The 243793-nt window shown below is 40.3% G+C and overlaps 2 protein-coding genes across 3 annotated transcripts; both read left to right on the plus strand.

Moving 5' to 3' along the window:
* The first annotated feature begins 22917 nt into the window (after positions 1-22917).
* MPP7 (MAGUK p55 scaffold protein 7) lies at positions 22918-242577 on the plus strand. 2 transcript variants are annotated; one of them, XM_065921254.1, is made up of 18 exons: positions 22918-23062; positions 78631-78786; positions 116486-116604; positions 161778-161855; positions 164165-164245; positions 175702-175833; positions 178865-178946; positions 179850-179935; positions 183755-183829; positions 184023-184219; positions 184692-184756; positions 192763-192801; positions 211174-211344; positions 227742-227822; positions 235322-235415; positions 237051-237159; positions 238153-238296; positions 239736-242577. In XM_065921254.1, exons 2-18 carry the CDS (start codon positions 78750-78752, stop codon positions 239913-239915), a joined length of 1770 nt encoding a protein of 589 aa, XP_065777326.1. In that variant the 5' UTR covers positions 22918-23062; positions 78631-78749; the 3' UTR covers positions 239916-242577. The 2 variants fall into 2 exon arrangements, with proteins under 2 accessions (XP_065777326.1, XP_065777327.1); XM_065921255.1 differs by lacking the exon at positions 192763-192801.
* On the plus strand, positions 93058-95309 carry LOC136159251 (ezrin). Its single transcript, XM_065921253.1, has one exon. The coding sequence runs from the start codon at positions 93177-93179 to the stop codon at positions 94920-94922; it is 1746 nt and encodes a 581-aa protein (XP_065777325.1). The 5' UTR covers positions 93058-93176; the 3' UTR covers positions 94923-95309.
* Positions 242578-243793: the final 1216 nt, after the last annotated feature.

Genomic DNA, 243793 nt, shown 5'->3' on the forward strand with positions numbered 1-243793 from the left:
ACCACAGGTAGTTAAATTTTTTCCTGCTTGTGATGAGAACTTATAAGATCTATTCTCTTAGCAACTTAATATACAAATAATTCATGTTGTTCTTTGTGCAAAAAGAACAAAAAGGAGACAATATTTTGTGGCATTCTGTTATACTTAGGAAAAAGAAATTCCAAACTCTTCAGAGCCTCCCATCTGGCCCTCCACTCTCGCTCTGCCTTGCCCATCCCGTGTTCTCTGCACTAGTCCTCCAGCTCCTAAAACACACTAAGCTTTTCATGCCTCCAGGCTTCGCACGTGCTGGCTTCTCTGCCTGCAGTACTCTTCCTACAGAGTTTCCATGGGTCTGCTTCCTTCTCATCACTCTGGCCTCTCCTCAGAGAGCTTTCTTCTAACCAGCTAGATCCAAATGACTACTCTTCCTGACTCCTGGCTTATGTCCTCACCCCACTGATCAGTATCCGAAATTACAGTATTTATTTATTTGGCTGCGCCAGGTCTTAGTTGAGACCTGCGGACCTTTGATCTTTGCTGTGGCATGCAAGATGCAGCCGCACATGGGGTCTAGTTCCCTGAGCAGGGATTGAACCCAGTATTGGCAGAACAGAGTCATAGCCACTGGACCACCAGGGAAGCCATTGCACTATTTATTTGTTCATTTAATATGTTTAATGCCTGACTTTCTCCTTTGGAATATAAGCGCCGTAAAAGTAGGGAACTCATTTGCCTCATGCCATGTTATATTCCCAGACCCTAGAACAGCACTTTATACACAGGAGAGCACAATCCGTATTTGTTCAGTGAAGGAAGGAATAAAGAAATAAATGACTCATTTGGTTATAAATGATAGATAACCCAACTGAAATAGGCTTAAATAAATAAAAGACTATATAGGTTCAAGAACTTGAAAAGTCCAAAGGTAAATGTAGTTTCAGGCTCACCTGGATCCAGGAGTTTATTAAACATTGTCACTAAGTCCCCTTCTTTCCACCTCTTGGACATGTATTCCTTAGTATTAGATAGTGGTGCCTTCACAGCAGCAAGACACCAGCAGCATCTTTAAGCTTCCCTCTTCTAGTTGACAATCACAGGAGAAAATGGTGATTTTTCTCTTTCCAATAGAGTCACAAGGTGCTAGAATTGAGTCTCAATGGATCTGACTGCACCATGTACACTTCCCTGGACCAAACCCCAAGAAAAGTGATGCTCTAATCTTCAGGTCGGCAAAGGCAACTCATGGGCCAAATCCAGTCTGCTTTCTGTTTTTGTAAATAAAGTTTTATTGAAAAACACTTCACAATTCAATGTGTTTTGTCTGTAACAGTCTTTATGCCATAATGTCAGAGCTGAATATGTGAACAGAGATCATTTGGCCCATAAAGGGGCCAAATATTTGAAACACCTGAAATACTTACTATCAGGGGCCCACAAAAGAAAATGTGTGCCCGTTCTTCTAACTGGCCCGAAGGTCATTGAACCAACCCTAACCCTGGCTGGACAAGGCTTATGTGCTGTGAGTTTTCAATGTCCATTGCTGTGTATCAAACCACCACAACACTTGATGTCTTAAAGCAGTGATTTCCTATTTCTCATAATTTGTGGATTGGTTTATTTTAGTTTCTATATAAATCTGTTCTCTTTTGTTCTTGATCAGACTCTCAAAAAGCTTTGCTCCTTTTGGGCATTTTTAAAGAAACATATTTTGGTTTTTTGTTGTTGTTGTTGTTCAAAAGCACTTAAAAAAAACTATGTCAGACAAAAGCTGAAATTAATGAGTTTTTATAATTATTTGAGTTAAAAGTTTAGATAATATATTTTCCATATTCTGGGTTTTAGAATAATGAATTACAGCTCTGCCTTTTCCTCTGAGTAGTAATTTGACAGCATTCATAGGTTTTATATCCAGGATTCTTGTTTTCATTTGTCTGTCAATATTCTGTAGTTCCATCTGCTTTCGCATTCCCAGAGTCCTCGTATTTTCTGGTCTTGGGATGGCTGTCATCCCCTGTTACTTCGCTGTTTGGAATTTTTCTTTCTGTGGTATCCAGTCTCCAAGAAGAGCTCCCGGTGATCTCCTTGTTCTCCTAGTCACATTCCTGCGGATTCCTCCCGACTTTTTATGAAAGTTAGTCTGTGTGACTAACAGAAGCTGGACTTCTGAGGCTAGGTCATGAAGGACACGGTGACTTCCACCTTGACCTTTGTTACTTTGTGAGGGAAGCCAGGTGCCTCACAAGGTGACTCAAGCAGCCTCCTGGAGAGGCAGAGGCCCTCGTGGTGAGAAACTGAGGCTTCCTGTCTTCAGCCATGGGAGTGAGCTTGGCAATCAGTCCTTCAGGTCCAGTCAAGTCTTCAGACAACTGTAGCCCTGCCTGCCCGACATCTTGATTACAGCCTCCTAAGAGACCCTAGGCTGGAAACTGCTCCTTAATTCCCACCAAGCTGTGGTATTAAAAAAAATTCATTATTTTAAGCCCTCAAGTTTGCTACTTAACAGTAAATAACTAATATAATTTTGAAATACTTTTTAACTCATAGATAGATTTTGAAAACGAACAAAAAAACGCATGCATTCTGTCTTGAACCGTAATCCCACTTTCTGTTTCACTTAAAATATTCTGTAGCTATTTCGACAAAATAGGTATTTCATAGGACTTCCCAGGTGGCACTAGTGGTAAAGAATCTACCTGCCAATGCAGGAGAAGCAAGAGACATGATTTTGATCCCTGGTTCAGGAAGATCCCCTGGAGTAGGAAATTGCAACCTACTCCAGATTCTTGCCTGGGAAATCTCATCGACAGAGGAGCCTGGCAGGCTATAGTTCATGGGGCCACAAAGAGTTGGTCATGGCTGAGTGACTGTGCACACACACACATATATTTATAAGAAAAAATTGTTGAGAGAAATAGAGGTCCATAAAGAGAAAATATCAGTATTGCAAAAGATATTTTAACCCCTGTAAGTTTGTACATGGTTTGTATCACAGCAAATAAACACCCGGCATATGAACATAAACATATTAGGAAATAACTTCTAAGTGAACAGGTTGCTTAGCAACTAAAGAAAAAGAAACAAAACCTCAGTTTCAATAAGACACCTCCCCATTATCTCACAGTGGATTCGGTTGTTGTGGTGAACAGTCAAGTGTTTAGAGGGAAAAACCCGGGTGTGTTTTCTTCTGTTCTATTTGAACCAAGTTTCTCTTATGTTTAATATTTTGAACTGGAAGTTCCACTCACTTCTCCCTAAGTTGTTCTAAAACTTTGAGAATCCTTCCTCTTTCACTGTTTCCTGGTGATACCTGTGACAACCTTCACCCCTGCTCTCATCTCCCCTACCACTCAACACTCAGGAAGGTTTCTCCTAGCCCCAATTTATTTTATTTATGTATTTGAGTTCAGATACTTGAGAGGAACTCTCTGCCTTTCCCTTGTTTCTTAACAAAAATCAATTCCAGGTGCTTTCTAAGTATCTCTTGAAAAAAAATGTGTCTGCATGGGTCTCTCTTCAAATGGAAACTGTTCCTTTGAAAATGCTTGAAAAAAATCACATTCTAAGAAATGAGATTAAAGTTGTTTGTGCTGCCAAATTTTTAGCAGTCTTTAGTTACATTATTTCCTGTGTTGTTGTAGTTTCAAAAATGTATCAAGTTGCAAAACAGAGCATCATAGAACTGCATGTAACTGTTTCCTGTTACTTCTGAGTGACAGATTTACACCAGCTGAAAATTTATGATGTGTGTGCTAAATAGCACCATATAACTGCATAACTCAGGCATTAGAACAACACATTCCAGAATACTGGAATTTTAACACGTTGTGTTAAATTAGTAGAATTCTCACAGTGTGGTAAGCACAACCTTTGTAGCCAGCCACTCTTTGAGTGAGTTCAAATCCTGGATGTATGTGTAAGCTGTTGGGCATTTGGTGGTGTACTTTCTCTCTGCCCCAGTTCCCTCGTCTGTAAAACTGAATGATAATATGTATTTGCCGAGTAATGTGAGAGTTAAACATGGTAACATATTATAAAATATAGGCTACAATTTAAGTGCTCAATAATGCTGATTTTATACATACACATGACATACTATGATAAAGTTTTCTAGCTATAATAATTCTAACAGGCTTATACTATTCATATTCTAAATTACTATTTAGGTTATAAAATGTGTCTAAACTGCCAAGAAAAGCAAAACTGTAAAACAGTAACTTTAAAACTCCTAGGCTTCAAAAAAAATTTTAATGATATCCTTTCAGTTTTAATTTACATCATAAATCACTTAAATGGAGTGAGGCTGGGATAGGGTTAGGACCGTCCTGTGGGAATAGATGGGAAATAGAAATACTGTGTCAAGATAAGCCACCTGTAATTTATTAATCACACACAGACACACACACCCAGACACACTTTTGACAAACTGGCAATACATGTGTCTCAGATATTGCCTAAGTTGCTTAAAACATGGTGCTAATGAAACCAAGATTTGCAGGTCACTTAATTTCTGTAAGAATAAAAAGTCCCCAGTGTCTTAGGGTAGCTGGAAAGAGAACTTGAGGAAAGGATAGATGGGGTAACCCAAGCCAGGACCACAGCTGAATAAACAAAGTCAATGGCTGCTCAATTAACAGTGAGTCAGTAGCACCATACTCCTGTATCAAGGGTAGAACATATAATTCCTAAATGTCTGAAGCCTGGAATTAATGTCTGTGACCTCAGTAATACCAAGAGATGAATTGTGAGAATGAAGGTTGTTCTAATTTTCTCGGTAAAGATAATATTTTTAAAGAAACAAACTGAAAATCACTTTTTGGGACACCATGTTTAGTTTGTGTAGTCATTTTCATTGCAGGCTGATTGGCTAAAATATGAGTGAACAAGTCCAATTTAGGGAGTTGAACGGTGCAGTATGGTATTGAGTGTGTAGTTTCTTGCCTTACAATTCCTATTATGATTTTTAAAGTTACTTAAAATTGTTTCTAAAGATCTCCCCTGAACTTGACATCAGGAACTTACAGTTATACTTGGTTGGTTGGGATTAGTTATACTAATCCCAGTGGGATTAGTGTGGGGAAGAGAAGACGGAAGTTGATCAAAGGCAGGGTTCCCTCAGTGAGGATCTGGGAAGTGGGAAGGGTTTACATGAATTCTGAAGATGTTGCCCTCCATTCGGTCATTTATCAAACATTTGTTGAGCACCTACTATATGCTGGGTCCTGAGCTGAGCAAAATTGCTCACTGAATTGGTATTCCTGCGGGAAGATGGTAGGTAAACAAGTAAAAGAATGCATAATTCCAAATTCGCATAAGTACCACAAGATGAATAGGGGGCTGTGCAGGAGAAGAAACACAGAACAATTTCAGATAAGGAAGGAAGGGATAGCATTTCTAAGGAAGCGGCCTTCTTAGTGGAGGCCCAGAGGGAAAGGAGTCAGATATTTGAAGAGGCTAGGAGATCATGTCACAAGAGAGAACATCTCCCCTGAAGGTGTCCACGGAGGAAAGGGTTTGCCATGCTAGTGGTGGTATATACACTGTTGGCAGGGGTGGAATATAATAATCTAGGTGAAGAGTTGTGAGTGATGAGATTGGGGAAGTGAGGTTTTGATTGTACAGTAAAAAATGTGAATTTGGTGGTAGGTGTGATGGAAGTTATTGATTTAAGTAAGGAGGTAATGATTGGATTTTATTATATTCTCACATGGTCACTGTGGTTGATGTGTAGAGAAAAGATGAAGGTGTACAAGAGTGGGAAGTAGAGAAATCAAATAAACATCTATGTTTTCAATAGCTTAGGACAAAGATGATGGCAGTGGAGATGGAAGAACCAATAGTTCGTGATAGGCTGAATGTGGAAGCGAAGAGAGGGAAGAAGTAAAAATTACTCCCAGGTTTCTGATAGGATATAATTAGGCAGTTGGAGGTGGCTAAGATGGGGGAGAAACAGGTTTGGGGAGGAAATCAAGAGCTCGGTCCTGGAGAAGAAGAAGAATCCACGCTTTTGCTAATGTGGTGAGCTCCCCTGCTGGGTCTGCATGGATGTGCTATTTTCATCTGAAGTGTCTGGGACTGGGTGGGTAGTTCTACATCTTGTCACCCCCAGAAACAGATTGCCTCTCCAATCTTATGCTCACTCTTTGAGCAGAGCCTTTCCCTCACCAGTTCTTTATTCCAACTACATCTATTCTTCGATCTCCTTGAAGCCTCCACTTAAAACACCTTTGACTTTTCTGCTCAGTTCACCTGTTTTCTTCTGGTCAAGCTTGGCTCCTACCGAGTCAGCAGATTAACAACATGACCCACTTTCTCAGTGACCCTCTTGGTCCCCTATGTTCTTTTTCTTTCAGGTTGTGCAATCATTCATTCAATACATTTTTGTAGAGTACCCTACCTTAGTGGGAAAGCTGGGAGGAAGTGGACAGATGGCTTAAATTAACCTGTTCTTCCATGAAATGAGGTCTTTTGGAAGCAGTTCTAAGAGAGCTCACTGGAGCCATGAATGATAGTTTGCCAACTCTGTGGAATCTAGAAACCCAATTGAATTGATCAAATCCTGTATTTGGATGAGGTCCTCAAGAGATACCCAGTTATACCTTTTTCCTTGACCTTTTTTGGATCCTTTTTCTCTTTGTTCTTCAGGTGTGTTCTTTCTTTCTAAGACTGGTTAATTTCTGGTGATGTGTGTTCAGATTCACAGACCCTCTCTTCTTCATTGGCAGTGAAGACTACCCAGGAAGCTTTCTTCATTCCAGATAGTACACTTGTCAGCTCTAGAGTTTCGTTTGGGCTCTTCTTCCCCTTTTCCCTCCCTCCCCTTCTTCTGTTTAAATTGTAGTTTCCACTTCTTTTCTGAGATTCTCCATCTCTATTCTCACCCATTATAGTCATCTTACCCTTTATATTTTGGAATTTATAATATCTGCCTTAAGATTCAAACCTGATAATTCCAACATCTTAGTCATTCAGAATATATTTCTACTGACTGATTTTTCTTTTAAGTATGGATTACATTCCTCTGGCTCTTCACATATATAGTAATTTTTATGGTATACAGGGCATTATAGATGACACATTGCAGATACTTCAGAATCTCTTATATTCCTTGAAGAGTGTTGACTTCTGTATCTGCAGGCAGTTATATTACTGAATGATCTATTATAACTTGTGGACTCTTGATTACTTAGGGCATGTCTGTTTGTGTTTTGCTCTCACTCCTGGGGTGAATCCCTCAGTCCTGGGACATAGCATCTACTCGTCAGGGAGAGCCCTTCTATGGTTTCCAAAAAAAAAAAAACCCAAAAAAAAACAAAAAAACCCTGAGATGTCTACCAAACTCCTCTAATTCAGTAGGTTTCAAAATTCTGGACTTTGTTTGATTTTTGGTGGGAATGGTTAGAGTCTCTGTTCAAATTTCTGCCTTGTGTTTTTTGTTTTCTGAAGACATTTTGCAGTCCACCTAATGTATGCACAGTTTGAGTCGTTAGAGGGTTTGAGAGGGTTTATATTCAGACTCTGGGGCTTCCTCCTTTGTGGCTCCCTTTGTCCCAGGATTTCCACCATCAATATCCAACCACTCAGCCATGCCACTCTCCTTCTGTCCCTCAGTCCAGTAAGTCCACGGCTTTCTTCTTGACTCCCAGTCACCTTTATACTGCCTGAAGCTTTCACCTGACTTCTCCCCAGTGCCTTCAAATCGTTAAAAAATTATTTCAGAGTTTATAATTGCTTTGTCAAAAGTAAGGCCAGTACAGTACAAGCTACTCCACTCTTATCAACACTAAAACCCACAGAGAGTATTCTCATTGGTGAGTACTAGCAGATGTGTTTGGCAGATACAATGTGGTATCTATTGGGAAGCTATTCACAGCACCTGGCTTCTTGTCTCATTTATCCTCATATCACCTCAAAGTAGGGAGAAAAGAGGAGTTATCCCTCTTCTCATTATACAAAAGCAAAACCCCTAATAAAGAGAAGGGAAGAAAGTGCTTATGATCAGAGTATTTTAGCCAATGGATTGAGAGTGGGCTGTAAACCTTCACATTTATTTTGTTCTTGTTGGTCAAGGTTCAAATCAGTACAGCTATGAAAGCAAAAAAGGTGTATAGACGTGTGCATGCCCTCAGTTACAGCAAAACTTCATTGTTTCAGATGCTACTTTTTGGTGATTTAAAGTACAAATGTGATTCAATTTTGCATTGTCTATTAAAGAGTTTTGCAACTGAAAAACAATTAGAAATAGTAAAAGAATATAGCAAACTGGTTGGTTTTAAAAGTAATACACAAAATAAAAAACTTTCCTAAACTCAGAAAAGAAGATGAAAATATCAATAAGAGAGACAGTGTTCACCCAGTCACAACAACAAACCAAAAATGTGAAGCACTTAGGAATAAACTTAAGGAGGAAGTATTCAAGGAATACTGAATTGCTTTGTGATTCAGCTCAAGGCAGTATTCAAGGCTGAATATTATCTAAATTGATAGATATCCCAATCAATTGGAGGAGATGGAGCAGGCAGGATGACTTAGGTTAGGCTACAGATTATTAAGAGGTTCAAGGAGCAGCCAGGGTCATTTTGGAAAAGAACAAAAAAAATGAACAGTATCCCTTTATAATACATTTTAACATATGGTATAATAAATGTAAAATATGATACACTACAGTGGTTAAAATGGTGTGGTAACATAAAAAATACACTGGTTAAAACTGTGGTAATTAAAATAAATACAGTAATGGAAAAGAACACAGAGTCCAGTATACATAAAAGTTTAGTATAAAAAAATATTTCAAATCAGTGCTACATTGTATTTGGACAAATGGAAAGCCATTATACAGAACTGGGTTTATACTTTATTCTTTGTACCAAAATAAATTCCAGCTCTATAGAAAATGTAAAAGCTAAAAATAGAACTATGAGGTGTTAAAAAAAATGGGGCAAAATGTTTATAATTATGGAAGTCTTCCAATGGAGGAGAAAAGCATATAAACCTTACTTCTTTTCAGTAGAAAAATAAGATCAGAACTATGAGTCTATTTGGAATAGAAATCAACTTTTAATCAAAATGCAGTTAAGGAAAAATCTCAAGGTGGAAGCATTTTTGTTTTTATTTTTTTTTCAGGAATGACTGTGAGTAAACTTCTGATACTCAAAGAGAAAAACCTGAGACTCCTACCAGGACTTTATAAACTTGTAGACTTCATCCTTGTCACATTAAAATTCTGCCTGACTGGGAAAAAAGGAACACTAGGAATAATGTCCAGTTTTAAGGAGTTTATACTTTTAAAAACTATAAAGCAGGCCTTCAAGAACAATTATTCTATACTTCTGAAGATGTGAATTTGAACACTGAACCTCTTTATTGCATGTAAGTGAAAGTTCTAATCAGTTTCACTTATTTTTATCTCTTATTTAAAAATTCAAAAGTAGATCCAACAGAGATGACATTTCTTATTAAGCAGGCATCAAGAGTCTATTCTATTATTAATGAGGCCCTAGAAGTTTAAGACAAATAAGAAAAGCATTCATGGTTCCCGGGACAGAAAAACAGTGTGTGTGAGGACAAGCACGTCTTTACTGTCATTGAATGTGGACAAGACCACGTCAGTGTCAACAAGTGAAAGATACAAAGGCATTTTCTTGTTCACCAGGTCAGGGGGACGGAGGGAACCCCAAGCCAAGTGCCATTTATTTCCTCTTATCTTATAAGGAGTTATTATCTGAGCTATTTTTGGTCCATGGAGCTCTTCCAATCACCTCTATTCTGTGCAACACAATCAGCCGAGGCCAGGCCAGGGCACAATGGCTGCCCTGTGCTGAGCTTCTAGGCTCTGGTCTGGGAATCAAAGTTTCACTTGGGTCTTGACTTGAAAAACCATGTTCTGAAACGTGCCCCTAAATAGTCAAGTGTGATTCACCCCCATTGGTAAAAATAGAAACCTCACTGGAACAATGGGAAATGGATCGAACTGCTTCTGTCAAATAACGAAATAAACAAATTAAGGCTCCAATGAATCTGTAAATCTGAGACTTTAAAAATCATGAAATATAAAACACAAGTTTTTAATTCTCTTTATCCCACCCTTCTCATCCCACTGAGTTACTACGCTGATCTGCCAGATTTCCTTATTATGGTCAAACAAGAAAGACAAATATTTTTTTTCCTAGCTGCAGATATTTTTCATTCTTCTGCTGACGACAGTCAAATGGATATGAAATAAGCCAGGTAGAATGTAGAACACTTGTATTTTTAAGGTGTCTTTTCAAGGCATTTTCTCCCATTTGAATTAAATCATTTTTTAACCTTTTTGGCAAGCTGAAATCAAAACCTGAGTGGCCCTAAGGCGCTGCCTTGCTCCTAGTTTGGGCTGTGCTGCACGATGAGCTATTTTTACTGCCGGCTTGGAGCCATCTGGTTTTCTCTGTGAAGGTTCAGGACGGTATTTTTCAGAGCAGCCAGTCACATGTACTCTTTCCCCAAGTCCAGCCTGGTGACCTGGGGAGGAATGTGTGAGACACTCTAGCATCTCCAGCCTCGTTGGTCCTCTGCTGTTAGCTGATACTCATGGTCCTCAGGGCTGAACGCTGGGCTTAGTGGCTACCAACCAGCACTTAACTCCCTTTTGTACAGTCAGTGCTGACGTCTGTAGGCAGAGCTGGAACTGGGGTTTACAAAGTGCCTGGTAAATCACCAGCCATTTACCATCATGGTGGGATAAGGCACCCCCCACCCCCTCCCGCCCCATCACATTTTCTGCCTTGTTTCTGGGATCAGTGCGCCAGATGAGCGTTAGGGAACCGAGTGCCTTGTCACAGTAAAAATATGCTGTGGACAGACATTAGAAAAATATCCAGAGCAGACTTATGGGGAAGAAGAACGTGTCTCACTCTGCTCCGACAGCCTCAGGCAGGGCGCTCTCACACTTCTCTAGGAGCGAGCATTCCTGGGAGCTGCAGTGGCTGTCACCCCACACCCCAGGAAAGCCTTGCTAATGATCTGGGCTCTTTTGTTGGTCTTTTTCGTTTAAAAAATTGCAACTGAAGTGTGGCCTGTCACCATTTGGAGAAGTGTAAGTTTCTTTACCTTTCAACATCTTTCAGTTCAATGACTATTTATAAGGTGCCTGGAGGACCTGCCCAGTCTCTGCACCTCTGACCTCTCACGTTTCCAGACGACAGCACCAGCACGGAGGAAAGCCGCCCCCCTTCTCTGAAAGATAAACAGAGTTCTTTTCGTTCTGCCAGACTGCTTTAGGTCCTAGAGTGTTTTGGTGACAGTACCTACAAGAAGTGCAGAAAAAAATCCCAGTAATTAATATGGGATTATACAAATGAAAATAATAGATTTTCACCGACCCAAGAACATTCTTCTGCATCATCACACTCCCCAAAGTCTTTGGTGTCCAGCTCTAGAATGGATGCTCACAGCCAGACAGCACTGGGTTAGGACAAGCCTCCGAGACTTAGAGGGTCAAGGTCGGCTGTGTCCTATGTGGACTTCATCGCTACACAGCAGATTTTTCCCTTTAAGGATTTTCTTAATATTGGTCCGAACTATTCCTCACCCCCTGGACATATTTTCTTACTAATTGCTTTCTACCACTTATTCAATGACTTCTTTCAACTACCAGCCAATGAAATTGACCCTGTCCATGAGGCAAACCTTCACCTAAAACCACTCTATGTGGTTGTTAAGAACACAGGCTGTGATGTCAGCTCCATCACTTAGGAGCCGTGGACAAGTCATGTAACCTCCATGAGCCTCAACCCTCTCATCTATAAGAAGGAATAAAAATGATAATACCTACTTCACAGGGTTATGATGAGGATTAAATTAATCCTGGGGTCTATAAACCAGTGAATGCCAGTGAACTTGAATGGGATAATTAGTTACATCTGGCCCATTAGTTTTTCACAATCTTGGTATCATTAAGCATGTCACTGGATCTTATTATTTAATGTGTTAAGAAAAAAAACCCACTTTGATTATCATATAATTTTTATTGTGTCAGCAACAGTCTCAGTATATTTTCTCCCTTTTAAAAAACTATTTATTTATTTTTGGCTGTGCTGGGTTTTCATTGCTACTCAGGTTTTTCCCTAGTTGGGGGCAGGAGGACCCTTTAGGTGTGGGGCATGGGCTTCTCATTGCGGTGGCTTCTCTTGCTGTGGAGCACGGGCTGTAGGACACTCAGGCTTCAGTGCTTGTGGCTCACAGGCTTAGCTGCTTCGAGGCATGTGGGATCTTCCCAGATCAGGGATCAAACCTGTGTCCCCTGCATTGGCAGGCAGATTCTGTTTCTCTTGGGTCCCATCCCTGATAGGCTCCACTAGACAGCCAAGAAAAAGCAAAGACTCCTTGAATTAATACATGTGCTGAGTACTTACAGTCATTCCTGCCTCATAATAATCATGATATATTTGTTCAATATTATTATCTCATTTAATTCTCAAAATAACCGCTAAGAGGTAAATATGGCCATTATCATCTGCTGGAACATATGCTTATGAAGGCAGGGATTGTCTTTCTGTTTTGTTCATTGTGTATCCCCAGAACCTAACGGGTATCTGGCACATAGTAGACAGTCAACAGGTATTTGTTTAACAAACGTCCAGATCCCAGTTTTGCTGGTCATGGCTTGCAGACATAGTGCAGCCTAAACAAATTCTTTAAAAAACAATTTTATAGAGAAAACTTAATCTGAAGGTTAAGACTGACAGTTGAGGGTTTTGACTTTGACACATGGCAGACAGGTTTAGTTGCCAGCTGTGCCAATTATCTAAACTTGGGCAATTGAGAATTCTCAGGTGGTCCAGTGGTTAGGACTCTGAACTTTCACTGTCGAGGGTGTGGTTTCAATCCTTGGTCAGGGAACGAAGATTCCACAAGCCATGTGGTGTGGCCAAAATAATAATAATAATAATGGGGGTAATTAACATAATCAAACTAGCCTCCATTTTCTCATCTAAAAATAGAGACAATAATATATATCCCATGTGTTTACTGTGAGGACTGAATGCCAGAATCTAGGTAAGGTATTTAAAAAGTATTCACTGTTACTTTTATATAACATGGAGCAATTTAGATGTACAAAGCACTAGCATGAAAAGATCTTTCTCATTTGGTATCTATTTTCAGACCTGTAATTAACCTTTTACTGGTTTTCCAAAACAGTCTGCCCCAAAGATATATTCTGGTCTCTCTCTTTTGCGGGATAGAAAATTGCTTACATGTTTGAAACATCAGCTCTTTTTTTCTGACTTTGATCAGCATCATTATGGTTTGAAACCTTCCAGATTCAAGTTCAGGATGGGTATAGGTCTGAGAGTGGTGAACTTCCTGGGTCCTCCGTGGGAAGGAAGCTTCTCTGAGCAGAGTGTTTCAGGATGGGCACTAGCTCTGAGGGGTCCCAGGGCCAGCCTCTCCCTTCTGGGATGCAGGCTGCTCAGGGAGCTCTCTGTTCCCAGGATCACATCCGGATACAGGGATGGGAATGAGCTGTACCTAGGGTCATTCCCAGGTCCTTCCTTTGAAAGGAACCACTGTAGAACATAAAGACACACACACACACACACACACACACCCCAAAAGACACATTAGAATTAAAACATGTGGAAACAGACGATCTGAAATAGAAGTTAATGGAAATTAAATAATTATTTTCAATTGCTGAGTAAAATACAACTATACATCCACAACTGTGAAGCAAAGACTTGGACCCCACCCTGAATACTAAGAGCACGTAAGGGGAAAAGGGTATGAAATGAATTCGCAATAATTTCAACATGACCAGCTCCTCTATCTGTAAGCAATTGGTAACTTCAATAGTTGTATTCATTTTTTAAGTAGGCTTATTGTAAAGTTCCTCTTTCTTACTAGTCTTGTAAAAAATAAAAGCAATTTCAATGATTTTACTTTGAAATAGTCTTTTTTCCTCTACCAGATTAATTTTCCTAAAATACCATTTTCCTCAGATGCGAAAAAGCTTTAGCAATTTCTTTTGGCTTTCAAAACTGATCCAAATTTCTCAGCCTGGCAATCTGGGTTATTCCATGGTTGTCCAACTCTTCCAGACCAAAATTTTCTGCTCCAGCTGGAATCCTCATTTTTCTCCAAACTTACATTCGTACTCCTGCCTTGAATAACTTAACCATGGGAAATTCTAAAGGAAGTCCTTCCTCAAAGCCCCTCCGCCCACCTCTCCCTTAATTAATTTCTTTTCCTCCAATGTGTGCTGATCTCTCACACTTTCCTCCTCCAGAGACTCTAAGTGACTCCTTAGTAGACCTGTCCCAGGTGTGACTGGAAGAAGCAAACACTGGATCCCCATAGAACCTTCAACAGAGCATTGTCCTTTCCTGAGGCAAAGAAGGGCACCATGAGGTTAATTTGGGTGGATAAACGTGAAGTTTTATGAATGGCATCTTCAATTTTCAGATATTTAAATACCCTCTCTGAATTCAGGTCCTTAATTACTTCCGTGTGAGTGAAGTGAGTGCAAGTTGCTCAGTCGTGTCCGACTCTTTGCCACCCCATGGACTATACAGTCCATGGAATACTCCAGGCCAGAATACTGGAGTGAGTAGCCTTTCCCTTCTCCAGGGGATCTTCCCAACCCATGGATCTAACCCAGGTCTTTCGAATTGCAGGTGGATTCTTTACCAACTGAGCCACCAGGTTACTTCCGTGTAACCAAATATAATTCATAATGCAGCTAATTTAGAACACACAATCTTATTCTGAGTAAATAAATAAAGCCAGCAAAACTTTTTCAAGGAAAAATGTCTTCGAAAGGGATTTCTAAAGCTTCATCATGTTATATTTAGAAACTGGTTCTTTAGTTAATAAGTTTATACCTTTATTAATTATACCTTATTTAAGTATACCTTATAAGTATACTTATATAAGGTATACTTAAGTATACCTTATATAAGTTTATACCTTAATTAATTTTTAGAAATAAATTTATCTATTTATTTATAAATTTATAAGTCATAACCTGCTTCATGAAATACAGTTTTAAAAACACATTGTCTACAGATGGTGTTTATCTGGATTTGGTGTCACTTAAGCAGGGAAGTGAAAAAAAGACACTTGAGAAAAAGACGCTGTTTCATGTCCCTGCACACAGAGATGGAGGACTGTGTATCTTTAAAAAATATTATTTATTATTTCATTTTTATTGTGGCTGTGCTGGGTCTTCGATGCCGTATGCAATGCGTCTAGCAGGGGCTACTCTCTAGTTGCGGTGCACAGACGTCTCACTGTGGGGGCTTCTCTCATTGCAGAGCGTGGGCTCTAGGGCATGCGTGCTCAGCAGCTGCAGCTCACAGACCTAGTTACTCTGGGCATGTGGAATCTTCCTGCTAAACCCATGTCCCCTGTACCGGAAAGCAGATTCCCAACCACTGGACCACCAGGGAAGTCCGAGGACTTTGTATCTAAAAGCACTTTCACGTGAACATCCTGTGACCTTTCAATAGAGAATCCCAGCTTGGTAGGTGAGCCATGTAGGGAAGAAGGAACTGAGTATCCCGGGAGAGACTCAAGATCGCTGAGGTCCCGCACATAGTGCTTTGATGTGTTTTCCCACTTAAAGATCCTAAAACCTCGGCACCACGAATGTTGTTATCCCCATTGTTATGGTTAAAGGCATTGCAATTATAGGCTCAGTGCAAGAGTTGGATTCTTTATTTCAATCCAAGGTAAACAAAATGACGATTACCTGTGACAGAATGCCCACTCTGTTGGGAGAATTATATACAAGGATGCATGAAGGTGAATGCAAGCTTGCCACAGCTCTAAGTAGGTGACACATTGTCATAACAGAGGCACTCAGAGTGACAGCATATGGTCGTGTGGCTTGGGCAGCACACAGGCAAACGTGGGTATCACATGTTTGCAACTTTCGTTATTCTTGGCAGGTGGCACTGAAGTGTCTTGTTCTACCAAAAGCAGCATATTGCAGCAAGTTTCCAGCAAATGGAAATGAAGCATCTCAAGGAGGGATGTCTTTTCCTAATCTCCACCAAGGTGCCAATGGGTTGGCGGAGGCAGGCATGACAGCTCTTCCTTCCTTCAATCGTTGATGATCCCAAGCCTCTCCTTGGGGGTCTGCATCACCCTGATCTCCCTGCCTCTGTATCAATGTGGCAACACTTCCATGGTTTCCATCACCATGAGCCCTTGTAGACCTTCTTAAAATAGTTTTTTTTTTTAAGTTAAGGAATTGTATTTAAAAGTCTTGAGTGCTGGGGGACGACATCATATTTTATTTCAGAAGTCAGTTTTTATGAATCTTGATTTCATAAAGTTTTGTAATCAACAGAAGAGTTTTGCTAGCATGTCAAATGGCAAATGCAAATAGCAAGGATGCTGCTGCTTTGTTTTGGAATGTCTAGCCTTGACGTTTTAGGATATTGACTTTATCAGCTAATATACAGAATACATATACATGTATTGGCTTCTCAGGTGGGTCAGTGGTAAAGAATCCTCCTGCCAATACAGGAGACACAGGAGACACAGGTTCAATCTCTGGGATGGGAATATACCCAGAGGAGGAAATGGTAACCAACTCCAATATTCTTGCCTGGAGAATCCCATGGACAGAGGAACCTGGTGGGCTACAGTCCATGGGGTTGCAGAGTCAGACACAACTGAGCATGCACATATACATAAATATAATCTCTCAAAAATAAACTTTGCTTTTTAAAATTAATTTTTATTGGAGTACAGTTGCTTTACAATGGTTGTATTAGTTTCCGCTGTACAGCAAAGAGAATCAACTATATCCCCTCTTTTCTGGATTTCCTTCCCATTTTGGGTCACCACAGAGCAATGAGTCGAGTTCCCCATGCTCTATAGTGGGTTCTCATCAGTAAACATTTTTAAAACAGTTTTAGCCGTATTGAAAAATTCCACAGATGGTACAGAGAGTTCCCGTGTATACCCTGCACCTAGTTTTCCCTTTTAGGAATATAGCACATTTAACACAATTAATGAACTAATATTGATATCATTATGATGAACCAAAATCTATATTTTATTCAGATCTCCTTAGTTTTACATGGTGTCCTTTTTCTCTTCCAGGAGTCCATTTGACATCTACCATATGACATCTACTTGTTATGTCTCATTTACCTTCTCTTGGCTGTGACTGTCTCAGACTTGCCTTATTTTTCATGATCTTGACAGTTTTGAGGATTACACTAGTTAACTATTTTGTGGAATGTCCCATTCTGGGATTTGTCTGATATTTTTCCCTTGATCAGACTGGGATTCAGGGTTCTGGGAAGAAAGACCACACACATTGTCAACATGACTTATCACTGTTGATGTTGGCCTTGATCAGCTGGCTATCAGTCAGGTCTGTCATCTCAAATTTATTATTACTTAGGGTGTCTTTATAAACTCTTTTGCTTACATGGTTTCTTTTTTTAACCTTAGAATTTAAGCTTACACATCAGAGACTTATCTATTAAGTTCTTTTGTGGCCTGCTCTGTACCAGGGAGAGGAAATTCAGGGATAAAGGAATAGTCATTAGAAAACTGCGTGAGTTAAGAAAACAGAGACAGTGAAGCAAGAATCCTGTTTAGGAGAATCCCCTAAGGCACCATCTTTGTGGGCGGTGCTCTCGAGTCCTGGGTGAGCCCTGTGTGTGTGTGTGCACAGTCGCAAGTTGTCTCTTCTCCGGCAGCTTTCATGGCTTTCTATTCTGCTGTGGGGGCTTCCCTGGTGGCTCCTGCCAGTGCAGGAGACACAGGTTCAATCCCTGGGTCGGGAAGATGCCCTGGAGAAGGAAGTGGCAACCCACTCCAGTATTCTTGCTTGGGAAACCATGGACAGAGGAGCCCGTTGGGCTACGGTCCATGGCCTCCTTAGGGGAATACATGTAAATCCATGGCTGATTCATGTCAATATATGACAAAAACCACTACAATATTGTAAAGTAATTAGCCTCCAACTAATAAAAATAAATGGGAAAAAAAATGAAAAAAAAAAACAAAAAACAAAACAAACAAACAAAAAGAGTTAACGACTAAATAACAGTTCTGCTATGGCTTCTCCTTACACATTTCTTAATCTTCTATATATGAGAAGGAGTCAGTTTCCAAGTGGCTTTATAAGGAAGCTTCTGCTTTCCAGGTCAGCACGAGTTAATGAAGGATGGTGGATCGTAGTCTCCATGGGATGTTAAGTAGAGCAACAGTGATTCAGCAGGTGATTTTCCCTTGTGAACTCAGCGAGGTAAGTACAAAGATGACTGATAATTAAGTATAACTTCTGAGTAACTCACTTCACTCTCTATTTTTTTCAACTTTCCTATCAATGGTTTCCTTTCTCAATGTAAGCGCTTACTCCAGTCATAAGCAAATATTACAAAATGAAGGTAATCACTGGTCCTTGGGGCTGTTCTTGCACAGTGACTATGGCTAAATAGTAAGAAGACTCATTTGGGGGTATTTTATCATTGTTCTCGCTTTATAATCATGGCAGAAAGAACTCTGGTCTTTCTCAAAAATGCCAAATGCAATTAAAGAATGATTTTCTTATCCTAGCTTCAAATGCCATGGATTGAAGAGTAAACTTGGGAGGATAGAGGCATATTTAATTGGGTATGAGAAATGTTAAGTGTGTGTGTATGTGTATGTCAGTCAGACAGACGTGTATTACAGGCACATCTGAGACCACATAAAGCCTGAGGCTTCTTAAGTGAGCTCACTAGCATTTAAGCAATTAACAGGTCTCACCATCCCAGAGGTCCTTAACTGTAACAATGGTGACATACCACGCTGATGCTCACATACAGGTTTGTACAGAGGTGTTCAGGGGGTCATTGGTAATCAAGGTTCCTGCACCCACATATCATGATGACATTTTTCACCCCTCTTCCTAAGGAGATATTACCAGCAGACCCCAACTTGTTTGGCACCAGGGACTGGTTTTGCGGAAGATAATTTTTCCAGAAGAACAAAGCAGAAACGTAGACAGAGGCAGGTCTGAAGACAGAGAAAACTTCAGGTGACTTCCTCATGACTTTTTAGTTTCTGGCTTCCGGGCTCTTGGCATGCTTGCATGCTAAGTTCCTTCAGTCGTGTCTGACTCTGTGTAGCCCTCCAGGCTCCTCTGTCCATGGGATTGTCCAGGCAAGAATACTGGAGAGGGTTGCCATGCCCTCTTTTAGGGGATATTCCCAATCCAGGGATCAAACCTGTGTCTCTTATGTCTCCTACATTAGCAGGCATGTTCTTTATCACTAGTGTCAGCTGGGAAGCCCCCAGGCTTTTGGAGACTGGATTATTTTTGCTTATATTTGGATTGTATAAGGCACTCCTCCTATCTTTATAATTAAATTTTTTAATAATTAATTTTGAACTCTATTATTAGGGTACAGGGATTACTTTTTCAGTGACTTTGAAGCACTATGTCAGACATTGTAAAGACTGCATTTTTTATTTCTTGGTTACTTCATCTTTTGTCGCACCATCAGCCAGCAGTACTGAGTCTATGCCATTCCCCAGCCTTTCCTCTCACTGGCTCCCTGTGGCATGGGCTGGGTCTCTTCCTTTATGGATATCTGCTAACTGTAACTTGAACTGATAAGGAGAAAGCATGCCAACCAGCACAGGGAATGGCTGCAACTAGAAGCACAGATCTCTACCCCAAGGGCTTCAGCTCCGTCCTAATTCTGGTCAAATAGGATTAGCACTCTTAACCCATTACTATCCCAAAAAAGAACATCAGAGTGACAAGTGGGTGTCCACGATCTTTAATGACTTTTGTTGAAGAAATGAAGGAGATGACGTGAAACAGTGATCAGTCTATTAATTCTTATACCCTGTCAGCTCCCTTGCCTTCTGAAGCTTTTTACTCATTGGACTTTTCTTTCCACCTCTGGGGCCATCCATGCAAGGCCAACTTGTGATGTGCAGAGCGTTAATTTTTTACGCAACGGTCTCTAAGGCTTCACATCATTAGAGTTCCTTCTTCCTGACTGTTGTTCCCTGGATCTAGAACCTCGTCCCTCTTCACTGGGATGGCTCCTGATTCAGTGACTCCTCATTTCCTTCATGACCATGTGCTCAGAACCTTCAGGATTCTGTTCCCACAGCTCCCTTGGTCTCCTTATCACCGGTACAGAACTTGTTTGCTGATGGGCCCACCAGGATCTTTGTCTTATGCCCAGCCTGTCTTGGCAAAACAGTATGTTCTTCATAAATCTGTCTGATAGACTGACTTAGTGAATGAATGCCCATTTAAACACTTAATGATTTTATTCCAACATTAGCAACTAAATAGAAAGAAGTCTCCTTTGCCCCTCTCTGAAAGAACATGGCCCACCTGGGGAAGTGGACAGAAGGCCTACCTTTCAATGAATACTTGAAGTATTGATCCAAATAACAGGAATCCAAGAAAACAAAAACAATGACAAAAAAAAAAAAAGAAAGAAAAAAATATTAGGAATCCATGCAACAGAATAAAGACTTCTAATCATTGCCTCTCAGACCATGCTGCCCTCTCTGCCCTGCCAGGTACCCCCACCCTTCCTGCACCAGCCTAGCCCCCTGGCCTTCTTTCTGTTCCTCCAGCATGTCACTTCTCTTCCTCGCTTAGGGCCTCTGCCTTGCTGTTTCCCCCACCAGGAAGGCCATAGTCTTAGAACTTTGCAGAGATCGGGTTTCTTATTTAGGTGGCAACACAAATGTTAGCATTTCTTGTAGAGCACTTCTCCTTAGAGTATTTCTCTCTCCTTTCCCAAATTAAAGTCACTCCTTCACCTCTCAAGTCTCTGTTTTCTTCTTTGCTCTGATCCCTTTCTGTAACTTCATCTGTTCAGTGGTTCGTTGTCTGTTTTCCCTGACTGATGAATAGCTTCCACACTGTCTTGTTCAAGACTAAGCAGAGTGCCAGTCCATGGCAGGAACTAATACTTGGTAATTCATATGGATTACATGTTTGGTGAGTTAGTGAATACAAGAATAATCTTTGATATAAATTATTTAATCCCAAAGAAAGAATTTTAGTGACAGAATCTTAGGTGTTATTGTGGAATACACTTTTTGGAAAGTTTTCCTCCCAATTTGTTCATGCCAAGTAATGCTAAGCCCTTCTTCTCTGCCCACCCTCCTTCTTCTCTTAAACATAACTAGATCTCAACAGTAAGTTAGTTTCTCAGAATACTCTGGGACACATTTTCAGACTATCATTTAGAATTCCTTTGATTACAAGAGTTTTGTAAAGAAACATCTTTGTAGGTAATGAGGTTACTGTGTCCTCCAAAGAGCTTTATTCTCTAGAAATGACAGCAAAACAGGTTGGTCTCATTCTTTGTATTAGGACTCCTGTCCTAATGTCTCTTTCAGTTCATGTTTATCCTAACATTTCTTCCTTATGTTTGACTTTTGTCGAACTCCATTTCTTCTCAACACTATAAAATTCACAGAGTTGTTGGATGAAGTGTGGGTGTGTGCTCAGTGGTGTCCCCCTCTTTACGACCCTATGGACTGTAGCGGGCCATGCTCCTCTGTCCATGGGATTTCCCAGGCAAGAATAATGGAGTGGCTTGCCATTACCTATCCATCTCATGTCTCCTGCATCGGCAGGCAGATTCTTTACTACTGAGTTACCTGGGAAGCCCTTTGGATGAAGTGCTTTACTTCAAATAGCCTATTTCAGAACCTCGTGGGAATGACAAAAAGAACAGAAGAGGAAAGTGGCTAGAGTGTTAGGCAATTGTGGTCTCCAGGTGAGATCCGCTTCACCGCCTTTCTACAAGGGCTGATGCGGTCTGAGGGCTCAGATGACTCTAATTTCAGGTCACTGGTCTTCATCTCCACTCCCTCCACTGCCCTCTGCCTTCAATCTTCAAAGTTCTCTCATCTCTGAGAGCTGTCATTCCTCTCTTTCTTAAATTCCCTCCATTAGCTGACTTCTCCAATTTATCTTCTGAATTTCTTTCTGTAGCCTACTTTTTTGGATTAAAGCTTTATTTTGTACTTTGGATTCTCAGTTCTTGCTCTAAATCAGTTTACAGTGTATTTCATTGTACACTGTGTGTTGGGTAAATAGTAGTTATATGGAAAGGGTATTTATAAAGTTCTATAAGACAACTGAAGGGGGCCGATACCAGATCGTATTATACATTTTTGATGGCCATCACGTGTTGCGTTTATTTTCTTCTGTTGTGGAAGTATTAGCCCCCGGATGCCGTCAAAGTTTGCCTTTACCATTCTCTGCACCTTATTCATTTTCTATTAATTTTTTCTAATTATAAAAGTAATTACACGTTAATATGGAACAGGAAAAGGTAATTAAAAAAACACTCCAGCATAATCTTGCCAAGGGTGAAAACACTGCACGCCTTTTCTTTGCATGTCAATTTCCTTCTAAATCTTATGCAGCATTAAGAAAAAATACCCAAGAGATCGCTCTAAATCCAGGCGATGCTGAAGATTAGCTGTTATTCACCAAGTTCATACGGAAATCAAAGACTCTCGGTGGAACAAGGAAGCTCGCTTCCAGCAAAGGAACCTGGGTACCCCGGGTTCCCTTCAAGGAGGCACCTCTTCCAGAAGACCGCGAGTTCCGCAGCCACCTGGGAGCGGAGCGGAGCCGAGCGGGAGGAGGCGGAGCTTCCATGATTGGCATAGAGAGAGAGGAGTTACAGGGCTGCCACCAATCAGGACTCGGCTTTGTTTTCTTGTACTGACCAATGAGAGAAGCGCTGCTGGTGAGCCTGTCTCCAAATCGGAAACACCCACTCCTATCGCGACCAGTCACCAGGCGCCTCTTATACGGCACTCGCCCTGCTCTCGCCCCGTGGGCGGAGCTTTCCTGCTCCGCCCCTCCGGCCGCGGCTCCGCCCCTCCGCGGGCGGGGGCCAAGGCGGTGACTCGCGGCTGGAGCACGGGGTTGGGGGGGGCCGGGTTCTCCGCTCATGAGTCCTGCCGCCGCGGTGCCGAAACCCGCAGGCTGCTGATTGTCCTTAGCCGCGGCCACGGCCGCAGCCTCCGTACTTCGGCCCCGGGCTGCCGACGCCTGAGAGAGCGCTCCTCCCGCGGCCACGGCCGCCCGGAGCAGGTAAGGGGCGCCAGGGCTGCAGCGCGTGTCCGAGCCCGAACGCGGGGCGGGCGGCGGGCCAGCTCCCTGCTCTCCCGCCGCAGCCACCGGCCAGTCTGGCCGCGTCTCCCGAAGCCTCCCGCCCGCCTCGGGCGCCTCCGCCGGGATCCGCGGCCGCTGCACCTGGCAGGCGGTGGGGGCGGGACCCCCGGAGTCCCGGACGCGGCGGGACTCGGGGCGGCGGCCGGGCCGGCGGGGCGGGGGATGTGCAGGTGGAGGGAAACGCGGAGTTGAGCCAGCCGGGCTCCGAGGAGAAGGACCTGCTGATAAGCGGTGAGCAGCCCGGCGGCTTTTTATTTTTTTAAGCGAGAGAGGTATCTGCACTTAGGTGGTGTGAGTTACACATTCCTGGAAACGGCGCTTTGCACACTGCGTTTACCCAGGCACACGATTTACTTCTTATTTATTATTTTGAATTTCAAAGCAACCTCTAACGTGAACTTACTTGGGGCTTTTTCTTCCGTGACAAGCAGACCCAGCAGTGTGACTCACCTTTGTCTGGGCTGCAGTGGGGGCCGGGCGGTTGGAGTGAGGCGAGGATGCCGAGCTGTTGTGGAAGATGGTGGGGGTGGGATTTTGTTTCTGCCTCTCTCCTTGGGTGGGTGTAGAATTGCGATCCTTATTTGTTTAAACGTTAGCATTCGAATAATAATAATAATAATAAAGCCTTTCTAAACATAGACTCTGGGCTTTAGATTTTAGGGGGCTGCACCTGCTACCCAGGCAGTAGTACTCTGCAGACAAATCCTAGGCAGTTGACTGCAATGACTTAATGATGATTCACCTCTGATGAAGCACCTTGATTGATGTCACCTTTCCTCTGACGTGCTTAAAAGCCTTTTCTCGCTTTCCATTTGTTCACAAGTGAAATGAAGGTCACGAGTTTGAATAGAAATGGCACAGTGAGAACTCTCGCAGAGGTCCTCCTTTCCAGGTGCACTGCATTTAGGTCTTGTAATTGAGCAGCTCACCGCACTCCATCAATATTAGCATCCTCTTAACTCTAGAAGCAGGTAGTGCGGCCCACGCCCATTTGCAGGTACATAAACTCAAGGCCCTAGAGATGAAGGGAATTCTGCCCCAAGTCATTTGACTTCTGCTCTTATACACCTGTTAAGGGGTTTAATGCAGGATCCAGGAAGATTCCTGCTGTCAGTCAAGCTTCTGCCTGCCGATTTGATTCACATGCTCACCAGTCAGGGGTGGAGATGGTTATTTCCAAATGAAATATTCTCTTAGGCTTTTTTTTCTCCTAGGTTGCTAAGATAGTTTGAATTTCACCAGAAAGGTCATTTTTCACACAGGCAAGAAAACCTAGTGGTGCCATCTCTCTTTTAAACTAGTGAAAAATCTCTATTTTAAGTTTTGGGACGTTTTCCACATTAGAAAGTCTTTTCTTTGTTTGCATCTCTGGCTTAGCATTGGGCTTGAGTAGTGTTTTCTGAATTCAGTTGAATTAGTTAATATTCATAAGGCAAATAAAAAATAATGATAAAAGAATAAATAAAATAAAGACGGGTAATACATTTTGGTTATAATTTTTTTTTTTTTTGCAGGGAGTTTTTGCTATAAATTTAGAAGTGTCATACATGTAAAATCCTCCATCCTTTGATGAGAGTAACGCAGGGGAGTTTGGGGAGTTCGAGGATTAATGGCAAGTAGGTTTAGTTGGATGGATGGGAGGGACTCCTTGAATAATGCCAAGGCGTGGGGACTTCTAGGGAGTTGTTAAGTTACGTTAAATTTATTAGTCATCAGGAACATGGAAATGTCTTATTTATTACTGAATGGAACTATTTGATCATGAAGTTACCCCTTGTTTTCATGGCAGGTGCTCTGCTGGGTGGAACATGTACATTTTGAAATAACGTATTTGTTAAGTAAAGTATCCTCACACAGGCCTTGTCAGTCCAGTTCTGATTCTCTTTACTCATTTGTTTTTTTTTTGCACTCAATGTCTTTACTTAATTTTTACTCTTGTGGTCAAATTAAAATTTCTAGCACCCAAGCAGAACATTTCCTAAAGAAACCTTTATCATCTGCTGATTTGTAAGAAAGTCAGCTTTCTTTTGATGAGCATCTCTTGCATTGTGATGTGGGAAGTTGGAAAGAGATTTATTCTGTTTGCAGAGTGGTGGTGGTTTAGTTGCTAAGTCGTGTCCGACTCTTTGTGATCCCATGAACTGTAGCCTGCCAGGTTCCTCTGTCCATGGGATTTTCCATTCAAGAATACTGGGTTGGGTTGCCATTTCCTTCTCCGGGGAATCTTCCCAACCCAGGGATTGAACCCAGCTGTCCTGAATTGCAGGTGGATTCTTTACTGCCAAGCCACCAGGGAAGCCTTGTAGGGTATTTACCTGTATTCTTACCTAGGGGTCATAGCCCCCCTGTGATGTTAAGGGTTTCTACCCTTCAAAAAAGATTTAATTACACCATTATAGTACTTCCACTAGATGGTGCACCGGGTGCTGTTTACTGCAGATTTCAGGTTTTTTTTTTTTAATAAGCATTTCACTGACAAAGATACAAATGTACACCAGCTGTCATCATTGAAGTTCAGACAATTGCAGTGAGTGATTTAAGTCAGCTTTATTAAATGAGATTAATTGGAAGGACTTGGCAGCTGAATTTTAAGTAAAGGAAGCTGTTAGTAATTTTAGAAATAACCTGTGAGAAAACTGGTTCTTGCTGTAGACAGGTACCTGGAACAGTGTCATTTTATTGGTTTTTATTTCTGTACACTAGAACCTGTTTGTTTTTAATGGTTTGTGTTTTGTTTAAATCTTATGTGAACCATGATGAGCTATTTGAGTGTGGTTTTATGCCTCCTATGAACAAACACATAAACATTTTTTTTCTTTTGCTTTTTCCTTGAATTCTCATGTAATAAATCTTTCTATTCTTTTAGAAAAGCATGATTATCAGCCTCAAATAGGAAAGAGAGAGGAGCTTTCTCCCCTGGAAGGCAGGAGCTGTTGGCTTGCTGGTTACTGGTTAATTGCTGCTCACTAATTGTTACAGGAGGGAGATGAGAAAACACAGATGCTGCTTTGATAATGCCGCACCAGCCGTAGAAATGGCAGTGGAGAAGAAGGACTAGTTAGGGTGATTGCATTTTGTGAGGTGTTGCAGAAAACACTGAACTTTTAAAAGGCAAGATGAGCACTCCAGTGGGAAGGTCTTTGGTGGGTGGTGTGTGTCTGTATAATTCAGTTCCACTGACTTTGCGTGGGCAGGAGAGCTTTGGTAATTTGGTATAATTTCTTGGAAGTAGTTCTGGTCCTCGGGGGATTTGATGGCACTTTGGGACGGGGAAATAAGTTGGTGACACTCCTTCTAGGAGGGAAGCTCCTGGCAGAGCTGCCAGCTCTTGGGAGAGTGTGGGCTGGGGCACGGAGGGTGGGTGGTTGTAAGCAACCGGGGAGATGAGAGAGCTGCCCGAGTGTGGGCTTCCTGGAGTTCTCTGCACCTGAGCCCAGAGAATCAAGTCAGTGAGCATTCTCAGTCATGTTTATAGCAGTCCCAGGGCCAGGCTTGGGCCACTTAATGCTTCTGTCTTCAAATTTATGTAAAATAAGCAGAATCCTGAAGTTGCTAAAGTGAATGACTTTTGTATGCAAGTGAACAGCTTAAAAGAGTTATTTGGCATATGTTAGGTTCTAAAATAATGGTTCAGTTCAGTCGCTCAGTTGTGTCCGACTCTGTGCGACCCCATGGACTGCAACACACCAGGCCTTTCTGTCTATCCTCAGTTCCTAGAGTTTACTCATACTTGTGTCCATTGAGTCGGTGATGCCATCCAACCATCTCATCCTCTGTCGTCCCCTTCTCCTCCCTCCTTCAATATACTTACTTTTGATACTGTTCTTCTACTCCCTGGAAACAGGCTTTATTAGAAATAGGTAGCCTTGAATATGGAGATGGCAATGGCACCCCACTCCAGTACTCTTGTCTGGAAAATCCCATGGACAGAGGAGCCTGGTGGGCTGCAGTCCATGAGGTCACTAAGAGTTGGACACGACTGAGCAACTTCACTTTCACTTTTCACTTTCATGCATTGGAGAAGGAAATGGCAACCCACTCCAGTGTTCTTGCCTGGAGAATCCCAGGGACGGTGGAGCCTGGTGGGCTGCCGTCTATGGGGTCGCACAGAGTCAGACACAACTGAAGCCACTTAGCAGCAGCAGCATAGCACTTTTGCTGTAGTTTGTATGTGTATACAGGAAAAGGGGCTTCCCAGGTGGCTTAGTGGTAAAGAGTTGCCTGCCAATGAAGGAGACACAGGAGATGCAGGTTTGATCCCTGGGTCAGGAAGAGCCCCTGGAGGAGGAAATGGCAACCTGCTCCAGTATTCTTGCCTGGAAAATTCCATGGAGAGAAGAGCTTGGTGGGCTGCAGTCCATAGGGTCACAAAGAGTCAAATACGACTGAGCAGGTACACGTGTATGTGTACATATGGCAAAAGCCTCTCATCAGCTTTACTCAGGATTAAAGACTTGCTGTTTGCAAGACAGTGCCTCTGTATGTGTACTTAAAGCAGTTTGAATCTTGAGAATCAAATACTTCTGAGGGTTGTAACTTCTTTTTCTGGCACTTGGAAGTTTGTGGAAATGATGTTGTAAAAATTTGGAGTTGAGCCAAAGATAAAATCGTTTATGGAGCCATGGACCAAGACTTAGGAAGTTTCTGCAGCTGACATAGAAACCATTTTTTCTCCTCTTCCTAATATGGCTTGTGATTTGACTTGAGAAGATTCTTTTTCGACCTCTGTGCTCTTTCCATGTTTTGAATTTAGTTCTCAGTAAGGCCCAGCAGAGTTGACTGTTTTTTAGACGATTTCATCAGGGTATAGTGTTTAGGGGGAGGAGATGCTGGGCTGTGGGCAGTGAGGAGAGGAATTAATATCATTCTGATCTGTTTAGAGTCTTTTTAAATAGGATCAAAATTTCTTATTTTGGAATTTTCAAAACGATATCATTTCATCTTTAACATATGCAAAGTTGAGTATAAAAACTTTGAGGTTTTCAAACTTTACCATGTCTCAGAATCACTGTGGGAAGGGATTGTTAAAATTCCAGCGGCTACTTCATTCTCACAGTTTCTAAGTTCTCAGGTCTGGGAATAGGCCCTGCGAATACGCATCGCTAATAACCTCCAGGGTGATGGCTGGCGATGCTTCTGGTCCAGGACCACACTTCGGAATCCACTGACATGATTCCAGGGGGAAGGGAACTGTAGTGGTGAAGAACCCAGACTTTGATGATTGAAAGATCTGGCTTTGCATCCCTGCTCTGCTACTTAGTACTTTCTTTGACAACAGGCAAATTTCTGACCTCTGGTTTTCATTTCTAAAATGGAAATATTGTAGTATTATGATGTTGGGAGTATCACATGACCTTGAATGTATGTAAAAACTCATAGGACAGTGCCTCGAGGGTTATAAGCATGCTGTAATTGCTGGCTTTTAGTCATACAAATCACTTAGCGAATGAAATACATAGGATCCTGAATCTTGTAAAGTTGAAGTATGTTCCTTAAGGACAGAAACATTTACATTTATTCTCATTTCCCTGCAGTGTGCTGTGGGAGAGATATATGAGTGCTTGACTTCTGTTTAATGAATGAAGGAGATGTTTGTGGATCTTAGTAAGTTTCAAGAAACCTTTTTTAGGGACGTAGAATATTCACATTGGTAGTATGTCTTTTTCCCCCGCCTTAAAAGATTGAACTCTTTGATCAAAATATACTGGAGTTTAGCTACAATCATCGTAGTCCACACTTAATAGAGCAGGAGTCTTAAAGGTGGCTCTTGGGCGTTCATTGCAGGAGGGAAGTCATCTTTTGAATACCTGCAGGCTCCCCTGGGGAGGAGTGACTGCCCTTGATTCCCTGGAGACATTCCTGGAGGTCCCACCCCAGCTGTTGGAGACCTGGTTCCCTCCCCTACCACCCCATCCCCAAGAGCCCACTTCTCTCTGGCAGATGTCCCCCCCACCACCCCCCAGCCCCACATACCATCACTTCCTGGCACAGCCACCCATTTATTTCCGTTGTAACAGTTGTCATAAGCTTACTGTAGTTTTATCTGTTTCCTCTTTACGTTTCCTTCATTGGATGTCAGCTCTGAGGGTAGGGACCTGGTCTTCGCTGCTGCGTCCTCAGCGTGGGGCGCAGTGGCTAGTGTGTGGGGATTTGCTGCATACTGTGATGGGGTGTATGAGGTGGTCGGAGCTGGGACCCTCCCCAGCTCAGGGTGCAGACAGGAGTTACTGGTCCTCTATCAATACCGGTCCTGGCAGAGCCACTCATTTTATTTTATTGTGTTTTCCCTCCTCCCCACATCAGCCCTCTCTCTTGGGCATAAATGTAATTTCATTGAGTTCTGCCATGTTATTACCTGGGCTGGCTGTGGCTTGCTCCTATTCCCCGTGTTCTTGCTAGCATTTGATCATTTCTGACCTTATAATTTTTTCCAATCTGATGCCACAGATGGAGCAATCTTGGGCACATATGTTACTGTTCTTATTGGCAATTCTGTTTACTAGTACAGTTTAGTATCCTGTCAGATGCTTCTTAGGTGTGTGGGTTTCGCTTTTTGCAAATTGGCATTGACATGTTCTTTGCCTCTTGTTCTATTGGGTTTCTTAATCTTTGCATGTTTCAGCCTTAATTTACAGAAGGTTTTTTTTTATATTCTCGATGTTAATATCTTATTAGATTTTAAACAATGCAAATATTTTCTTAGTTTTTTTTTGTGTGTCAAGATTTTTTATTGAACAGAATCTTTTTAATTTTTATTACAATTTGATTCATCCATTTATTCCACCTACCGGGTCTTGTTTAGGAAATATTTCCTCATTCTTAGTTAACAAAGGTGGGTTTCTAGTTTGTTCCAGTTCCACACTGGTTTTTGTTTTTATTTTTGTTGCTGCAACTTAATTTACATATTTTGCTACGTGGAAGCGAGTCCCATCTGTGCATCTTCAAAATTATTTAAGCTGGTGGTTTTCAGCTCTGGCTTTATGTTAGAATTAACTGGATAGTTTTTTAAAAAAAGACATGCCTGTTTACCCCAGATCTACTGACTCTCTAGGGAGTGGAGCGCGCAGTTGAATTTTTAAAAAGGGCCTCTGGTGATATTGACATAGAGCCACGGTTGAAGTCATGTATCAAAGATACCTATTTGCAGTGCGGTAATAGAGACACACGGAGAATGGAATCGAGAGAGTAGCATTGACATATGTACACTGCATGTGTAAATTCGGTGGCTAGTGGGAAACTGCTGCGTAAAACAGGGAGCTCAGCCTGGTGCTCTGTGACAGCCTAGACGGGTGGGATGGGGTGGAAGGAGGCTCAGCAAGGAGGGTACACATGTGTACTTATGGCTGATTCACGTTGTATGGCAGAAACCACCACATTGTAAAGCAGCTGTACTCCAATTAAAGAGAAAAAAGGAAAAGATATTTATGGTGTTTCAATACAGTTTTAGTTTCTCCATGGTTCTATGTCTTTGTTGGATTAATTCCTAGGTATTTCAGTTTTCGTTTCTGTGTGAATGAGACTTTGACTCCTATTCTCCCCATTTTTCTCCTTAGTGGAGGGAATCCTATTGATACAGATATGTCTATATATATTGATGTAAGTCAGTTAGCTAACCTGTCTATATTTAACCTTTATTGTGGGGGTAGCAATTGTGCTGAGTCTGTTGTATTTTAATGGCTACTTTTTCTTTCAGGTGTTCTATGAAGGTGATTATTTCATCTTTACATAATGGCTGTGTGTCTTTTCCTTCCACTTCTCACCACCTCGCTCTCTGTGTTTGGTCTCCTCACTGCATTTGTCTAGATTTGCGGTGATGAGTGAAGATTAGCAGAGATAGAGGCCACTTGATCGCTTTAATTCCCTAGAGGGAATCCGGCCTTAGTTTTGCCTTTAATTGGGAGATTTTGTTTTTTACAGTTGTATTTGATTTCATTAAGAAATTGTGACTTCATTGTTGCGGTTTAAAAAACGTGAGAGGTAAGCCCAGATTTCTCTTCCTGATCTTGGCAAGGAAGCCAACCTAGATGGTGTGTAGCTCTTAACCCATAAAAGTTACAGTTGTCTGTATTGAGGCTTTTAAATTAAAATTAAAATTTTAAAGTTAATTATTTGATTAGTTTCATCAGGCTCTTCCAAAGTAAGTTGTATATAATGACTCCTCTTAGTACAAACCGGAAGTTGTTCTGCATCTTAAACTGTGAATTTTAGAAAATTTATTCAAGTATAAGATATACCTAGAGAAATGCATACGCCAGATACCTAGAAATATATAATGCGACTGTCCTAAAGTGTGCAGCTCACTGAATTTTCACAAAGCAGACACATTGTGTAACCAGCCCTTGGGTGAAGACACAGAACATTACTGGAACCCTGGATGCCAGTCTCCTGCTCATTTTCACTATCTTGACTTATAACCACGTGGAGTTAAAAGTGCTCTGTCCCCTTGCTCCTGCTGGGCTGCCAACTTTTGGTGCTTCGTTTGAAGGAGAACGCAAAGTCACCTCTGAGCGCTCCTTTGAAGATGCATGGCCTTGACCTCAGCTTCAGTTCTCGTAGCTGCAGTTTTCAGACCTTTGGTCACAGTACGCTTCACACTCTTAAAAATTACTAAGGTACACGCCAGTCAGGATGGCTGCTATCCAAAAGTCTACAAGCAATAAATGCTGGAGAGGGTGTGGAGAAAAGGGAACCCTCTTACACTGTTGGTGGGAATGCAAACTAGTACAGCCACTATGGAAAACAGTGTGGAGATTTCTTAAAAAACTGGAAATAGAACTGCCATATGACCCAGCAATCCCACTTCTGGGCATACACACTGAGGAATCCAGATCTGAAAGAGACACGTGCACCCCAATGTTCATCGCAGCACTGTTTATATTAGCCAGGACATGGAAGCAACCTAGATGCCCATCAGCAGATGAATGGATAAGGAAGCTGTGGTACATATACACCATGGAATATTACTCAGCCATTAAAAAGAATTCATTTGAATCAGTTCTAATGAGATGGATGAAACTGGAGCCCATTATACAGAGTGAAGTAAGCCAGAAAGATAAAGAACATTACAGTATACTAACACATATATACGGAATTTAGATAGATGGTAGCGATAACCCTATATGCAAAACAGAAAAAGAGACACAGAAGTACAGAACAGACTTTTGAACTCTGGGGGAGAATGTGAGGGTGGGATGTTTTGAAAGAACAGCATGTATATTATCTATGGTGAAACAGACCACCAGCCCAGGTGGGATGCATGAGACAAGTGCTCGGGCCTGGTGCATTGGGAGGACCCAGAGGAGTCAGGTGGAGAGGGAGGTGGGAGGGGGGATTGGGATGGGGAATACGTGTAACTATATGGCTGATTCATGTCAATGTATGACAAAACCCACTGAAATGTTGTGAAGTGATTGGCCTCCAACTAATAAAATAATATTTTAAAAAAAATAAATAAAATAAATAAAAAAAATAAAAAAACAAAACAAAACAAAACAAAAATTACTAAGGATGTTTTTGTTTGCATGGGTTGTATCTATTAGTATTTACTGATTTGCAATTTCAAACAGGAAATTTTATTTATTGTATTTAAAGGCACAACCTCTTAACGTCACATATTTTTAATGTCATGGATGTCCTGAAAAGTTCTTGAGGCACCCCAGAGTTCCTGGATCTTGAGACCTAAGAGCTGGCTCCTGACACCTCCAGCATAGCTGAGCGCCAACCCCTCATTCTGCTCTGTCTCCTTGGGGTGCTGAACTGGATCCAGCCTTTTCTCTTCCTCCCAAAGTGATCTTAGAAGCAGGAACTTGCTACATCTTGGCTCAGCAGGGCTGTATTTTTTCCCAGCGATAGAAAGCTTAGTAACAGAAGGAAAGCAAAATATTTCTAAGATTGGCAATTCCAGACCTGTACGAAGGGGCCCATTTTTCTCTCTCAACACTGTAAGCGTATCCGTAAGCACGCTATTACTTGGCTGATTTTCCTCTTCTTTTATGATGGAGATAATCACAAAGAAACCTGCAAGAAATGTCCTGTGTGTGTGTATCAAAAAATATTTGCTTGGTGACATCATCATAATTAAGAAGAGTTCTAACAGGTAGTAACCTGTTGTGATGCTTTCAATTTAATGTGTGGTTTAACCTGTTCTTCTGTTCTTTTATTTCCTGTAAATGGTAACCTGATCTTGATTTGAGTCTATTTTTTGGGATAATATTGCTTCACAGTGGTGTGGTGTGTACTTGTAGCTGGATTCAGACAATGTTGGTTGTCTCTTTGTAGTATTCACGGTCATTAATCATTCTCTTGATATATTATTTTATTTCTCAGTCACTGAGTTGTGTCCAACTTTTTGTGACTCCACGGACTGTAGTGCTCCAGGCTCCCCTGTCCATGGAATTTTCCAGGCAAGAGTACTGGAGCAGATTGCCATTTCCTTCTTGGGATCTTCCTGACCCAGGGATCGAACTCATGTCTCTTGCGTCCCCTGCCTTCTTTATCACTGCTCTGCCTGGGAAACCCCCCTTTTTTATTAAGGGTTTGCAAAATGGCAATATTTAAATTCTGTCTCCCTTTCTAATTTATTAGATATCTTTATAAAGAGGAATTATTTGAGATATAGTTAGTATAGAAAGGCAGGTTAAATATTCGATTTAAAAAATTAGTTTTCAAAAAAAATTAGTTTTCAACATTATAAGATTATAAGACAGGCATGTTCAGGATGAAGAAATGGGTTCATCATTTTTCTTTGAAACAGCAAGCTAAATTGTGTTGGTTTGCAGAAGTAAATCCAAAGCAAACTATGAATAGAGAAGTCCTTTTGTTGTATTCTTAAAGTAACTTAACTTATTTGAATTAAAATAATGGTAGACACTTCTTGGTGCTGTTAAGGGAATTGGATTTTTTTTTGAGTTAAACCAAGACTTTTCTTGCCTTTACAGTGATGTATTTATTACATGTGACTATCCGTTCATGTATCTTACGTTGTGTTCCGAGACCAGATTTGAAAGTGTAAAAGGCATCCTGCCTTGAAAGTGTTGATAGTGCAATAAAATAGGTGAAAAGTTGACCTTTAGAAAATGATTTATTTATTTATGACTAGTTTTGGCTGCATCAGGCTTTTCTATGGATGTGGCAAGTCGGGGCTACTCTCTAGTTGCAGTGCTTGGGCTCTGTGGGTTTTATTTATTACAGTATTTCCCCCTCTTAAAAATTTATAATATTGAGAAACAGATACTAGGAAATAGTTTCTTAGGAGAAACCGAAAGCCGTAGGTGACACATTATCTGGGCTACAAGTCAGATGGAACCAGACAGTCTATTGGAATTCGGGTGAGAGAAAAAGAGGGCGGGTGCTTGCAGTCTCTCAGGGCAGACTTTCACCCTGCTTCCTGCTGGTGGCAGCCATGAGTGGAGCTGGTCCTTGGGCTTCAGGTCAGGCTGGTTTGCAGCTACCCCTCCCTCCCCACATTCCATCTCATCACTTGAGCGATACTTACTTAGTACCTAGTTGACAAAAGATGATATCAATATTTGTGTACGTTTGTGAAACCCCGCGTGGCCACTGATTAGTAAGAGCTGTCAGCAGTGGGATTCTTCACACCTTCCTCTTCTGTGTATTTCAGGTTGGTGTCCTTGGAAAAGTGTACATAGTTCAAGCACTGAGATTTGTTAACTTGTTTTTGGCTCAGTGTCTTGAACTTTGTAAATGACAAAGAGTGACCTTGGGTTGGCTTCTGGTGTTCTCCATGTGTCTGATCTCCAGAGGACTCTTGACAACATACTCTGTTGTGTATGGAGCCTAAAATATCCCTCAGGGGCAAACTGACTGGTATGGCAGGACTGCTTATCAGAATAGACATTTTCCTGTCTGAGCCTAATTGTGGACTTACAAAAGCCTCAGAACACTTTAACAGACTGGGACAGACTTGGAATTTACAAATAATAGCCAGTCTCCTGCTGTCAACCAAGCTCTGTGCTAAGCTAGCTCTCTTTAGATATTTGTGCTTAATTCTTAGAGCAATCCTTTGAGTTATTGTTGTTTTTATTTTACAGATGGGAAAAAAAAAAAAAAACAAGTCATGGAAAAGTTAAATAATTTGCCCTGAGTCACATAACTAGGAAGTGATAAAGCTTGGACTCAAAGCCAGGTCACCTGTTCTTCTAAAACATTAGAGTCCAGAAAGTAAGAGACTACCATATGATTTAAATTCATATTGGACTTTTTCTCTTTTATACGTCTTCAGTCTTTTTTTCTTTGGTTTCTTATCTTAATCTGGAGAAACACGAGTCTGACTGACTTTGGCCAGTATACTAAAATTTTTCACCACAGTGCACCCCTCAATAACAGAAATTTGCCTAGGAGACGGCTGAGGCTCTTCAAAGAGTAGCCCACTGCGAGCATAAAGTTGTTCTGAAGGTTTTGATTTGACAGATTCAACATCATTTGCCATTGTGTAACATTGACATTTCAGGAAAGTGAAAAAGTGTAAAAGCATTAGTCCCTCGGTCATGTCCGACTCTTTGTGACCCCATGGACTATAACCCGCTCCTCTGTCCACGGAATTCTCCAGGCAAGAATCCTGAAGTGGGTTGCCATTCTCTTCTCCAGGGATCTTCCCAACCCAGGGATCAAACCCAGGTCTCCAGCTTTGCAGGCAGATTCTTTACCTACTGGGCCAGCAGGGAAGCCCCAACATTCCAGAATGATCTGTCGTTTTCACGCCCACCCTTCATCCTCCACAAGAGACCTCAGCTGGAGAAACAAGTTTGTCGGACTTTGCGGCGACGTCCTGGTCACAGGTGGGGTTTAGATAAGTCACCCTGTTGGAGTAGCGGGGGTCGGATGGGGAAGGAGGGCAGAGGGACACTGGCGAGGGGGTGACTTGGTGGGGGCGCTGTGGCAGGGCTGGGTAGGATGTGGATTTGGGCCGAATGATGGAATGGATTTCATGCCAGATTGGGGAGCTTCGTTCTCCTACTTCTCGGACGGTGTAGCTTCTGCTCGGCTGTTTCTGCCTCTGGCTTTTCTCCTTGCTCCTGTGCCGCAGTTGTGGGAGCGGCTCTATGGATGTGTGTATGGATGTCCCTGGCCCATCTTCAGGCGTCCTACCCACCGCGTGCCGCTGCCTGTTATCTCAGTTCTGGCTGTCCTTTCTGTGTGAGCGACTCTGAACTGCCGCAGTGCCAGCGAGCTCTGGTCCACTGAGCCCACCTGAGCCTCACTTGTGGAAGCAGGTGTGCGGTCGCTTTGTGGCATCACCTGGATGTTGGAGTGTCTGAGAGTTAGCATGGATTTCAGCTGCTCTTTCGTCTAAAACCAACGGTGACCTCTTTAGGCCATCTGTGATTGGGCTGGGAGAGAACATCTGGGAGTCCACCATGCATCCCACTCAGATCCCTGTCTCATCAGCCGAAGGGACAGGACTCCTGGAGGGTGGATCCAAGGCAGCACCAAGTGAATCCCTTTCTCTGGCCCGTGGTTCCCTGGGCACCTACCTGCGAGAATGTCAGGGCTTGTGTTGTGTTCCTAGGAGGTCTGCAGGAATGGTCCACGTGCTTCCTTTAAGGCAATGTGCATGGACAGCAGGTCCTCTGAGCTTTGCAGCTAACCCATCTCCCTCCCACCCTGTGGGGTGCCCAGGCTGAGTTCTGAACGGTGACTGCACCTCCAGTCTATGTCCTAGAGACTTTCTCCAGCTTGCTTCCTAGTTTAATTGAGGTTTATTGCCCTGGTCACTGAAAATCATAAGGCCTTATATCTTAATGGTTAGGAATGTAAACTGTGCATGTAGATCCATGGCTGATTCATATCAATATATGGCAAAAACTACTACAATATTGTAATTACCCTCCAACTAATAAAAATAAACGGAAAATAAATAAATAAGACTCTACATGAAAAAAAAAAAAAGAATGTAAACTGTAAGACAAAAAATATTTTTGCAAACCGCCTGATTGAGGTATGATTGACATACAAAAGGCTGAAGGTACTTGATGTCTCCGATTTATTTGGTTTCGAGATTCATGTATGTCTAGAAACCATCACTACACTCTGCCAGGAGCCTATTCATCACCTCCAAGAGTTTCTTCCTGCCCTAGCTCAGGTGGTGGAGAATCTGCCTACAGGGCAGAAGACCTGAATTTGACCCCTGAGTCGGGAGGGTCCCCTGGAGAAGGGTATGGCAACCCACACCAGTATCCTTGCCTAGAGAATCCCATGGACCGATGAGCCTGGCGGGCTACAGTCCATGGCATCCCAAAGAGCCAGACACGACTGAGCGCCTCAGCGCAGCACAGAGGGCCTGGAGGCTGATGTCCTCGTGTTTGCGGTTGTCAGTGAGCAGATGCTCCTGTGTCTTCCTTTGTGCTGCCTCGTGGCTGCTGCTGCTTGGACACCACGTCTGCTTGTCTCTTGTCCAGGCGGCTTGGCCAGCGCGTCCCTGCCCTTTACCATCCCTTCCTGACCCTGTGGCAGTGCAGATGTGGTCATCCTTTTTGGAAGCGGTCATCAACGCGTTGGCCCTCCAGCTCTAACCCTGTGACTTTCAAAGCCTGTCCTATTTAGGCCCACTTGTGGTTATTTTCCATTACTCTTTCTTACCGACCTTCTACTCCGGTCATAAGTTGAGTGTATTCTGGGGCATGCATCGCCTTCCATGTGGTCTGAGCCAACATCCTGGGCTGAGTCACAGGCATGTGCCCACCTTCTGACCCTGGACAGTTGTGTGGAGATCTTGTTGTATGGAGGTTCCTGGGTTGGAGATGCTCAAGCCTCGTTCCTCATACCCTCTCTTGGCTGGGCCCTGGCCTTATGTTAGAGGTCTGGAGTCTAAGAAGTTTCATTGCTCTATTATTAAACTGGAGTCTAGAGCACTAGAAATTGCACCGTCTTTTTTATGCCAAAACCCTGTTCAACGGCATTTTGTTACTGGCGGTGTGAACTGCGGCATCTTTGTGTTGCTTCTTTAAATCTTACTCTTCCTAAAACTTGAAAGTGCTGAGTGCATGTCCAGTAGTGTTGCCTTTTATGTGCTTTTGTCCTCTTAGTTTAAAGGATCTTGGCAGTTGCTAAAATGAATCCCTTGTTGATTAAAAAGAAAAAGTGAGGAGGATACAAGATGCAAGAGCTCATGTGTTCCTTGTCCTCTGGAAGCCCTGGGTGCAGCTGTGTCGGGTCCCCTGTTGTGCTCTGGGTACAGTGGGGAAGCCCCAGGTGCCCAGCCCTTTGTCCCATTCAAAAGGCCTGACCTCCATTGAATGTTCTTCTTTCCTGGGCACCCGTGGTCATCCTGTGTCATGATAATCCTACAGGACCATTTAGCTAGGGTTAAGATTTGATTTCCTCGGGTTTGGTGTTAGGGACACTTAAAGAAACAGAGGAGGCAGCGTGAATAGATGAACAGACGTGTCCTTGGAGGGGGCATTGCCCTTATGCTTCTGTCCTCCTGCCCATCTGTTTTCAGGGATGGTTAAGAGAGTAGCTGGCTTCTTCTAGAAGCTGTTGTGCGTCTCCATGGTGAGCCGAGGAGGAGCCCAGGAGACTGGTGCTGGGTTTCTCCTGGAGGAGAGGAGGCTTTGGGCTTCCCCATGGAGGACTGGCCCTGGGAGATGCGGGGGGGGGGGGGGGGGGGCGGGGGCGGGCAGGACAGGGAACCAGGAGGGGGTGGAGATGGGAGGGAGGTGATGGGTTTATGTAGCAGCTTCTTCCTTCTGGAATCTTTCAGCTCCCCTGAGAGACATGGGTGCTTTCCTAGTTGTTGCCACTGAGGACTGACCCATGATTAAGGCCCACCCCATAGGGGAATATCAGTTCAGATCTGCTAATTAGGTTCTTCTGGAATACATCCATAATAGAAGTTGGCTGCATGGCAAAGACAAGAGCTTTACCCAGTGGAGCTGGGGTCATTCAGGCAGCAAAATGGATCAGATATATTCTGGGTGGTATTTTCATTAGGTTGAGAGCCTTGGCTCCTTTTTTCCTCTTGAATAGTTGGGGTAAAATTTCAGAAACTTTTGAATGACAAAGAGACCCGAGTAAACATCGAGTAAACATCGTATGACCTTCACTCCAGATTAACAGATGTTAACATTTTGGCCTATTTATTTCAGATTTTTTTTTTTTAATGAAAGAAAGGAAACGTGGTAGTTAAAGTTGAAGCATAATTTGTCGCCCCTCCCAGTTCTCTTGCCTTTTCTTCCTCACAAGCAATTGTGGATAGGAATTTGCATCCTTCCATCTTTTTCTAAATGTGCTTTAGCATATGGATGTTTCTGTAATCATAAGGGCATATACGGTGTTAAAATGATCAGCAGCAGAAAAGATACATTGCATGCTTTGTTCTGTTACTTGCTTTTGAAAAATTGTTTTGATAGGCTAGTCATGGAGACAAGGAGATCAGATGACATTTTCAATTCTAATTTTTTATATTGTCTGCAGATGTCTTTTTGTACCTTGTTGCTAATGGAAATCCATCGTTGGTTTCCTGACATTTAATAGAAATCTTTTTGTTTGTAATGCCTTAAACTGGTTAGAAGTTTAAAAATTGCTACAGTAGGATGAAAGCCTAGTTTGTGGCTGAGACTTCTACATGTACTTCGGCAGGCTAGTCTCAATATTTTCTGCTCCAAAAAGATGCCGCAAAGATATTGCAATGGGTGTGGAATCGTTTGCAGGGGACGAGTGGGTGGGTGGCTGGGAGTTTCTGTCTTAAGCTGACATATGCAGAAGCGCTGTTGCTAGGACTGCTTAGGAAAGATGGGATTGTGGGGGAGTGTGTTATTAGATGTTTTTCCTCCTTTTCTTGGCTAACATTTATTAGTTTTTTTTTTTTTTTTTTTTTGAGACCACAAACAGTCAGACACGACTTATATTTATTAGTTTTTAAAAAAAATTATTATTAAAACAATGTCTCCTTTGGTTTAAGAAGTATACCTTTCTTAAGCATACCATTAGTACTGATAATATTAATCTCACCTGTTCTCAGCAAGCTTCCATTAGCATTGTCCACACTGTCTGGTGGACATTGCAACGGGATTGCTCGTGTTGACCTCATGCAAGGACCTAATGCGGAAAAACAGGTCCACTTTTATATGTCCCCAATTCCTGTTTATGGCATGACTATCTTGTTTCCTATCTGAGATTAGCAGCTGTGGAGTCATCTTTGAATGCCAACATCTGTTTTTCATTTTTAGATCTGCTTTCTCCCCTTGACAGCCTATTGCACTGATTTCTTGGTAACGGCATTTCTGTCTTGGTCTGAGTTTGCTCAACCTCTGACCTCGCTGCTGCTGCTCTAGCTGCTGCTTCACTGAATATGCTGCTTTTGAGTCCTTCCAATGAGTTGGCTCTTCCCTGTTAGGTTTAAAAACACTGCTTGCTGTGCACTATTTTCAAAGAGGACTTCTTCCCTGTGGACCCTTAAGGGCTCTGAAGTTGCTGTAATCAAGCCCCAGTTTTAGACTTACCAACTATATTAACCTTGAATATGTTGTAGATAGCTGAAGCTCCAAGACTCAGGAAAAGACCCTGATGCTGGGAAAGATTGAAGGTAGGAGAAGGGGACGACAGAGGATGAGATGATTGGATGGCATCACAAACTCAACGGACATGAGTTGGAGCAAGCTCCGGGAGATGGTGAAGGACAGGGAAGGCTGGTGTGCTGCAGTCCATGGGGTCGCAAAGAGACGGACACAGCTTGAGTGACTAAAGAACAACAACATGTTGTAAATAATCTGAGACTCGGTTTTCTCATATGTTAACTGAGCACTAATAATAGCTTTCAGGTTATAGGGCTGTCAAGGGCTTGAAGTCAGAGAAGACACTTGAAGTACACTCGCTGGCATGGTCCACTGTTCAGGCTGTTAGTCCTAATCAGATGGAGTCTTTCTCCCTTCACCCAGCTTCCATTGTTTTTCATATTGTGCTACTCTCTAAGTATTCAGCTTTAACCTTTAAAAACTGTAAACTTGATTTGAAATCAATTCAGTCTCATTGACCTTTTATCCCCTTCCCTTCCAATCAGACCTTTGCATGTATGTAAACCTGGACTCCTGGAAATATGTACACCTGCACGACTGGCTGCCTCAGCATTTTCTCCCTGTGGTGTCTTCCTTTATATTTACATTCTGCCCATCCTTTAACGATCCCACTCAAAGACTGTCTTTTCTGTTGTGCTCTTTCAACACTATACAACCATGGATTATTTTGTTGACCTTTAAATCATACCTTGTTGTTTAGTACTTTTATTTTTAATTTTTTAAACATTTTGGGCCATACCTAGAGGCAAATGGGACCTTAGTTCCCTGATCAGGCCTCAAACTTGTGCCCCCTGCATTGTGAGGCAGAGTCTTTCTTAAAATCTTTTTATTTTATTTTGGAGTATAGCCAGTTAACAATGTTGTGATAGTTTCAGTGGACAGCAAAGGGACTCAGTCATACATGTAAACATGTCCACCCTCCCCAGACTCCCCTCCCATCCAGACTGTCACATAACACTGAGCAGAGTTCCTGTGCCATACAGCAGGTCCTCGTTGGTTATCTGTTTTAATTATAGCAATGTGTACATGCCCATTCCAAATTCCCTGGCTGCCCTTTCCCCCTGTTGTTCTGCACTGGTAACCATAAGTTGTTCTCTCTGAGTCTGTTTCTGTTTTGTAGATAAGTTCATATGTATCATTGGTTTTTAGATTCCGCATATAAGGGCTGTCATGCTGAAGGCAGAATCTTAACCACTGGACCACCAGGGAAGTCCCAGTTTAGAACCTTTATGTGGAAGCTATTTCCTTATCTCACTTGTAAGCCCCTTCTGGACTGGACTCCTGTTTTCAACTACTGTTCTAGCCTGGCCAGTGCCAGGTACTTAATAACATCTTGACAGAAGCTTGCTACTTGGTAACATTCATGCTCTGGGGTTAAAGTCTTTTTGGCCAGGACTACTTTACACATGAATGAATATTGGTACTTGTGGACTCAGCAAGAGCTGGTACAGCAGGAATTTGATGGTGGGGTGTAAGATGGGCAGGATTTCCGCTTGTGCTTGAAGGGAAGGCTGCTGTCACAGCTGGGAGGAGAGTGTGCCCAGTAGGGGATGGGAGGCACAGGTTGTACCTGGAGCAGAGGGAGCCCATCTGGTCCAGGCTCACCCTGAGGATGCTGTGGTTAAACAGAACCTGAGCATGGCCGACAGCACGGGGCCTGGAACAGTGTTTCAGGCCGAAGGAACAGGGTCCATGGAAACTGGGAGCTGAGACAAAGCTTGTTGTGGTATAGACCGCAAGTATGTAAGACTGGAGCTCTCTGGGTTTTTTTTCTTTATACATTTTTAATTGAAGTATAATTGATTTACAGTGTTGTGTTAATTTCTGCTGTACATCCAAGTGATTTATTAAATATTCTTGTCCTCTATGGTTTTCAGAGTATTGAATGTAATTCTCCAAGTTGTACAATGGGACCTTGTTGTTTATCTGAGACTGGGTCTCTGAATGTGAAGGGGAATGTGATCCCCGATGAGCTGGTGAGGGGAGGAGGGGTTATATTGTCCAAGGTCTTCTTAAGCCATATTCTAGATTTTTAGATTAGATTCTAAGAGCAAATTTTCAGGTTGGAAGTGAGCTAATATATTAGGTCAGCTAATACATTAGGAAGTGAGCTAATACAAGATAGACATGTGTGAATATACACACACACACACACAAATATACACACACCTTTTTTTCACAATTGCTCTTTAGTCATGTGGAGGCAGATAGTTGTAGATCCATAGTAAGGATGATTGGGAGGCTGGTGAGGTGAGAGGTGGCGTGCAGAGGGGGAAGTGGGCTAATTTCAGGAACATGAGGAGGACGACAGGACGTGGTGAATGGTTGAATGTAGGAGGAAAGGAGGGATCAGCCTCCACAGGGACCCTGAGAGTTCTGATGTGGGCGTCCGGGGGCAGGTCTGGGAAGTAGCAGGAAGACCTTCATTTTTAAACGTGTTGCATCTGAGGGGTGTCTGCACGTGGAGTGAGCATGCTGTTGGTCATAGGCTGGATCTTGGGCGGGAAGGGCTAGAACTGCAGCCTCTGCTTACAGGTGATGTTTGTAGCTACATTTGCTATTCTTTAGTAGCAACATTTTCAGGTTCAACAGTACCTTTCAGGTATGGAACATAACAATTTTAGCTGACTATTTCCCAAAAGTCTGTCCAAGACTGTTGTTTAAAAGGCACGGTGTTAGGCTCTGGGCAGACACAAAGAGGGATATTATCTAGTTTTCCTCTTGGGACCTTAGCATTTAAAGATAAACTACCTAAACATTGAAACAAGCAGAATGAAACATGATTAGAAAGGTAAACAACGATGGTCGCTGTTTGCTGATTATTTATGGTGCAGACTTTGAAGGCATGCAGAAACCCACGAGGGCATGGGGAGGGAGGGAGTTAGGTTCTTCGCTTTCAGTGGCAGGAAGCAGGGAGGAGGTTGTCCAGGCAGCCTCTAGGATCTGTGGTCTGAGCAGGGCGACACTCGAGTCTGTGTGGTGTGGGCCCAGCGTGAGCATTGGGTGCATGGCTATGATTGTTCTGTAGATGGGTTTTACTACTGGTTATAGGGAGTCAGAGTTCTAGTCTATTAAAAAGCTATGAGAAAATAAGCATATTTTATGAACCTATATTGTTTCCATGGTATTAATGTTGTGTGAAATACTATTGATGGTTGAAGAATATGGGGCACAGTTTAGAGAGCCTTAGTGACTCTAAATGTAGTACTTTCTAGTCAACATTCTGAGATCTGTATCTCTATGCATGCATGCATACTAAGTTGCTTCAATAGTGTCCGACTCTTTGCGACCCTATGAACTGTAGTCCACCAGGCTCCTCTGTCCCTGGGATTCTCTAGGCAGGAAAATGGAGTGGGTTGCCATGCCTCCTCCAGGGGATCTTCCCGACCCAGGGATCGAACCCAGGTGTCCTACATTGGCAGCGGGTTCTGTACCGCTAGTACCACCCAGGCTTCACTTTGACTGTTTGTCTCGGGGTGGGGAGTCTAACAAATGCAGAGCTCTGAGCTGTTAATGTAAAGAGTGAGTACTGGGAGAGAGGCACTTGCAACTTGTGATGGCCTTCTTGAGGCCATTTGCTTTAAAGTAGACAGAAGACTTTTAGACTCTGCTTTCCTAAGTTCTTAATGATGATCCCTTAGGTGTTAAGGTGGGTGTGGGTGCGTTTTCATATTTCACTCAGGTTACTTTTCCTGCTGTGCTGAACAACTGCTTACGGATGTTTCCAGTTACCTGGTAACTGTGCCAGTAAAGAGGTCACCTAAGAAATCTGGACAAATACATTGATCCAAGCGCTTTTATTCTTTTTTAGGCTGATCTTTCTCTTGATAGAAGTCTTTTGTGATTGTGCCAAATGATACAGAAAAGATTTCTGGTTAATTCAGATGCACTGACATACCAGTCTCAGTCTGCTCCAGGTAACATTTGACCCTTTACACCAGGTAGTTTTGATCATAAAATGATATTGTGGGTGGTTTCACTTGGTTGGGGATGAAGTCATTATTTTTCGTGGGAGGTGGTAAGAGGTAGTAAGGTTTAATAACTAGTGTATGAAACACCGGAAACTGCTCCAGCAGCTCCAGCCATCAGTTTCTGGATAGCCTTACACCTTCCAGTTCTTTTTCTTCCTTCCTTTTTATGTGTTTTTAAAAGTGAAAGTATGTACAACATTAAAATCCCAGCAGATTCTTGAGTATTCAGTTAATGAATCTAGTTGAGGGAGGCCTTTAGCTGTATTTGATGATTCATCAGCAGTTGCTACTGGAATGAAATTATTTTGTAGAACTCTTTTCAGCTGTTGCTGCTGTTAGGTGGTTGCAAATAGCAATTCCACAGAATGTCACCGCTTTTCATTATTTGAGTCTCTATCAATACCTGACATTACCTCTGTTAATTATTTTATATATGTACACATTGATGTATATGAATTTATATCATATGTATTTAATACATGTACAGATATAAATCTTTTACAAGTCCATAAAGTACCCATGTCACAGTATAACATGATGGATTTTTTTACAAGTTGGACACACCTGTGTAAATAGCAGATGTATTTGCATACTTTACAAGTAATTACCTTAGGTTCGTGTAACAGGAAGAAACATTGATCTAAGGCATGAATCTAGAGGTGCCGAAGATGTCTGATTGTTCACAGCTTGGGTATCTTTCTGACTTAAATGCTAAAGGTCAAGGTATGTAGGCCAGAGTCTTGATCATTCATTAGTCTCAGTGTCAGAGGTGATTCTTAGCCTTGCCTCTTTCAGCTGCCCAAGTGCATCATTGTTGCTCCCAAGCTTTATGGGAGGATTTCAGCCCTGCCCTTAGACTTCTGTCAAGAAAGATGGATTTGTGTATGTCTCACAAAAGTCTTATTAAACACTTGTTTGAATGAAGCAGTATTTAAGCTCATGTATGTATACACACACATGTGTGTGTGTGTGTATATATATATATATATATATGCATGTGTGTGTGTGTGTGTATACACACACACATTATACTAGCTATTTTAAAATACACTCCTGGATCAAGCCAATAGCATGAGCACGCATTGTTATATCAAGTTTTATGGACAGACTGAATTTTACTGAACTGTTAGTTGGTGTGATGTTGATGAGTGTTGTCAGGAAATTAGTTTATGCTATGCTTAGTCGCTCAGTCATGTCCGACTCTTTGCGACCCCATGAACTGTAGCCCGCTAGGCTCCTTTGTCTATGGAGATTCTCCAGGCAAGAATACTGGAGTGGGTTGCCATGCCCTCCTCTAGGGGTTCTTCCCAACCCAGGGATTGAACCCAGGTCTCCCGCATTGCAGGTGGATTCTTTACTGTCCGAGCCAACGGGGAAGCCCAAGAATACTGGAGTGGGTAGCGTATCCCTTCTCCAGGAATCTTTCTGACCGGGGAGTAGAACTGGGGTCTCCTGCATTGCAGGTGGGTTCTTTACTAGCTGAGATACCAGGGAAGCCCGAAATTAGTTTCCCTTCTCAGACAAAGCAGATGGGTTTCAGAGTCTGTGACCACTGTGTCCACAGCTGTCTCTGCTCCTCCCAGCAGGACAGGCTGCAGTGGGCAGAGAGCACCTGGCAGCTCTGTTTGATTCGACCCTGCTTAGAAATGTGAGCACTTCTGTGCCTTTCTGAATTGTTTAGTCGCTAAGTTGCGTCTGACTCTTTTGCAGCCCCGTGGACTGCAGCCCACCAGGCTCCTCTGTCCAGTGGATTTCCTAGGCAAGAATACTGGAGTGGGTTGTCATTTCCTTTTCCCGGGGATCTTTTGACCCAGGGATTGGACTCAACGTCTCCTGCATGGGCAGGTAGATTCTTCACTGCTGAGCCACCAGGGAAGCCCACCTTTCTGAATTAGGTATATGAAAAAAAATTAGTTTTGTTTCTCAAACTGAATTTTTTAAGATCACTTTTAATTTTACAGTAAAACTGAGGGGAAGTACAGAAATTTCCTCTGTACCCCCTGCTCCTTCAGGTTTTGGACCTTCTGAGAAGTGTGTAGTAGTGCCTCATTGTTAATTGTATTTCCTTGATGACACATATGTGTCTCTGGTTTGTCTGCAGCTTGTCTTCTCATTCTCTTGATGTGGTCTTTTGTACAGCAGAAGTTTTTAATGAAGTGCAGCTTGTCAATTATTTCTTTCTTGGACTGTGCCTTTGGTGTTGTATCTAAAGGTTGTTGCTACGCCCAAGATCATCTCAGTTTTCTTCTCTGTTATCTTTTAGGAGTTTTCAAATTTTGCATTTTACATTGAGGTTTATAATCCTTTTTGTGAAACATTTTGATTAATATAGTTTTTTTAGTGTGCTCAGTCATGTCCCATTCTTTGCTACCCCATGGACTGTAGCCTGCCAGGCTCCTCTGTCCATGGGATTTTCTAGGCAAGAATACTGGAATGGATTGCCATTTCCTTCTCTGAATTTTTTTTTCTAGTGTTTCATGTTTTTATTTGTGCATTAATGGCATCCTTCTTTAATTTTTGAAACATTGTTATTTTTTAATATTTATTTTTATATATTTATTTGATTGCACTGGGTCTTAGTTGCAGCACATGTGATCCTCAATCTTCATTGTGGCATGTGGCATCTTTTAGGCTGTGGCATGCTAACTCTTAGTTGTGGCACATGGGATCTAGTTCCCTGACCAGAGATCAAACCAGGGCCCCCTGTGTTGAGAACGCAGTCTTAGCAACTGGACCACCAGGGAAGCCCAGTAGCATCCTGTATTTAGGATGATGTTATTTTTCTCCGTTTGTACTTTTCCTTATTGTTTACACTGTTTATAATGAGTGTTCATCACTTCCCCCCTCAACAGAAGCTTTTTTCCTAAATCAACTTCATTGAGATATCATTTTTTATTTCTGTTATTTTTCTATCATAAAATGCAGATTTCAAGTGAATCTCTGTGTGAATTCTGACAAGTTTATATAACAGTCAAGACATAGGACATTTCATCACTCTACAAAGCCCTTTCCCAGTGAGTTCCCCCAACCCCAGCTCTGGCAGCTACTCAACTGCTTTCTGTCTCTTTCTACTAGATGTATCTTTTCTAGTTTCATGTAGATAATACAATACAATATATAGTCTTTTTGAGACTGGCTGCTTCTGCTCAACATAATGTTTTTAAAAATTAAAACAAATCTTATATAATGCTTAAAGGCTACTTTTCATTTACAGTTATTACAAAATACTGGCTATTGATTAATATTTCAATTAAAGCGCCCCAGTTGCCATCCAAAGCAGAACAATCCTACCTTTAATTATTGTGAATCTGCTTCTCTGGAGCCTGCCAGCTGTTTTGCTTACTGTTGTACTAAAACATCCAAAAGCAGGTGGTTTGGAGGCGGTCCCATCCTTGCTGTTTGTTTGTGTCATTCAAGGAAAAGTAACACCTGCTTATTTCAAAGAACTTTCATCTTCAAAACAGCTTTCTCCTCCTCAAAACCAGCAGCCCAACCAGTACAGCTGCTCGTATCAAATAAATCCCACTCTAGCTGCTTCCTCAGAGCCCTCCTTAACTTGTGATCTTTTGGTATTTTCATACATCTTTTACAATAAACTTTCATTTCCTACTGAACAGGTAAGAAAATAGGATGGGGGGAGGTGGTGGTGGGATGAATTGGAAGATTGGGATTGACATATATACGCCACTGATACTAGATATAAAATAGATAACACAGGGAACTTTACTCAGTGCTCTGTGGTAACCTAAATGGGAAGGAAGTCCAAAAAAGAGGGGATATATGTATAGCTGATTCACTTTGCTATACAGTAGAAACGAAGACAAGATTGTAAAGCAACTATACTCCCCCCAGAATTAAGAAAAAATTAAGTAAATCTAAAAAAAAAAAAAAATAGGCTGGAGGATATTCATGTTGTGCAGAGCCCTGGAAACTGAGTTTTGACCTGCACTGTGTAATTTATTTATTGCTCATGTGTATATTTGGCTCCTTTTGTGTGGTTTGTCTTTTTTGCTTGCTAGACTTGATTTTGGATGCACACAGCAGCAAGTGGCAGCTTTCAGTGAACAGTATCGGGGAGCTAGACCTTAGTTCCCAGACCGGAAGTCTTAACCACTGGACCTCAGAGGCCAGTGGCTGGGTCTTGGGCCTCTAGTCCTTGCCTGCTTTTACTCTACTCCAGTACTCTTGCCTGGAAAATCCCATGGACGGAGGATCCTGGTAGGCTGCGGTCCATGGGGTCGCTAAAAGTCGGACACGACTGAGCGACTTCCATTTTTCACTTTCATGTGTTGGAGAAGGAAATGGCAACCCACTCCAGTGTTCTTGCCTGGAGAATCCCAGGGACAGGGGAGCCTGGTGGGCTGCCGTCTATGGGGTCACACAGAGACGGACACGACTGAAGTGACTTAGCAGTAGCAGCAGCAGGCCAGTCATATTGCTTTGCCCTCCCCCTCCCCGGCTCATTTGTCTCAGGACCCTCCTCTGGGTGCTCATGCACCCCTCAGCCAAGATGGATCTCGAAGTGAAGGCTTCTGGGAGGAGCAAGACTCCTCTGGCCTGGTGTTGTCCCTGGACTTTTGATCCCAAGGAGCCTTTTTGTGTGTGTAGTGTCTCTCGTCCCGTGAAGGGGGGCTGGGCAGAGATCCCTTAATCCTTTGCTCAAATAGGGTTTTGCCCCTCTCTGTTGCTGCCATGACTATTATCCAAAGGTGTTCACAAGAGACAAGGCCTGGCTCTTTACCCTGTTTCTGTTGTACTTCCATTTCTGGAGGACAAACAGGAGGCTGATTGCAAATCCCCTCCCTGGAGCCCACCTATCTCTTGTCTCAGGAAATGGAAACAGGAGGCCAGTTGTACATGTCTAACCCAGAGCCCAGCTGTCTCCTGCCTCAGACTAGCAGCTCCATGAATACACGGGCCACGTCTTCCATGCCCCACTGTATACTTGGCCCTGAGAGGCAGGGCCTGCCTTGTAGGAAATCTCCTCACATTAGTAGACTCACTGAGTGATTGAGCCCATGCAGAGCTCAGCAAAGATTTCCTGGAGGGCCAGCTAGTAATTGTTTGATGCTTCGCAGGCTCTGTGACTCTACTGACAACTTCTCAGCTCTGCCGTCTTAACCCCTGCGTGGTGTGGACACTGGGTGAATGAAGGGGATTCTGCACCAGTGAACCTTGATGTGTAGAAGTGGCCAGCTTGCTGTAGTCTGCTGGCTCCTACAGACGGTGTATCATGATAACATATCTGGTTAGGTTCCCTCTGATGCAGGTTTTACCCAGAAGGCAGCCTGAGCTCAGGGAGTACTTGAGTTGCATGTTGGTCAGAATTAACTGAAACAAGAACCATTTCTTGAGCTCTGGCTGCGTGCTGGACACCCTAGAAACTAGGACACAGAGACTGGCTTCCTGACTAGGAGAAGCAGACATGTGAGACACAATGACCCAGGCAGTCCTCAGGGCTGTGAGGGGGACACGCGTGGGTCTCGGGGATGTCAGAGCTGTGGGATGATGGGCTGGGTGTGTGTGCTGAGCGCTGTCCGTGGGACACCTGCTTTACTTCACAGCAAAGCTTTGGAGAAGATATTACAAGGACTGAAGCTCAGGGAACCAGGGGACAGAGATGGGCCTTGTGGTTTGGGTTAATGAAGGGTTTATCTTAGAGTCAGACTCAGATTCAGGTCCTGCCCAACCTCTTCCTTTCAATCTGGGCCAGTTGTTGACCCATAAAACTCAGAGGCTTGTTGTGAAGATCAGATGTGTCTTGCAAATCAGTTAACACAGAAGCACTCATACTTGGAAATTTTCAGGCCATGAGGTACTTGTGTTGAAGGCTAAAAATACATTGGAAACGTAGGTCTGGAAAATTTGAAAACCCATGTCTCCTTCCTACTTCACTTACTATGCTCATAACCTTTCATTAAAAAAAAAAAAAGCACAATTTGTGTTAAAATGTATTAATTGACTTGATAAAGTTAAAGCTATGGAATCTATTTCTTGGTGGTTGAACAATGGAATAGGTTGAGAAACAAGTTTCTCAACACACTGAGAAACTTAGAGGAATTTTACACTGTGAAACTATTAGAAAAAGATTCGAAGTAGAGTTAATCTTTTTAGGTATAAAGGCATCTTGATGTGACTTGGGCTCGCACTCCTGTCCCTTTTGGCTCTCCCATGTTTTGTCACTTACCCAGGGTTACTTTTTGCATCTTGAATCTCTTGGCACAGGTCTGCCTGTGTAGAGACCCAGTGCCCCTGTGGGAACTTGGGGAACTCTCCTCTTCACACCTGACTTCTCAAAAGGCTGTGTGTGTTGAGCACTGCTGTTTCCTCAGGGCGTGTTCATGGTGCACGAACGGTACTCATTTCTTCCTTTCTGAGCATCACTATTTGCAGATGTATCTTTGCCGGGTTCTGTCCTTGAAACTTGCCTTCCTACCTCCACCCTCCGTCTAATAAAACTGGGATGATGGCGGGTATCTTCTAAGCAGTGTTTTTCTTTCTTTGAGTATGGATATCCTTTGGAGATGATTGATGCTTTCTTCCTGAAACTCACTCCCCTTCGCATCTGCGATGGTGCCAGTGAGTTTGCCCTTTAGACTCAGCTCTGAGCACGTCCTTGCCATCCTTCACCCCCTCCCCCCATAAATTCCCCCCCATAAACTCCTTGGACTGGCATTCAGGATCCTTCTTTGCTGATCGTAGCTCCCACTTCCATTCCAACACTTACCTTGTATTTTCTCCCAACTGTAATAAACAGTTTCCTTAGCGTGTCTCCTGCTTCCCACTCCCATATGTTTGCTCAAGCTGTCGGAGCCCGCGGGGATTCATGCCGGGGCTCCGCAGACTCTGCTGGCATTTCTGTAATACTCAGAAATTCTTGGAGGCCAGGATTGGTGTCTGTCTCGCTTGTCTCCACTCTGACTCGGTGGTCCAGGCAGACACCGGGAAGGTGGAATTAAATGCTGAGCCGCTCGTCTGCCCTCGGGGCCGTCCTTAGGCTCTGGAGGTTGGGTTCAGGGCTGAGCGGAGGTTTCCTGCACGGATGTACTTTGTTACTGACTGGACTGGGATCCGGGTCCTCCGGCTCAGTTGCTACTCTGAGTCCCAGTCTCTGTTAGGCTGGGGCTTCTTCACTCAGTCCTCCTTTTCTGGGGATGGACGCCTCTGCAGTGGAGAGAGTCTGGGGCTCGGGGCTCCGTGGAACTGCCTTCCTGGAGGGCAAACCACTCGCCTCCCCACCTGACGCCCAGGTTTGTTAGAACACCCGCGGGGCTGGGGACAGTTGCCTGGCAGAGGAAGAGCCGCTGTCTGTTGTCTGTCCTCTCCTCCCAGTGTCTCACTATAGCACCACGTCACCCGATATATGGTCTGTTCTGTAGCGCCAGCTGGGTGTCTGGTGTTTTAATTAACTTTGGACACTGTCTTCCTGGAGGCAGTGCCAGATCAATCTCGCAAGACTGTCCCCCTTTTCCCCCACGCCAACCACAAATCCAGGCTGCACCTGTGCTTCTGACTCCCCAGCAGTACATTAGAGGGTCCCACGACCCCCTTCTTGGGTTCAGTTACTTTGCTAGAGTGACTCACTAGATCACCTGTTTATTAGAAAAAGATGCAGCCTGGGACTCGCCAGGTGGGAGAGATGCAGCGGGAGGGCATGGGGGAATGGGCAGAGCTTGCATTCCTTCTCCAGGTGCCGTGTGCCCTGCACCAACACCCGTTCAGCAGCCCACTAGTTCTCTGAACCCAGTGTGTGTGTGTGAGTCGTTCAGTCTTGTCCGACTCTCTGCGACCCCGTGGACTGTAGCCTGCTAGGCTCCTCTATCCATGGAATTCTGCAGGCAAGAATACTGAAGTGGGTTGCCATTTCCTTCTCCAGGGGATCTCAGGGATCGAACCCAGGTCTCTTGCATTGCAAGCAGATTCTTTATTATCTGAGCTACCAGAGAAGCCCTCTGAACTCAGTCCTTCTGGGGTTTTATAGAGGCCTTGTTACAGACATGGTTGATTAATTTCACTGGCCATTGGTGATTGAACTCAGTCTCCAGCCCCTCCCCCTTCCCTGGAGGTCAAAGGAAGAAAGTGAAAGTCACTAATTTGTGTCTGATCTTTGTGACCCCATGAACTATACAGTCCATGGAATTCTCCAGGCCAGGATACTGGAGTGGGTAGCTGTTCCCTCTCCAGGGGGCGTTTCTAACCTAGGGATCAAATCCGGGTCTCCCACATTTGCAGGTGGATTCTTTACCAGTTGAGCCACCAGGAAAGCCTGGAGGTTAGGGTAGGACCCAATGTTCCAACCCTCCGATCGAGGTTGGTCGCTTGGCCACCACCCCATCCTTATGTGTGTATGTGTTAATCGCTTCGTTGTGTCACTCTTTGTGACCCGTAGACTGTAGCCCACCAGGCTCCTCTGTCCATGGGCTTCCCCAAAGTCACTTTATTCACACAAGCTCAGGTGTGGTTGAAAGGAGTTGTTGTCAGTAACAAAAACACTATTATTGCTCTTATCAGTTAAGAAATATCAGAGGTTTTAGGAGCTCTGTGCCAGGTAGGGGAGGAAGATCAAATATATGTTAATTATAAGTCACATACCTAAGTAGGTAAGTGTCACATACCTACACTCTGCTGATAATTCCAGCCCCTGAGTCATGGTGAAGTTTCCCACATTCATGAGATATTTTACCTTGCTCCTGTTTGAACTGTTAAAAAATTACTTATGACACCTGTGAAAGTAAGGCTGACTTTATTCAGTAGAGGCCATTGTGATGAGTGGAGGGACCAATGAGGTGGGGTGGGGAGATTGGACTCAAGTACACAGACAGCTTGAGTGAGTAGGAGTTTATAGCCAAAGTCAAAGGTCAGACTGGACATCCTTGCGTGGAGATTTACTGAAAGGGGAGAGCCAGGGGAGGGATTATCTGAGGATTCTGTCCAAACCGACCTAAGAGGATTCCTGCTGAAGGCAGGCCAGGGTGATGGGCCTTACCTGGGGGGTGGAGGGAGCTGGGCTTGACCGGATACCGAGGGTGGGAGGTTCTGGTTAAACTGGCTGAAAAGGATTCTTGCTGAAATTGGGCTATGCAGGAAGCCCTGGAGTCAGGCCTGGATTGTGAAGGATTTCAGGGGATCCTGAGGGTGCTTGGTCAATGACAGGAGCTTCGTTATGCTCTCAGCTGCAGCTCCTGGAAGTCTAAGCTGGTGGTCTTCTCATCTCTCCCTTCTCTCCCCGTTGCCCACTCCCCTCCTGCCTGCAGCAGGGTCAGCTCCAGGATCCCTCTCCTGACTACCAGCGTCCTGCTTCAGAAATACCGCAGTGTTGATTTTAAAGGCCTTCCGTGTATGTCTCATGAGCTAATGCAGTTTTTCATAGTCATAAACATTGATGGAGAAATGTAGCATCGGAGTACTTCAAGATCCCGCTGACAGTGGTGAAGTGTGCTGTCACTCCCCCGCCGCCCGGCCACCATTGTTTGATATGAACAATTGCTGTTTTCTTAATATTTATTTGGAGAGCTATGCAAAGCACAGCCTCAGTACCTGTAACCCCCCGTCCTGCCATCACATCGAATTCCTAATTCCTTAAATTTCGAGAGCCCCTGGTGGCCTTTTTAGTGTGTTTAGGTACAAGGCGATTTGATTACGCCACCACTAAGGAATTTCAGTTTTCCTTAACAGTGTTTTATAAATTGCATCCGGCTGAAATGTGATCAGGTACTTAGACACACAGATGAGCAGCAGCCTGAAGGCACTTCTTCTCATGTGTGAGACTGGGGTGTGTTAGGCTTGTCAAGCTTCTGGAGCAGGAGTTCTTGACCTGGGTACATGGACAGAGTCTTCTGGCTCCACCATCTGCCTGGATTAGGTGCAGCTTTCTGTGAAGGTCGGTGGTTTTCACCGGATCCAAAAATATCATTGGATTCCGAAATGCCAAAGGCCATTGTACTCAGTATTATTTATGGAACCGAAATGGTAACATAAAACATGGGTGGCAGTTTTTAAATGTGCCTAATTTAGGACTTGTGATGGGGGACACCTAGTGTATTGCATTGTGCCTTTTATTGAGCTCTGCTGTTTCACCCTAATTCACTAGTTCAGTCAAAAATTATAAATATGTGTATATATATATATAGAGAGAGAGAGAGAGAGAGAACTAGTCTGTAGGAATCTGGCAGCTTGTGGTTATCACATGAGCAGACGTTACCACCTCGCCAGTTGGAAGATGTTCCATGTCAGTCACTGGCGTCTTAGGCCCATGGCTCACGCTCAAGGGTCACCTGATGGGGAAAGCTGTGCTGTGGAGAAGGAAGGTCAGAGGAAGAATGGAGGTGGTGTTGACCTTGAATGAGGACTGTGACTTTTCACTGGTTCCTGGTGTTAAAGAACAGAGTTCCGTGGAATTGAACACTTTTGAGTTGATATATTTTAAAGAGTAAGAGTAAACTGGAGGCTAGGACAGGGTGCTCCGTTTGAGGAGCAGTTTCCCCTGCAAGGTTGAGCCCTGAGCGTTTTCTTTGTCTGATGTAGGCCCTTTCTTTCCCCCCTTAGCTGTTCGTTGCAGCAGTAACCTGGTATTCCCACAGCCTCTGTTTTACTTTTCCGCTTCACATAGAACTCTCTCCCCTAATACACAGCCTGCCCTCGGAGTGGGGACTGCACCATCACTGTCTCTGGCTCTGCTTGCCTGATGGAGTGGAAGGAACACGGAGTTCTAGACCAGGGTCTGTCCGCATCCTGTTGTGTGGATCTGGGACAGGAAGGGTGAAGTGAGGTGTAACCTGCCTCAGAGGGCTGTGGGTCACATGAAATCACAGCTGTGTATTCAGCATTGCTAGGATCTGCAGGAGTGTGTTTCTGTTTCCTACTCTAAGTGTCAGCCTAAGTCTAAGTCTGTGCTCAGTCGTGTCCAGTTCAGTTCAGTCGTTTAGTTGTGTCTGACTTTTTGCGACCTCATGGACTGCAGCACGCCAGGCCTCCCTGTCCATCAGCAACTCCCAGAGCTTGCTCAAACTCATGTCCATCTAGTCGCTGATGCCATCCAGCCATCTCATCCTCTGCCGTCCCCTTCTTCTCCTGCCTTCAATCTTTCCCAGCATCAGGGTCTTTGCCAGTGAGTCAGTTCTTCCCATCAGGTGGCCAAAGTATAGGAGCTTCAGCTTCAGCATCAGTCCTTCCAGTGAATATTCAGGAACTGGAATGAACGCCATGAACTGTAGTCCACCAGGCTCCTTTGTCTATGGGATTCTTCCAGGCAAGGATACTGGAGTGAGTTCGCATTTTCTCCTCCAGGGGATCTTGCTGACCCAAGGATTGAACCTGTGTCTCCTGCATGGCAGGCAGATTCTTTACCAGAGAGCCACCTGAACCGGGCTCCGTAAGTGTCAGCTCGTGATTATAAGGGCCTTACCTGGAAACTTTTGTATCCACCCCTCCCCCAAATGTAACCCGTCTGCCCTTTCCTCATTGAAAAACAAAACAAAGCCCCTGTCTGCAAACAAAAGCCTGCCTGCCTGTTTATTGCATCTCTGTAAGGTACCTCGGATCTTTGGGGGGAAAGAGTCAGTATGAATTCATAAATACTTCTTTCAACTGTTTATATATATATATATATATATTTTTTTTTTTTCCTGAAGAACATTGGTAGTTCTAGAATATCTTATTGGTGATTTAAAACAAAACAAAAATAAAACATAATTCTTTTCATCTTTGAAAGATACTTTTGTTAGGAGTTGATAGTGGTGTCCTATTTTCTGTGACCTTGAGAGGCAAGTGTGCAAGAAGCTTACTTGGAGCTTACAGGTAGTTCTGATGGACCATTTATTGACCATGATACATGACTTAATGTTTGCTGATTATTATATGTCAGGTACTGTGAATGGCATTTAGTTACATTTCACACTTTGAGGAAGACGTTATTTCTGTTTAGGGGGAAAAGAATGCTGGTAGGTGGCAGAGCTTGGATTTGAGTCCAGGTTTGAATGACTCAAAAGCCCAGTGATTGTTTGCCATGGCTGTGCTGCTGATTCACTGGGGAACCTTATTGGTGTTGGTGGAATTCTGTTTCATGGCTTACATTTTCTTCAGTATAAACTGTGATTATAATGTTCATGTCTTTGATTAATAATGTTCTCCAATGTCTGAATTACCAATTTATTTTTTTTTCTGTTGGCTCTGTCTCTTGATATGTCTGGTTATTTTTGGTTGAGTATTGGACATCATAGAAAATTGCAGTGTTGTGGTCTTTTTGGGTCCCAGCTGAAAGCTGGTGGTATTTAGTAATTCTCCTTTGCCTGGCGGGGCCCCAAACTCCAGTTTTTATCTTTCCAGCCAGATGAGGTAGACTGTTTCTGCTCAGCTTCTCAGTCCCTCAGTTGCTGAATTCTATTAACTTCTCATCCCTGTGGCTTGGTTTGCTAATGAACCAGTGAGTGCTTTGCGAAGAAGGGCAGCTCAGACTGCTGGATTCATTTATTGGTGCTTTTCTTCTCACTGGAATTCTGGCCCCTCAAGTTCTAGTTGCCCTACTGGTTCTTGAAGCTCAGTTTTTGTCTTCCCAGCCCAGTCACACTGACTGAGGCTCTTTTTAACTCTGTTTTTTTTTTTTTTTTTTTTTTTTAATAGGTTTTTTTACTTTTTTAACTTACTTTTTAAGCCCCCACTATGCAGCCTGTGGGATCTTAGTCCTGACCAGGGATCAAACCTGCACCCTCTGCATTGAAAGTAGAGTCTTAACCACTGGACCACCAAGGAAGTCCTAATTCTTTTTTTTTTTTAATCCAATTATCTTCTCCTTATGTTCTTAACCTCTTTATCTCCACTTCTTATGAATTGGGAGAAAGCAGTGTTGGGTACATCTCAGTTTATGTGCTCTTTAAGGGAACATCTCAAGATCCTTTTTCTCCAGGATCTTGGCCAAAGTGGGATTTCCCACTTTGCAAGATGTGTTTGTTTTCTTTTTAGCTTTCAGATAGATTAAAAAAATGTTTACCCATGTTTTCTAGGTTTTTTCCTTATTATCATTGTTTAGAATTAGTTGTTAGGTAGAGCATAAACTGGTTTTTGTTATTTTTTGTAATTGTTACATTTGTGCTTGACTTTTGAAGTTGACAATTAGCCAAAGACTGATTTTGATGGAATTTTATGACTTTTTTTTTTAAAGAAAGAAAATGTTTATTTCTCAAAACAGATAATTGAACCTAATTGAATTTCATTAAAGGGACCCTTAGCTTTCAAGCTTTATGCAAGTAATTTTCTCAGTCTCGTTTACATATGAATGCAATTTTATAATTTACTACTTTCTGAGAATTTTAATAGATAAAAATTTTATGTTTGTATTTTGCTTACTGTGAGACTATTTTAAAATTCTTAGATTGAAGATAAGCTAAAAATACTTTGAAAAATTGACATTTGGAAACTGTAAATACTGAGAATCCCTTTAAGTACTCATATTGTAAATGATTTATATTTAGAATATTTTCCCATCCTTATGAAAAACTTTTGAATTAATGACTGAAATAAACAAGATAAATATAGAAGGCTAAAATTAAAACTTTGGCATTAATTAAATACCATAATAAAAGATCATCTCACATTTGACCTTGCATGCATACCTTGATAATCCTTCTCTTTCTCAACCTAAATACCTCTTTGTATGGAAGGTTATTGCATGAAGCAGTGGTACTAGGCAGACTGCTCTGGTACCTTAAAACACAGCGTCCATCCTATGCTTCCTAGATTAGTAATTTTTCAAACATTTGGAAAGGAAAAATAAGCAGAATTCTTTTTTGAGCTCAGTATAACCCTTAGGTTGAATTATGAAGCTAATTACACAATTAGTTACGGAGACTGAAATCCATTATTATTTTTATAGAACTCTGAATTGCTTAATTTGCTAGCATGTCAAGGAAACTTTGAACACTGTGTCAGGAACTAGGGAAGAAAAGAAAATGTAAAACATTTTACTTCTGGGTAATATTATTAGTAGACTTATGGAGACAACATTTATATAGAAGAGGATGAAATCACAAGAAATTTCAAGATGAATCAACACAAGTTGTGAATGAAGATTTACTAGTAGAACTCCATAGAACTCTTGGAGACACACGGTTGAAAGAACATTATTTGTACATACTACAGCACACTGCAGGGCTTGAAATATTCTTAGTGATCAGTGAACAAGTCAAAGCATATAAGATGCTGTAGAAACATTCACAGGTTTGTTCACTGATAGTATAGTGGCATTGATCAGAAGTATAAAGTTGTTTTTAAAAAAACTTTGATTCAAGTTATTATTTTTTTATCCACAGAGAAGCTTTTATATAAAAGTTTGCTATAAATCTGAATTCTTGATTAAGTGATATTGTTAAAAATAGTGAATCTAACAACATCCTAGCTCTCTTAAAGTTTAATTCTGGCCCTCCATCTTTCCCCATCCCCTTTTCTTGTCTTTATATAAAGAAATGGAATCAGTATGCCAATTTCACTGTTTCATACGTCAGTGTCAGTAGACCCAAAGAAAGGTTTTGTCAAGAGTTTGAGTATAGGAAGAATTAATTTTTCTGTGTGTAAATGGTTCTCACTTTGTGGATCTGATTTTAAATGCTTTATTACCTTGTGTGAACAAAGTTTATTATTGTTGGGGCTGTATCCGAAATATGAAGAACTCACCTGTGCTTCATCAACAAGCTCAGAACCCCGTGTAAGAAAGTTTGTTTACAGAAACAAGCTTATTAAAAAATTTGAGCAGATTTTCTTTGGGTGTTTTGTATAAATTCTTCATGTAATATCTTCCCTAATACTTTGTTTTTCAGTTTCCTGATCATAATTATAGGATATAAGGAAAGCATAGTTGATTTGTTTCCCCAAAAGCAGGCATCCGGGCCCCAGAAAAATATTTCCAATCTATGCTATGGCATGAAACATTGAACTGCATTTGTTGCTTTTTTAACACTGTAGAGGTGACTTCCAGGGGAGTCACTTAGTTCTTACTCTACTCTGGGTGTTCTTGGGCTAGAGTCCATCTATGGAGCCTAGAACCTTCTATGGGATTGTGGATCTCTTGGATGGTTCCTCACCCCCAGGGGCCACACGGAGCCCAGCGTTTGGACACTTTGAAGGCCACTATGGCCCTCACTCTGTACATCCCTTCTGTGGCCCAAGCAGCCCCAGGGAGAGGAAGCTATGGGGAAGGATGAGTCTGTAAGTCCCTGCAGCCCTGTCAGGGTCAGGCCTTGGATCCAAGACCCAGAAGGTGGTAGAGTGTCCTCTATGACACTGACGAAAGGGGATTGTGGAGCATTTTGAAATGTATACAGTTTCTTGAGAACCATCTGTATCCTTGCAGTTGGTCAGGCTAACATGCCTCAGAAAACCTCCAGTCCTCACCTTAACCAGGTGTGGTCACCCGGAAACCTTTGGGCATGTGTGCACTTGCTCATTTATTCATTCAGCATATATTAAAAAAAAATATTTATTTATTTGGCTGTACCAGGTCTTAGTTACAGCTCTCAGGTCAATCTTTGACCTTTGACCTTTGTTGCCACACATGGGATCTTCAGTTGCGCCATGAGGGACCTAGTTCCCTGACCAGGGATCAAACCCGGGTCCCCTACATTGGAAGCATGGAGTCTTAGCCATCAGCATACATTTAATGAGTTTCTCTGTGCCAGGCATTGTGGAATAGAATTTATATTTCTTAAGAAATCTTTGATTTCTTGGAGAGGAAACTCAGATACTTATATAAATGTGTTAAATGATTGATTAAATAGGCCTTGAAACTGATGAAATTGTGAAGTTTTGAAAGATGACTGTAGTGTTACACCTTTTGTTTTTAATTATATAAGAATTGAATAAGTAGTTCAGTTGCTCAGTTGTGTCCGACTCTTTGTGACCCCATGGACTGCAGCATCCAGGCCTCCTTGTCCATTGCCAACTCCCAGAGTTTACTCAAATACATGTCCATCGAGTTGGTGATGCCATCCAACCATCTCGTCCTCTGTTGTCCCCTTCTTCTGCCTTCAGTCTTTCCCAGCATCAGGGTCTTTTCAAATCAGTCAGTTCTTTGCATCAGGTGGCCAAAGTATTGGAGTTTCAGCTTCAGCATCAGTCCTTCCTTTGAATATTTAGGACTGATTTCCTTTAGGAAGGATTGGTTGAATAAGTGCTTAGAATCCTTAGAATTAGTAGACTTTTCTTTAAAAGGTAACTAAGAACTCAGGACTCTGTGGGCATGTTAGTTGTAGAAATCTTCTGGAGGACCACAGTACTGCAGAGGTCTGTAGGAGTTGCAGGTTGTCCTTGGGTTGTCCATGTCTGTCCCCAGTTCATCTTCAGCTGCCCCCTCGGACCCTTGCCACCTCCTCCTGCCCCGGGAGCCACCCCTGCCCTCTTGTCCCCTGTCTAGACTTTGTCGTTCAGTTGCTCACTTTTCCCCACACTGTTCCCAGTCCGCATACCCCATGGACCTTGGTCAGGCTCAGTTCTGATGGCTGTGGTCTTCCATCAGTGCCAAATTATGTACAGAGTGATATTTCACTCATCCTAAAAGAAGTGACATTCCTAGGCAGGAATGTCCTGTTTACTGTCTGTTCCCTCTCCTCTCCTCCTCCCAGTGCTTCTCTATGGACTTTCTGGGATACATCTTAGTTATGCCCAGAAATGTTTCTGGTTGTTTAACCCACAGAAATGACAGCATACTGGTATTATCTCTCTGGGTTGGGATGCTCTGGGATCAGAATTTTGTTAGCTGGTTAAAATCCACCAGGAACAACAACAAAAAAATCCACCAGGAACAAGCATTTCAACAATACATTTGTGGAATTAAGAAAAAATGAGTTCCCACCTCTTTCCTATACATCCCCCCCTAAAATCTCTGCACTGAGTTTGAATGAGCCCCATAATTTGCAGATAAAAGGGGGGAGTGCTAAAAATTCAAGATTCTCTGATTTCCATGTTGCAACAAGTTCATGTTTGTTGTTTGGTTGCAGATTCCTGCTGGAATCCTCCCCTCTCCCCCGCGACCCCACCCCAGGTCTCCCGCCCTTTTTCAGTGGTTTTCAAACCTGCGGTACATAGCGATTTGTGGAGGCTTTGAGTGTGGACCCCTGACTTTTGTACAGGCTCCCCTGTGTACACACTCCATGGGCTGGCTCCCTGAGGTTTCCTTGGGCTGAGTGCGTGCGCTGGGGTGGGACATGGGTCCCCAGCCTAAACGCGCTGTCGATGAGTGAGACAGCAAGTTTGACCTTGCTTTTCCTTGGCATTCCTGTGCTTGTAGCTGGAGACCCAGTGAAGGAAGAGGCAGCAGAATGACTCAGTCAGATGCATTCCACCCCAGATTTCAGGCTGAGATAAATCTTTTTTGTGGTTCTTTGCATAATACACATTATCTCCACCCAGGATAATTCCATTGAGTAGGTTTTAAGTAATTATCTCTAGTCTCACTTTTTATTTGCTAGTTCAGATATAATCTAGGAATCCTTAATATTTAAAAGGATAAGATCAGATATTCACTCAGGATAATTCAGCACTGATGTATGTATTAGTTGTGTTCGCTGTGCATCAGTGCTGCTCAGTCACTTCAGTCATGTCTGACTCTGTGCCACCCTATGGGCTCTAGCCTGCCAGGTTCCTCTGTCCATGGGATTCTCAAGGCAAGGATACTGGAATGGGTTGCCCTGCCCTCCTCCAGGGGATCTTCCAGAGCCAGGGACTGAACCCACATCTCTTATATCTCCTGTGTTGGCAGTCAGGTTCTTTACCACTAGCGCCACCTGGGAATGGCTTTGCAAAATTAGTTCTTAAGGACATATGCCCAATGCTTTTAGGTAATCCCTCCCTCCCTGAGACACCTTTTACAACAACGTCATTGCTTTCCAGAGCAGTTCAGTCGCTCAGTTGTGTCTGACCCTTTGTGACCTCATGGACTGCAGCACACCAGGCTTCCCTGTCCATGACCAACTCCCAGAGCTTGCTCAAACTCATATGTCTATGGAGTTGGTGATGCCATCCAACCATCTCATCCTCTGTTGTCCCCTTCTCCTCCTTTCCAGATGGTCACTTTTTATTTTATTGGGCCTGTTCTTTCCCTCTTTCCTGTCTGTAGCAATTTAATCCTCAGAGATTAGGGCAAAGAAACACAGCCCTTGAACCACAAGACGAGCAAGAAAGACAGCCCTTGAACTGCCAGACACGTTGAGGAAGATTTTCAGAATCTGTACACCTCTAATTTTTCTGTTAGAAATCTTGGCTCCTTTGTGAAATTAATGGTTTTAGAAACATTCTCAAGTGGTTGAGGGCAGAGTAAAAAGAATCTTTCAGAGACATTGTCACAGTTTCTTCATCCAAAGAGATCATAGTGCAGTTGAAGACACCCCAGACACCGGGCTGGACATAGCACAAGTCTCTCTTTTTAGCAGCTGGAAAGTGATGTCTCAAACAGTTTGTGTGGACACAGTCACTTGGTCTGCTTTGTGTAACTGTTGGAAAAATTCTAGAATTGCAAAACCAGAACTGAGAATGGATTAGGAACCAACTGGTTTAGGAATCTATAGACCAGGAGACCCAAAGCGAAACAAACTGCCATGGTTTGAATAAAGAGGTAGAGGGGAGCAGGGGCTGCCTGTGTTGGTGCAAATACACTGGAGTCAGGTCAGGACGCTGTGTGTTAAGTCTGGTCCATGGTGATGCTGTGAGTGGAGTAGTAACTGCAGTGAAGATACTGTCCTTGAAAACTCGGACCTTTTCCCCAGCATACTTCAGTGTAAATTGATTGATCCATTGTTGCCTACTTGTTTATTCCCTCAGATAAATTCCTACAAATAAGTCAAGTTGTTGGTTCAGAGGGTATAGACACATTTAGAATTTTGGTATATTATCATGTGATTTCTTTCTTAAATGGGGAAAAAACGGCATTTGTTCACATTACATAAATATTGGATGTTTATTTTCATTTTCAAATTTCTAATTTATTAGAAGTATAATTTTTAGGGCTTGCTACAGAGCTGAAGTTATGAAAGCTGCTTTTGTTAATATGACTTAAGTTCTCCTTTAAAAAAGTGAAATTATGGCACCCTCTGCTGAATTTGAAAGGAACTGCTGAATGGTAATATGCAGGTTTGGTTAAGAAAATGAATAAAAGTGCACTTTAGACTTTCTTGTCTCTTTTGTTACTGGTCATTATTAGGCAGTGTGATGATGGATATTTGATTAAACCCATATTTTTTTGACTGTTAGGAGCATTTTAAAAAATTTATTGTTTAAACTTTTGTTTTATATTGGGGCATAGCCAATCAACAATTTTGTGATAGTTTCAGGAGAACAGGAAAGAAAGTCAGCTGTACGTACGCATGTATCCATTCTCCCCCAAACTCTCTTCCCATCCAGGCTGCCACATAACATTGAGCAGAGTTCCCTGTGATACACAGTAGGTCCTTGTTGGTTATCCACTCTAAATATAGCAGTGTGTACATGTCCCTCGCAAACTCCCTACTTATCCCTTCCCACCGTTCTTCCCCAATGGCAGCTGTAAGTTTGTGCTCTAAGTCTGTGAGTCCGTTTTGTAAATAAGTTCATTTGTATCATTTCTTTTTAGATTCCACATAGAAGGGGTGTCATGATATTTCTCTATCTCTGACTTCACTCAGTATGACAATCTCTATACCTGTGTTGCTACAAATGGCATTATTTCATTCTTTTTAATGGCTGAGTAATGTTCCATTGTATATGTTAAACCCATAGTTTGAAGTGGCAGAAGATCTGGAGTGAGCAAGTCCACAGAGGCAGGAAATAATGGGGTGTGCAGAAAATCAGAGTGTGTCCGTGTGGTGCTTTGCAATGAAAGAAATTGGTAAGACCAGAGGGCTGGTATCCTTTTTGGAATTTAAACTTTATCATGAGCGTGGAGTTGCGTCCTTGGATAGTTCCCTCCCCCACCAAGCAGTAACCCGATTATCTAAGTATCTTAGAAAGAGGATGCTGGCAGCAGCGGGCAGGAGGGGTGGAGGTGGGGACAGAGCTGTTGGAGGATCAGGCATTTGCTAAGTAGGGTCCCAGAGAGAGAGAGAGAGACAGACAGACAGACAGACAGACGGACAGAACGAGTTCTGAGGAGCTGAGTAACGTACTTGGTTTGTTTGTTTATAAAGAAACTTCATCACAAAACTTCAAGCATACAGGAAGAAAGAACAGTACAGTGAATACCCACATGTCTACCTTATGTGGTCCTCGTTCTCTCTCTCCTCTCACTTCCCCTCTTTCTCTCTCCTGGAGTATTTGAGAGTAAGTTGCAGATGTCTTTACTGGACGTTCTCAGTACATCAGCAAGCATCTCTCCAGAATGGCTTCAGGGGAGAGATGTCCAGGAAGATAAAATCTGGAGAGTTTAGGATTTGGGGGTAAAGATGACAGGTTCTGTTATATCCTGTAAGAGGTGGCAGGAGGGCCCAAAGGCTTGGTTTAATGGTTAATTTGTGGTTCCCTGGCATTTTCTGCTTTTCCTTTTGAGACACTGGGAGATGGATATATGGTGAAGACTTAACATTTTAAAGAGAAACTTTCAAAAGTTATTTTTTTTTCTTATCAGAAAAAATGTCAACATGCTCAGTGGTTGAAGACGCCAGTGTTCTTGGCTGAGACCATGGCCCAGGCCGCTTCTCCCAGGGAGGGAGAGGGAGGTCATTGCAGAGGAGGGGGCCAGCCTTCCCCTCGAGGAGGAAGAAGGGCCAGGCCCTTGGATGGTGAGAAGGCAGGCGTGCCGCTGGTGTGAGTGTCATCTGACCCACCGCGAGGGGGCAGCGCGGACACCAGGCCCCGGCACTGGCACCGTCTGCTTGCATCGGGGTGCTGAGCGTGGGCAGCCCGAAGTGCCAGGGGACACTGGGCATCAGTGCTGACCTTTGAAGACAGGAAATTGGCCGACTCTGCTCTAGTAACTTTCACATCATGATCAGTGGGACTAGCAAGTCTCCCTTTGGGCAGGAAAACTAGGAAGCAGGTGGGCAGAGGCATATGATACCCACCCTGCTATCTATAAAACAGATAATTAATAAGGACCTGCTGTACACACAGAGAAGTCTACTCAATATTCTGTAATGGCCCAGAGGGAGAAGAATATAAAAAAAAAGAGTGAATATTTATCTATATGTAACTGAATCATTTTGCGTACCTGAAACTAACACAACATTGTAAATCAGCTATACTCCAATAAGAAAATAAAATAGACTAAAAATAAAAAGCAAAACAAAATATCATTGTAGCAGGAATTGACAGTGGATCCACTGTCGACTCATTTATTCTTTTATTCAACAAACATTAGGGAGCCGCCTATTATTGTATACTGGCAAACACTAGTCTAAGACACTGGGAATTCTTTTATTTTTTTTGTAGGAAAGACATAGAACTTTATTTGGGTTCAAGTTCTACCTCTGTCTCTTGTTGTTGTTTCATCGCTAAGTTGTGTCCAACTCTTTTGCAACCCCATGGACTATAGCCCGCCAGGCTCCTCTGTCCATGGTATTTCCCAGGCAAGAATACTGGAGTGGGTTACCATTTCCTTCTCCAACTGGGAATTCTTGTAGCTGATATTCTAGTGGGAAAGACAGTAGACTAGATAAATACAGTGATTACATGGTGATGAGCACAGAGAAGAAACATTAAGTGAGGGGAGGTGTATGCGTGGAGATTCTGGAAAGGGTGGCCGAGGGAGTCTACTGAGATGCCCTTTGGGGAGAGACCCACGCAGCCCATTAGCTGTGCCCATGTGCTCAGAGTCTGTGTCATTTGCTGTTCCCACCTGGACCTGTCTCCCCTGAGAAACGCACGTGTAGGAAGTGTCTTACAGCCGGTCTCCCCGTGGCTTTTAAAATTTTTTTTCTGTCTCTGCATGGGCTGTTTTCTTCCTTCATATTCGCCCTCCAACCCTGAGATTTCCTGACATAAGTGAATCATAAAGTGAGTTTCTCCTTATCACATTGTATCTTCCAGAGTGTGTTCATATAAGACAATGTGTCTGCAAGTCCACTCAAAGGCTTTGCAGAGCTCTGTGGAATGTTCTTTTGGGTAAACGGTGGTTTTTGAACAATGACTGGCATGTTACTTCCCTTAGCAACTTAATTTTTGTTCCATCCTCACATGAAACTTTGGAAATGTTAGCTTTTCCCCCCTTTTCTATTCATTCATTTCACTCTGGAAAGGAAAATAATTCTTTTCAGAGTTGTGATATGCAGACTAAAAATTTACAAAATATAGTCAGTAGATTCCTGCAACTAATATTAATGGTTTAAATGTTGAAGTAGTTGAAGAAAATAACATTGAAAGGTATGTGAACAAAGAAATGCTCAGTTCATTACACTGAGGTATCACTGACTCTAGGTGTGAGATTCTCTGCTCTTTAATACTTGAAGGGCCAGTCCAGAACAGGTACTGTCTTCATCAATAGTAGGTTTCACTTTTTTGGTACAATATAACATTAGGGTTTTGAATTATTCTTAAGGGGGTTGTTCTCTTTGTTTTCAGCTTTTTGTGTATCATTAAAGTAGATGAGGTCTGGATAGTCAAGGTCCATATATTCAAGGCTGTGGTCTTCCCAGTGGTCATGTATGGTTGTGAGAGCTGGACCATAAAGAAGGCAAGAGTGCCAAAGAATTGATGCCTTTGAACTGTGGTGCTGGAGAGGGCTCCAGAAAGCCCCTTGGACTGCAAGGAGATCAAACTGGTCAATCCCATGAGGGAGATCAACGCTGAATACTCCTTGGAAGGACTGATGTTGATGCTCCAGTAATTTGGTCATCTGATGTGAACAACTGACTCATTGGAAAAGTCACTGATGCTGACAAAGATTGAGGGCAGAAGGAGAGAGGGCATCAGAGGATAAGATGGCTGGATGGCATTACTGATGCAATGGACATGAACATGGGCAAACTTCAGGAGGTGGTGAGGGACAGGGAGGCCTGGTGTGCTGCAGTTCATGGGGTCACGAAAAGTTGGCACAATCGAGTGGCTGGACAGCAGTAAAGTAGATGAGAATGTTAAAAGGAACGTGAACAAAATCTCATGTGCAATAATGTGAGGGTTTCTTTTAAGAGTATGGAGGAAAACTTAGTACAAAGTTGTTTGTGTTATAAATGAAGAGGGTTTTTGAGTTAGATGTTTTATTTTATCACTATCGTGGCTTTAAAAATGCACATATAATTGTGCATTAACCCTTGTGTGTTTAGTTTAACTCTTTGGTCCTGTCCTTACTTAGAAAATACAGTTAGCATTGGTGTTATGACATAATTAATATTTTGCACTTAAGAATTGATTTTTGGAAAGTTTTTTTTTGATGTCTCTGTTGCAGGCCTGAGAAACTGACAGCAGTATACAATCTGCGTGATTTCTGTTATCAATAAACCTATGAAATCATGTTTATAAATGTCCAGATTCATTTCAGATGTTCTTAGCAGGCTATATTTTAAGGCACTATTGTTTTGAACCACACAATATTAATTAGTACCTCGTAAATTAAGTACTTACATGATTTATGTTATTTAGAAATTATGCCATTGATTTCTGCACATGATGAGTTTATCCATCAGGAGTGGCTCGGTTGTGCTTCAGTAGCAAACAGTCCAGTAGCACATTCATCTCTTGCTTCTGCTATCTGTCCATCATGTGTTGGTGGGGGTGCTGTTCCATGCTGTCCTCTGCTAGGCAAGTGGGCTGATGGAGATGCTGGTGTCTGGAACGTTGGAAGCTTGTGAAAGATGAGGTGTCAGATCTCAGGAGGCTCTTAATTGCATTTTCCTGGAAGTAACCAGCCTGTTGCCTCCATGTTGCTACAGGTCAAGGCGTCAGGGTCCATCCGAGAAGTCATGTCGTCAGGTGACTCAGGAGCAAGTGAGGGTGTGGATCTGAGAAGGACAGCTTTCTTACTTGTAAATAAAGAGGATAAAATAAAAGGATATCAAAGGGAAGACTGAGGGGGTGGAGAAGCTAATATTTGAGCATCTGCTATGTTCCCAGTGCTTCAGATATTTTTATTTAGTCATCACAAGACATAATGAGTCCTAGAAATGATTTCCCTCTGCCACTTGAGGGGACTGAATGGATGGGATTAACTCAGAGTGAAGAGATGGCTTGTGTAGTGTGGTTACCAACCTGCCCTTTGGAGTCTCACACACTGACGTTAGAATCCCCTCAAGCTGTGGCTTAGAATTATTTCCTCATCTGTAAGATACCGATAACAGTGCATGTTATGAAATATTGTGAAAATTGAGACATGTTGAGCGTTTAACCTAATGTCTGAGAAATTGAATACATTCAGTGGTGTCTGTCACTCACATTTATATGTGTGTGTGTGTGTGTGTGTATTTTTTCCTTTGGTTTTATTTGATTTCACAAGGTCTCATACCTTGTAAGTTGTGCATGTAGGAACGGGTAGAATCAGGGGACTGGACTGTCTCCCACAAAAGTCTGTCTTCTTTTCACTATAGGGCCTTAAATATTGGCTAGATTAGAGGAAATGAGAAGTAGAGAGTGATGAAAGTGTGGTTGAAAAGTATACATAAAAGCTGTCATGTGTTGATTGGCTCCTGTGGGTTAGGTGTTCTACTGCTGTCATTGCATTTAATCTCATTTCATTAAGTAGCCTGGCCAAGATTTTGGAGTCCACCTGGAAGGCAGGGCTGGACTCTGATCTGAGGTCTGTCTTGTGTCCAATCTACCCTCTCATCTTTAGTCTGTGCTGTCTCCCTGTACGTAAAACCATGAAGTTACACTGACCTTGAAGCATCAGGTCAGAGTTCTGGGAGCTCTTGAGCCCTTAGCAGGTTGGAGCTGGTCACACAGAGAAGCACTTCTGATGGGGGCTATTTGCAGTTCTGAGGGAGGTATGGTGATACAGGCTCCAGCCTCAAAGAAGTCTAGTGGGGGACATAAGCCCAACTGATGTCTCTTAATGGTCCAAAATGGCTAGTTTCTCCAGTAGAGAGGACTTCAGGGAATGCTGGTGGAATTTGGGGAGGGGTCTGGAATTGAGAATTAGTCAAGGAAAATGGTCATAAAGAGTTGGACACGATTAAGCGACTAAGCACGCATGCACACACATACAAGGAAAATGCAAGTCAGAAATTATCAATTCTTTCCTGGCCCCACCAGTTAGAGGAAAGAGTTAAATGCAACAAAAGTGGTTTGTTCTTGGTTGATGATGTAATCTTGAAGACTGTCCAAGACTTTTTAGTTGTGTGTGTGTGTGTGTGTGGTAGTGGCTCAGTCATGTCCCGCCCTTTTGTGACCCCGTGGACTGTAGCCCGCCAGGGTTCTCTGTCTATGGAATGCTCCAGGCAAGAATACTATAGTGGGTAGCCATTCTCTCCAGGGGATATTCCTGACCCAGGGCTCGAACCCAGGTCTCCTGTCTTGCAGGCAGATTCTTTACCATCTGAGCCAGGGTGGTAGGAGATAAATATAATGAAAAAGGTCATCATCAAAAGAGAGGTTTTACCATGGGGCTGGGAACGTGCACAGCTGGAAAGGCTGCTGGTTTTCCTTGAGGACCATCTGAGAATAAACACGGGTCATGGGGCCCTGGTTATGGTGGATGGTTTGGGTCATCTGGAGTGAGGTCACCACTGGTGAGCGCAGTTCATTCCTCATACCTGGGGCAGATGGGTGAGTGATAGGCAGTACCTCCCATGAAAGCCCTGATGCCCCGTCCAGCAGGTGACCTGGGGCTTCTGTGATTTTCCTGACAGCCTTGAAACCTGGGTGTCCTCACCTAGGGGTTAGAAAGCAGTGTTTCTTACATTTCCTCTTCTGAGTTGTCAAAGGTTTATGTTGTTGTTCAGTTGCTCATTCGTGGCCGACTCTGTGACCCCATGGACTGCAGCACGCCAGGCTTCCCTGTCTTTGACAATCTCCTGGAGTTTGCCCAAATTCATGTCCATTGAATCAGTGATGCCATCCAACCATCTCATCCTGTGTCATCCCCTTCTCCTCCTGCCTTCAGTCTTTCCCAACACCACAGTTTGAAGGCATCAATTCTTTGGTGCTCAGCTTTTTTTATTGTCTGGCTCTCACATCTGTACATGACCACTGGAAAAACCCTAGCTTTCAAAGGTCCATGTAGTCAAACCAAACGTTTGCCTACAAAGGTTTATAGGATGCTTTCAATGGAAGCCCTCTTTTCTGTGGCTTTTGCATTTTCCTTTCCATTTGTGATATGTTAAGTTTTGTATTGCATGCTGATTGAACCCTGATGACTTGGTAAAATGTGAGGATGTTTTAATTTTTTCTAAGTGTTCCCCCTATTTTTTGCTTTCTGCTTTTGGTTATATAAAGCATAGTTTCATACATATGGCACCAAATGCATTGTCAGTGGTAAGCATATTTTTTTTAATTGTCTATGTGCACTGACAAAATCTAAGATTCTTGGAATAGACAAAATTGAAATGTGATTTGGGTTTCTGATTAGGAACTGTGTAGTCTAAAATTTCATATCTTTTATTTTGGATACATTTCTGCATAGTAAAAAATTGACAAAAATTTGAACTGACTTTCTTTGAATACTTAAAGAATAACCAATAATATTGTTGCCAGAAATCATGCTACTCTTGGCCCCTAAAGTCACTGACACATAGGGTGTAATGTGTAGGATACTGCCAGCAAATCTGACCCTCTGCTCTCTTGGAAATAAATTTATACTTGGGAGCAGGGTCCCACCCATCATTTGCATATTGTCTGTGTTGAGCCCGAGACCACAGAGTCTAAAGTGTTTGTTTACTGTCTGCCTTTTGTGGAACATTTTTGCCTGCCTGGACCATGTGGAGCAGTTCGCAAACTTTGGGGCCTCTGGACCTTTTTTACACTCTTAAAAAAATTATTGAAGACCCCAAGGAATTTTGTTTATGTCTAGTATATTGATATTTACCATTTTGGAAATTAAAACAAATTAAAAAACATGGTTTCAGTTAACTTAAAAAAATATTAAACTTACCGCATGTTAACATAAGTTATGTTTTTATGAAAAATAACTATTTTTCCAAAAGTGAAACATGAGTGAATTGAAGATTCTTCTAATGCCTGGCCTAACTGGAGACAGTTATGTTCTTAGATCTGCGTCTACTTTCCATTTTTGCTCTTTGTTTTGGTTGAAGGATGAAGATAAACCAACCTTTCTCCTCCCTTTCCCAGCCATAGATTTGTGTATTTTAATAAGCTGTTCAGTTAATTGTAGCTATTCTTTGTTACTACAGTTGATCCTTGAGCAGTGTGAGGTTTAGGGACGAGAGCCATCCATGAAGTTGAAAATCCACCGATGACTTGTAGTTGGCCTTCTGTCAGCCAACGGTAGATCCTGTGGTCCTTTTAAATCTGTGCCGGTGGCGCCGTGCAGATCACACCCCTCGTTGTTCAAGGTCAACTGTGCATCACAGCTTGACTTGTGGTAGTTTCACTGTTGCAATATGGAATCTGAAAATATATAAACAGATGTATCCTACTGGGATTTTCCAATCTGATGGTATAGCCTGCATTTTGAATGGATCCTTTTTTTTAACAATATAATTATTTTAATTATAGTAAATAATGTAACAGTGCTGACTTTATTTTTCTGGGCTCCAAAATCACTGCAGATGTTGATTGCAGCCATGAAATTTAAAGACGCTTACTCCTTGGAAGGAAAGTCATGACCAACCTAGACAGCATATTAAAAAGCAGAGACATTACTTTGCCAACAAAGGTCCATCTAGTCAAAGCTATGGTTTTTTCAGTGGTCTTGTATGGATGTGAGAGTTGGACTAGAAAGAAAGCTGAGGGCCGAAGAATTGATGCTTTTGAACTGTTGTGTTGGAGAAGACTCTTGAGAGTCCCTTGGACTGCAAGGAGATCCAACCAGTCCATCCTAAAGGAGATCAGTCCTGGGTGTTCACTGGAAGGACTGATGTTGAAGCTGAAACTCCAATACTTTGGCCACCTCATGTGAAGCCCTGACTCATTTGAAAAGACTTTGATGCTGGGAGGGATTGGGAGCAGGAGGAGAAGGGGACGACAGAGGATGAGATGGTTGGCTGGCATCACCGACTCGATGGACATGAGTTTGAGTAAACTCTGGGAGTTGGTGATGGACAGGGAGGCCTGGTGTGCTGCGGTTCATGGGGTCAACAAAGAATCGGACATGACTGAGTGACTGAACTGAACTATTTTTTAAAAAATATTTATTTGGCTGTGTCGGGTCTAAGTTGCGGCATGTCCAGTCTTTCACTGCGGTTCACAGACTCTCTAGTTGTGCCCTGAGGGCTCAGTAGTTGAGGTGCGAAGGTTTAGTTGCCCTGCAGCGGGTGGAATCTAAGTTCCCGAACCAGGAACTGAACTTGAGTCTCCTGCCTTGCAAGGTGGATTCTTTTTTTAATACTTCATCTTGCTTTTATCAAAATGTCTTAGAATAGTTTAAGTAGAGTATCTTTTTAGAGAAACAGATTAACTTTTTAAAATTCAAGTTTAATTACTTCATTTCCTTCACAAGGTGTATTCTTAACCACTTTACAATCAGGGAAGTCCCTGAGTGGATCTTTTATTCACACATTTAAAAAATATTATGCATTGAAAATTTTAAAAATATACGGGTTCACTATCCAAATGTTGAAACACAATACAAAAAAAAAAATCACTTTCGCTCATATCTCTACTGATCTTCTCGGAAGAGCCTGGAAGTTTGCAGATACTGATGTACCTGTACAGAGTAGGAACAAGTTCCAGGATTTTGGTTAACACAGTGCCTTGCAAGGCGATGACAACCTATAGTGGACACAAGTTTTATAAAATTCTACTGAGTTGGCCAAATTGTTCATTTGGGTTTTTCTGTAACATCTTATGGAAAAAATTGAGTGAACATTTTGGCCAACCCAGTATTTTTATGCTTGAATGTTTACACTTTATCATTAGCAATGCCTCAAGGGTCAGTTCAGAGAAGGCAATGGCACCCCACTCCAGTACTCTTGCCTGGAAAATCCCATGGACAGAGGAGCCTGGTAGGCTGCAGTCCATGGGGTCACGAAGAGTCAGACATGACTGAGCGACTTCACTTTCACTTTTATACATTGGAGAAGGAGATGGCAACCCACTCCAGTGTTCTTGCCTGGAGAATCCCAGGGATGGGGTCACACAGAAGTCGGACACTACTGAAGTGACTTAGCAGTAGCAAGGGTCGGTTATTACTTTTACTACTTCATGAAGGGCATTCTAAAGTCAGCCTTTTTGTTCTCTTCTTCTTCTTCTTTTTTTTAATGAAAGTGCTTAGCAGGGAAGAATACTCTTAAAAACTAGGATGAATAGTTTCTGTTTGGTACTGTTATCTTGGTTTGTGCTGAAGTACCAGTGGTTTTATCCACCAGTGCTTTTCATCATTTGTGCAAATGTCCATACAGTGCAAAAGGCAAATAACATCTTGATATTTTTATGAGTGTAGTTTGATTTCAAAGAACGCCTCTGAAAGGGTCTGAGAGACCACTGTATCTGCAGTGGGTCTGCAGACCACACTGTGAGAACTGATGGCATAAAAGGTTTAAATGCCATTTTCTGTAAGCAGATTAATGCCACTTATCTACATTGCTTCCTTTATTTTCTAACAATTATAATTTATGAAAATTTGAATCATGTAACAGATACCAGTGTGCTGCTTGCATTGGCTAATGCAACTCATACATCTTTCAGGTAGAGTTTGTTTTTTTTAATGTCAGATTTGTTAAAAAAAGAAAAAGAAAGTTTACTCTTTTTTCACTGTTATTAGGTTTTGAAAGTGTAACTTGAAAGTACTTGTGATCATGAAGTAATTTACAGATGGATTACCGGGCACAATTATTGTCTCTTGAAATTATGGGATATTGTTATTATTATTAGTTTATTTATGATGGCAGTTAAACATTTTCATGTTCTTTAATACTCCTTCAAATGGAGAGGACAGGAGTTTGGAAAATTAGGTCTGGCACTGGATTTCCTGTTCATCTGTGTTGATAACTGTGTGTGTGTGAAATATTGTGATTTATAATAAACCTGTGTCTATGTAACCCTTTCTGCTTCTGCAACCCTTGAGATTTCCTAAGTGATAAGAGTGATAAAAGTGCCTTTTGTTTTTACTAACTACTTTCAGTCATACCTTTGTGTTAATGGGGTGACTTTTGGGAAGCCCTTGTGGATAGAGCTGGTTGCTGGGGAACCAGCCTTGATTGGAGGGTTGCAACTTTCAGTCCCACCAGATGACCTCCTGGGAATAGAGAGGGGCTGGAGAGTGAGTTCAGTCACCAAAGGCCAGGGATTTAAGCAACCATGCCTGTGTAATGAAGCCTCCATAACACCCCAAAAGTGTAGGGTCTGGAGAGCTTCCAGGTTGGGAGACACGTTGCTCCCGGGGAGGGCATGGGAACTCCGCTCCCCGCCCCACACACCTTACCCTGTATGTCCCTTCTCTCTGTTCCTTATTCTTTCCTTTTATAACTAAGCAGTAATGTAATAAGGGGGCTTCCCAGGTGGCATTAAGTAAAGAATCCGCCTGCTAGTGCAGGAGACACGAGACTAGGGCTCGAACCCTGGGTTGGCAAGATTCCCTGGAGGAGGGCATGGCAACCCGCTTCAGTATTCTTGCCTGGAGAATCTCACGGACAGAGGAGCCTGGCAGGCTACAGTTCGTGGGGCTACAAAGAGTCGGACATGACTGAGCACCCACCCTCAATCTAATAAGCAAATGTTCCCCCGAGTTCGGAACCTGAGGGGGTTGTGGGAACCTCTGATTTGTCAGAAGCATAGGTGATAACTTGGATTTGATATCGACATCAGAAGGGGACTCTATCTTATAGGACTGAGCCCTCACCCTGTGGGGTCTGATGCTGTCTCCAGATAGATGGTGTCAGAACTGAGTTAGATTGAAAGACACCCAGCTGGATCACAGGATTGCTTGATGTGTAGAAAACCACACGTGGTGTCAGAAGTGAAGTAGTGTTGTAGTGAAGTGTTGAAAGTAGAGGAGACACACAGGAGTGTGTGCACATTAGCAAAAATTTTTCAGATAATTATTTCATTGGATGCAATTAAGACAAATTTTTTTTTTAATGGAAATCTCAGAAAGCTTTCTGCTACAGATACTTGCACTTCTGCGATTGACCACTAGATGTCACAAGAGCCCCGGGAGCCCCAAAGGGTTGCCCAGGGCGGGTAGAAATTGAACATTGTAGGCTCTAGACCGTCACATATTTCACTGTTTCCACACGATTGATGCCAGCAGAACCTGATACAGTGTGATATATAGAAGCAAGGTATGACTGGAATAATGAAATTTCAAAAATAAGCCCTTTTAAAGGAGGGTTGTAATAGTTCTGTTGGGGATTGTAAATGTTTCAGGTGCACTTGACACCGCAGTTTCGTTCCTGGCGTTTGGGTCTCTCTCCCTTTTTTTTTTTATGGAAAGATGGATTGAACTTCAATTTAAGAATATTCGGTAATCCCTCTCAGGACATACTGTAACAGCTGGTATTTTTGTGTTGTAGTAAATCGATTCCATACAACAGTCAGTAATAATCACAACTGGGTTCTGACAAATTCCAAAGCATTTTCAGTAAGTTTAGCCAAAGAAAATATCATGGTTACTACAGAAATTTAACTCAGTTTGAAAGTTAAACCCAGCAACTCCACTTCGTTCCACAGAATATTAGCCACTTTCCCCGTTGAGATTTTATCAAGCCACTTTTTTTTTTATTGATATACTTATATATGTTCTGAGAAGATAATTACCTTGTAGCATATATTTCTTAAATAATACATTTTTGGAAAAAATTACCTTGAGTGTTTACTGTGAAATAAAAGGTGAGAAATGCTACGATAACATCTTCTTTCTATGGCATACGCGGAAGGCTGCAGCATCAACTCAGAAGGATGTTTTGATGTGAAATGTAAGGTGGTTTTTAGTTTTAATAGGATGTTTGTTATAAGCATAAATCGATTTATTATATGCTGTATGTGGTTTATGAAATTGAAACATTGTAAATTCTTTAAGGCTTGAAGAAAGTTGTAGTTTGCATGGTATAGATTATGTAGTATGTGTATTTCTTTAGTTAGGTAATCTGTACCATACAAATTGTGATTTATGGCATAAAGAACTTAAATTACATACATACACACTATAATAAATACCTGCATACACACGTTTTGTCCTAATGGTAGAAATATGTGTGCATACACTTTACAAATTATAACCATTTTTCCTTTTTTTCTCAGCAGCAGAACAAAAGTTTACTAATTGAACGCATTTTTTAAATTATGTATGGTCTGTTTTTTATTTTCTTTGTGTTTGAATCGAGGAAAACTTTTATGTAGTTGAATCTGAATCTGGATTGTTAGGATAGCTTATGAAAACAAAGCAGTGTTACCTTTTAAAATTATTAGGGAAAATAGCTTCAGAGATGTGTGTTAATGAAACCTTGATTTTCCCTTTTTAAAAGTCTTATTTTTAGCTTAGTGATTTGTGTTTTCACTTGGTATTTAAAATAACTGCCATCGCATTTTTAATTAACACAGAGAGGATCTCTGTATGGGTTTGTATGCATATTTTCACCGTCAACCTTTGTAACATAAAACAGAATTTAAGACACTGCACCCCATTACTTGGTTCAAGATAGTCTTTTTGATGGTGAATATTTTTATACTAATATTTACTTTGATAATTAAAAAGCTAATTTAGAAAGCTTTAATAGAATTTTATAGTCTGGGTTTCTTCACGAAGAATTTGGCAAGCTCATTTTCTTTATTCTGTAATGTGAATCAGCAATTTAAACGCTTTTAAGAATTGAAGTGAGCCAGTGTTTCAAATGTTTACAGTATCTGTTTTTCATGTTAATATATGTTAAAATATGCTTTTAAATCACTGATCTTGCTTTATAGAGAACGGGGTAGGGGGGAAATGCTCTAAAAAGTGAGTTTTAACACATTGTGTGGTTCTTCTGATTTCTGAAAAATGTAAATGCGGTGTATTTTCCGTTATTAGGCAGCTGTGGTCCAAATTTAAACCACATGGCCTCCTTCTAGGTGTCAGGCCAATGTAAATTTTAATCTTGCTACTTTTATGTTTTCATTTTATAATCTCATTACCTGAATTTAAAAAACCCAGTCATCGTAGTCATTGTTTGCAGGATGCTGTTTTGTATCCTCTGGCTTATTGGAAGGTCAAGCAGTTCTAAATTGCTATTATCTTCATTTGCACATAAGGAAATTAAGGCTTAATGAGGTTAAACAACTAGATCACAGGGCTAGCAGGATTGGAGACTGAGCCAAACACTAGAGCCCTTGCTTTTAGTTATTACACAATAGAGCCTTTATTGCTTATTTGGGGATAAACATTACTGAAAACAGTTATTTAAAGAATCAATATTTCTCAAGATCCAGCAAAGCTTAGTTTTTACTACACCAATTTATTTTCATATATTAGCTTGGATTGTTAGGTTTAGTTTAGATTATCAGCAGTTCTGTAAATCTAAAATGACATCTTGCTTTAATCCTAGTATTCCTTCAAGGTCGTTTGTGATCTTCAGTTAGCGAATTTGCAGTTGTCGTATTAGGATGATCTACTTAAATTAGTTATAAGTTGTTGACAACTTACAGACTCTTTTCTACATTTAGGAATACAGTTTAGAATTCTAATGAAGGGGAAGAGTTGTAGAATGACACTGGCTTACAAAAGCTTCCTTAAGTCCTCCATCTGTGCCGTCAGCGATTCTCAAAGCAACTGGAAAAATCTTTACAGAAGGCTTGACACATGCATGAAGAACTTTTGTGCTTTTAATTAGAAGTCCCACGTCAAAATCAAAAACTCTGCCACTTCCTATTTGCCTGTGCTCTCTAGACGAAATGGTGAAGCTTGTGATCTCACCCATAATGTGTTGGGATCAGCATTTTGAATTAGTTACAGCAAGTTGCCATGTAGTCATCCTGCCTCTTCTATTTTTTAATGTGTTCCTTTTCTTTGTAGAAACGGCCTGCACGGGGACACACAGATCTCGGTAGTCGGCCTGGGAGTGGCCGCAGGGGTTGGCATCTCGGCCGCCTTCCAGGGGAGTGAGTTGGCAGCACCGGGCCGGCCTCAGCATCATGCCCGCGCTGGCCACAGGCTCGGGGAGCGACTCAGGTACAGAGCCCATGGGGCGCTTTCCCTCCCTCACAAACTTCCTTTTCACGCTGAAAACCGGCCTTGCTTCAAGCCAGTGCAGACAGGTCATGCTTGTTCTGTAACCAACGCCAGGGCCATCACCTTGGCTTTCCAGGATGAGCGTGACCTCAGAGCGTGGGCTGAAGTGGCTTTCTCTGGGTATTGACGGATCCTGCCGATGCTCTTGTCCTCTCCTGCATCTTGGAATAATGTCGTACATTGACTTTTTTTTTTAAATTGAGTTCTTTAAAGATACAGAAGTGTGGACAGTTTTCATGCTACTCACATTACCCTCCACTCCAATTTAATCATTCATAACTATGAATTTCTTGGGTCATATTTGCTCAGACCTCTCACTTTTTTCCCCATCCCCCCACCCCCTTCTCCCCTTTTTTTTCCATTTTCTTTCTTCCTATCCAGAGATAAAAACTGTTCTGCAGTTGATATATGTCATTAAAGGACTCAGTTAAACACTTCACCTCGTTATCAGTTGTAAGAATTAGTGAAACGCAGAATAAAGATTTCCAAGAAAGGGGAAAAACCTCAGGCATGCAGGTGTGTGTGAAGTGCCCTCTTTCTGCTCTAGTTCAGGAGGTGGGATGGGGGTGGTCAGTGCCCCTTTTCTGGAATTCCCCAGAGTTAGCACTTTGAAAAAATATGTGAATTCCTGGACCCTCCTCAGAATTATTAAAACAGAATGTAGCTGGGTTTGGGCAGCTGTTGCTTGCATTTTTTTTTTTAAGTTGTCTGTTGTTATTGAGAGTGAGTGGGGGCTGCTCTCTGTTGCAGAACGTGAGCTTCTCGATGTGGGGGCTTCTCTCGGGGCAGAGCACAGACTCAGTAGCTGTGGCTTACTTACTTGCTTCCTGGAATGTGGGCTCCTCCTGGATCAGGGATTGAATGCATTGTTCTCTGCGTTGGCAGGCGGATTGTTGTCCATTGCACCACCAGGGAAGTCCAGCTTGTGTTTTTAAGACCACTCAAAAGCAGGGGTGGCATAGAATGTGATGAGGAGGGATGTTCTTTGTGGCACTGACCATGCTGAATTGGTCCCAACAGCCTTCTGCAACCAGCTGAGACCTGTCTCATCCTGGATGGGTCTGGGCACCATAGTTTCAAAAGAGCAGAATCACAGATGGGATTTTGTGTTGTTACCCTAGCTTTCTCGTTTGCACTGTGTGCCCAGGTCATTCTTTGCTATTTCAAGCCCAGACACACTTACTCACTTTGGCAAATTTTGTCTCCTCTTTATCCATCAAGAGTGATGTTTTTCTACTGTGATTTATGCTGAGCATTAGTTTTACTTAGGAAGTGATTTTTATTTTTAAATTGCATGAAAATCTTTTTTTTCTCAAGACATGAACTTGAAAGCAGCTCCTTTGGAAAAAAAAAATTTTTTTTTTCTTTTCAATTTTTATATAGTCCCACATTGTGTTTGACTATATAAAATGGATGATTTAAGTTTTCATAGTGGTTTGGGAAATTATAGATAAAATTTATTTGAACCATAAATTTACTACAGTTTATGTAATGAATAAGTTTTATGCTTTGCCATTCACCAAAAGAATGCCTTAGTTTAATTGAATGCAAAATATTTTTGTTGATTACACCTAACATGGAGTATTTATAGTTTAGGTGTCCATCGTAAAAAATACCATAGGCTGTTTAGAATGGAGAAAGAATACTCCCAGGCCTGCGTGATGCAAACCTGAAACGCTGCTGTGACACATCTGGCTTTGCAGTATTTTTTTGCTCAGCATGTCCCAACAAGGTTGAAGTTGGGCAAAGGAGACTGTTCCAAGAGTCACTGCGGTCAGGGGAGCCCCAGGGTGTGGGCACCTGTGAGGTGCTCAGGTTCCCTGTCTCCGTGTAGGCCCCATGCCCTTGGCCAGGCAGGGGTCCTTGTGACTGTTAGCAGATTGCTTAGCAAGGAGGTTGCTGTTCTCTCAGGTCTTCCAGGGAACAGAGTTAGCATAGCTGAAGGCAGACCTCATACAAGAAGAGGGGACGACTCACAGCCACCCCAGTGCTCATGTGGGGAAATACTTCCTGTGTACACTTCTACTACTTCTTTCTATAACAGCAAACAGTTAGTTATACAAGTAACACAGAAGAACATTCCTGCCATCAAAGATACATAGATAAAAAAGGAAAGAAATCTTTTCAACCACTTTTCTCCCTCACCCTCCATCTCCTTTCCTTTCTGTTTGATGAGTGTCCTGTGAGAATTTTCTGTACATTAAACACTTACACGCATACATATGTAATTTTCTGTACATTAAACACTTACATGCATGCATATGTAATTTTCTATACATTAAACACGCATATGTACATAAAAGTGTATGTATATAAATAACATTGTTTTGTCTTTTTTCTTTATGTTTTAATCACAGATTTTATCATACTCTATGGATTGTTCCCTAGTTTTTCTTCTACACCAAGTAGAAGAATTCACCAATATGTCTCAAAGAGGTATTTCTAGGAGGTGTGTGTGTATGTATATGCCTGTATATATAGATATATGTATATCCTCCAATTTCTTTTAAGTGAATGCATAGTTTTCTATTGTGTCACAGTTTAATGAACCAGACTACTCTTAATGAAAACCTTGGTTTTGTTACTTTTGTATTTTAGGAGAAAAGATGTATGCATTTAATAGATGTTGCCAGATTGTTCTGCAAAGGGGTTGCACCACTTAACAGTATGTGGACATTGCATTCAAAATCATTTCCCCTGCATTCTTGCCAATATTCAGTATTACGTTCTTATAATTTTTACCTATCTGATGGGGGAAAACAGGGTGTCTTAAGTGTGAAGTGTGCATCACTCCTGACATCGAGCACATTTTCACTTGTTAAATGGTCATTTATTCCTCTGGTTTGTTTGTTCATATCCCTTTCCCATCATTCTATTGGTTTATCACTTTCTTATTTATTTGCAGTATCTCTTTATTTGTATTTTGGATATTAATCCTCTGGGTCATTTTAGGTTGAACACCATTTTTTCTCATTAGTCATTTACCCTTTTTTTCTTCCTTAAATAGTACCACTGTTAAATGGAAGTTGAAAATGTTCATATGGGCAGGTATATTCTGAATGGTGAATGCTCTTTTCCTTCTGCTTAAGAAGACCTTTCCAAGAGTATTTCGAAATTTTATTTTAATAATTAAAAAATTATATTTACAATATTTGGAATTTGAGTCCTGCTAGTTTGCACATGGAAGGAGACAGGGGTCTAATCAAATCTTAACATATTTCCCTGTTGAAGAACCAGCAGTCTCTTTGTGCTGCCTACCCTGGAGGAGAGTGTGTCCTGCCCCCTTTCCTTCTGGGTGAAGTATCCATGTAAGTTATTTGGAATAATTTGTCTCTTCTCTCCCATCAATTTATTCAGTCTGTGTCAGTGTGGAATCTTGGATGTTCGTTTATACTTTGGGACATCGCCCAGTTCTACTTCACTTATTTGGTTGTTCAGATTGCCCCAGCTTTGGCCACAGGAGCTTTTTCAGTTCCTTTCTTTGACATATCCCCATCCACAGAGGGTTTGTTTTTAATGCTTTCTTACTTTGGGCATGATGAGGTGCTCTGGGTTGATCTTACCATGCCCCATTTAGAATCAGCCATTTTTCGAAGGACCGCTGGTTACTGTTATCAGGGAATGGAGTAGAAGCCAAGATCGGGATCATAGCTTTGCACACTGTTGTTGCACATATATGAACATTTCTACATGCAATCATCTGTAAGTATATTAAGCTAAATATGAGCATGGCCCGGAGGTTTCCTTAGACTCTCCTTGTGTTTGATGACATTAATGGTTTTGGTGAGTACTTACTGATGTCTCCAGCTCTAATCCATAGGAAATAAGTCGTTTTAGCCTCCTTCTCTTGTCTGTAAATCCCATTGGCTGCCATATACCCACCATCCAGCTACCTAATTATTTATTTACACAGTGTACGTGTGTAGTCGTGTCTGAATTGTTACCTGTTCCTCTTTGAAAGACAGCTTTTATCAACCAGAGAGCTGATCTTGTTTTATTCCTGTGATAGTACCATTCTGTTCTGAATTTTATGGGATCATTCTTTCCCTGCATAGTGCTTCAATGTTAGTTCTAGTTTTATAAATTCATTAGGTCTGAATTTTACAAATATCATATAATGTGAAATGTAATATATATACAGAAATGCATATAAAACTTTTTATAATACAGTTTTAAAAGTGATTATAAGGCCAACATCCAAGTGACCACCACGTGAGTAAAGAAATTGAACACTCTGGAGAGCAATCCAAGCGCTTCTTCCCATTCAGTACCTCCTCCTTCCTGGTGGCTCAGACTGAAGAATCTGCCTGCAACACAGAAGACCCAGGTTCAATCCCTGGGTCAGGAAGATCCCTTGGAGAAGGAAATGGCAACCCACTGCAGGATCCTTGCCTGGGAAATTTCCACGGACAGAGGAGCCTGGTGGGCTATAGTCCATGGGGTCACAAAGAGTTGGACATGACTGAACAACTCACACACACACACAACTTCTTTAAAGATGGACAGAAAAGGAAAAGATTCCTACCTCTCACTGTGCACAAAAGATATGTTTTAAACACCCCTAGGCACTTTGGTTTAATTTTGCCTGTCGTTGAGCTTTATAAATGGAATTACAGTGTATGAATTTTTTTTTAGTTGACTATGTAGAATGTGAAAAAAAATAGCAAATTATAAAAATTTTAAAGTGGTTACATAAAATAAATATTACAAAATCCAGAGGAAAAGCAAAATATTTTAACTGCTTGACATACCTCTGTACTTGTTTTTCTTCTTTATTTTTTGACTACCTACTTTTTGATTGTCTGCCTGTGACAGTCATTCTGTAATATTGACTTAAAAACCATCTAGTCTGTAAAGGGGAAGCTCAGGTTACTTGTAGATAGTACTTCTGGCACACAGTGGTTCTGACACCCGTTCTGTGGTTTTTTTTTCTCTGTGACTCCAGCCGGGTGTCTTACAGTTCAGTTCTGACACACATTGGAGGTCGCACCCACCTCATAGGTTATGGGTGCAGCTCCCTGAGACTTCCCACCGTTTCGGATACTGATTACAAGCAATAGGTCCTCAGGTTACCCCAGTTTCTATTTAGCTCGACTGCAAATCAGAGGTTCCCATAACTGCATCCTTGCATTCAGTCATGTGCTAGAACAGATCAAAGAACTAAGGGAGACATTTAACTTGTCTTTGTCAGGTTGTTGTTGTTTAGTTGCTGAGTCATGTCTGACTGTTTTGAGACCCCCATGAACTGTAGCCCACCAGGCTCCTCTGTCCATAGGATTCCTCAGGCAAGAATACTGGAGTGGGTTGCTCTTTCCTCCTCCAGGAAATCTTCCCAACCCAGGGATTGAACTGGCGTCTCCTGCATTGGCAGGTGGAATCTTTACCATCTGAACCACCAGGGGAGCCCTTTGTCAGGTTACTACATAATAAAGGACATGGTGAAGGATGCAGGTGAGGAGATACCTAGGGTGAGGTATGGAAGGGTCCAGAGATCAGTAGATTCTATCCCAGGGAGTTGGGGTCCATCAACCTCTGGTGTGTAGAAACTTGCTGGACCCAGAGTACTAGGGTTTTTATGGTGGCTTCAACATGTAAGCGTGACCCATGATTAACTCCTCCTTCAGTCCTTTTCCTTCTCCTCCAGAATGTGGGAGTGATCCTGTCTCTTCATCTCTTGTATCTGTTGCTCACTGTAGTCCATGTGTAGTGATAGCTCATGGTATTGAATAGTTTTAATTTTCATTTCTTGGCTATTGATGAGGTTGGACACACGTTCACATTGGTGACTTAGATTTCCACTTTCCTGAAGTACCAATTTAAATCTTCTGCTCATTTTTCAAGTGCCTGGTCTTATGTGCAGGACATGTTTTTTATGTTATGGATTCTGTGCTTCATAAGCTTTGCTGGTTACCTGTGTGATACTGTCCTTTCTCGACCTGGGGCTATCTTCTCCTTCATGCTTCCTTCCCTGGCCCACATGTAGAAGGTACACATTTCAGTGTAGCTCAATATCATGGACTTTATGGTTGGTGATATCTATATTTTATTCATGAAATATTTCCTTAGCTTACAGTCAGGAAGTTGCTCCTTTTTTCTCTTACATTTTGATTTTAATGTTCCAGAACAGATTTTCATATAAGGTGTGAGTTGGGCTCCAGGATGTCCAGTTGTCCCACCATGAGACTGTGAAGACCATCTTCTCTCCCCTGCTCACACAGCTCGATGGTACCCTGATTACAGTGTTGATGTCAGTGTGACTTGTACCATCCTCATTTTTAGTTCTAGGTCTCAAAAGGAATTACTTCAATGTTTCTTCTTTCTTCTTTGTCACATTTGCTCAAGGTTTTGTTCATGTATGCCTTTTATTAGATTAAGGAAGTTTCCTTTTATTCTTAGTTTGCAGAACACTTTTTTTTTTTAATGATTAGCCATTGAATTTTGTCAAATATTTTCTATTTATTCATTGTAATCATATGATTTGTTACATGTAAATCTCAATATAGCAAATATCACTGATTTTAAAAAAAACTTTATTTTTTATTGGGGTATAGCTGATTAGCAGTGTTATACTTTCAGGTGCATAGCCAAGGAACCCAGCCATACACGTACATGTATCCATTCTCCCCCAAACTCTTCCCTCACATCCAGGCTGCCACATAACATTGAGCAGAGTTCCCTATGCTATACAATGGTCCTGCTTGGTTTTCCATCTAAGTATAGTAGTGTGTGCATGTCCATCCCAAACTGTCTATCCTCCCACTCCTCCCCCGGCATCCAGTCTGTGAGTCTCTTTCTGTTTTGTAAGTTCATTTGCATCATTTCTTTTTAGAGTTTATGTATAAGGGATGTTATATGATAATTCTCCTCCTCTTTCTGTCTGACTTCACTCAGTATGACGATCTCTGGGTCCATCCATGTTGCTGCAAATGGCATTATTTCATTCTTTTTTAATGGCCGAGTAATATTCCATTGTATATACATACTCATCTTCTTTATCGGTCCTCTCTCAATGTACATTTAGGTTGATTCCACGTCTTGGCTATTGTAAACAGTGCTGCAGCAAACACTGGGGTGCTTGTATCCTTTTGGATCATGTTTTTCTCTAGATCTGTTCCAAGAGTGGGGTTGCAGGGTCATGTGGTGGTTCTATTTTTAGTTTTTTTTAAGGAGCCTCCCTACTGTTCTTCACAGTGGCTGCATCAATTTACATTCCCATCAACAGTGTAGGAGGCTTTGCTTCTCTCCATACTCTTGTGACCATTTATATTTGTGGATTTTTTGATGATAGCCAATCTGACTGATGTTAGGTGACCTTATTGTAGTTTTGATTTGCATTTCTCTAATAATTAGTGATGTTGAACCTCTTTTCTTGTGTCTCTTGGCCATCTGTATGTCCTCTTTGGAGAAATGTCTATTTGGGTCTCCTGCCCATTTTTTTAAGTGGATTGCTTGTTTTAATTCTGTTACATATCATGCTGCTGCTGCTGCTAAGTCACTTCAGTTGTGTCCGACTCTGTACGACCCCATAAACGGCAGCCCACCAGGCTCCTCCGTCCCTGGGATCCTCCAGGCAAGAACACTGGAGTGGGTTGCCATTTCCTTCTCCAGTGCATGAAGGTGAAAAGTGAAAGTGAAGTCGCTCAGTCATGTCTGACTCTTAGCGACCCCATGGACTGCAGCCCACCAGGCTCCTCTGTCCATGGGGTTTTCCAGGCAAGAGTGCTGGAGTGGGGTGCCGTGAGCTGTTTGTAAAATTTTGAAGGCTAATCCCTTGTTAGTCACATCATTTGCAAATGCGATCTCCCGATCTGTGAGTTGTCTTTTCATGTAGTTTATTGTTTCCTTTGCTGTGCAAAAGCTTTTGAGTCGGTCCCATTTGTTTGTTTTTATTTTTAATTTCCATTTTTCTGGGAGATGGATTGAAGAAGATACTGTTGTGATTTATGTCAGAGTATTCTGGCTATGTTTTCCTCTAGGAGTTTGGTAGTGTCCAGTCTCACATTAGGTCTTTAATCCATTTTGAGCTTATCTATGTATTTGGTGTTAAAGAATGGTCTAATTTCATTCTGTTTTTTTTTTTTTTTTTTTTTTTTTTACGTGTTGTCCAGTTTTCCCAGCACCATTTGTTAAACAAACTGACTAATCTTACTGAGTTTTAAATGTCAAACCAACTGGCATTTTAGGGATAAATCCAATTTGCTCACAATTTATCATCCTTTTCATGTAGCCTGCTGAATTTGATTTGCTCACATTTTATGTCCAACTTTAATATCTATGTTTATGAGTGAGTTTAGCCTATAATTTTCCTTTCTTATTATCTCAAATTTTCACAGTTGTGCAATGTGTTGGAAGGAGTCTTTACTACCATTCTCTTCTGTTTCTTTTTTGGGGGGAGGGGGTTCATTTGAATCCTTTTATCATTTTACATTTCCCTGCTAATTATTTTGAAGTTATACTTTCACTTTCTCTTTCTTTTTTTTAGTAGCTATCTTAGAAATTACAACATGCAGCCTTTATTATAAAATCTCCTCTTAATCTGTGCCTTTATTGTTATCCTATATTCTTGCCTAGAAAATCCCATGGGAGGGCTACAATCCATAAGGTCTCAGAGTTGGACATGACTGAGTGACTAGGCGCACGTGGACAGTCCAACCTTAGAACACTTTTACCCTCTGTGCTTCCCTCCGAACTTACATGCTATTGTGTCCTGTATTTTAATTCTCTGTTACAAAAACCCAAGCAATGAAGAGTCTTTTATTTCATCTTTACAGCCTCTTAACAATTTGGTATTTTAATCCAAACTAACTTTTCTAATGTAAAAATCTTTAGAACTTCCACTATTGAAGGTCTACTTCATTTATCTATTGATCAGTGAAGGTCTGCTGATGTCCTAGTCTCTGTGTGATCATGTCTGACATGCCTTCATTGCCTTCATTTTGAAAGATATGCTTACTAAGCATAGAATTCTAGGTTAGTGTTATTATTTTTTCAGTGCACTAAGAGCCAGAAGGTGAACACATGATATCTTAAAAGTTGCTGTCTAGAAATGAGTTGTTAGGCTCTGTGTGTTCACAGTTCCCTTCCGTAGCAAGTCGAGCTCATTTGACGTGTGGTTAGCTGATAGCTGTTCTCTGTGAACAGAAAGCAGTGTGCGAACCACGTTTGGGTCTAGTGTTTTTTTTTTTTTGGTAATTGTCTTCATAGTGCCTGTGCTCCTTTTAAACTGAAGCAGTGCACTTATTTTCATCCTTGTCTCTGCTCACACGGTGTTTATGAGCTAAATGAAGAAGTTCTGTCCAAGCAGTGTGGGTTTTTCAGTGGAAAATAGAAAAATCACCATGTGGCATTTTCTCCCAGTGGCTCACAAGTGGAGTCTGGGTCTCAGCTCCTGTCCTGCCCATAGTTTCTCGCAAAGGTATGGTCAGCATCTGCCAGCATGGCTGTGTGATAGCAATTACTCTTCATCGTGCATACCTTCACTATTGTGGAGTCCAGCAGAATCATCTCAAGCAATAATTTTGCCAGTAATTTTCATCCATTGCATAATATTTGTCTTTCATTCTGAGGCTTATTTTTGCAATCTTTATTGGCTGTAGTGTGACCTGTTTTAACTATACTCCTTACTTAGCTATAAGGAGTGCAGTATTTAGTGATGTCTGTGTAGATTTGTTTTTTTAACTTTTAAGTTTTTAAAAATTGTAAAATGTATATAAAATTTGATGCATTAACCATTTTAAGTGTACAATTTAGTAGCATTCATTATATTCAAAATGTTGTACAGACATCACCACTATTTCCAAAACATCTTCATCACCCCAGACAGAAACTGTCTATCTACTTCACAATAACTCCACTTGCCCCCCACCACCAGTGTCTTGTCAGTCACCATTCTACTTTCTGTTTTGCCTGTCTTAGATATTTCCTGTAATTGGAGTTATACAATATTTGTCCTTTTGTGACTGACTTATACCACTTAATATAATGTTTACAAGATATATACACATTATGATCTGTGTATCAGAACTTCATTCACTTTTATAGTTAAAGAATATTCTTTTGTATGTATATATGTATATATTCTTCTGTATGCAAAATTTTGTTTATCCATTTTTCTGTTGATGGACACGAGATTTTTGTGTTTCTTGGCTATTGTGAGTAATGCTGTAATGTACCTTGCAGTTCAAGTATCTGTTTAAATCTCTGATTTCAGTTCTTTTAGGTATGTACCTCAGGACAGAATTTCCTGGTCAGATTCTGAATTTAGCTTTCTGAGGAAACACCAGACTCTTTTCTGCAGTCTGCACCATTTTATTTCCACCAGCAAAGTATGAGAGCTTACATCCTCATCCATACTTGTTATTTTATGTATGTTAAGAGTTACAGTCATCCTAGTAGGTGTGAAGTGATAACTCATTGTGGGTTTTGTTTGCATTTTCCTAATGACTAATGCTGGTAAAGATTGAAGGCAGGAGGAGAAGGGTACGAAAGAGGATGAAATGGTTGGATGGCATCAGTAACTCAATGGACTTGAGTTTGAGCAAGCTCTGAGAGACGGTGAAAGACGGGCAAACCTGGCATACTGCAGTCCATGGAGTCGCAAAGAGCTGGACACGATTTAGCGACTAACCAACAAATGACTAGTGATTTCGAGCTTTGTTTCGTGTGCTTGTTGGCCATTTGTACAAGGGTACATCTGACCCTTGAATGACAGGTCAGTTTTTTCTACATTGTATGCTTTTGTACATTACATCCCCATGTCTTATTTTTGTTATAACTGGAATTTTGTACCCTTTTACTCCTTTCACTCATTTTGTCCAACTCCCACCCTTGCCTTTGGCGGTCACCAGTCTGTTCTTATTATCTGTGAGCTGCTTGTTGTTGTTTTTAGATTCCACATGTAAGTGAGATCATATGGTATTTGTCTTTCTCTATCTTATTTCACTTAGCATAATACTTTTAAGGTCCAGCCATGTTACAGATGGCAAGATTTCATTTACTTTTTTAAAGGCTGAATAATATGCCTCTGTGTGTGTGTGTGTGTGTGTGTGTGTGTGTGAAATATTTTCTCTATCCATCTGTCAGTGAACATTTAGGTTATTTCCATATCTTGGCTATGGTAAGTAACACTGTAAGGAACATATATCTTTTTGAGTTAGTGTTTTTATTTGCCTTGGGTAAATACCCAGAAATGGATATGCTGGATCATGTGGTAGGTCTACTTTTAAATTTTTTTTGAAGAACTCCATACTCTTCTCCATAGTGGCTGCACCAATTTACAATCCCCCAACAGTGTACTAGGATTCCCTTTTTTCCACATCCTTATCAGAACTTATTTCTTACCTTTTTAATACTAACCATTCTAATAGGTGTGAGGTGTACTCTCACTGTGATTTTGATTTGCATTTCTCTTATAATTAGCAATGTTGAACATCTTTTCATGTACCTGTTGGCCCACTGTATGTCTTCTTTGGAAAAATGTCTGTTTGGATAATCTGCCTTCTTTTTAACCCCTTATGAGATATATGAATTGCAAATATTATTATTTTGCAGGTTGCCTTTTGATTTTGACAGTTTCCTTTGCCGTGCAAAAACTTTTTAACTTTATATAGTCTTCATGTTTGTTTTTGCTTTTGCTTCTTTTGTTTCTAGTCTTAAATCCCAATAATCATTGCTAAGACCAGTGTCAAAGAGGCTTCTAGCCTGTGTTTTCTTCTAAAAGTTTAATGCTTTCAGATCTTATAGTCACATCTTTAATCCATTTTGAGTTAATCTTTTGTGTAAGGTATAAGATAATGATCTAGTTTCATGGTTTTTTTTTTTCCGTCTTAGCTGTCCAACACCAGTTACTGAAGAGACTCTCCTTTATATATTCTTAGCTCCTTTGTCATAAATTGAATGACCGTAGATGCCTGTTTCTGGGCTCTCTGTTCTGTTCAGTTGAACTGTGTCTTTTTTATCATCTTACCATACTGTTTTGCCTACTATAGCTTTGTGATATAGTTTGAAATCAGGGAGCATTGTGCCTCCACCTTCTTCTTCCTTAAGCTTCCCTTAGCTATTGGGGTCTTTTATGCTTCCATACAAATTTTATGATTGTTTGTTCTATTTCTGTGAAAAATGCCATTGAAATTTTCATAGGGATTGCACCGAATTTGTAGATTTCTTTGGGTAGTAGGGACATTTGAACAATATTAATCGTTCCAATCCTTAAATGTGGAATATATTTCCATTTATTTGTGTTCCTCAGTTTCCTTCATCAGTGACATAGTTTTCAGTGAACAAGTCTTTCACTTTATTGGTAAAAATTATTTCTAAGTATTTTATTCTTTGATGCAATTATAAATAGGTTTGCTTTCTTAATTTCTCTTTCTGATAGTTTATGGAAACATAGTAGATTTCTCTCCATGGTTTTGTGTCCTACAACTTTTGTGAATTCATTTATTTATTCTAACTTTCCTTGGTGGAGTTGTTAGTTTTCTATATATAATATCTTGTCATCTGTAAAGAGTTAGAGTTTTACTTCTTCCTTTTTGATTTTTCTTCCTTGTCTGATTGCCTTCCTTGTCTAGGACTTCTAATACTTTGTTGAATAAAAGTGGTGAGAGGGAGCACCCTTGTTCTGCTCCTCATCTTAGAAGAAATGCTTTCAGCTTTTCACCTCTGACTATGATATTAGCTGTGTGTTTGTCATAGATGGCCTTTATTTTATTGAGATGTTTTTCCACTGTACCCACTTTGTTGAGAGCTTTTATCATGAAGGTGTATTGAATCTAGTCACATGCTTTTTCTGCATCTATTGAGATGATCATATGATTTTTATTATTCATTCTGTTAATGTTGTATATCACAAATGGATTTGCAGATGCTGAACCATCCTTGCATACCTGGAATAAATCCCACTTTCTTATGGTGCATCAACTTTTTAATGTAATGTTGAATTTGGTTTGCTAATATTGTGTCGAGGATTTTTACGGCTATGTTCATCAGGGATATTGGCTTGTGATTTTCTTTTCTTGTTTTGTCCTTGCCTGGTTTTGCTATTAGGGTAATGCAGGCCTTGTAAAATGAGTTTGGAAGTGGTACTTCTATTTTTTGGAAGAGTTTGAGAAGGATTGGTGTTGATTCTTTGAATGTTTGGTATAATTCACTGGTGCAGCCCTCTGGTCCTGGACTTTTGCTTGTTGAGAGGTTTTTGATTACTAATTCAATCTCCTTACTAGTAGCGTCTGTTCACATTTTCTGTTTCTTTATGATCCACTCTTTGTAGATTGTATGTTTCTAAGGAATTTACCCATTTCTTCTAGGTTGTCCAATTTGTTGGTGTATATTGTTTGTAGTAGTCTGTTAATGATCCTTTCGTTTTCGTAGTATCAGTTGTAACAGCTACTCTTTCATTCTTGATTTATTTATTGGAGTCCTTTTTTTCTTTCTTGGTAAGTTAGTTTTGTTTCTTTTCAAAGAACCAGCTCTTGGTTTTATTGATCTTTTTTTTTTTTTCTTTGTTCTTTTTATGGTCCTTGAGTTGTAAAGTTTGTTTATTTGAGATTTTTCTTGTTTCTTGAGATAGGTATCCATATCTATGAAGTTCCCTCTGCTTTTGCTGCATTACCTAAGTTTTGGTATGTTGTATTTCCATTTTTATTTGTTTAAAGGTATTTTTTGAATTCTCTTTTGATTTCTAAGTTGACCCATTAGTTGTTCAGTGGCATATTATTTAATGTCCACATATTTTGGTGTTACATTTTACATCTTTTTATCTTGTATCCCTTATCTAGTTACTGTGGTTATAGCCATGCTCACAGCTTTTGTCTTTTAAACTTCACATTGACTTTTAAAATCATTTATCCACTACCTTTTCTGTGTATTTACCTTTACCAATGAGATTGCTACTTTTACAGATTTTCCTATTGTTAAGGAGCATCATTTCTTTTCAGCTTAAAAAAGTCCTTTAACATTTAAGGCCTGTTTAGTGGTGATGAACTACTTTTGCTCTTACTTGTCTGGAAAAACTCTTTTCTTAATTCTGAGTGGTAATTTTGCCTGGTAGTATATTCATGGTTGAAAATTTTATTCTTTAGCAGTTTGGCTATATCATGCCACTTCCTCTGGGCTGCAGTTTCTGTTGAGAACCTACTCATAATATTATAGGGACTCTCTTTTACTTAAGTTGTTTGTCTCTTGCTGCTCATAAGATTCTCTCCTTGGGCTCGGACGCACGGATCGCGGGGAGCGCAGCCGTCCTCTGCAGGAGCCGCGGGTCGGGAAAGGGCGTTTCAGCTGCTGGAGAGCGTGTTTCCAGGGGAGGCGAGGAAACCCGTCCGGAACCGAAAATGCCGAAACCGATCAACGTCCGAGTGACCACCATGGATGCGGAGCTGGAGTTCGCCATCCAGCCAAACACCACAGGAAAGCAGCTTTTTGATCAGGTGGTTAAGACCATCGGCCTGAGGGAGGTGTGGTACTTTGGCCTCCAGTATGTGGATAACAAAGGATTTCCTACGTGGTTGAAACTTGATAAAAAGGTGTCCGCCCAAGAGGTCAGGAAGGAGAGCCCGCTGCAGTTCAAGTTCCGGGCCAAGTTCTACCCCGAGGACGTGGCCGAGGAGCTCATCCAGGACATCACGCAGAAGCTCTTCTTCCTGCAAGTGAAGGAGGGCATCCTCAGCGACGAGATCTACTGCCCGCCTGAGACCGCTGTGCTCCTGGGCTCCTACGCCGTGCAGGCCAAGTTCGGCGACTATAATAAGGAGCTGCACAAGGCCGGCTACCTCGGCTCTGAGCGGCTCATCCCGCAGAGAGTCATGGACCAGCACAAGCTCACCAGGGACCAGTGGGAGGACCGGATCCAGGTGTGGCACGCCGAGCACCGCGGGATGCTCAAAGACAGCGCCATGCTGGAATACCTGAAGATCGCCCAGGACCTGGAAATGTACGGGATCAACTATTTTGAGATAAAAAATAAGAAAGGAACAGACCTTTGGCTCGGCGTTGATGCCCTTGGACTAAATATCTATGAGAAAGATGACAAGTTGACCCCAAAGATTGGCTTCCCATGGAGCGAGATCAGGAACATCTCTTTCAACGACAAGAAGTTTGTCATCAAGCCCATCGACAAGAAGGCTCCGGACTTCGTGTTCTACGCGCCCCGCCTGCGGATCAACAAGCGGATCCTGCAGCTCTGCATGGGGAACCACGAGCTGTACATGCGCCGCCGGAAGCCCGACACCATTGAGGTGCAACAGATGAAGGCCCAGGCCCGGGAGGAGAAGCACCAGAAGCAGCTGGAGAGGCAGCAGTTGGAAACCGAGAAGAAGAGGAGAGAAACCGTGGAGAGAGAAAAAGAGCAGATGATGCGTGAGAAGGAGGAACTGATGCTCAGGCTTCAGGACTACGAGGAAAAAACCAGGAAGGCGGAGAAAGAGCTCTCCGACCAGATCCAGAGAGCCCTGAAGCTGGAGGAGGAGAGGAAGCGGGCCCAGGAGGAGGCGGGGCGCCTGGAGGCTGACCGCCTGGCCGCGCTGCGCGCCAAGGAGGAGCTGGAGAAGCAGGCAGCCGACCAGATCAAGAGCCAGGAGCAGCTGGCCACGGAGCTCGCCGAGTACACGGCCAAGATCGCCCTCCTGGAGGAGGCGCGGCGGCGCAAGGAGAACGAGGTGGAAGAGTGGCAGCTCCGGGCCAAGGAAGCCCAGGATGACCTGGTGAAGACCCGGGAGGAGCTGCACCTGGTGATGACTGCGCCCCCGCCGCCGCCGGCGTACGAGCCGGTGAACTACCACGTGCACGAGGGCCCGCAGGAGGAGGGCACGGAGCTGAGCGCCGAGCTGTCCAGCGAGGGCATCCTGGACGACCGCAACGAGGAGAAGCGCATCACGGAGGCCGAGAAGAACGAGCGAGTGCAGCGGCAGCTGATGACTCTGACCAGTGAGCTGTCCCAGGCCAGAGACGAGAACAAGCGGACCCACAACGACATCATCCACAACGAGAACATGAGGCAAGGCCGGGACAAGTACAAGACGCTGCGGCAGATCCGGCAAGGCAACACCAAGCAGCGCATCGACGAGTTCGAGGCCATGTGAGGGGCCGGGCCTCGGCGCCGCCCCGCGCCCCCGGCCCTGCGCCGCCCCCTCCCGGCTCCGCCCCGCCCCTCCCGGCTCCGCCCCGCGCCCCTGGCCCCGCCCCGCCCCTCCCGGCTCGGGGTCCTTACAGAGAGAGCCGTCACTTCAGTGGGCGTGTTCTGGGGCTGGGACCGGCGGCAGTTTCCCTGGTTTATTTTTTCCAATTGTATCATAGTGCCAAACAGGCCTGATTCTTATTTTTATTGAATCACTTCCTGTTTTGTTTTTTTTTTTTGCTTGGAGCAGGACGAAATCAATTAAGGAAAGATGCCTGTAAAGTCTGAAATAACTAACTCCTCCATGCTGGCATGTGTGATACAGATTCAGTATAATTAAAACCACATCGTGGCTTAAAAAAAAAAAAAAAAAAAAAAGATTCTCTCCTTGTCTTTAACTTTTGATGTTTTAATTGTAATGTGTCTTGGTGTGGTTCTTTTTGAGTTCATTATATTTGGAGTTCTCTGGGCTTCCGGGATCTGGGTGTTGTTTTCCTTTCCCAGGTTAGGGAAGTTTTTAGTTAGTATTTCTTCAAATAAGTTTTCTGCCATTTTTCTCCCTCTTCTTGTGGGACCCCTATATTTTGAATGTTAGTTTCCTTATTGTTGTCCCATAAGTTCCTTGGCTGTCTTTTTACTCCTCCCCCGCCTTTTAAAAAATTTCCTTCTCCTCTAATTTCCTCTTCTGTGTCTTTGACTTCACTGATCCTCTTTTTTTCATTCATGTAGTCTATTGTTGAACTTCTTTAATGTAGTTTTAGTTCCGTTATTTTATTTTTCAGTTCCGTTACTTCTCTTTGGTACTTTTTATATTTTCTGTTCCTTAGTTGTACTTCTCACTGTGTTTATCCATTCTCCTCCTGAATCAAGGGAGCGTCTTGATCACCATTGTATTTTCCTTCTTATGAGGTAAGTGACATATCACTGTTCTTTAAGGTTTTTTCCTTAGGTTTTTACCTTATTCTTTCATTTGGGATGTATTTCTCTGTATCTTCATTTGCTTGACTCTGTTGGTTTCTATGTATTAGATGAAATAGCTCCCTTTCCAAGTCATGAAGGATTGGCCTTGTGTAGGAGATGAACTTTGTTTTTCAACCCTGCCCTAGCTGTTGTCTCTAAAACCTTTGTGATTTTCCAACCAGCCTATTTTATTTTTAGGAGCTTCCAGTTGAGGGTGTGCCAAGACTAGACATTGTCCCAATGGGGAGGATCTTGGTCAGCACCTAGGTTCAGGGTCTGAATGGAGGCCAGACCCTCAAGCAGTAGCTTTTAAAGAATGCAGCTATATATCACATCTTGTGAGCGTAAGCCCTGCTGTCTACAGACCAGATGAGCTGGAGGTGTCCCCTGGGTGGTAGCCACAAAAACTGGGTCATTAGATGTGTGTAAAAGCTTCCCTCTTGGAGATGCTGGTGCCCTGGAGAGCATGAAGATGTTGGACACTGGCTGTAATGAGAGGAGGTGGACATAGTTGGCATCTACTGAAAAAAGAAAAAAAAAAGTGAGAAAAATAAAATGGTGCTCACTGGTCTTAGCAAGGCAGAGGGAGAGTATGGAAGATGACACCCACCAGAAAGGAAAGAAAAAAAAGCACCTGCTGGCTTTAGCAAGTGTCTACTGAAAAAAGCGCACAGCCTGAAAGTTGAGAATTATATTCTATTTGGCAAACTTTCTGAGCACTTAAGCCCAAGAGGCAGCCTCTCAGACCACTTTGAAAGACTGTTCTGAAGAGGTAAGGGAGGAGCCAGGATATATATAGGAGTTTGGAACAAAAATCAGGTAGTTGGAACATCAAAAGATTACTGATAATTAAAGAAAACCAGACATCTCATGTTAATGAAATTACCAGTTTTCTGTGTATGGGAGGATGTGAAGATTTAGACTCACTGAAATCATTCCTTTGATATGAACCTTAACTATCTAGGGCCATCTATCCTGCTTTCTCCATCCTGAATCTCCCTCAGGGTGGAGTTTGCCGGGGGTGGGGAACAGCTGCTGTGGCTGATGGCTTGATGGCTGCATCATTCTTTGTTTACTGATATTCATGGAGGACTTTGTCCACACGAGGCAGAAGGAGAGTAGAGAGATGGTCCCCACCAGCTTCTGTCCTTGGAGAGCCTCCTAGGAGCCCCCTGTCCCCCAGACCAACACTTTAAAGTTAGCAAATCTTTTTCACTTAAAGTCTGGGTGATTTTTCCAAGGCTCCTTCTGTGCTGGTCCTGAGGTGGGCGAATCTGTGTGTGGGCCCCTTAAGGGCTGTTTCTCAGTTTCCCACAGTCCAGTGGGTCTCATGGGTATGAGCCCCGCTGTGATCACATTTTAATTTAATTAACAGTGCTCTAGGGTATAATTGCAACTCTGTGCTAGTCTTAACATGAACAAAGAATGGAGCATCCTGAAATTTTTTGTTGGCATGATATGGCTGACAGCACTTTATAATGACACTTTAACTTTTCCAGAAGGATTATAAAAAGGGCACTTTAACAAAAATATTTGGAGTCTTCAGTTTCTGTTGAAGTGATTTTTTTTTTTTTTTTTTTTTTAAAGTTTGGCGTTCAGGTTGTTCCCTCTTGAAGTGCGATGCAATGTCAGGTCTGTTTTTTCTTCCTTGCTTGTTAGGAAAGACCTCTTTCAGGAGCTCATACATCACCTTCATTTCTTGTCGTTTTCACCTTTAACTGTGTCATCAAAGATAAAAACCAATAATGTTAGTGTAACAGGCTTATATTTGGTAGGAAAGGACATTGAATGAGGGTTAATATTGTAGCCTCTAAGTTTATTAGTGAATATTGTTATGTTTGCTTGCCTTTGTAACCTTGAACATTTGGTACTCAGATCATAAATACGCAGAAGATCAGGAACCCTCTATGTTTGTATTACGATTTTCCATCACTGTTTTATGCTTCTGTGAGTGAGTCTGAACATCTGACTTGATATAATTGCCGTTGTGTAAAGTGTTAATTTTCCAAACACAAGTAGCAATAAGGAGATACCATGGAAGTTGATGAGAAGGAACAAGAGTTCTGACTGGCATGACCTCTGCATCACCTGTACGGCTTTTGTAACAATGATAGCACTAAATTTCTGCAAAAAAAAAAGCATCACTTTGTTGAAAATTTGAACACGGGTAAACGAAATTTTGATTTTTTTTTTTTTTTTTCCCTTGGATAGTGCTAAATTCCCAGTGGGAAAAAGTGCCTGCAGACTAAGGGACCATTGGACCCTGTAATGTTCAGCGGGAGGCACCTTAAGAAAGAATTGATCTGCTCTTTCGTTATGCTGTACACCTAAAACTAATGCTGTGTTACATATGCTGTATCAATTTTATTTCAATAATAATAATAAATAGGATTAATCTGCTCTCTTGTATTATTTCGTGAGAGACTTTAAACCCAGTTCCAAACTTGGAGAAGTGCCTTCCTTGCTCCCCCAGCAATCTCTTGATTGGTAGAACATACTGTGTTAAGTGACATTTAAATTAAAGGGGGCATTTTTTTAGTGTTCTTTCTATGAAATAGATGAGAATAGTTATATCACGAGTCTCTTTTTACAGCCCAAATTTCGTATATACTTGTGTGTATGGCATGTATGCGCTAGGGCTTCCCTGGTGGCTCAGACGGTAAAGAATCCACCTACAATGCAGGAGACATGGGTTTGATCCCTGGATCAGGAAGATCCCCTGGAGAAGGAAATGGCAACCCACTCCAGTATTCTTGCCTGGAGAATCCCACAGACCAAGGAACCTGGCGGGCTACAATCCGTGGGTCACAAAAGAGTCAGATGCTGCTTAGCAACTAAACAGTGATAACAAATATGTGCTAACTAAAATTAGCCAAAATCACTAGGCTTTGTTTTGCAATATTTTTCCTTATCACAAAAGAAATTTTGCCTAAAAAGATACTCTTAATATAATCTTAGGGGTTATTGGCAGTTTGAGTAACCTTGGTAGATTTTAAATCCCTGTTGCATGAAATGGTTCATTATAAAATATTCTTTTCTCTTTGGCAGTTGGAACTTGATTTAGCGGGTTTATATTGCCCTGGGAACTTGGCATGCAAGAGATGTGACTGGTTTTTCCTTTTAGAAGAAAACTTGAGGGACATACGTGAGCAGTTACAAAACCAAACTGTCACCAAATTGGTTAACGCCCTGTCCTAGTCAGGGAAGCTCTTTTCCTGATTGGATTCGTGCAGCCAATAACGAAACCAATACTGATACCAAAGCTGATACTGCTGCCATTTAATAGCTTTATTAAACGGTCAAAGGATGGAGAAATGGGAACCTAGTTTGAATATCAGTTTCTCAAGCCAAATGAAATTAAGACACCACATATATGGGGGCAGGGGCTCGAGGTAAAGCAGAGGGACTTGGGAAGAGAGGGAGGAATACTCATGAATTACTCGAGAACAGGGTGTGGTCTGGACTCCTTTTCAATCCTTGTACTGGCTTTTCTGGTTATTGTCATGGCAACTGTCAACTGTCTTGGGCTGATGGGTGTGTCACTTAGCTAATGCATTATAGTAACTGTGGCATGAGGCCCAAGGTCACTGGAAGGCAAATCTTCCACCATTTGGGGTTTAGCTGGTTCCAACCAGTTCTTGTTTTTCTGTTTGCGGCTTCCTCCTGAAGCTTAGATAAGAGCAATTGGTGTCCCTTCTAGGAGGAGCAGAAGTATGATTCTGGGACAACCACCTTGGCAACAAAACCAGGAAGATGGTTTTATGCTGTTAAGATGTGATTGAACAGTAATTATCAGGTTATTGAAATCAGTACAATTTAAAAAACATTTTATTTGCCCAAACTCACATTATATGTTAAACTTCTCTTTCTGATATAGTATACTTGAACCTCCTAAAATTTTAAATACTCTTCAATAAGTATAGGCGAACATGTTTTAAGATACAGGATAGACTAGTTCAAGGCTATATATTTAGCTGCTCTTTGACAAGTGAGGACTGGGGGGGGGGGGAAACCACTCTTGTAAATATCGTGAAAGGATTTTTGTGATAGCCGATATTTCTTAGACTGACTTTTTATGACATAGTTTGAATGCAAAGATGTTATTTAGGATTGCCTTCATTATATAGGGATCTAGTGTAGCATTTGATTTCATTTTTTCCTGGAAAGGTAATTCAGTGATGTAGCACTCAGAATGATTTCTCACTACTCACCTGGTTTGCAAGGCTGTCTCTATCTTATACTCAATTCTTTATGTGCACTAGGTCTCTTTTCGGATGTTCTGTTACATTTCAGCAGCTTTAACTGGCCCCTCTTGGAGTTTTGAGGGTGGGGTTTACCCCTGGAGAATATGATTTCTGTTGCAGACAAAATTTCAGCCAGCTTAAAGAAATTTGTGTAGACTGGAAGGGCGGGAAGCATTTAGGTCAGTGGTTATCAGTTTCCAACCACCAGTTTATTTTCAGCTTAAAATAAAATGTAGTTACACTATAGATCATTCCATTTATTACTAAAATTCATTTTTGGAAGTGCTTTGTCCTCATTTAGAAACTGTCTAACCTACCACATCTTTTCCCCATGGAAAGAGAGTTTTTAAATGTTTTTGCTAACCTAGGTTTTTTTTGAAGTACAGCTATTACATGATTGTGAAGCAGATTGTTCTTGGGGATGTTGTGAAGGGTTTTGCAGAAGAATCCTTGGAAAGAAAGCCATTGAAGATGATTCTGTCTCTTGAACTCGATTTGGGTCTTTCCTTTCACTTAATTGCTTATTAATTCAGCTAACAAACTGCCGAGAGGAAATGATAAAAAAGGTTGGTGGCAGTTACCTGTTTAGCTACTAAGGGTGGTCCAGGTGTATTTCTTTCTTTCATTCCATTGTAGGCAGGGAGGTGTAAGTTAGCTGCCGAGCTCTTTCTTTATCTCTGCGATTCTTGAAGTTGTCCTGGGAGAAATGCTTACCTGTCTTTCTGTGCAATCAGTGAACAGCCTTCTGCTTACTCGGTTTCTCTTCGTGATGAACGCTGGTACCTTCTGGTCTGTTCATTATTTACCATTTAATACACTGAAGCTACAGGAGTAAGATTAGAGTTAAGATTAGGTTGCTGTCCTGCAGTGTAAGTTAAAATCCAGATATGCTGTTTGACTTGGTCTCACTACATATTATTGCTAAATTTTAAATATATTACAAATAGTGAAATAAATGGAAGTAAATCCTAACAGTGCTTTAGCTTTTATGGCCAACAGTTCTAGGCCAGGAGGCCCTGTAACTGGTTAAATACAGTATAAATGCATCCAGTTTTCTAGAAAACAGCTTTAGGCTGTACTTTATAAGAGTTTTACAAATAATTTTCCTTTTGCTGTGGCTTCACCTTCGTTTTTTGGAATCAAAGTTCTGTCACATTGGCCAGGGTGGAGGACAGTGGTACAAGACCATGGGCTGCCAGTGCATAGTTAGTTACAAATTGGACTCGACCTGAACTTAGAGACGGTGTGTAAAAATGGAAGCTATGTACAAGTGTGTGCACTTACCTCTGCTAATTCACACTGATTGCTAGACTTTCTGGTACAGGATACCTTGTTTTATTGCACTTCTTAGATACTGATTTTACAAATTAAAGCTTTGTGGCAACCTTGCATTGTCAGATGATGGTTAACATTTTTTAACAATAAAGTATTTGTCAATTAAGGCATGCACATTGGGCTTTTGGACATAATGCTGTTGTATACTTGATAGGCCACAGTATCAGTTCACTTCAGTCGCTCAGTCGTGTCCCACAGTATAGTGAATCATAATTCTTATATGCACTGTGAAACCAAAAAATCTGTGTGACTCACTTCATAGCGATATTTGCTGTCTTATGGTGGTCTGGAATCGAAGTGTAGTGTCTCCAAGGTAGGCTTGTAATCCTATAAGCTGTTACTAAGCAATCTGCCACTTTATAATTATTTAAATTATTAATATTTTGCATAGTTAAAAACCCAGCCTGCTGAATGCTTTAATAAATTATTTGCAGTTGAGAGGTAGAGAGTGTGTGAAAAAGAGAATGCCTCTGTTCAGGGTTGAATTAAAATATTTTAGTAGTATAGGTACTTTTGGAAATAAAGCCTAGTTTAAATGAGAAAAATTGAGGCCTGTTATGAATGGCACCGAACAGTGCTGATTATTTTACCTTTGACAAAGTGGAAAATTTAAAGCTTGGTGTATCCCATTTTATTAATATAATAAAGTTTTATAGTGTTGTTCTGGGCGTCGATATATGTTCTTTAGTGTTTATTAGCCCATGGTTATAGTAAAACGTTTTAGTTCTATGCCTGGCTATTCTGTACAGAATGCAAATATTAAAATGAAGGGAAAAAATTGAATCTCTATCTTTCTCTTCCCCAAGTCTTTTTTCTATATGATTTCTAAATATTTTGGTTGTGTATGGCATCTAATGTGATTGGACACAGAGAACATCTTTTTTATCATTTAACGTAGGTTAATAGCTTCCCCAGACTTGTTCTAATAATGAAGCTATGAGGGAAATGACAAGAATGGTGGTTTTAAATTTCTCTAGACTCACAGTAAATTTTTCCATCCTGATGGCAGGAATCTTGAGCATCTGGAATCTGTGAGAAGAGCGAATTGTTCACGGCGGGAAGACTGTCATCAAATTCTGAGCCATTTATTCTCTTAGGAACTACTGTCCTGTACAGAATATTATATTTTTACAGAGGCACTTTTCTGGAACTGGGGAAATATCTTCACTTCTTCATGTATTCTGTATTTTTGAGATGTTACTTTGAGAATTAGTGTCACATCTTGTCATTAATTTCCATTGATTTAATTTATATTACTAATTCATTTTTATATTTACATTAATTAATCATTTATATTTGTCCAAATATGGTTTTGAAAAAACAATAGAAAATTAACTGTCTTAAACAAAGATTTCTTTCTGGTTTATATAGGTAAATCTATGATCTATACTTTGTCATCTATTTTCTTCAGTTTTCAGAATATCTACAATATGTATTGTGATACTTTCTACCTATATTATGGCATAGATGTAATTCTTAAAATGTTTTCTCTGGAGAGGGAAGGAAGGAATGTGCGAAATTCTCTGTTAAGTTTTGGTGAAAACCTTTCTCAAATTGGGATTCAAGTTTCTGATGAGCCCTGGATCATGCTGGGTGTTTACAATAAGTTTAAGTTGGTAGAAATTTCTCCTTCTGTTTTCTTTTTTAAATTCGTGTGTGTGTTTGTGTGTGTGTGTGTGTGTGTGTATGTATGTATGTAAGTAAGTATGTGTTTAAAGTCAGTAAAACCTTTTACCCTATTTAGTAAGTTTATGACTCTGAATGAGACCCTCCTGAGTCTTGATACTTCATTGTCCTTGTGTTTGGATGTAGCGTTGCTGAAGCTGGGCTTGATTGTTACGGCAGGGCAGGTAGGTGTCATTGCCTAAGACCTGAGCCAGCCAGCATCTTTGATAGGACTGCTTCCTATTAGGTCTTACTGGGGTCTTCATGCATTGTGGATGCCTACTGTGGGTGTACAGCTCAGTAGTTTGTTCACTTAGATAAGATGTTCTTCTGCTTCGAAGTTTAGCGGTGTTTAGGCTGTGGGCATCTGCCTCACCTGCTGTCCATCATCAGCTCAGATGGAACACGAGGCTGGTGGGGTCCTTCCTGCCACACACCGTTCTGTGACTCAAGTGTCTGGGAGCATGGGTTTCTGGGTGGATAAATAATAGTCTTAGTGTCTTATCTGTACTTGACTCTGAAGATTCCTTCTTCCTCCACTGAATCACGATGCTCAATATTCTGCCCACCCTTCCTGCTGCCTGGCAATGCTCCCACTCCATCACTGCCTCAGGGGACCCGCAGCCACTTTGCCATCAGACTGTGGACATCCCGTCGCCACTGCTGTGAGGTTAGTCCTTGTTGCTGCTTTGAATGGTTATGTACTCATCACTTTGATCTGGCCCCCGAGGGACTTTAAGGTGGGGTAGGATTTGTTATTTTCATTTAGATGTCAAGTCTGCAACAGCAGCCTTGAACCATCTTCCCTCTAATGAGTAGTAAAATCATAGCCCCCTGCCCTTTGCCCACTTCGCTTCAGACTTTCTGAACCCCCACACTAGGGTAGGTTAGGGGCTTCTGTTTTTTGCTTTGCCCTTGGATTACTTTTGATGTGGTCCAGATGGTGCGTCTAACACTTCAGTCTCCTTGATAAAAGACACTTCTCTGTTGGTTGACAAACGTGATAACTCTGGTCACTTTCCTCTGTTACAAAGCGTTAGGCCTTTTTCTCATCTGTGCAGGAAATAAACATGTTGCCTGATTTCTTTTTTTATCCACTATTCCTGTTCCCCATCCACCACCCTATTTTAATGATTCAGAAGAAAATTTTCATAAGGAAGATCAGTTTTGTGAAGTGGTTTGTACCAAATGGTGAAGTCTCTGTGACTTTTTTGTATAAGTTCTCGACTGATGCAGTTTTCTTGACTTCTGAAGATGCTGTATTCTGTGTGAAGGATGTCTGTGTTAAGTTTCAAATTCCAGAATCTTTTGTATTTTGATAGAACTGTGTCATTTTGGAATGGAAGATAGAAGTCAGAGATGTTTCAGCACTTAAACTGTAAACAGGAATCCTAAAAGAGGAATTCTTGGCTTTTTTTTTCTTTTCTTTTCTTTTTTTGATTGGAGTATAATTGCTTCATAATGTTGTATTAGTTTCTGCTATATTCTTGGCTTTTTTCTTATGAAAATGTTAATTATATCAAGAACTCATGGGAAAATTGCTGAGAGACCCATTGTTAAAAGTCTCAAAGACAAGATCTGTTTTTTTTTTAAAAAAGACCAACTACTGCCTCTTGAGATGGATTATGCTGCTGGCTGGTTTTGCCTCTATCTCTGCATGCAGCCGGGTTCCCTGAGGCTTAGTTTCGCTAAAAGGAGGAAGATATGAGTGATTTTATGACAAAGCTGATCCAGTATCTGATGAGCCATTTTCCACTGTCCTCTCAAGAGGCAACAACCCCAAGATCCAGAGTGATTGAATAATTTGAATGAACATCTGTTGTCAGGTCTGCTCTGAGTCATTTATTTTTGTGAGGCCGCTCCGGCGTGGTGCGGCTCTTCATCTCCAGAATGTTTCCTTGTTATGTCTGACCTTGGCAGGGTGGACAAAGCAAGGAGTATATGTAATTATCTCAGTGAAGGGATTACTAGTATTCTTCTGTAATCACATGAAGCGTGTTAAGGTGAGTCCAATTATTCAGCCTGTTTAGGGTGAATGATGAATGATGGGCTCCCAGGAGCTTCAGTCTGGATTTTGAATTAAATCTGTAAGTTGACATACATACATAAGCCATTGTCATGAGAACTTTGTCAATGATTACATGACAGTGATGTAATCAAAATTATAGTTATTGCCACTTCTTGCAAGTGATTGTTGCATGATGCTTATTGTGAAAGTTTTAAGCTATTTTAAAGCTTGGACTGTTTGGCATTTTTCTTCTTCACTTTCCTTATGGTGTAAGTGTCTAGACTGACCCAAGTTGGGGATCAGATCGCTTTTTTCATTTCTCTTCTCTCTAGTTCACACTTCACCCAGTACGTGGGGTCCATCACTGCCTGTCTTTATTGCCTGTTGTGGAAAGCTGTCCAGCAGTATAAACTCACATTTTCTCCTCTGTCTCTGTGATGCCTTGGCATATACATACATTTTAACATTTAATTTGGAATTTATTTTAAACATGCTTATGAGGCTATGCAGTGAAATGAGGCATCATTCTGAGCTTTACGAATAGCTCATTTAATCATTATTACGACCCTAGTCAGGCTAGTATAACTGTACCTTTACACAGTTTAAAAACTGGATGCACAGAGATGTGAACCAATTAACAGCTGCAGTGTTGGGACTTGTATTTATGTTACTTGGCCACAGAGTCTAAGCATCTACCCCAGGGCCTTTGTGCTTTTCTTTTCCCTATAGGGTTTTTCTGCCTCCTACTTCATCATCCCCAGTCGATGTCTATTCTTTGACCATCTCAGCACAAGCTTCGTTTCCCTGAGCTTGTTCGCGTCCCACTCTTACACTGTCGTGGTCTACAAGCCCTCCCTTGTAGCAGTTCTCAGTAACAGCTTCACACGTGTATTCACAATGTTTGGTGCCCACTGCGACTTGACTGTCTTTGCTTCCCTTTCTCTCCCTCCCCCTGTATCCCCAGCCCTAAACACTCTGGTCCATGGTGAGCACTCCGTATTTGCAGAATGAAGGCTGGGAAGGAACTGGAGGAATTCCCCTGAAATACAGAGGGATTCAGGAGTTTGCCACTCCCTTCACACATTCAAGGCGTTGTCCATTTGTTATGTTAAGCCTGTTCCTGAAACTCTGAGGTCAGACAGTTACCATGCTTGTTTTGTCTTCCAGATAATCTCGGGTCCTGCGGGAGGGGACTATGACAGCAGTCGCGATCTCCAGGAAGTTAATTATTTAGTGAGTTGGTGTAAGATTATCTGGAAACAGTTACACTTTCAGGGGATAGCCAGTAGCGGTCCACCGTGGCTGGAACAGAATTGGGGGGTGAGGCATGAAACTTTTAAAATTGTAAAAATAATGTCTATTTTGTCAAAAAATCAAACAATGCAAAAATATATGTGTGTGTATATATATATGCACAGCAAATATGAAATATACACACATATAGTAAAATGAATGTAATTATTTCCTGTTCCTTTTAGTTACTCTTCCTGGATTAAATGCTGATAGAGTTGGATATAGATTTAGGCTCCCTGGAAGTGGGATGAATGAGGGAATGAACGAGCCAGATCAAAGGGAATGCACGTAGGCTTAAAATCCTCATATTGCCAGTAAACTACCAATTTATGATTTCCCTGCTTTATTCATCTTTCCATTCTCCCAGGTGACTCTTTCCAACCTTTCTTTCTTGTGGAGACTTTTGATTCTGTGTCCTTGCTCCCCATGGGCAACCACGTTTCATAGTTTACTGAAAATACTGCCACGATCCATCCTGAGGGAGTCATTCCAGGTCCCCCCTCTGCTCCACCTGCCCCAATATCTGCCTCCCTCCTGGGAGCCCTGAGTACCCTGTCCACATGTGCACTGACCCTGTTCCTCTCACCTCTTGAGAGGGGGCCACCGGCAATGTCCCTGTCGTCAGCATTTCCCCTGTAGTAGATCAAAACCCTTAGTGCACATATGGTCTATGTTTTTTTTTTTTTTCATCTTAAAAAATCTTCTTTATCTCCCCACCCCTAGCAGACATTGATTCTCTTTTGTACCGACCCTCCTCCTAAGAGTAGTTCGTATTCGCTCTTCCCAGTATGTCACCTGTTATTGTTAATGCTCTTCAGTCATCGCCAGCCCACGCGGCTGGACCTCATGGGCAGTTCTTGGGCCTTGTTCTCCCTGCCCTGACTGTGGCCTCTCCTGCCCCAGGTCGGTCATCCTTCCCCGCCGCGCTGGGCCACCAGAACAGCACATGTCTCTGTTCCTCCTCCTCATGTCAAGTGTTAAACCTGTCTGTGAAACTGAGGTCAGACAGTGGAGACCCCAGGGCTCAGTCCTTGGCTCCTCTTTCTTCTGTGTCCACACTCACACCCCCGGGGTCTCATCCAGGCCCTTGAGTTTAAATACCAACTCCCTGTCCAGGACTCCTACGTGTATGTCTTCAGCTCAGGCCTCTCCCTCCAGCCGCCCACTGTGTCTCCCCCAGGACATCCAGTCCACGTCTTCAGCTCATTGTGTCTGAAACTGAGCTTCTCATCTCCCTTGGCAGCAGCTTCAGTGTTGGCGATCACGTTTGTTTCTTTTTTTTCTCCTCATGGCCCGCCTTCAGTCAGACAGAAATTCATCATTGGCTCTTCCCTCAGAATCTGTCCAGAATCTCAATGCTCCTCATACCTCCCTCTGGCTACTGCCTGGGTGCCGGTCCGCCTTCGTCTGGGTCACTCTCTGACCCTCTGACTCGTTCTCGGCCTCTGTGCTCGCTCCCCTGCCCCCTCTTCTCAATGTAGCAGCTGGAGCAATCTCTTAAAATGTCACTCAAATCATGTTACTCCTTTGCTCACAAACCCAGCATTGGCAGTGCCTCTGTGAAATGAAAGTTAAGTTCTTTGCAGTGTCTGTCCTACAAGGCCCTACGTGACCTGGTCCCATTTCCTCTCTGACTTCAGCTCTCTCCCCCTTTTTTCCCTCTGCCTGTCACACCGGGCGCCTTGCTCTCCTCAGATGCTCCAGGCTTAGAGGCTGGGTTTTCTGTGTCGTCTGGTCCGTCTCCCCGAGTGCTTGTCCCTCAGATGCCCACCAACTCTGTCATCTTCTTCCTGTCTCCGACCCCCAGAGGGTGTCCCTGGCCACCTCCTCTGTCCCTTTCCATGCAAGTAGCCCGGCCCTGAATCTGCGTACGCAGTTCAGGTTTCTCTCTATCAATATCTGTTCCCTTCTTACATACTGTATAATTTACTTACTTTTGTTTATTATTTGCCTTCCCCCTGGAATGTTATCTGGGCTTCCCAGGTGGCGCAGTGGTAAAAAAATCCGCCTGCCAGTGCAGGAGACTCAAGAGATGCCAGTTCGATCCCTGGGTCGGGAAGTTCTCCTGGAGTGGGAAATGGCAACCCTCTCCAGTATCCTTGCCTGGAGAATTCCATGGACAGAGGAGCCTGGGGCGCTATAGTTCATGGCGTCACAAAAAGTTGGACACGACTGAGTGACTATCACACACACCAAATGTTATCTAGGGCTCTTTGCTGGTCTACCCAGACACCTTGAATAGCATCTAGCACGGAGAATGTACAGTGGTCAGTGAATGCTAATTAATGAATGAGTGTACGTCCCACCAAGTGACTGCTGGGCGTCTGCTCATGCCCTGTGCTTAGTCATTCAGTCGTGTCCGACTCTCTGACCCCATGGACCATAGTCCACTAGGCACCTCTGTCCATGGGATTCTCCAGGCAAGAACACTGGAGTGGGTTGCCATGCCCTCCTCCAGCAGATCTTCCCAACCCAGGGATGGAATCCAGGTCTCCAGCATTGCAGGTGGATTCTTGACTGTCTGAGCCCACAGGGAAGCCACTCTCATGCGCCCTAAGAATGGATATTTGCTAACTTAATTATCTCCTAAATTGATAAAAGAAAAATGATATGCTTTAACTTAAAAAAATTTGTTTATTGGCTGTACTGGGTCTTCATTGCTGCGTGTAGGCTTTTCTCTAGTTGCAGCAAGTGGGGCTTTCTCACTGCACGTGGCTTCTCTGGTTGCAGAGCACAGGCTTTAGGTACACAAGCTTCAGTAGCTGTGGGACATTGGCTTAGTTACTCCACGACATGTGGAAACCTCCCAGACCAGGGATTGAACCCGTGTCCCCTGCGTTGGCAGGTGGATTCTTAACCAATGGACTACCAGTGAAATCTTGCTTTGACTTATAAGAATCACTTTATATTATTTCTCAGATTGAACATTACTTTATATGCTGATTTTGGGGGGGGGGCATCTATTTCTTCTGCCACCATTTGATTGTTCATGTGCTGTTGCCCATTTTTTCTTTTACTTTCTCTTTTACTCATCTTTTATTTTTCTTAACATCAATCACCTGCTTGTTGGAGATAATTTTTGGCTGTTTCTCTGTAAACTTCCTTGATTTTTTTGATGCATGAAAATTTTGTCACAAATGCTACTGTAATTTTTTTGTGATTTCTAGGTTCTTTATTTTCTAAGACAAACATTTAACTCCAAGATGATAAAAATACTCTTTGAGACTGTCCTCTAGCTTATATTTGAAATATTTGATCCATTTGTAATTTGGGTGTCCAGTTAAACATTTAACTTTTCTTTTGAGGGATCTCTTGAAGGTTTTTGAGTAGAAGGTTTACGTGATGGGTTACTCTGGGAGACATAATTTAAGTCCTGACTGCCACTTACTGGCTAAGTGTTCGTCCTCCTGTAAAATGGAGACAGGAATAGGACCTACTGATGGAGATCATTAAGTGAGGTGACCTGTAAAGCACTTCACCGTAGCTCATACCACCGTATTAGGTATGGTTAATACCACTAGGAACTGCTTCTGGTAAGAATTTTTACTAAGTATTATTTTGGGAAGCTTTAGGGATTGGTGGTAGGAAGGTTAGTTTAAGGAGGGGGAGACAAAAGAAATAGATGTAATTTTTAGCAGCTAATTTTATTAGGTGGGCTTCCCAGGTGGCTCAGCTGGTAAAGAATTGGCCTGCAGTGTAGGAGACCTGGGTTCAATCCCTGCGTGGGAAGATCCCCTGGAGGAGGGCATGGCAGCCCACTCCAGTATTCTTGCCTGGAGAATCCCCATGAAGAGAGGAGCCTGGTGGGCTACAGTCCACGGGGTTGCAAAGAGTCAGACATGACTAAGCACAGCACAATTTTAGGCAGGGTGAGAATCACTCAGGGTCTGACTATGATTATAGCAAACTTTATGCACAGTTAGAATTACTATCATATATTTTAGTAAATTGGTAAATCTTACAAAGCAATGAAATTTTAGTGTAAGGATGACACTTTATAATTTTCTTCTGGTTAATGTATTATGACTTCCGGTGAATTGTTTATTCAGCATGATTGGGTCAGTTTTATCTGCCTTCCACAATCTTTGATCAAATCTTCTGCTTCTGACTTACATACAAGATCCTGATAGAAGCTTTACAGTACTACTCTTATCTAAATATTGCAAAAAAAAAAAAAAAAAAAGATTGAAAGCAACTCACTTGAAGTTGATAAAGCACCAAAGTATTTATGCCTGAGTGCTCAGTTCTATCCAACTCTTTGCGACTCCATGGACTGTAACCTACCAGGCTCCTCTATCCATGGTGTTTTCCAGGCAACAGTGCTGAAGTGGATTGCCATTTGCTCCTCTGGGGCATCTTCCTGACCCAGGGATTGGACCCATGTCTCTTGTGTCTCCTGCATTGGCAGGCAGATTCTTTACCACTGTGCCACCTGAGAAACCAATGGTTAAGAATCCAAAGTTTTTATATCTGTATGTAAAATAGTGGGCCTTTCCAGATGGTGCTAGTGGCAAAGAATCTGCCTGCTGATGCAGAAAATGCAAGTGACATGGGTTTGATCCCTGGGTTGGGAAGATGCCCTGGAGTAGGAAATGACACCCCACTGCAGTATTGTTGCCTGGAAAATTCGATGGGCAGAGGAGCACAGCAGGCTACAGTCCACAGCAGGCTACAGTCAGCCACGAAAACACTACTGCTGACCCTCTGTCATTTGTTTTACCAGGCTTCAGAAAGCGTCAAGATCATACTCTGAGCATAGATAGTTGAGAGAGAACAAGCTTGTTCAGTTGACCCTTAAACAACATGGACCTGAACCATGCAGGTCCACTTATATGCAAAGTTTTTCAAGAAATGCAGTGCTGCGCAGTCAGCATGAGCTTGAATCTGCTCTTGTGGACGGCAGATGTACAGGGCAGCTGTGGTGTTTGATCTTCTGTGGGTCCCCTGGATACCAAGGGATGACTGTGTTTGTTTTTTTTTAATTCATCTTTAAAGAAAATAACAAGTATTTCACCCTGCAGTGCAGCAAAGCTCAGAGAAGTCAGCACATGTAGCTCCAATCAGGTACCTAAGTCAGTAACGTGGTGGTCCACACGTGTGCTGGCTTACGAACTGCCTGGTGGAATGGGCACTTTATACTGTACGGAAAGCATTCTCTGTAGGATGTTATTCTTCATGATGTCAGATGGCCAGCATTTGTCATCTCACCTTCCTCTGGAAAGGGGAAAAGAGGTTACTACTGAGCTCGTAGATAGCAGGCTTCAGTACCAACTCAGAGATCTTACAAGCATCTTTGTGTCTCTCTGCAGTTGGCTCCTATTACTGTGAACACCTTCCTTACCCCCTCAGTTAGACTCACCCTCCTGGGCTTTTCTTCCTTTCAGGTCCCAGCACATGGTCTGCCAGCTTCATTCTGACCCCACTGATGGCTCTCTGCTTAAAATTGCTGTAATAATTATTATATATATATTAATCAGGTGACCCTCAACCTATTTTAGTTTCGCTCTTATTGATTTCTTTTTCTCAGCATATAAAATGCACTAATTTTAAAGTATCTTTTTTCTGTTGGAACATTTTTGTGAAATAAGTTTATTGAAACCCTTCACAGTTATCCTGGACAGTGTCTTGTATTGTATATTTCCAAATATAAGGTGAGTTTTTTCCCTCCATAAAATGATCTCTTAGAGAAAAGAGAGCTGGTTTATAGTCAGGTCCATACAAAATCTCTGTAAGAGAACTTTCTCTCTTTATTCATGTGCACAAAAGTGTGTGGAATGGGGAAAGTGAAGGTATTCACATATAACGAAATTCATAATTTTAGGAATTATCGTGAGTTCCTTTGACAGAATTTTTTTTTTTTAAGGAGACAGAGTTTAGATTAGATTTAATTATTCCTTGGAGAAGGGTTAAAAACCTCACATTTGCAACTGGTAGAATTTTAAAGAGTAGGTAAGTAGGTTTGTTGAATCAGCTTTACCCAGATTCTCAGTGATGGCATCTCATATATTCAAAACAGTGCTGCATCTCAACTGACCTGGAAGTGAAAACAATCTATTCTAATTCTCAAGTGGTGGCACCTGTGATGATGTAGCATCTCACTCTGAAGAATTCAAATGGTGGTATGAAATGTGCAAATGGGGCAAAAACACTATCTACATTAATATATTTTACTTCATAGGTAATTCACAGTAAGTGTTTCTAACTAAATTGCAATTTAAATGTTAGAGGCAATCATGAACATCTTAGTAACATCACTGACATTTGTTTGTGTCATCAGCTGCCTGAACGTTTATTTATTTTGCTTAGAAGAAAAAATGTTTCAGATCTTAACTTGGGCAAATAGGAGATCATTATATTTAGGATTGAAAGATGTTTGCTCATATATGGACTGTATTCTGTGTCATCCAAGATTGTGAGACCTCTGGGGAGAAATAGCATTACATTATGTACTTAGTTCTGTGCCCGGGGCTCTGACTCTGAGAGCTCATAACATGCTGATTCTTGGGAATGGAGCCTTCATGGCCCCAACTCAGGTGTTCTTCCCGCCAAAAGGTTTCTTGATGTTGTCTTCCTCCCCATGGAGGAACTGACCACTTCCCCTGCCTCTGTCCCACAGTCTAACCTGGTCCTGCACATAACTTTGTTGTAGACGCCTGTGGACAGAAATCATGTCCTATTTGTCTTAGACCTTCAGAGCTGTGGATGCTCTGGGTTCACGGGTGCCTAGATGTTTATGGAAATGAACTTGGATGACTACAGAGGAGCACAGGTTGACTTTCATGGCCCCAGTGCTTGTTCAGGGAACAGGTGGATTTAGGAAAAAGTTTTAAAGACACACATTGCTTTCTCAACTGTTGTCCTGGCTCTCTGAATTTCAAGGACCAAAACAATTTGTATTTCATGGTATTCTTCTTGATTGGGACTCAAAGAACTGAGTATAGGACTCCTTTAAAGCACATGTAAGGACACAGGCCCAGTTTTAGACATGGACTTGAGGTGTTTGCTGGGGCTAGGTCACTGATTTGAGTGGAAGTGCTTGTCCTTGTTGCCTGCATTGACACTGCAGGCAGCTAGCAATGTTTTTTGCACCTAGCAGCTCTTTTTACCATCTTTTGAATTTCTGATTGGCATGGTCCTGTTTCTCTGGCTTTGGTCTGTGGTACAGGGTATGGGTACCAGGGGCTTCCCTGGTAGCTCAGCTGGTAAAGAATCCATCTGCAATGCAGGAGACCCTGGTTTGATCCCTGGGTCAGGAAGATCCCCTGAAGAAGGGATAGGATACTTACTCCAGTATTCTTGGGCTTCCCTGATGGCTCAGATAGTAAAGAATCTGCTCACAATGTGGGAGACTTGGGTTCGATCCCTGGGTTGGGAGGATCCCCTGGAGGAGGGCATAGCAACCCACTGTAGTATTCTTGCCTGGAGAATCCCCATGGACAGAGGTGTCTGTTGGGCTACAGTCCATAGGGTTGCAAGGAGTCAGACATGGCTGAGTGACTCAGCACAGCACAGAAGATAGAGGAGGTGAAGAGAAGTGAGTGTTGTTGCACTCTAGTGGACCATGCAAGTTAGGATTGCATAGAGCTAGAGGCGCGCAGAGGTTCCTCTGCTTTGACTAGCAAGTTATTGTTATTTTAAAAATTGAGCCTAACATGGATTATTCCCACAAAAAGCTAAGGAGTATATAGGTAAGGTGAACAATTTCCATACATAGGAGCCCAGAGTGGTTTCATTGCTGAGTATGGTGGTGTGTCCGGTTGGCACCTATCGCTAAGCTGGGAGTCTACTTAGAAGCGTTGCACTGAGATGTTCCTTGTTAGGAGACAAAGAGGAAAGATGGATAGTGTTATTTTTAATCATTGCCTACGAATTGTGAATTGTTTGCTGAATCCTTACAGCAACTGTATTTACCACAATTTTTTCTTTTGTCTCAGCTTTATTTTGAGATAATTATAGAGTCACATGTTGTAGGAAATAACACAAAGAAATCCTGTGTACTTTCACCGGTTCCCCTGTGATAATGTCATTCCTGACTGTGGTAGTGTATCACAGCTGGGAGAGCATCATCCACACCAGTAACTGACCTTTGTCAGATTTCCCTGGTTTTACATGTGTTTATGCATGTGTGTATATGTGTTTTTATTTAGTTCTATGCAGTTTTACCACATGTGTAGATTATCATTTCTTTTTCAACACGTGAGGGAAACAAGGCTCGTAGAAGTTGTGTGAAATGCTTGAAGTGGAGACCTGGGGTTTGCATCTAGGACTGTTCGATCCAGATTTTTGCTTTTTTAGTAATAATAATGATGGATAACAGTCGTAATCAGTAATACAATGGCTGAAACTTGCATTACATATGAAACATCAAGTATTTACCACATGCCAGGACTGTTAAAGTGTATGAACTCATTTAATCCCCCCAAGAACTGTACCATATAAATTATATCACAGTTGAATTTGTATCATTCAGCTCTAATCATATTACTAAGGAATAGGTAATCATTTTTACTACTTCTGAAATCGGTAATAGAATGGTGAAATTCTACCTTCTTTTTACATAATTTCATAGTTTGAACCTCTGACCTTAACCTCTGATCTTGGTGGTTGTGTGTGTGTGTATGTATTTGTATGAAGTGAGACCTGTACATCGACTTAGGTTGAGATACCTTAAAAATATTTTTACTGAATTGTAAATAAGTGCTAGTTTAGGAAGGGTGCCAGGTTTTTATGGGAACAAATATAAACCACCAATACTTAAGAATGTAATTGGGAGAAGGTTTTATTTATTTACTTTTCCCTAGAGTATTTTAGATCTTTGTGGCCAAATACAGCCCCAGGAATGTTTCAATTTAATCGCATCTCAAGTTACATCTCTCACTTCCAAAGTGGTACCGAATGCATTTGGTTGTGAGTTAATCACGTTATCAGAATATTATAACGCTTTAGGAAGATAACAGCTACACTGATCAGAAGGCCATAATTTACAAGTCTTTGCTAGTGGAATATCTTGTAAAGCTGTCTCTCTGATGAACAGCAGCACTTATTCAGACCAGAAATAACAGCAGTCCCATGCGCTAGTAAATCCCAGGAGGTCTCGGTGTTTTTGTAGACAGCAGACAGAAATAAAAGGAATTTTGTCCTTTTTACCTCATGTAATCCTGCTGGAAAATGAAACATGTGCTCTGAGTTGATACTGACTTCTGCCAGGTCACCTCCCTGAAGAGTCCCGGCGAGCACTGTTGCAACATTTCTTGGACAGGAGTCCGCCGGCCCCTGAATGCGATGGATGGTCTGCACAGCCCACGCCTGGGACACTGTGCTACTGTCTGCTCGAGGGAGCTTCCAGCGAGAAGATGCGTGACCTGCATCTGTTGCCTTGACTATTCCCAAGGGCATCACATACCCTCAAATCAGAGTTGCATTTAGGCGAAGTGCTGCAGAGTTTGTTGTTAAAAGGAGGGTGACTACAAAGAATGCCACGCCAAGTACAGTTTCTTCTGGCTTACTTTTTAGAACTTGACTTTGGACGTTCGATAATGCAAATGTTTTTGAAGCTATATATTATTAGGAACTGTTTGGAAACCACAAAACCTTTTTAATGGACCACGCTATCAATTTTCTGCTCTTCTAAAGAAGTTTTTCCTATTCATGACTCACTTCACTCTTTGGCTAACATCGAGGGAAATGTAATAACGATTAAGGGAAGGAATGTATGCGTTTTCTTCTTCTTCTTTTTTTTTTTTGAAAGCTTGTACATATTTTTTTTGTTTCGGGTTATGTAAACTTGGAGGACTGTAAAATGTTGACCCCCGCAGAAGGTAAAAACAGGCCTTCTATATATACATCTTTAGAATTTAAAAATCCAAAAGCTTCCTTTGTTTCTTTGGAGAAGAGTTTTGCTTGATGGCCCAGAATACAGATCCAGTAAAAACGACATGTTCCAGCCGTCAATTACATACACCTTAAGCGAAATTAATGAGATCACTCTGAGATTACACTTTGTGTTTTATTTTCGTTTTATAGGTCTGTATGAGCTGTTGGTGGCTCTGCCAGCCCAGCTGCAGCCACATGTGGACAGCCAGGAAGACCTGACCTTCCTCTGGGATGTGTTTGGTGAAAAAAGCCTGCATTCACTAGTCAAGGTAAACCATGCTGATGTCAGATTTTTCTTTGCGGAAAAACATATGGAAAAATATTTTGAGCGCCATCCAGTAAACCAGAGATCAAATTATTGCCCTCCAAAAACAAAACAGCCTTGTTCCATTTCACTGACAGGCATGGAAGTTGTTAAAAAAGATTCTACCAAAAATACATAGATGATTTCACTTAATGGTGGCGACCTGGCTGTGCATACTAATGGAGCAAGCCTGCGCCTGCCCTTGTTTAGAGAAAGAATGCGAAATAGTCGCAAGAAGGTTTAGACTCCTCATGGTCAACATTCATGAGCTGGAGTTTAACTTAAATAAATAAATGTTCGCAGCAAAAATTAGAAGGAATATATTTTCTGAGGTTAAGGATGGCAGCTGTTCAGTAGCCACATTAATTTAAAATAATTTCCTCTAACAAAGTCAAATGAAATTCTAGCAAGCTGTTTCTCTTCTTGGCCCAGCGCCACTGACATGGTATTTTGTGTATAAATACACTGACGCTAAATAGGAATAAAAAACAGTGTTTGGAGACCGGTTTCGCCAAGCGTCATACCCTGGAAATGATCAACCACCAGAAATCAGATCTTGCCACACAGCAGTGCTGGGAGTGATCAGAAGTCTTAAAATAGTAAAACGAGAACAAGGAACTTACTGGAAAATATGCCACTCTTGCTTCTGGAAATATGAATTGCATTTTCTCCCATTTAACTCAAGCTGAAAGGAATTTAAAGTCTTAACAGCGTCTGCAGGAGATAGAAACTTATGCTTCAACAGTATCTGATCCTATACTTAATTCAGCTCCATCTGTTATGGTTGTCTGTTGTGATAAGAGGCTTTTTGACTGATGTATAGTATTTGGAAACGCACCATTGTTTCACAGGACAGGACAGTTCTTACTGCTTGGTTTTTTTTTTGTCAAATTTGCTGGACTTTGTGTGCTTTAGGCAGTAGCAGTTTTCAAGAAATTAAAATGCTGATCTGTGGCATTTTCCTAGCTTTACATTTGAAGAGTGCTTTATTCTGTGTGTTGTTTTTTTAAATTTTTTTTTTAGTTTTCGTATTATTGCCAAGATATCTTTGTATTCTAAATAATTTTAGGTAGTTTAGTTGCTCTCTTGGGGTGTATTAGAAATGGTCTTGGGCTAATAATTGATGAAGTTTATTACTTAGTGAAGCAATCATGAAAATACCCCTGTATTAAATGTTTGAAAGTTGGATAGTTATGGATTGTTTAGACTGACTTGATCTCTTGATAGAAGGAATAAAATACATTTCAAATGGCACCATCACTTCTTAATCAGTAAACAAATATTCCCCCCAAACAATGGATGTGTATGTTTGTATTTATTTATACTGTGGCTACTATCTCAGTTTCCTTGCCTATAAAATGGAAATATATTACCTATTGACAAGATTTTTTTAATTAAACTTTTTAGTTTGTGTTGGAGAATAGCTGATTAACAATGTTTTGATAGTTTCAGGTGGACAGCAAAGGGACTCAGCCATATATATGCATGTATCCATTCGCCCCCAAACTCCCCTCCAGCCAGGCTACCGTATGATATTGACAGAGTTCCCTCTGCTACACAGTAGGACCTTGTTGATTACCTATTTAAAATATAGCAGTGTGTACATGTCCATCCCAAACTCCTTAACTATCCCTTTCCCTCATCCTCCTGCCCCCTGCAACCGTAATTTTGTTCTCGAAGTCTATGAGTCTGTATCTGTTTGACAAGGTTGTTTGTTGACAGAGTTTCAAATAAAATAGTGATGATCTTAGTTCTTTTGGTAGTTATATAGGTTAGGTGAATAAATTATTAAGAAGAACTTTAATTATCATAGCATATAAAGGACCAAAAAGAATTGGCAGAGATGGTTGTTACTTTTAATATTAAAAGAATAAAACTAAAAAATTCTTAGTTACACTCGCTGTTGAGTTTTCAGCACAAGTTGTTATTCAAAGTATGTGCCCATAATTAAGAGGCTAGGAAGCATACTGTTACTAATATCTGGTTTTATAAAAACAGTGTAGCAAATAAATGGATGTTGCTAGTATTTTAAATAGTATAATATGTGCTCTATTCCAAGTGTTTTTCAGTAATTGCTATAAAATGTATTTTAAAAATTAGTTTTATTATGTAATTCTTGTATGTTTTCAGTTTCTTACTAGACGCGCATCCCGCCCCCCCCACCTTTTCTGATGCACAGACTCAAGGTGTCCTTTGACTGACCCATTATGTTAGTTTTCAAGTAGGAAAACCTAGGACGCCTCCAGAAGGCAGGTCTCATGGGATCAGGAATGCAGTTGAAACAGCTGGAACAATCTACTTACCCGTCTTCCAAGAGCCTCTACTGCAGGGTGAAGGAGAGAAGGCTCCGGCTTCTGTACATAAATCTCGGTAGAGCAAAAGGAATTTGTTTGAAAAGATTCATTTTGTGTGCTTTGATGTTATGCTCTTTTGCCTGCAGTTGACGCTGTTGGTACATGATTTAGAGCTGGGTGAACGGAAAACTTGATTTTATTCTAGCCCCCAGTCTTCACAGTTCTTATCTTTTGGGTAAAAAAAGAAAGTGATTGCTAAATTGCCTCGCAGTTTTAAATACAGACAACTTGCTGATCTGGTGTAAAATATACTTAAGAAGAGGCAGGTTTGTGCTGGGGTCTGCAGCAGGCATGGCATGCCACCTTAAGATTTTGAGCTCCACTCTGAGGGGAACACTGTAGGTTGTGAGTTGTCATTGGAAAAGAACCATGATGACCCTGTACTGTAACTGAAGGTTTTTTTAAAAGAAAAATTTCTAAATAGAGAGTTAAATAATAAAAACCACAAATATGAGATTCCAAAAAAAAGGGTTAAGGTTAAATCAGAAGAAAGTTGATATTTGAACTTCCCTGGCAGTCCAGTGGTTTAGACTCTGTGCTTTCAATGCCAGGGGCACGGGTTCAAGCCCTAGTCAGGGACCTGAGATCCAACATACTGCGTGGTGTGGCCAAAAAATAAAAAATAAATAAAGAAGAAAGACGGTACCTATTGAAGACCTTGGAAATATTATATGTAAGAATAGAAATATCCCATCTAATGTGAGACCAGACAAGGACATCAGTTTCCACATTATCTAATGAAGGTGATGTATGCACAGAGCCACATTTTGGATCCAGGTTTTTGCACATTTATAGACCCATGAAGCATGTCGTTTGTGCTCGAATCTCGTTTCCAAATTTTATCTCCTGTCCTGGTGTTTTTTCCTTTTGAAATTCCTTTACTTACTTTAAATTTTATTTTATTCAGTTACATTGTGTGTATTTTTATCATCTGGATTAAGTTCATTTTAAGCCAACAAGATGTGGCTTAAAGACTTATTTAACTATTAATTTTAAAGAAGGTTGGTAGTTCTCTTTCTTCAAGAAAATTTTGTTCTTATTTCACAATTATGTTGGATTTCTAGGATAAGAATGTAAAAATTTTAGTACCTTTTAAATAGCTGCCTATGTTTTTTTCCCCTGCCTTTTCAAATAGTTGCATATTTGTATGGGGCAGGAGAAAAAAAGGTAGCAATCTGAATTTTATTCTTTTGGAGATTCTGAAGTATTTCAACAGAACACAACTGTTATTTCCCAGGAAAATTTACTGTTATGATTGCATTGTAGTGTGTATTTGTGTGATTTCAGTCTTAAAGGAATCGTGATAAAACTCAACCAGACCCTGATAACATTTAGTTACGTAGTTTTAATTTCTGATGCTGTTCGTGCTGTCTTTGTTGAGGTCTCTCTCTGTGCCAGAGATTATGTAGGATACCAGGGATAAGCTTTCCAATAGAGCAGGTTTAGCCCCTTGTTTTATAGGGTCTTCAACCCCCCAGAGGGCCAGTAGACGTGGTGATGAGCAGTTACAGCATTGACGATGGCCCAAGGACTCAGCTCTTTTTGATATGCAGAAGGTGCATCCCTCAATGCTGGCCTCAGAGAGGGGCTGGAGGAGGAACTGGTATTTTGAGCTAAAACTGCATGTTGAAGAAATCTTCTCTATTCCGAGGTTGTTGGGTGTTTTTTTTTTAATCGTAAATGGATGTTGGATTTTTTTTTTCAAATGATTCTTTCACATCTACTATTTTGATCATATAGACTTTTCTTTATCCTCTTGCTACGATGGATTACTTTATTCCTTCTGAATATTGAACCAGACTTTGCATTCCTGGGAAAAATCCCACTTGATTTTGGTATATAGTTCATGTTATACTTGGTTGGATTTGATTTGCTAATGTTTGGTTGAGGATTTTTACATCTCTGTTCATAAGAGATACTAGTCTGTAGTTTTCCTTTCTTGTAATGCTTTATCTGGTTTTGGTAGTAGGGTAATGCTTGGCATATAGTTAGGAAGTGCACTCTCTGCTTCTATTTTTTTCTGGAAGAGTTTGTGGAATATTGGTAGGATTTTTCCCATAAATTCACCATTGAAACCATCTGGGCCTAGTGCTAGCTGTTTGGGAAGGTTGTTAACTATTGATTTCTTTAGTAGATATAAGCCTATTTAGATCTCTGTTTAATTTTTTGTGAGAGTGTTTGTCATTTGTATCTTTCAAGGAGTTGGTGGAATCATGTAAGTTATCAAATTTGAGGGCATGGAATTGTTTATGATCTTTTATTATCTTTTTATGTCCGTGGGATCCATAAGGATGACTTCTTTCATTTTTTTAATATTATTAGGAGTTTGTGCCTTATTTTCTTCTTTGTTAGCCTGGCTATAGGTTCATCAGTTAATCTTTTCAAAGAACCAGCTTTTGGTTTCATTGATTTTTCTTTTTTTTCCTGCTTTCCTGTTTCCTGTTTCAATTCTGTTGCTTTTTGTTTGTATTTTATTCTTTCTTTTTTTTCCTCCTTGTTCTTTTTCCTCTAGTTTCCTAAGGTAGAAGCTTAGAAAATTGATTTTAGTTAGTTTTTTTTTTTTTTTTACTTTCAATGCCATGCTTTCCCTCTAACCACTACTTTTGCATCATTCCACAAATTTTGTTAAACCATATTTTCATTTATTGCAAAATGTTTAAAAAATTTATCTTGAAACTTCTCCCTTGGTCCATGTGTACTTTAGAATTGTTGGTTAGTTCCCAAACATGTGGAGATTTTACTGCTGTCTTTCTGTTACTGATTTCTATTTTAACTCCATGTGACCTGAGAGCATATGCTATATGATTTCCATTTTGTTAAGGTGTATTATGGTTCAGAATGTGGTCTGTCCTGTTCTGTGTGTGCTTGAGAAGAATGTGTATCCTGCTGTTGTTGGATGATTGAGTTGGTTGCCGGTGCTAAATGCTGTTTCTGCCTGCTGGATCTGTCAATCACTGAGAAAAGAGTGTTGAAGTTTTCTAGTACAAAAGTGGCTTTCTTCATTTCTCCTTACAGTCTTACCAGTTTTGTGTCATGTGTTTTGACACTGTCTTGTTAGATGCATGCACATTGAGGATTATTATGTTTTTTTCAGAGGGTTGACCCTCTGTGTATTTTCACCACATAATACCCTCCTTTATCCCTTACAGTTTTCCTTGTTCTGCTGTCCACTTTGTCTGAAACTGATGTGGGTACTTCAGCTTTCTTTTGGTTAGTGTTAGCGTGGTCTATCTTTCTCCATTTCTTTCTTTTAATCAATCTATATTTTTAGATATATGTGTCACACCCAAGAGAGCTGGGTTATTATAGACAATAGTTTCTTCCTTTTTCAATCTACTCTCATAGTCTTTGTCTTTCAATTGGTATATTTAGACCATTCATGTTTAGAGTGTTTGTTGATATAACTGGTTATATTTGCCATGTCTGCCACTGATTTCTGTTCATAGCACTTGTTCTTTTTTAAATTTTTATCGCCCTCTCTCTTCCTACTCTGCTTTTAGGTGAACATTTTATATGATTCCATCGATTTCTTCCTAATGTATCAAAGTTTTTTTAGTGCTTGCTATTTAGTTTGGTACATACATTGACAACTCATCTAGGTCTATTCTGAAGTAACACTGTACCTTGTCACAGGTAGTTGCAGGTATCTTATAAAGAATATTCTTAATTCCTTTTTCTACATTCTTTATAGCATTGCTATCATTCATGTCACTTATCCATAAACTATCGTCACCCAGTGCATTGCTGTTATTATTTGAACAAAGAGTTGTCAGACCAATTAAGAGTAGGAAAAATACAAGATTTTGTTTTACATTTATTTACTCCTTCTCTGATGCTCTTCCTTTCTTGATGTATTTCTAGTGCCTGACCTACACTTTCCTTGTCTCTTAAAGAATTTTTTTTAACACTTGTTCCAAGGCAGGTCTACTGACAGCAGATTTCTTTCAAAGTTTGTGTGTTTATTTCTCTTTTACTTTCAAAGTACAATTTCATTGGATACATAATTCTAGAGTGATGTTTTTTCCTTTCAATACTTGAAATATTTCACTCCATTTCTCCTTGCTTACATAGTTTCTGATGAGGTGTCTGATGTTATTCTTGTCTTTGTCTTCTATAGGGAAGGTGTTTTTTCACTTGGAATTATTTCAATATTTTCTCTTTATTTTTGGATCTTGCAATTTGAATATGGTGTACCAAAGGGTAGATTATTGGGCATTCTGTTGGATATTTTCTGAGCTTCCTGGATCTGTGATTTGGTGTTTTGTCATTAATTTTGGAGAATCCTCAATTATTATAACTTCAAGTGTTTCTTCTTTCTCTCTTTGTTACAAAAGATGTATGCAACATAGTTCTTGGATATGCTGTTCCTTTTAAAAAATTTCATCCCATTTCTCTTTGTGTTTCAGTTTGGGGAATTTCCATTAACATATTTTCAGTCTTACTGATTCTTTCCTTGGACATGTCCAGTCTACTGGTGAGCACATCAAAAGCATTCTTTATTTCTGTTATGGTGTTCCTTGTTTCTAGCATTCATTTTGATTCTGTCTTAGTTTCCATCTCTCTGCTTACATTTTCCATCTGTTCTTGCATGTTGTCCACTTTTTCCATTAGAGCTATTAGCCTATTAATCATGAGTATTTTAAATTCCCTATTTCTTAGTTCCAACTTCTGTGTCAGAGTTGAGTCTTTTTCGGATCCTTGCTTTATCTCTTCAGACCATGCTTTTATTGCCTTTTATTATGCTTTGTGATTTTCTATTGAAAGTTGGACATGATGTATTGGGTAATAGGTACTGAGGTGATTGAGCTTTGCGTGTGAGCTTTGGCGTTGACCTGGCTGTGTTTAATGTTTGCTGAAGCTCTCAGTACCCGAGACTCCAGTTTCCTTAGTGTCTCCCCCTCCCCTGTTCGCTTAGTCTTTCCTTAAGAATGCTCTTGGAGTCTGTGACTTTGGCTGTCTCAGTTATAACCCACTGTTATTTTACTGGAGCCCTGTTGATGGTGGTGAGTTCTTGGAGAGAGGAATTGTTATATAATATTCTGGTTAAATGTCAGTCCCTGGGATATGAGGACCTTCAAAAGCATTTCTTAGCCTCTTTGTTTTCTTTCCTTTTTCCCCTTATCTGAGATAGGAAGTCCGGAAGGTGGGGATGTGGTTAAGTTATCTTACTGCCCCTTTTCCCGGTCAAATACAGCTCTGATAAATAAAGCCACTCTCTTGGAGGGATAGCTCAGTTGGTAAAGAATCCGCCTGCAATGCAGGAGACCCTGGTTCAATTCCTGGGTTGGGAAGATCTGCTGGAGAAGGGGTAGGCTACCTACTCCAGTATTCTTGGGCTTCCCTTGTGGCTCAGCTGGTAAAGAATCCACCTGCAATGCGGGAGACCTAGGTTCGATCCCTGGGTTGGGAAGATCCGCTGGGGAAGGGAAGGGCTACCCACTCCAGTGTTCTGCCTGGAGAATTCCATGGACTGGTTGCAGAGTTGGACACGACTGGGCACTTTCACTTTCACTGGGAGGGAAGGGGCTTCCCAGGTGGTGCTAGAGGTAAAGAACCCACCGGCCAGTGCAGGAGATGAAGAGACACAGGTTCAATTCCTGGGTCGGGAATATCCGCTGGAGGAGGGCACAGCAACCCACTCCAGTATTCTTGCCTGGAGAATCCTGTGGACGGAGGAGCATGGTGGGCTACAGTCCATAGGGTAGCAAAGTGACTGAAGCGACTTAGCATGTATGCATGCCTGGAGGGGAGAGAGCTCTTGGACTTTGTATTGCAAGATGGTTACTTTTCTCCTTCCTCTGCTTGAAACACTAGGGGATTTTTCTCCTGTTTTCACCATGAGAACTTGGTAGGGCTTTTTTTTGGGGGGGTGGGGGGGGTAGAGCTCTTTGAGGAAAGTGCAAGTTTCTCCTCCAAGACTGAGTCCCACAGACTAGTTACCTTTGCCCAGCATTAATTTGCCAAAATGACCAGTTAAGGGTTCCTGCAAGTTGCTGGCTCCAGCAGTTTCTACCCCTGCTAAGCTGATTTCAGCCATGATTTTCCCTCCCGATTTCAGGTGACAGTTTATCCTGCAAGTTCCTTTCTCTTCACATGTCTGAGCTGAAACCAGCCATCTTCCCTTGCCCTCTTTTTAATTTGGCTGTGATTTTATTATTGATTTGCAAGAGTTTTTTATTTTGCATAATTGCTTCTTACCAAATTATAATTGAAAATATTTACATTCTCTTCTTAAAGATGTCCTGCAGTTTTATTTTTAATGAAACACATGATGTCATAGGCAGGTTAGTTGACACATGGAAGCAAGATATGAGGGATAACTTAGCAGCAGTTTATTTTCCATTTCCGTATGAATGTGAATTCTTGAAGTCTTTAATGCTTGTGAAGTTAGGTAGGATTTTAAAAGTGAAAACCTTACTCTTGAGTCTGAAAATAAGTCTTGAGCAGATGCTCAGAAAGCAACCTGTGAATGAGAATGTACTTTAAAAATTTTATATCTCCAACCTGGAAACTTCAGGAAATGAAAAACCAGCTTGAAGGTAATGCTTGATCTTAATCTTCCAATAATTCCAGTTTTCTTAATCATTAGCACCGTGAGACTTGCCTGGAAAGTAGTTATTTCCAGGATAATTGATATAGTCAAGCCATAAAGGAGAGAGACAGATAATTTTATTGGGTAGTGGTTTTATAATCATGCAGGCACTCCACGTTCTTCTCTTCTTTTCATCTAGAAGCAATGGAAAGCATCGTATAGGGGATGGGGGAAGGTGATATTTACACGGTAGTAAATCAGCTTCAAGGCTGAAAGGCTATTTTACAAGAAACTTGCTGGTCCCAACTCTCTAGAAACAAATTGTGCTGTTTTGGAGGGGAGAGGGGGGTGTGAGGTTCAGAGAGAAAGCCCGCTGGGGAGGTTATGTTACTTGCCTCTGCAATCCCATTTGCCTTGGTGGGAGGAAAAGAAAAAGGCAGTCAGACATTGCGAATGATCCCTGGCCACCTGGGCTGACAGAGGGGGCGCTGGGTGTCAGCAGCTGGTAACGCTCCTCGGCCAATCAAAGGTAATTGTTTGGCCAGCTCTGTTGAAGGAGCCAGACGCAGTTATTTCTTACGTTATAGTTTACATTTTTTCAGGCACAGAAACATGTAAAGTCTGCTGAAGATATGAATTCCTGAGACCCTGAGTAAATTGTTGCCTTTGTAATTCACACTCTCAAAACAGAGGCCATATGTAACCCTTCTTAGAGATTTGCTCGGGACTGGGGATGGGGGGACGAGGGGGCCAGGACTGTGGGTACTTGATGGGGTTGCGTCCTCCTGCTGGGTGTGTGTTTCACATCGTGGAACAGCACCTTTTGAAAGTTGCTGTGAGATTGAGATATTCATTTGAATATGCTTCGCTTTAGAGCAGTCATCTTAATTTGCATATATTCATAATTGGCTAACAGGGAGTCTGTTCACTCCACACACACGTGTGGGGTGTCCTACCTGACTTAAAGAGCAGTTCATTCCCTACTACTCAGCCACAAAATGGAATGAAATTGGGTCATTTGTAGAGATCTAAGTGGACTTAGAGACTCATACAGGGTGAAGTAAGTCACAAAGAGAAAAATGAATATTGTATGTTAACACATACATATGGGATCTAGAAAAATGGTACTGATGAACCCATTTGCAGGGCAGACACAGAGACACAGACATAGAGAACGAACTTGTGGACATAGTGGGGGAAGGAGAGGGTGGGATGAATTGAGAGAGTAGCATTGAAATACATACGTTACCTTGTGTTAAATAGATAGCCACTGGGAAGCTGCTATATGACACAGGGGACTCAGCTGGATGCTCTGTGATGACCTAGAGGGGTATGATCGAGAGGGCGTGGGAGGGAGGTTTAGGAGGGAGGGGATATATATATTTATACACACATATATATGACACACACATACATACAGTTGATTCACTTTACTATACAGCAGAAACTCTGAAACTAACATAACTTTGTAAAGCAACTATATTCCAATAAAATAGTAAAAAGAAAAGAACAATGTATTCCTTAGAATGGGTAGAGGCAGGAAGCCAGTAATCCTCTCACTTCCCTTATGGAGGTGACTCCTGCTATTCTCCAATTCCAGAGAACTGGAATTTCAGTAGGAAAACATGGAAATTCTCTGGATTTTATACCCAGCAGTGGGGTCTCTGGGCAAAGTTGTGCATCCCCCTTCATTAGGTTCTGCTGAGTTGCTCTGTAGGTGTGGTTGGACATATCCGGTAAGGGAATGATTGGCTCAAGGAGTTGTATGTTTGCAGTTCTGGTGCCTGGATCATCTCTCGTTTTCATCCCAGTCCCTGGACTGTGGTGTTTTTGGAGGCTTCACCTTAAGGTGAGGGCGGGTAGTTGTGTGTGTCCTGTTACTAGGGTGCTGTTGGGCCATGAGTGTGGTCTTCATGCTCTGAGTTGGTTCTCAAAGTCATTGACTGTAGATGGTTGTGGACCCAGAGGGGAAAAGAGAGGGGCTGTTCCTCGGGGCCCCGATGGACTATGATGTGGCGGGGTCCCGTAGAGCTGGGTTCCTGCCTCTCTGGGCTGTGTTGGAAGGTGGGCAGGAACTCACGTGCTGTTCACAGAAGACTCAAGGTTGAGCTGGAATTTCACATAACAGATTTAAACATGCTTTTGTGGGCTGGCTTGGAGACCTAGCTGCCATTTTAAACAGTGTTTCTAGAATTGTCTTTGCAACCCCATGGACTTCAGCACACCAGGCCTCTCTGTCCCCTCACCGTCTCCCGAAGTTTGCCCAAGTTCATATCCATTGCACCAGTGATGCTATCCAGCCATCTTGTCCTCTGATGCCCTCTTCTCCTTCTGTCGTCAATCTTTCCCAGCATCAGGGACTTTTCCAATGAGTCCTAGATTTCTGTAGTTTCTAGCATGTGTCTCCCAACTCTTTTTTTTTTTTTTTTAAATTTTTATTTTTTTCCAAATCTTAAAAAGAAGCAGAAGTAAACTTTTGGTGTAAACTCCATTTGATCTGGAGGGAGGGATTGAATAATATTCCCTGGAGTTTAGTTTGGTGCATCAGGTACTCAGCTCATAATCATTAAGTGAATGAGTGGGTTCCCTATGTGGCTGAACAGGTAATTGCTAGAGGGAGGACTCTTGGAAGCTCTGGGACAACTTTGATTATTCAGATTACCTTTGGACTTTTGTCTGCCTCTTTTTTCTTTTCTCTCTCACTCTTGCAGTCATTTCGTTCTCCTTGGGTTCGTCTCGCTGCCTTGCAAGCAGTGCACGAATCGTGGACTTTTGGGGAAACTGAGGAGTGTTCCGTGTCCACTCTTGGCCTTCGTGTGGACGCACATCTGCAGTAGTGGCTCAGAGCTGGGACCCTGGAGCCACATTGCTGGGTCTCAGATCCTGGCTGTGCCAAGAACGTGTCCCAGCAGTAAGACGACAGTGACAGTCATAGTGTTTCACTTCAGTGTCTCCTTTTCCTTATGTATTAAGTGGGGACAGTAGTAGTTATGAGGACTGAATGAATGAATATATAAAACATGCTTTAAATGGTCTGGTACCTAAGTCGCTGTGGTTGTTATCTTAAACCTCCTGCATTTCTCTCCATTTGCTATGTTCAGTGCTTATCCCACAATTTACACTATTTTCTTTTCATCATCCCTTTGGCTACAGTTCTGCTTTTTTCATGATGATGTTTTCTTGCCTTAATAAACTTTTGTTCCTGCCTTTTTACTTCCTTGCCCTCACTGTGAAATTGCAGTGGAAATTAATATAGTCTATGATTTGAAATTCTTGAAAAAGTTCTTGAGTTGGCTAAATGTGTTTTCTAACTTTTCCTTCACTTAAAAAATGTCATAGAATATTTGGGGCATGAGAAAAGGCAGAACCACAGCTTGAATACCCACATATTCACCACACAGCTTAAGAAAGAAAACACTGCAGATTCGGTTGAAGCCTGAGTGTCCCTTCTTATTTCTGTTTTTCCCCTCGCCTGCCAGAGGTCACCTTATCTTGAATTTCTGTTCCAGAAAAATACGAAATATTACTTTGTATGTTTGAAAACTTTTTATAATTAGAGTGATATTCAATAACTTTCTGTATTTTTTTTTAACATTTTGCTATATATTTTGAGATGTATTTATGGTGATACAGATAACTCTGATTCAGTAATTTCCATGGCTGTATGGAATTCTTTGACTTAGTTACAAATTGTTTATTCTCCTGGTGATGGCTGTTCACATTGAAAGGTGTCCTTCACATTCAAGATGCCTTCACTTGGAAACCAGTGTTATCACCATGTCCCTCTGAGCAAACAGTGAACTTGGGCAAACGGCAGGAGAGGGTGAGGGACAGGAAGGCCTGGCCTGCTGCAGTCCATGGGGTTGCAAAGAGCCGGACGCGAGTGGGCGACTGAACAACAGAGAGTCCTCTGGTGCATCCATGAGCTGCTGCTCCAGGGGCGGGGGGCATCTCACACTTTTTTAGGTATCACCAGGTTGCTCTGCTAAGCTTGTTTCCTGTTAACTCGCACCAACAGAAGGAGAGTCTCCATTGCTTTATGTCTGTGTTAACGCTTGGAATTAATTTTTGCCAGCAGGGTCAATTTGAAATATTGTCTGCTTATTTTAGTTTCTACTTATCTGAATACTAGAGACTGAGCTATTCCAGTTTCCTTTTTATGCCTTTATATATCTTTTGCCTGCTGTTTATCTTTTGTTATGTGTCTTCATCTGGTTGATTTGTGGGTGCTACTCTATATATCTGATATTGGATCTCTGTTTGTATGTGTTATATCTTCTGGTCTGTGTTCCGTTCACTTTTTATGATAGTTTATTGCATCAGAGCATACATTTGCACAGATTCTATTTGTCTTAAATGCAGAAGACAGAAACATCTTGGACAGACCCACCATCCAGTACAAAATCCTTAGCTTGTGGGTCTTAAGAGAACATGCAGTAGGGTGTGAGGTATATGTAACCTTCGCCCAAGGCTGAAGTCTAAGATATTTTAAAATGCTGATTCTGTGGCTGTTTGCACTGATCTAATATTGTAAGCATCTATGTGACTTATTTTGGCACCTACTGTAGTAATGGGTATAGTGTTCATTGAAGCCAGTCCTTTCTGGCAGGAGCTGTGTATGATCCATCCTTGCATATTCCACATGGTTTACAGGTGATGTAGGTGTTGGTTGGGGGGGGGTTGCTGTTGAGAGGGACTGGACACCTTCCCTTCCAGGCTTCATCTTGCCCAGTTTGGCTCCCATTTATTTTACAAATCCTCGAGTGCCTGCTGAGGGCATAGTGACTTTTGCTCACACCCCATTGAGTTTGTTTATTGCAATACTATGGTCCTTCATAAATAACTGATAATGTAGTTTGTTTTTTAAAACACTTTCAATTAGAATTCAAATTGTAAAAGTTGTGTCATCTTTATTACAGGTAGATGTCAGTAAAGATTTTAATCCACCTGTTTTAAAATGAAAGATAACTGTTAATGTTTTTTATATGTCAGTACAGATAGTAGGAATGAGAGGTGTTCTTTGGGGGTCATGATTTGGATATTGTGTACGGATGATTTTATTTTTGTTTCCATCTTCATATAAAATATTTAGAAAATCTTTAACATTTGCAAATGAAGTACTTTCAAAGCTTTCAAAATGTTATTTAAAATGCTCTATTGGAACTTTTAAAACCAAGACTTTAATGCAATTTTATTATTTAAAAAACCCTCAAAGTGAAATCATAGGCTTTTGTGTATATAAAATGCAATGAATTAATTTTAAATGATTTCACAATGAGTCACAGAAACATCCATCCTGCCATCTCTCCGTTGGTTAATACTATTTGCAGGCACATGTGAGGTCACATTGGCTGTGTCCCTTGATGTGGGCAAAACACTTGTGGAGTCAATAAAATGTGAGTGGATGTGAAATGTGACTGCAGGCAGGAGCCCCGAGGAGCCGGGCCATGGTTGCCTCATCTCTGGCCATTATCGGGGGTATGAGATACTGGTGCGCCCTCCACCAGGCCTGGCAGGTGGGCATGTGAGCAGAGTCCCCAGGACTTGCAGTGTCAACGGGACCACAGGCCTCACTGTAGAAGCCGCTAAGACTCAGGGGGTGGTTATCCCCACGGGTTACCCCACTCAGACCCAACAGGGGCCTTTGCTGTGTGGTGGTCCTCTATTTTTCACGTTCAGCTGGGTGATGTAGCGGTGAAGATAAATGCACGTTCACAGTGCAGGCTTTGCTTGAAGCTTGTTCCGTTAAGTGGTTGCTATTGATCTGACAGTCGCACTATAAAAAGTTAGTGTTTGCAGGGCAGAGATAGAGACACAGACATAGAGAACAGATGTGTGGACGTGGGGCATGGTGGGATGAATTGGGAGATTGGCAATGGCATGTATATACACTACCATGTGGAAAACAGCTAGTGGAAAGCTGCTTTATAGCATGGGGGCTCGGCCCGGTGCTCTGTGATAATTGGGGGGCGGGGGGGATGGGTCGGTGGGAGGGAGGCTCGGGAGGGAGGGGGTGTATAAATATGTATGGCTGATTCACTTTGTTGTACGGTGGAAACGAACATAACATTGTAAAGCCATTGTAGTCCAATAAAAATTTTTATATGGAAATGCAAAGAGAAAATGGTTAAAAGGGTAAATAATATGTGTGTTTTACCACAGTAAAGAAGATGCATAAAAAAGTTAGAGTTTTTTTTTTCTTGTCAAAACGTAGTAATATCTTCTTTCTTGATATGCATGCATCTCCCTCCTAACTGCTATGGCAAGGCTTGAGGAAAGGAGACGTGCATTGTACAGTCTCACTGGTTTTTTGTGAGGTTTCCAGTGCAGCAGGGTATGCTGGCCTGGGTCATCCATCTCTAAGTTCATATTCTTTCTCATCGTGACAACTACATCTATGTTATTCTCACAGTTCCTTGTTTTCTTACTAAATTGCATGAGGTTGTTTTAACGCTAACAAGAGGACTTCCAAGATCAAAATATAAAATGTGTGTGTAGATACATACCTTCTGATAAAGACCTTGCCTAATTAAAAAATGGCCTTTAATATATCCAGTCATGTATTTCGCATGCAATTATTGTTTCAATAATGCCTTCCTCTTCTTTTATACCTTGGTAGAATAGCAGCTATAAGTGCTTTTTTTCCTTCTTTTCATTTCTGTGTTTAGTTCAATTAGAAGCCAAATGGAAGTGTTAATTGTCAACTTTAAAAATGCACTGTATTTATAAATTTCATTTGTTTAAGTTGGTATGTTTTAGATTATGCAGGTGATAAAAATTTGATTTGCACTACGTGATAAAGTTGACTTCCATGTTTGGTTTCCAATTTGAGTAAATATTCGTGTGGTCACTATTGTGTGCCTACCAAGATTCAGATCATTGCCTCGCTGTGTTGTTTGATCTTCTGTTCTTCCACTAGGTGGCGCTTGCTCCTTTAGGAAAACCCGAGTGTTCAAGGAACTTGCTGGTTATGTTACTGAAGGATTATGAATAAAAAGAAGCAAATGCAGGCCAAAGCAGCATGAAAAACTTGTGAAATTTTCTTATGTCTTGTAAAGAGCCATAGAATTTTGTGATAGATGTCGTTATTATTAGTAACATACTTCCAAGGAATCAGTGATTTTATTATATAGGTACTTCGTATAAAAAGTTCTTAAACGTTTCTCATACCTGGTGTTAGGTGGTTGGGATATGATGGCAAAAAATAGACATGGTGGTCTTTATTCTGTGTGACTCTTGAAATAAATACTCAAATAATCACCTAAATAAGGGTAAATTTTATAGCCATATACAGAGAGGTTTTTGGTACTTAAGAGTGTGTAATGGGGGTGGTAGGAGTGTTTGCTCATGTTTGGGAAGGTTTTGCTGGAGAAGTGATTATTGGGCTAGTTAATGATGTCTAAGGGATGCTTAAGAACTAACCGGGTAAGAGTGGATTGAGGCAGGAATTTCACGAGGAGCATCACTGTGTTGGGGGTTCTCTGTCTGTACCCCAGTGTTGTAGAGATTGGATCCAAAAGGCCTTTTCAGTTTGGAGACTTTGTTCTTCAGTTCTCATGCCTTTAATAATTTCCTTTCCTCAGTTCTTTTGCATCTTTCTGGAAGTCATTTTAGCTATGTACTGGTCTTTCTCGATTAGCAGTCTGATTTTTTCCCCTTCTGCTCTTGCTTTCTGAAAGATAGCCTCAACTTTTACTTTCCATCTTTCTGTTTAATTTGTAAAAAAATATGCTGTTAAAATTGTAATTCCAAATATATTTGTGTGTGTGTCTGTGTAGCTGTTTCTTTTTCATAGCATCCTAATCTTATACCATGGGTGCACTGTAGAATTAAGAATAATTAAAACAAAACACCCCACCTCTTATGTATTGATTGCTTATTATGTGCCACATGCTTTTCAAAGTTTTACATACCTTGTTTAGTTCTTCGAGTAACTCTGAGAGATGTGTACTAACTAGTCTTTATCCCTATTGTAAAGATTAGAACAATATACTGCTTTGACTGAGGTTACACAAGCCGTTAAGTGGTGGGTCTGGTCTGGAACCCGGGTTGGTTCTGTGAATTTAACATCTAACTATTCTGCAGACTTAAATAGACATTTCTCCAAAGAAGACATATAGATGGCCAATTACACATGCAGAGATGCTCAATATCACAAATTATTGGAGAAATGCAGACTGAAACCACGAAGTATCACCTCACACTAGTCAGAATGGCCATCTTCAAAAAGTCTACAGATAATAAATGCTGGAGAGGGTTTGGAGAACATGAAACCCTTCTACACTGTTGGTGGTAATGTAAATTTCTGCCGCTACTAGGCAGAATAGTATGGAGGTTCCTTTAAAAACGAAAAATAGAGCTACCCTATGATCCATCAATCCCACTGCTGGGCATATATCTGAAAAAGACAAAAACTCTAATATGAGAAGATATTTGTGCCCCATTTGTTCATAGCATCACTATTTACAGCAGCCTAGACATGGAAGCAACCTGAATGTCCATTGACAGATAAATGGATTAAGAAGATGTAGAATATTATTGAGCCTTAAAAAAAAAATAAAACATTGCCATTTGCAGTAACATGGATGGACCTCAAGATTATTGTAAGTTCAGTAAGTCAGAAAGAGAAAGACAAATAACATGTGATATCACTTATACGTGGAATCTAAAATATGACACAAATGAACTTGTTTACACATCAGAAACAGACTCACAAACATAGAAAACAAACAGGGTAAGTGGCTAGGGGAGGAATAAACATAGTGTTTGAAGTTAAGAGAGACACACTACTATATATAAAGTTAAGTAAATAACAAGGACCTTCTGTATAGCACAGGGAACTATATTCAATATTTTATAATAGCCTATAATGGAAAATAATCTTAAAGAATACACACACACACACACACACACACATAAAACTCAATCACAACTTTGTTGTACGCCTGAAACTACCACAATATTATAAATCAACTATAGTTCAATTTTTAAAAATCAAGCTATTCTGCTGGTTTATAGATACTCAGTGGAATGGTTTTGATTTTATTTTCAATTCTCTATTGTTTTGTTAATAGATCCTTCTTTACTCTGGGACTTTATTTCTGTTGGTCTGTGTGGTGTTTGTCCTGTTGAAGGCTTCTGTCAGATGTCTGTTCATTCTTGGTTATCTGCCTTTATTTAATAGTGAGGTGTTAAGAGGCTCTTGGTCTGGAACTGGTGGACTTGGAACAGTGGTTTTTCAAATTGGGAGGGGAGTTGGAGAGAACCGAGCAGAAGGGAAGATTTTGCAATATTTGAAGACATTTTTGATCGTCAGGACTTGAAGGGAGAGTGCTGCAGGCATTAGTGGATAGAGGCCAGGGGTGCTGCTAAGATGCCCAGGACAGGCTCCCATCACAAAGTATCATATCCAGCCTATATATGAGCGGTGTCAAGGTGGAGAAACCCAGCTTTGGAGCGAAGGGAAGAAAAATTAGCTACTGTTGGTTGTGGAAGGTTGCATACTGCATAATGCAGAGGCCTTTCTCCCTCCTGTTTCCAGTGCTCTCATCATGGAAACCTGAGGTCTGCTGGCTGCGTGGCACTCTAGGGAGGGGAAGGGAGAAGACCCCCGTCAGGGTCTGGCTTTTGTCACCCCCCACGCCTGGTGACTCTAAGCATCACAGTATCCCTGGACCAGATTGGCTTCTTCCTGTACTGCTCCCGATCTGTTCTGATTCTGTGTTGTGGCTTCCCTTTTCTATTAATAGAAATTCATTGTCTAGTCTTCTGACTGCCACATAACCACTATTTTTCATTTTTTTTCCTTAAAAACATCATTTTAGTGCATCTGAGGTTGGAGAAGAGATTCCTGTCTGGTGTAAATCACTAAACTTAGTAACCATAAATGTCGCAGGCCTTATTATTAATACTGCAATCCATCAGCTACTTATACCAAAATTTATTCATTTTCTTAGAAGTTTTTCTTATCAAGTCCTAGGTTACTTTGAAATGCAGCTTATATTGGGGCCATGTGCTAGAGTCTTTAACTTAAAAATTACTTCCCTGGCGGTCCAGTGGTTAAGACTTCGTCTTCCAGTGCAGGCGGTGTGGGTTTGATCCCTGCTTGGGGAGTTAAGATCCCACATGCATCATGGCCAAAAAACCAAAACATAACAAACAGAAACAGTATTGTAACAGATTTAATGAAGACTTGAAAAAAATGGTCCACATCAAAAAAACCTTAAAACAATTTTTTTTAAAAAATTCAGAATATTGTTTTGGTACCTTAACATTTGCTAAAGTTAGTAATCTTTTTTTTTTTTTTTTTTTAAGTTTCATTATGAACTTAAGGATTTAAAAAAAAAAATTTGGTAGGTGTCAATTCATTGTAGTTATTCCTTTTGAAGCTCCAGTCACCCCATCTTTGGCCCATGGGGACCCCTTCAGTTTGGCTCTTGTGGTTTTTGGAGCACCGTTGGACTGTGCTTCCTTGTTTTTCAGCCTGAGAGGGTGTCTCAGGCTTAAAAGACATTTTTTTTTTGCCCTGTGTATTTTAAGGGAGATTCCCAGAAATAGGACGCCGTCTTTTTCAGATACTGTCAGTTCCTGACAGTGACCAATAGAAACTCCTTTACGCTGCTGTTCACAGCTTCTCATTTGCTTTATTCTATTTTTTACTTCCAGTTAATGCCTATTGGCTTCCCTGGTGACTCAGATGGTAAAGAATCTGCCTGCAATGAGGGAGACCTGGGTTCGATCCCTGAGTCAGGAAGATCCCTGGAGAAGGGAATGGCACCCCACTCCAGTATCCTGCCTGGAGAATCCCACGGACAGAAGAGTCTGACAGACCACAGTCCATGGGATCTCAAAGAGTCAGACACCATTGAGCAGCTAACACATATTTCCTTTAATGCCTATTCGGTGATCAGTGAGTTTATTTATTTTCCATGTATTCTCTCCCATCTCTGTCTAGTTTTTGGTGCTTGTATTTGACCCACATTCCAGATCTGCTTTTTCACCCTTAGCCCCAGCGTTCGTCTAGCATTGGATTCTTTGGTGACCAACAGTCTTTATCCTGAAGCTTCTGTAATTTTTTTAGCAATTCATTCCCTAGTAGCTTTCTCGTGGGCAGGGCTCATGGGAACAGTTTTCCTAAAAGTTCCTGTGGTCTTTGTATTAATATTTGAGGGTCAGTTTGTCTGAAATGGAAATCTTGGGTATCTTAAGTATGTTCCCTCTTCAACTCCTGGCATGCAGTGTTCCTGCCTGAGTCTGATGCCAACATAACTTCTTTCCTTTATATCTGTTTTTGTCTTGATGATTAAAGGATATTTTCCTTTTTATTTTTAAATTCTTAAAGAATCGTTCTCAGTGTTGGCTGTTAGTTTTCCCAAGTAGTCACTCGCCCTTTTTATCACATGCTTTTATTTCATGGTAGTTTTTTAATCCCCGCAAAATACACCCCTCCTCATCTCTACTTCCTAAGGGCAAAATATTATTCTGACTTTAAACTTTAGTGTTCATTTTGGGCTTCCCCTATGACTCAAGTGAAAGGCGAAAGATTTATACAGTCTGAAGAGAAACCAGAATATATGCCAATGGCTCAAGTGGTGAAAGAATCTGCCCGTAGTGCAGGGGACACAGGAGACATGGGTTCAGTCCCTGGGCCGGGAAGATCCCCTGGAGGAAGGCATGGCAACCCACTCCAGGAGTCTTGCCTGGGAAAACCCATGGACAGAGGAGCCTGGCAGGCTACAGGCCATGGGTTTACAAAGAATTGAACACGACTGAGCACGCACACACTTGACTGTTCTTAGAAGCTTTAATGGGACTGCACAGTATGTAATTGTATCTCTGTGCCTGACTGTCTTTTACTCGAATGATGTTTATGTGGTTCACTTATGTTATGAGTAGATAGTTCATTTGCTTTTGTTGCTGAAGGATATTCTGTTCTGTAAGTACATTGCAGTTTATGAAGCTGTTGATGGACATTTTGACTGTTTCTGATTTAGACTGTGTGGATAAAGCTGCCATACAGGTCTTTGGTTTACTCCTGGATGTGTTGGGTGTGTTTAGTGAGGCATACACACACGCACATGCACGCATGCACGCACGCACACGCATTTCTTGGGTGTATATGTTTAATAACAGTGGCAACAGGCAACAGGGTCTTGTTCAAAGTGTTTGTTCCTGTTCTGACCACATGCAGGGCAGTTGCTGCTGCTCCACACACATCCTGACCAGCCATTGGCGTCGGAAGGGGTTCTGTTTCATTTTATTTCATTTTTAAACTACCAGTGGTATTTCAATGAGTTTTAAATGTGGACTCCCAGCGATTTTTTCAGGGGTTTGATGAAGTTAGGATCAGTTAAGATCGTTACGTCTTCTGCCCAGTTTTCTCTGGTTTTGTGTGTTACAAATACCTCCTACCCTCCGTGGTTTTTCTTCTAAATAGGGTCTTGGTGGACTGAAGTCTCCCAGGTGTAACATAGCAGAGTTTATTCATCTTTCCCTCGGTGGTTAGTGCTTTTTGGATCCTACTTAGGAAAACCATGGGTACTTGAAGATCCTGGAGATACTTCCTGTGTCACTTGTAGATGCTTTATTATCTTCCCTTCCACATTTAGATCTGCCATTTCTCTTGAGTTGATTTTGGGGTGTGGGGTGAGACAGGAATCCATTTGAGGAAAGGCTCGCCTCTCCCCACAGCTCTGCAGCACTAACTTCCTTCATGAATCTTGTGTCCAGACAGATATGCATGGTCTGTTCCTGGGCTATCTCTTTTCTGTCTTTCTGTCCTTATGTCCGTGCCATGCTGTCTTAAGTGCAGGAAAACATGTTAGGGTTTTGACTGTTCTTGCGTTGGATTCCTAGTTCAATTTGGGTAGAATAGATACCTTTACTGGATCTTATAATTCACACATATGGTCTATGTTTTAATTTATTTAGGTTTTTAATTTCTGTCAGTAGCACTGTATAATTTTAATTTACATCTTGCATATCCTTCATTTGGAGAAGGAAATGGCGACCTGCTGTAGTATTCTTGCTTGAAAAATCCCATGGATGGAGGAGCCTGGCAGGCTACAGTCCATGGGGTTGCAAAGAGTCAGACACGACTGAAGCAACTTTACTTCACTATCCATCATTAGTTTTTTTCTAGGTATTTAAAATACTATTTTTAATTGTTTGCTGCTGGTACATAGAAATGTATTGATGCAGTATAGTGTCCTTGTACCCTGCAATTTGCTTAATTCACTTAGAAATTTGATTAATTTACTGTAGTTTTGTTGTTGTTAATAGTGGCAGTTTTACTTTTTCCATTATCATCTGTATATTATTTATCCATCTATCAGTCATTTATTTTTCTGTGTATTTACCTCATGCTTTTCATTCCAGGACCTCTTGTAGCGTTGTTAAGTGGACATAATAATGAGTCTTTCCCCATGAATTCTCTTTTCCACCTTTCTTCATTACTACTTGATCTAAATTTTGTTTCTTCATTGTATTTATTTCCCTTAACTGTAATTTTCCATGTCTCTTGGGTTGCTTCTCATTTAGTCTTCATGACTGAAAAATATGCATTTCTCGTGTTCCAGTTCTCTTCATATCATCCTGTTTTCTAATCATCTCTTTTCTGAGCCTTTTCTAATTCTGATCATGCTATTTTCTAATAGCTTCCAGCCTTTTCTTCATTTCCATTAACTCAGTTTGAAGTGTTAGGCTAGGATTTTCATCTGCTTTTTGGTCATATTTTTCTGCCGTGCCTTCGTTGTGTCTCGGTATGTTATTCCTTCTTTCTGTCTGTCTCATCTCTCTGCATGTTTGAGCGAAATGAGTCTCTGTACCTTTAGAGGGTGGAGGGAGGTCAGCTGTGTGAGGGGTGATAATTCGAGAGTAATTTTTCTAGACTTGTGCCTCCTGTTGCTGCTTTGTCTGTTGCTGTGAAATGTGAATAATGATCAAAAAGCTTTCTCTCCGTGCAGGTCCCATTTTATTCCTTGTAGAATCTGCCCTCTCTGGTCCCTCCTGCCCTGACTCCGCTCTCTGCCCTGTTCCTCCAGGCTTCTGTCTTGCTCACACTGCTTTTGTTTCCAGCATTTCTGTCCCTCGGTCTCTCTTTTTGCGAGGGAACTTGTGCTGCCATCTTGCCTCCACTTGGCTTATATTTATATTTTTAAAAAATCATTGAAAAATTTTATGTCCTTTCAACCAAATCCAGTGACATACAGACAGTCTATAATGTGAGAAATCATAATGCTAATATGATTATTGAAAACATTAGAGGAACCGATCCCCATGAATTGTCAACAGCAGTACCAGGTTGCAGTAAGCACGCAGTGTTGGTTGGTGTTACAGTTATTAGTAATAATTAGTAAATGCCCATATTCATACATTCAACAAAGTAAATAACTACTTGAATACAATATTAAAGTTGGTAGTGATTCAAAGAAAAATGTAGAGAATAGGACTAGTTTATTACTAGTCTGACTCATTTTTTGGCGAACATGTGTTATTAGATATACAAGGAGCAATCAGTATAATTGGTATAATTTCTATAACTCAGAAAGCCCTTTTTGGGGGAATATTGCATTCCTTAATATTTTATTAGGTTTATTTTTCTCGTTTGGAACCTGATGAAAAGCATTATTTCATCTCAGCTGGAAAAGCAATTCTCTGCTACCTCTCATTGGCAAGTATTTTGTTATACCCACATTATCTGAGTTGGTATCACAGACTCTTGATACCTGAACAGTAGCTGCTTTGGCAGAAGTAGAAAACAGAGCAGGAGTCTAGAATGAAATAAGATTTGTACATGTGCTATCCAGAGGTTTTTAATCTTCCTATATAAATCAGAAGTGGGAGAGGATTGAATAATGTCTAGCTTTTTTTTTTTTTTTTTTTTTTTTACAGTTTTTCATACAGTTCCAAGAGTATTCCTTTTTTTTTTTTTTTTTTTTTTTTGAGTATTTCAAAATCACACATTTTACCTGGTGATACATTTATTTCTACTATATTAAAATTATCCATGGTGTGTTGAAGTCCCTAACTTACATTTTGGTAAAATATGCTCTTGAAATTCATTAGGACAGTTTGATTTGGTATCTTGCAACTTTGGGAAGCTATGCTGCCAAGGTCTGTGACATCATTCTCTCTGTAGGCCAGTGAAAGTCCATTGCATCATCTGGGTCTGGCAGTCTGTGGAGTCTGCAGAGATGTTAGCACATGCTCCCCCGTGCTGCCGGACAGTGATGACTTGGCCTTGGCAAAGCTACTGAGCGTGTCCAGGGAAGGACTGCAATGATCTCGGGGACGGTGGAGCCACTGGGGTGGAAAGGAGTTTGGTGCTTGACGAACTGCATGAGATGGGGAGGCCAGCTGCTCTGCCTCTCATTTCTCACGAGACCCTCTCTGGGACAGGACATGAGCAAGACATAAGATGGGCCAGAAAGGAAAGACATTGCAAGACTACCGAAAGTGTGCTCTGGAGAAAGGCTGAACGAAAGTGTAGAAATGCAGTGCAAGTGTAGGATATCGTAATTGAGATTTAAATAGACCATGTGCAACATTACTGATGATTTGTTTGTCCATGTGCTCAGTCGTGTCTGACTCTTTGCGACCCCATGGACTGTAGCCCTCCAGGCTCCTCTGTCCATGGGATTCTCCAGGCAAGAGTACTGGAGTGGGTTGCCATTGCCTTCTCCATTGTTTGTCTGAGGGTTCTATAAAATTCTAACTTCACCTGCCAAGTTGAAAAGATGGTACGCTGAGAAAGTTTGGTCCCAAGCATACTCTCTTAACCACAACCTGTTCAAAAACTTCAGGATACGTGTAGGGAAGACCCAGCTACATTTTAGTTGCTCTTTCCATTGAGATGGCATATTTTGTACTTTTAAAAAATCTCTGGCCCCATCTGAAGTGTTCTTGACTCCAAAGTTTGGCTTCCTTCGCTTATTGCCACCAAGCCTACCCAGAACTTGTTTTTCTTCAGCTATTAAAATATAAAACCATAAGGAAAATAGACTTTTCCCACAGCTTAGGATTCTGAGGTTAAAAATAAAAAGAAGACAAGTTAGAGGTAGCAGGCACAAAAATTTCCCTGACTTTCCTGCTTCTGGTTTTCATCAATTTCTGTTTTCTTTTGTTCACATCTGTTCGTTTTCTTTTTGGAGAAAATTGATTGAAAAGCAATTTAAAGCAACTGTAATTAATTGTAGGTCGTGAGTGGCTTGCCATTCCCTTGAACTGGTGTACTGTAAATTTCAAGGAAGAATTACGCTTATCTTTTATCCCTGAACATCCTTGGTTGTGATGTGTCCCGTTGTGCTTCGTCATTCAGTCGTGTCCAACTCTTTGTACCCCGTGGTCTGTAGCCCGCCAGGCTTCTCCGTCCATGGGGATTCTCTGGGCAAGAATACTGGAGTGGGTGGCCATGCCCTCCTCCAGGGCATCTTCCCCACCCAGGGATCAAACCTAGGTCTCATGCATTGCAGGCAGATTCTTTACCATCTGAACCACCAGGGAAGCCCACATTACTTGACACCTAGTAGACACTTATTTATTTGTATTGTTGCATATAATGTGACGTTCTTCGAATTTTTATAGCAGTTTATCTTTTGCAACCATTGCGGAATGCTGAAGTTGTTTAAATCAGTTCAGAGTGATTAGGTTTTATTACATAACTGTTACATAATGATGTCAGATCAAGCCAATCAATCCTAAAGGAAATCAACTCTGAATACTCATTGGAAGGACTGATGCTAAAGCTAAAGCTCCAGCACTTTGCCACCCAATTCGAAGAGCTGATTCACTGGAAAAGACCCTGATGCTGGGAAAGATTGGAGGCAAAAGGAGAAGAGGTGGCAGTAGATAAGATGGTTAGACAGCATCACCGACTCAATGGACATGAACTTGAGCAAACTCTGGGAGATAGTGGAGGACAGGGAAACCTGGTGTGCTGCAGTCCTTGGGGTTGCAAAGAGTTGGACACGACTTAGTGGCTGAGCAACAACAGCAGTTATGTCAGAGAACACCTTCCTCAGCCTGTTACCTGAGCGGGAAACTAAAAGGGAGAAAACAAAGATATAAAGGATGCTGTCCCAGAAATGAGCTACAGTGAGAGATTAGTGGTTAGCAAGCAGACTTGGGTAGAAAATGAAACTTCTAAACATGGAACTGTTGAATTAAAAGCCTAAGTGGATTTAATAGCTTAGATTGTGAATTAGATACAAGTAGAGAATTAGTGAACTTTAAAGCAGATCTGAAGAACAAGCAGAGACTTGAGAGTGAGTGGCTGTAAGTTTTCCAGAACTGAAGGAAACCATGATTTCACAGCTTCAGGGAGCACAGTGTATTAAAAAAAAAGAAAAAAAAAATATATAAAAGACATTTTAAAGTATCTCCATGTCTAGGTTCATTGTTGTGAAACCACAGAGCAAGAAAGGAAGAAAGAAAAGGATCCACAGAGAAAGGACTAAGAATGACAATTCAAGCATTAGCAGACTTCTCAAAATCAAAAAATATAACCCAGAAGATAGTAATAACCTTCCAAGTGCTGAAAGAAAAGTGCTGTTAACCTAGACATACTGCTGCAGAATTATTTTCTAGAAATGAAGTGAATAAAAATGCTGTACAGTTGACACTTGGACAGTGTGGGTTTGAACTGCCTGGGTCCACTTATATTTATTATTTTTCAGTAATAAATGCTACAGTCCTACAAGGTCCACGGTTGGTTGGCTCCAAGGATGCTGAGGGCACAGTTTAAGTTAAATTTGGATTAACTCCTTCGTTTTTCAAGGGTCAGCAGTATAAGGGACAATGAGTGAGCTTGCTGACCTGAGTCTTACACTGAAGGAACAGCTAAGGGATGGATTTAGGGGGAGATGGAATTCTAGATGGAAGTGGATGACTTGAGATGATGCAACGTGTGATGACCAAATAAAAATGCCATCATATGTGTCCCTGTAAACTACATTGTTTATGTAAAATGACTTCTGAAAGGTCAGACTGGTTGTCTAAAATAAAGACAAAGCTAGAGTACTGTGAGCCTCGTGTTTGGCTCCAGTAGTATTTGAGTTGGGAGGGAAATGATAGAATTTAAAGGGTTTTAAAAGTCCACGTAGTGTTCTGATGGTAATTAAGACGGTGTTTCCCTTTATGTTAAATGTGCATGGAAAAATGTAAGGTGACCCTACACATAATAGAGATCATAAGTTTCCAACCATTCAGAGAGAGGGGGGAAAAGAAGAAAAACAAGAAAAAAAAAGAAAGAGCAACACAAGAAAATGAGGCAGTTGATACAAAAGTAAATGCAAGAAAAAGAAAAGTAGTTAGAAGAACCCACAGACTGTTAACAATATAATTTAGTCATATACTATTTGTAGGAAACATACCTAAAACATAAAGTTTAAAGTAAAAAGGTGGGAAATGGTTATTAGGGCAAATACTGAACCAAAGTGGAGAAAGTTATTATACTGTCAAGCAAAGTAGACGTTGAAATAAATGCCATTATAGTATTAGAGATGGAGAAGGTCATTATCACTTCGAAACTTGTGTATATGCAACAAAACTGCCTCAAAATGAATAAGCAAAAATTTATTAAGGAGAGATAATTCAACAGGTTCATTACAGTAGGATTCCAACATATAGGATGCATAATATAAATTGATCACATGTGAGTAAGTGTTAGTTGCTAAGTCATGTCTGACTCTTTGCGACCCCTTGGACTACCTCCTCTGTCCATGGGATTTTCCAGGCAAGAATTACTGGAGTGTGTTGCCATTTTCTCCTCCAGCAGATTGTCTCAACCCAGTGATCAAACCCACATCTCCTGAATTGGCAGGCAGATTCTTTACCACTGACCCTCCAGGGAAGCTGTAAGTCAGCTAGAGATGATTTAAAGTATATGGGAGGAGGTGTGTCAGTTTTATGGAAATACTCTGCCATTTTATATTAAGGACTTGAGCATTTGAAGATTTTGTTATCTTCAGTGTCTGGAACTGTAGTCAGTCCCCATACTGAGGAATGATTGTATGGAGGAACGGGAGGAAACTTTTTCTTGTAGATATCTACCAAAGTTTATAAGAAATTCATATTCTTCAGGAGAAAAATTAGAACTATTCCTTTTAAAATCAGAAGTAAATGAAAAGTGTTTTCTATGATAACTTAAATTGCTTTTGTAATGGAGATCCTAATCAAAGTTATAAGAGAAGGGGATGAAGGAGTGGGGAAAAGATACAAAGCTGTCATCCTTCACAAGGATGTGATTGTCCCCACAGAGCCAACTCCTCTACAGACCGTTAGTAGAGAGGGTAGTGCTGGGGTCTGACTGCAAGGTGTACACAAAAATCATGGTTATAGTCTCCAGCAGCCAACTGAAAATGAAATAAAGAGGTTTTTTTTTTTTACCCAGTTGATAATTGCAGGAAAAGCCATGTTACCAAAGAAGAAATGCAACAGAAATGTTGGACTTACACACAAGAAATTACGAGCTTTTACTGAACCATTTTAGAGAAGATACAGCAGGTAGAGAGCGATGCCCCGTTCCTGTAGGAAGACTCACAATTGTCAAGTTGCCATTTGTCTCCCCAGGATCTTATAGCTTTAGTTTATATAGACCAGCAAAGTGCCAACGAGAGCCAGCATCTCCTGATGCAGATAAAGGTGGGGAGTGGTGGGGTGGTGGTACTTTTTCTACCAGGGATCAAGGTTTATCATGAAATTTCCATTGTGAAAATGGCCTAGTCTTGGTACAGGCATAGCGTAGAACCAAGGACACAGGAGTTCCTGGTACAGACCTTCAAGTGCAGGGTCACCCTGGTTTATCCACATTAAAAAAGAGTGAATTTGGATCTCTAACTCACTTCATAATGAAAACCAGTGTTCAGTGGATTATAGATCCAAAAGTGAGAAGTAAAACTTGACAATTCGGGGGAGATGGGAGAGTATCATTCTATTTGTCATAAAAATAATGTGAAAATTTTGACTACATTAAAACTAAGAAATTTGGTTTGTCAGAGTAGCCCATAAATAAGTGAAAAGACAAGCCATAAATTGAGAGTTATAATACTTTTTAAAAAATGTATTTACTTCTGATTAGAGGATAATTGCTTTACAGTACTGTTGGTTTCTGCCATATATCAACATGAATCAGCCATAGGTATATAATACTTAAAATTGGCAAAGGTTTCACTTCCTAAAAATCTAAAGAACAACCTGTAAGAGGAATAAAAACAATTCCGTAGAAAATGGTAAAAGCAACAGAAATCCATTGGACCAGGAGACATAGTAAATGTAATTATCAGTAAGCATGGCTTGCAGATTAATAGCACAGTGAGGTAGCTGTTTGTTTACCCCATGAGACTGGCAAAAAAAAGACGTCTTTAAAAGGAAGTATTGGTTGAATATGTGGATGAACATTTTGCTAGTGGGGGTGTAACTAAATACCACCATTTTAGAAAGCAATTTGACATAAACTCATCAAGTTAAAAATAATTATACTCTGTGACCCAGCAGTTCTGTGTACCAGGAAATGTTTGCAGCATTCTTAGCAGCAGCAGAACTTGAAATAACTTTAGAAACCCATTAAAAGAAAATGGATAATAATTTTGGCTTTCTTTGTACAATGAAGTATTATGCAGCAGCAAAAAAAAAAAAATCTAGATGTACAACAAAATGGGTGAATTTTCAAAACATAATGTTGGGTGTGGATGGAAAGTCCCAGAAAACTTCTTATAATCTGATATTATTTTGTGAGGTTCACAAACAAGCAAAACTGAACATGAACACTGTATTGGTGAAACATTCGCATACAAGTTACAAGGAGCTTTTTTGTTTATTTAAGAGAGAAAATTTTGCTGGTTTGTTGGAAGATAAGGATCTTCAGGACCATGTGGGAAACTGCATTCCAGTTCTGATTTATTTTGATTGGTCTGTCACAGGGTCAGTGCTTAGCAGGATGATGTTTGGAAGATATCATGCCCAGGTTCTTTTGCTTTTGAGGTGATGCACTTTGGCCGCTTTTAAACTCTTGTTGACCACAGTCATCCTGTCCTTATACTGTCAGACAGGGCTCATGTTTAGTGTAACCCACTGGAGCCATGTCTTCAGTGACTGCCCTTCTGTGATTTTCATCATGAATTTGGTGCGTCTTCATTTATAAATATGTGAGTCCAGTCTGACAAGTGGAGATGGTTGGTTTGGCCAAGTTCCCCTTCTAAGTGTGGTGGTTGCTGGCTTCATAGGATGAATGGGCCTGAAGAGATCTCCCAACTTTTGGTACTGGGGGTTTTTTTTTAAGACTTAGGATGCTTTGTTGTCTGTACTAAGTAAATATTCTGAGCAAATGCTGCAGTCCACTGCACTGATGCAGTTCCTAAGCCTCCTAAACCTGTATTAGTTTCTTATTGCTGCTGCAACAAATTACAACAATCTCATGGGCTTAAAGGAACACAAATTTATTCTTTCACAGTCTGGAGGCCAGAAGCCTCACTGAGTTAAGATTAAGGTGTCCACGGGGTGGTTTCTTCTGGACCCTCGAGGAGAGAATCCATCACCTTTTCCAGCTTTTAGGTGCCGTCCTCTTCCCTGGGGCGTGTATCACATGGCTTTTTTCCTCTGTGCTTCCATCATCACATGGCCTTCTGTCTAACTTTTCTGCATCCCGATTGTATGGACCCTGTGATTACCTGGGCCCACGTGAACGATCCAGGTTAATGTTCTATTTCAGTATCTGTAACTTAGGGCTTCCCTGTGGCTTGTTTGGGCATTTCAGTGGGATCTTGAGTAGGAGGGGTGATGAATTAGTGGACACAATTCACCATCTCTAAAATGGAAGCTCTTCTGTCCTGGAGTTGGGATTGTTGATGTTTCCATGTGAAATATTAAGTTGATGGGAAAATGGTTCTTTTGCTTTTGCAGAGAGTTACCTTTGCGTCTCTTGAGATCTTGCTTCATTCAGGTTTCAGTATTAAACGATGCTTTCTTTTAATTGATTTGAGGGGAAGCTCAGCTCCATCTTTTAAAGTTCAGAGGTAAGATTTGACAGATTCAGCTCTGAAGATTGAATTGGATTGTATTTTGAATTGTAACTTGGAATTTGGAGGCCTAAACTAAACCAGTAATTCTATTTTAACCTCTACTGTTTAAAAATAATTAGATTTTATATTTATATACCTTTTGGTATCTGAGATAGTTTTAAAGCTAGTAGAAAGGCATAAAAGGTTTATAGCTTCATTTCTATAAAGATGTTTTCACATATACTTTTTCAGTTCTAAGGACTTAATAGAGTGAAAATTTGGAAAAATAATCTTAGAAAATTGAGGGTTCTTTTTTTTTATTAGAAATAAATTACAGATACTTAAAACTTACACTTTAAAAGTCTAGGACATTTAGCTTTGAGGTGGTTGGAAAATTTTGTTTTGGAACAAGATTAAAATGGTAATTTTGGTCTGAATTTCTCCAGCACACCCAGAGACCGTCTCCCTATAAGCAAAGTCATTTTAAGTTTTTGTTTCTTATTGACCAAGAGGTATATTTGATTATTCATGCCTGCAAAGCCTCATGTATATTAGCAGCTTAGTGTTTTCTGTTTAAAAATGCTTTTTCACAGAAAGACAAACAGTTAACTCTGCCAAGGATATGAGAGGAGTGGTTAGCTGTGTTTTATATAAAACTTAGAGAAGAAAGAAAATAATGCCTTTTTTGTAGATATGGTACACTTGCCGTCAATTTGCTACAATTGCAAATATAATTATTTAAGGGCATTAAAATATTCTGGCTGTGATGGTAGTAGAACAAGCTAATGGCTTTTTATGCTATTAGAGAAAGCAGAAAAATAGAAGAGCATTTTAGAACAGAAAAATGTGTAAAAAGAAAAAATATAAATTGAAAAACTTATGTGTGAGAGAAAGAACAGTTTTGAAACAGTGCAATAAATAAAAGAAGATGATAAGAGCAGTCTTGGGCTGATGCCAGAGGCACTTGGTCTGGGACACTGTTATAAATTGCCTAGGTTTAAATGTACTAACATTTGCAGCAACAGGCCAGAGTGAAAGACATCAAAAGTCAGGACTCTGACAAAAATGTGAATAATGAGACATTAAGGGATGGAGCAAATTTAAATTTCATGGAATGCTGAAACCTGTTGTGTCTCTCTGCTTAACTCTTTAAAGTATACTTAATCTTTTACTTGGTTTCCCTGGTGTCTCAATTGGTAAAGAATCCACCGGCAATGCAGGAGATGCCGGGTCGATCCCTAGGTCAGGAAGATCCCCTGGAGAAGGGAATGGCAACTCACTGCAGTATTCTTGTCTGGGAAATCCCATGGACAGAGGAGCCTGGCGGGCTACAGTCCATGGGGTCGCAAGAGTCAGACACGACTTAGCAACTAAACCACCACCAGTTGTTCACTTAAAGCTTCTCGTCGCCGCTTTTCAGACTTGGAACACATGGCTTTATAGAAAAGTACCAGCCGGTTCTGAGAGTAATAGGTGTTAGGAACCAACTCTCCTGACAGTGCAGGAAGTGCTGGAGACACGTGTTCAGTCCTCGATTGAGACGGTCCCCTGGAGAAGGGCATGACCTCCCACTCCAATATTCTTGCCTGGAGAACCCCATGGACAGAGAAGCCTGGTGGGCTAGGCTCCTGGGGTCGCGAAGAGTCAGACATGACTCAAGTGACTTTGCCTGCACCACCTCGTTCTGAGGGTAATCGGTATCAGGAAGCCCGGACCTGTGGTTTCAGGTCAAATGCTGGATCCCAAAGAAAGTGTCAGTAAGGTAGAAAATATTAACATTCTTTTCCTACAGTCCACAGTTCACTGTGGGTGAGACAGCCACAAAGAAATGTTAGCTTCTGCTTTCATTTACTACAGGCACGCAGAATTTTATATAGTGGCGGTTTCATTCTCAAAATGCGGTCTGCAGAACCCTGAGGGTCCTAGAGACTTTCAGGGGTCTGCAGGGTCAAAGTTGTTTTTGTAATAATATTATGATGTTATTTACTTTTTGTCACTGGGTTGACATTTGCATTGGTGGGTAAGAGTACCGGCGTGTCCCAGAAGTCGGGGCAGTGGCCCCACGTGGTGCCAACTGGTCATCATTATGTTCTTATTACTGCACACACACAGTAAGAAGCAAATGTCAGTCGTAATTAAGAATGCGCTTGGTCAAGCAAAAAAAGATTAATTGCGTTAAATTACAACTATGGAGGATGTGTCTTTCTACCCTCAAGTCCTTGTAACACGGAAGATAGGAGATGTACTCAGAAGACCTTTGGATCAGAGCAGTTGTAGGATTGAGAACTAAGCCAGCTACCTTTTTCATAGGATACCATTTGCACCTCTCAGAATGACCAGTACAGAAACTACATTTGTTCAGATGAGGCGGTGTTTGGAAAACATTTTCTCAAATAATTGAAGTCAGCCTGTCACTTCAGGGATGGCAATTCATCATAGTGTTGCCAATGATAAAATTCAAGCTTTCAAGCAGTTGCTAGAATTCTGAAGACCTGTGTTGGCCAACACCATGAGATTGGTGGTTATATTAGTGAATATGATTCTGTTGTTGTGCCATGAAATGTGTAAACATTTGGAAAACTCGCATAACTCATTGAAGCACTGTTTTCCACATGAACAATGCCTGAAATCACAAAATTATACGTGGACAGAGGGCCATGTGGAGGGCAGAGGAGGTCCATAATTGTGATGGAATCAGGATGGCTCATGGATATCGCCTCAGAGTTCATGTTGCAGCTCACCCCTAAACCCCTACCACCTGTAACCATCTCTCTGGCATTGAGTCCCAAGACTCTCCACAATCAGTGGAAATAATATGACTTCCTCCTCCCAGCTTGTGTGAGGCCTGATATTCTTCTTGTATTTCAACCAAAGTGACTGACCTGTCCCAACACACTGAATGTAGAGGCACACTGGAGAATTCAGCTGCTTCAGCCAGAGTGGAAAGATATTGATAAATTTATAAAATAGTATAACTTCTTTCTAAAACTTTTATTCTGAAAATGTTTGCATTTCATGAAAAATGTTAACATAGTGGTTATTCTAAATTACTAAAAATTTAAAAATTCTTAGTTTTAATTTCACTGCTCCAAATATCAATGAAAAAGACCCACATAAGAATCTGCTTCACCAGAAAGATAAAGAACATTACAGTATACTAACACATATATACGGAATTTAGAAAGATGGTAACGATGGCCCTATATGCAGGGCAGAAGAAGAGACGCAGAAGTACAGAACAGTCTTTTGAACTCTGTGGGAGAAGGGGAGGGTGGGATGTTTCAAAAGAACAGCATGTATATTATCTGTGGTGAAACAGACCACCAGCCCAGGTGGGAGGCATGAGTCAAGTGCTCAGGCCTGGTGGGCTGGGAAGATCCAGAGGAATCGGGTGGAGAGGGAGGTGGGATGGGAGACCGGGATGGGGAATTCGTGTAACTCTATGGCTGATTCATATCAATGTATGACAAAACCCACTTAAAAAAAAAAAAAAAATTAAAAAAAAAAAAAAAAAAGAATCTGCTTCACATAAGAGTCTGATGGTAAAGAATCTGCCTGCAATGCAGGAGACCTGGGTTTGATCCCTGGGTGGGGAAGATCCCCTGGAGGAGGGTATGCAACCCACTCTAGTATTCTTGCCTGGAGCATTCTGTGGACAAAGGAGCCTGGCAGGCTACAGCTCATGGGATCTCAAAGAGTTGGAACACGACTGAGCAAGTAACACTTTCACTTTCACTTGAAAGAACTCTTTGAGGTCCTCGGTGAATTTTAAGAGGAGAAGGGGATCTGATGCCGAAAGTGTAAGATGGCAGTTGGTTGAACCACTGTAATCAGCACATTGAACAGCTCAGTGCAAACAAAAGGCAGCTTTAATTTTTCTCCAGTCCCTGTACCAAGTGTGTCACATTGAGACCACTTTACCTATCTCCCAAACAAAATTTCTTTCAAAGTCTATAACTTCCAAGACCTTTTCGGCTATTAAAGGGCCAGTTTAAGGCTCCCTTGTCATATCAGATTTATATCTCTCCTCCTTCCTTCCCTAGGGCCAGCCAGGGGTAGCCAAGCTGATGGGGTGGGGTGGGCAGTATGTGGTTTCATCCCCTCACCCCTCTATGGACACACACACACAACTCCCCTCCCTCTTCTGCCCCACCACCCTCATCTGTCTCTCTCTCTCTCTCTCTCTCTCTCTCACCTTGGGAGATGGCCTGGTTTACTCTTGGGAGGAGATCAAGTTTGGGAATAAAAAAAAAAGAGGTGGGGATGGGACACTATTTTTTGTTTAATTGTCCACATTGTGACTGCTTTTCAGACTGACACACTCCCTGGTATGTGCATCTCTTTGTGTTAAGTGCACAGAAGTTACATCTCTTCTGGGGCAGAGTTGGTGTGATGGTGGCCTTTGCTGAGCCATTGGCTGGGTTCCCAGCAAGGCAGCTCAAGCTACTACCTTCAATGGGGGCCCCTTACCCACCCAGGAAACCCAAACGTCATTGCAGACCAAGCAAGAGTGCGCCCACCACTCTCTAGATTTATTCTGCCATCTCTTCTCATTGCTCTCCATCTTCTGGTTGGATCGACACAAAGACTAAACCAACTAGTTGGCCACCTGAGGTGAAGAGTATCTTTCCAGTATCTTTTGTTATCTGTACTTCATTCTCCGTGAGGAATTCTCTTAGAGGATTGCTTTGCTAGGCTGAAGACTTCTTATTCCTAGTTTTCTCTTTTCCTGTCTTGATAAGATGATTTTTCTTTCTTTTGTCTTCTTTTGTACAGAATTACATACACACACATACTCTCTACATGCACACCCAGGGAAGAGACAGATGGGACAGTAGCCATGGTCGATGCTTATATTTCAACTGCCTCTACAGCTCTCGACAGATACATTTCTAATTGTTGGATATTTTCTTAGACTGTGGACTTAACTGGCTTCCCAGGTGGCTTCCAACAGTTAGTGGTAAAGGACACGCCTGCCATTGCAGGAGACATAAGAGATGGGGGTTTGATCCCTGGGTTGGGAAGATCCCCTGGAGAAGGGCATGGCAGCTCACTCCAGTATTCTTGCCTGCAGAATCTCATGGACAGAGAAGCCTGTCAGGCTACAGTCCATAAGATTGCAAAGAATCGGACATGACTGAAGTGACAGCATGCACGTGGACTTAACACTTTTTCTTCAGCTCTGGGCACTAGACATCAGTTTGGAGGCAAGAAGGAAAAAAAATCACATCATCCCTTTAAACTGTGATCTTGGAATGTTACCGGCTAGCTGGGATTTCAAGATTCATAGATCCCTTTATCATGAATAATAACAACTTTAGAGCTTCTGTTTTATGAGAGGTATTGGACTAGGAGCGAAGGATATAGTAGGAACTCTAGGGACATTGCCCTAGTTTATGGATTTCATTATCTCATGGGGACAGGTGTGAGCCGATAGAGAAACTGTCAGTGAATCTGAAATCTGGTAAGGGTGATGATCAAAAAAGGGGGGACTATCAGGACAGATAATGGGGGGTGCTAACTTGAGTGGGTGGGACCGTCAGGGACTGTGTTTTTGTATAAGTGAGGTTTGAGCTGAGACCCAAAGCTGTGTGTGGGCACCCGCAAAGCTCAGCAGCATGGCTGGCAGAGTGAATGCCCTGATGGAGGAGGAGGCCCGGGGGGTGAGGAACTGGCTTAAGTCGCTGTGGTTGGCACTTGTTGAGGGCACAGCTCCAGCTGGAAGCAGGTAGGGGCTGGGCCATGCAGGAACCCAGCTACGTTGAATTTCAAGGTGCATTGGCAGCCTACCCTTAATCTCAAGTGCAGTGTCAAAGCATAGACAGATCTGGGTAAGGAAGTGACAACTAATTTATGATTGCTGGGTGTTTCTACTGTGAGTGAAGTCTGGATTCTAACACTCGTTTTCCATACAGTCACGTTGGAATGTACTGCACTCTCTCTACCAGATCCTAGCTCATCTCAAAACTATGTGTTTCCTCATCAACTTCAACAGAACTTGGGGTTGTGGGCAAAGGGTCTTTAAACTCCCAGAGGGAGATGAGAGTCAATCATGATGGCTAGTTTGGTGTGGTCTCTGAAGTAATTCTGGTGGCGACTGTCCTCTTCCAAGAACCCTTCCATCTAGCAGTTAAACTCTTTTCTGTGTGAAGAGTTTGTCCTTTCTTCTCCCCAAAGACAGGACTTTCTCTTTTGGGAACAGGGCATCTAGGGTGATGCTTGCTTTACACAGGTCCTTTTTTCACATGGGGACAAATGTGCCTATCTACATTTTTCATCCCAGACCACATTCTGCCAGGAAATCCCATGGCTCTGGTGCTCCCTCCACCATTTGCTACTTGCTGTGGTCAAATTTAACGTCTGCCTTTTTCTGTGTTCACCCGGGCTTTCTTAACTCTGTGGCCACTGCCTTCATTCAAGTCCATTTATTCTTTTACTTTGTTTTTGAAGACATGTTGGGATGGGGGATGGCATTTAATCAGAAACGTGTATTTTCTATTTGCACCGAGGTGGTAATTTTGCTTCGATGTTTTATCTTAAAGATAAATGCTTAAAGCATTAACTGTATCTTATGTGTGCGCGATGTGATATTGTCAAGGAGAAACTAGTGTGTCCTCTCCTTGGAATGTTAGTGGAGGGTCTGAGGGAAAATCAGGACATACACTATCATTTTGGGGGGTATTGCCTATTTTCTAGAGACAGCTTGAAGCTCTTTTAATGGTTACTTTACTTTTCACAATACCCCTATGTCATAGGTTTTAGGGCTTCCCAGGTTGCTCAGCGGTAACTAATCCACCTGCAATGCAGGAAACCCAGGTTTGATCCCTGGACTGGGAAGATCCCCTGGAGGAGGAAATGGCAAGCCACTCCAGTTTTCTTGCCTAGGGAAATCCCATGGACAGAGGAGCCTGGTGGGCTGTAGTCCACGGGGTCACAAAGAGTTGGACACAACTTTGCCACTAAACAACAACAGGTAGGTGCTACAGGTACTATTATTATGCTGTTCTGAAGGCTGGAAGTCCAGGATCAGTGCTGCAGCAGATTTGAGGTCTGGTGAGGGCCTGCTTCCTGGATCGTAAACATCCCTCATTTTGTTCTGTGTCCTCCCCTGTGGACTGGCGAAGGAGGGGGAGGGACCCTCTGGGGTCTCTTTTATTAGAGCACTAACCTGTTTCAGGGGATCTCTGCTCTGTTGACCTGATCACCCCCTATAGACCCACCTCCTGGTAACATCACATTAGGGGAATAAGTGGCAACATATGAAACATGAAGACTTTCTTTTAGAGCTGTAATGACAGTGCTTTCATGTTAAAATGTAAACTCCAAGTAAGCCTAGAACATAATTATTGCTACTTGTACACTGAGACCTGTCCCAGTTCCATGACCTTACATTACCCCATCTGCCATTCGCGATACCATCTTCCATCTCTCTGATGAACATTTAGCAGTTCCTGGCTTTTCAATTATTATTGAAATAACAGATCTTTTTTTAATGGCAAATCTGATCATTTCACTATGAGGGGAAGAATGAACGAGGTATGTACAAATATTGGATGGTTTATATACTTCTGGAATGAATAACTCAAGTTCAGTTTTTGTTGAATCACTAACACATTCCAAAGACACTTTAATGCCCTGGCTACTCCCTCTAGAATATTGTTCTGGGAACTAAAGGAATCCGATCTGTCGAGAAAGTTCTGGGAAGTAATTTCAAATAGAAGCACTACATAGTCAACCAAAATCAAGTTTGTTGCTTTTTATAATTTATCTTAAGCCTAAAAACTTTTTTTTGGTATTTACAACCACTTTATCCCATGTCCCTTATAAGAATCTTTGTAGCAATATTGCCAGCATCCTGGCCTGAGTTGCAGGCAAAGTAACAGGGGCTCCCCTCTCCCTCTTCTGTCTCTGTCCCAGGAATGGTTACAGGCTTAAAGTTCTGTTTTTTAGCTGTGCTTGTAAGCACAAGCATACTCATAAACTCACGTCACAGAGAACAACAGTCTGAAGACAAACATAAGGATTTCTTCTTCAACCATCAAAAAGCTAATTCAAATTAAATGAACTATCCTTTTCAACTTAAAAAAAACCCAAACCATTAAGATTAGGTAGGAACACTGACCAAAATGGATCTCACTGGCCAAATGAACCTAATTACTCTTGAAAGTTCAAATTTAAAGGTACCTAGAATCTCCTCCTGGAAGCAAAAAGTGATTTTTTCCCCCTCACTTTTCTAATAATATTGCACAAGGGAACCGGATGCTACCTTATTAGATGCCAGAATTAATTTATATTACTGACCCAGTCTTGTAATTCTTAACAAGAAGTTCTTCGAAGTTCTGGGTAAGAATTGCAAGCTTTTGAAAAATACATTACTGAGCTTGTAAGAAAGGAAGGAAAATCACTTGCTTTAGAAATGAGGTGGAAACTGAATGCTCTACAGGTAACTGGCTGTTGAGCTTCTGTTGTGTCTGTGATGAGGGGAATGGCCAGAGGTGGGGTCGGGGGCTACTGTCTTGACATTCTGCAGGAAATGTTGAGAAACAGAGAAAATGGTTACTCTGTTAGTGAATGGGCAAGGGAGGAAAATTCTGAGTCCCTTTCTAGGGAGAGGGTGAGGAATCTGATCTGTCTTTTCTTGGGATTAGGTACGAACAGAAGAAAGTCTAGTTTAAGAATTATAACCATGAGTTGGTTGGTCCATGGCTTGGGGTTTGAGTTTTTTGCCTACAAAATCCAAGAGCCCTGGACTGTGAAGTTAAGCAGAGAGGCTAGTGATGGTTCTACATCACCTATCGGAAGCAAATAAAAAATATTTCAGTAAAGGTATACCTTTTACCTAGGACTCCCTTGTATAACACCCAACTGAAGACTTCTAACAACCCTCAATTACAGAGCATTTGAGAATACAGTTTATCTTCAGCATCTAGTCAGCAGACACCACCAACAGCAAGATTAAAACCTAAGCACTCTATATAATCAATGTCGTATAGCCTATAAAATAAGGACATTTAAAGTGATATTAGTCACAAAAGAAGGCCTCGATCATAATAACTTGTGGTAGGAAAAGAGAACAGAAAGATTTGTCAAATTCTTTGAACTATAGGAATAAAAAGTATAGTCATTTTAAAAAAAAATCACTCAAAAACCTCTGTGTCTAGATTCATCAGAGATTAGACAAGACTTAAGTTAGCAAAGTAAAAGGGAAGTTAGATCACAGGAAAACTCCCAGGATGAAGAGAGAGAATGAAATTAAGACATACCTACTTTGTTCTTCTTTGATTATAGGTTCCAGAAAGCTTTGTATAAGAATAAAGGGCTAAGAAGTTTGGTCTTACTAAATATTGAGAGAGTGGATCAAAAGTACAAACACCAAATAAGAAATGGTAACAAGAGTAAAACTATGGAGTAAATTCAAAGACTTCTAAGAGACTATTTTGTGTGAGTGACTTCAGATAATTTTTTTTAAGCCAGACAAAAATGGGTAACTTTCTAGAGAATAGTATTTTCTGCACCTACTAGGACACATAGAAACATCTAATTGGAGAAATTATGATTAACAAAGCAGAGGAAATAAAATATCAAAATACCAGAGTCAGCTGGTTTCTCAGGGGAACACCATCAAATATTTTAAAAAGGTATCACTCCACTGGTATTTGATGTTTCCAGAACACATAAAAGGAGAAAGCTTCCATAGTTTCAAAATAATAAAATAAGTGTAGCATTGATATCAAAGACCCAGTAGAGACCAAAAGAAGTACCAGTATTAGTTATGAATATTGATGCAGAAATTCTAAATAAAGTATTGGTCAGTGGAATTCTCCACTGATTAAAAGAACAATATGTTGTAACACATGAAGTTCATGGTGGGAATACAGGGATGGGTTGGTGTTTGGAAACCTCTAATGAGAACGCAGAACCTCTAATGAGAACGCAGATTAATCGGTCAGATAGGAAAAACAGTATTTATAAACTATAAAACATTTTGTGGATTTGAGCATTCATTTTCTAAAAATACTCTTAAAAATGTAGCGCGTGTAGATACTGATTTCACAAGATAGTGTCTATGGCGCTGGAAAGCCAAAGTTTATCACCTTAAAAGCAAGAATAAAACAAGCATTCAACTGTCATCAGTTTTATAACCTTTTTTTTTTTTTTTTTAAATCTGGAGGTGTCAGCCAAGAAAATCAGCCCTAAGAGGGAGACGAGGCATGTGAGACTCAGAGGAGGACGTGCAGTTAGCACCGCCTCTGCTCTTTGTTGTTTTCTTGTTTTCTTAGTTTTAAATTCACAACTTCTCTTCCTTATCCCTTTTTTTCTCTTGAGCTAAAGTTTTCCTTTTGGAGAAAGATTAAGTTATTAGTTTTAAAAGAGGGTCTCAGCCATTAAAATACTTTCATTTTAAAAAATGTTTGCACGATATATGTGTAATTCTTGGCTGTCATTGTGACCAGTGGGTCTTCTTTTAATACCGGATTCCCTCCTCTCTGTGTTTTGACTAAAGGAGGGGGATGGGGTGTGTGTGCACACACGTGGATGCATGTAGCGTCTGTGTAGATACGTGCCATTTTCGGATGAGTACTATGATTGAACACACCAGAGATTCAAACTACCATGTAGTTCTTTTCGGTGCTTTTTAATACTCATAATAGAAGGCAAGGAAAGGATTTTACAGCTTTGATTTATTTACTATCATTCAGATAACCTCAGTTGTGTATGGCAGTTTACCTCTACATGTCATTGAGACGTTATTTAAAACAAATGATTGCATCGAGACTAGTCAGGCTTTATTTACTGAAGCTTATTTAAGGAAGTTTCTACTGTACATGTACCAAAATGAGAATATTGGCAACAGATTTCCTTATAAACGTTGAACACTTATTTTCAAGATGTGAATGTAAATAAAGGTACTTAGAGCTTTCCTATAAGACTTAGTTACCTCTAGAAATGATTTTTATTTTAAATGACTTCTCTTCTGTTTAGAAACGTAATTACAGAAAACAACCCCTTATGAGCACTATTTAATGGAGCATAAATGTATATATGTTTTGAATTGTCCTTTTTTCTTAATAGTGTATTGTAAACATTTTAACACATGCCATTCCTTTTTAGGATTTTTAAAAAAATAATTGCATATATTTTTATTGTATGAAATTAATGGAGCCAGAGTTTCCTCTTCTCTCCAGTTTTTTTTAACGCCTAGCTTCTTTCTATCTTCAGTTTCTTCCATTTTTGCTCTCTTACTCTTCAAGGGAGAAAAACGAAGTACACTTTTATTATGCGGTTGAATCTGCAAAAGGAAATGTTTAATTAAATGAGGTTTTGCAGTTTTGGTGATCTGTTGTATTTAGTAAGGGATGCTGTTTGTCTTATTGCTAAAAGACATCTTGGGTTATTTATCTGTCTTTTGGATTCCAGAATGTTACCCCTCAGGGGAACGTGCCAAACTATATATCAGCGTGAACTTTTCTGGGGCATTACAGAGTGAATGATATAAAGTGATGCTATGTTATCTAATATAAAAGCCACTGGTCACAGGAATTTTTTAATGAAAATTAAAAGTTCAGTTCCTCAGGTCCACAGGCCGTGCTCAGTCCAGGAACCCCATGGCTAGTGACTCAGCTACTGGGCAGGCAGGGCAGGTTCAGCCTCAGAATGTTTCCTTGTGAACCTTGGGGTCACGTCTGTACATTTTACCTGTTTGCGTATTAGAGTTTTTACATCAGTTTGGTTTTAAAGTTTTGTTCCTAGTATACTGGGCTTCCCTAGGGGCTCAGTGGTAAAGAATCTGCCTGCAATGGAGGAGATGTCGGTTTCATCCCTGGCTCAGGAAGATCCCCTGTAGAAGAAAATGGCAACCCACTCCAGTATTCTTATTTGGGAAATCCCATGGACAGAGAAGCCTGGCAGGCTTCAATCCATGGGGTTGCAAAGAGTGACCACAACTGAGCTACTGACTAACAGCAATTATAAATACTAGTAAAAAAAACAGAATTTCAATATGTTTGGAGACAGTGAACAGTTCAAAATTATTTAGAGTAATTTTTACTTTGCTAACCAACTTAATTTTTAAAATTGTATATTGAAGTAGCATACCTTTGAACAGAGAATGGAAATTCTAGGAGAACATTTAAAATATTGCTAGTATAGTACAGAGTCCAGGGATGGGCAGGGAAGGATGGACTCTTACACCCTTGGGTGAGGATCTAGAGAGGATGACGTAAAGATGTAAAGATCTAAAGACACTCAGAAGAAGCAAATTAAATGGAGAAATAAAGCATTTATTTGGGGCATGTAATTTTAGGTTATAGTTATAGTAGTTTGATAAATTTAGAAAAATGAGCAAAAAACCAAGGGGGAGGGGTGGATGGGAACTGTCAGTCATCTTGTTGTCATTGGCAACAGCCATTGTGATTTGTCACCTCTCTATCCAGCCTCCTTTCTGTCATATTCACTCAGCTGTGAATGAGGTCAGTGGAGAATGTAGATGAGATGTTAGTCTGAGACAGACTAGTGGAGTGATTAAGTGCTCTGATGCTGAGCCAGATGGCCTGAGTTTTAAATCCCAGCTCCTCCATTTACTATTTGTGGGACCACAGCCAGTCATTTAACTGTGTATCTGTTTATCTGTAAGACGGTGCTGTCTACCTTTCAGTGTTCTTGTGAGGGTCATGGAATTAAAATCTACTAAAGTCATTGAAGCCTGTATTATTAAGAGTACTAATGACTAGTCAGAGGTAGTACAGGCATACGGTGAAAGCCTGATTTGGATAAGTCTTGGGGGTTTATTGTTGCTGGAAGGCGGGATGCTTGAACAGGTAACTGCAATACAGTTAGATGAGTTTTGTGAGCAAGGAAGTTTAAGATTCTATGATAGTATCTGTTTAAGTGACCTAATTCTTGATAATTATTTAAGCAAAATTAGTTTAACTTTTAGGATGGTTGGTTTTTATTTTAGAGTATACTTTAATAGTTTCTTCAAATGAACTATTACTTGTTTCATAGCTTGTATTCTCTAAAATTTGTTTATTTTCATAATATGATAAAAGTTGCAAGTTTCCAAGATGTTAAATAAGAATGTTACCTTGATCATTCTGGTAATATCATAAGTGTCAAAACTCTTTCCCTGATGCTCTGCATTGCGGTTGCCAACAAGGTAAGAGAATCCTCTCTTAGCAATAGCATCTGGCTAATCAAAATAAAATCTGTCTTCCAGACTTTTTACGAGAGTTTGCTTAGTTTCAAGCATAATTAAGAGAGTATTTTACTTGATACCTATTAAAAACAGGAAATCATGAGATACAACCGTTTTTCATATATAAGTGGGGGAGCAATCATCTCAAATGTAAATACAAAGAGGCTAAAGTATATTTTCAAGCATAAAAATGTAAAGGCACCCATGTAAGATCTGAAATAGATTACACTTAGGTGCCGAGAGTTATACATTTGTCAAAGCACCTTTCATTTCTTAACATCTTTCTGCTTGTGTTTTTTAATTTATTTTTTATTAACTATCATTCTAGATTTTTTTTTTTAAAGGAACTTAGTTTGTCTTATAACGAATGAAAATATATTCTTTTGTGTTCCTGGGGTAATGGTGATGGGAAATGAAGAATAAAATTATCCTGTTTTAAGAGAATTTTACTGGTTTTCCAAAATGAAAAACTGAAGCTGACTAGTTATGAGAGATGTCTCTAGTTATGAGAAATCCCTTTGTTTTGTAGAAGTTTGAATGGGTGCAGGGAAAAAAAAATGAGGAGTGAAGGAGCATTGTGCTGGGTGGGATGTCCTCCTGGAGGGCTGGCCCTTAGGCTGCATGTCGCGGGGTTCTTCGTTCTGGGCTGTTATTACACACCAACTGTCAGGATGTGGCTGCCAGTTTCTTGCTTTGCTTTTTATCATAATTTATGTTTTTAGCAGAAATATAACCTACGACCACTGCTCTAAGTATTGAAGCAATTATGTTTTAGAAATTAAAGATTTTATAAAACTAATGGTTATTTGGGGGGAACAAAGATTTCATTTTCGCATGAGTTCTGTGTCACGGTGATCCCACCCCCCCAGTTTGACTTCATGTTACAAACATGGAAGCGTTGTACTAGATGAATTATGCACACCTATTGTCATCTGTGGGTTTATAGAAACATGTTTGTCTCGAATGTTCAGTAGACCAGTTTCTATTGAAATGATCAGAATGTGTAAATGTCTCAGGTGGTTCGCTAGCAGGTGAACTTACATTCATTTGCCTTTCTTCCAGATTCATGAGAAACTTCACTACTACGAGAAGCAGAACCCCGTGCCCATCCTTCAGGGCGCGGCAGCCTTGGCCGATGATGTAAGTGTCCCTTCCCAGCTCGGGGGGACTGGTCCTCCGCGGCCCCCGGGGCAGGACTCATCCTAGTGCAGACAGATGCGTGTGCTCTGGGACTGAAAACTGGAAGAAGATGCAGATGCCTCTATAAGGCCTGAGTTTACACTGACACTAGGCTGGTTTTCCTTCACTTTCTTATCTTAAAGATTTTGCATGGCGCTGCCCTCTGGTCCTGCCTTGGTAACTACAGAATAGAAATTTTAGGCTGTGCCTAAAATGAGATGCTATCAGCTATCAGTTGTCACTGTCTGAGAACATCCCAGGCAAGAGAAATGCTTTGGAGAAATAGAGACAAATGAGATGGCTCTGTTGCTGACAGTCCTGAAAACGACAGATGCTAGCATAGGAATGAGGCGGATGAAATACATAAAAAGACAGGGTTGTTTTTAAAATGGATTATAAAGCATGGTAATGATTTATGGATGTGAGACCTTTCCAAATTACCTTCATAACTGAAAAATAAATTTGAGCTGCAGTTGGCATTGATGGAGTAGTTAATTTCCTGTAGCTATAATTTTATTTTAAATGTGGGACAGGGAACTAACTCGCTGTTTCTTACTGTTAACTTTCGGACTCAGATGAATTGAGCACAGACCTGGATAAACTGGAGGGGACACTTAAGCTGGACAAGAAGCACATGTGGTGTGGAAGCTGGTTTTAGTGACACCCTTCAGCCTGCTGTTTTTTTAATGTTTTAAACGACTATGATAAAACAAACTATAGTTTGGTTTAGTAAGAGATTAGAGCTATAAGTATAATAATTAAAAAACCAAAAACTAACCATCTGCAGAGGTTGATTTTCTTTGTTAGTACCGTGTATTGTAGTTTAGAAAATAAAGCTTGTATAGTGAATCTCCAAGTTGTATATTTTCTGTTCCCAAACATTTTTTTCTTCCATTTGTAGCTACAAAGATTACAAATTACAAAGATGTTGCAATATACATGTTTTGTGAAGAAGCTTACCTCTGCATTGCAGAACCTAAACACTTGATACTTGGGAAAACCTTGAAAACCGGTTTTAAAACATTTACTGTTGAGGGTTTGGGGAAATATTTATTTATAAAACAATGTAATTGAGGCCCAATCATGTTACAACATATTGCACTATTTTTAAAATAGAGATTTTTGTGTAAATATAATCTTAGCATTTTGTAATTCATCTCAGAAGTGTATTTAAATGTTTAAAAGTGCAAAAAGCCCTTTGTGTCTTTTTGTTAATTAAAAAGTTTGTAAAATTATTACCTTGAGAAAGGAAGAGTACCTTTTGAAATATATTCAGTGAATATATCAATTTTATCTGGTCTTATTTTCTGTGTATAATTTATTATTACACCCTCATTTAGAGAAAAGTCCTTTCCAGAGATAAGAACAATTATTTTTAGCTTGCTGGAAACTATAGGGACAAATGGAAATTTGATGCAGTGTTTTGAGAAGGGTTTTTAAATGAAAATATATGTACATATTTTGCATTCTGTGCTGCATTTTTCATATTTTGATTTTTTTTTCCTATTTGAATCTTGCTTTTCTTATGAAAATGTTATGATCCTTCTTAGAGCCTAAGATTGCATAGATATTTTGATTAAAAAGGCCCTCTTAATGAAGAATACCAGCTAGCGTCCAAGCTCTGCTCCTTTCTCTAGCTGGAAGCGGCCAATGGGAATTTATAATCTTGGTCAGAGAACAGTCAGGATTTGTGGGACCAGCATAGTTGTCAAGCTATTATAAGTCATTTTATGATTAACCTATTTTATATGTAACAGACTGTGTAGGTAAACATAATAAAAGTTTCAGATCATTTGCTCTTTTAGGGGCATTCTCGTTCTTTTTACCCTAGCTCTAAACAGCAAGCTACTGTGGGTTTTTGGAAACCCTGTAGATTTCACCACCTCATTCAGAAGTTCTTTTCTCTGTTTTTTTTCCCCTTTTTTTCTCTTTACGGTGTCAACGCTTGATCCAGTCCTTTTTACAAGTGGTCCTTTGTCTGCATGCAAAGGACCATTTTGCAGATGAAGTGCTGGGGTTTGCCCTCATTGCAATAAATCAGAAAGGGATCTGGCTGATAGGATTTCTTGAGTTGTACTCAGCGAGAGCCGGGTCTGAAAGCAGGGCTACTAAGAGCCTCAAAAGAAGAGCAGTGATTGATAGTCTGTTTTCTTTCTTGCTGACTTGAGCTTAATCACTGGAAAGTAGCAAGATAGCCTCTCAGTTGTCACAGGTGGAGCACACCCTGTTCTCACTAACTGTTCTTCATGTCAATGTGATCTCCCATGCAGCTGGCGGAGGAGCTTCAGAACAAGCCATTAAACAGTGAGATCAGAGAGCTGTTGAAGCTACTGTCAAAACCCAATGTGAAGGTGAGGACGTGTGACACCCATAATAAATATCTCCAAAAAGGGCCACTTTCTGGGACTTCAGATGAATTTTGTTTCAACCCTCAATTTTCAAGTAAATGTGTTTTTGAATAGTACACAGTATTTTAATCACTTTAATCCCGTTAAGGAAGAAGAGTTGAGTTTTTGATGATGGTATTGTAACAATCTATAAAATACTTAAATTGGGAGGCTCATATGATTTGGAAAACAGAATGGAGCTTCAAGGTCATTTTTCTTTTAAATGAAGTTTAGAGTACAGGATACAGAACCTATTAAGTGATTTTGTGTAAGTTTGTTTTACTTGGCTAGTTAATGGTGTGCCAGTGTGTTTGACAACAATATCTATTTCTCTATGGGACCTTGTCAGCATTCTTCTTCCTCCTCCAGCTTCCTCTCCATTTCCTGCCCCCTCCTCTACCAATTTGTGTTTTAATGCATCCTGCTATTTTATAGAGCAAAGCAGTTTTCCAGTAAAATATTGGTAGATCCATCTTAATTCTCCCCACCATTTTTTGTACAAGTTTATGACTTATTTTTCCTCCAGCTGTGATTGGTCAACATAACCTATACATTTTGGACTTGATAACTAATGCACTTGTATGTGAAATATTGTTCAGGGGTCAGAATAACATATAGATAGGTAATTACGTAATTAAAGTGATCAGGTATCTCATATTTCTGTTAAGCATTTCTAGACTGTTGAATGAAAATGTCCGCCCAAATGCAAAAACTGATGATTTCTACCTTTTTTGAAAAATCTCCTTTGCAGCGGTGCTATATATAGTCTTAAGCTGGTATTCAGACAAAGAAAGTATTAAATGAAACATAAAGTGAGAACATGTATGGCCTATGATTTCTCAACCATATAAGCAAATATAAAGCATATGAATGTATATCTGTAAAGGGTAAATGAACTATGATCAGTGATGTGAGATGAATTGGCTGGTGCAGAGAAGCATTTATTTCTAGAAGAAGAAAGATCCTATTACTGTAGAATGGTTGCCTGATATTGAAGACAGAGTACACAGAAATTGAAGAGCTTAGGGGAGATTCATGAATGCTTTGAGAAGTTCTTCACTGGGCCCTTCCATGTTCTGCACATGGAAAGTTGATATTAATCAGAACATGGGGACAGTAGCCTTGAGGTGCTTGGTAAGCTCCTTTTTGAGAGTATTATCTTGGTTTGAATTTTAGAAACTAAAGAGGAATGTTTCTGACCCCCAGCAAACAAAATGTGTTTTTGGTATTCCATTCAAGAGTGTTTGAAATGGAATAACTAGTAATTAGGATGGATGGAACTGGAGAAGGAAATGGCAGCCCACTCCAGTACTCTTGCCTGGAGAATCCCATGGACGTAGGAGCCTGGTGCAGGCTACTGTCCATGGGGTCGCAAAGAGTCAAACACGACTGAGCGATTTCACTTCACTGGATGGAAACTGGCATTTGGCTGGAGAGAGCGGTGTTGGATCTCATTTGATTATGAGGTAATAGAAGATGTGTGTGTATTAGTGTCTGCCCCAGGTTCCTAGATAGTTTCCTGAGTGATGAGAGCAATGGGAGCGTCTGTTGTACTTACATAGGTCTCTGACCCAGTCCCTGGAACAGGTCTCCTGAAAACCTTGTAACTTTCTTTCTTTCTTTTTTAACCTTGTAACTTTCTAAGTGATAAGGGCAATAAGAACATCTCTTGTTCTAATGAGGTGACTCTGGGTCGGCTCCTACCTGGAGGCTGGTCACCAGCAAGACCACACCAGGATTAGAAGCTTAGAATTTTCACCCTTACTCTCTCACCAATTATGTTTTAGAAATTAAAGGTTTTATAAAGTGAATGGTTATTTGGCGGGGGAACAAAGTTTTCATTTTCACATGAGTTCTAAGTAATGATGATCCCATTCCCCAGTTTGACTTCGTGTTACAAACATGGAAGCATCATAATAGACGAATTGATTATGCCTACATAAGAAAGTCCCACAAAAGCCCCAAAGTGTAATGTCCAGAGAACTTCCAGGCTCAGGACACATCCATGTACCAGGAGGGGGATGCACCCAATGCCATGGGGCAGAAACTCCTACCCTCCCCTGTGTATCTCTTCATCTGGCTGTTCATCTATGTCTTTTTATTGTAGCCTTTAATAAACTGGTAAATGTAAGTGCTTCCCTGAATCCTGTGACCTGCCGGAACAAGTTGTTCAAACCCATGGAGGGAGTTATTGTAACCTCGGATCTACAGTGGGTTGACCAGAAGCACAGGTGGCCACCTGAAGTGGTGACCTGGTGTTCTCTCCCAGAAGATGAACTCAGAACTGGGTTGAATTGTAGGACCCCAGTTGGCGTTATGGAAAACATGTGGTGTCAAGAAAACCCCACACACATTTGGTAATGAGAGTTTTGCTTTGTGTGAGCAGAAAGGGAGGCATATAGGAGGAAAGGAAACAAACTCCAGAAGGAAGAGAAATGTGGGTTTTCTTCCCTTCATGATGGTATCATGCAACACCATTGGATGAAACTTTATAATCGAGTGCTTAAACTTTGTTATGGCAAAAATACCTCCGATGAATTTGTCTGTGTTCACATTTATATAACAGAGTGGCTAAGGAATGGGTGAGAAATCAGCATGAAAGGTGTGTATTCACCTTTCATGTAGGAAAATAACATGTAGAAAACGGGAAATGTTGAAGACCCATGATGGTACAGTTGACAGTGACAATTTCTAGTTTACCAGTCTTGAGAAGAAAATATTTTTTTTTGCAGTTTGCCCTAACATTTAACATTACTTTCCTTGAAATCATTTCTACTAACCACCATCATGCTGAATCTCTCTTTTGAAGGTAATTACTTTAAGAGGTATAGTTCCCAAATAAGTTTTAAGCTATTTCAAAATACAATCAAAAACTTTGTCTTGGGAACAAATGAAAATATTTGCTTTTTTTCTTTTTTCTAAGAGCAAAGCAAGGCGCAGTAGAATATAACATGTATACATGAATAGTGAGTGAAAGTTGCTCAGTTGGGTCTGACTCTTTGAGATTCCATGGACTGTATAGCCCACCAGGCTTCTCTGTCCATGGAATTCTTCAGGTAAGAATACGGAAATAGGTTGCCATTTCCTTCTCTAATTAGGGGAGACAGGGGAGCTAATTATTTACTCTTTGATGATTGCTCTTCCAGTTAAAACATTTAATTCACAATACTGAAAGGAAACCTGAAGTACACCTCCGAAGTAATAATGATTTTTTTAAAAACATGCATTCATATATACAACCAAGTATACAACCAGCCCATGATAAAATGATAATACGTGATTTCTATAGATCTGCCAATTCATTTTTGAAAAGCGTTAAAACTTTCTTCAGCAATTTGTAAATGTCAGCAGAGTTGGATCTTTGTTCATTTATTCTTGCATAAATTCAGTGCCTACTCTGTGCAGTCCCCATAGATACACCTTGAGGAAGATACATGAACCCATATGAAGAATAGTGAAGGTGATAGGAGAAATAGTGGGTAAAAAGAGGTCACACCCAGAAATAGTGTGGAGCACATAGGAATGGAGACAGGGTTGAAGAATACTTTGCAGAGGATGTGGTCCATACAAGGTGACAGCCGGAGATTGAGTGTGAGGTGGCGAAGAGTCAGGAATCAGTCAGGAGTGGGAGGTGAAGAAAGGTTTCAGTACAGTGACTAATATGTGAAGTCCCACAAAGAAAATGATTTGTCAAGTTCGAGGGTATAAAGCAGACTTTGTGTGGCTGATCAACAGCTTATAAAAAAGGGAAGGGCAGGAGCTGGACAGCAGTGCCTGTGAGTCAGGGCTGAACATCCTGGTTTGCCCAGGACAGTCTGGTTTTTGCCAGACTGGTTCCAGTGTTATTAACAGCCTCCCCTTTAATTTTACTTGTTTCCTTATTTAGATGATATATTCTATGGACTTTCTAATTATGGGCTTATTCAAAAGTTTGAATTTCATTCTAGGAGCAGTGGAAAGTCATTGGAAGGGTTTGAATAAGTGATGCCATCAGTCTTGAGTGTAGTATGCACAGCAGTTCCCTGGGGTGGAGGGGTGGTGGCAGGATGAGGAATGGGTCCCAAATGGAGGAAGCCAAGGTGGGGAGCCTGTAGAAATAATTAGGGTGATATGTGATTGTGGTCCTAACAAAGAATGTGAAGGGTGGAATTGGATGTAGCTTCAATATGAGGTGTTGGGACAGCTGCTTAATTATTTGGGAAAAATAAGAAAGAGGCCTACTAAAATGATATCCAAATGTATTAAAGATGGAAGTGTAAAAATTGAACCATAATCATGGGATAGAAGAAGAGCATTTGCAGCTTCAGGGACAGTTGGACACACACACACAAAGTTAAAAAAAAATTCACACATGAGGTTGAAAGGAATAACATCTTTATAAATGATTGATGATATTGCCTTTAATAAGATAACACTAGTTTATTTGTTGTTGTTCAGTTGTTAAGTCATTTCCAACTCTTTGCGACCCTGTGGACTGCAGCATGCCAGGCTCCTCTGTCCTCCACTGGCTCCCAGAGTTTGCTCAGATGGGTGTCCATTGATTTGGTGATGCTACCTAACCATCACATCCTCTGCTGCTCCCTTCTCCTTTTGCCTTCAGTCTTTCCCAGCGTTAGGGTCTTTTTCTAGTGAGTTGGCTCTTTGCGTCAGGTGGCCAAAGTATTGGAGCTTCAGCATCAGTCTTTTCAATAGTTTACTACTTTGACTTGAGTTTTACCTTTAACAAAGTGACTTGATAAAACTTTAAGAAATAAGCAGAAAGCAATTTTGGATAATACATAATTGTGATTTGAATTTAAATTAGAAAATAGAAATCTCTTATCTGTTGTTTTCCTAGTGAAGACCGTTCATATGCTTAATGACTTTTTATTTCTTCTGTAAATCATGTGTTCATATACTTTTAGTGATAGTTCATCTTAACTGACTGCATTACCTTTCATTCCTTTTTGTATACAAAAATATTACATATACATTTCCCAACATTATAAATAGGGTAATAGGATGTACTACTTCCTGTATTGGATTGCACTCAGTCTTTAAATTTTTGAATTGATCAGTTGCCATATACAAAAGACAACTAATAATTGTTATTCAATAGTGTCTACAAAATCCAGTCTTATTGTCCAAATCTTAAAGTCCAGGAAAAGTAAAGTATAAGGAAGCCACATGGTAAGAAAACAGTGATGGTAGTGTCACAAAAGGCCACATAGATATAGCAGACTCCAAAGCATACTGCAGTGGGGGAGGGGCAAGGACCCAAATAGGGGCCCTGAAGGAGGGAGCCTTTGTTTCCAGAGAAAGCAGAATCATCAGTAAATAAAAGCACTTCCTAGGCATCATGTTGCCACATTAAAGGCAAATCAGCCTCTTTGAGTTGTCCTTCAGTGGCTCTTTTTTGATAAAAGTGAGGTGACATCATCTCTAGAACATGGTTTTATAATTTAGGAAGTCAGGGAAAATTTGGTAGATTCTTAAAAAGGCAATAAAATAAAAAGATTTGTTGTAATTTTTTAGCTTTCCAAAACATTCACTTACCAGAAATTACTCATTGCCCGGGCATGCAGAATGGACGAGACTTCATTAAAGCATACTGAAGGGAAAAGTTAAGCTTCCTTCTGGAGGAATAAATCAAGGTTACTCATCCTTATGAGTTAGACACTTAATTCTAAGGACCTGACAGATACTTAGAAGGTAGAATTGACTCCAGGGGGTCCAAGGCAGCAAGAGCTCAGAAGCCTGATGAGTTACAAAGCCCAGTGTTCCATTTCCTGCAGTCTTCTAAGCAACAGGTAAACCCATCAGTTGTGATTGGTGGCTATGGCATATGGAAACACAATTTCATTTAGGTATTGCCTTTTGAAAGGAAAATCTGTATAGTGAAGAATAAGTTAGTTAAAACAGAAGAGTGGAAAACAAAGTTACTTTTACTTGTCCAAAATAAAAATGTTGCTAACCAAAATTACTTATGCCGCAAAGCTGTTAAAAATTTTGAACTTGGTATCTGTAAATCTTAAAAGTTTTTTATTTTTGCAATCCAGATATGAAAATACAATGCTAAGGAGGAAAAATACATGACTGGTATTTTATCATTGCCTTTCAACCATCATGAATCTGTTAGTTGCTCATCGTGTCTGACTCTTTGTGACCCATGGACTGTAGCCCAGCAGGCTCCTCTGTCCATGGAATTCTCCAGGCAAGAATATTGGAATGGGTAGCCATTCCTTTCTCCAGGGGATTTTCCCGACACAGGGATCGAGCCTGGGTCTCCTGCATTGCCAGCAGATTCTTTACTGTCTGAGCCATCACAGAAGCCCCAGCCATCATATCTACTTTAAAATATGTTCAATTAGCATTCACGATTATTTTTACTATGTGCAAGATAGTTACCATAAATACACAGATAGTTGACAATTCTAGTGCACTTATTAGATCTGTGTTCCCATCTGCGATTACTCCTCTTGTCTGAAAGACTTCTTATAACATTTTTGGTAATGCAAGTCTGCTGGTGATGAATTCCTTCAGCTTCTGTGTACCTTTAAGAAGTTCACAATATTCCTTGCTTTGAAAAGGTGTTTTGCTAGGTATAGAATTTTAGGTTGACAGTAGTTTTCTTTGAGTATTTTAAAGATGATGCTTACATTGTTCCTGATGGGAAGTGAGGGTACATTTTAATCTTTTTTCTTTTGTATGTAATGTGTTTTTTTTTCTTTGACTGATTTTAAGATTTCCTTTTTCACTAGTTTTATGCAATTTGATGTTATTTCTTTTCTGTTTATTGTGCTTTGAAACATTTGGGCTTTTTTTATTTCCATCAAATTTGGAGTATTTTCTGTCATATTTCTTCAAGCTTTTTAAAGAACCTCTCCTGTCTTTGGAGATGCCAATTAGGTACATATAATACCACTGAAGTCCCACCAGCTCAATAATCATGTGTTCATGATTTTTTCATTATATTTTCTTTGTATTTCATTTTACATAGTTTTATTGCTTTGCCTACAAGTGTTAATCTCATTCAGTGTACTTTTTTTCATTCATTCATTCACTGTACCTTTTAATCTATAGAAGCTTGATTTGAATGTTTTTTGTATATCTCAAGTCTCATGTTCAGCCGTTCTAGCTTTTTGAACATTTAGAGTGCAATTATAACTGTTAATATTCTTCTCAGTGATCTGTCTGTAATTTCATGATTTAGTTCTGTATAATTTTAACATCTGTGTAATTTTTCAGGGTTTAGTTAATAGCTTTATATTTTTCATCATTGTGTTGTTTCTGCTTTCTTTACATGCCTGGTAATTTTTGACTGACAGTCGTTAGTTTTACTTCCTTTGATGCTGGCTATTTTTGTATATTTATAGATAATATTCTTGAGTTCACATCATGCAGTTAAGTAACCTGGAAACATTTTGATCCTTCAGAGGCTTGCTTTTAAGCTATGTTAGGTGAGATCTTAGCACTGTGTAATCTTGGGCTAATTATTTCCCACTATGAAAACGGTACCCTTCTACTAATTCTCCTCTGTGCCCTGCAAATCGTGAGAATTTTCCTTTTAACTTGTGGGAACAGGAGCTATTCCTGCCCTGTGCAAGCTGCAGGGATCGTTTCCTCTCATGCAGGGTTTCTCAGCCCCGGAACTGTTTAAGTTTGAGGACTAGATAATTATCTGGGGGTGGGGCGGGGATTGTTCAGTACGGTATCGGTTGCCTGGGAGCATCTCTGGCCTCTATGCACTAGATGGCAGTGTATGCGTGTGTGCTCAGTCATGTCTGACTCTTTGCACCCCCATGGACTGTAGCCCACCAGACTCCTCTGTCCACGGGATTTTCCAAGCAAGAATACTGAAGTGGATTGCTGTTTCTTCCTCCAAGGGATCTTCCTGACCGGGATAAAACCGACATCTCTCGCATCCACTGCATTGGCAGACAGATTCTTTACCACTGAGCCACCTGGGAAGCCAGATGGCGATGGCATCCTTTGAATCATGACAAACCAAAGATGTCCCCAGACAGCCCTCAGTCCCCAAGCACTCTCCTAATCCTTTCTGGCAGCTGTCCATACACAAGCCTTGGCTAAGGACTCAAGAAACTCTGTGTCTGTGTCACTCACTCTGCTCTCATCCCTTTGCTGAGAACTTTAACCCCTTGACCTCCCTCGATTCCCAGCTCTCTTGTCTCCACTAAGGAAGACTGCTGCATTCCCCCTGGGTTCCTTCTCCTCCAGCACAGCCAGGAACCTTGCTCTAGACAGTAAGCTGGGCAGTCTTAGGGCCCACAGTTATTTCCTGCCTCTCAGTGGTCACTGTCCTTCTCTTATTTCATGTCCAGTGTCTTAAAAAATCATTGCTTCATTATCTTTTTCTGAAAATTTTCTCTAATAGGTACCTGGTAACTTCACTTTGGTTTCCATCCTCATTCTTGAACACTACTTTTGCTAGATACACAATTCTGAGCTGACCATAAGTTTTTAATGTGTTTTTATCTTCTAGTTATATTGCTGCTTGATCACTCAGTTATCTTTTTTTTTTCTTTCTCATGATCTGTGTTTTTCTCTCTGATATTTTTAAAAACTACTTTCTGTTTCTGGCATTCTGTCTTTTCACTATGATGTGTGTAAGCATGGGTTAATTTTTACTCTTCCTGCTTCCTGAATCTTCAGAATGTGTTTCCAATCAACTGCCAGAAATCTGCAGCTATTATCTCTTCAGATATTTTGTCATCTTGATGCTGTTCATTCTATCCCTTTGAAAATTTTGTTGGGTACCACAAACCATAAAGGAAAAAGTATTATTGGGCTCATTAATTTGGATCCGTTTTTTTTTTTAATCAAAAAATGCTAATAAAAAAGTGAAAGGACAAGTTACCAAATGGGAGAATGAGAGAATGTATTTATGGCGCAAAGCCTTGGATCCAGAGTATTATAAAGGACTGTTACAAATCAAGAAGAGAAAGATAGATGGAATGGAAAAATGTGCAAGGATCTTGAACAAGCATTTCATAAAAGATATCATGAGTTATGAGAAAGATGAACTTCTAACCATTAGAAGATACCACTGTATATTCAGAATGGTCAGATTTAAACTAATACTGTAAACTGTTGGATCCTGAGACAGCTAGAACTTGCATAGCTGCTGGTGGGAGTGTTGCTGGAGCAACCTGTTTGTCCTATCTGCTTGTGTTTAATGACCCAGACATTACACCCTTAAATACACTTAACCCGAATTTGTGTATCTATGCATCAACAGATATGTGCATAATAGAATTGCTTTAATAGCCAAAAGTGAAAACAACCTCAGTGTCCCTCAGAGACATAATGGGTAAAGAAATCATGAAATATATACATGTTGGAGTGCTGCACAACAATGAAAACAGAATGACTACCAGTTACAGCATGGATGAGTCTCACTTACTAGCAGGAAAAAGAAACATCTGCTTATGATTCCATTTATGCAGTATTTAAATAGAGGTCACGGTGACTGGGAAGGAGCATACTTAGGGCCCCCTGGAGTTTTGTTAATGTTGTGTTTCTTGCTTGGGTGATATTTACAGGGACATAGACATTTTGAAGATTCACATTACAGTATGCTTATGAATTATTATAGTCAATAAGAAAGCTTATAGTCAATAAAGAAACCACTTCTTTGCCTTCTTAAGAGCTTCTGTTTCAGCAAATAGCAAATATATACATAAAAACATACTACTACTACTAAGTCGCTTCAGTCGTGTCCAACTCTGTGCAACCCCGTAGGCGACAGCCCACGAGGCTCCCTGGTCCCTGGGATTCTCCAGGCAAGAACACTGGAGTGGGTTGCCATTTCCTCCTCCAATGCATGAAAGTGAAAAGTGAAAGTGAAGACACTCAGTCGTGTTCAACTCTTGGCGACTCCATGGACTGCAGCCTACCAGGCTCCTCCGTCCATGGTATTTTCCAGGCCAGAGTGCTGGAGTGGGATGCCATCACCTTCTCCGACATAAAAACATAAATGTGGTTAAAAGTTATGAGCATGTATTAAAGCACAGGAGATGGTGCTATGAAATCAAGTAACCTGGGGGTCTGCTTTTACATCAGATGTTTTAGTCACTCCTCTAGAGAAAGAGGCCAGTTATATAAGCTGAGTGAGGACAGTGGAGGTAAGGTAAGGTTGGAGACAAATACAAGACTAGAAGGTGCTTCAGAGTTTGAGTTTGCTTTTCATCCCATGCTCTTCATTCATGGACTGTATAGTCAATGGGGTCACAAAGACTCAGACACGACTGAGCGACTTTCATTCATTCTTCATCCCAAAACCAGTGTAGATTTACAGGAGTTACTAGTAGACCAGTTACATGATTTACTCTAAGTTTCAAAACAGTCACTCTGGCTACACTGTGAGTCTTAGATTTGAAAATGAGCCAAACTTGAATGCAGCTGGACCAGTTGGGGCTCCAGGTAAAAATGCCCCAGATAAAAATGATGGCAGCGATGATCTAGACCAAGGATATGCCAACTTTTTCTGTAAAATGTGTGTGTGGCTTCTATTCAGTTTCACAATTGTAACATGACAGCCAACATAAGCCATACATCAATGAATGAGTGTGGCTGTGTTCCAACAAAGCTTCATTTACAAAATAGGTGGCATAATCGGCCAACCTCTGCCCTGGACTAGAGAGAAGATAATAAGTGTTAGCATACAAGTTAGAAGCAGATTTAACAGAATATGGGCTGGATGTTGGGAGTGTAGCTGAGAGGAGAGGTTTCAAGGATTTCTAAGATTCTGGCTGGAATAACTGATGGATCATACTGATTAGGAAACAAATCAGTTAAAAGTCTAGATCCAGTCACCCCAAATATACTGACGTGTCATGTTTTTCTAATCTTTGGTCTCTAGTGACAATGCAGTTGTTTTGAGAACTTTTACCACCGTAACAGTCATGACTGGAAATATTTTTTTTTTAAATACACATTAGTCACCTATTACACTAAACATGAAAAAGTGAGAATACCACAGAAGAATGAAAACTCAGTACTTTTTGTGTTTTCTGCTAATAGAAGGAAAGGAAAAAAAAATGCATGCGTAGTTTCCCCAGTCTCCTGCTGGCCCATTGATCATGTATTTATAGCTTCATTTTCTCCCTCCCTTCAAAAGTAACCACCCACCCCCGACACACACACCCCCTCTCCACTCCCCCAGCTGCCACCTTTCTAGGATGAACCAGAGAATACACAGCTTAGAAGGTGCCTTATGCTGATTCTTGTTGTCCATTAGTGACCATGGAGGGCTGCCTCTGCTGTTCTGCACCCCCTTGCCCAACTTGTAAGAGGTTCCTTTCCAAGTAGTTGCATTATTATCGTTGTTCTGCCACAATTAGAACATTGGCTTCATTTTCCTCATAGTTGGGTGTGTTTAGGGTTTTATACTGAACACTTTTCACCTTTGACTTTGATAGGCTCTGCTCTCTGTGCATGACACAGTGGCTCAGAAGAATTATGATCCTGTGTTGCCTCCTATGCCTGATGACATTGATGATGAGGAAGACTCAGTGAAAATCATCCGCCTGGTCAAAAATAGAGAGCCACTGGTGAGTTTTGGTCCATCTTTTATGCTCAGCTATGAGTGGATACCATGATAAAGACCAATCTGATGGGTGCATATTTTTCTTATCTTTAAAATATGCTTCCTCTGTGTCTTCAAACTCAGAAATAAATGGAGCATTCACATCTAAAGGAGATGATGGAGAAAAATTAAAACAGAGCCAAAGAAACTGGCATTCTTTTGGTTATAAATGGCAATCATTTTTAAAGTGTTAATGGTTGGCATTTATAAAAGATAACGTAACATGCACCAGCTGCAGCTGATTGAGATTAAAAAGTGCAACTGAAAATAATTGCTTATGGCTTTTCTAGAAAGCAGATTGATTTTAAAGTGATGAGAAATTAACCAGGAATCTGATAGTTCAAAATGTAAATGTAGCTATTTGTTTTAGCACCGGGATTTAGGCAGCTCTACATCATGCCCAGGGCCTGTGGTAGTGGGACAGTGCCTCCCACCCACCCCCAGTGGTGTTGAGTCCTATCTTCAGAGCCTCAAAAGGCAAAAGGAACTTTTTGTAATTAGATAAAGATCTTGACGTGGGGACCGTCTCTTGGATTATCAGGTGGGACCAAGGTAAACATAAGGGTTCTTATTAAAGTGAAAGAGGGAGGCAGAAAGGTTAGAGTTACAAAAAGAGATGTGATGATGAAGCAAGGGCTGAAGTGACGAGACCAGGAGCTAAGGGGTGCTTTTGTACAATGTCACATGGAATGTGCTCTTGTTTTATTGGGTTTTGGTCTTATTTTCATGCAAGTACATTGCACTAAGAATATTTCAAGGAAGTGTGCTAATAATGGTTTGGAAAGCAATATGGAAACAGAAAATCTTCAGGAATGTAGGGATCAAAACGAAGATTGTATTGTGCTATTAATAGTATCATGTAGAAAGTGAGACACCATTTCTCAGGTCCATGTTTTCCCTCCAAGGATCAGGAGACTCAGCAGATAGCCAGCATTTCCATTCCAGGGTCCTATCTATCTTGATGTATAAATATATTTCAGGGCCTTTAACAAGTCCTTTAAGTGTTTCCTATCTCTGCACATTCTGGAAGTGATCCCTCCAGCTGTGACTTTAAAAACTACTTATGTGCTGGTGACTCCCAGGTCACATTTCTCTTACAGATCTTTCTTCTAATCTTTAAGTTTGTATGTCTGTCATTCTGCCCAGTGTCTCCATTTGGATGTCTGGTAGGCATCTCAGTCTTCACATGTCCAAGAGTCAGCCGATCTTTGTCCCCGAATCTGTTCCACCCTGTGGTTCCCCAGTGGACAGTCTCATCTTTCCAGTTACTCAGCCAAAAGCCATAGCATCGACATCCCACAGATACTGTGTCTCAAGGGACCCAGCTGCAAGTCTTCCCACAGCCTTAGATGCCCTGGAATCTATTCACCACTCGATGTAGGGACCTGGCAGGCACAGTCAAAGAAGGAAGAACTGATAATCTGCATCTGCAAAAGTAATATATTTATAACCTTATGAATACAGGGTTGCAGAAGGATTCAGAAGATTAGTAGTCTTGAATGATAAGGTTAGAAACAGCAATTCTGATCAGTTTGCCTTAGATAAGTTCTGGCTTTGCTACATACTAGTTGTCTGATCTTAGACAAGTCATAACCATTTGTCGTGCAATTTTTCATCTATGAAAGATAGATGAGTAGTCTTAAATTAAACTCTGGGAGATGGTGGAGGACGAAGAAGCCTGGCATGCTGCAGCCCATGGGGTCGCAAAGAGTCGTACACGCCTTAGCAACTGAACAACAACAAACAATTTTAGATCACTAGACCCTTCTGATCATTGGGCATACTTTAGTCAGTTTGAGACACATTCTTAAAGAAAGTAAAAGTTGATCTAACTACACTAGTTAGTTGTAGTAAGAAGATTACATTTCCGGTCATCTTGGCTACAAGCTACCTGCAGAAAATACCAGAAATTGGAGAGCCTAAGGTTTATAACCATGGAGAGGTACTCATTCAAGTCTTCAGCCTTGAGGACATGTGTAGGTGATTAAAAATGCCACAAAATCATCCTAGCATGGAATTATTTAATTTTTTGCTGTTATTAGGTATGTATTTGATAGCTATCACATATAAAATAAAAAGTCATATATAAAACGCTTATGAAAACAAAACTAGCAATCCTTTTATACTATCTATTGTGATGCTATAAATAAGTGTGTTCACTATCAAACTTCTTTTTGGGGGGGTGAACTTTGCCCCCACCCCCCACCTGCGTCTTTCCAGCTGTGTAATGTGACATAGATGGTTTGTCTAAACCACTGCCAGTTTCTTGGAAGAAAGTCATGAAGAGGCATTCAAAGTAACTATTTGTGCTTGCTATGCTGACAAAAAGTGTTCAGTTGATTTTCTTCTGAACACCCATAAATGAAGATTTTCTGGATTCTTTTTGAAATTATTTCCTAATCTCCTGCCAGAATGTTAGTTCCATTTGTGCTAAGTATAATCCTAGTACATAAAAACTAGGAGTAACAGATTTTTTTTTTTTCCTTTCCACTTTGTTTATTATCATCGCTGAGTTTGTTTACTGTAATACTGTGGTAGAAGGGTTGCTGAACTAAAGGTCAGGTGGTCTGGGTTTTAGTTTTCTAGTTTATTTTCTATTCACTTCACCTTCTTTATGTACATGACCTTCTTATGGGGCTTGGGACAAAGATAAAGTGAAATGAGGAGATACTGTCAAAGTGTAAAAACAAATAGTATTCAAATGTAAGGTTCATAATGGAAAGAAGATATTTGTATACTCCATAGTATTGAAGGGAATAAAGATTCAAAAATTTTTGGACTGTGCTGAAAACCTTAGATGGTATATACTGTAGAAGACTGTGTGTTTAGTGATGAGTATTTGTGAGATACCTGACATGATATCTGTTCCTTCTGCCTCCTTTTCATTTTTTTGTAGCTGTTTTTACATTTTCCAGATAAGGTCCTTATTTCTACCCTCTTTCTTACCACCCGGTATGTGCATTTATTCACAAATACTATTTTTTTTTTCTTTAAAGGGAGCCACTATTAAAAAGGATGAGCAGACTGGGGCCATCGTGGTGGCCAGGATCATGAGAGGAGGAGCTGCAGACAGAAGTGGTGAGAGAGAGTGTACACATGTTTGGCAGGTGTGGACGAGTCATGTGGGTTTTCTGTGTCACATTTCCGGTATATATCCGAGAGGATAGCAGGATTTAGACAGTACAACAAAACAGTAATAAGGTATTTTTCTCTATGTTCAAATGTGGTTATTGTTCAGTTGCTAAGTCATGTCTTGATTATTTGCGACCGCATGGACTACAGCATCCAGGCTTCCCTGTCCATCACCAACTCCTGGAGCTTGTTCAAACTGATGTCCATTGAGTCAGTGATGCCATCCAACTATCTCATCCTCTGTTGCCCCCTTCTCCTCTTGCCTTCAATCTTTCCCAGCATCAGGGTCTCTTTCAGTGAGTCATCTCTTTGCATCTGGTGGCCAAAGCATTGGAACTTCAGCTTCAGCCTTGGTCCTTCTAATGAATATTCAGGGTTGATTTCCTTTAGGATTAACTAGCTTGACCTCCTTGTTATCCAGGGGACTCTCAAGAGTCTCCTCCAGCATCATAGTTCAAATGAACCTATTTAAATAAATGATAAATTTCATATTGCTTTACAGTCTTCGCTTATATGGGTTTCCAGGGTTATAAGACTTATTTCAATGTTTCTGATTTCAAAAGTACTGCTAAAAGTGTGCACCCTTTACAAATACTATTTTGAAGATGAAAGTAATGTGCATTTTTAGAAAAAGACTGAGTTGCTGCTGCTGTTCCTTTGGCAGTGTAGTGAGGTTGTGGTCTTGGAGTCGTTCTCTGGGGGCTCAGCCTCCGAAACCTGAGAGGCATGAGGTATGTTGCCCTCACAGGCACTGGGGGACCACACGGAGCGTTCAGTGTGGACACAGTCACAAACCATGGTTTCTTTTGTAGGTAATGCTGCTGGTTTTCTGAATTTGCTTTTTCTCAGGTCTTATTCATGTTGGCGATGAACTTAGGGAAGTGAATGGGATACCGGTTGAGGATAAAAGGCCTGAGGAAATAATCCAGATCTTGGTAAGCTGAAAATTTATTTTAAAATTGCCATGAAAATGAAACTGAATCGCTGTGTTTCAGACTTGGTAATGAACACAGGATTTGGATTCGGCAATCCAGGATTTGGATCCTGACTCTATTAACTTAATCCCTGTATGTCCTTGGAAAATACCTTCATCTTTTTATTGCTTCCCTGTATTCATCTACAAAATGAGAATAAGAAGTGGTAAATCTCTCACTGGAGCGTTCGAAAATTCAACAAGCTCCTGTAGGTCAGGAGTTTGACAGGGCCTGTCCCAAATTAGGTCTTTAATACACATTGCCAGTGATACATTTATCTCTGGGGCCTATATCTTCCAGGTATATAAAGTAGTGAAACTAACTTAGATGTCTTAAGTCTAAAATGGAATGAAACTACTATAGGCCTTGGCAATATAAATTCTCAAATTCATTTTTTTATTTATGAGGACAAAATAAAGAGAGATTGTCCCTGTTACATATAAAAACATATTATTAACCTATCAAGAGTCTTGGTATCTCAAAACGGACCTCAGTATATATGAAAATTTAGTAAGTGATTAAGATAGCATTTTAAATGAGTGTAAAAGCAGTGAGATTGTTTCATAAATGGTATTGGATTAAGTGATTATTCAGTTAGAAAAATAGTCCTTATTGTACAACTCACACAAAACTAAATTCCCCCAAATTAAGTTTTTTAAAAAATCACTGTGCTCCATCATGTCTGACTCTTTGTGACCCCATGACCTATAGCCCACCTGGCTCCTCTGTCCAGGGAATTTTTCAGGTAAGAATACTACAGCAGATTGCCCTCTACTCCAGAGCAGTCTTCCCAACCCAGGGATTGAACCTGCATCTTGTGTTTCCTGCATTGGCAGGCAGGTTCTTTACTATTTTCTTTTTTTTTTTTTTTGCCACCTGAGAAGCCCCCATACTACACTTGGTCTTAGCCAAAAGGCCAAAAAAGAATTTCTAACCTTGATGTGAAATTCAAATAGATGTAATGACTAGAACTGAAAACTTTTTCTACAGGAAAAGATACTGTACATAAAATTCAAGAGACAAATGAGGTTATAGGCAAAATATTTTCAATTTATATGATTGAACGCTCATATTTTAATGTATATGAGAGTTCTTAACAATCATTAAGAAGAAAGCAGTTATAGAACACCAAAGCATATGTACAGACAAAAATGACCAAAAACATGATGTCTGAAAAATATTGGACTGGTGGTTATTTAAAAGCTTGATAATGCCTAGAGTTAGCCAGATTATAAGGAAATAATGTTTATATGCTTTTGTTGGTAGGATAAACTAATAGAATCTTTTGAGATGGCTATCTGAAACTATCCACTCTAAATTTGTATACTCTTTAATAAGAAATTCAACTGTTGACTTCCCTGGCAGTTCAGTGATTAAGACCCTGCACTTCCACTGCAGGGAGCATGCATTCAATCCATGGTCAGGAAACAAAGATCCCACATGCCATGCAGCACGCTCTCACACACATACACACACACAAACAGAAAAGTATTTACAAGAAATTCAACTGTTGCAAATTAACCCTAAAGGAAATAATTTGGCAAATGTGTATAAATAAGATAGTTTAAAATTATCTAGAAACTATTAAGAAGGTTGCACTGATTGAATAATTGTTTATCCAAGTGATGGATTATTGTGAAGTGGTCACACTGACTGATAGACCTTGTGATTTAGTAATAACAATAGTACTAGTGAGTGCTTACACTGATTTAGCCCTTAGTGATACTATAGTAAGGGCTCTACATAAATTAAAACACATGCACAAACTAGAAGAATGGGAAGGGATTATTGAGAAGACTTGCTTTCTTTCTACTTTCTTTCAATATTCTTAGTAAGATTAGTGAGTTACTTTTATCATAAGCAGTAGCAACAATATTATCATTTTGAAATCGCTCCTTTATGAAATTCTGATGTTTATGCTGTTAAACTCCCATTTTATGTGAGTGTCTGTGCTGCACTAGAGTTGCTTCCATATGCTGACAAAAACTGATTCTAAGCTCTAAAAAAATGAACTTCTTTACAAAACAGAAACAGAGTCACAGATGTGAAAAACAGATTTATGGTCCCCAGGGGGCGATGGGGGAGGGATAAATTGGGAGGTTGAGATTGGCATATATACACACTGCTGTGTATGAAATAGATAACTAATAAGGGCCTCCTGTAGAGCACGGGGAACTCTACTCAATACTCTGTAATGACCTATATGGGGAAAGAATCTAGAAAAAGAACAGGTACATGTATAACTGATTCACTTTGCCGTGCAGCAGAAACTAACAATATTGTAAATCACCTATACTCTAATAAAAATTTTAAAAAGTGAAAAAAGGCTGACTCTATGCAGCTTTCCCCATCTTGGCGTTCAGTGACTTTATGCTGATACATTAAAATTGGCTATGGTGGGAGTATTCACACCATGGAAACGGACAGATAGTAGCAGTCGGGGCCTTTTTAACCAAACACTGTCCTGGTTACAGCACGTGCTCATGGCGAGCTTCACCTTCTCCTTCTCTCCCTCCCTTCCTGTCTCCACCTTCTCCTCTTCTCTTCCATCCTTCATTCCTCTTAAATATGTACCAGATATTTAGAGCTTTCACAGAGCTTACAGTTTAGTGGGGGTAACAGACATTAGGGCTTTCCTGATGACTCAGAAGGTAAAGAATCCACCTGCAATGCAGGAGACCCAGGTTTGATCCCCTGGAGAAGGGAATGGCAACTCTCTCCAGTATTCTTGCCTGAAAAGTTCCATAGACAGAGGAGCCTGGGGTCCCGAAGAATTGGACACGACTGGGTGACTAACGCTTTCAGTACCTTTCATGTTCACTCGAAACATAACTAGTTTGATCAGTAAAACTTGGAAGCGATTTCTTCAACAGACATTAAGAAATAATTGTATAGGAAGTGATTTCTTCAACAGACATTAAGAAATAATGGTATAAGTAATTATATAGATCTGGTTACAACAAATGCTAAAAGAAGAGAAAGAATGGTGTAAGAGTGTGTTAAAGGAAGACCTACTCTTAAACAAATTTTTTTCCTGAAGTATAGTTGATTTACAATATCAAGCTAGTTTTAGGTGTACAGCAGAGTGATTCAGTGGCACACACACACATTCTTTTTCAGATTCTTTTCTGTTTGGTTATTACAGAATATTGAGCAGAGTTCTCTTTAGCAACTCTGACAGTAGACCCTTGTTAGACAGTAGGTCCTTGTTACCTACTGTTGTGTGAGGTAGTCAGCAAAGAACTGTGGGTATTGTTGCTTGTTTTCACTAAATTTGATAATCTTTTCATTTTTTAATTAATTTACATCATTTGGTGCTTTACTTACTAACCAGAATCTATAGAGATGAGGGTTCTTCATTATTTTTCTGATGAACCTTGCAACTGATTGAGTCATGTATTTATAACCACATTAGTGACAGTTGAGCCTCACACGCAGTCTGTTCTTTGCATTTAATCCTGTCTCTGTAAGGCACTCTGCATATTCTCTGTTTCTGTTTTGAAGTAGCATGGATGGTAATATATTCACTGGCATTTTTAAAGTGCACAGGAGGTAAAAGTGGATTTAGTGGTTAATGTTTTTTAACTTATTTGACAAACTTTAGCACTTTCTCCCATTACAGGAATTTCTACAAAAATAGTTTCCTTGGTTTGTTTTATCTAAGAGTAGAAAACCCCAAGCTTGTAAATTTTCAGAATCATTTCATTTTCTACCTATTTTAGTTCCTGTCTCTTTGGTTCCCAAGGTTTTCTTATAACACTTTCTTTCCTCTGATAACAGGCTCAGTCTCAGGGTGCAATAACGTTTAAGATTATACCCAGCATCAAAGAAGAGACACCATCGAAGGAAGGCAAGGTAATCATTCCTTAAAAATCCTTTTTATTTCCCCCCAGGAGGAACTAATGTTTTTCCATTTAATACATATCTTCTTTGTCTCAGCAAGTTGACCTTAATATTCTGTTTTTTAAATAAATCAGAGTTAGAAGAATACTGGCCATTTCACATTTACTCTTTATATTTATTCATCGTAAACGGAACTCTCTTCTAGATGTTTATCAAAGCTCTCTTTGACTATGACCCTAATGAGGATAAAGCAATTCCATGTAAGGAAGCCGGGCTTTCTTTCAAAAAGGGAGATATTCTTCAGATTATGAGCCAAGATGATGCAACGTGGTGGCAAGCAAAGCATGAAGGAGATGCCAACCCCAGAGCAGGACTGATTCCCTCTAAGCATTTCCAGGAAAGGTGAGTTCCTGGCGCAGAATCATGGCCTGTCTGCAGCTGACCTTTTGTTCCCTGCAAAATACCATTTCAGCATAGTTGTGATAAAATAAGCCCTGAAACCTTGCCTTCGAAGCCTTTATCCCTCAGGTTTGGATTTCTGTTTTGTCTAATGAAGTATGAATAATGACCAAAAATAACATGACAATCTCAGGTCATATTCACTTTTTGTTATGAAGCAAATGGAAAATAGCACATTAATATCTGAAACTGCATTGATGTGAAAGCTAGAAGAAAAAAAAAGTGATTGCAGAGTCAGGAGAATTTATAAAAATTTGGAAGTTAGAGGATTTATTTCTTAATTTGAGTAGATTGCATTGTATTCATTTTTTCCTCCAACTTTCCATTTTTTCTTAAGACTTTTAGTATTTTAGTGATATATTAGTCTTGGATCTGTCCTGAAAATTGATAGGCATATTGACCTTCTTTTCCCCAGGAGACTGGCTCTGAGACGACCAGAAATATTAGTCCAGCCCCTGAAAGTTTCCAGCAGGAAATCATGTAAGTTTGTTAATAAGAATGCAGAAAATCTAAACCTCGCTGTTTATTTTTGACTATTATAGCAGGTGTTTGTGATAGAATAAGAGGTCCTATTATGTGTGGTAACTTTTGGATCATCTTTTCATAAGAACCAACAAGTAAGAAATTCATAGTGGGAATGGCAGAGTGAATCTTTTGAAGAGAGGGGTCTTTGGGGTTGTTTATAATAAACCCATGACTCACTGTTTAAGGGGAAAAAAAGATTGCTACTCTTTTTGTTTTTTGAATTGAGGTATTTTATATTGTAACCTAAAATGCATCCCTTATTTCTCTAAAGCTAAGAGGTTTGGTTAAGATGATTCTTGGTAAAGATTAGAGGGGAAAAAAAAATCCATCATTTTCTTGGGCACAAAAGCAATTGTGCCTAAAGCAGTTGTTCTTGTTCTATTTTGTTCCTTATTTGTTTGGACATCATAGTAGCTCTGACCTTCACCCTGTCTGTTCAGAGTTATTACCAGACTAGATTAAAAGAAAATAAGAGTAAGAAAAACAAGGATGTAGGATTGCTGGAAGAAATAGTGTGGTTTTTCTTTCAACCTACCCTTCTCTCAGCCACTCTTGACTTCCCATCTCCCACCTCTTAATAAGTCCCCAGCTTATCTTTAAATGTCCTACTTTATCTTCTTTGTTTCATGGTTCTAGGTATTTTAAGAGTTTTAAAAAAGCCCTTTGTTTTCAGCATAGAAATTGTACATTAAAAGGTGAAATGAGCAAATAAACGGTCCTGGAATTATACACCAACATCTGTTTTTGGTATCGCTGCGTTTTTCACATCTCCTGTTATTTCTGTCAGTTAGTAGGAGCATAGAGCCCAGGAATCACATTAGAAGGGAGCCAAACTGCAGTCGCATATAAATCTCACCAGCAGGCTTCAAGCAGCGCACTGATGCGAAAGCCTGCTTGTTCTTGCTCTGTTCAGTCTGGGCCGGAGGAGGAAACCCTTACCGTAGACTGGCACATGGACTGTGATACTGAGGGCTTCAGGTGTAACCAGACTGTTGGGTTGTTCAATGTGATGAACTTTCACTGGGAGCACAGCCAGAGGAAAGGGGCTTTGAGGCCCCTACCCGACTTGCTCTCTGAGGAACTTTTGAATTTGAGGGCCTGCACACTTCTTATATATGTGGGACAAAATATGTGTAACCTGAAAATGAAGTAGATGTGATTCTACTCAAATCTGAATGCATACTCAAATTGGCTTGAGTTTTAGACAATGTAGACATGTACCATAGGTTATAATTATGAATGTTCACTTATGTAAAATTTTTGATTTTTTTTTTAAACTGTACAAAGTAGAGAGGTTGTCTTTTTACTAGCTCTCTCCACTGGTTTCAGTATAAATGCTTGTGAATGTGAGGGTGTGTGTGTGTGTGGGTGTGTGTGTAGAAGCACTAATTATAATGGAGACTTTTTGTCTTTGAATATACATAATTTCTTTTCTTTGTTAATACTCTAGTATCTGAGCCCGAGGACTTGTCTTTATGGAATGTGGAGGTCCTTTCACCCTTATTTCCTTTTCTTTCTCTCTCTCTTTTTTTTTTAACCTAGATTTTGATTCACTGATAGATGCATTGTTCTCATATTTAGGTGTTTCTTATTTTTAAATAAAAATAAATCTGGTCAATATTAGCTGAAGTAAATCACTAGCATATAGTAAATACAGCCTTGTTCAGAGAAGCATTATATTTCTATGAAAATTAAATAGAAAGCCAATGTCTTTATTCTCAAAAAGAATTGAAATTCCATTTGAAATTTCTTTGAATGTTGTCTCATAAACCCCTGAACTCAAAAGTTATGCAAAAATCATTGCACTGGATCTGAACATTTTTTAAAGCATTTAAAAGCACTTTGTTTTGTAGCCTGTGTATTTGAAAATGATTTTTTTTTTTAATGTAACTGAATCTCATAAAAGCCGTCTGACTCAACACTTCCTGGACTTTAACTTTTGGTGCTTAGATTGTTGGGGTAGGACATTCATGTTTTCATGCCCTTTGCCGAATTGTAGAATAATACTATGAAGAAAAGCAGAATCCTAATATAAAGTCTTTTATTTTTATATTTCATTTTATTGAAAAAATCTATATATATTTTATAATCATTCTATTTAATTACATTGAGTAACATATAATAGATTTTAAAGTTTCTGATTTAACAAAATTTCTAAAATAAGAATAATCTACCTTGGTGTTTATAAATTTATGGAAAAAACTCATGTTTATAAAAATTTTCTTCACTAAATTTCACAAGGGCACTTAAAACCTAGGAAGATAATGGGTAAGACATGGAATTTAGAAAAATGACTAATCTAAAAATGTCAAATTAACCAGTTAACTTTTTCACAAAGTGATTGCTTTTGCATTACTAGTGTTTTACTCTTTATTTTAAATAAAGAGTAAACTTTATAACTGAAGTCTGCTTGGAGGAAAAGTTCGTGGGTAATGGCCCTGGTACTATAGGGGTTCAGTTAGGGTGAATATAGAAGTCAAGACGGGTTGGAGCATCCCAGGGCTGTATTATCTCTGCCTTTGTGTTTGTGCTAGAACTCTGGGTCCTGGCTCCATTAGACCCAGAATAAAGTAAATCAATTTTATTCTGAATACAATCGAAAGACTTCCTCAGGCTTTACAACTGCCATCCTTATATGCAAAATTCTGAGTGTATGTGGTATTCAATCTTGATGCTTAGTTATAGTTCCTCTCCTTAAGAATCCATGTATATCTAATACATATCCAGAAAAATGGGCTCCTCAAACAAAATAATTTGCTTCTTACACATTCTTAAAAACTAAAACATGAACTCTTAAAACTAAAACATTCCTGAATCTTAGAAGCTTGATGTAGCAACTCATCTCCTCCTCCTCTTCCTCCTCCTCCTCCTATCCAGCAAAGACATTTTTTAACTTTTTATTTTATATTGGAATGTAGCTGACTAACAATGTGAGAGTTTCAGGTGGAGAGCAAAGGGATTCAGCCCTCCATATACTACATGTATCCATTCTCCCCCAAAACTCCCCTCCCATCCAGGCTGCCACATAACATTGAGCAGAGTTCCCTGTGCTATATAGTGGGTCTTTCCAACAAAGAAGTTTATACAGAATTTCATCTGCTTGCCTTCCCTGCTCATCTAATGCTAGGCTGTCACATAATGAATGTTAATAACACAGACAGGAGAGCAGGGCTGGGAAGCTGACAGGTGTTCTTTGCTGTGATGAGGGTTTAGATGGTTACCAGAAGGACACAGGGTGTTTGGGGCTGAGTACCAGCACATTTTATGTCTCAAGTGGTACACAGGGATAGATACCCTCACAGACAACGTGGCAGCTTATGATACTTGTGTCGATATAATTTAAAGGAACTATGTTTCTTCTGTCAAAGCTGATTTTTATAGTTCAGTTGTGTATGTAAAGTCATATGATGTCACCTAACTTCTAAGGAGAAATATGAATTTCTTTGATTACTTGAAATATTGTTTGTTCCCTCTCTATTGAAACATAAGTATATAAGTTAGGAATTAGCTTCTTAGTAGCATAAACTTTAACTTCAATTAGATGTAATTTATATTTAAATCGAGTCTGTGTGGGATTCGGAAAAGACTCTTATTCATGGAGTCTATTTTACTGCAGAATGTTCAAGTATGATATTTATTTACAGTGCTTAATTTCCTGTTTTTAGTTATCAAAATATAAATACCTGAATATTTCTAATAATGATGATTGAATATTAATGAAAATATTTTCTTTTACAAAATAGCTCTAATAGAACTCTGGTTATAAAAAAACAAAATTGTACAACTTACTGACTTTTTAAAAATTAGAAGGTAGAGACACAAAATATTTTAGAATTTGTTTTAACCAATTTTGATTGTTATCATGTGGGTAAAAAAGAAAACATTTAACTGCAGTCAAAGGGTGTCCATTTAGAGTGTCACCAGGTTCATTCAAAGACAAATATTTTGTGAACTGAAGATCACAGTCTACTAGCAATAAAATTTAAACATTGAGGAAAAGAGTGAATTCATTCACATGGTACCAGTGTTCTGGAAGGCCAAACATTTGAGAATAAGGTATATATGTATATATCATTACTCTACAGGTTGTTGTAACGGTACTTTCCAAGTTGAGTAAGCTTCTTCTTCCTGGCATCTTAGATAATGTTTATTTACTGTTTTCACACATACATTTAATTCAGAAATTAACAAATAGATCATGTTCTTAAACTAAGTTTGTGTGTCTAATACTTGGTCATACATTTTCTGAATATTGGTGGGACTGTGTGTAAGAGCAACATATGAGGTTTTAAAAATATGTGAAATACTTTTTTGCCCCGACACCTTTTGGGAGATATCAAAGATCAGTTTGTGTAGAAAGAGGTGTAGATGAATTAAGTTGTAAATTGCACACCTGATCATGAGCTGGTTGAGGTGAAGACCTTGCTTGTTGTTGCTTAGTTTTCATCTCAATAAATTGTGACCTCCTTACACACAGAAAGATAAGACTGTCAGGGTGTATGTGTTTAGCTTTTCCACGTGAGAGATTCAGCCATACTATCTCCTGCCTTTCGTCCTGGGACCCTGGTTCATACAGGTAAGAGAGTTGACCAGCGGTTAGAGGTCTGGTCTGTGGTCATGGATCACTGCAGCTGTTAGGGGAGATTGCAGTGAGGGGTGAGCGGTCTGAGAAAGCAGTTTCTAGAGTGGAGGCCTAACTCTGCCCCAGAGAATATCCCACCAATACAGACACAGTTTCTCTGCTTGTCAGGAGCATCTGATGGGTCCCATTCTGGTAACCTCCAGCAACAAGTCCATCCTGCTGGGGATGCAGTGCTTTTCCTTCCTCTGAGGACAGCGTTGCTCTCTCTCATTGTGACCTTGGTCTGTCTCTCCTCTGGGCTTTTTATAATTGTTGCATCCTGCATGTTGGTGCTCAGTGATGTAGAGCGGACTCTTGCTGCGGCTGGGAGAGGAGACCGCCCTTCCCTGGCTCCCCTGGCAGGGAAACACCTAAGAGGTGGCGGATTCTGGGTGGGCAGGAGGCTGGAGCTGTGGAGGGTGGAGGGAGGTAGTCAGGAAACGACAGAAATCTGTTATTTCCAGGGACCTTTCCCTTGACTTACATTTCCTAGTTCAAAGCTCCAGGTTTTAAAAAATGACTTTTGGTGTGATTGCATGGTAATTCAAAACTCAGACTCTGGAACTGGACTGCGTGGGTCCACACCCCAGCTGTGCCACTCAGGAGTGCCTTATTCCTCTCTACCTCTGATTTCCCATCTGTAAAATGGGGATAATACTTCCAGCCTCATAGGGTTGTTGGAAAATTATGTAACTTTATGCGTTTGACGTGCATTCAGCAGTGCCTAACTGAAGCAAGAGTCCTGCAGCTTACCCCAGCTCTCTTCTGAGATCCACCTTTTATATATTTTTCCTCTTTGCTTTTTCTCCTGGGTTCTATATATACATTCTATTGGATATTTATGTGTATATTGTGTCATGCTAAAAATACCATCTCTTCCTACTTAAGAACTGCACGGAGGAAATGTTCTTTTGAGAATTTATGCAGCATATTTAGGACCTCTTATTAGAATATGAAATGTACATATGCTGCATATATTTTAAGTTACAGATTTTATTTTTATGTCGATGGACTTTGGTGTTTTAATTTGCGTGTGTGTGTGAGAGAGAGACGTGGCTTTTTATCATCTAATTTATGTGATGTGGAGTCTTTAATCAAGAGTGCAATATTCAGTCTATCTTATTGTGTATTATCACAAAAGTACACTCTGTTACGCTTTACAGCAGATATGTCTGAGATCACAAGTTGATCAATCTTTAACATGACCTGTTTTTATTTCTACTTAGATGTTGGGCTTGGCTATCCTGTGTAACATCCCTTCATTGTTTGTTTTCCAATCATTTGTTTTAGATGCACGTGGCATTTCAGAGCTCCTAAGAAATGAGGATAAATAAACTCACAACTTGAGTGACTCATACTATAAACCTGAATAGTAATAATTTGCTTGTCATCTTGGCAAATGACTGTCCCAATAAAACTAATGCAGTTTGAAGGTCAATGGGTATTTGAAAAGTAAGAATAAGATGTTGTGCACACTTTCTCCTAAGTGTTTTCTTTGGCTTCTGTGCTGTCCTGTGAAGACAGAAGTGAGCAGAGAGCTATTCTGACTGGTCCTGTTCACTCAGTAAGGTCAGGTAGCAAAATATCTCCTGCCTTGACTTGTAGTTACAATGTTCTTCTGTTAAATATCCAGTTTTCTCTCTCCTCCATTAACTGAAGAGGAGTCTCCTAGGTCAAACCTAACTCATAATGCCTTCTTATTAGTAACTTAAGAATTATTTCAGATTACTTCTTAAAATACTTTTCATCATGTAACATAGACAGCATAAAAATAAAGGGTTCTGTCTGACTCATTTCATATGTATAATAAGTTGATGACAGTTGTCAGGATATTGTTACATTTACAGGATATATAGACACTTTAAGGGCAAAATTTGTTGCTTCTAAAATGTTTACTTCTTTTTACTATTTTCATCATGAAATATCCTCAGTTCTAAATAGTTTAGAAACAGAACTGTGCCATGAAAATTAATATAATCCCCTTATAGAAGATATTATTTTTAAGAAATGCCGATTTTTTTTTCTGGTTATTTCCCCTTGTGTACCCATAATAAACTATATGAAGACTTTTGTGTTTTTACTGCTTAAGTGTATACATTATTTTTAGACCATAAATACAGTATAGTCTAAAAATGTAGTTTTTCAGATTCTATTTATTCATTGACTAATTATTTTGAAATATTTAAAATACATTTGTTTTTTCCCTTTGGCTTTTCTAAGATGAGGAGACAGTTGAGAGTGGTAGGTGGATTTTTTTTTTTTTTTGCTCCCTTGGGTGCAGCATCTTCCTACTTTAATTGTATTTTCTGCACATTTAATCATTTCCTCTTTCTTTTTTTGTGCTTCTCAGAGGAAATTAAAGGTACATGTATACAAGTTTCCCTGCATAGTCTAGTAATTTTGTTTAGTGCACATATGTAGAGGATTAAATTGATCATAGTAAACAGTTTATATTTAAAAGATCATTGTACATCCTATCTTTCATCTTGACATTATAGTACCCGCAGTCATGGTTGGACTTTGTTTTAGAAAGAAATGTACACTTCTTTTTTTTTTTTTGCTTCATAAAGCAGCAGTATACACAGTATTTAATGTAGTACATTGCTTTTATCTGCAGTAGTCTCAAAGATAAATGAAGAAAGCAGTGCTATTCATATCTACTGACAGACTCATTATTACCTAAGGATGTGGGTAGCGTCTTCTTAACTATTTGATTTCTGCACAGTCTGTGCTATTAGTTTTAGAAGTATATTTGTATAAAGATGAAAAGCCTAAAATAATTAGACCCCACTACTTAAATTAAAAATTTAAGATATGCATAACCCAGTATTTGTTTAATTCTTGGAAATAATTAATAGCATATTGTTTATTTTAAAATGTTTTCATCTGTTCATTTTTTTTTAAACCAAAATAAGGGCTGTGTCTTCATTTTAACCTTTCTGTCTACTCCAGTGAGCCAAAATAAGTGCTATATTTTACATATTCTCAAAGAGCCTGATTTACAAAAATAAATTAACTTTGGGGATCAAGTGGTATAATTTTCTTGATTGACAAAATATAAATGTATCAGACAAGTCTGTTAAAATGTTCTTGGAACCGCAGTTAAGGCACTTCCAAAGCAGTGTGAAAAAAGAATTGCATGATGTTTCAAAATGTTACTGTAAACTTAAATATAAAACAAAATGTTTTATGTTTAAGAGTAGCATTGTGAGGGCTGTTCTTTGCTGTGCTTTATGATTGTTTGAAGTGATTTATTTTTTTGCATCTGTGGCTGGGCTTCTAACTGTTCTGCTTTGTTTCTTGGCTTTCGTTCTGTCTGCTCTTACACTCCATCCAGAAGATGCTGAATATGGTGGTATCAGCAGTGGAACCTATATAGGTGAGCAATTAGTCATGGAAGAGGAGTTCTTTCTTTCTGTTGCTTTCTTCAAAGCCATTATACTGTTTTTGTCTTAAATTAGCATATTTACATTAGCATGGCTGTTATCAGCGGGGGGTAGCATGAACCTTTATTTTAAAACTGGCTCAATTGGTTGGACACAAAGGAATTAAAAATGTGCTTTGGTTTATTATTCAGGAAGCTTCCCAGGTGCTCTATTTTTGAAAACCATGGTAATTTTTTGATAAAGGATGACAAATCATCTATTTGTGCTAAGTAAGTTTACTGAATTAGTTGTATCTGGATTTCTCTAAATTATCTAGCTGGCTATAAATTATTCAAAACTTCTAAATAACTTGCATCTTCCTAAATAACTTTGATTCCATTTTCTAATGACTTATTATTCCCATAACCCCTCTCAAAATATCCATTGATCAGCTCCCTGTACGATTAAAGTTTATGATTAACTTGCTCCTCTGTTTTGGATGGAAAATTTTCCAGCTTGGAGATGCCAAGGGATGTTATAAACAAAAGTCAGGATGTCCAGAGATTGTTAAAGCCTTCAGAGTTATCTTCATCTCAATTCAGACGTTTCCTCACTCTGCTGTGTGTCGAAACACTGACAAATTCTTCACTTGCAGTAGTGATGGGTAGTGGTTATGGAAACTCAGTTTGAGAGAGAAATCTTTCAACCTCCTTATTTTCAGATTAATATTTAGCAATATTTATGTACATGATGGTAATATCTCTTGGTTATTGAAGAACGGTGCCAGATACTGTATTTGTTATTTAACATATATCTTACTTCCCTTTTTAAATTTTTTTTTTACTCTTATCTCTTATATGGCGAGATTGGTGGTATTTTATCCACTTAAAAAAAAAAAAAAGGAAACTGAGACACAGAAATCTTACAGGATTTACCAGAGACAATAAATGTTGCATCCTGGTTTCAAATCCACAGCTATGTAGGTATAATACCTATTGTGTCTTTTACAGTATGCTGCCCTCTAGCTTTTCATTCTACAAAACAAACAAAAATTGCAGAACATAGGGTATTTTAATTTATATGCTGGGAAAATTATAATTTACAGAGAGAGAACTGAATGATCAGAGAGAGGTTAAAATTTCCTCAATTCTTCACTCCATTCAGAACAACACAATGTGCCAGATACTCTGTATATTAATCGATCCTCTCTTACAATCTTAGAAGCCTTAATGGCTTCAAACCAGAAGCATTGATTAGTCTCCTGATTCTGTGGTCAGCTGGGCAGTTCTGGTCTGTGTCAGCCTGGCAGATGGCTGCAGGCTGGTTGTTTGGCTGGGATCTGCCTGATCTGGGGGGCAGGAGTGTTCAGTTGGGCAAACTTGTTACTATCCCACATAGTTTTTCACCCTTCAGTAAGCTAACCATGTAGAGGTCTCAGGGCTCTGCAGAGTCACAGAGAGAGCCATCTCTGGTATGTAAGTGCGATGAAGCCTCTGCTTATATCACATCCGCTGATGGCCCATTGGCCAGAACAAGTCTTGTGGCCATGCCAGAGTCTGTCGGGGGTTGGGGGGTGGACTGCCCTGGAAGTTGGGGGACAGGGAGAAGCCATCACTGCAAACTTCTGCCTGTCTCCAAACTAGGAGAGGCACCTATCCTTGGTCTGTGTATATCTATCCAGTGAAGAACTGTGGCATACTGTGCAAGGGGTTCTCAAGGCAAGAATACTGAAGTGGTTTGCCATTGGCTTCTCCAGTGGGCCACATTTTGTCAGAACTCTCCACCATGACCCATCCATCTTGGGTGGCCCTACACTGCATGGCTCATAGTTTCATTGTGTGTTAGACAAGGGTGTGGTCCATGTGATCAGTTTGATTAATTTTCTGTGATTGTGGTTTTCATTCCGTCTGCCTTCTGGTGGAGAAGGATAAGAAGCTTATGGAAGCTTCCTGATGGGAGAGACTGACTGAGGGGAAAACTGGATCTTGTTCCGATGGGCAGGGCCATGCTCAGGAAATGAGATGGTTGGATGGCATCACTGACTTGATGGACATGAGTTTGAGTAAGCTACGGGAGTTGGTCATGGACAGGGAAGCCTGGTGTGCTGCAGTCTATGGGGTCACAAAGAGTCAAACATGACTGAGTGACTGAACTGACTGAACTGAACCAAACAGCTATGGCATAAAGCATTATTGGATGAATGTCGGCTTCCCTGGTGGCTCAGATGGTAAAGAATCTGCCTGCCATGCAGGTGACCTGCGTTCCATCCCTGGGTGGGGAAGATCCCCTGGAGAAGGGACTGACAAGCCTTTCCAGTATTCTTGCCTGGAGACTCTTGTAGACAGAGGAGCCTAGTGGGCTACAAGTCTACGGGGTCACAAAGAGTTGGACACGACTGAGTGACTAACATGATGATCATCTGAGGCTGGGGCAGTGAGGGACTCAGTCCCGTGAGAGGTGACACTGGAACAGGCTCCGTGGTTTAGGCGGAGTCACAGTTAGTGCCAGAGGATGAGGACAGCAGCAGCAGTATGGACAGAGGTGACTGTTGCAGAGCACAGGGTGACAGGTAGATGGCAGCACTGAAAACTTACCATAGTGCTCGATGATGTGAGATCTTCAATGGCAGGCCAAGTAACTTACACATTTTCTTAGCATTTTGCCTGGTTTTTGGACTCACGTAATTCTTTGTATAAAATTTTATCCAAAGACTGTAATACAGGTTTTATTCTACATCTCTCTGATAGAATGTAGGGTTTTATAAAGTTAATATTTAGTAGATATGACTTGAAACTCAAAAGCAAAGGTGATCAGCACAATGGGTTGCTTTCAAGAGCTCAAAGGGCATGAGTTCTGATAAAATGCCACTGCATCTGGCAACTCGGAATCACTGCTGACGCCTGAGAAATGACTTTACTGGAAGCCAAAGCCTTGCAAGTGAGGGCGGACAGTGAAGGGAGAGGTCAGCTGAGGTCAAGGTGGTTTGTGTATCTGAGGATAGGAGTATTTTAGTGGGAGAGGATAATTGGTTCATATCTATAGGCAGAGACAAAGGATTGATGGTTAAATTCTGAGATAGAAAGTAGTTCCTTGATCAAAATCCCAAAGCAGATGAGATTGGGTGGAATTAAGACCACAGGATCTTCATCACTTAGATCAAGTAAAGTCTGCACACGTCCCAGGAAAACATTTTTTAGAAAGTGCAGAGGGCTTAGTCCTTCCAAGAGACCACTCTGTGGTTGTTCCACTTGCTTCAGTTGTGTCCGACTCTTTGTGACCCCATGGACTGTAGCCCGCCAGGCTCCTCTATCCATGGGATTCTCCAGACAAGAATACTGGAGTGGGTGCCATGCCCCTCTCCAGGGGATCTTCTCAACCCAGGGATCGAACCCATGTCTCTCATGTCTTCTGCATTGGCAGCCAGGTTCTTTACCACTAGCACCACCTGGGAAGGCCCGCTTTGCAACCCGCCCCCCCCCCCTCCAATTATGAATAAAAATAGGGCACAATCCAGGTGAAAGGGGAATATCATGAGTCATTTAATAACTTGTATCAAGGGGTTCACAGACAGTTGTCAGGCTGTGTTTAGGCAACAGATGCATTTTTGTTAGACCCACAAACGTGAGAAATTTCATGTTTCCTGGCTCCTTTGACAAAACAGATTTGACCAAAGTAGGCCTTCATTTTCCAGCGTTAGGAATTAGCCGAGGCTGAGTTACAAGTGGCCCCTTAAATGAACACAAGCTCTCCAGTTCAGCCCGGCATCGCTGTGCTGTGACTGAGCCAGCCCGGAGACGGGATCCCGCGACACTCTTCTAACAGTCGTGTTGATGCTTGTGCTATATAACAGTGAAGTCTTTCTTTATGTCCCAGTTCTCAAACGTGGGGAAATAAAAGTAACCAAAGAGCAGTTAAGGGAAAATGGGACCACCTAGTTCTTCGAGGAGTGAATACTGTACAAATCGTGTTAGTGTTGACAGAACGCAATTTAAGATTTTTCTGCGTGTCTAGCTTCTGTTGGCTTTTGGGTTTTGCAAGCCCTGATTACAGCTAACTCTCAACTCCGTTCAACTCCTGGTCATGGAGACGAGTTTTCCTTTCCGTACCTGACCGGCCAACAGGAGAGCAAGGTCGACATGTTTTCGTAGATGTGCGTCATGACATCTTTCTTCTTTCTGGTCTCAATGCTTGTTCTGATATAAAGCAGCAAGACAGCCACAGATTCGAGGCACCTAGAGGTTCATGTAGTTACAGGTGGGGTCAGGTATCTGAGAAGTGTACAGTAAGACAACTTTGTGTTTAAATAAAGGACATGACATAGTAGGATACAGAAATTATTAGTGTTTCTGATAGAAGTTTTTTCTTTTAAGGAAGCCCTTCAATGAATGACTACTGAGTGGAAATTGTGTCTTTTTGAGGGATACACAGTTTGATGGTACTTCTCTGGTTAGTTTTAGTAGTATTAAAGAGTTACTTTGTTACAAACAGACGAAGCAAATAGACTGGTGGCATGCTGTTTTGGCTCCCACCAAGAACCTAACCCTCAAAATACTACAGATTTTTATACATTTTTAAAAGCAGTCTCATAAGCAGCAGGCTAACATTTATGGCAAAGCTATTTTTTGGTATAAATATTATTTGGTAAGCACCTTTAATTATAAAGAATCTGCCTGCAGTGTAGGAGACCCAGGTTTGATCCCTGGGTCAGGAAGATCCCCTAGAGAAGAGAATGGCTACCCACTCCAGTATTCTTGCCTGGAGAATCCCATGGACAGAGGAGCCTAGTGGGCTATATATATATAGTCCATGGGATCACAAAGAGTTGGATATGACTGAGTGATTAAGTTTTCACTTTCACTTTAAATATAGTGACTTAATGTAATAGTGTGATGTTTTATTAGCTTTTCTTCTTTTCTCCTGCTGAATAATCATGTTGCTATCCCCCCTTTTTTTCTCTCCTCTATAGGGTTCTTTATCACTTTTCTGTTAATGTTATGAGCCCTTTCTATATCATGCACATTAGTTCTGTCTCTACTGTGTGCATTTTCTTCTGATCCTTTGGTTACATTTTACCTTTTTTTTAAATGTCAAGTTTAACATCATATAGACATTTTAATTTTTACATAGTCAAATCTATGAATTCTTTCCTCTGTTTTCAGAGTTTTGTATTCCCCACACCAAAATTTTTAATTTATATCTTTTCAAAGTAATGTGTACATTAGGTTGAAGCATGTGAAATTGTTGTGGGTTTTTTTTTTTTTTTTTTGTAGGTCAAAAGTCATCAGGATGTCAGCAGTTTCATACAACTCTATTTAGTAAATTGTTTGAAAAGTGAAATGGCATTGTAAGTTCTTGCAGGCAAAAGCAGGAGCCATTTCCCCTCTTCCTCCTTGGTGTCATGTCCTCCTTCAAAAGACCCCACCTTAACTCTGATTAGCAGATTCTTATGATATTGGAAGAATATAACTTTCTTGTAATGGTATTTCTGGATTGGTTTCCTGATATTTATTGAGCACCTGTTATGTTCTGGACACTCAGCATTTCCAGAGATCAAAAGCAGACCCCCTTTCATAGAGTAAGGGAGTGGGGTGAAGACGTAACTAAATAAATTGCACTAAATAAATTACATAATACATTCAGTGGTGAGACATGCCAGAAGAAAAGTGAAGCTGGAATAGCCACTGGGAGAGGTAAGGACACACAGCTTCAGTTTTCCCCAGGGTGGTCACTGAAGGCCTCCTTGAGGCCATGGTGGAGAAAACCCCTGAGGGGGCCTTGTGGAAAGGAGTAGTGGGGCAATCATGTGCAAAGGCCCTGAGACAGGCCCTGGGGCATCTGCAGAGCAGGGAGACCAGTGTGACCGGAGCAGAATGAACAAAGGAAAGAGCGACAGGCTTTGAGGCTGGTGGGATAACAGGATGCTGGTGTGAGGGGCACTAAGCCAACCCCTTTGGCTCTTACTTGTGTGGGATGGGAAGTCAGGCAGGGGTTTGGAGCAGAGTGACCTGCCTGGCTGTGAGCTTCAGGGTCACTCTAGCTGATTTGCTGAGAACGGGCTGTAAGAGAGCCAGGGCAGAGGGGGGCAGCTGTGTGTCATCCAAACAAGAAGTGACTGACTGTAGTTGGGTCCAAAATGTCATTAGTAGACGTGGCCCTGGTGGCTCAGTCAGTACAGAATCTGCCTGCAATACAGGAGACCCAGGTTTGATCCCTGAGTTGGCAAGATCCCCTGGAGAAGGGAATGGCAACCCACTCCAGTCTTCCTGCCTGGAGAGAATCCCATGGACAGAAGAGCCTGGTGGGCTACAGTCCATGACATCGCAGAGTCGGACATGACTGAGTGACTATTACTCACTCATACACATACGTACACACAGAGATTTTAAGGAATTGGGTCATGTGACTGTGGAAGCTTAATAAGTCAAAATCTACAGGCTAGGTAGCAGACTGGAAACCAGGGAAGAGCTGCAATTTGAGCCAAATGCTGTCTGCTGCTGGAAATCCTTGCTCAGGGAGAGGTTAGTCTATTTTCCATTAAGATCTTCAACTGATTGGATGAGGCCCACCCACATTATAGAAAGTAATCTGCTTTGAGAGGGTGAGATGGATTGAGAGAGTAGCACTGACATATATATACTACCACATGTGAAATAGCTAGCTAGTGGGAAGCTGCTGTATACAGGTCAGGGAGCACAGCTTGGTCTCTGTGAAGACCTAGAAGGTTGAGATAGGGAATGGTGGGAGGGGATATATATGTAAACTTATAGCTGATTTACACTGTTATATAGCAGAAACTAACACAAACATTGTAAAGCAATTGTATGCCAATAAAAAAATAAAACAAGAAAAGAAAGAAAAAGTAACCTGCTTTATTCGAAGTCTACTGATCTGAATGTTAGCCTTTATCCAAGAAACACCTTCACCAGAGGCATCCAGAATAATGTCTGATCATCTGGGCACTGTGACCCAGCCAAGTTGCCACGTAAGATTAAGCGTCACATTCTTCATTCTCTTACTCTATGTTAAATATATCTATGGTAATTACTGTGGTGAGGAAAAATTTACCCTTTGGAGAGTTGATATGTCTTGCACATCAGATGTTTCTCTCGAAGTAATTTAAACCATCCAAGTCAACAACATGGACTGGGTCTGTGACATTTCAGGCGATTACTACAAGTCATACTGTACTCTGGTGACTCCAGAGCTCAGCCACTACCGCTGCTTTCTCAGACATGCCTGGTTCTAAAGAACAGCCTTTGCACAGGACACCTTCTCCAGCTCTAGGACCCCTCTGGAACACGGCCAAGGGAGTTCCTAGAAATTCTGCCTTCTCATGAGGTCATTTCCAAGGACTACTTAGAAGAATTTCTTCCCCTCACTCCTTATCTGCCTCCACACTGTTATTTCCTGAGTCCACAGATGCAGAAGGAAAGCGGGAGTGATTACCCTGCAGACAGAATATTCTTGGACCCCAAGTGTAAATGCCCAGGGTCACTACTGATCCAAGTGAGGCCGATAATCATTTAGTGAATACATTTGATTATTTTCACTTTCTCTGATGTGCATAAAGTCAAGCACAAACAGTATAAGTAGCCCTTTCCCTGATGACTGGTTACATTTTTGAAAAATACATTCCATGTCAACTTGAGCTAAGTTGACTCTTGAAAGCAGTAGCACTGTAATACTCCAAGCATTGAATGTCTCTTTGTATAAGAATTATATCTTGAAACCGTATTTAGTGACCCATCACTGATATGAATGTACACTGGGTCGTAGGATTCTTACTGATGTGTAACACTGGATTTCTTAAAGGTCATTGTATTTATCGATAAAAGATATTTTGTTATTAATGAAGGGAAGCAAAAAGCTAACTAGGCAGTGTAAGTTGTGCAGTTTGCATAAAATTAATAAACTGAGGTTAAATTGATAGTATGCTATAAACATGAATTGTAGAAAATTACACCTTTGAAAGTATGTGTGTGTATATAAATACTTAAAGTATATACACATGTACACATACGTGAATTATTAATAATTCACTTCCTCCTATAAACTCTAAACAACTTCCTTTAGTTTTGATGGTTGGTGTTAGAGTTAGTGTGTCTTTGGTGTGTGTGTGTACATGTGCATATGCTGACTTCCAAAGGGTGATTGCTTCTCAGTGGTAGAAATGCAAGCTTTAAAGATTCTGTCTCCCTTTTCCTACTACAATACAAAATAGTTCTTATGAAGAATAACTGGCCTTTTCTTTAACTGGTAAGAATTACAGAATGTTTTCGCTCTGTTTAATTCATTATAGAAATTGTGTTATAAACAATTCACAAAGCACTGCTTATCACGCATCTGTCTTCCAACACAATTTCTTGCAAATGATCTCCTGAAAAATCATCAGTTTTTCTCCATTTCTGCTCCTGCTGGAGCACTTCATGCATTCTTTTAAAACAAGATCAGTTTTGGGACTTCTGTAAGTTAAGACTGTTCTTTCTATTTAACGAAAGTGTTTACCATAAAATTCAGTAAAAACAAATCCATTCATTTGTTGTTATTTCTTTTAAAACTTATTTACTCATCTCTAATCCTATATTTCTTCCTAATCCTGTTTCTTATTTGTCTCATGTTTAAGCACCAGTGAGCCTCTAGTTACATTGCCTATTTTATAAATCTAGCATAAGATTCCATTTGTTCCAATATTCAGTCATTTTATTAAAGAATGTTATGTAGGTAAGTACAGCTGTGTCAAAATATACTGCTTTAATATTTTTCCAAAAAATAAAATTTATACAAAGAGAACATTTAGAAGTATTCTTTCAAACGTGGTACAGGTTCTTTCTTGAGTAAGAAAGAACTCTGCATAATCTCAAAATGTCTGGAATACTACTTGGAAATATTCTCTCTGACAGAAACCATTCCTGCTTGGAGAATTTTAGGTTACATAGACTCAACTTAAAAAAACAACATTAAAATTTCAAATCCAATTTTCCCCTTTTCAGAATTATATTTTTATATTCATTTTTATGTGTGCATGCTGTATTTTCTTATAATTTTGAAAGAGTAAGATTCATTTCTTTATTAGCTGGCTGGAAGAAGATTAAATTCTCATATGGTTTTTCTTTTTCTTAAATGGTAATGCTGTGCTATACTTAAAAAAAAAATTGTTGATGGTATCAGGAAAACTTTTTAAGACCTAGGTGATTTTTTTTTCTTGGAAATTGCAGGTTGATATTTTATATTAGCTTCCATGATTTCATTAGATACTTTGAGTTTCTGTTTTTACTTTTAGCTGGAGATGAGCTGAAAAATTCAAGGGTATTTATGGCATTTGAACATTTCTTTTATACTCAGAGCAACTTTGTACTTGTAACATTCCAGAAGTGAATTTTCCCTGTTCAAAAGCCTTTTCTTCCATAAAATTAGCATTGTATGGCCAGTTAATATAATCCATGATGACGTTCATTTTTCTTTTTCTTCCCCCTCCGTGATACTGTTTTATAAGGTGGATGTAGAAGGTAACTAATTCAGTCTATCTCCAGATCTCTGTAACTTTTACAGTTTTGTGCTGGCATTGCTTTTCAGTTTAAACTTCGTCCCAAGATTTTTCCTTGTTTGTTGTTTTACGATATTCTTAATTATCCCTCTTTGTCTTTGGGATAATTTTACGGCTGGCATACTCTGGGAGCATCACTTCAACAATAACTTTGTCGTAAGGATCATGTTACTACAATAGTTTTTACATATCTGTTGTGATTTATATCATCATAACAAGATTGGCATTATATTCAACATGTTTATTTTAATGGAAATTTTCAACATTTTCTTGTCAAAAGCCTATCATTATATAATCACTTCCAGCCACTTAGTTTTCATTAATGTGTACATAAGTTTTTTTAAAGTCTTAAAAAGTTCATTTATCGTAATATTTTCTTTTCATTGTAATTAAGGTACCTACTGAACTCATTAAATATTTACTTGGTCAAATTAATTCATTGTTTTAACAAAATAACTTTCATACAGTGTTTTTGGCTGTTCTCTCAATGTTGAAAAGTAGCACATTTCAGTATGTTTAAGGGGAGAAGAAAGAATTAAAATGCTTATTTTTATTTTCTTTTAAGAAACTAAGCCCTTTTCTTCACTGTGTTTGCATAAAAGTATTTCTTCAAAAAATTAGGAACTTCTATAAATCTCTTAATTTTTGAGATGCTTATGACTGATATTGCTCTGTTATTAATTCAAGCAGGTTTCACTGAAACTCTTCTTTCCCAATCTGCAGGCATCTGTAACATTTAATATATTAAAAGCTTATATTCTTAGAAACACTGAGTATGCATAGTTTCTAATGTTATTACCAGGCTGGTTACAGAAATATCACCAAAGATGGAACCTGTACCATTTGAAGAGTCCACGTGGTCACATACTAGTATGTATTCTCTTATGGTTAACAGAGAGGCAGGTCACACTCTCGTTCACACATGTGATTTTTAAGGCTGTTAGTGTTGGTGGTGAGTTACCACGACTCTGTTGGAGGGTAAGGCCTTTTTTGTTACTAAAGATACTGCCCATAAAATGACCATGTATTTTTTTTTTTTTTTTTTTTTTTTACAAAATGTCATAAATGTCAAAATTTTATGAAAGTAAGATCATTAAAGTGATAAATATTTACATTGTAAAAATCTTCACTGAAACTACTTATTTATGGGAGCCAAAGAAACTGATAACAATTTGTGATTTTAAAAAATCACATTCTGCTTTGTTAGTTTAGTTCTAAGTTTCCGACAGCCAGGCTGCTTTTCCTTTACCCTCTTCACTTCTTAGGTGAGTCCGCTGGTTCTCTCTTTACCTTCCTTGATCTTTGATCTTTAGTTTTTATACTATATTCTCACTAAAAATTTTTTGCCATTGTTTTTGCTTTCATTGCTTTTTAAGTATTTAAGTGTTTTTATCTATTGGCTATTAAAACTTTGATCTATTTTCATAATCATTTCAAAATACAGGAAACTGGAACCTGCCTCTGAGACAACAGGCAAAATGTATTTTCTGTTATATATTGATGTAACCTCACAGATACATCTACCAATACTGAATTTCATTTGTTTGGTGTTTTTGTGTATTTTTTAAATTGTAAAATTATGTAACATTATGGAAAGTCTTTTAAAAATAGGACAAAATAATTGCCCATAGCCCTCTCTCCCTAGTATATTGTCTGCTTTTATACTTTTTTCTGTATTCATACCACTTTTTATATTAGTAAAACTCAGTATAATTATGACTATTATATATGTCTACTTTTTTCCGTTTATTGCTATAGCAAATGCATTTCTTAATGGTGTTGTATAGTTCTTTTTAAATTTTTATTTTACATTGAAGTATAGTTAATTAACAGTGTTGTATTAGTTTTAGGTGTCTAGCAAAGTGATCCAGTTATATATATACATGTATCTATTCCTTTTCAAGTTCTTTTCCCGCTTAGGTTATTATAGAATATTGAGCAGCATTTCCTGTGCTATACGATAGGTCCTTGTTGGTTATGCATTTTAAATATAGCAGTGTCTTAAGCCCCCTTTCTTTGAAAAGGTGTTTCATAGTTAATCATTCCCATACTTCTATATATTTTGAATGCTTCAAGTTGTTTTTTACTATTAAAAATATCACTAACATTTGAAATTATAGGATGTGAAAGTCACTCAGTCGTGTCCAGCTCTTTGCGACCCCATAGACTATACAGTCCATGGAATTCTCCAGGCAAGAATACTGGAGTGGGTAGCCTTTCTCTTCTCCAGGGGATCTTCCCAAACCAGGAATTGAACCCAGGTCTCCTGCATTGTGGGCAGATTCTTTACCAGCTGAGCCACAGGGAAGCCTGAAATTACAGGATGGATAGATATAATACTTATCTATAATTATTTGAAGTTAATTTTAATACCAAATGATTCTTAATTTACATATGTAAGCATTAAATTTAATACCCTTTTTGATGAATGGTGTTATATCCATGGTGTTATATTAGTGATGTTATATAAATACTATTATATCAAATATAGTGAAGTAGTTTTAAAAATAACCAAATAACAACTGCCTGAGTTTAATTTTTTTTTCTTCTTAAGAGAAATGTCAAGTCAAATCAGATTAGAAGTACATGCTAAAAAATTTTAGTTTCTGTCCTGAGCCTGTGTTGTGAAAACACTTAAACTACAAGTATTTGGAATAATCTCTATTGCCCTAGTAGATCAAGAATACTTTGAGGGCAATGATACTGTTGCATATATTTTTCTATTTTACACATCATCTTAAATACAGAGGAATATCAAATATATATATATGTTTAATTATATTTGAAAATATCTTCTAACAGAAAAAGAGCTTATGATTTTTATTCCCTAAATTAAGCTGCTGCTTCTCTTTGATAAACGTTTCCTAGTAGTTATTTCATAAAACCCCTGATGGTCCTACTGTACATCACATAGGTAACTCTGCTCAATGTTATGTGGCAGTCTGGATGGGAGGGGAGTTTGGGGGAGAATGGACACATGTATATGTATGGTTGAGTCCCTCTGCTGTCCATCTGAAACTATCACAACATTGTTAATAGGCATACTCAGGTACAAAATAAAAAGTTTAGTAATAAAAGTCACTGAAGGCTTAACCAGTTTTCCTCTTAAACGTCTGTGTGTGTAGAATAACATTTCAAGCTTTCTTTTGGACTTTCATCATTTAATATTTGAACCAAGGATTGTTTTCTTTTTATGGCACTAAGAGAAGAGTTACTTAAACCTGTTAGATTGTTATGCCTGCCCCATTTGTTGTTGTGAGAATTAAATGAACCGATCCATATAAGTGCTTCAGATGGTGTCTGTCATCTGTAAGTTCTCAACAAATACCCACTACCACCACCACCACTGCTTCTGTTGTTTTGATATTGAAATTAATAATAAGGGAATGATCTAAACTCAGACCAAGTATCACCTTTTTTTTTCTTTTGGTCAAAACATCATAACTCACTATCTGGTGTTTCAGTACAATGTGTGTATTAACATAAAGTTGGAAAAGGGTTGTTCAGTAAGGATTTCTGGGGACATTGGCTAATTATTTAGAAAACTATAAAGTTACAGCCTCCTCTCACAAACTTGATCTCATAATCATACCTGAGTAATTCCAGATAGATTTAAAAAATTAAGTGTAAAGCTATGTAACCTATTTTTTTAATTTAAGAAAATTTGGGTGTTTATCAGACTTAACGGTAGGAAAGTCCTAAAAATAGTGGAAGAAATTACAAAGTAAAGAAATTCACAGATTCAAATAAATAAACCTTTAAAATTTCTTTGAAAAGGAAAACTGAAAATCTTAACGTCTTTGCAATAAATAGGGCCAAGGGTTATGACCTTAAAAGATACATGTATGTGTATGCTATTTATGTAAACCCCCAAAAAAGTGATCAACAAGTATCAACCAACAATTCACAGAAGAAATAAATGCAAATGAGTTAAGTTGAACCTGTTTTTCACATTTTTAACAGTTAAAATGAAATGCTATACAATTTTTCACTTGTAAGATCACTAAAGATTTTTAAATGATTAGAAGTCCTTTGATGAGAGAATGGTAAAACACGCAGTTATGCTTGCTGCCAGTGGAGATGTATGTTGTTATTAACCCATCTGAGAAGCATTTGGACAGGATCCATCAAGCTTCTTGCAATTTGCCCTAATGAAGTCATCAGTGACAGAGAGTAACAGGAATGTACAGGAATGTTTATTGCAACTTGTGTCATCTTTTATAATAAAAAAATAAAATTTACTTTAAGCAGAACCACGCAACTAAGTTAGTGAGTTATCGTAAATTATTCCTGCTGGAAAATATTAGATAAGAAGTGTCTCCGAGTGATGAAGGGCTGACCCGCACCTGCGGTTTCTCTGTGAAGCCACTTTCCTATTGTAATAAAGCTGACGTGCTGTTCTCTTAAAAAAACACAAATCTCTAGCAGCTGTGGGTAAGAGCCATGGAAAAAGCTTGTCCATAAAAATGTTGAGCCAATTATAAATTACAAAAATGTGAAATATAAGGAAAAATATATTTTGCATGAAACCGTTCCCTTACTCCAAATTCCTTGTTACTGCTGCTCTGCCGCTCCTGGTGTCTAAAAGCCAGCTCTTGCTAAGACTGGTGCCCCGAAAACGAACTAGAATGAAATACGTTCTAGGTGATTTATTCCCATTTACTGGAAAGAACCTTCTGCTTGCTTTCAATTTAAGTACACATTCTTGAGCTTCCTTTTAATAAGAGAACCACCTAAGACCCGAAGGCCAGAAATGATTAACCCCTTTTCCTGACGTAGCGCTCACTCTCCTTTAAGCTTAGACTTAACCAAGCTGTGCTGACGGGCCCGCTCTGTGTCACTGAAATTTGAAAATGATGGTCTCTGTGCTGCCTTGAGTGGCAGGCTTCTGTGCTACCTGGTTTGCCTTTGTTTTTATCTGAGAAACAAGTAACTACTCTGGATTTCATACCTTTTTTATATCCTCTGTTCTGGCTGTTTTATTAGTTGTTCTGGGTTGGGGATTTTTCTTGTTTTCTGACTCTGTTTTTGTGTATGCGTGTGTTTGTGTATGTGTATTTGTGGCTTTCCCGATGGCTCAGTGGGGAAAGAATCACCTGCAATGTGGGAAACACAGGAGATGTGGGTTCGATCCCTGGATTGGAAAGATCCCCTGGAGGAGGAAATGGCAGCTCACTCCAGTATTCTTCTCTGGAGAATTTCATGGGCAGAGGAGCCTGGCGGGCTACAGTCCACGGGCGGGGGTCGCAAAGAGTCAGACACGAATGAGTGACATAAACGGCAAAACAACATATATGTGTATGTATGTATATGTGTGTCCATATGTATGGGTACGTGAGTGTATATATTTATTGCGTGGTGTAAATATGTGACATATATACATATGTGTGTTGAGGGAGTGAGGGACCATAAGTAAGGACCAAAAAAGAGAGATGCTCTCTAAATGTAACTGTAATAACAGAGATAGCACAGTCCTACAAAGAGTATCTTAAAAAAAGTGAAAGGATAGGTAACATACACTGAATCTTTATCTCTTTAAAAATGCCTTGCTACTTTTAATAGTTAACATATTTAAATCTGGATTTAATATTTTGTGTCTTTTATGACATCACTCAAACACGAAGCCCCTTCATTTGCTTTCCCCGGTCCTGCTAGACGTGTGCTCTGGGAATAACAGGGAACACGGTGTGTTCCTGCCTTGGAGACACTTTCAGGTTAGGTGGGACCCAGTCCCACCAGCGCTAGTATCTGTCAACTGTGTAAGGCGTTTACCACGCGCCAGGTCCTGGGCAAATGCTTCACATAAACTGTTTAATCCTTAATATCCTGTGAGAGGTCGATAGTATTATCCTCATTTTAAAGCTGAGAAATGAGGCTTCAGAAAGTTTTTAAAACACTGGCGAGTCACCCAAGTTGGTAAGGAAGCCAGTGACCCAGCTCTGAGCCTTTAACACTCAGCGAGGAGCCCCTGCACCCATGGGATCCAGTGGACCTGGCTGACTTTTTCCCTTTTGTTTTCTAAACGAGGCGCTGGGCCAAGACACTCAGGCCTCAGAACCTGTGGGAATTCTGCATGCGTGGTCCTGGAAAACATGTGAGCGAGGTCAGGGCCGTGTCGTGGTGCGCGGGCCAGGGCAGGGGTGTCCCTGATGCGCTGGCCGGGCGGGGTCCCAGCAACCTGACGCTCTCCTCTCCGGGGCTGCTGCAGCCCTGAGCCTTCATGGATGCGGCGCTTTGTCTTTTTTGTCGGCTTTGTATGGTTATCTTTGTGAAAATCCCAAATGTGTCCGGCTTTATTTGTCGAAATTTACATTAAGGGAATGAAACAGGAACAGTAGTAGTATTTGAGGGGTTGCCTTTTTAAAATCCTGTTTAGAAAACCTGTTGTCGTGCTTTTAGGTGTTAGGTCATGTCCGAATCTTTTGCGACCCCATGGACTATATAATATATAGCCCGCCAGGGATTTCCAAGGCAAGAGTGCTGGAGTGGGTTGCCATTTCCTTCTCCAAGGGATCTTTCTGATCCAGGAAATGAACCCACATCTCCTGCGTTGGCAGGCAGATTCTTTACCACTGAGTCACCAGAGATTTACCTTTTACTTTAATTAAGTACCTTTTCTGTACCAAGTGCTGTTACAGCTCACATCCCCAAGTCACCCCCAGCTCCTCACTCTGCATGTCCATGGAGATCTCACGTTAGAAATCTAGCTCCCTTTTCTCTTTCCCCCACTATCTTCTTGACACCTTACGACACCTTATGACAAAGGTAAAAACTTCAGTTAATCATAAAGACTCCATCAGGTAAGCATTTTCACTGAAATTCAGGATTTAGCTGGGATTCGTCGATTAGGAATTTTTCCAGTTTTCACTTTTGGATTCATGGTGGATGAGGCCTGTATGTCTTCGATCCATTTCTGTGCCAGATATTTGTAGTAACTTGAGGAAACCCCTCCCTCCATATGAGAAATAATTGTGAAGGAATTTTTAGTTCTACCTGCTAATCCTACAGGACATCTCATGAGTCTTTCCCCCCAAAATACAAAACATAATTACAATTTGTCCTCTGATCCTCACCATAGAAGTTTGACTTCTCTGTGCATCTGAGATTCTTAGAATTCACCCATCTTTTCTTCACCCTAGGACCAGGTTGGTACATTTCCTCTTCTTTGTCCCTGAAATTTCACCTTTCTTTGTAAGATGATACGTTTCATTATTTATTCTGTTTGCTTTTTCCTTTTGTCTTTAATAAGAGATTTAATTAGAGCAGCTGTCTTCCTTGTTTCAAATTCTTTGTAAATCTTCTCCTTCAAAGAATCCAAGTATCTCAAGATCAGACCGACTCTTAGTGGGTTCCAGGAACATATTATCAGAACATATTATCATTTATCACTCCATTCTTAATATTTTCATTTTTATTAAACTGTGAATCTATAAGGTGAGTGACAGAACTCCATGGACATTCATTAATTATTTAATATTGCCTTTACTTTGAATATTAATTTTTAAATCCAATAGTAATATTTATTTTTCTTTGTGTTCTCTAAAATTCACATTATTGCATTTTATTATAAAATACCATTATTAAAGATTTTTTCCTGTTTACCAGATTTGATTAGTATTCTTTTTAAAGAGAATCTGTTTTTATACATTTAAAAATATGCTTGCATTTGTTTTATGTTATGGAACTGATAATAGAATATTTACCATATTGTAATAAGCAGACTGTTGCCTCCCTTTAAAGTCTGGATTTTGAGAGTGTTGGTTAGGCCAAGAATCCTTAAATGATGTGTATGGTAAATACCACTCTTCAGGAAAAGATATTAAGCCAGTATGATATAATTATGTGAAGAACAAGCGGAATGAAATTGGGTTTGCCTGAGACAAGGAACTTTTGCCTTCGCTTTTCTAAGCCAACATTTCAAATGACAGCAGTGTGCTGGAGGGAGCTGTTTAAGCAGACAGGAAACTTACTTACATACTTGAAAAGGTGTTTTAGTAAAAGATGACACAGTATTAATAAGAGGACACAATCGTGGCTTGGAAACTTATTTTCAAATTTCAGGCAGCTTCACATTATAAAGGGCTTCCCTAATGACTCAGATAGTAAGGAATCTGCCTGCAATGCAGGAGGCCCAGCTTCGATCCCTGAGTTAGGAAGATGCCCTGGAGAAGGGAATAGCTATTCATTTCAATATTAGCATCGAATTTCTATAGGAGAAAAGAACCTGAGGCTTGGTCATTTACTCCACCCGCTGGGGTCTCAGAACAGTGAAGTAACTTGATGTCAGTGATAGTCTGGTTCTGTCTGCCTGATCCCAGGCAGAGGCCTTTTGGACACTGCTCTCCCTAACTTTAGTTTTCTTTCTGTTTAACAATAGATGCTGTCTGTGCCACAGGGATGTTGTTAGGCTGTGCTTAGAACACAGTGTGAAAGATTCTAGTATTAATGAATGGGAGAATTCATCATTTATATTTAAAAGGGTTTTGCAGTGCTTTTAACTTTTTCTTACAATTGTGTTCATCAGTCTGTGAAAAAATGTTCTTTATGATATCTGACCTCTTTATTTTGTTTCCTGATTTTTGAAAAGAACTCTTTATGATTGGGAAGCAAATAAAACTTAAAATATTATATCATTAAATGTTAGATGATTCTTTTATCAGTTGTTTTAATGAAATCTTGGAGGATCTATTTCCCTCTTATTACTCAGTGCACTGGTAATGATATTATGGTAAATAAAATCCAGCCCACCTTTGAGGGTTTTTTTTTTTATTTTTTTCTTTTTAGAGGGGGTGTCTTTTTTTTAGTTCTAACTGCTAAAAATAGTTTTTTTTTGTATTTGCAGCTGGTTTTAGAAGAAGTTTCCGTCTTAGTAGAAAAGATAAGAAAACAAATAAATCCATGTATGAGTGCAAGAGGAGTGACCAGTACGACACAGCCGATGTGCCCACGTATGAGGAAGTCACACCCTACCGACGGCAGACGAACGAGAAGTACAGACTCGTCGTCTTGGTTGGTAAGTGATGGTGTGTGTGATGCTGAGAAAGTGAGACAGTGAGACTTTAACTTCAGAGGGCACAATGCTGGAAGTTTTCAAGTGAAAAAAAAAATTCTCGAACACCTTTTGGCCTCTAAAATGAAATCTTTGTAATCTTTTTGTACTTATGACATTGAGACTTTCAAGATACCTGTGTCATGGGATTGGTGTTTTACTGGGCCTTCTCTCTGTAGCAGTGTGTGCGTACTAAGTAAGTTCAGTCGTGTCCGACTCTCTGTGACCTCATGGACTGTAGCCTGCCAGGCTCCTCTGTCCATGTGATTCTCCAAGCAAGAATACTGGAGTGGGTTGCCATGCCTTCCTCTAGGGAATCTTTCTGACCCAGGAATCAAACCTGTGTCTCTCGTGTCTCCTGCATCAGCAAGTGGGTTCTTTACCGCTAGCGCCACTTGGGAAGCCCCTTTCTCTGCCTTCTTTGGATTTCTTTTTCTTTTTCCAGTTTTATCAAGTTAAATTTTTGATCACTGAACCAAAACCCCTTTAAAAATGTTTAAGTATTAACTGGGCATAAATTTAAATTTGCCTCTAAGCACTGCATCCTACAACTTTTGATTTGTTGTGTTTTTATAACATATCATTAAGATCAGAATATTTTCTAATTTCTGTTGTAACTTCTTTGATCAGTGAGTTGTTTACATATGTGCTATTTAATTTTCAGATACTTAGGGATTATCCAGGTATCTTTTGGCTATTGATTTCTTGTCTAATTCCATTATAGTCAGAGAATATGCTTTGTATTATTTCAATTATGTTTTTAAGTTTGTCAGAACTTTTTTTTTTTTAGCCCAGAATACAGACTGTGTTGTTGAATGTTCTGTGTGTACTTAAAAAGAATGTGTTCTGTTGTTGTTGAATAGAGTGTTTTATACATATTATGTAAGTCAAGTAGGTTGATATTATTATTCAGGTCTTCTGTATTTTTATTAATTATTTGTCCACTTGCTCTGTTAATTGTCGGGAGAAGACTGTTAAATTCTCTAACTGTAGATGTGTCTATTTCTCTTTTCATATTAGTACACCTTAATAGATTTAGAAGCTCTGTTGCTGGGTGGATACACATTTAGGAGTATTATGTTTTTTTAGTGAAGTCACTTTTATTGTGTAATGTTCTTTTTTTATCCCTGGTAATATTCATTATCCTGAAGTCACTTTATGTGATATATAACATAGCCACTCAAGCTTTCTTTTGCTTATTGTTTGCCTGGTACATCACTTTCTTTTACTTTAATCCATCTGTGTCTTTTAGACAGGATAGTATTGGGTCTTGTTTTAGTTATCCAATTTAATAATCAGTGTCTTTTATTGACATGTTTAAAGTTTAATATAGGGCTTCTGTGGTGGCTCAGACAGTAAAGACTCCACCTGCAATGCGGGAGACCTGGGTTTGATCCCTGGGTTGGGAAGATCCCCTGGATGAGGGCACGGCAACCCACTCCAGAATTCTTGTCTAGAGAATCCCCATGGACATAGGAGCCTGGCGAGCTACATTCAATGGGGTTGCAAAGAGTCTGACACAACTGAGCAACTAAGCACACACATATATGTTCATATTAAATTTATATTTAATTTAACTATTGATATGGTTGGATTTAAGCCTACTATTGATATTTTATGATTTGTTTTCTGTTTGACTTCTTGTACTTTTCAAAATTTTTCTTTGTTCCCCTTTCCTGCCTTCTTTTGGGTTATGTGACTATTTTTTTTCTTATTTGATATTAATATATTGATGACTTTTTGGCTTTATCTCTATGTGTAATTATTCTCTAGTTGCTTTCAAGTTTTTTCCTTATCTTTGATTTTTAGCACTGATTACGATGTGTCTTTTGAATTTAACCTGTCTGCATTTCCCAGACTTCTCAAATCTGAAAATATATGACATTCATCAAATTTTTGGCCATTTTTTTTCCAAGTTTTTTTTTTTTGACCCAACCTCTTTCCCCTCTACTGAGACTCTAGTAGCACATATGTTAGACCCTTTAAGGTGGTCTCACAAGTTCTTACAACTTTTTTCCCAGAGCTTCTCTGTTGTTCAAATTTGATGATTTCTTGTTGTTGTTCTTTTTTTTCCTCAAGATCTCTGACTCTTTTCCTCATCATCTGTTTTGCTGTTTAGCCCACTGAGCAATTTTTTTTCTTTCTGGTATTTTCTTCATTTGGGAGATTACTAGTTCTTTTTCATAGTTTTTGCTTATTTTGTAAGAACTGTATGTTTCCAGTCACTTCAGGTGTGTTTATTTTTACCTCCTGAAGCTTAGTCACTCTCTCATCTTAGATGATTCCAGCATCAGGCTTATCTTAGGGTTGGCATCTGTTGATTGTATTTCTCCTTGAGAATTGTTCACCTTTACCTTGTTCTGTTTGTCAAATCATTTGTTCCATATCTTGGATGTTCTGAGCATTATTTCATATAGAATTTGGGTCTTACTAAATTCCTCTGGATTATGCTGTTTTTAGCAGGCTGTTAACCTGGCTAGGCTCCCAGGTTAGGCCAGGCTCTTCACTGCTTTTGGTCTGTGCCATGCATATGACCCTTGGGGCAACAGAGACTTAGACATTGGTTTACATCTTAGTTTGTTTCTCAGAGCCTCTGTTGTGCTTCTTTGGGTTCATCTCAGTCATCACAACTTTTGTGGGATCTCAGCTGCACAGCCTGCTGCTTCAGGGTGCAGCTCTGAGACAGAGCCTCATCCTCTGGGCAAAGCCAACGAAGAGAAGAAGAATAAAATGGGAAACTTCATCCCTTGGAGGCTTTCTTTCATAGCTTAGTTGGTTAAGAATTTGCCTGCAATGCAGGAGACCCGGGTTTAATCCCTGGGTCAGGAAGATCCCCCTGGAGAAGGAAATGGTAACCCACTCCAGTATTCTTGCCTGGAGAATTCCATGGACAGAGGAGCCTGGCAGGCTACAGTCCATGGGGTTGCAAGAGTTGGACACGACTTTGCGATTAAACCACCACCACACCTCCTTGGGGCTCACCTCTCTGGACTTGACTTCCTTTTACAGTCTGCCTGCTTTTGTTTGCTTCTCCAGAACCCCCAGATCATTGCATTTTGTGTGCTGTCCAGAGGTTTCAATTGTAATCAGTGGGTCAGACAGGCTGTGTTAGGCTTCCCCCCACCAGCATGAAGCTGGAACTCCCATCATACACAGCTTGCCTCTGTGGAGACAGGCATTCCCACTCAGCCTCCTCAAAACTGGACAACACAGCCCTCACTGACATATCTCCTACCCAGTTTCAAAGGGCGTTGGGACAGAATAAAAACACAGCATCACCCCAACTACCTTTTCAGGTAAATTAATGCTCCCAGAAATCTGTATCACAGCATTCCATCATGAGCTCCAAATCACAGTGATCTGCAGTGTTTGGATGCTACTTTACATGAGCACTGATTGTCTAGATCCACGGCCATTGAACTAAAATATATCTAGGTAAAATCCTTAATGAAGAAGTTAATTTTATTTTTAAAATTTATTTGGCTACATTGAGTCTTAGGTGCAGCGCGTGAGCTCAGTAGTAGTTACTCTGCCGCATGTGGGATCTTAGTTCCCCAACCAGGGATCAAACCTGCAACCCCTACGTTGGAGGGTGGATTCTAACCACTGGACCACCAGGGGAGTCCTGAGGCTAATTTAATTGTGGACACTTATCTTGCCCTAGATCCCCTTTGTCCCTGATCTTTGGGTTCCTGGCACCTGACCTCTAAGCTGAATGTGGATCTGTCTAGTGAGCCAGGTGCCTTAGTTTCTAACCACATACTGTGTGCTCTTGTCACTGTGTGTTTATCCTCTAGGCAAGATCCTAGGGCTTTCTTCACTTTAATTCTAGTTGTTCAGCCTCTGACATCACTCAGCCTGCAGTGACTGCTCTGAACTGTCCCCTTCTTCGAATTCCGTAGGTTTCTGAGACCTGATTCTCAGGGGAAATTTTCCTTTCACCTCCCCAAAGAGGTGTTAACTCCAAGATACTCCCACACTGGGGATGTTCAGTGCTGATGCTTCAAAGTGGTGTAGTCAGTGAAGAGTCTTATTTCCTTTGCTATGCATTTCTCCCCACAAACGAGTCCTTCCTCTTAGGAGTTTTCCAGGCCTTGAGTAAATAATTCTTTTCATTTCTTCATCATCAACTAAAACACTCCTTTTTGTGACTTAGGTTTCTCTATTACAAACTGAGATCTAACTGTAATGTTTTCTTACTCTCTGCTGCTCCCAACTGCTTTCAAACTGTCCCAGCTGTTTTTTCAGTTTTAACTTGTTTCTTAGGCAGGTCCTGCCCTTCCTGAGCCCTGTGTCATAACAGGGGCTGATCTGTATTGAGTCCAGGCAGTGTGCTCAGGGGTATGCTGTTATTATTTCATCAGCCCTCACTGTGACTGTTAGGTAAATACTTTTCATGTCCCCGTTTTACAGAGGAAGAAACTCAAGCACACAGATGAGAGAAGTCAGTCACTGGCCCTGGATCCAGCTTCTAAGCTGTGGAGCCCATTCGGCCCCAGACAGTTCGAGACCAGAGCCTGTTCCTCATCTCCCTGTGGAGTACTGCTTCTGATCTGCAAAATCAGGACTGTGTTGACACTGTGTGCCAATCCTGAATATCCTACTTTTCTCTTTTTTCCTTTGGTTTGGGGCCCTCCATTCATTTTCCTAACAGATGCCTTAATGTTCTGTGATAGTTCAGTTCCGAGTCTCTTGAGAGCCTCTCTGTGCACAAGAGCCCCAGCCTGAGTCACGTTTTCTCTGGAGGCAGGGTGGGCCAGGGTCTGGTCAGCTCTGCCTTACCCGCGCTGGTCATGTGGGACACCATATTGCACACGGCATGACTGGTCCCCTTTCCTGATCCTTGAGTTTGCCAGCACTTCGCTAAAGCATCCTAGCAGGTTTGCCTGCTCTCTCCTCCAGTCTGTTCACATATTCGGCTGCCCCCCACCCCGCAGCCCTCTCGGCCACCAGGGAGGATTCCTGGGCTTGCTTTTACCATCTGCTTTGTCTACAGCCTTCAGTCCCCTGGTCCTGTCATGATGGTGTAGACAGAGACCCCCACTACCCCCGAGGCCACCAACCCTGACTCAGCCAGCCTGGACTCCAGTGCTTCTCAGACTTCAAAAGGCATTTGAGTCACTTGTGAATCTTGTTAAAACGCAGGTTCTGATCTGGGAGTCCCAGGCGAGGCCAGAGATTCTGCATTTTGCTTTTTACCTGTTGCTCCTTGTGACACTGAAGTGCTTGGCCCATACACCCTAGGGAAGCCCCTTGCTCTGTTTGGTTGGGTTCAGTTGCCATTGCCTTCTTTGTTGATTGTTGCCAACAGGCTGCAATTTATTGAGTTGACCAGAAAGTTCATTTGAGTTTTTCTATAACATCTTATGAGAAAACCTAAACGAACCTTTTGGCCAACCCAGTATTTTGATTTTCTACTTTTCTTAGCATCATACTTCCATTTTGTTCTTTGTCATGCATATCTTATAATGATGGTGTTAAAGCTTCTGATTTTGTCTTAATAGACAATCTATTATCTTAATATATTCTGAATTTGCTCAGTGATATTTATCTATTTAGAGCAACTGGTTTATTATTGTTTTTAGTCTTCTGAAATTTTTATTGGAAAAATAAGTTTATATGAAACTCTAGCTCCTCACACTTCATTTCTCTATTTGGGAACAAGGGCTGGTAAAAAATAGTTTTTAATAATGCAGAACTTTTAAAGTCCATATTATAGCAGAACAGACTTAATGGAGAATACTGGTCTTATTTTTTTGTGATGTTAAAGTACATATTATACCCAGGCAAATAGAATATCCTGTATCTCTTTGTGAAATAGAGAAAGAAAATCACGTTAAAATACTAAATTCACACAAACTACTTCTCTTGTTTCTACTAAAGGAAGGGTTTGTTTGGAATCCTTTTAAAATCAGGAATGCTTGCACAGGTGGGGGTGTGGAAGTGGTTCAGCTGTGTCTTTTGTCTTCTCCTGCGCTGTGGTCTCTATAGACTGGGCTTCTAAGAATTTCCCATTATTCACTTTCTTCTATGTGCTCACCACTCAGAAAATCTTCCAGCTTGTCCCATATGGTACTGTTGAAGGTATCCATTTATTGTCTTGAGAAATCTCCATCTGTTAGGTCCCATGATGGTATAGTACAGGACAGTGTGGATGGTGACAAGCAGACTTCTGGGCAGGACAATTCCCCGTTCAGTTCTGTAATTCGGTATATGGGGACACAACACCTGCACATTTCACATTTCCTCTGGCTGCAGTTTCTTCATCTAAAAAATGAAAATAGCAAGATCACCTGCTTCCTAAGTTTGTTTGAGAGCTAAAGGAAATATTTACAATGGGTTTAGACCAATACCTGGCCCTACTAATGTTTTAATAAAATAGAGTTCTTGTATCTTAGCTAAAAATACTATTGAACCACTGAAATATTGTGAAGTAATTAGCCTCCAACTAATAAAAAAAATTAAAAAAAATACTATTGAAATGTTCAAATATGAATAGGCCTCTGCTAATTTGAAAGCTCAGTGTTCCAAATACTTAATAAATTAGATTATTTAGCCATTTATCATCATCTAAAAGAGAGTGTCCAGCAGTGGATTAAAATTTTGGAAATTCTCATTCCTGCATTAACTGTTTGCCTTTCCTGATTGTAAAAATTATATTTAAAAAATAGTTCTCGGATGCTGTAATGTGTGTGTGCTAAGTTTTCAGTTGTGTCCAACTCTTTGTGACTCCATGGACTCTAGCCAGCCAGGTTCCTCTGTCCATGGGATTCTCCAGACAAGAATACTGGAGTGGGTTGCCATGCCCTCCTCCAGGGGATCTTCCTGACCCAGTGATCGATCCCACATCTCTTATGTCTCCTGCATTGGCAGGCGGGTTCTTTACCACTGGTGCCACCTGGGAAGCCCATAATGTACAGAGATGGAAAGAATATAAGCATATTCCTCCAGCCTCATTTGTTTCCTCCCAGTATTCGCAGAGCCACTGGGAATAATGGTGTTTGCCCTGAAACTGTTAGATAAGTATCATTAAAAGGCTGTTCAGAATCTCTACAATTTTTTTTGTCCATAATATTGCATGATTTTAATTCTTGGACTTAATGTTCAGGAAGTTAAAATTATCCAAGTTGTTCACATGGCAAAAATATGACAGGGGACTTTGAACCTTGATCAGAAGTATTTAATTTTCTCTTCATTTTGAAAAGATGCTATTCCAAGCCACATTTCAGCCACTAAAACATCTCTGTGACAGTTTCTGTTATATTCCCCTCTGCATTTAAAAGTATTTTCCAAAAGTATGTTAAAACTAAGTATACTAAATTTAGTGCATTTTCTATATAAGTGTTATCTTTAGCAAAACCTGACTTTTTAAAGAGTAAAGTAATAAAGCCAAATACTCAGTGCGTGTTTGCAGGGAGAAGGGATCAGGGAGAAAGCTTTGGTGTTAAAAAGCTACTAAAACATTTCACAGCTTAAGGCAGTAAAGAGCACAAATTTATCTTGCGGATAGTCAGACAATTTGTGACTTGTTCTGTCTGGTTATGAGACATAGGAGGAAACTGACAATAAATCTTTCTTTATATTTCACGTTTCTAGCTTGAGCATGAAGTACTATTCCTTCTCCATTCTGCGGAGTCTTGTATGTCGCCTAAAGTCTGCCTTGGGGAAGTAGTTTGAATAAATCGACCTTTATAAGACTGTCACCATTTTCCCATAAAACTGGCAAAACAAAAAGTCTTCCACATAAAGCAGAGAGGAAAGTAAGCAGTCAAGACTAACTGTAAATGTTAATATGTTTATCAGAATTCCTATAACTTTTGTTGAAGGTTGATTGAATGTTAATGGGAATTAAGAGTCTGCTCTGCAGGGTTTTATATGGACAACTATAAACGCCAAAGTTATAATTGAAGTCTATGAGTGTGTGATGGATTTAAAATTATACTCCTTGTATATAAGAGGTAAATATGATCTTTATTAGAACCACAGTTGGCTTTTTATGCTGTTGTTCTGTCTTACATGTTTATACTCTGGCAGCCTTTCTGGGCATAAATCACACTGATGTTAGTTCAGTGGATTTGTGTGGGTAGGAACAGACGGTGCCTGGCACTGTTGTAGATGCGTGAGTCCATCACTGAAGAGCACAAACATTGTTTCCCTGGGAAGGACATATAGACAGAAAACATATTCATAATAAATTATTAATAAATAATAAAGTCAATCATAGTGTACTTAGAGGGTGATAAATGATGTAGAACATAAAAGCAGAGTAGAATCAGGGGACTTGCACATTGGCCATTTTAAATAAAAATCATGGTAGCCTCATTGAAAAAGTTGCATTTTCAAACAAACTGTTGAGTAAAGAAATTATCCATGCTCTGTTCTACTCAGCTAAGGCAGACTCAAGGATGGTTTTATCTTGCCTTTTAGTTTTATTGCACTCTTGTCATAACCCTGAGTCAAGGGTGAGACAAATACTTAAAAGTCATTCTTATCTAAGTCTGGTGTAATAGCTGCTTTGGAAAAAATAATGCTGTTTCAACAAGTTTCGTACTTCCTTTTTCTTTTCGTCGTCCTCCTCTTTTTTCTTCTCCTCTTCCTTCTGACAGCAACATAAAAATTGATGCTTCATTTCATTAATTGCATTTTTCTCTCACTATGAAAGCAACAGAGGAAAGAAAATCAATTTCTCTCAAGGCTCGTTATGAACTGCTAAGTTGCTATGTTTTCTATATAGTTTGATTCCCAGGGAACTTTAAATTGAGTTTTATAAACAGATCTGTCACTTCCCAACACAAAAATCCAGCCACCCACTAATGTGATCATTTTAGATTGTGAGTCAAACAGCTTGATTTTATTTTATGCCTTAAGCAGCAAATATAGTAGTGCTACAATATGATAAGTAGACTTTTGATAACATGGGTCTGATCCAAGGGATACCTAGAGATTTCATTTGATTTGTTTTGCAATAAATCAAATGAGTAAGTGTGGTTTTTTTTAGGTCACAAAAAACAGTTTGGATATTTATTGCAGTCTTCAGTAATTCTGGTGTTTCATTGGATAGTAAGAGTGACAAGTCTGGCCAATACCATAACACGGCTGGGAGAAAATGCAGAAGGACTGTCATGTTGAGCAGTATAGGTACACTGGAGGTAAACACACGGAAAAAGCTGCACTGTGTCAGCTCCTTCCCACATAATATACCGTCTTCATGTTTGTGCCAACCTGTTCAAAGATCAGTAACAGCAGTGAACAGTACTTGGTCAGAGCAACAGATTTCTTTCCAATATACAATTTACTGTTAGACATAAATAAAAATTATCTTATTCATACACTATGGCTTTTAGATGAGTGTACAGTATGTTAAGACTAATTGGACTAATCTCTACCTACCTGAATCTCTTTCTGAGAAGTTTATTTCCTAACAGATTAATACTATGATTTTTAGCATATTGACCTTTTATGTGTAAGGTACCACCCATCCCGACGTACATTATTAAATTCATCAGCCTTAAGAAAAACTACAACTAAAATTCTGTGCTGGATGTTTACAAATTAGAAATTACTTTATGCTAACTCTTTGTAGGACTACATGAGTGTCATTTGAAAAAAATACCATGTTTCATTGGTCTCTGTAAACATGATTTTCACAATAGTAATACATTATTGTTCTAGTAAATGATTATTCACTGTTCAGTGACTCAGGCTTTGTGGTATAACAAATAAGTAGATGGTTGAAGTTTCACAGTATACTGTCAGAGAGCGTGGCTTTTTTAAATTTTTTGATGTAAAAACATCATAGCCTCTTACATAGAGTGTAAGAATACCCTCATCCAACAACACAAGAGATGACTCTACACATGGACATCAGCAGATGGTCAATACTGAAATCAGATTGATTATATTCTTTACAGCCCAAGATGGAGAAGCTCTATACAGTCAGCAAAAACAAGACCTGGAGCTGACTGTGCCTCAGATCATCAGCTCCTTATTGCAAAATTCAGGCTTAAATTGAAGAAAGTAGGGGAAAATCACTAGGCCATTCAACTAAGACCTAAGTCAAATCCCTTATGATTTTAAACAATGGAAGTGACAAATACATTCAGGGGACTAGATCTGGTAGACGAAGTGCCTGAAGAACTATAAGTAGAGATTCGTAACATTGTACAGGAGACAGTGACCAAAACCATCCCCAAGAAAAAGAAATGCAAGAAGGTAAAGTGGTTGTCTGAGGAGGCTTTACAAATAGCTGAGGAAAGAAGAGAAGCAAAAAGCAAAGGAGAAAGGGAAAGATACACACAACTGAATAAAGAAGGCCTTCTTAAATGAACAATGCGAAGAAACAGAGGAAAACAATAGAGTGGGAAAAATGTTAGATTTCCTTTCAAATTTATGCCCCATGCTGGGATTCAGAGTGTGTAGGGTTCTGTAGTTGTCCTTTAAGAGTGGGGTCTCTATTCCCCCACAGCTCTCTGGCTCTCCTGAAAGTAAGCCTCTCTGGCCTTTAAAGCCAGAAGTTCTGGGGGCTCATCTTATGTAGGACCCCCAGGCTAGGGAGCTGGATGTGGGACCCAGATGCGTTGCTCTGTGGGGAGAACTTCTGCAATTGTAAATTTCCTCCTGTTAGTGGGTCACCTACCTGGGGGTGGGTCTTGACTACACCTTGTCTCCACCGCTCCTAGCCATCTTGTTGTGGATGTGTTATATCTTTAGTTATGTGAGATCTTTTCTGCCCGTCTTCGGTTGTTCTCATTGATAGTTGTTCTGTAGATATTTGTTAATGTTGGTGTGCTCATGGTGGGAGGTGAGCTCAGGCTTCCTACTCCATCATCTTGACCCCACCCTCCAAAATCTTTCTTTATAAGATAAAAATAAAGGCATTTTAACATTAGTAAATGGGCATATTTTCCTAAATATAAAGCTTTAAATAGAAATTTTACTAGCATGATTTTATTAACCCCCAAATGGGCTGTATTTCTGTGGCTGAAATGAATAAGCCTTTATATAAAACCACACACAACACATTCGCCTTCTCTCAGAAAGGAGTTACTAATTAAATGCATTCAAGTATTGAAAGTAATATGCCTTTCTGAGGAACACAAGACATATTATCACTGCTGTGGTATTCTGGGTGAAAATACATAATCATAATCTACAACCAAAAAAGAAAAAGTTATATACCTTTCTAATTATCTTACTTCTCCATTTGATGTATTTTTTATAAGAATTTCAACTAATACAGATGACTCATGGCTTTATTCTTTCTAGAATTTTCATGCAAAATGATTTTCTAAATTCTTATGAGATTAAAAAAAAAAGATACTTATTTACATTTCTGCTTTGAATAGAGTCATTCCTTTGTTTTTAAAGCTAGCAAGCCCATCCACTGTATGAATAATATTTACCGCACGCATTCCAAATTAGTGAACTCCAAGATTATTTTTTAACGTGCTTTTTTGGGTTCTCCTTTGATATTATCAGTCCGTTTGATTTTCCTTAGTCCCGAATCAATAATCTGAATAGACATGCCCTGTGTTATGTTGTCCAGACCCGGTATGCTTGTCATCTTCATTAAGCTTAGTTTAGAATTTTCGGAAGTTCTGCACAGGGTAAGTTTTGAGTTCCCTGGATTTGACTTCTGCCATTTTTTGTAGCCTGAGTCTTGTATTCCACAAGTATAACTTTTCATCGCTGGTTAAAGTGCGAGGCAACTTGGCATGGGGTGAAAGAGTCTGTGAAGTTATGGGTCACAGCTACACACAGCTGAGCACCTCGTCACCTGAGCCTGTGTCCTGTCAGCATTCTTTCGATAAGATGATGGATTGAGTGGAAAGAATGTGGGCTCTCGAGCAGACACACAGGCTTCTGAATACCAGCTAAGCCACACTTCAGATGTGCGATCTTGGGAAAATCACTTGCCCTTTCATCATCTTGGTTTTCTCATCTGTAAAGCAAGGGTAATACCTTTCTTGCAGGGATGTTTTGAAGGTTAGTCTTGGTGTATGTGAACCACGTGACACAAGCCTGACACTGTAACGTCATCATCTTTGCCTTTCCAAAGCCTGCTGTCTGTGATTTAAACATGTGCTATTTAGACTGTCTTCTCTGCTTCTCTGTAGCACAAACAACTACTTGCTCAGTCGTGTCCAACTCTTTGCAACCCCATGGGCTGTACAGTCTGTGAAATTCTCCAGGCCAGAATACTGGAGTGGGTAGCCATTCCCTTCTCCAGGAGATCTTCCCAACCCAGGGATCAAACCCAGGTCTCCCACATTGTAGGCGGATTCTTTACCAGCTGAGCCACAAGAGAAGCCCTGAACAACCACAGCTGGACACAAACTCTAGAGTAACTTATTTGTATACATGTGTCAGTGCATTTCACCAATTGTGATAAAAAGTTTGTACACGGAAAAGCAGATGAATGTGTCTCGTTACAGGCATATGAATGAACCTAACTCTGTGTGCATCCCTAAGCCAACTGTAGTGTAAGTAGTTTAAATACAAACCAGTCAGCTAAGAATGTGAGTGCATGCCCTTCGATCCCTGGAGAAGGAAATGACAGCCCACTCCAGTATTCCTGCCTGGAGCATCCCATGGACAGAGGAGCCCAGTGGGCTGCAGTCCAAGGGTTGCAAAGAGTTGGATGCGACTGAGCACATGCCCTACAACAGAAGAACAGGACAGGAGTGTAGATATAAGACGTGATCTTAAGGTCAGGGTCTAAAAGAGGAAACCATCTAGAACTTCACCAGTATGGATAACAGAATTGATTCAAGGATGTGGCAGGGAGAATGCTGTTTATTGTTCTGCCAGGCAATTTTGTAGTAAGAATGATTTAAATTATGTCCCTATTTTAGTTATTTTGTGAGAGTATCCCACACAGTATCCCACCATGAAGATAATGTCTTCAAATAACCTAATCTAGGGGAAATTTTTTAAATTATTTGCCACTGCACATTCTTGGCATGGTCTGTGGGTATGCAATAAAGCAAGGTCCCTAGTAAGAGTTAGGTTATAAGGGCTGGAATTGAAAGTAGTCCAAATTTAAGGGTATCACGTTAAAAAGCAGCATACTTTCCCCCCACTAATTCAAACATACCTAGTTTTTTCCTCCAGAGTTAAAATAAATCACTGTGGTTTTTTGGCATGGGTAGAAGAAGAAAGAAAAAAAGAAAAAGAAAAAAAATGCTAGACTTTCACTCAGCAAATTAGCTCACACTCTGGGAAGTACTCCAGAACTTAGACCTGCTGAAGGAGCAGTGAATTCATGTCCCCCTTTAGTTCTTGGTGCCTTGGTGGGCAGCAGGCAGGCCAGGGCCCACCCACTAGTTAAGTTTTAGTGTTTTCTTTGCTGCTTTTTCATTTTTTTGGAGCATATACAATCAGGTTTGCATCATCCTCAAAGCATCATGAAACCCCTTGCTTTTCTTGTTTGTTTTCTATTTTTATTTAAAGGAGGAAGTTTGAGCACTTACTCAAAATGTTGTTGGTCCCTTCAGAGGAGATAAAATGCATCAGCTCCTGCATGGTGCCTGGGTTTTGGAGACAATTGATCAGTGCTCATCATTTTTTCTCCCTTCTGCTTCCCTCACAGGGAGACCCCCACCCTGCACCTCCTATCACACTGTACTCCTTTCCTGAACTTAGGGGGACAGATTTCTATCCCTCAAACTCACTGTTACAGAGGCAAATCCATCACCCTCCCTTCTGCTTAAGATTCAGGAGCCACGCTCAAATGTGAGCTCCACCAACGTCTGTTATGACTTTGAGCACATTATCTAACCAGCACATCCAGACATTTTAGGTGCAGACACTTCTTCCTTTAACTCCCATGCCTTGGGTTCATTTGGCAAGTAGTTTTACTTCTGTCACAGCATAATGACTGAAGTGAAGGGTTAGTTGCTCAGTCGTGTCCAACTCTTTGCAACCCCATGGACTGCAGCCCACCAGGTTCCACTGTCCATGGAATTCTCCAGGCAAGTATACTGGAGTGGGTTGCCACACCCTTCTCCAGGGGAATCTTCCTGCCCCAGGGATTGAACCTGGGTCTCCCACATAATAGGCAAATTCTTGACCATCTGAGCCATTAGGTGCTCAGTAATTACTGAATGTAACTGAAATAAATAAAGCAAACCAATGAGTGCCTACATTTTGCCAAAGGAAGCAATTGGTGAACAAACAGATGACATCGCTGAGTCTGTTAGAGGATAAAGACAAGTAGACAGCTGAGACAGAGTGTGATCTATTGATGTGCACAAGAACATGGTGTTGGACCCACATTTAAAGTGTTAGGGAAAAGCCCCGCAGCTAAGCTGAATCCCGAACAACAGGCATGACTTGGAAGGACAGGACTGTTTCTGCAGAAGTGAGAGGCATGTGATGAGGGCCCAGCAGCACAAAGGAGAATTCGCCACATTCCAGGACGTGGGGGGTCTCATGCAGCTGGGGTGTGCAGGGAGAAGCGAAAATGAAGGTTATGGAGAAACACGTGGCTCCCAACATGCGATCTGTGCAGACCTGTCAAAGGATTCGCATTTGACTCTCTTACCGGTGGAGGAAGAATGGGTGATGCTGGTGGGAAGTGACTAAAGCCTAGAGATGCTGGGACAGGAGTGTGCAGTGACTTGGAGGAAAATAAAAGCTTAGGGGGAAGGCGTTTTTGAGTTTTCCTGGTCTTTTCTTATTGTTCTAAGGTATGTGACAATATTAACTTTTTGAGTACTGTTGGGCAGGAGCTTGAAACAGAAAGCAACAGCAGTGAAGACGCAAGAAGAGATGTTCTTAAGAGAAGGCGTCGGTCATGCGCCTGGAGAGAAGGCTGTTTGGGGGGGGTGTGGCCAGATCTAGATGTGTGTGTTTGCAGAGAGGACTCTGAGGAATGCGTGTGTGGGCATCTCTGTTCTCTGCGTTGCTGAGGTCTCCTGAGCCTGAGGTGGTGATGGGAGCCCTAGAAGTTAGGTTCATTCAGCGACAATCTGGAGGGCTGACCTCATGGGGAAGGGAAACAACAGAATATGATTCCTGCTCTCACAGTGTCTCTGGTGGTAGAGATGGGCCATTAAGCAATGCATCCTCCAGTTGTTTGCTACGATTTTTCAGTATTATGAGGGAGATGTCAGGATACTCTGAAAACTCAAGGATGAGACACAGGGGCAGGAGGGACACTCCTGAGAAAGGGTTGTTTGAGCAGAGCTCTGAAGGACGCATCAGAACCACCTGGGGCTTCTGCACTGCAGGCCAGTTCTTCACCTGCGGAGCCACTGGGAAAGCCACCTGGGGCTTCAGCTGAAGGGGAGAGTGAAGGCAGGTGTCACCGCTCAAGGGCGACACCATCACTAAACAGACCCTGATGGCAGAACTGTCTAGGGCTTGTGTCCTTCTGACTTCCAATTTCAGACTTGGGTTTGAAACTGCTTTTTGTTTTTTGGCCACTGTCTCCTACTAATCATTCCGTGTCACTCTCCCAACCTAGTTATTTTTCTTTGAAGGCAGACTTCACGCGTCATCTCTTATTCTTCACAGCTTTTACATGTGCCTCGTTCACTGCAGGTGGTTCAGTATGTGCTCACTGATTTGAATATGTAAGCTCTATGCTTCCCCGGTGGCTCAGTCGGTAAAGAATCCGCCCGCAATGCGGCAGACCTGGGTACGATCCCTGGGTTGGGAAGATCCCCTGGAGGAGGGCATGGCAACCCACTCCACTTGGTGGGCTACAGTCCACAGGGCCGCAAAGAGTCGGACACCACCGAGCGACTCAGCACACAGCACAAGGTCTGTGCAAGTTTTCAAAGACTAAAGGACCAACTGAGAATAAACAGGGTTGCAGGGGGTCCTGACATGGTGCTGACAGCTGTGCAAATTTCAAATGGATAACTAGGTTTGCACCTAAAATCAAGGTTCAGAGATTTTCTTTTATTAAGATCAAAAAATGTTTAAAATTGAAGGGATCCCTATCCAGACTGTGTAATCCCACTTTTTTAAAGGTGAACCTATTTTTAAGCTCTTCTGGATACTGTTACCTGTTAATGTACTCAGATACTCTTGAGTATGTTTCACTGAACACAAAGATTTCTGATCTTTTTAATGGCAAGGTGGGAATTTAAATTTGAAAAGTAGAAAAGCGAAATACAAAAAAATAATAATTAAAAAGTAGAAAAACCACCAGATAACTCCTAGCTCTTTCTTATGTACAGGTAACTCCCTAGTTTTTTCTCATGTACGACTTGACTAGAGATCAACTCTCTACTTGGGATGCATATGAAGTTGGATACACATTTTCAGTCCATCTCATGGATTCAGGTCCGTTGTAGGAATGTTTCTCTGGTGTTTTGTTGAGGATGAATTTCTGTTATCCTGTCTTTCAGGTCCTGTCGGAGTAGGTTTGAATGAACTGAAACGCAAGCTGCTGATCAGTGACACGCAGCACTATGGTGTCACAGTGCCCCGTAAGTTCTGTTCTGTTTGCTGCTGCAAGTGCGGGCCCAGCACTCAGACAGCATGCGTGCTGCAGGCTGGCTGCCAGCGTTCCCAGCTGGTCTCCACCCAGCCCTGGGGGGGACAGAGTGACCTTATCCACATTTTACAGAGGAGGAAACTGAGGCTTGAAAGTTCAGGGGAAAGCCCCAGAGTACACAGGCAAGGTATTTGTTGATTTCAGCTTCCCTGCCGAGTTTTTATGGTGAATTTTAGTACATGTATGACATTAAATTCTTACTTACAAGTTTTCTTCTAAATAGAAGTGTATTCTACTTCTTTAATTTCCAGAGTTTTCAACAAGCTTTAAGACCAGAAGGACCAAACTACAGAGAGCTAAAGGAGGCATCTTGTAATATAAGTGTTTCTTTCTTTTTTTTTTTTTAATTTAATTTTTTTTTCAGTGGGTTTTGTCATACATTAACATGAATCAGCCATATAGTTACACGTATTCCCCATCCCGATCCCCCCTCCCACCTCCCTCTCCACCCGACTCCTCAGGGTCCTCCCAGTGCACCAGGCTCGAGCACTTGACTCATGCATCCCACCTGGGCTGGTGGTCTGTTTCACCATAGATAATATACATGCTGTTCTTTTGAAACATCCCACCCTCACCTTCTCCCCCAGAGTTCAAAAGTCTGTTCTGTACTTCTGTGTCTCTTTTTCTGTTTTGCATATAGGGTTATCGCTACCATCTATCTAAATTCCATATATATGTGTTAGTATACTGTAATGTTCTTTATCTTTCTGGCTTACTTCACTCTGTATAATGGGCTCCAGTTTCATCCATCTCATTAGAACTGATTCAAATGAATTCTTTTTAGCGGCTGAGTAATATTCCATGGTGTATATGTACCACAGCTTCCTTATCCATTCATCTGCTGATGGGCATCTAGGTTGCTTCCATGTCCTGGCTATTATAAACAGTGCTGCGATGAACATTGGGGTGCACGTGTCTCTTTCAGATCTGGATTCCTCAGTGTGTATGCCCAGAAGTGGGATTGCTGGGTCATATGGCAGTTCTATTTCCAGTTTTTTAAGAAATCTCCACACTGTTTTCCATAGTGGCTGTACTAGTTTGCATTCCCACCAACAATGTAAGAGGGTTCCCTTTTCTCCACACCCTCTCCAGCATTTATTGCTTGTAGACTTTTGGATAGCAGCCAACCTGACTGGCGTGTAATGGTACCTCATTGTGGTTTTGATTTGCATTTCTCTGGTAATGAGTGATGTTGAGCATCTTTTCATGTGTTTGTTAGCCATTTGTATGTTTTCTTTGGAGAAATGTCTGTTTAGTTCTTTGGCCCATTTTTTGATTGGGTCGTTTATTTTTCTGGAATTGAGCTTCAGGAGTTGCTTGTATATTTTTGAGATTAATCCTTTGTCTGTTTCCTCATTTGCTATTATTTTCTCCCAATCTGAGGGCTGTCTTTTCACCTTACTTATAGTTTTCTTTGTTGTGCAAAAGCTTTTAAGTTTCATTAGGTCCCATTTGTTTATTTTTGCTTTTATTTCCAATATTCTGGGAAGTGTTTCTTAATTACTTTTCATATTGTAGTCATTGACAAATAGTAAAATGAGCTTTTCATGGCCATATAATCTGAATGCGGTAGGCTTCTTTTCAGTATAGAGAATAAAGTCTGTTTTTATAAACCTGGTTTTCACAAGGCATGCTTACAAATGAAACATGATCCTGGAAGCATTTTGATATTCAGAATAAATGTCATTTAATTACTTAATAATTTGTTGATATTAGGGAGCCATTTAAAAGACTAGATTGAAATGTTGGCTTTTAGTAATGTTAAAAAAGAAAGTTGTTTGTATATTGCCCTTAGCAGTGTTCTCCAGTTTTGGACGAGTTTGACTTTATTTTAAAATTATAGTTTTCTGTTACCTCATTACTACCTTTTTCCAAGTTATTGTTTATAATCATTTTCAGCCATAAGTTATAGGGTTGCTGATTTCTACCAACAGAGATGAAAGTAAAGGAAAATGGAAATATGGAATTAAACAGTTTCTTTTTATTTTTCCTTTAATTATGCACTACTCTCACAAAAGCTGAATTGTAATATGCAAGTCATTAGAAAATCTTGAAAAGCAATTAATAAGCTTACAGGTGAGTGAGTACAGATAAATCCTAGAGGAAAACAGATTACAAAGGAAAAAACAAATTTAATAATTTACTAGTTTCTTCATTGCCTTTGTCTTATTTTGTCCTCCCAACAGTGGTATAAGATGGTCAATATCCCCATTTCACAGAGGAGGAAATAGATAAAAAGGATACTTTGACTTACCCAGAAGTTCTGTAGGCAATAGTTGCACTTGATTTGAAACCAGGTTTCATGTTCTTCCTCCCACATAACACTACACAAGCCTTTCCAGCTCCAGATCCTCTTTACTGTAGCCCAATGAGTGTGTGTGTGTGCTAAGTCACTTCAGTCGTGTCCAACTGTTTGCCACCCTATGAACTGTAGCCCGCTGGGCTCCTCTGTCCATGGGCTTCTCCAGGCAAGAACACTAGAATGGGTTGCTATGCCCTCCTCCAGGGGATCTTCCTGACCTGGGGATTGAACCCACGTTTCTTATGTCTCCTGCATTGGCAAGTGGGTTCTTTACTACTAGCACCACCTGGAGTAAAAACTGACTTCTTTTGAAGAGGACAAATCTTAATAAGAGTGTCTATCAAATGTAACCCTACCCAGTAGTTTTGGTATTATTCAAGGCACCTTGGACTTCCCCGGTGGTTCAGATGGTAAATAATCTGCCTGCAATGCAGGAGACCCAGGTTCAATCCCTGGGTAGGGAAGATTACCTGGAGAAGGAAATGGCAACCCACTCCACTATTCTTGCCTGGAGTATTCCATGGACAGAGGAGCCTGGTGGGCTACAGTTCATTGGGTCACAGCACCTTGGACTCAGTGTATCCATCTATTAAATTATTATCTACATCTAAAGTTGTTACAGAAATGAACATCATCCAGAAATGTTCTAGGGATGAGACTCCTCAAAGAAATCCCTAAAAGAGTAATTATCCTTCTTAAACAGGTCTAATGTCAAAAGATCCCCAGAACAATGTTTTCCATATTTGCCTGATAATAAGAATCCCTTGAGGTTCCAGAGTGATTCTCGTTCTCGAGATCTGACAGAATTCCTGAAAATCTGTGTTCACAGCCAGCATCCCAGGTGATTCACTGTATTAGACATGTGTGGGAAATACAGCCATTGTATCAAGAGTGGATGATTTAATTAATTAAGGTATTTTTAAGAGCAGTTTTAGAATTTTAGATAGGTTTGGGCTCCCTTGGTGGCACTAGTGGTAAACAATCTGCCAGCTGATGGTTGGGAAGCTCCCCTGGAGGAGGAAATGGCAACCCACTCCAGTATTCTTGCCTGGAAAATCCCATGGACAAAGGAGCCTTGCTGGCTACAGTCCATGGAGTCTCAGAGAGTCGGACACAACTGAAGCGACTTAGCACGCAGCACATAAAAGACTTTATTAGGCAGAGTTATGATTATTTGGAGAAAAATTGCTTTGATTATACCACCAGTGTTCTGTTTGATCTTTAGCTCCATAATCTCCATTCCCACAACCCCTTTTTCATCCTTAATATTGGTGATTTTCTCTTCTTTTTTTTTCTCAGTGTGACTCGGCTTTTAAATTTTGTTTTCCTTTATTGTTTTCTAAAAATATTTTGTTAATTTCTGTTCTTTACTATTTTACATGTGAAAAGAATGTGTATTCTGCTGTTACTGGACGTGATGCTACGTAGACATTAACTAGACCCAGGAAGTTGGTAATGGTGTTCAGATCACCTGTGTCTTGCTGACATTTTGTCTAGTCCTATCAACTGTTGCAAGAGGGGCATTGAAATCTCTTACTCTGATTGTGAGATTGTCCACTTCTCCATTTAACTCAGTCCAATTTTGCTTTGTTACTATGTATGTACAAACTTACAATTGTTATACATTTATCTTTTGTCATTTTTAAATATTCTTTTTTTCCTTGAGGTATCTTATCTAAATAGCCACATCAGCCTTCTTATGCTTACTGTTTACATGGTGTATCATCTTCTGTTTATTCTCAACATACCCATGTCTTTATATTTAATGTGTCTTCCCTGTAGACTTGTAGACAGTATGTACTGGGATCTTGCTTTTTCACCCATTTTATGACTCTCTGCCTTTTAAGAGAAATACATGGACAATTAACATTTTTTGAATTGACGAAATGATTTAAGCCACACTTTTATTGTTTTCCGTTTATTCCTTTTGTTTCTTTATTCCTTGTCTACTTTGTGAGGGTGGTATTTGAATGTTCTTTAGTATTCCATTTTAATTTACCTAGTAGCTCTCTGCTTATATCTCTTTGCATTGCTTTTTTACTGGTTGCTCTAGGGATTACAATATGCATATATCTGACCATTCACAGTTTAAGTAACTTTGTGACATTTCACGTAAAATATAGAAACCTTGCAATTATGTAAGTCCCTATGCCTCCACTTCTTTTTGTGTAGTTGTCAAATCTATTATATTTGCATACATTGAAAACTCCAACAGATAACTTTCACTTTAAATCTGTTTTATGTATTTTAAAGAACTTAAGCAGAAAAAAGTAGACTTCTGTATTTACTCAACTATGTATTCTTCCTGTTCTTTCTTCATTTCTGAAGATATGCTTCCTTCTTAACGTTTCCTTTCAGTCTGAAAAACTTCCTTGAATATTTCCTTTAGCACAGATCTGCTGATGAATTCTACTAGTTTTCCTTCATTCAAGAAAGTCTTTATTTTGCCTTTAATCCTGAAAGGTATTTTGGCCAAAGGTTTTTTTCTTTTAGTATCTTAAAGATATGATTTCATTGATGTTTTATGCATATGATAAGAAATCTGTAATCATTGAACTCACATATCTATTTCCCGTGTATGTACTGTGATTTTGTTGTTGTTGTTGTTTTCTAGATGCTTTCAAGATTTTGTCTTTACTTCTCTTTCACTTTGACTGGTTTGGATGTGCTATGTCCAAGCATTATTGTCTTTGAATTTTTCCTGTTTGGGATTTGTTGATTTCTGAAATTTGTAAAATGTATGTCTTTAATCAGATTTTAGCAGTTTGGGACTGTTATTTCTTCAAATACTTTTTTAAGCCTCAGTCTTTTTCAGTCTTTCTGGCATCTTCACTACACATCTGTTAGACATTTCAGTCAACATTTTCATACAGGTCTCTAGGGCTCCATTTATTTTTTTTTTTTTTCAATTTTCTTTCTCTTGGTTGCCCAGATTTTATAATTCCTATTGATCTGTCTTCAAGTTCACTGGCTATTTTCCCTGTCATCTCCATTCTGCTATTGAGCCTATCTGGTGGTTGGTTTTTGTAAAATATATTTCAGTTCTAAAATTTCCATTGTTTTCTTCTTTATAGTTTCTATTTCTTTGCTAAGAATTCATGTTTTCATTCATTTCAGGTGTGTTTTCCTTTACCTTATGAAGCATAATTGCAGTAGTTGCTTTAAAGTCTTTGACAGTTCTAACTTCTCAGTCTTTTAGGGCTGCCTTCTATTATCTTTCCCTCTGAGAAATAAATGCCCATATTTTTTCAGTTCTTGTATGTTGAATAATATAAAACTGCATTCTGGATATTATGAATGCTATGTTGTATTGACTCCAGGTCAATAATATTCTGAAAAGTGGTAATGTTTCTATTAAAGAAGTAACCAACTAGTTTATGTTTAGACCATAAGTTTTATCTCATTTTATATAAATTATGGTTTAAATCTCACTTCAGTTCTCTAAGCTTTGCTATGTTGGTTTGAGTCTGCCCTGTCTTGTGCAGTTAAGGGATCAGTCTGCAACTTGTGTGAATAGTGCAGGTCTCAGCTCCACTCTCTATGCCTTCTGTACATTGGTTTGGGCATGTTCTGTGCTTCTACTACTTGTGGGCTAGGCTGAAGCTTGTGTATTCTAATCTTTGTTGTTGTTTGTTGTTAAGTCGTGTCAGACTTTTGCAACTGCATGGACGGTAGCCCACCGGGCTCTTCTGTCTATGGGATTTCCCAGGCAAGAATGCTGGAATGAGTTGCTATTTCCTCCTCCAGGGGATCTTCCTGACCAGGGATCGAACCTGGGTCTCCTGGTTGGTTGGCAGATTCACTATCACCAAGTCCCCTGGGAAGCCATTCTAATCTTAGTTCACGTCTTAAAACTTGGCTGGTTGGAGTCTGGGCTTCATGTGCACCGCTTAGGGGTTATTCTTAGATTAGTGTTGATTTCTTCACAGAATTGGAGTATCTCCTTCTCTAGCTTTCTCCCTTCCTGGATTCCTTGCACACTCTTCAATGCACAGGGGAGTTTTCTTCCTGGTTCTTTTCACCAGAAAGTCAGGACTTCTGTTGGAATTCAGACACACATTCCTCCATACACTCTGTGAACGAGCCCACCCATAGGGCAAAGTGAAAGAAAGTGAAGTCACTCAGTCGTGTCCAACTCTTTGCAACCCCATGGACTGTAGCCTCCCAGGGTCCTCCGTCCATGGAATTTTCCAGGGAAGAGTACTGGAGTTGGGTTGCCATTTCCTTCTCCAGGGGATCTTCCCAACCCAGGGGTCGAACCTGGGTCTCCCTCATTGCATGCAGATGCTTTACCATCTGAGCCACCAGGGAAATCCCCCATAGAGCAAAGCTAAAGGGAAATAAAAGTTAAACTCTCCCTTACTGAGGCTGACTCTCTTCCGGTCTGCCTGCTTTATTTGTTTTCAAAGTGTTCAAAGCAGAAGTGGATGTTTTGGGTTCAGAGTTTTTAGCTGTAATCAGGAGGGATGGACTGCAGTCAGTTTTATACTTGCCACCTCAGCACTGCAATTCCTGAGGGGTTTACTTTTGTTTTTTAAAGTTAATACTGTATTTTCTGCTCCATTATAATTCAGTAGCAAATAATTAGGCAAAATTGCTAAAAAGTTTAGAAGTTCACTTGTATTTCAAAATGTTTAGAATTTTGCAAAGGAGAAATGAATAGGGTTCTTTGATTAGTAAAGCAAACATTAATGGCATACCCCATGTACCATGTGTAAAGTAAAATAATTTCAGAGTTTACCTTTCAACCTAGTGAGCAGTTAACTTGCTTCAATGAATAAAGAATCAATAAAAGATGAAAATAAGTGTATTACTTGCAAAAAGGGAATTTTTCCTCGATCTTAAATACCATTTTATTTAATTAGCATATTAATGCCCCTTCAGAATAATTAATGGCATAAACACAATGCAATTCAATTTTTAATCCACCTTCAAGTCAATATAACTTTAGTATCAATGGAAAAATGGAATTAAACGGATTCCTATATTTTATTAGCTAATGTGCTTTTTTAAGTTTTAAATCTTATTTAAGAAAGATCCTTTAATCAAATACATAATTTCTTTTTTAGTATTTCTCTTAGGGTGGCTGATGTAGATACTTTTCTGAACTCTTTTTAATTAAATCACAGATACCACCAGACCAAGAAGAAGCCAGGAGAGTGATGGTGTTGAATATATTTTCATTTCCAAGCATTTGTTTGAGACAGATGTACAAAATAACAAGTATGTGGAATTTTTTTTTAAAGAATTTTCATGAAACTACTGTTTTTAAGCATGTGGCCATATATGCAGTTATAAGCAATTTTATTTGAAGTGAATTTTCACTTTTATAATAATATTTGAAACTGATAAAATATAATTCAATTAGTGGTTATTACTAATCTTTGCCTTTAACTTTCCAATAACCTAGAGCTGTTGTGTATCTGATTAAGTTGAATGTGTAGGGATTATTTTGAAGAGTAAGGGAATGTTGTTAGTGTATTCCTGTCACATCTTCCCACCCCACTAACTGAATCTTAATGTAGAATTTGGATAGAACTTTATTTTAAAAACTAGTAACTGTGTAATCCCTAGATACGATCTATAGCCACTAGACCAATGGTCAGTGACAAGAGCCCTGGCCCTTCAGCTTTGAGGAAAAGAATTTCCACAAAGACAGAAAGTAGTGAAGCAACTGAAGTATTTATTAAGAGGAAGAAGAGTACAGTATGATGTGTGGACAGACACGAGTGGCCTGAGAGAGTGAGTCGCTGAGCTGCACCCTCGTGGCAGTCTGAATTACTTTTATGGGGTTTTCTTCTGGGTTTCCTTTGACCAGTCATTTTGATTTGCCTGGTTCACAGTCCATATTTGGTATATCTCAGGATCCTTCCATGTGTGCACATGCATGTCTTAGCCAAGATGGATCCTACACAAAAGCATATGGGTAGAGAACATCCCTTAACGTAACTCCCCTTTGGCCTCCAAGGAGCCTTTTTTGCACGTGTATGGTCAGGGAGGTCTCCTGACTTTGAGAAATATGTCATCTGGGCAGGGCCCAGACTCCTCCCTTAATTGCCCTGCTAGTCTCCTCCTGGAGTTACAGTCAACAGGGAATGAATCTCCCAATCTCTTTATGCTGATGGGGGGGAGGGAGGATGGGGAGTGTGGGTAGGACCCATCTACCTCCTGCCTCAGTTCCAGCATTTGCCACATACCTCTGTCTCTCACTGGCTTTTCAAAAGTTAAATAAAAAATAATGTTAATCATCTTGCTTATACCATATCTTCTAGCAAGCCCTAAGTCTCCTACCCCCAGGTTTTCCATTTGCTTAAGGATAATATTTTAGGCTATCAGAGAGCAATGTGTGTATTAATGCAAGATTGTGGGATTTTATTGAAACATCAAAATGCTTTTTTCATGTTCGGCACAGTGATTTTGAGTTTTTATAGCACGTGATCAGCCGCCTTGGTTCCATTAACCACCAGCCAGTCCCTCCTCTTATGCTAAAGCTGAGCTTGGTTATTCTTTCGTGTGTAGTGAAATTTCAGTAGTTTCTATTGTTTGGTTTATTCACTGTTTTATTGCATTGCATTAGCTCTGAAAAAGAGGTGATGGAAAACATTAGAGCACTGCTGGACTAAAGTACTTCTTTCTGCTTAAGTGTAATACAAGCAAGTGTTACTGATTTGAAAAAGTAAAATAGAAGATTTCTTTTAGAAATTGACATTCTGAAGTACTTGGACCTAGTTATTTTATTAAAAACAGTTTGAAAATTACATGTTCAGCAAAACATCTTTTATATATATGAATTATGTCTGCTATATATATATGTGTGTATATATACATGTAATTCACAAATGATTCTAATTTCTACAGGTTTATTGAATATGGTGAATATAAAAACAACTATTATGGCACAAGTATAGACTCAGTTCGGTCTGTCCTGGCTAAAAACAAAGTTTGTTTGTTGGATGTTCAGCCTCATGTAAGTGAAGTGACCTAGTCAACACACTTCTAGCCCATCTGAGCATTTCATTATGGGGTAAATCTGAAATCGACTCACTTTTGGCATTTAGGTGCCTTTCCTAAGGTGACAAAAGTATTTAAATGTAATTTGAGAAGGCTCTACTGAAAAAAAAAAAGCCAATGCTGTTAGAAGAAAGCCTGGAGATGTGTGTTTGTAACTGTTAGATTCAGTGTTTGCCAAGTATAATGACTTACTTATTCTATGTATTTTATAAATTTATTACATTGTATGTAAAATGTATTCTCTTGTATGCATTATAAGTGTTCATAATTGTTTGCAATGGACATTTTGGTTCTATAATTAGCCTAGAAATGTAAAATCCTGGCAAGAGCCGTGAGCGGCTCACAGGAGTTGTACGGCTGCCGGGCAGAGCTCACCTGGCACCCTGGGGATTCGGTACAGGTGGATTGAGAGACGGTGGGTGAAGCAGCTCACTTTCCTGTCTCACCACAGACCACCTCCATCACCGCCCCCCACCCCATGCTCCTCACTACCCGGGAGCAGTGCTGACCTAAAAGCAGGAGACTTGCCCCTGAAGGGGACTTTGAAGGCAGGATGAAAGAGAAGGGACACCTCATTCTGAGAGCAGGAGAAGGCTTAGATGGCTCGGCTGGAAGACTTGCATGTAAAGAAAATTAACTCATAGCGTCTTTTGGGTATTAGATCTAAGAACTAGCTTTCTGGTATTTTTAGCTGCTTCTCCTCAAGATTGAATGATGGCATATTTCAAAGCATTTTAAAGACAGGTTGCATTCTCCATTTGTCCAGAGGTATCTATCTAGTAACATTTAATTGTCAACAAATGATTGAACAATAATATAGTGAAAGGCCTGCTAACCTTAATTAGGAAATAATTTTAAGGAATTTCCTCCTTAGAAAATTCAGTTGTACTACAAAACTTACTCCTGATATTATGAAGAAATGAAAGAAAATGTGTTTCCTTCCTTGCAGACAGTGAAGCACTTAAGGACATTAGAATTTAAGCCGTTTGTGATATTTATAAAGCCTCCATCAATAGAGCGTTTGAGGGAAACAAGAAAAAATGCAAAGATTATCTCAAGCAGAGATGACCAAGGTGCTGCAAAGCCCTTTACGGTGAGTATGAGGATGCCTCACTGGAAATACATAAGCAGGAATTAAAGTCATATATGTTGTGAATGAATCTTCATATTACATTGACTCAGACTATTTTGTGCATTTTACACATATTACATTGACTCAAAGACTATTTTGTGCATTTTATGCAGGTATTTTATGCATACTTAGAAAATTTCTGAAGGCACATATAAAAAAACCACTGAGTTTTCAACTAGCCTTATTTTTAAAGCGGAAAATACTGGTTGGTTACTATTACTCATTAATAGTCTAGATGAAGATTTAATAATTTGCCTTTTGTACCAACATCATATATAGCATAATAAAAGAAAAAGCATCATTTGGGGTATAGGACAAATAGACTCGTATTGTTCAATTTGTATTTCCTTTGACTGTTGTTAGAAATGGCACCGGAAACTTTCACAACATTGTTGATGGGCTATACTCCAAAATAAAAGGTTTAAAAAAGAAATCACAGCTGTGGTGGGTTAATGATTAGAATGACTGGCAGGGTCTCTGTTTTTTAACCTTAAGACAGTGTATTATACTTTAGGATCAAGAGAATGACAGAAGCATTTTTCCCCTCTCTCTTTTAAGTAACTCATCTTTAACCTTAGTCCATATTACTATTAATTGTGGGTATCAAATACATATGATGTTTTTTATTCCCAGTATTTTTTAAATATCTTTTTTTTCTAAACTACTGACAGCATACAACCATACTAAGTAGGTACTGTTACATGATGTTAATTACTCAGGGCTCTGGATTAACACTAAAATTAAAATCTCTGTTGTGAAAGTCTTCTGTGACCTTGAGATATCGACTCTGAAATGACTTCAGGATGTCACAGTATAAAGAATTACTGTATTATTTATTACAGTCTTTTACAATGTAAAGGTTTCTCAATGAAGATAATAAACGATAACATCGTCCAAAGATTTAACTCACATATATGTATGTGGTCTTGCTATATAACCAACTAAAATTCTTCCTGGTTTCAAAAATGTATGAAGGACACTCATCCACTTGCACTGAAGCATGGAAGGACATGGTATACATGTCTTTTCATAGATGTATCCAACTCTGAAAAAGTAGTTTTTCTTATACATTCCTTGCTATGAATAAATGTAGACAATTCAGGCAAAGCATCAGGATAAACGCTTCTACTTTAATACTGGAACATCCCTGTAATGATAAGTGACTAATTATCCTGAAAGATGGGAGTTTTGACTCTTGTCAGAGCAGTTTTAGTTACAAGCAAATAGAGAGTATTAGAAATTACGGCTTCTGAAGAATTTACAATTAAAGAGGGTAATTTTCTTTCATGGCTGAGGTGAAATAGTGAACACAGAACAGCATTAGATAAACCAATTGTGTAATAACTGCACTAATGTGATGAAACTGCCTGGTTAACCAGTTCTATTTAATACTTTTGTAGGAAGACGACTTTCAAGAAATGATTAAATCTGCCCAGATAATGGAGAGTCAGTATGGCCATCTTTTTGACAAAACTATAGTAAATGATGATCTTGCTGTGGCCTTCAATGAGCTGAAAACAACTTTTGACAAATTAGAGACAGATACTCATTGGGTTCCAGTGAGCTGGTTACATTCATAACTATGGGAAGTTTTTCTCTTCTTTTTGTAGAGTGCGTGGTTAAATCAGTTACCATTTTGGTGGTAGGGTTTTTTTTAAATCTATATCACTGTTAGAGATGTGCAATCTTGGTTAAAATTGAATGTTGGTTTTGTATCTTTTTATAGTCTTATTTCAAACACATGTTTGAGTATAAGATCCAGAATTAAAATGTGCACAGTACTGGATTCTGAGCAGAGCTTTGAACCGTCTGGCTGAATACAAAGCTCTACCTCCAAGAGGAGGTTGAACTTTTTATAGAAAGTCTTAGCTAGAGTATATACATGGGCATCCAGTGCTTCTGCTGGTCTCAGACGTGGTCACTGCCTTTGCCATTTGCATGTTAGCCATTGAAGATGCTAAGTTTACAGCCTTAAGCAGCTCCAGACAAGACAGCTTAGGTGTACTTTGGGTGGATCATCAGAGATGCACCTGGACCAGCAGTAAGGTGGAGTCCTCTCACTATCCCAAAAGTGCAACATTTTCTCTTACATAGACACATGTAGTCACAGTGTGCTCTCAAGAACCTCTCTTTAGAGGAATTACTGAAAATCTGTCTCAACCAGTGGCCTTCGTGTTCTAGTTTGAGAAGGCTTTGTGAGTACATACCAGTGACTCAATGAATGTTTAATAAGGGAAGGTAGGCTTTGAAAATTATTACATATGAAACTAAAGACCTTTCCTTGTTAGAATGGTGATTACATATCCAAAAGCACTGATTACAGAGGACAATTTTATTTATAAATTCTCAGACATTTCTTTCTGGACTCACCAGAAATTCTGGAGCCAGTTTTCTGGCTTTGCATTTTCCCAGTAGATTACAAGAATGAATCCTATTCTAAATGTAGGTTTTACATGTTACTGATACAGTTAAAGAAAATGTGACCATTTCCTCAAATATGTGCAGTTGATCACTATATTTAAATTTCACTATAAATTGTATTTTAGAAAACTGTTCATGTAATGTTAACTTATTTGTCATCAAAATATTTCTTTACATTGGCCAGATACCATCCTAATCTTGCTGTTTTTAAAGAAGTTTAAGAAAGACTCTCATATTGTAAATATATAGATGGGATCTCTCATTTTTCTTTGATACTACTGATCTTCAGTGAGTAAATTATACAGCTCAAAATACTAGAAATGTGCGTAGTTGTATAAGAGAATATGCGTCCCATTCTTGCCTGCAGTAAGACCCTGCCAATCAGAGCATCATAGTATCTGTGACTTTTAAACAGAAAAAAAAATATTTTTGTTGATTTCTAAAGAGAGTTTAGATGTCCTGTTTAAAGAAAAATAGTGTAGTGAAATTTTATATATTTATGAAATATTTGAAAGGCATATTTTTTTAATTATCAAATGAGGCTATTCATAAAACAAATTGTATGTAAAGATGTCATTAATTTAAAATAGTTTTTTAAATCGGGGTCAACATTCCATGTAAATATTTTGACCTTTGTTTGTACTCAGATCCACATGTGTGCTCTGTGCACATCTGACAGCATGGCTCACCAGCTTTCTTCATACATGTGAGATTTCATGCCTGATACACACTCGCAGCTAAACAGTTAGATAACCAGTGTTACCTGAGAGCCTAATCCAAACAGCAAATTCTAAGTTAATTAAGTAAACAGCAACCAATTCAGCTTAAAAGGAGGTTTGGCGTTGCCAGGTCTAATACTGAAGCCATACTTCATGGTTGTGTGGCTGGTCTAAGAAAAGTACAAGTTTTCCTTGGATGGTTTGGGTAATATTCTTTTTGAACACTGATTGAAATTTCCAGTAAGTTGACTTTCTAGGAAATGAATTATAATTTAGGTAGGCCGAATTCTTTGTTCAGAAACAGAACATGGTTTGTTTTTGTTTTTTGCCTCAATTCTTTACTGTGGAGGTAGAGATCGTGTGATAAAAATGGAGTCCCTTTTGGTGGTGGGGATGGTGATGGAGGTGTTATAAAAGTATAACTGTCCAATCTCTCTCCCTTTTTACACTAGAACTGAAAAGTATTTTTTTTTAAATAATGGAAAAGGAGCAATTCAGCAATTTAAACCATCTTTCCTCAATAGTACACATATGTGGTCTTGCTAGTGACGTCTACATAGCCACCTTGATGCTTAGAAAAAGATTCAGTTCTCTTTAATTTAGTAAGGCTAGTAGCTCCGTGGGCTTGGGGATAAATGTTGCAAAGGGCCCTTGATCCTGTATTGGTGTACCCCTGGCTCCCTCTTGAAGGAGGAGAGACTGGTTCTTTAGGCAGCCTGCTCCCAAGACAATGTCAGCCACTATTTGAGAGAACAGGAATATTTATTTTTTTAAGTCCAAATATTTAATATCCAAGATTAAGAAGATAAGTCTGTATTCCCATCAATAACAAACTGGAATCTGTTTTTTTTTTTTTTTAGGTGAAATTGAAATACCATTTTTACCATTATTTTACTTACCAGTATAGACATTATTGATATCTTTAAGGCTGACCTTCCTGGTATCATGTAATGACTGAATGTATCTAAATTGTAATAATTTAAAATTGACAAGCATATAAAGCAAAACTATGTTGTTAAACGTTTTCTGAAGATACAGATTTTTATTATTTATTTTCTTTTTGACTAGTAAGAGTTTATAAATAAAAGGAATGGAAAACCTTTGAGCGTAATAAAGTATCTTCAAATTATATGTATACTTTCTTGAAGATTGCTCTTGCACTTGGTATCTACTTCACTGTTTCGGATGGTAGAACAAGTTTTCTTACTGACACCATGTGATTTGAACTGCCTCTGTCTAAAACAAAATTTCATATTTGTTTCAGACCTTAATTGGTTTCATCAAAGTTGTTGGAGAGATGAAATCCACTTGGAGAGATGAAATCCACTAGCCTCAATCTTACCCAGTCCAGCCATTCAAAGTTGTGGAGGAAAAAATGGGATGGTTGATACCAGCCTGTCCATGGTGGAAACACCCCATGGAGCATTACCCATGTCTTCTGCCTGAGTTGGAGGTGGAAGTGAAAGTGTTAGTCACTCAGTCATGTCCAACTTTTGTGACCCCATGGACTGTAGCCTGCTAGGCTCCTCTGTCCATGGGATTCTCCAGGCAAGAATACTGGAATGGGTTGCCATTTCCTCCTGCAGGGGATCTTCCTGACCTAGCGGTTGAGCCTGTTGTCTCCTACATTGGAGGCAGACTTTTTTTTTTTTTTACCATCATCTGAGCCTATTGAAGACAAACTGCCACCTCTTACAGAGAAGCTAGTTAGCTTTGGCCTTGCTTCAGTGGTTGAGCCCATTAGCCCAGCCCTGCTTCCACTGAGAACATGACCTGTTAGGACCATGGGATCTGGAGCGATTTGTTAAGTTTGGCTTTGCCTGTTATTAGTTTTATGGTCTCGTTTAATCTCACCAGTCACTCATTTTCTGATCAGAAAATCACAGCGGTAATAATGGTGCTTACCTCATAGGCCTGTTGAATGCTGTTGACCTGCAGTCCATGGGGTCACAAAGAATCAGACACGACTGAGTGACTGAACTGACATAGGACTGTTAAGGGCATAAAATGAACAAAGGGATCCATGCCATGTGCTGGAACAAGCCTGGGCTATGAGTACTTAACTGATCATGAGCTTATTTACACAGTGATCAGCCTCATATCACACAACTTAAAAGCAGCTGTGTAAATATTCTTAATTACCCCACAAATAGTTCCTCATATTAGTAAATTCACAGGGAGCTTCCTAAACAATTTCTATGACCAGTTTTCTTGGATTTTTTTTTAAAAAATTCCATTACTTTCAAATGATAAACCCAAAATTAATTAGGTGGTCCTCAACAGGAAAGTGAACCAAGTTTTATGTTCAGCTACTGACA

This window comes from Muntiacus reevesi, chromosome 2 (assembly GCF_963930625.1).
Source record: "Muntiacus reevesi chromosome 2, mMunRee1.1, whole genome shotgun sequence".
Classification (NCBI taxonomy): domain Eukaryota; kingdom Metazoa; phylum Chordata; class Mammalia; order Artiodactyla; family Cervidae; genus Muntiacus; species Muntiacus reevesi.

Coding starts and splice junctions, on each gene's coding strand:
- MPP7 (XM_065921254.1), top strand. CDS start 78,750: ATGCCCGCGCTGGCCACAGGCTCGGGGAGCGACTCAG. Junction 175,834..178,864: donor TCAAAAATAGAGAGCCACTG/GTGAGTTTTGGT, acceptor TTTTCTTTAAAG/GGAGCCACTATTAAAAAGGA. Junction 192,802..211,173: donor CAGCAGTGGAACCTATATAG/GTGAGCAATTAG, acceptor TTGTATTTGCAG/CTGGTTTTAGAAGAAGTTTC.
- LOC136159251 (XM_065921253.1), top strand. CDS start 93,177: ATGCCGAAACCGATCAACGTCCGAGTGACCACCATGGATGCGGAGCTG.